We start from the raw sequence: 288,358 nt of genomic DNA on the forward strand, positions 1-288,358 counted from the left end.
CTAAATTATCTGAACTGAGATACAGTGAACAGTTTGTCTCAGTCGTGAGATCCTTACAAAACCATATTGAAACATGGCCTGTTCTGGAAGCTCCGTGTGTGAAGTGCTGTGACAAAGCTGGGCTCCTTCGCAAACACACACACACACACAGATCTATTCACCACACAAGTCACAGTCTACTCACTCACATGCTGTGTGGGCCGGCATTGTGTTTATTGCTCTGTGCTTTCATAGCACCGAGGCTATTAGCATTGTGACAAACTGTGCACACTGTGTGTGTTTGTGTGTGTGTGTCTCGGTGTGACGGTGCATTAATGTATGTGCCTATATGTGCTGATGGCCATGAGCTTATGGTTGTATATACAACCACAGCATATTATTCCCAAAACATCCACCTCTATGTGCTTTCCCTCAGGAGTATGTGTGTGTTTGTGTGTATGTGTCTATGCAATGAAAGGAATTAGTGATGTCACAGACTTTTGCTACAAAAGCTCACAGCCCAAGGTCTACTAGAGTACAACCAGCCTTTGTCAAGGCCATGTGTGGAGTGCTCTGTGCTGCATTACAATGGTTGTGTGACAGAGAGCCATAGAAAGCAAAGCAGAGAGAGAGAGAGAGAGAGAAAGAGAGAGGCTCCAACAACTTGTACTGATTAGGAAATGGATTAGGTAATGCGCCATCTGCTGTTGCTGCCAATAGGAAGAATAGTGCCTTAAAGAAAACCATCTCTGTGTTTTGGAAAATTGATTTATCTTTATTAACTCAATATAACGTGACAAGGTTGGTGTTGGCCTGTGTTGATGTTGGCCTGTGTTGTTGCTCTGACAGCACCAGCGCAACAATTCACAATTTGTCTGTGTCACAGAGGTGAATTTGTAGTTTGTTATTCACTTCTGCATTCGCTGAATGTGAGGGGGTGGATGATGGGGATGTAAATTTGCATTTGTGTATATGTTCTATGTTGTGTGTGTGTATGTACATCCTCAAAAATGTATGTGTGTATTTTTTCTTACATAACAAACGTCACATGAATGCAGTGTAATGATAAGGGTTAGCCACCCCTCCCTCCCTTCAATGTGACAGACAGACTGACTCACAAACCCAGTAATACACTCTACACCTGTCACCATGGCCTTACACACAATTGGCTGGAAAAAGTACTAAAATATTCCTACTATATTTAGGTGAAAGTAGAATTACTGAAGCACAACCATAAAAGTAGAATATGTCATGTAGTTTAATGTTACGTATAAAATATCCATATGCAAAAATACAGGAGGTGCTTTCAATGTTTCCACTGCCTATCTGCAAACAGCAAAGCTGCTGCAACATTTTCAGCTCATGTACCATCCCAAGGCAATATCCTGAGCAGATGAGCCTTCAAGGGGGATGATTTTAGACTCTGCATGTGTGTGCATATGTATGCGTTAGTGTGTGTGTGTGTGTGTGTGTTTGACACACTCAGAAGTGGAAGCTCTGGCAGACACAGGCAGGCACATGCCATCTGCTGCTGTGCACCTCATAAGTGCCATACCCAAACACAAATCACACAAACAAACACACCTAAGAAAAAGTATATAGTCAAGGCCAAGCGCCGTCATTTGTGCACGTCAGAGTCGACTATAGGTGGAGGTGGGAACTAATAGGTGCTCAGGAAGATGATTCAGACTCTGAACAGACATTAGAAAAGATATTAGAAACAACGAACGCCATATGGGAGAATGCCTCAGGCATCACCAAGGACAAAATCATATTACCTGGTAACACATCAGAGGATTCACACATACACACCATCCATTTTCAAACTAGGAAAGTATATTGTGTAATGTGATTTAGTAGAAGTAAAGACTCACAGTGTCTGACAATAGAAGGAATCCATGTCAGGTTTAACATTCACCTGATGGTACAATTACAATTGCAAGAGTTGTTTTCATGGTAATTTGTCTAGTAGGCTAAATTCACCAAGTAGGCGTGGCGTTCATACAGTATTGTTACTGTATCCAGAATGGACAGTTGGCAGGCTAAAAGAAAAAAATGTAAGAGCTTCATTTATCACTGTCACGGTGTATAACCGCTCCCAGATTTTTCATCTCTTTACAAATTAATCCACAACTTTCTCAGTCCACTTCAGCTAGAGGTCCAGTTGTCATAGCAACAGTTAAGGGGTACTGACATCCCCGGGCAAACTTTCATTGTGTTCCTCCTCTGGCTTTCCGCGGTCTGTCCCTATAGCCCATTAACGATCATTTGACAGTTGACGTTCATTATGTAAAAAACATTAAGGACTGTTAACCTCACGTCGTCCTTCACTTTGCTTTTTCCTTTTTATTCTTTCTTTACCTTTCTATCCATCTTTTGTTGCTGTCAACTTTTGCTCTGTGTCTAAGTTTCTTGCATCCAACAGGCATCCACCCCCTGCTGTCCCTGAGCTTGCGTATTTTCCTCACTGGTGCAGGGTGCAGCAGCGGTCAGAGGTCAAGCACCTTGTGATTTGGATGTTTAATACACACTGACATGCGGCCTATAAGCTGCTCAGGGCGTAAGCATGACGCCATGGGATCTGCCTCACATAAATGCACACACACAGAAGTGCACAAAAGCCTTGATTAGATGTGAGCTGCACGTGAGGATTTCTGTTGTAGGCAGCTTAGAGGCATTTACCTTGCAGCTACCCACAGGCACTCCTGCCTCACAAAGGCTCATCTGAGGAAGAGTTATTTGTCTTGCTTTTTTACCTGTTGATTACTAATCATGCTCTCTCTGAAAACACGTGAAAGGACAAATTACTCAGCCGCCGTGCAGCCCAGCCTCCCTTCCACACAGCGGCTTTCATGTTCAAACAAACGGTGCAGCCGAGGACGTCTTCTGCTCTCTTTCTGTGAGAAAAAACTGGTTTATAGCTTTACTGCCATTCAAACACACAGAGAAAGCCTTTCCATAACAAATGATAAAAGCATTGATTAACATTCATACTCTCTCACGGTGGAGAGGCACACAGACTGTGGAAAAAGGAACCTGACTGCCATCCTAAAATAGTTTGGCTGTATTTTCGGTCTTGTTGTTTGTCTCCGACAGGCCCAGGCATTTCCTTATATTTCAAGTGCTAAACACTTATGTAATGCTTATCTATTAAGTTTTTTTATGCTTTTTTCAAGCAAACTGTATTCTGAAAAGGAGCATCTGAGTTTGGGGGACATGGACTGCGGAGTTTAATGACAGAAATCAACCAGCGATATTTACCTGCATCGCTCTCTCTAGTAAAAGAGAGTGAAAGTTTGGCACATTCAGTGTCACTGCTTCTGACTGTAAATGGTTCTGTTTGGATTTTGTCTCTAACCAGACCTTACTTTAATAACTGAGTCATCAAGCAAACTGTGCAAACCATCTTTCCTTGTCTTCCCCTTGTTGTCGTAGTCAGTAGTCTGGCACTCCCTCCAGTGTCTGTAGAGCTTTACAGCATTTCAGCAGAGATTTGCGTCCATTGGGCCCTCGGGTACCACAGCAATGGGGGCTGTGAAGTCACTGAAGCTGTAAGCAGAAAGAGTGCTATTTACAGAGACTGGACAGTCATGTGGTCTGTGTCAATGAAGAAAGACCTGGTATATTTTGTGCAGTGAACAAAAACAGGCTGGTGTCTGGTTAGATTTCTCTGGTGCACACAGGCTCCAAGTATTAATAGACAGATAGATATTTATATCATTAGAGTATGTACAAGTATGAAGAGTGTGAAAGTGGGGAAGCCTTTGACAGTGGGTAGAAACAAATAGGATTAGAGAAAAGTGAGATCCACATGACTATTATTGCATTCATCACACTAAAGCTTAGAATTACAAGAAAGTGAAACAATAAACAAATGTTGAATGTGGGATGCACGTTGGGATGTTTGGAAGTGCAACCAAACACTGGAGGAGACAAGAAGCTTATTTATCATGTGAAGAAGGCTTAAAAAAAGAAATTCTTGGACATGTTTACTGCAAACAAGTGCGCTGCAGTGGGTGTGATTGGTACTGACACTGTTCATTGTGCAAAAAAAAATCTGCCTAAATCTGTATACCAAGTATTGACAACACAGCTCAGTTGTGTAACATCCGGTGACATAACGGGATCCCTGCACAGTGCTCTCCTGCTGGGTGAATACTACATGAGTGTCTTTTGTGTAATGGCACTTTTAAAACAAGTAAACACACACTCTGCTGTTCATATTTATGTGAATGTGGACGTGATGAGCACCGTACAGCATCAAACAGGACGTGTAATAGCCAGCGTTGTGCTGGCCGACGGCGTGTGTCTGTGTTTGTTTGGAGCATCAGCATACCCCACATGCCAGTTAATGAATGAGACGGTCATTATTAGCTCATTAGGAGGCATCTTTAACACAGAAATGTTTGACGTGAGAAGGTCATCTCTGTGTGATAACACCATCAGTCTCCTTTCAAAGCACTCCTAGCCACTAATAACTCCAATGTCCTTTCTTTCCTCTCTCAGTGGATTCCCTTCTTTCTCGTTTACATCACCTATAGTAACTGATATTCCATGTTTAATGCCTGTGTGGGTCACGCTACAACGATTGTCCTCGTCCCAGAACAGAGTAACTCTGTGTGATGGTAGTTTGGGATTAGAACATTTTGTCCCCAGCGCTGCCCATATCCCCACCCTCTCCTTCTTTATGGGCTACTCCATGTCCTCTCTCTCTCTATTTTCACTCTCTCTGATGTCGGTTGCGATCATTTTTCTTTTTTATGTTTTCCATCTTACTTTGAATAGCTGATATCTGCCTTTCAGTTCTAGTTTACAGAGCTGCACATGCATTTAGACGTTATTATTCTTATTCATAATATTCATTATTTGACTAGAAATGTTCATCACCTCTCTGCATACTTTGGTAGTCTCAATTATTAGGAAGGGATCTAAATACATTTGTTTTATTTTCTGATGCAAAAGTTGTTTTGGTGCTTATTTTATATTGATTTGTTTTTCAGCACTTTGCAAGTTTCTAGTTTGAGTTTCAGCTACTTTGAATTAAAATCTCACAGTCATTCCACCTTTATTCCTCATCTTGTTATCAGTGGTTTAAATCTGTGTAAACGTGCTTCATTTAAATCTATCCAGGTGTATTAAAGTGGATATAACAGAGAGATGTGCGAGGTAACGGTGTCCTACATTGAGCTGTTTCTATTTTTAGAAAGCTCAAAGATGAGGGGGGAAAAAATCCCCTCGAGTCGACACCAGCGGTTTTATGTTCTGGACAATTTACACCCTCCTTATGCTACGCTGACCTTTCTGCCTTTAACGTTCACTCATCCCAGCCCCCACTTATGCCCCTGCTCCTCCATGTCCTCTCTCTGTCATCTTCTTTCTGCGGGCTCTTCACCTTTCTCAAATTCACTCTCTCTTCCTTCTCCCCTTCTGCACTCATTTTATCTGTTTGCCTCTTGATTTATGTCTCTGCTTTGAACTCCATCTTACTTTTCTCTCTCTCACACACATTTCCATATTGAGCACACACACTCCTTCACCTGCTTTAAATAATAAACAAAATAAGAACTGCAATACTGCAGTGGTACATCAGTGGAAAGAGTCTGATCCTCACCAAGTACCAACCACACTAATGCACTGCTCCCTGTGTTTCTGTGTGTATTTCTATTTTATTTCAGTCATTTCTGACTCTCGGTCTTTCCGTCTCTCTCCCATCTGGCATTTTTTAGTCTAACTTCCACACACAGACCAGCTGTGCTTTAGAGACCTGCTATTGACCCTGTTTGAGTGCGTCTGTATGTGCGTGTGGTTTGACAAATCAAGTACCAGCTCACATCCAGTGCATTGGGCACAATCTACCAGACCATCTGGGCTGGATTCTTGTAGAAGCATTCATAGGGCAAGTGACAGTTTGTGTGTGTGTGTGTGTGTGTGTGTGTGTGTGTGTGTGTGTGTGTGTGTGTGTACATGTACAGTTTCCAAAGATATTTCTTTCAAATCTGCACACTGTAAAACTGAATATCCTTATTCTATCTATAACAATTTTATCTATCTATCTTTACATTGTAAAAATAATTGCACATTGTATAATTTACTTAATTTTAGTGGACATATTTATATGAGAGTTTATTTTTAGGTTATGTTTTCATTTCATATGCAGAATCTTGTCTTTATAATGATATCCATCATGGTTTGATGTGACTGAATTGCACTTGGTGAATATTTAATTCAGTGTTAAGATATGTTCTCACTTTGTTGTGCTGTGTTGCCCCCTAGTGGACAAATGTATTGAGTGCACAAAAACCATTAACATAGTAACATAGAGTTATGGGACAAACTTATTTAAAGCTGTTTGCAGTACACGATTGGCCATCTACTCTGTCTATTTCTTAATAAAGGAGCTAATGCCAACCTAGGATTGTATAGAAAAAGTATGTTTCACAATGGGGAATAACTTTGCCTGGTGTTCTATTGTTTTCATTTTGATCAGGTAGGGCACCCATTAAACACATACAACAAACTCATGACTGTTTCAAATTATTCTATAAGTGAGACTTGAAAGTGAAAACTAAAAGAGTTGATGTTGATGTTGATGATATGCGCTTTTACAGTGTACGATGGAAGTCTGCATGATTTCACTTTAACTACAAACTCTAAAATATTTTCATTCTTTATTCAGTTTATTCAACTTCAACCGGCCTTCAACAGGTCTTTCACCAATCCTGTGTCACTGAGGGCATTACCTCCCACCCCCCTTTGTACCTGCGGCTGTCTGGCTTATTATTATGGTCTGTCTGGCCGGTGGTCTCTAAATGAACTTGATACTGAAATGAGCAGCTGGCTGTGATGTGTAGGGCATCGAGGGGCCGTGTGGAACTAGTCTGGAGCTCGGCCAGTCACTTAACACATGTCAACAGCTCTAATGAAAGTGGTCTTTTCCTTGGTGGCCTCTTTTTCATTAGCAGGGTCAGAGGTCGCCGCCCACAGCTTGCTGGCTGGCTGTCAGGCAGACAGTTGAAGAGGAGGGCTGAGAAATGGGGTTAGAGAAAGGGATATAAGGGCAGAGGGGGAAGGGGGAAAACATTCGATAGTTTGTTGGCTTCTTATGTTTTGTTTCCTGTATGTCCTGGAGGTCCTCGTGGCTATTTTTCTTATAAAAAATATGCCACAGTTATCGTGTTTGTCAAGCCTGGGTTGACGCTCACCTGACATGATGTTTGCACCTTTATAGCCACGTCTATCTTCTAGTTCCTTCCCACCAACCACAATCTCTGCATGAAAAACCTACACTTCCCACAGAATAAGTGTGTGCGCTGAAACATTGTGTTGAAGTAGACAATACAGAACAGTATTAAGACCAGTCCCCAGTTTAGTTCAGCTCAGCTGCCTTCCCACAACTCCTTCTTGTCTTTTTCATCTCAAGTCATCCTGGTCTCTATTCTAAGACGTGCTCCTTTGACACAGATATGGTCGAAGCGAGAGAATCCGCCAACATCTCCTCCTCCTTCCCTTCACCCTGGCCTCTCGCACATGAAAGGGGCCACACAAGGCCGATGGATGTCCGGTGGGGTGTGTGCTATGCGAGGGCCCCAGACCCAGACACAACACAACACGCAGCTCTGCAGGCGGCCACAGCTGGGCTGGAATGTGACCCGCTTCAAATTTTAATACCAGACTTGGTCCTACAAGTGGAAGAAGTGGGATATGGACGAAGACATGTCAGCTACATGCACCTTTTGATAAGCTGGAAGCATTTGGGCTGTTTTGTCTGTAGCTGAAGGAAACCGCACAACACCACAAACAAAGACGTCTCTTATTGTCATAATCACATTTATTTTTTCATTTTGCCCTTACATTCCATCAAAAGTTTTAATAAACAGGAATATATATATTTGTATATACATTTCTCTCCACTGGCCGTAGCCCTATTAGAAATAGATTCAAAAAATAAATATGAAGTATAGACCACATACATATGTATTGTAAATTAGAACTTATCAAAATACGTAGACTCCATAAAAAATGGAACCAAAGAGCTTATTTGATTCTGGTAGTTAAACTGAGGCTTCACATTGTGTTATTGTGAGCTTAAAGGTTCAGGACAGATCCCACAAAAAACAAAAAATATACTGCTACTGAATGATATTAAGAGGAAACTATATAAAAGTTACAAAGATTAAATAGTTGCTGGATAAATGCTTTGCACTATTGCTATTGTCCCTGCCTCTTCCAGTTGACAGCAACACTGATTCTTATTTGTTAAAAAAGAAAAGGTAGTTTGGACATGTATGTACAAATCATGACAAGAGGGAGTTGACAAAAACGATCATATGATTTTTAAGACCTACGGAGCAATAACAAAGAATGGACATAAAAACATGTGAAACAAGCAACAAAACCTCCAATATTACTGATACGTTTGTGGATTTCTGTTTGAGGTCACTGGATCTTGTAATCTGAGAAAGACTCTACTGAGTGGCAGAGAAATCTTTGAGGAAATCACAGGTTTTCTTGTGGAGAAGCTCACGAAGCTTCCTGATTTTACGCGTGCTGGACGAGCTTACGAAGCTGTCTGGCTGCAGGATGGCCATCCCGTTCTGAACATCTCCCATGATGATGAGCTGTCCGTTGGCTACCGTGATGTTGGGGCAGGGGCAGTTCCAGTCCATGTTCAGAAGAGTCACCTCCAGTGGCTCTTTCCCAAAGAACCTTAAGCCCATCTTCTCGTCCTTCAAGATCTCCTCCACTGTCAGCAAAGCGTGGCCTGACTCTTGCTCCTCTGTGAGCTCAGTCACACGCCCCAGGATCACAAAGTCACTCTTGCAAAAGCTGGTGACCATCTTTCCTCGAGGTTTACACATCTTGCAGTTGTTGTTCTTTGGGAAGGGGCACATCTCCTCGCAGGCCTCTTTGGACTCAAAGTTGTTCTCGTTGCCACCACAGCCCCCGTACACAAACGACTGGCACTTTTTGATGCTGCTGCTATATGCCCAGCGTGGCTCATAAGCCTTGCAAGGACCTTGGAGGCTTGGTAAGCTACAGGGAGCTGCTAGCTCGCCGCCACATGACAGCATACAGGCTTCATAGGAATCGAAATGGTTTCGGTTTTTATTGCACTGACTGTAGGTGAAGGTGAAGCAATTGTTCCTCTTTGGTTCATAGTACCAGCTAATGCTCTCGTCTCCACAGTCATCGGTGTCTGGGCTCTTAAGGCACTCTTCAGCTGGAAAAGGCAGGTTGGTATTATTCCCCTCTGAATTCTTCCCTTTTGCTTCTCTCTGGATCACGGCCAGAGGAAAATGTGACGACACACTCCCTCCAACATTTTTGGCTGTGCATGTATAGATGCCAGCATCCTGTGTTTGTGCGTTGTATATGACCAGCTGACCAATGTTGGTGACCACGAGGTTCCCTCGGACATGGTTTGGTCTCATAATGGTGTTCTCTTTGCCCTTTACTTGTTTCTCCCAGGTGATTTCTGGATGTGGCTTTCCAGACACCTCACACAGGAAGCTAGCTGTCTCCCCGACAAAAACAGCCTGTTGTGTGGGACCACTGTTTATGATGGGGAGCTGGATGTCAGCTGGCAGAGTGGTCTGGAGTGCAGTGGTTGGATGCAGGGTAGTTTCTGCAGGGACTGGGCTGGTGTTAGGCCAAGTCAGGTGATACCTGTAGGTAGTTTGAGTAATATAGGAGTTAATCAGAGTTAAGATTTGTCAAAGGCCGTTCTTTAATCACTAAAGTAAACTGATGTTGTTTAGAGAACAACACAACGTTACCTCATCACACCAAAAACAAAAAGGAGATATCTAAAATACTTAACATGTTACCTGCAGGTGACCTCAGAGATAGAGATACCCTTGGAGCAGGCCTCTGCATCCATGTAGCACTTGTTATAATAAGTCATTCCATCAGATGCACATGTGAAGTGGGGCTCCCTCTCACAGCGGTCTCTGCACTTACAAACAGGCTGGCCATCCCAGATGTCACACTCGGACCCTTGTTGAGAGCACATGAACTTGTCGCAGGTGGCACCCTTTGGCATCCCAATGGGGCCTTTGTTGCCCTTGATGTCTATGTAGCGTGCAGCCACACAGCTTTTGTTACCACAGACGTTAGGGCAGCACTTCTCAAATGTCTCACAGTCCTAAAGTTGGATAGAAACAAAACAGTTGCATCACATACGAGCAGACTGTATTTGTTTTTTAGATATAGTGTGAAATAAAATTTTGCATAAAAAATGCAGAATACATCAAATTCTTCTTATCCTACCTGTGGATTTAACTGGGATCCATTTAAATCAAAGGGTTCTTTCCATGCATGCATAACCAATATTTTGTCAGCAAATAAATCAAACAATAAATGTACTTACAAATGTCACATGAGGCATTTTGTTAAAGTGCGTTTCTGATGTTGAATTACATGATCTTAGCTCAGTTTTTCCTCCACTTTAGATCATGTTCATTGATAAATGCATTAGTGCTTTAAAGACATTTAAAGATTTCACATGCAGCATAATTCATTACAGTCCATAGCAGGAGAACTCACCTGGTCAGATTCACACTCGCGCATGCAGGTGCTCATTGCATCCACCCACAGGTTGGGGTTCAGCTCATTCGGGCACAGACCTGCGTGCGAGTACACCACTTTTGCCACAGACATAGGCATTGCACTCACACGGCAACGGTCCATATAAAGGAGTAAAGTGTACCAATGTCCCAGAAGAAACCAAATCCATCTGGGAAACAACATCCACCACATGTCCGGCGCGTAACAAACGAAAAGTCTGGAAGAAAACGAATCCAACGAGAGCCAGCTGAGTTTAACTCGATGTTAAAGTTTCGAAAAAAGCCTCTAAACTTTCGCCTAGTTAAATTTCTACGGCTGAATTCAGAAGCAGCACCAAAGTGGAGCGTGTGGTATCGGTGTCGAAGTGGCGAAGTCTCCAGGTTAGTCGCTCCACGGTCAGTAGCCAGAGATTAGTGCGGCGGCGCGCAAACCCACTTAAGATCTAACAGCGTGAATTACAGTGACCTGTCCGCCCGAACAGCAAACACCAACTGAGTTACAGTTACGATCAACTTAATTAAAGAAAGAAAAGGCGCTGTTTCTTTTAGAGGACCGTCGAGACACCTGTGCGTAAAGCGCCGGATGCCTTAACCCTTAGTTTGCAAAGTCAGGACGAGGACGAGGTGAAGTTTAGCAATATCCCAGTGGTAAAAGAAGTTTAATCCATGTTGGCATGGATTAAACAGTTAGGAATGATGTAGATATGCATTTATATAAAAAGGGTTAGAGAGGAAAGAGGAAGGCTACTTAGAGAAGTAGAAGTATGTTTTTGTAGTAACAAGTTGCCACATATCGGTTTAACTAGTACTAATACTTATTGTGCAGTATTTCTTTAGAGTATTTAAGAATAACGTGTTTTCTTGTCATATAGTTGGATGATGACTTTAAACTCTCTCCTGTCCATTTGAAGAACAAGTCTCCAGAAGATGGCACCAAACTCAGCCAGTTCTCCCACTGAGCTGTGGAGCTTGTTCTCATTAAACACACTAAAAACGCAGGTTCACTTCAGTACATTCAATTATTACGTAATTTTACATCACACATGCTGTTTGTACCATTGCTGTACATCCTGGATTGTAATTTCATTATTATTAATTATTAATAACTGATCTAATGCAGCTGATAGATGCATATTATAGGTGGAATGTGGTTAATTACAACACAACTAAGAAGAAAAATAGGCAAGGCATGTTATATTCCACAATATCAGGCTCACGGCTCATCGGGTTTCTGTCACAATATTGACAAGTTCTACATACAGTTTCAAATCATGCTGTGAAAAACTGGTTTGTTCTCCAAAAGCCAGTTCCAGGAAATGCTGTAGATCAGGGGGTTTCAAAGCAAAACAAACAGCCTCGTGTTGTTTCAGTGATGAACATGAACGGAAAAAAAGTTTTTTTTAAACAGTTTTGACTGAACACTGACACAGCCTAAAGGCTGCAAGTTAAAAAGCTAAGTGTGTGTGTGTGTGTGTGTGTGTGCTGGTGTGTGGAGTATGCGTCTTCCAAGTTGAGCACATGCTGAGCCCAAAGAGGCCCAGTGCTGTCTAGGCTGAACCCTGCACTCCCAGTCTGGTCTGCTGTCTGTGAGCTCTTTGTTAAAGACTTACTCGTGAACGCAGGTAGAATTCGTTCACCTGTGTTCACATAAGCAGCACCTAAAGGCGTCTAGTGGACATGTTAAACAAACGCTGACACACCAATGACAGGATTACAAGGATTATTAAAGGAGAAATTCAAGTACAGCTTATCACGTGATCACCATACACATGTGCATGCTCAGTGTCTGCTCACCCACTCATCCCCTCCGGCCCTCCACCCCTAACCATCACCCCTCAGGACCCTGCATTCCCAGCATAGCCGACATGGGGCTTTGAGGCATAAGACATATTGAATAAAGCCAGAGGACCACACACAGGGCACTCCAAGAATCTGTCTGCCTGCAGCATATGTATTGTCTGCAAATAAGCTTTGACTTTGACCTTCTTTATGCACCCTCGCCATCCTTCGGAGTGAAAAACAACTTTGCAACTCATCCAACGTGTTTTCTCACAATCGTATGGTTAAAATATCAGTGAAAGGCTTCAAGTCCAGTCAAGATTTCCTCTCCACTGTCGCCTAATGCACAAGTGGGGTTTGAGTTTTCTATATGATTCTGTATACAGCTATATATTAAACACTGTAAAGTGCCTTGAGATGACTTCTCTTGTGATTTGGTGCTATACAAATAAAACTGAATTGAATTGTAAGTTTCATTTTGTACAAGCAAAACAATAATTTCATTTCCCCTGAAATTTAAAAGAGTCTTATACAAAGGTAACAACCTCATTTAATGTTCAGCATATATAGAATAGTTGCTATCCAAGAAAAGTTTTAACCTGGAAATCAAACTTTTATCTCATACATTACCCCATGAGTGGAGAGGTTATTGGTCTAATAATCAGTTGCAATGATGAAGTGTCTCAAAAACGGGATTTCATCTAAATATAGGGAATGAAAAAAGACTTCAGTGGGTTCAAGACCCGAGTGCGTAATGATCCCTTGGCCATTGTCTTTATACATATTTTATGGGCTCAGTGAGAACATCACAAGTCTAATTGTACAGATTATTGCTTCCTTCTCTATATGGTGAGATTTTACTTTTAAGTAAAAAAAAAAATATTGTAGTTACTGTTATTGTTGCAAAATACATGCGAGCGTTTGCCAAGCAACTCCTGAAGTTACTGTTCTCAAAGAAAAGTCCAAGCACATCAACGAAGGCAGGCACCTGAGTAACGCTGCCTTCTGCCTCCATTCCTAAAACTCTCTTAAGTCTTCTTGACCACGACCTGAGAAGCTGGTTCGAAACAGTAAAGGTGTTATGACTGTTCATACTAAGCTCATTATGAGTGTCTCACTCCAGATCAAAGGAGAGAGACACGTCCAGCCACAGCAGGACATTAAGCTGATTCCTCAGTCCCAGTCTAGACAAACCTTACAACACAACAAACATGCTAACTGACAGATGTGCAGGCATTAATGCACACATACATGGAGGTCTAATGAAATATATACAGTATACATTGTGAGCCAAATTATAACCGTTTGTCTCTATATTTAGACATTCGCACACATTTGAACTTCTATGCACTGCTCTGCACAGATTATGCAATATTTGTCCTCTGCTGATCGCCGTGTCTGAACATCTGCTCACCACATGAACACTATTGTATTCATTTCAACGAATGAATACAATAGTGAAGAGGTTAAGGATTTCACAGATACACAAACGTGTCTGTATGATTAGAACTGACATGCTGTTTATGTTCTTTAAATCAGAGCGGGAACATAACAAACTGTCTTGTTAGTGAAGTTAATAACACGAGCGTTGTAGGTCAAAAGTGAATGAACAGGCCAAAGAGAAAAACCCCAGCTGGACAGTACAACAACGCTGAGCATCGCTGTACTGTTGAGCGTTTATTAGTGTTAGTGTTGCACCTGATGTGTCCTAAGAGAGGAGCAGGTTTCATTAACACTGTAAAGGAAGTCTAAATCAATCAGTATGGCTGATTAATTTGACATTCTACATTAAGTAAATATTCAGTAAACAGACAAATCACAGCCAAAATCCTTTGTGAAAAGGCTCACATCCTGTAAGTATATAGTGAAAATATTTAATGTAAGTTGGTCTTCAAACAAAGAAAGAGAGAGAGAGAGAACGTGTATATGACTGATTTGGGGTTCACTGTATTTAATTTGCTTGCTTAGCAAAAAAACAGACATTTATACCTCGCTACATTTTTCCAGCGTATTTTTCCCATAAAATGAAACAGTATATCTCTAAGTTGACCTGTAAGGAATTTGTCTATGAATGGTACTACATCTTCCAGGATGATCTTTCATCCAGGGCAGGGGGCGCTGTCAGATATAATCACACAAACATGGGTACCATAGAAATACAAGTATAATTACAAAGAAAAACCTTTACTACTTGTAGACCTGCATGAAAAAATGTTTAAATTTTATTAGTAGTTTAATCTTTTAATCTTTCAAACTTCGATTCATTTACATCAAATGTTAAAATCACAACTTGACACTTCAGGCTTGATGTTCACTGAGAGATCCTGCTCTGAAAAGCTTGAGTAGTAAATCTCCATGCACAGGAGTGTTTTGGTATGAAGAATTTTTCATATGATCAAATCCGAGCAGAAAAAATGAGTTATAATTTTTGTGAGTAAGTTGCATTTCAGCATAAAGCTCTGTTAACTCCAATATTTACTGTTCTACTCCCTCTAGTGGCCACAACAGGAGCTACACAGCACAAATAACTGGTCCCTAAAATTTTACTTTGTCTAATTGACTTCACTGTGTCAGATGGACATAAGTTCAGTTTGACAGAAAATGAGGGAAGAGATCAAATAATTCACCATGCTTTATCAAAGAACAGTAACAGGTCTCCAGAACAAAACAAAAAACACACACACACACAACCTTAACAGTGCCTAAGATTATTTCTACAAGTACGCAGGATGTACTGTATATAAAAATATCCGACTCTGAATGCATAGGTTAGGTCAAACTGTATTCTGCTTTTTGTCTAGAACAATAAGCAACCCCACAAACAAAATGTTAATCATGTTCTTTCCACAGAATAAACGTAGATCTGAAACCCATTTCAAACATGCTGCTCTCACTCGCACAGGGAACAGGGTCTATTTTCTGCCGCATTGCACCACTTTCTCAATCAAGCTTCTGCCTTCAACATGTGGCACAACGTACTTACAACATAACTGAAAACATAAAATAAGCACTTTCTTCTTACACACAACTTTTTGGAAACAGGTATTTCCTGCTCACATTGCACTTGCCTTCAACAACAGCATCTCAGTACTTTTCCATCCCATCACTGAACTCCTGCTTGTCTGATAGACTCTTTGACACAAACACAACAGGCCTAGCTGGTTAAAAAAAATTATACAAACTAATTAAAAATATATAATAAAACATACAAATACAATAAGAGCTTCAGGTATACATTTGAACAGTAAACAGTTACCACTGGGTAAGAGGTTTTGATGACAGAACATAGTGGCTGTCTACTGTACTGTTTAAAAAAAAAACAGAGACCCAGCATTGATAATTAAAGGAATATGTCAATAAAAGCAGCATAAACAACGTTACCGTCCAACAGAACATGGCTGACCCAGCCCAAATAAGTTCTTAATATGTAGGAGAAAAATGCGTTTCCTCTTCCTCTTTTGTTCTTAGTGTCAATAATCATCATGGACGATCAATCAATCTATTAGAGAAACACTGACTAAAAAAACTAAATAGATATTGTATGTCAGCACTAAACTGGCCTTAACAACCAAAATGAAGTTGTGTTTGTTAATATTTTGTGTTGCTTTCAGTGATTTAAACTAAGGTGAGAGTGCAACAAAGATAAATGTATTTCAAATAATAATTTGAATTAATGTTAAGGTGGGGAGAAGCACTAAATCATAAACTCAAAACTATTATATTCTTTGCTATATCTCATTGGTTTCCTCTACACTTAGGGGGTTAAAAAAAAAAAGTGATCGTTTGTTCTGCAGTTAGTATCTTTGCTGGTTCGGTTTGTTTTTGGTTTCGATTCTAATTACAGTTAAACAGAAAGACAGTAACTGAACATATTAATCAAAAGGCTCAACGTAAAGATTCTTTTTGTGGTAGCCAGAGCATTATTACTGTAAAGAGCTATGTGTGGTCTCTCTTTATTAGTAACGCTTAGTGAAAACTTTTAAATAAATACTTCACAGTTAACAGTTAAAGTGTTATGGTGACTAAACTGAATAACACACAGTGTTAATGCGTTGTACAAAACAAAACAATTAGTCCTGCTCAATTTGCTGCACATTAATGTCTACGATTCAAATGAAGGTTTTGTCTTACGCAAAAGATGACTAATCAAACAAAACGAATGATTCCTTTTCCACAGTGTGAACTTAGTGATTTAAATTTGTAGGGAAATCAGTTCCCCTACTTCAGCGTATCCATCCTTGTGTGGATATCGATTAAAGCATACTATTTGTGTGGTCAGCAAATGAAAGTACTATTGATTCTACAGTAAATCTCACCTGCTGTGAGATTATCTTCACCTTTAGAATTAGGCCAGTAATGAATGCCCTCTGCAGGAAAGACACTAAGGTTTATGCTGACAGCATGTATGAAAGTGTGTATGCCAGCTAGAACATCTGATAACACTCTGTACGTCAATTTGTTAGAAACCCAAGTTGCTGTGTGCACCTCCACTGTGCTGTAGCTTGTCCTGTTCTGTGGACTGATGGTGATCTTATCACTAGGAGCTATGCAAATCCTTCCTGTCGTCCTCTGCTCTCTGTGTTATCACATCATTCTCCTCTGTGACCATAGGTCACAGTCCGTGTAGGGACGTGTCCTTATAAGGCTATTGCAGAATCCCATTCAGGTCCAGTCCATAAGGAAGACAAGCCTGTGTCCTCCCTCTGTTGTCCCAATAGAGCCTTGGCACAAAGTGCAATGGGAGGAGAGAAAGAGATAAGGAGAGGAGAGAGGAATCCAAATACGTTCGCACATAATCAAGTACACCATGCATCGGTAATCACTTAGAACTAAAGCGGCAGGAGGGCCAGAGGAGGACAGTAGTTACAGAACTTTAAAAAACAAATTCCCAGTACAGAAACTGGCGAAACACCAAAGCCAAACAAAGCTGGAACATGAGACCTGGGCAGGCAACTAGCTATGGTTGCTTGAGGGTAGCTACAGATGCCCATCATTAACAGAGGATCTCGGGCCCTGTCGTCGCTCTAGTATGTGAGGCGGGAGGCCTTCATGTTGTAACAGGGTCTGTCTGTTAGTCCCCCAGTGCCAGAGAAAAGGGAAAGGCCCTCTGCTTTCTCCAACACCACCTCCAGTTCCTGGAAGTCCTGCAGCCGAGCCACATCCTTGTCCTGGACAGGAAAGAGAAATCACATTCAAATCATTAACAAATTCTTGCTACACATTCACAGTGAATGAACAAAGATTTTTTATATACCAGGAAAACTATTTTCAACCTGACTGGACACTACACTGTCATTACTTGTTAGAACTGTGGGTAATGACAAGAACATAGAGTACACAAGGAGTAGGGGAGATTTTTCTATTACTTAAAGAATCACTGGAAATAATGATTGAGCAGTTTTCAGTGACTGAAGACTCAGCACTAAGACATTTAAAATATCTTAACTACCACTTTACTCAAATCTTTGCCTAATACAGAAAATATAAAAAATGCAAGAAAATGGAAAAATACATGGCAACGTTAACTTGTGCACAGCATGCAGTCTTCTTTCCTGTACCTTTCTCAACATGGTGTTTGGCAGCTTGCGAATCTTCTCCACATGCTCAGCGCTGATGTCTAACTCACGGCAACAGACTCTCAGAAGAGAGCGATAGGTGAGTTCCTGGCGGTCCAGCTCCACTTCAATAAAGTCATTCTCCCGTGCGTTGGGGTTCTGGATACGCACCTTGAGAACCAACTCTGGAGAGAAAGACAAGAATTATCTCTATTATTGAAGATAGACAAAGCTCACCATGAGAGCAGTAATGCCTATTTTGTGTTTATAATGTCTTATCTATAAATGACCTATTAACGATTATGTCAAAATAGAAGGTATTCTATGAAGGCATAAATTGTATAAAATCTAGGAAAATGCGATCAACCTTTCTTTTTACTGTTTTATCTTGTATTTAAAGGGTGTGAGATGGGATGAACTGTCTCTGCTAGTGATCCTGCACAGCACTACTTCCACGAACTAACTAACTCTTCTGGTGCATCATCATCAAGGCTGTGCTCCTATTGGTCGCTAAACAGAAAACAATTAACCCCTTAAACATGCCTGCTGACACAGTTTTACCCATGTTCACACATACAATATGGACTTCAGGTTGCAGGGTGCTCTCTTGCCTTTATTGAGCATTCTTATCATCATATCATATATATTTTTTTCTTTCTTTGAAAGAACCAGAGTCTCTATGTGTAAAGGGGAGTTAGACAAAACAAAACACATTTTTTCTCTTACCTTGCACATTGACAGGGAAGGTGCTTGTAAAGAAGAAAGGCTGGAAAGCTGGCATGGGCCCACCCGCCTGGCTGTAGCTCAGCTGCTGTGGGATAGGCTGCTGCCTGCTCATATTTGGGTTAGCATTGGCCGCTGGAGCCTGGACCTGGCTCCCACTGCTACTAGCCAAGCTAGGACTGGGTGAGGCCAACGGAGGAGAGCACATAGTGCCGTTGTGTGTCACCGCATGCGGGTAGTCTGCATGGTTGATAAGGTGAGGCTCAACTGACACGTCCATGGGCACTGTGCAGTTAACAACAGCGTGGTTGTGGGATGAGGTCAGGCTGGGTGACACACCATTTTGTTCAGTCACAGGGATGAGTTTCTGAGCCTGGGATTGGCTATTGGTGGTGTGGTTTGGGGGAGAAGTAGGGCCGTCAGAGACAAGGCTCTGTGATTTCTGTGGCTCATGGGTTGGGGTAAGAGAGGCCGAATCACTGTGTGTGTCCTCATCATGATCTCCTGAACCGTTCTGTGTAAGGTGCTGTTCCAGAATGATCTCCGACTTGTTATCCATCTTAGAATACATGAAGGGTGGGTTGGACAGGTAATTTGGGATGATTGGCAAATCAGGTTCCTTGACTTCAGGCACTTCCTCCACCTCAACTGTGGTATTAATGTGCAAAAAAAGAGGATTATTTTCTTTAGAAACAGTAAACACAATAGCTCAGATAGACTTTCACATGATAGAGTATCACATGGCCTGTGCCTCACATGAATGCAACAGTCATGTAGCTATGTGACAGAAACATGGAATAATGAAATAGGAATTGTATTAGTTTACCTCCTAACAGTCGTTTGATCTCTGGTTTGGATGTGAGTTGTGAGGCCAGCTCATCCTTAGCTGTGAGGATTTCTTTATCTGCTCCACAAGTGAGTAAATAGGAGACTATGTGCTTATGGTTCCTCTTGCATGCCCAGTGCAGACATGTCCTGGTAGGATTATTAAAAAGAGTTAAACACAATTTAATTAGGCGAAGCAGTGGAGAATAAGATGATTAAATTACTTTTGTGTTATATATAAAATAGTCTATATTAGAGATAATTCAACATTTATATAGACTCCCCTGTCATAACATAGGTGGTGCACTGAATTAGGAAGCAGGAGACCAACACCAGAACAATACAACGCTTGTGTTGCACCAGCACACAAAAACAAGGAGCTCTTATTACCTCAGACTCACAAGATCCTAAGTCTAAAAGTCTTAGCTACACTATTTATGGCACAGGAGTGTTACCAAATAAATGCTAGAATATGGCAAAATAAAATGTTGTTACTTAAATATGTAAAATTATTTCATGTTTACAATTCTATTATTAAATCAGAACATTTATTAACTAGGGCATTGGGAACATGCCTACCAAATCTTGAAACTTCACTTCAAGACCAGAATAATAGTTCACTATACCAGAGCAGAAACAGGCTAAAGGTTTTTTCTTCACTGTTTCAGTGAGTCAGATGAGAAGTGGCAGCTGTGGCTCGCCTGCTTTGCCTAATAGGATAACACTCCCTCGGTTTAATCCCAGTGTGGCATTTGACTGCAATGAACTTTCGTGAAAAGAGTTTTTTTTACAAATCTGCGAAGGAAACCAGCACCTCTCGGGCTTGTGTTTGACAAAGTAGACCCCATATCATTCATTCAAACACTTACCATCCATTGATTTCGTTCTGTGAATTAACATTTACTCCACTCTCCACCAACGTCCGCACTTCGTCGATATCCCCAATGGCAGACGCCTCTCTCAGTCGCTCCTGTAATTCTTTATCCAACGAAGTAGTGGACATTTTGGTACAGACAACTAGCGCTGCGAGGTCATAGGATGCAGAAAAGCCTCTCGGATTAAGCTGTCAATACTAACCGATAAACGGTTTTCCTACCGATGGCACTGAAGACCACTAAAAATATTCTCGCTAGCAAACATTAGCTACTCTGCTAACCTTACCTATTAGCTAGCTTGGCGGGTTGCTAGCAAAGTCTTTGGCGCTAACTTGTAGCAACAAAACGCTGCTGCTAAGTTAATTTCGTCTAAATAAATGGTGTCTTTGGCGCTTATGTAGCAAGTTCCGTCCCCGTCATTTATTTGAGTGGTTAGTTCACGTTATAATCCCACTGCCAACAGCACAACCATTCAATCAGTGGTGTAAGAGCTCCGTCAGTGTGTAGCCAGAGACACCACCGCCTCACCGGGGGACATCTTTAGATGTAACACCTGTGAGCGCAAACATTAGTTCCCCCAATAGTACTCAATTCTCTTTAACAACACTCAACTTAAAGGAAAACTGTAAAACTGCATTATTCAACTCGCAGTTATCTCAATTAAGCTGGGTGAAAACCTGGGATATATCATTCACTGTTATATATCATTGTTATTTGCCTTTAGGGTGACAAACCACTCACTCATGCTGATTTATTTATCATAATAATGCTAATTATGTCGGGTATGTATATATTTATGATAGTTGTACTGACTTTAACTGTGTGTTAGCAATAAACATCAATAATGACATTATTGGACATTAATAATTATATGTAATAATACCGTAATATAGTTCGTTAATGTAAACACTCATGTCTGGAAGTTCAGTCATGGCTATTGGATACTCGTGTCTATTTCTTTTTTCTTTTTTCTTTTTTTACTTGTGTTTGTAAATAAACACAGATTGCAACAATTCACAAATCATTAAGCAATAATACTATACACCATGCATATAAAGGTTATTATACATACAGTGAAGTGTATGTCTAACATAAAAGTGAAGTGACAGTGAAGACCTGATAAGTCTGATAACAAAAGGGATTAATAATGTAATAAATAAATAAATAAATATGTAATACAAATCCAAGGTGTGTTCAGTTTGCGTTTTATTATTATTTGCTCCCTCCTGTGAAACCCCTTCAAAATAAAACAATTGAGTGATTCATATTTTCTATTATCTAAAAAAATCCGTGTTGCTTTACGTTATTGTTGAACTTGTACTTCCGGGTCAGAGGTTGAGGGTCTGCTGCTGGACCATGAACGGGCGTTGGTAACAGCGTCTGCCATTTTGATTAGAAGTACTTTGCGCGCAATAGATGGTGTGAACTCACTTTTCGGGAGCTATTGAAGTATTTTAAAATCACGGCTACGTTTTTTAGCCAAAATGCTTTCCGCAGCCCAGTTACTTGATGAGTTAATGGGTCGAGATAGAAACTTGGCCCCTAACGAGAAGCGATCCAACGTACGATGGGACGACGAGAGCGTAAGTTAGCACCCTGGCTAATGCTACCTTAGCGACGCTAGGTTAAAAGGCTAGCAAGGCATTACCTAGTTAAATGCCTAAAATATTTGTGTGTGGCGTGTATGAGTTAGCTCATCTAAGTGTCTAAGTGCAGGTATTAATTCAGGTGTTAACAATAATGCTTAAACAGGAATATGGAGTGTTACCTATACACGTGATGGCTATATTAGCACTAACTAGAGTTTGCTAATGCTAATGGTATTGGCTCACAAAGGGGCTTCTAATGATAGAATTAGCACTACAAGCTAACGCAGATTTGAATTTTAGCGCTACACGGTGCTTTGGTTTGTGAAATAAATAGCAACTGATAACGTGGGTGATAAATGTGTACTTGTTATATTCACTTTGGGAATGCAAGACTCGTTTGTAGCACAAGTTATTCTTGGTCCCTTGGTTTGATGTTAACTTTAACGAAAGAAGATTTCAATTAGAACTGAGTTTGAAATATTAAAAAAAACAATTTCTCCCTTAAGGTCTGTCGATATTATCTGTGTGGGTTTTGTCCAGCTGAGCTATTCACAAACACCAGGTCTGACTTGGGTAAGTCAAGAACCTAAAGACACTAACTATTTCCTAATACAACAGTTACATTTGAAGATATGAAACATTCATCTCCATCTTATTTTCAGGCCCCTGTGAGAAAATCCACGATGAAAACCTCAGAAAAATGTAAGTTCTGACTGTGCTTTTAGAAATAACTTTGTTATGTCTCCCCACCTCCACCTAGCCTAACAACCTGTTTCTATTTTGTTTTATCCAGGTATGAGAAGAGCTCGCGGTTCATGAAAGAGGGTTATGAGCGAGACTTCCTGCGCTATCTGCAGTCACTCTTGGCTGAAGTGGAGCGGCGTATCCGCAGAGGGCATGCCCGGCTTGCGCTTTCCCAGGCTCAGCAGAATGCAGGGGTTTGTACTTGACTTTTGGGACAACTCTTTCTGTCATGTAAGAGTGTAATAGGAATTGTTTATAATTTCTGTTACAATTCCAAAACAGTTATATGGCTGGTGTTTCTTTATTCTGAAATACTATTTGTCTATTTCAGCAAGGACCTGGCCCATCAGGAAAGAACGAGGAAAAAGTTCAGGTTCTGACAGAGAAGATTGAAGATCTAGTAGTTCAGGTTTGTAATAATTCTCGAAAAAAATCTTGCATAAGTGTTTTATAGTTGTGTTACAGCTCATCTTTTTGTAGACATTGTTACAGATCCCCTATGTCGAGTCTTTTTATAACTGGAATCACCAACATGAAAATATAGTTTCTTATCTTTAGAGAATATTGAAATACATTCTCACTGACTGACTGACCTCATCCCACAACCATGCTGAAATTTAGTTGCCAGCGTTGTTACATTGCATTGTGTCATGACTTATCTGTTTTTTGTTTTGTTTTTTCTTTTCTCCGTTTTGCTTTTGCTCAGATTGAGGAGCTTGGCTCAGAGGGTAGAGTGGAGGAGGCCCAGGGAATGATGAAGCTGGTGGAGCAGCTGAAGGAGGAGAGGGAAATGCTCAGCTCCACCCCCTCGGTGAGTCAGTTAGAGGCAGGGTTATCAGCCTACACGCACTGCTTGGGATAGTATGTGCTGCTTTTTAAATTCATTTTTATAGTTGTCATCAGTTGACGGACATCTTTATTCTACCACAAATAATCTAAATAAAACCAAGCTTGGACAGAAAATTATTACAACATTCTCCCTGACGCTAATCGTCAACATTAAGGTTATTCCAGAACAACACAAATCAGTGCAACAGATATTTTATGTTGTGAGTCATACCTCTGTTTATTATTTATGTAATGTTTGTACTATTTATCCAGACCATTGAGAGCTTTGCAGCCCAGGAGAAACAGATGGAGGTGTGTGAGGTGTGTGGGGCCTTCCTCATTGTGGGTGATGCACAGTCTCGAGTGGATGACCACTTGATGGGAAAGCAGCACATGGGCTATGCCAAGATCAAATCAACTGTAGAGGAGCTCAAGGTAACAGGATCACAAAACATACACACGTCTAAAATAAGATTCAGCATGTGTGAGTTGTTCTGTTTCAGTTACTAGAGCTGTGGTACACAGCTCAGCAGAAGGTTATTCCACCTGGACTGTGTGTGATTCGTGACTCATGATTTAAATGCACCAATCAACTTCTCATAATTTACACAAGCTTTTGCCGATTTATTAATAGGAGAAACTACGGCGCCGCTCAGAAGACCCACAGACTGAAAACCCAGCAGTCAAGAAGGACAGAGAAGACCGTGAGCGAGAGAGGGAGGAAAGAGAGAAAAAGCGCAAAGAGGAAGAAGAGAAGGAGAAGGAGCGTGAGAAAGAGCGGGAGAAAGAGAGGGAACGGGAGAGAGAACGAGAGAGGGAGAGAGACAGAGAACGGGACAGAGATAGGGAGAGGGACAGAAGGGCACGCCGAAGTCACTCCAACAGCCGCCACTCCAGTCGAGCATCAGACAGGAAAAGGAGCAGATCCCGTGATCGCCGGAGGTCCAGGAGCAGAGACAAAGACAGGGAGAGAGAACGCAAACGCAGCAGGTATGGCTAACAATATTGAACCACTTTGAGAACTATATTCTTGGTGGTCTAATAATGGAGCTATGTTATAGATAGAAGCACCAGTCAGTTTGAATTATTGAAAATATATTTTCTTTTTTTTTGTGATTTGTTTTTTCTCTTAGCAGTTTTTATTTTTTTCTTCCTAATTTTTAAGTACACCTTTCATTCCTTGACTTAAATTGTCTCTTTAGGAGTCGGGACAGAGACCGAGAAAGAGAGAGGAGGCGCAGCCGTGACCGCTCTGACAGGAAAAGGCGCTCCCGCAGTCGCGACAGGAAGAGGTCACGCAGCTCAGAGCGCAAATCTCACCGCCATCGCAGCCGAAGCAAGGGCAGGGACAGAGAGAAGGAGAAAGAGAGGGACAGAGAGCGGTCATCAAAAGACAAAGGTGAGGACCTAGAGATGTTTTTTGTTTGCATAACATGCAAACAAAAAAGTTTGGTAGTAACTGTTGTGTTTTATTTTGGTATTTTGTTTTTACAGACCGTAAGGTAACAGAGGAAAGGAGCAGCTCGAAGAAAAACAAACACTCTGACGGCGATGCAGCTGACATAAAGGCTTCATCAGAAGCGGAACCGATGGAGACAGAGGCAGCTGCCTCTGCCTCTTCCCCTCTGCTTAATGGCCAGCAAGAGCTCCTCCATTCTGAAGGTGACACTCAGTCCAATTAAAACTGATCTGATAGGACCTCAGATCAGGCTCAGGTAAGTGCGTCCTCCTGCTCGCTTCCCCCTGGCTCTCAAACCCAACCCACCACCCTCCCACTCTCCCTTCCCCTCCGTTTCACATCTTTCCTGCCCACTGTCTTACCCTCCCTCTCCCACCCTGTTTATGTTCAGTTGAATGCCTTTGATTTTGTCTATGATGTACTATATGCATATATTTTTATCCTGTTTTTGAATAGTGCATCGTAAGTATGCACTGAAGATGAAGGACTAGGCCCGATGAATGAGAAGAAGGTAGAAAGCATTCACACAAAGCCAAGAGGGAAAGGCCAGTGTAACCCTGAGCAAACATGCCCAGAGGTACCCCTCGTTTTGTATCGGTTTTTGATCCTTATAGATGCATATTTGTCTTTGTGGACAAAATGGCAGAAAAAACATTAACCCATCCAGTCAAATTTCCTGCCTTTATTTATCTGTTTTTTGTCTATTTTGTTTTATTTTTTTACTTTGAAGAAGGAAAATGTAAAGATTACATTTGTTGAGATATTACACTCCATACAGGGAGAAAATTCAGCCACTGTGTGTCTACATGTTTATATATATATTAATGATATCTTGGGGAATTTCCTTTCTCCTGTGTAAACACACAGACATATTTTTAGCCTTCGTCAAAGGTGTATGTGAAAAACAAGCAACTTATTTATTGCTTTGGATTTGTTGTCCAGCTTACTGTGCTTGATAATGCCATGCAGTGTGTGTTTGGGGGGTGTTATAGCACCGGGGGCCTAACGTAACTAACTAACTGGAGGGTAGGGTTTATCGAATGAATTGCAGCTGACTTCCATACCTCACACAGCGTTGGTGTTGTGAGCGAGACCACATGAGAAAAGGGCAAATTAAAAATCATGGATACTCTCTGACTGTCAAACTGTGCAGGTACTCACCCCAGGTACTCCTTTCTCTACCCACATCCATTTCTGAATGCTGTTGCCTGTCAGAAAAAAAAACTATTTGTACTTCTCCAAAACATGAACTTGAAAGCTTGATTGTGTATTATGTTTTTGTTTCTTTCTTCTATTTGTTAGATTTTGGGGAAAGAAAATCATATGATGATGCCAGAGACACATTCGAAATGCAGTCAGACAGGCTGATTGATGTGCCTTTACCAACAGATGAAATTGCCACGTGTACTCTTTGCCATAGTGTTATTCACTGTTGTTAGTCTGTTTTATTTTCACATTTATTCAGCTGGAAAGATGACAATTGGAATTGAATACACTAAGAAAACAAGTGCATTTTCATATTGGCAAAGGGAACATCAATTAGCTTTGTCACTACTTTAGATCTAAAGGTGTGACCAGACCTTATACATGTTTATCAAGTTGCACACTTTAAGTCAAAGTTTAAAATGTAGTAAAATATTTAGAAAATATGAGACTCGTCTGGCCACAGGTAGTCAGGTAATTTCCATTTTTCTAGTAAATGGGTACTACTTGTGCATTAATAGCACTGTCTACACTCTCCTTTGATTTTAATAAAGGGATATATTAGAAATTATTTGGATAATATTGTTGCTCCTGTAGCAGCACTAGTTGCTACAAGCTCATGTTTGCGGACCTTTGCTAACATTGCATTTTGTGAACATTTTGCTTAACAGGGGAAGCTGGGAAATCTGGTGGAGGAAGAAGTGGAAGAGTGCACCCATCCTTACCCTGAACCTGACTCTTCGCTGCTTAAAAACAAGGTGAACCACAGTGTGTAGTGGCTTATTTAAAAAAAACAAAAACACGAGGAGAGAGGAACAAATACATTGATTTTCATATTCCATGACCTGTCAATTGTCTGACTGAATGAGGGTAGTTGTGGTTCATCTGGTATATTTCTTGGTCTAGATGTCAGGCAGACATATGAAATACCAAACTTAGAGGAGACGTTCAGTATGGGTTTTTGTTCTCTTATTTTGAAAATCTTTACACATCCTCCTTGTTTCTTGACATTTAGTACAACTGAAATAAAAACTGCTTGTGGTTTGTTTTGGTTTGTCAGGTTCCACCTCACCTCCTGACCTTTTTTTAAACAAAAAAAAAAATAATCATTTGAAAGCATATGTACAATGTTAGACCCATGACTGGGTGTGTCTCATTTCTCCTCCACTTAGAGCTCACATTGATTGCTCTTGTCCAATTACTGTAAAGTATACTGATTTAATTTTGATTAAAAGTTTTTGAAGAGTGAATATTTGTTTAATTTTGCTCTGCTTTTAATGCCCATGTTGTCTTGAAGAATAAAAAGTTAAAAACTTGTCAATGTTTTGTGTTTGTTTCTACTGAGATCGAGTGGCACTAGAAGTTTACTGTCTGCATTAAGGTTTTATGGGATATCTGGAAAAGGTTTGCACCATTAAAAGCTAAACATTTTACATGTTTTATTCAGGAAACTTATTTTGTTAATGCAGTAAACTGGATTTTTAAATCAAGGCCTTAGTGCTTGTGTGATGTTTGTTGGTCTGATTTTGGCAAGTAATTTACTGATCAGTTCCTTTCATAAGTTTATTTGCACTTAGTGTGAACCCACTGATTGTGCTGGGGCATAAACACCCAATTTCCTTTAAGTTGTAAGTTTACCGTACTATTTCTCAGGCCTTTTTCTAAATTTATGCCCCAATTTCAGAGAAAGAAAAAGATTTTTGTGGATTAAATGTTATGCGCAGTGCCTTTAGCCTCAGTAACGTAGGAAATAATTCAAAATAATTTAGACGAAAATGGCAAACTGCAGTATTCTATTATACTTTACAACTAAATTGAATGAGTTCCTTTTTAGATGGGAATTTAATCAAAAGTTATTTTTTGGGGAGAGGGAAAATATACATTTACAGCCAGATACTGTTATGCAAGCTGTAAACCTTCCAGCTAACGGGCTAGGAAGAAGTACTCCTGTATCGCTGCTTCATCTTGCTGAGCTGTCAACAGCTTCCATTGTTGTTAGACCTAAATCTAGTTACCAGGCTATAACAAAGGTATCCTTCTATCCTTTGCCCCTATAACAGTATCTTATCAGTGTCAAAGTCACATGCACGGTATGGAAGGGGATGAAATATATACAGCCATGTAGGAAAAGTAAATTAACATATTCATCGACTGGCTTCTGCTACTGCTGATTCTTCAACTGTTGAAAAAGTTAATTAAAGAATTACTTTAATGCATCGATCACAATATTAAACCCACTGACAAGTAAAGTGAAAAACTGATTAACTGATTTATCTGCTTAAATAGGGCTGTGTGACTGACCATTGAATAATAGATGACGGTGTCCTCTCATGAATGACAACATGTGAACAGCCATGTGCATGTGTGTAGTATACCCTTGGAAGAGATGGCACCACGATACACAGCGGGGAAAATATCCAGACGACGCCACAGCTCTGTGCAATGTTCTGCTAGGAAACTTAGGGTTCTGGCAAAATCCCAACCAAATCCCTAAAGACTGTTGCAGGGCCGAGAGCTGTTTGTGTTGGATTAGAGGGCAGATTGATGTATTCCACCATCACTCCGTATGTTTAATAGCAAAAAAAATCAACACTGAAATATTGGGTTTGTTGATAAAAATGACAAACGTCCTCTAGGGAACTTAACTTCCATCACCAGATAATCTTACATAAAGAAACTAGTTTGATGTCATCCGATTCCATAAATGCTAATGCTTGTAACAGTGCTCCTTTTCTCTCGATACCTGTCCAGGTACCTGTAGGAGTTTGGTAGAGTTCATCATTTGAGAGGGCACCCAGGTTACTCAGCATTAAAAGCAATGACACTGTTGAAATAATCACTGCTCATGAATTGATCATATTTTTGAAATGAAAACTGTCTGCTCCTTGTCGTTTGGCACATTCTTGATCTGCCCCATTATTCTCTTTATGAGAAGAGTAATACAAATTCTGCATAGACTCAGTGCAGTTTAATTAGCATTTGAAAAAGGAATACCTTTAGGTGTTTGTACCTCACAAACAAATTATCCATTGATTACACATAACCATGGATGATGGTGCAGGTGGACTGGCCCAGCTGTGGCCTCTGCTGCTCCTCGCCTCTCGCTCGTGACTGTTCGGTCTCGCCTCTCTGAGCCTCTTGGCCTCAAACGTACTTGCTGTGACAACAAGGCGTACTCTGCTCCCTGTCTGTGCCAGAACAAAGCAAAGCAGCAGGTGGGTTTCAGATGGTCTGTTAACTTTGGAGACTGAATCTCCAAAGAGACCCGTGGAAGGGGAGGATCTGGATTAAGATCCAAACTCAGAGCTCATACTTTATAATGTTAACTATGCTGCACACATGTTAGTGTGCATTACGTAACAGTAGGAGGCAGTATGTACCTAATTTTGGCCAAAAGAAATAGTGCAGCTATATTTAAGGTATTGTGCCTTTCACTGCATCCTCATTCAAACACAGGAACACAATCAGTACATCTCATTAGGAGAGCAGCATTTCCACAGGGTGACAGTTTCAGCTAGAGGAAAAACAAAGGGAAGCTACCACCGGAAGAGAGGGAGCTGAAAAGACGGGGGGAATAAAAAAGTGACAGACAGACAGTGAGCCTCATGTGATGCTAAACAACCAGGGTGAAAAGGGATAATGGAGACAGATTGCCTTCTACTTGCTTCAGTTTTACTCTTTCAGATAGACACACACAGTCGATCTCAAGCGAAGCAGCATGCAGATTATGCAGCAGAGAAGGCAATTCATCAGTGGTGTCGACGGGCTGTCTGATTAATGATCAAAACACCAACACACACTCACAGCTTATGTCAGCTGCCAGTCATGTCCTGATGGGGGAATATAATTTCCCCTAAAGGCATCTGCTATTTGTGCTGAGCTGGTGCTTATTAGATGCTCCGTGCACAGCTGTAGCACCAATATTCTATCTTAGTGTTTTCTGTTAACGTTATTACAAGTAATGTAGTGATACTAGATATCCTCCCAGGCTCTACTGCAGCAGACTGCTGGTGTTGCAGAATTACTCCAGCTATTCTGTTTAATACTGTGTATCTAGGCCGGTTTTGTACTGTTGACATGCTTTAATCCTCACTCAGTTGTAGTAAGGTTCACACCATGTGGTTGGAACAACCCCATGTATATACAGTATTTTAATCCTGGAAGTAGTGGTTCTGGTTCTGATCGTCCACATTAGCTCATGATGGTTAAACACTTATCTGAATCACTCAGCAGACGGGCAGAGTGGCAGGGCCCCTGCAGCTGCAGTGAATCTATACTGTTGGAGCTCTTCTCTTTGAAAGAGCGATTAGCAGTAAATGCATCATGTAACTAAGATCTACAGCGACCTGTCCAGGGTGCGCCCCGGTAGTCACCCACACACAGCTGGGATCGGCACCAGCTTCCCAGTTTGCATTCACTGTTTGTCTAAATGATGAAGAGAGCAGTTTATGACCCAAGACATATCACCAGCCACATGCAGTATGACTCACTGTAGTGGACTCATTTACTCATTCAGACAACGATCTTAAACATACTGCAGATGGAAAGCACTTGACTGGCAGAAAGACTCCACAGGAAGCAGGAGGTGAGGTTGTAATCTTCAGGAAGTCATAACTGTAAAGGATTTCCCACAAAACATTAAATAAAAATGCCGATTTGTAATTTAACTTTGTGTTAACAGGTCTACATCAGTTCTTTGTAAAGTGCTATAAACGTAATTTATTTCAAATTCAATGTGCTGAAGAAAACAAACAACAATTGTTGTAAATCCTAAATAAGACTTACTGCAGTGCTGTTAACGTTGGGTTGAGTTGCACTATAAGAGAAAACCTGTTTCTCTGGTCACGTGCATGTTTAAACTGTTTTGGTTCAGTTTGGCGTTCTGTGCTTAACCTGCATGTTCGGTTGTAGAAGAGGAAGCAGAGCAGCTCCCGCTTTAGTGTTTGCACTGCACTTTGTCTCTCTCCTTCCTTCAGCAGATGGCTCCACCACAGGACTGGGCTCTGAATCGATGAGTAACAGCCCAGCAGCTTTGTTTCTTTCCGACTAACTCCTCGTTCATGTACTCTGTTTTCTTTCCTCTCTTTTTTCCTGCAGTCTTAACGGTTCTGGCCCTCGATGAGCCTCAGAGAGCCAGGAAGCAGGGTGGCAGCCGGCGAGAGTCCTCAGTCCTCCCACCTGAGCATCAAAGCCCTCTTGTGGGTGTTGGAGCGAGGACAATTATGTCCCTTGCCTCCTTCTCTGAAAGCTCACAAAGGAATAGTTGGACAGAGTGAATGACGAGGATTTAAAAAAAAAAGGGGGGATTTTTTCTGCAGAATGATTTGCATTGGTTTTTTGGAGTTGAATTATTTCAAGTGCCTTGTATTATTTAAATCTACAACAATATTTTAATGCAGAAAATAATAATCTAATAAACATGGAACAAGTTGAAAGTAAGGAACAGTTCTGGATCCACTGAATCTGACATGCAGGTGAAGTCTGTTTCAACACACATCTAACAAACATACCCGGTGATGTCAACTCATCCCCTCATCTAACCCTGTCTCCATGGCAATGGCTCAAACTGACCTTACCTAATTTGGATCATAACAACCGACGGTTGTGCACCTCACGGAAATATGCAGCAGGTGAAATGAAAATAATTGTGCACACAGAGCTAACGTGTACAAACCTGCCTTTGTGTCTCTGCACACAGGCAGCAGGGACGTGAAACCTGGAGGAGAACAAAGTACAAATACCACCAAACGCCTGGCTCGCCAGTGTGAGACAATGAAAAGAGCATCATTATAGAATATCATCTGTTTTTATTGACCATTTGAATGTGTCTGCTTTACTATGCTAAAGATAACAAAGGTGACAAAAACAAAATTGATCAGTTTGATCAACACTGGTGACATTTTAACCTCATGATGAGCTCCGGGATCATTAGAAGAGTTTTAGACTGGGCTGTTACTCTGATTATTAGGGGAATATTATGGTCTGTGTAAACACAGCTGCTGTTCTCTGTTGTTCTCTAGGTTCTTTGGTATGAATCCACTCATCTGTTGATTGCTATTATGTCCATTCGTTTTCCATTAGTATCAAAGCAGCATTGATCTCACTTGCACGTGTTACAGACCCAGTGATGCTCTATAGATTATTTCATTATTAACAGGTGTACTTATAGATTTTAATTACACATCAGTCATCTTTGATTTAAAATGTGTCACAAAATTCTGTTTACTCAATGTTTTCAGTGTTGTGCCGGCATGTTTTTTTTTACTCAAGCGTGTTCTCCTCTAGCCTCTCCTTTTCAGAAAAATGCTGATAGTGCAGACTCGATTTCTCCTGCACCCACCCCCTGTCTTTCACAACACACTTTTCTTCCCCATGAATAATGCATGTGATTAATTAGGCTCGTCATTAGAGTATATGGTCAACTGGAAATTCCCCTCTGTTCTAGTTCAAACACGAAATGAACTCAGCTGCCGTCATTGTCCGCTGTGTGTTATGGATGAGAGGGAGGGCCCTGGGTATTTGTTGTACCCCTCGGGATGCTGCATGGCGCTGCACGGGGGGATACAATGCAATAACAAGATAACAAGATAAAAGGCCTCGTGTTGGACTTCAAAGAGCAGCATCTGCTTCAATAGAAGCGGAGTGAAACCCACTGTGTGCCTTGGTGAGTCTGCATTCGTGGAAGGCAGGGACTCAAACGGCATGTGCACGACTGGGATGTTGCATGTAAACACTCACATGTCAGTGATGTGAATTGTGTGTGCACTTTTCTGCATCTCAGAATGTACCTGATATAATTTTGATATTAATATGATGTGTCTCAGTGAAACAATCAAGTTAATCCATATTAATCCAGACCCAGTGTAGCTGCGCTGTGTTGCCTCCATTAGCCTCACCGACATGTTTTGAACTACACAGCCTAAAGGTGTAAATCTCTTATTAAATCTTCAGTTCCTGGGACATCAGTTCCCTGGCCCAAGGTGCTGTCTGTGCAATAAACTTGCATAGCAGTAATTGATCCATGCTGTGGTCACAAAGGTGGGCTCTCCTGGCACCTCGGAGACACATTAAAAATGCACACATGAGCAGCCGTACTCTGCTGTGACAAGAGGGAGACGATGTTCAGGAATGTGTGCATTTACCACCAGCAAGACTCTATTTTTGTCACACACACACACACACACACACACACACACACACACACACACACACACACACACACACACACACACACACACACACACACACACACATTTTACAAGCTTTTATGCACTGCTCTCACACCATGAAGCAATAGGACAATGTGGTGAGCTGGCCTCTGCATTGTAAATCCTTTGGCCTTTCATTGATCCACGGCTCCAATAGCTCTGTATCGATTGTTCCTCTATCCTTATACAGAAATCAGTCATGTACCTGTCCACTGAGCAGTGAGATTATACAGACTAGTCCGAGTCCAAGGGGCGGTTTAACATGCTACACTCTTATGCTAATAGACAACGTGTCTCAAATCTTTCTCTGAGCTTTATCTGAACATTTAGGTGTCCCTAAAAGCTTTGTGCATGAATTCCTGGGTGTGTCATCCTGCTTGCCACTGCTCAGCTGCAAACGGTGTCAGAAGACATTACTCTGACGTACAGTATTTGTGTGTCTTAGTGTACAACTCCAGTGTGTGTGTGTGTGTGTGTGTGTGTGTGTGGCTTCACTCGTCATCCCGTGTGTGTGTTGGTACTGAGTAATGAAGCACTGACTGCCTTGGCTGTGTAATCATGCAAATCAGCACCACACTCGTTCCGAGCAAGGATATTACAGGTGATGCCGGACACTGAGCAAGGCCGACCTCCTCCTGGCTGATTTACTCTGTCCTCTTCCCACTGTCCCTGTGAATGACACCGCAGCGCTAATGTGAAGGATGACAAGGAAGGAGAGAGACGCAAGGAGAGGCAGGGAGCCGTGGAGGAGAGGCTGTAAAAATGAGATGCAAAAAATCTCAGAGATAAGCTACGGGGGGAATTAACAGCAGGGGGACGGGGGTGGGGGAGAAACAGCAATAAAGCAGTAGATTGCTGTACAATTTTGCGTGTTCACTCACTGCACAGTATATTCTGCTGTGTTTTTAGATCTGATTAGATTAATTTGTAAATTACTTGTCTATTTCTCTTGTGGCTGTAGCTTAATGGCTTACAAGTCATCTGCATCAGCTAGCTGGAGCTACTATTAGTCTGCTCATCATGCAGCTCATTAGTATGTAGCATGAACACAATGAGAGACATGGAATCATAGTATAAGTGTCAAAGGACAGACAGTCATTACATTCATATACAGAAGGGTTATGTACATAATGGAGAAGATGTGTGCCCATATACACAATCTGTTGTGTACTAGTGTGTGTGGTTCCGTGTGTTTTCAAGGATGAAGTCAATGAGTACTGACATTTGCACTGATGTGTACTGAAATGGAAAATACTGTGCGGACTGACAAACACCTGACTCTCACCTCAAAACGAGATGCCGGTCCGCTCTGCAGCTCCACACACAGACATGTCCACGTCCGTGTGTCGGCTCATCTACGTAACATTTTGATTGCACTGGGCTCAAGCTAAATGTCCTGGTGGTGTTTGATAACCTACACATTTGGGAGTAAAGCTGTGAGGAATGTTTGGCATTTAACGGCACTTTAGGCACTAGAACAAAATCCATAATGCCAATATTGTTTAATAACACTCAGACATCAACATAAACTGGTTCTACCCCTGATGGGACAAACAGACTAATCACATGGATTTGAGGTGGTGTTGAGAGGTGGTGAGTCCTATTATGCTCTAAATCCTCCCTGCTGACTGATCTTTCTTTCAGGTTTAGTTGATTCTCACTGGTTGCATCCCAGAACACGCAGGGTAGTCTGACTTTACAAGGCTTAACTCCAACGACGTCACTAATTCAATCCATTTCTATTCGGAGCACAGCGCAGTCTGTAAAAACTGCAGGACAGATTAGGCTTTATACCGCACCTACAGTACACAGTATAATCCCCACCTCCCACTCACACCCCAAAATTAATACAACACAAAAACCTTGTGAAGATAATGAGATCACAAGCCCCAGATGAGTAGTGTGCTGCTGGACGGCCTATTGGAAAGGGAGGGGGGGGGAGATAATTATTAGGCTGTTTCTTCCTGTTTCTGAAATCACAGGGTCACACTCAATTCCAAACACAATTCAGGGTCAGACAACCACTACACACAAAGTATCCTCGTACATCTTTAAAACTGCTTGTTTTACATTTTTTAATTTACAGTTCAAACAACACGCACATTCAAAGTGTCACTAGACAATTGCTCCCTGCACTCCGAAGCCCCTCTGTCATTCCCAGCATCATCTCTTTGACTGCACAGAGCAGCAAACGGTGAGTGGACACGTCCTTTACTTTTTTTTTTTTTAGTTGACTGCATGCCATGTGTGCAGCAGAGAGAACATCTGCCACAAAACAGAGAGGATACAATACACAAGAACAATAGATCTGCAGCAAGATGCATCCCCCTGAGAGCGTAGAACAAGGCCGTAACAAACATTTTCACCTCTTGTAAAACTAATAAACCAAGAAAATTAGCCCAAGGTGTCACTTGAGACCATGCAACTAATAAAATACCTGTCCAAAAACAATCGTTCACCCAACGCACTTTGCCAAAATAAGAATAAACCAATTTAGGAGGCCAAATTGGTTTTTATTTGGAGTGTAATGAATTCAAATTGGAAGTAAAACTGGCTTCATTGTCTCTTTATAGCAGTAGCATATTTGTGCCGGTCTTGTTTGTTTTCCTTACTCAAAGTCATATTTACTTGATTAGGCTTAAATCCACCAACATCGAATTGTAGCAATAAATAAACAATCGAAAAGAAGCAATTACCTGCAGTCACAATGTTTTTTCAGATCAGCGAAGCTCTACATCGATTAATTTCTTATGTCATTGTTGTCTTTGAATTGCTCCTAGTCATTATGCCAAACAATGAAAGATAATAAAAAACTCACAGCTGAGGTCATTTCGTCACCATAGGTTGTTCAAGCTGGTCTGTTTTGAATATGTATATTAAAGTAAAGTTGCATTGCTGTTGTTGTTTATTATGTACAATAATAAAAGAATATCAAAGTTGACTTTAATAATAGTCCTTTGCTTCCTACATGGACCTGAACAGATGAGCACTGAAGAAAATCAGTGAAAAGTTGTCAAAAGGAAATCATTTAAGTTTAGGTCAGCAACTAAAGTCCTGTTCCGAGCGAAGCCCGGTCTGTTTATTTGTCTGTCATTCGCTGTATGCCAGCTCCTTATTGACATATTCCCATCTGTGTCCAGCAAACTAAATTTAGACTTCTGTCATTTAACGTCCCTGTGATCCATCGGAGTGCGCTTGGTGATCTGTGCACAGCCTAGACTCAGGTAAAATCCTTTTATTCCCCTTTTATCTATTATGCAGCATCATGAAGTGTCTGGCATTGCTCTTTTGGTTTCTTCAGCATCTCTAACACACTCCTAATGTAACCACTCCTCATACTTAATTGAACAAGAAAGCCAGAAAGCAATGTGACTATTAACAAAACAAAAAAAAAAAAACTAACTAAAAAAACAAGACACCCTCCAGGCTTATGTTCAAATCTCCATCACTGAGCCTCCTTCTTCTTGCCTCTGTACCAATCATGTAATAAATTAATTTTCTTAAAGTATCCCTGCATCAGCTTTTGTCTTTTTCTCTCTCTCTCTCTCTCTGCATATTACTATCTGCCCTCATCTTGTCTCCAGTCTCTCCGCATGAGCATCAAAGCCACAGACATCAAAAGTGTTACACAGCCGCTGATTTGAACGCACTTAACTCTGCGTTCATGTTACTAACACTAAATAAGACGCGACCGCAACCCACGTCTTGCACTGGCCGTTTGATTTGAGTACGTCATTACCTTTTAGACTGCAGAGAGACAACTCCTGAACACTGTCGTGGTTATTTGACCAGTGGACATCATCAGTCCAGGCACTGTTTATTATTTCCAAGGATGGAAAGAAATAGCTTCATAAAGCACAGGTGGTGCATGTGTGTAAGTGAATATGAGTCACTAAGTGTAAGTGAATGAGTCATTTGAGTGTTACTGTAATTATTACTTCTTTTTTTTCTGCACAGAGCAAAAACTGAAACTGAATGTTTACTGGGCATAAATCACAACTGAATTTGGAAGCATCTTTCTTCCGACTTCTCTCACATTTCTCCTCTTTGCTGTCCTACCTTATTCCTTTTTCTTTGCCCTCTATAGCCTCTCTCACCGCGTCTTTGTCAGAGCAGACAGAGCAGAGTGTGATTTCAATATGAATACATCCTGTGCATGAAGTGTTGGCTTCAGTTTCACTTCCTGGGCTCCTGTGGATATACAACATACTGTATGTTCAAAAGCTAAATATGGACACTTTCCCCCCCCCCATCTGCCACTGGAGTTTGGAGTGCAGCAATGCGGCACCCTCTGCTTTACTTTGTCACGTTGGTGCATTCTTAAATTATTTTGGCACTTTTTTATATTTCAACCTCATTCATCTTTCCACCTGTTCTTTGCGTTCTTTTGACTGTTGCACTGTATCTCCCTCGCTCTCCTTCCTTGTCTTTCTCTCACTGTCTCAGCTTGCTCTGTCTGTCAGTGATACCGCCACCGTATACGAGTACAGACACAGGCACAGCAAGGACAAAAGACAACATTTGCTACAAAGAGAGCCCTGGTGGCTTCTTGATCTGGGCAGCAACAAAAGGCAGGAGCACTCGACAATCAACGGGTGCTCAGAACTCCATTTGCAGAGAAGATGGCAGTCGCTTTCTTTTTGTCTCGCTCTTTCACATGTGCAAGCACACAGCAGGCTCTTTGGTAAACAGGGCAGACAGACTCTCCAGTGGAGGAGAAATGCTTGCCCAGTGTGGGCCTACATGCTCAGCAGAGCGCCTAATTGCAGTGATAAATATGAGATGGTGGAGATGAGGGAAGGGCAAGTAATATTCAGTACAACAGTTAGTACAGTATGTGTGCCACATGAATGTACTGTACATATACACTAAATAAGTAAGTGGTTGCCCACAGAGGAACTTATGCATGCATGCAGCACAAAAGCTAAAAGAACATACTAGCATGCAGTAAACCTCAGTCCTCATAGAGAGGAGACAACGTTGCAGTCAGGACTGAATCCTGAGCATCATTATCGCAGCAATAAAACTCACACATCTTTGATCAAGTTGGAAAACACGATTACCACCACGTCCTGTGCCGGTGACCAATTATTTCAAACCTGCTTTATTAGAAAACTAACAAGGTAACACTGACATGATTTTCTCTGAGTGTAACACATGAGGCTAAGATGCTTTTCTGCTTTTGCCTCTCTCTGCTTTCGCGTTTTCCAGTTTTAGTCTCACTGTCATTTGTTTTTCTGCCCCCTGGATTCAGTATTTGAAATCCAGACACAGAGAGCTTTACAGTAGAGCTCAGTAAAGCTGCCGTGTCTGACCAGTTGAGAAACAGCAGAATGACCTCCATAATACTGTGGTTAAATTTTAAGAACGAAGCAGAGCGAAAGCATAAAAGAGGATTGATATATTAATTCACAGTTCCTTCATCTTTAAGAGCGACAAGCTGAACACAGGAGGTTGAGTTGGGTACAGGTAATACAGTAGTTTTATAAAATGCCAGTATTTTGTTTCACGCTTAATAAAATACCTTCAAGGACACTCTGCTGCCGCACAAGGATCTGAGGGCAGGAGTAAGTTCATGTTTTTCAAGTGCAGATCTGATTATGATTAAATTTCAGACACATGGATGAGGACTTCATTCTCTTTGAGCAATATTCAGGCAGAATTGCCGTCTTTGAAATTCATGAGCATCTCCACAGTTTGCCCTTCGCTACAACCTTGTGTCCTGCATAATGCGAATTATAGTGTATGTCGGAGTTCGAGCTGATGTTGTGCCTCTTTTTCTCCTACTCTCTCTGGGCTCACAGCGCAGCATGCATGAGAGGGGTACAGCCAAAAGCTCTTAACACCGAGACCCAGCTCCCAGAACCCGAAGCTTTTTAAGATGCAACAGGCTTCAAACTCCAACACTTTACCATTAAATCCACTCAGCACCTCTGACATCTTCCAAATATCTTGACTCAGTTGCTTCACTTCAACCAATGACACAAAGTGGATAAGTGCATATTGATTGAAGCATCTTCAGTGAAAATACTCTGGAGTTTTACATATTTTCACCACCATAACAAGCTGAAATAAAAGAAAGTCAGGCCCCCTTTTTGTGCACTGCCCAGCTTTGAAATAACTTTCATGTACAATTGCTTTGAAGTGCATAGATTATACAACGCTAACATAATTAAAGGTTCAACTAAATATCAAATAAATAAACTGCATGAAGAAGAAACTGCTGCCTTTTCTGCACCCTGATTTGGAGGACAAAGGATAAACTTTGTTTTGTGCAGAGGAAACTTTATTACAGAATCAGCAAAGTTGCATAAGACAATATCTGATAATCTTACATAACTTTTCTTTGGAGGGCATGATTTATTTTTTGTCCTGCTACTTTTTGCTTTGTAGACAATACCTTGAATATTTGGAGGCATTGTGTTCCAGCCTTCACGCTGTGGCTGGATAATTCAATATGTCTGGGTACAATCATTAAGACAGAAAAGACCAACTCCATGGTCCTCCAGTGGAAACAAACTATCAACACAACACAAACCTATTATCACATAGGAGAGTTTTATTTTGAAAATGACCCTAGCAGAGCAGCAATAATAAACTAAGACAGGAGCAGCAGAAAATGCAATAAAAGGATTTCTTTTTCTCTTCTTAGAGAGTTTTGCCAACCTTCAAACTTGTTTCCACGTTAAAGAAAACTGCAGGGATCTGAATTCAAACAAGGCAGACATGCGACAGCTTGAACCGGGATTTAAAATCTCACTACGACTAAATCTTTGAAAGCATAAACCAGTCGCTCGACGCTGCTAGTGTATTATGCTTCACGATTATCTTACAAAACAGTGGGCCAGGTGTTGAGAAAACCAGTCAATCATCCATCATAATGAAAGCGCAGCGAGGCTGAAACCAGCAGTGTCAGCGCTGCTCCCAATCTCCTGGTTTCAGCTGTCACAGACTCCTTTCTCTAGTAATGGCTTAATGTTGCAGAGGTACAGAAGAAACAGAGTAGGAAGAGAGACAGTAGAGGTTGTGAGGCTGGGGGAGGTGGACAGTTAAGCTTCGGCCACGAGCGCGGATTCCCTTACAAACACGCATTGCTGCAGATTCACAGCTATAAGTTGCTGTGTGTGTGTGTGTGTGTGTTTGTGTGTGAAGTTAAGAAGAGAAGCCGTGTGCCTGTGTGGATATTTGTCCACAAGCGTGCCCACAAACACAGATGTCTATTGAAAACACTGTCACAGCTTAATTCATCCTCTGAAGTTAAATAAAGGGGAGTTTGAGCTGGTGACATAGACAGAAACCAGGCTCCGGTACTGTATGTGCGAGTGAGACGAAGAGGATAAGATGGAGGATAATAGATAGTTAAAGAGGAGACGAATAACAAAGAGACACTCAGGAAAAGAAAAGCGCTTAGAAACAGATTAAATTCCAGTGAGTTTAAAAATCATTTGGAGATTGACAGCCATTTTCCATGATCACTGGCACCTCATTCATCCTTTTGTTGCACCATCTTCACAACATGCCTTTGTCTGGCTCTCTCCCTGGAGCCTGCGATACAATCAGCGGGCTTGGACAACTCCCTGGGCAGTTACCCTTGATGGCTGACAGGAGCTGGTTTCCATACACGATCTTGATGTAAGTTTGTGAGTCAGAGTAGACTCAGGTGAGACTGAAAGTTTTGCAGACTTATTAAATAAAGAGAGAGAGAGGAAAGTCGAGTTAACGCCTTAATTTTTACCATAACAAACTCATAAAATTACATTGGGAAACAAAATACGACATGCACTCACACTTCCCAACCCTTTAAAGGGAAGCACAATCTCTCAGCACATTGTGAGAGAAATTCCCATAATGCTCAGTGACCCATTAGCTTGTCTTCTCTGAGCATGTTATGTTGAAATGACAGCAGCTTCCTGGTCCGTGTTCTCTGCTTAAAGCAGCACTCGAGAGGGTCACCTCTCAAACATCAAAGACACTTTGCTGGTTTAAGCGACTCATTAGGTGACAGAGCTCTAAACACAGCTCCTAATTTACACACTTTCTGAATAAAGAAGATTCTCACTTCTCCTAGGACAGAAAAGCATCAGATCTACCGTATGAAAACAAGCTGGATGTTGTCAGTTGACTCACTTCAGAGCTCAGAGACACAGTAATGAAACACCATCTATTCAGATGCTGTTTAACAGACAGTTTGAGAATACTGTGGGATGAAGAACCTTTTGACACTTGGTAGTTCTCTTGATTTTCCAGCTACCTTTGACCTAACATCCTTGACATTATTTGTTCTGCGAGGAGAAACCCACTTTAACCCACTTACATTCACACCTCCTGTGCCTTGACTGATTTGTATGGAGCATGTTTCTAATTTCATGTGTATAAAATGTATAAAACAACTGGTTTCCAGTTGAGATGAGGTGTAAAAAATGATCTTCTGCCCAAGTGACAATACCTCAGGGCACTTTGTGTGTTGCTGTGGGAGGTAAACAATCACATGAACACACACAGAGTCAGCAGATCACATACTGACTTGACTTTGTTGGTTCCACTGCAATAGGTCACCTTTACTCTTCAGCTGACAGAAGGAAAACTGACGTTGTTTGCATTATAAGACACTAACGACCTGGCAGACAAATAAAGAAACAACATATCCACTCAAACACACCAATTTGCGCCCGCATCAACACACAATCACAAGTGCACTCACAGACACGTGCACACTTACTGCTCACCATCCACACCTCCACCCTCCTGCGGTGACATTTGAAGGACAGCGGCCTGCAGGGAAAGCTGCTTTGGGGAGGTTAGATGAGGTGGAGGGCTAGCTGGCTGGGAGTGTGAGGTAAACAACACCTCAGAGTTCAGCGTGCATGTCTAATATGGTCTCTCGCACTGGCAGCTCCACTGGGCAGGGCTGCCTGATGACAAGCTGTCTGGAGAAGTCTCTCTGCTTCTGCAGCATCTCACACTGTCTGTTGGCTCTACTCTGTCCAGCTGTCCACATCGACTCTGTACGCTTCCTGCTATTGTGTCCATGTCCTGTCTCAGAGTTTCTCTACAGTGCATTTAACCATCCTGTTTCCCCTTCTGTTATGCTGGACCTGCGCTTAATAATTTAAGAGTAGATTATACGTACAGAATAAACAGCACATTTTACTTACCCAAAAATTGATCTTCAATACATTTACTAATGTGAAGGATGAATGTGTCTCGTAGTTTTGATTATTTTTAGAGGTTTTCAGAACAGTACAAAACTGGGGCATGTCCTTTACTTTGTACAACTTTATGAAATGCATACTAATGATATCATCATGGTCACTGGCAGCAACGCAGACATGCAGATCAAAATACAAAGATATGTACAAATGTTAATTGTACACACTTAAGGTGTCTTCAGACCGAACACAAAGCAAATTTCAGAGACAGCGTGAATGCATACAAATTCAATGTAAAGGTGGACAGAGTTTTGCTCAACGCGTCATGAACTTAAGCAAAAACATCTACACAAGTGTGCATCCACATTGTTGAAATAATAGCTCATAAAAAAGGTATGCTTTCCCCCATGCTACTGTAGTCAGACACAAACAAAAACAAAAACATGTTTAGAAGCAACTGAAACATCTTGAGATCCTGGTAAATTGTGAAAGTCAGTCCATACTGTACAAAGGCACACTCTGCTCACACACACATTTGGTGTATTGTTAGCTGGTTACTGCTAACATCTGGTGCAGCTGTTTGTAGCATAAAAACAAGGGGGACAAAAACACTCCAGCAATTACATTTGCGTGAATAAAGCAAAGTGAGAATTTGCTTCACATTCAGTCTGATCACACCTTTACAGCTATGTTTAAGTGGTTCATCTAGTGGTTTTTACCCCCCTGACCTGAGTTTATTAACCTCATTTGTTCAGATCGTCCAATTACAGCCCATCTCTCTACTGATTGGTCTAGGAGAGGGCAGAGGTGCTTTCTTACTGGTTGTTAGTTCAGATAATTAGAAGTAACAAACACACAGTAATAAATACTGTTGCATTCTGAGGAGATAAAAATCACATGGACATAATTTACTCAGGGCATACACATAGAACATTTATTGCTGTGTAGTCAGGCTTTAACCTTTGATGCCATATTCACTGACACAAGGATTTGTCTCAAAAAGATAGGAGGATATATCTTTGAAGTGAAAACAGCCCTTGGTTGCTTTGTGTTTTCCCTCTTCAACCTTCAATCTCAGATATCCCTACTGACAATCAAGCTACTTCAGGAAAAAGCAATCACTTCACCTGAAGTCATAAACATGCACACACACACACACACATACGCACACTTGTTTTTACTCATTCATTAAAACCCAACACCATGTGATAAAACATAGTCATCAAAGTGATTTTGCATGATAAAAAAGGTCAAACCCTCAGATTTTGTCACATCACCTTTTTTTTTTTTTTTAGAGAAATTTAAAAAAATAACGTAATGATCAAAACACTAAGGATGCAACAGTCTACCTCTATAAATTGAGCTAATTAGGATCAGCGTCTCCTTTTTGGATGGAGTAATTAATCAAGTGGCACAAGCCAAAATAAGTTCTCTTTGCAAGATGCTAAGTTTTGTTCAGCTCTTGATATCAAACTCTGTGCAGAAAGGTTGCTACAACATACTGTATGTGTGAAGGGATGGGGAAGAGAAGATGAGTGCATCAGGATGTCATTTCAAGAATAAGCATACTGTATTGCAAACCCAGAACCATGCTTAAAGAACACAAATGTGTCCATAATCGATATGTTGTGGTGTAACACTCAAATTAAAGCTTTCATAGATGGTTTACGCTATTCATATTTTTTTTGTTTTTAGCATAGGAGGCTAAAAAAGCAAACAAAGTCCCCTGTGTGCAGCAAGGAATGTGTATGAGCTAGAGCAATCCTCATGCGCTGAGTGAATATGGCGGTTCCCATCTCTGGTTGTCCTCCGAAAGTCCAACATCTGGAAAAAATAAAAATAATCCACGAGGAACCTGTGTTCCCAAAGAGAAATGTGCTGCAGGGAACAATCACTTCAGCGCACAAAGTTTTGTTTGAAATTTTTTGCTTTGTTGTTTTTATACACTGTCCACACCTTAAAAAATGTTATAAAACTGGAAGCCACTGGCAGACAAAAAGTTCTAGACAACAAGTCAAGGAGGGGTTAAATGAAATAGGGACAAAGTAACGGCAACACTTGCACGTGCCTATTCTCTTTTCTACAAAAATAGTGGAATAGAAATCACATGGTTATCACCCAACATTGACATCTTGATACACTTCTGTATACAGGTAAAAATCTTGGTTAAATGCAATTCCATCATGCAGTTAAGGTCCCTCTTAAACCTTGTGGTTTGGTCCATTCATCTCATATCCTTCAGCATGTTGAAGAGGAAGTGGTGTCAAAAGGAGTGTGCTTAAAGTCTCACTTTAGTAGATGGGAAACATTTTTGGTGCACACAAGGCTGTCCCACACACATACACACACACACAACCACACAAATTATTGTTTCTTCTGTTGGGGATTGTAAAGGTCCAGCCAAGCTAGCTCTTTTCAATATCATGTCTTCGTGTTTGACTGAGTGAAAGATGCTGGAGATAAAAAGAAAAATAACCAATTTCACGAATCACTCCATGCACGGTTATACCTCCACAATCTGTCAATTTCTTTTCATTTTCCACTGTCACTCAAGACCAAACTGACGGATGCACAAAGCTTTGATCAGTCAATGCCTATCCTCTATTTCAAAAATACAGAGGTATGGTGAAGTGATGAGAATAATTGAATTCATGTCTTGGATACCTGAGGTAGTGCTCTCACACATAAACAGACATTTTGAGCACACACTCTTGAACTCTACTCCACCTTGCATTTTACTCTGATCTCAGCAGAAGGTCCAGTGCCAGAGTGAGTAAGACCTGTTGTTTCCGTCTGCCAGAACAGATGGACATTAGATCCGCTTTCTGCTTTCCCAGCCAAACAAATGACCTGCCTTCTCCTTCCCCAGCCTTCCTTTCGCCTTTATATATTCTACCACCACTGAGCCTCCGCCCACTTACTAGCTGCACTGCCTCTGAGACAAAAAGGGATCAAAACAGTCTCATTGACATGGTTGGATATTTCGGTTTGGGTACTTCTATTTTTGCATCTTCAACCTCAGTGAACCTGAGCCAACAACAACCTTTCTTGTGTCTTTGAGTTTAAGCTCCTTTCCCCTTGATATCAAGGAGACTCCTGGTTTTCCAGAGTGAGCAGAACCACCTCTACATGTACAACCACATGTATCTTCAGCTCTTGGACCTTAACTCTGCAGGTCATGTCCTCACCAGTCATAACCAAGACCACTCCCCTAGGTAGCACGAAATAGGACATGGGCTTGTCACAAATCTATAGAAAATGACTGAGGGGGCATGATGAGGGTTTGGTTTTGGAATTCAGGACATCGTGTGTCATCAGCCCTCTCTCTCACTGATTGGAGCAGAGAGAGTAAGAGGGAATGCGATGGGTTTAGATCCAAGGAATGGAGAGACAAAGGAAGAGTAAACAGCAGGTTTCATCTGTTTTTCCGACAAGGCCCCACTGTCGTTTGGCTTGAGCTTTTCCCTTTAAATCTTTGCTCTCCATCTGCTATTTCATCTCGTCCTTCTCTTTTTGTATCAACTAATACCCCTGTCCAGGGGTTGGCCAGTAAGCCCTGAGGGTCCATAAGCTCCAGACCCAGAATCTCCCTGCGTCCCTCCCTGCCGCGTGATGACAGCAGAATCCCCCCTTGGTCCAGGCTGCCAGTGCTGTTGCACTTCTTCACTGCTCCTCCTGGGTATACCAGGGAGCTGGGTGACAGCAGTGATGTCAGCGACAAGCTGCTTAGTGTCTCTGACAAGTGTTCACTGTTGCCCGCTTGGCTGGAGCCACAGCCACCAATAGATGATCCAATGCCTATACCCAGGTCCTCGTCTGAGGGATCAATTGAATCATCACGGGTATAGCCCGGGCTGGTGCTACCTCGCCCGCTGCTCTGACTCCGCTGGTGGCCCCTGGTAGCCTGGAGAGTTAGAGCTGATGAGGGAGTTGGCCTTGGTTTCAGGGTCTGCACTGGGGAGGAAAGGCTAGTGCTGTCTTCAGGCAATGGGAGTGGGCATACGATTTGTAAAGGAGCTGTTGGCAACTGCAAGTTCTGTGGCGGAGAGATGCTGAAGCTCAGTCCTTCTTCGAGGGTGGTCTGGAGGCTGCCTTCAGAGCTGCCTGTAGCAATGGATGAGTCACTGTGGGACGGGTACTGAAGAGGGAGGAAGGGAAGTGGAGAATCAAATAGGAGCACACGAATCAACAATTACAAATCATAATCATTACATATATGGTTCGTTGTTGGTGTTGAGTTTCTTCCTCCTACCTGTGTACTAAGTATCCTTCTATGGGCTCCTGGAGAGTGTAGAGAAGCCCAGGAGGCCGGGGACGTCAGCCTAAGGCTCCTTGTCAACCTGAGGCTCCTACTACGAGAGGGTGCTGGGATGGTTTCTCCTGCAGGGTGAAAGAACCCTTCATGCAGATGGAAGAGAGGAGAAATGCCACTGGCTCCTCCTCCGTCTCCTTCTTTACTTTCCTTGTTGCTGCTGCTGGACACACCACCTTGGGAAGGGAATACATTCTTTCTACTTCTATCTTGGTGTCAATACTTGTATTTTTCAAGTACTGTTTTAATGTATATACTAAAGATCTGAACATATTCTGCTACATATTCTGCTACTTACTTGTAGGTGGGTGTTGTGAGTAAATCTCAGGATCTATCTCTTTTTTCTGAAAGATCATGTTCTACTTTTAATTTGACCGACTACTTTATTTGTCATATCGCGTCAGCTACTAAAACATAAAATCTTATTAGATCTGATCTTGTGTTTTAGTGATTACACAAATAAAATACATTACTTAAAACATTATCCTGGTAATGCAGTGAATTTAACTCATATGGATATACCCACCAGGGCTGCACGGAGATGAGCACATATGTGGTTGGTGTGTTTGCATCTCCAACTCCTGTAGTGCAGTCTCCATCTTGGCACCAGTGCAGAGGGCCCTGCAGTGCTGACTCAACCCCTGCACCTGGCTCTGCACAACAGTCTGAGCCTGGTGGCTCCTTCCACCTCCGGCCTCCTCTGAGCTGCGGGAGTCACTGCTGCATCTTCCCTGGAAGAGAAGAGATAATATGACATTGAAGAGAAGGTCTTTATTATAAGCTGAGCAGTATACATTAGACATATAGATTTAGGTTAAATATATTATATATTAAAATACTACTATCTACTGGGAATTGTTGGAACTTGTGTGCACAAATCACAAAAACATCTTAAATGAGGCTTAAACTTTTATTTATTACCCAAGGGTATTAGTAAAGTTTGTATTATATGCTGTAAAATGACAATTTGAGATTCAAATCCAGCTCAACAACTACTGACAGCAAGTACACACACACACAAAAAAATCAGACATGCTGCAGATATCGAACACAGCCTCTAACATCACCCCTTGGGCTTTTCATTTTAGTGCCACTGAAACAGTGAGAGCTGATCATGAACCAAAATAACCTGTTATTGTCATGTTAATGTTATATATTGAAACAATAAATGCTGGTTATAAATTTGAGAATATGTGTGATGGCCATCACAGCTGGAAGCAAAAAGCAGGCAGCAGATAAAGGCAGCCGTTCCGAATAATATCTCCGCTGGCTTTTAATTATGTAGAGTGCAAAATAATTTGTGCATGTTTTACATGTTCGTGCGCATGTGTGAGTACTTTTTTGTGCTTTCATTAGAGTATTGTACCTCTGAGTCATTCAGTCCTAGTCCCTGAACAGCCCCATTCCAGGCAGCCGGCCACCCAAATGCCTCCCTCACTCACATACACAAATTCTTTATTTTTTTAACCAAACACAATTCATCAAATAAAATCCTTAACCTTAGATCCTTCCTCTCTCACCTCCGTTCTCTTTGTTTTTCCTTCTTTTTTCACCCCCCATCCTCTAATGAGCAGTGGTTCACAGTCATGCTTTGTGACTGCAGGCTTATCTGGCTATCCAGAACCAAGGAGCATTTGCCCATTACGGAAGACTATCTAGTAAGGACAGATGATAAGAGATGGAGATAGACGGGTAGAGGGAGGTGCAGAGAAGGTGTGCAATTACCAGAGGGCTAAGCGTGAGAAAGGAGAAACCTGAAAGATAAAGCCAAAAGGGGGAGTGTGGGTGCAAGAGAGGGAGACGTGAGAGCCACCGAGGATAACAACTTGGGAGAGTCTGGTTGAAAGATTTATTCATGAGAAGATCTGTTGTGGATAGAGAGACTGTGGATCCTTCAGTGTCAAGACAGTTCCCACTGATACACAAACAGAGATAAAGGAGTCCTTGGAACCTAAAGTTTAAATCTGTAATTCACAAGAGAGCCTACAGCATGACCACCAAAAAGATTTTATAATGGTCATTTGTTCTGCGCTTCCAGGAATGAATAAAAAAACTCATCAGCCATTGTTTGTGCTTGGCCTCTAGGGTGAGCAGAATAAAGTGCTGGTGCACTGTTCCTGTCAAGTACAAAGTTATGGTCATCCTTGATGTTAACTGCTGTGAAGCTGTGGTTCAATTATGGAACGGTAATCGTTCCTTCTGTCTCTAAATCTGTTTTACACAAAAAAGAAGAAGGATCTGCTGGCATGAAATTTGGTGTAAAGATGACAAGTAGTTATTCAGCCCACCTAAATTATCCTGCTATTCTAAATTCTTAAAGCAACTCACTGTCCCACACACAAAGAAATACTGTGTGTTGCTAAGAGAGGTTTAAGAAGGGTTTGCTGGTTGAGGTCATGCAAAACCTTGGTACTGCTGAAAGAAATGACATATCTACAGTTGCTGTAATTGTCAAACAATATGACCAAGGGACACATGATGTCTTCCCTTCTCACCTCACTCTGCTCATACCCACCTTGCCCTCTCGTAGAAGCAGCTGATAGGCTGTATGTTCATCCAGGCTGAGATCATCTGGCAGGGCAGGGGATGAGGACTTGTCTGACAGCTGCTCTGACTTCAGTGATGCCTGCTCAATCTCTGCCATCCTGATCTGCTGCAAGGAATTTACGCCAGTTATTCATGTCACAAAAACATACAGAATGGCAACGGGAACCCATTCAAGTGTCCTGAAATGTAGCTGAATTCACAGAGCACAATGTTATCATTGTCTAACATAACGATTTATGATTGTAGGGTTCATAATAACAACTTCACTATCTCACACATTTGCATACGCAGCTATACATATACAGGTTTTAAAGATTTCCCAAATAATTTCTTTGTTTCTAAAGCATCTATTAAAGGCCCACATGTGCTACACAGACAAGATAGGTAGAACCTCCACCAGGCTTCAATATGCTTCACCAGATGTTGACAATTCAAGGTGGCCATAATAGCGTTGCACCTGTCTGTAGAGAGAGCAGGATGAGAGATTTTAAGGAGTAAAAACATTTCTTTGTCATCATTAACTCAACAAATGTTTTCCAGTGCCAAGAAATGCAAAGAGCATCGCTGAATAAGAGGCAAGAGGCAGATATCTTAAGTTGTGTGTATGTGTGAATTTTTTTGTGCATGGCTATGCACTTGCAGTATTCATATTTATGCAAAAGCGAGTGAAGAAATCCTTCTGTATCCATCAGATGTGCTTTTGTAGCAGCACCAGAACCTCATAATTCTTCCCCTATGGCTAACTGTGCATGTTTTCAAATGCAACTGTACATTTAAATATTGTTGCTGTGTATATGATAACGATGATAATGGTGTCATACTCTGACACTCATATAGTCTGAAGAGACAACATTAAAAAAGAATAATAGCAAAGTGGCAACAATTACTGCTTCGCTCTCTCATTTGTTCCCACAGTGAGTTGGTTTCATCAGGACTGCTGGCAGCACAGCCCATCTGGTTTTAAATTATCTTTGCATGACACTTTTGTGAGCTCAAGCTTCTCCGCTGACACTCTTGACTACCCTTCACCTTGCAGCACTTTTTTTCTGAACAATATCAAAACACACTTCAAACAGTGAGCTGGAGTGGAATTTCAAGGTTCTGGAGGTGCAATGATGCGCTGAAGCAGTGTTTCTTTAAAGAGACGGAGCAATAAATAGCCAGAGAGAGGCGAATTAAAAAGGCTACAAGTGAAATCCAATAGAGTGAAGCCTGGTAGCAATATATGAACACATGTCTGTAGTTTAGGAAGACAAAGAGGTTCATAGATAAAGATTCATGACTGATAAGCAGTAGTAAATTACCATTACCCAAGCCCCTAAGGAGAGACAGACTGTGAGAGACAGAGAGGTGGGATGAGGCAAGCCAGGGAAAGCAAGAGAGAAACACAGCAATGCAACTACTTAGTTTAAAGCAAAACTTTTTCTGTTTGATCCCCATGTATCGACCATCATTAATGTGCTAATACTATATATGACAACACACTTTCTGTTGGCTTGCTCTGTGTCTCTAAGGAAGGTTGCAAAAAACTGTAAAGAGGTCCCTGTGAGTCATCAGTTGGTATCAGCAGGTTATGAAAACTACAGCCTTTCTGTTCATTTATTCTTTACTCCACAGAAAATGGAAAAGACACAATGGGTACAGTAAGAGCTGCCATACAGTTGCTTCCAAGGTAAGTGCAGAGATACTAAAGGCTTCATTAACAAGACTGGGGACTGAGGCAAGAAGGATGAATTCAAAGCGTCCACTGCAGCCTCAGCACGGTGACGCAAGGCATCATTTTATTCAGTGCCTCTGGGAGGCAATGAGAGGAATAGATTGTGTGACTGAGCAAGAAAATAACCGTGACTAATATCTCACGGCCACATTGCATCACTCATGAATGGTAAGAGTATGCAGTATCATTCATACTAACCATACACTCAGTTGGCAGTTTATTAGGTACTATTGGCTACTATAAAACTAATGCAGCCTAAGGTAATAATAAATCCTCCTCTATGAGTGATAATCACTGTTCAAATTGTTTTAGAGAAATGGTGGTACAACTGTACGTAACTTTGAACGAGGCTGATAGCGCTGCTTAACTGTTCTGCTGTAAACGTAGAAGTGAATAAGTTATTAAGCAGAGTTAATAGAGCAAATAGAGCCACTGTCAGTATAACACAACAAAGTTCGACCATACCACAAATTACAGCTTTCAAATCGTCAACAACTCTTTAAAACAGCCTAAACAAAAGCTGGACATTATCACCTCCAGGTATGTTGCACAATTGCACATTCAAAGCAGCTGCCGAAAGGCTGATACAACATTTCAATATGGTGCACTTCTTAAAATAGTATCAGTAACAATGATGTTATGTCTGTTCCCTGCGAACCCAACAGTTTCTAGCTGTGGGTGATCCAGAGTCCTTATTAGACAGTTACATGATGTCACACACACTGTACCCAGGTGTCCAGCTGTGACTTCCTGTCCCCTTAAACAAAATAACATTGTACATAACTCTCAGCAGAGAAAGGCTCATCTGTCTGCAAATGGCACACGGTCACACAAACTACCTTACACACAACGAACTCACACTATGTGCAAGTCTGGTGGCGAAACAGCATTGGAAGGTGAACAACACTGGATCAGATACAGTAAATCAGAGATTGATAGCAATAGCCGGAGGAGCAGAGGGACTGATGGAGAGAGGAAGCATGTAAAAGAGGGAGAGAAGATTGATGGTTTGACAGCATCTGCAGACAGGCAGAAAGCAAGACTGACAGGTGAGGAGGTGTAGAGCTCAGTTATTGCTTCTTTTGAGCTGACCCGCTGCACTTTGTCATTGTGACGGACAACACTGGCACAGGACAATATGCTGTTTGTAAGCATGTGCTTTATGCAGAATCTCCTGTGCACAAAATACATCCAGCTGCACGCACAAGTACAGAAGAAAGTTGGTGTGTGTGTGCATGCATGCATATTGACAGTGGTTGCATGTGTGTATGCATGCAGAGGGCCTCATTAATCTACATTTCTGCACATATGGAAAGCTGATATTATCTTGTGTTGATACTGGGCTTAATTAAGGGCTGCAAGTCCCTGGTCTACTGTACTGTGACATAAAAGAACAGCAGTTGACACCTTTTATATAAAGCACTTTCCATTCAGACTGCTTTGTCTGATGAATGAAGCCCTTTATATGCTCATGGAAGTGCATGCAAATGCGTGCATGTGTGTCCCTTTAGTACAAACCTGCATGCATATATTGTGGTCCCAGATATCATGGCTGTGTGGTTGTGTTCATAAATGTATGTGTTGTGTGTTTGTATTAGATTTTATTTTGAGAAAAAGGACTACAATTATTTCATAAATGAGTTTTATTTTTGTATTATTTATTATAGTATGTAAAATATAGAGTTCACTTTTTCAAAACTCTTTACAGTCAGGAGCCAGTATGATCGTTTAAATACTCAAATTCTATCTATTTACTCTTAACAGAAGCATAACACTTTCTGATACACATTCACATTATAAATGCTGATTGGAACAATGAGCAACCATTATTATTTCTTGATGACCTCTGAAAGACCTGTGTCAGGTGAGGCTGAATACTGAACGCTCTATAATTGTATGAGACAGCTTGATGTGCACTTGTAGCTATCCTATGAGGATATGTATAGTGGATATGAGTTGTTTTGTATTGCATTACTAGGATTGCTTTAGTTTCATTTTGAACACCAGGGATTACGCTGTGCTCGAATGGTACAAAATAGTCATAAGTTTAGAGCGTTGTCAAGTATACTGCATGGAGTCGTACAGGAATCTTGAATTGTGTAAAAAGTTTTGAAAAATGTATTCCATTAGGAGCGGGAGACTGGCCCGAACCTGGATATCGAACCAGTATGTACAACATGTACTTATACTATGGCATGTAAAAAATCCACTATAGATATTCCAAAGTGAAATTATATTTAAATCTGTGGTGATCAGTGACCAGATGTGCTGCTCTCTCTCACTCACTGTCAACACAGAGAGCCATTCTAACAGTGAGCAGGGAGATTTTCCTCTTCAATGGAAGTTTACTGACTCACTAAATGAGTTGCTTGGTGTAGTAATGAAAAAACAATATAATATATTAATATGTTACACACATATATAACACTAGTAAAATGTGATTAAAGCTCAGGAGGTAGGACTTTTCATTAACAATGCTCTAGTTAAAAAAATGTATGGAAGCCGCTGTCCAAGGTACTGTGGATAGCTGTGTCAAGAATGTGGTTCTGTTTCTCTCGTAATTTAAATTTCATATCTGGAACTATTGACTTTATCAGGTATGTGTGTGTGTATATTGTACATGTGTGTGCTCACGTGTGTTCAGGGTGGTACCTCTTGTGGGTGGCCCTTGCAGTCTTTGCAGATGGGTGGAGGAGACGAGTAGTGGTGGAAGACAGAACCGGAGAGGTTGTCGATTATCAGCATCTCCCCCTCTAACGTATCCTTGATCAGGAGAGAGACGCTGTCCAGCCACTGGCTCTCCTGGAACACATACACACACACACACATACACACACGAACACATACACACGGGACGCAGGCCAGCAGACCAGTATTGCACGCAGGCGCAAACATGTGCACATGCGGACATGCGGAGAACAAAGAACACGCAGGGAAACGCATACACCATCATAAGGGTTATTAAAATGCCCGTGTGCACACGCAGGTATGCTCTTAAACTTTCTTATGAACTCACACATAAATGCACACAGTCACACACATGCATATTCACCTACACATAGGTAGACTTCACCTTAAGTAAACCCTAATTTATGAGATTCTGCCATCAAAATTAAAACAAACAGATTCTCAGTGTGAGGGATCATGTAGACATAAACTAGAACAAATCCCCCTCTCATACTTTGTTGGCCTTTAGGGCTAAACACTGTTCTCTTCTGGAAAAAAAGCTCCTCAGTAATATGACTCCAAACCCTCATTAGCCAAGTAACACATAATTTTACTATCAAAGCCTTGAGCACTAAGAGCGGTGCAATTATATTTGATATATCACCTCAATTAGTCTGTTCAATACCTTGTTGAAACAATTTAAGATTTAAGCATTTGCTTTGTACTGTTGGTATTATTAGGTTTAAAGCAATTTAGACTGAATCAGTCAGGGCTTTTTCTTTGACTTAAATGATCCCTCCTTGCTTGAATCTCATCTGCCAGATTGGTTTTCCCAGAAACCAATCTTGCAGAAAAAATAAAACTCCTGACAGAAATAGGAAGCTACTTTAAAAATGATTTCTGTGTTTCTTGGCAGGGCACTATATTTCACAATGAAATGGACGCACTGTGCCTGTAGCACATTTATAACAGCCAAAATAACTGTATTACATCAGCAGATATATCCCAAACGATACTGTGAAACAAGGTCACTCCTCTTCAATCCCCGCACATGGCTATTTTCATTGCACAGTTCTACGACACCGCTTATAAGACTATACTTAGATCTGTTATGCAAACACACATTTCTGACTCACACTGTTATATTGCAATCACTCACGGCTCAGGTATGGAGGTATGAGGGGGCTAGTATTTCAAAAAGCAGGCTACTGTACTCTCAGCAATATAAATATGCCAAAATCATGCTGATTTATGATTGTGTTTTTGGCTCAAAGACAAACTAACTCTGCCATATCCAGCTTTTAATCCACGCATTTATAAAAACACACATCTCATCTTTCTCTTCCACTCTCACAGACAGTCCCATGATAGTTCATTCTGTGTAGGTGGCGAGCTTGATATAAAAAATAATGTTTGATTGACTGTGGTGGCCTATGTGCAGGCCTTCGTTAATAACTGTATTAGTGGACAACAATAGGGCCCATCTACAGGGAATAGAAGTTGAGAGAGAGAGAGGAGAAAGCTGAAATTAATTACTGGCTCTATCTGACTGTCTCTGGCTCAGCTATTATCTCTCCTCTCTTATTCCTTTGCGCTCTCTCTCCTCATGTTTGTCGACTTCCTCCAGTATCTCCTCCAGTTCTTCTGCATATAGTGAGTTTTTTCTCTGCATATTATCCAATTACAATTTACTTTGACTTTTGTCTGTTTAAAAATAAAAGGAAAGTTTTAATGTTATTTTTTTTTTTACTGGAACATCTACTGGTAATAATATAAAAATGTGTGAAGATTTACAAAAGTTTTGAGGTGTAAAAATGTTTAGGTGTGCAAACTCTTTGCGAATGTGTGACAATGTGGAGGGCCACTGTCTGGTAGGTGCACAGGGCACACAATTATCCGTGACCAAAATAAATTGCAACAGTCCGACAAAACCCTTATTCTGTTACTTGAGAGGACAAGAATGAAAGAGACTTAGCTAGAGAAGAAAAGATAGGTAGTGATAGGAAAAAAGGCTGCATTAAGTTCCTTTGTCAGAGAACACTGAGCTAAAAATGGCTCGGTGAAGCCAAGTTTAGCTGTACAAAGGTGAAGCTCCTCATGGCAGCCAATGAGTCATCTTTATGTGTTCTCCTGCGTGGATCTCTCAGACTATCAATAACGACGTTATAATGGAAGTGTGTGTCTCTGCTGTGATACTGAGTAGAAATGAGAGACCTTCTACTCTCACACACAGACAGGAAAATTATCATTTCAAAACTGAAACCTCTGCGTATACATCTGCAAACTCACGCAGTTTTTATGTGAGTACTGAAAGAATAAAGCTTAAATGAGTAAGCAAGCAAAGTTTCTCAACTCTTTTTGCTGACATACATGTAATAAGTTGCCTTATTATTAGACTACAGTGAAGGAAAATGAAAATAGATGGCCTAGCTGTTGCCATTAAGGCACCGCTTAGTGTCTCTTCCTTTCCCCTTTCTTCCCTCTCTTTGTGTAAAAGTTTAACCTTCCCTGCCCTCCCTTCCTTCTAAAAAAAAAATCTGTAAAAGAAAAAGAACAAAAGTAGGAACACATTATACAAAGAAACTGGTAAAATGACTGTGTAATCGCACCATGTGGCTGTCAGTCGATTTCTCAAATAGGAAATAAAGCAAAGATTGCCTCTTCTATGTCACCACTATACAAAGACTACACAGAAATTATAGCTATATTGTTTACCTCTTTTGTATTCCTGCAGCTTCTGCGTCAAATATGTAATTTTCTCTGCATGAACTAATGCACGGTGTAAAGAGAAGCAAACTGACAGACAGCAGAGATACAGAAAGAAGACCTACAAGTACAGATGTCTCTGACTTTTCGCTCCTAATCCTGACTAGAATCCTCTAATATCCAGTGTCTGCTAACACTGTGGCCAAGCAATATTTATATTTACCTCGTACTCAGCCTAATGTGGGCCTACATGAAAATTATTAAAGCTATTATAACAGCAAACTATACATTAGATATGACTGACAGCTGAATAACTAATCACTAATCACAACAATGTACTGTACAGGGTTGTTGAATGTTTTATATAATGTTCCTGAAGTTACCGAAGTCTCAGACTTGACACAGCAGGAAGGTCACTTATATTAAACCTAGTAAATTGTAGATTTCAATCGACACTTCACATGTATCACACACCTGGAAAATTAAGCTATAAAACTAATGCAAGCCAAACGTATTTTTCTGCCTGCATGTTTCTCTCTGTGTTTTACATGACTAGAAGGAGCTGTGTTATGCAGTTGTTTAGGAATTAAGGAGGATTAAGAAAAAAAGTGCATTTTCTATTAACCATGATAAAATAAAAACTTTGATCATCCTGACAGCACACCTTGTCACTCACACACAGATTCAATCAAACACCAATTATATAAATAAAAGGCCTTTCCCCTATCCACACACCAAAGAATCCTCCAACACACTCTCCCTCTGTCTCTGGCAAACACAAATACACAAACTCACTTGTGCTGGTGAGTACAGAGTCCGGCTGGAGTCTTGAGAGTTGTATGGTCCTTGGTGCGCAGTGGCTGCTGTGTGTCGCATCTTCCTCAGTCCCATCTCTCCTCTGGCACCTCCCCTCTCCTTTCCTCCTGCTGTGCCTCCAGGCCCTGCTCCAGCAGCAGCTAGTCCTTTATCCACCCCCCCACCCCCACAGCCGGGGGCGCCCATGCAACAGAGGGTGCCCTGGGCCAGCTCCAGCTCAATTTCTGCATCCATCTCCGCCTCCTCTTGGGCCTCCTTGTTGGAGTCGTCCAGGTGCTTCATCAGCACGGCCACCACCACGTTGATGAGCACGAACTGGGCGGTGAGCACGAAGGAGACAAAGTACATGGGCGAGATAAACTGAAGGCTTGGATTGCAGGCATAGTCCACATCGGTGTTGTGGTCTGGTGGGCACTCCCGCAATGTGTCCTGGTGTCAGAAAAGGCAGAGGATGACAGGTGATGAAAAAACTGTTGCATAAAAGTGGACAGTCAAACGAAAACAAAGAGATCAGCAACACAACACAACAATTTATACAGCTGAACTGCTCAAACTAAACTCCAATTCAACTAACATTTAACATTAACAATGGAAAAACTGCAGAGAAGACAAATTAGTGTCTAAATGCCATGCTACACTGCTGCAAGCACAGCCACACCACCACTGCATAAAAAAATACAAAGTGCATTTTCTGTAATAATAGAATTAATCTCCACATATGTTAACAAGGCATTCTGTATTCACGGCTGCATAATCATTATACACTTAATTGCTTTGCATCTATGCAAGACAACAGGAGGCTTTTTTTCTTCCAGAGCATTATTCACTGGTTAACATGTGCACAGTGGAGTTCAGTCAAAGCAGAACAAAAGTGACAAGTGTTTTCTGGAGGAAGTACACATATCTCACCCAGGCTGTGACCACACATAATAATTTTAGCCCTCTGAGCTGATGCTGGTCTTTTCTATCTAATTTGGCATGACATTTACACACTGTGCTCCTTCACACAACATCTCCCTTTTCCGCCTTTACTCCCTTCCCATCTTATTTCTTTACATGTTTTGATTATTTCCCCAAATCTCCATTTCCCTCACTCTTTCTCACTTATGCTGCTCTTCATGTCCCTTCTTCATTTTTGCTGTAATTTTCCCTCTAGGGAGAGGAAAGCATAATTAATGGTCAGTAGTTTTAACCCCTTTCCCCTTCTAATCCTCCTCCCTCTTATTACAGTTCATGGATGCCTCCTTTTCACCCCAATGCACTTTTACCTATCTTGCTTTCTCTCATTATTTCCTCTGTTCCCTGCCATCAGTGCATGGCTAATTACCACTCTACCTCACCTGTTCTTACTACTCCGAACCACCTCTACCTCTCTCTCAGCCCAGGTAATAATTTGATGGCTACAATGACAGAGCTTTACTTAGGGATGTAGCATGTGTGACTGCTGGTTTGCTTTATGGCCCTACTACCATCTACACTGCCTGTATCCAGTTTGTGTTTAATGGTCCACGCCCGACACGCTCCACAATTCCCTTTGCAATATAGGTGTGGGTGGAGGAGTGGTGATAGCTGCTGGTGGTAGATGATGTGTGTTTGGGGGAAATTGGTGTTTTGGATGCGTGTGCAATGAGGCACAGTCACTCCCCTGCCTATCAACAGAGAAATCTGTGTTCCCAGTGCTGAGCAAGCTAATTTCTTTTTCATCAGTGAGCATCACTAGTGGAAGATTGGATTGACATGAGACGTAAAGTAAAGAGAGATAATATCTAAGACATCTCTTCAGTCTTTTCTCTTGTTATTTGTAACCTAAATTCCAAGTTTAGAAAGCAGTAGCTTAGCTCTAGCTAAGCGGTTAAAACCTTATACAAAAAATGCGGTACGCTAGATATCTTACTAAAGCAACAACTATCAGGATTAACAAACGTTTACCTTCATAATGCCATTCCAGTTGTCGCCCGTGGAGACTTGAAACAATGTAAGGAAGGCCATGCCGAAATTCTCAAATGTAGCATGACGACTCATACCTTCACATGGATAGTCTTCATTGCAAACTGAGGATGAGAATAAGAGGGTGGATGAAAATAAGACAGGTGAGATTACAAAAAGAGAAAGGGCAGAGAAAAAGACAACTGTCCAAACAACTGAGCTCATTGTAGACATAGTTTGTTAACAAATAAGTAGCAACGTGAACAAACATTGCATTTCTCTGAGAGCGTTATCTTGGGACAAGATACTATAATCTTTGGAATAGCCTCAAGAAAAGTGACACTTGTATTTGCCGCTTATCCTTCCTCCCGCCAAGCTCCAATAGGAAGCAATGCTGCTGCTGCAGCACACAAGGGAAATGTGACATTTTGGAAGATACACTGTACACTGTCTTCTAACTTCAATGTAGTTATTTTTGTATCAGACTACTGTAGAGTGGGTTGGTTCCCTAATGGCTGTCTGACTGCAGGAGAGAAATCTGATGAAAAGGAATACAGGATGTGCTGAAGATAAGGAGATTTTCATTAAGAAGTTAACACGTCCTCATGCATGTATGTACACATTATGAGTTTACTGGTGCATAAAAACTCTCAACTTTACCTATTAGGACACAATGGCATCTTGTTTTGAAACGTCCACAGTATGGTGGTGGTGGTGTATGGACAATAAGCTCATCATCTACTAATAATAATAACTATTGGATCACATGAGCACATGTATATGACAAAGGGATTATACCATAAAGTCAGGGAGATTATTGCATATTATGTTGTACACTGGAAATACACAGCCCTTAAACATCAAAGCTAAAGGCGGTGCAATTAAATATTGTCCAGTCTGTCAAAAGCTAAAATAATTTGAAATATTCTTCTGCAGATAAGATGCTGGAGTTAACAGGATCTCATTTTATTATTTATCAATTTACACTGGACTAAATGTTTATAAACTAAAAAACACAAAACACAAAATCTAAGCATTAATGAATGTGATTTGGTATGTAAAGGATCCAAAATCATTCTATATGATTACTATCTTACAAGCAGTATGTTCCTTAACATCATTCATTGTTTTATGAATGGATGTTATGTTATGTGAACTCACCAAGTTCTCCAAAAAGCTCTACTCCTAAGGCGGCGTAGATGAAAAACAGCAGCATGAAGAGCAGGCCCAGGTTACCCACCTGCAACATACCCAGACACACACAGACACAAAAACCTAACAATGCATGTCATAGACCATCTGACAGTCTTCTAGCAACAACAGGGTCACAGTGTTTTCTTTGCTGTCTAGGTTATATAGCCAATATCTAATGCAAATGGCTTTGACACATTATTTATTTGTTAAACACTGCTATTAAACATATATTATCAACAAAAAATGCAATACAATGAGTAAAAGATGTGTATGTCAGTGTTCACACAGGACTCAAACCTGCTGTTACTACGCCCACATCACTAGTTACAAACCATGACACAACATCTTCAAATACTGACACAACTGAACCTCTGCTGCTGTTTGGGGTTTTGGGACTTGGCTTGGTTCCACCAAACACAGTCTTCTTCTGTTACCACAACTTAACCACACGTAATGAGGATGGTGTATGGTTACACTTGAGATAAATTGAGACTCTCTGTCTAAATCTACTGGCTTAAAAAAAGTTATAGAATAAGGCTTGTGGTCAAAGAGAGAGTGTGGAGAGAAAACTTTCAGTAAAAAGGAGCCAAGTCAAACAAGACTGGCTATGATTGAACTATAATGAGTTTTCCCCTTTCCGTGCCAAAGAGAAATTTGCAGGCAGGATTGCTTTCATTAAAATCACCTGACACCTCACAAAAAACCACCAAGAACTCATAGGATTGAACATAAATATTCCAATTTTATCCACCATCATGCTAATCAGACCAACTCTACCCTTAACTGCAGTGGATAGTGAAATAAATACATCTTTACACACGTAACTCTATTGTACAGAAAAATATTAAAATATATTTTTGATGAAGGCAAATATGTCCCATCTCATAAAGCACAGCCTGATGAGTCCCCCTGGACTGAAAGTAATGGGGGTAATTGCCATGCAATCTGTCCCTTGCAGTACTGTCATAATCATAGAAGTGACTGTTGTGGGGTTTGCCCCAAGTCGGTCTCTCTCTAAGTCAGTGCTATACCGCCTGCAGTGCTTAACAATCTGCAGATCTTTATGGCCTGAGCCTATGTGGGATCCAGGATATGGATGAATGCACTTATGAGAAAGTTTTACTTGGAGCGACTGATGCTGAATTCTAAGGAAATGTAACTCAGCCTCTTTTTCTTTGTTCTGCATCAGCTGGGGAGAGGACGATAATGGAGGATCTTGTGGTAAAATGGCTTTGTCTTACTGTGTATTGGTAGCAACAAGCCACGAAAATGCATTCCTCTGAACATGTTGGCAAGCTATTAAGCTTACTCATGCATTTAGTGCAAGTGTGCAGGTGTATGAATACCTTATGATATCTGCATGTCCTGTCATGGTGTATTAAATATATAAACTGCTCGTAAAAATTCCCATCATATTCAATCTAATATATTATTATCCTAGCAGACATCTGTCGCTGTGTGTCATGTTGATATTATTCATATGGTTTGCCTTATTACACTAGTAGTAGTGTGTGTGCCTGTTCCTTTGTTCAGCTGTATTCCGAAGCCTTTGTTGAAATGTCAATACTATCCTCAATATCCAGTGTGATGTAATGAAGAATAGCTGGCAGCTTGCCATTTCATTTTCACATTGAAATTTAGCATATCACCTCAGGTTAGATCTCTCGCCAACACTTTCACTACCTCAATATGCACACACACCCATACGTAGAGGGGAACCTCCTGGAACTGTTTAATTAGCCCTAGTTTTAATTACCTCCCCTGGTGCCCTTGGGACAGAGCAAAGGGCTCAGTGTTAATGAGAGGGGGATCAATAGAAAAGGAAGGCAAGGAACCTGTTCTCCCTCACCTCTGTCTGCCCTCCTTTCACCACGCCACCTGTTTCTCTCTGTTTGCTTCATTTTACTCTTGAGTCATTGGGTCACACAGTGTGTCTATGTTTGTGCCTGCATAAATAAAGCTGTGCACCTGCTTTAGAGATTCAGAGAAAAAGATTGATACTACTCATATGTCTTTACAGTCAATCTGTAGCAGGAACCTGTAGCCAGTTAACAAAGATAACATAATATTAGCATAATTTAAATATAACCTTAATATTACGCTGCATATGAGAAATATAACTTCCAACTTGTTCTGTTGCCTCCAAGTTATTTTATATTTGTATGACAATGCTTCAACTCCATGTTGCCACCAGTTGGTAAGAATAGTGAGCATATAGTGATGCATTCTGGGAACTTTCTAAAGCAAACTTTCAGGGCACTGGAATAGTTTCGACACTGCGATGGCCTAGAAACTGTCTGACTCTGTGGATAGTTCACCACCAAATAAACTACAGGCTGGTTTACGAAGCCACCACTGTTTCTAGCACACTGTGGTCTCAGTGGGAGTCTGGGCTCTCTCCATGGTGCTGAAAGTGAAAAAAAGACAAAGCTTGTGTGTGTATGCATGTGTGCCAGTTTACCAGTCTGTGGCATAAATGAGTCATCTATTAGAGCTGCCTACAGGCCAACAGTGAAAGAGAAGGGGGGGGGGGGGGTTCGTACCACCCTAGCTATTTACTGAAAGTAGCTAACTCTCTCTATGGGAGTGTGAAGTGTGTGTGTGAGGGAGGGAGAGGAAGAGAGAGAGTAAATGTAAGTAGAGACAGTGTGTGAGTGTATATGTACCTGAGGCAGGGCTTGGACCACTGTATCCAGGAGGGCTCTCATTCCTGTTGCCATCTTTAGCAGCTTCAGCACTGTGCATGTGTGTGAGAGAGAGAGAGAGGGAGAGAGAGAGGAAGGGAGTGTTTAAGTGTAGGCACTTAAGGGGAAATCCCTCAGGTTCAATTACAGACTAAATGAAAAACATTAAACTGTGGAAAGGTCAGTTTTTAACTTAGATCACATGTACACACCCATGCACATGCACACACAAATGCATGCACAGTGATCCAGCTAACTAGTGTCCAAAAGTTATGTTTTTACACCCCAATAAAAGCCAACCAATATTCTATGTCACTGAAAGGCTGTAAAAAGGACTTGAGTGAGTATTTCACACATGTATATTCACCTCGTGCTATCCTCAGCACTCTCATTATCCTGATAATAGTAGGGTTGATGGGCAGAGCAGCACTGATCTCAATCTCTTCCAAGGTGATGCCCATCACTGACAGAAGCACAATGGCCAGGTCCAGCTGGTTCCACCTAGCATATCCACACGAACACACACACACACACACACACACACACACACACACACACACACACACACACACACACACACACACACACACACACACACTTATACTCACATTCATGTGATAGAGGAAGGTGCATAAAGGAATTGCACCATACCAAAGGTAAACACGTAGAAAGAATTACAATCACTATTACTAATTACCAGGTGTCTTCAACTTATTACTAGGACCAACCAATTCAAATTCATAATACAGTTACTTAGGACTTAAGGCTTGAGGAGAGATATGAAATAGACTGCCAAATCAGATGAACAGGGTAAAGAATCACATTTAAAGACGCCATAGTTGATGTGACATCTGACGTGAAGACAGGCCCCATCACTGTACCACTTTTTTGAGCTTCCTAGAATCCTGTCCTTATACTTTATCAGTTCTGGTTATCACTTCAGGAGGTGTTGTAGTCTTCATTTTTCATCTGAATTCTTTGCAGCATACTCCAACAATACACATATAATGTGAAATCAATATAGACAGAGGATTGTAGCTGTCTTTGTTCATTCTTACAACATCATGGTCCTAAATCACTAAAACACATACGAACGGATTTAGCTCACTTAGTACAAAAACACTAGTTAAAAAACAAACACACACATATACAGCACAGCACACATAGACACACATACCTGCAGACGTAGCAACTGAAGGTCTGTTGATGGCACACGTGGCAGCATGTTTATGTTTTACCTGCTACTCCATTGACCCAGTTCTTAAGCTGGCCTAATAGTCCACCCAGGCTATAAATCATGCTATGCACAATGACTGCACACGGCTGTTGCTGACACTACATAAAAAGAGACGAAGTGCCAGCAGATAACTGTGTGATAAATTCTCTCTATATCCACCCATCTCTTTCTCATTTCATCAGTCATATGTCCTTTTTCTCTTTGGTCTTTGATCAGTCCAGCTCCCCCTCTAAAATGTTACTGGTCTCCTACTTGTGTGCGTGTGTGTCTGTTCAATAACTAAAATAAGTCGATGACATTTAACTACAAACAGTGTAGCATGAGCCCCCAAATCTGTTTCTGCCTTTAATTAGTCACCACATAACACTGAAAAGAATAAAACATCAGTCTCATCACTGTGCGCATTTAGGTGAGTGACAAATCAATTAGGCTCAGATCTGAGTGAATGAACGTGGGAGTGAACAGAGCAGCGCTGAGATGTGTTTCCTGCAGAGGTCACACAGAGATCTTTACAGCAAGTTGGACAAATGAAACATGCAGTAGCATCACATGCAGAGAACTATTAGACATTTGGGTTTTGTTAGGCAGAATAGTTTAATCCACTAAATCAATACAATTAACTCCCTTTATCAAGGAATAAAGTTCAGTTGATAGTAAATCCTATTTTATTAAGAGGAAATTTATTACAGTTTACATTTGAATTATGGAATAAACGGGTCGACTAAAAGAACAAAAGAATGATTTGATGGTGATGTGATGCCATATGATTATTTTCAATGTAATCTGGATTTGTGCCGCAGTATGTCAAAGCAAGACCAGAGTGCTTCAGAGCTACCTCACGTATTTCATAGTTAACTACTGTATATTGTTAAAGCTATTACTCATTATTCTGTTTATAATGATCAAAGTAAGAGGTAGATTTGTACAGCCATTACACTTTGAACTGAAAAACTGTTTACTGTATATTCATTCTAGAGATTATAGGATCTGCCTAGAGCCGCGACAGTTCCTTTCATGTTTCATTTTTTTTTACCTCAAATGAGTGTGATAAATAACTTAATGGAATAGATGAAAATACAGAGTGATATTGTGAGATTTAGGTTTCAAATCTCACACTGCTTTAAAATATAAAGCTCATTTTGAAATATCTAATCCCAAGTGTGCATGTGTTTTCAGGCTAGACACTAAAATCTGGACAGCAGATTAACAAATCTACATGTGAACACAGTAACACAAATAAGCCCAGAGATACACTTTGTACATGTCCATACAAAGGGGACGCTCTCAGACACAATCACACTGGACACACACAAGGTAAAAAACACACACTGTACCTGTCTTTGAAGAAGCGGCGAACGCCAAAGGCAATAAGTTTGAGTACTGCTTCCAGCACAAAAGTGGAGGTGAAGAAATAGTTGCAGTACTTCAGGGCAAGATCCAGAGACTGGAAAGAGAGAGTGAAAAAGGGGCATGTGTGTATGTGTGATGGAATAAGATGAAAAACCAGCAGCATTAGCATGGGGAAAATGTAAAACTGGAGATGTTCCCATTGTTTGTAGAGTAAGATCAAGCATGCCAGAGGCAAAAAACAGAGCATCCTCCATTCACAGCCTGACAAGCATATTTTGAGCAAAATTTTATTTGCAGAGTATTCAAATATTCTGGAGGTGAGCATGTTTTCCATTCCAATTTCCTGGTACTACCGATGCTGGAGATTATTTTGCTAGCTGTTTTCTCCTTTCAGAAACAGAGCTGTAACTTCTAACAAGTAGGAGGCTGCCAAATGTCAGGACCAATAGCTGACAAATACAGCCAAGACCTGTGATATTTATCTGATGCTCAGTCAGTTTGAGAAAGCTTGCTCCATTTTAAAGGTCAAATGTGCATCTTATCTCAAGGATAATCACTTTTCTCTGTCTCACAAAATCGCTATCAGGCTTTTGAACCCCTATTCACCACACATAGATGGACAGATACATGTACTGTACAGCTAAAACCACTATGACAGCAGCCCACATAAAATCAACAGTGCAATCACAGCTTCATTGTAGGGACTGTAGCTGCTTACAACACATGCTAGAACGCCTAAATCGAGTTTAATGTTGGTTGATTGGAGTTTTTCAAGATGGTATTTGCAGTGAAATGGAAAGCTTTATGTAATACTCTGACAATGTAAATAGGCTAGTAACAAAACAATACAAATATCCCAATACACAACTGGAGCTGTGCCCACTACATCCTTCAAAAACACAGACACTGGAAACATTTCTTCTTACATGAGGTTGATTGTAGTGCTCTAGGGACATCGTGATGACATTGATGCAGATGATGAAAGTGATGATGAGGTCCAGGTAGTGGTTTGTGCACAGTGTGTGGATCATCAGGCGCATGTGGCCATAGCTGGCATAGTAGGGCAGCTTGTGTGCTTCTGTAGGTAGAAGAATAAGTTAAAGTATATTTAAACATATTAATTTTGCATTTATATATGATCATTATATCCTGTTTAGAAGAGGATTTTTCCAAGGACTTGCTCCACCCTGAGCAAGCTGAAGTCACTATGAACAGAAGAAATAACTGCAAATTGCAGTGCGCAATGCCAATTATGACACTTGCTGTTTATACTTTTATTATTATCTGTCAGTCTGTTGATTTCCATCTCTGTTTTCATATTTTCATCAGCACTGATCACAGCTATAAACTCTCAAAGAAAATTATTGTTGTCATGAGTCACGGTGGTGATAGTGCTAGAGTGAGCTACTAAAGTCACTGATCTCAGGCAATTTGTGTATGACTGTATCTTGTTTTTTGCAGTAAGTGTAATAATGTTTTATCTGATCTTAACCATTCTTGATAGAACTTCTCTCTTAGATCTCTCCTTCATATCCCCTGTGACACAAGTCATCCTCCTACTGTTCATGTGTGTGTTTTTCCTCCTCTCTTTAATACTATGTCCTTATCTCCCCTCAGTCCTCCCTCTTACTCCTTCTCTTCTTTTCCATGCGTCGTTGACGTTTCTCCTCACGTCTCTTGGCCTCCTCCACCTCTTGGTGTTGGCGGCACTTGTGGAAGTTCTCCACCACCACACCAACGAACATGTTGAGGACGAAGAAGCTGACAATCAGGAGGAAGGAGATGAAATATAGCAGCATCCATGGGTTGTTGTTGGTCACCGGCTAGAGTTAAAAGGAGTGATTATGTTCATGATGGGATGTAAAAGAAAGAGGCAAGAAAGAAAACACAGATGAGAGGACAGAAAAAAAGAATTAGCCATATAAAAATGGAAGTTTTATCCTTGTGAATAAAACTGTATAGATACAGCTATAGTGCAGGTACCTGTTGGTCCACACCCACAGCATCCAGGCCATGATACATGATGTTAACCCAACCATCCTTGGAGGCAAGTACAAAAAGGGACATCAGAGCCTGGACAACAATGGGTAGAGAACAGTAAAAAAACACAATTAGCCTCATTCTGTGGGAATAAATGAATATAAATACATTTTAATATTATAAATACTTATAATGTATAGTTAATGCAGTATATTTTAATTATGTGCTGTTATACATTCCTTTAACAAACAAAAGACATTCAGACACACACGTGAGACTAACCTGCCCCAGGTTGTCAAAGTTGTACTTGTGGTGGACCCACTTGTAGTTGGCTTGCAGACAGTCAGACTTGTTGGTGATGTTTTTGACATCAGGGCCAAAGCAGTAAAAGAACTTGCCTTTAAATAGCTGTCAGTAGAAGAACAATAACACCAAGGTTTTGAAGTCAACTGACTATTTTGATAAAACAAGGAACAAAAAATGTTTAGGACACATAAAATATTACTCTTGAGTGACATAAAGAACTGGTTAAATATCCCAATAGATGAATTAATATTAATAATGTAAGCAAGACATACTGTATGTATCGATGTCAAAGACACAGGAGATCAGGTGTCTCCCTGTTTCCTACCTGCACCCCAAGAATGCCAAATATGATGAAGAAAGCACAGCAGATTAGAACAATATTGCCAATGGGTTTGAGAGAAGTGATTAGGGTCTCCACAACCAGTTTCAGGCCCGGAGCTCTGCTAATCACCCTGAAGAAGGGAAAGAAGAAAGAGAAATAAATGGAAGGGAGACAGAAATGAGTAGCAAACGGGAGATTTCTTAGAAGTATTAGATACTTAAAAAAATACATTTCTTAAACCGGGTTTTGACTGTTTGTATATTATTTTGTGTGTGCAATGGCTCAGATGCAGCTTATTTGATGGCAATTATGGGAAGGGCGCGTGTTGCTGCACTATTTTAGTGCCGTAATATGGCACTGATTACTATAAAGACATCATCCTAAATGGAGGAAGCACACTGTATTTACATTTTACTGCCTATTATATATTTATTACAAACTGTGTGGGCAGAAGCAAGATGATATAATATGATAATTATGGCTGTAGTAGCTGTTGTTAAACAGTAACAGTATAAACTTATATAAATGCAGTGCTTTGTACATACCTAAGCGGACGCAAAGTTCTTAGCAGCCTGAGTACTCTAAGCACACCCAGGATTTTGGCCCCACCCGCCATGGACACAACAATGTCAATCAAAGACACAAACACCAGGAAGCCATCCAGAATATTCCAACTACTTCGCAGATAAGCCTGTTCACCCATATACAGGCCCATAGAAACCACCTGAAGAGGAAAGAAAAACAGTAGTAATATTAAAACATGGACAACTTTTGCCATATGGCTAGTTCAATACAATTATAGATATTTGTAGCTCTGCTCTTTAAAATAAAACATGAAAGAAACACAAACATGTATCACAAAGAAAAATAAGGAGAAATGTAAAGAGCCACAAATATGAAAAGAATGACAAACACTAAAACACCAGCATGTGTAGGCCAAAAAGGCAGAGTGTAACATGTCTCGTCAGTGTCAACATATGAGACATGTCCCAAATAGCCTAAAACACGCACATACAACACACGGGCCCCAAAACACTGCTGAGAGTTCAGCAGTGAAAGGTGGATGTTGTGCTGGCATTGTATACACATGCGCACAGCTGGATTCCATGTTTGGCTATGCAGCAGTGGGAGCATTGCACCTGCAACAAACAATCAGCAACTGACATTTGAAGCTGTTTGCCAAGATTCCAGTAAAGTTTCAGAGGAATTGCAGGGGTCTGAGTGCAAACATGGGGAGACTGTTCATAGATCAGTGCCTGGCAAACATCTTAGGTATAAATGCCAAAATAAGCTCAACACTTTTAAGAGCATTTTGATTACATCATTTGTATTACTATTATTATTTATCTATGTGCAATCTTGAGGCCTACAAATACACTAATGCTACACAAACTAACAAATAAAAAAAAAAAAGCATGGAAATACACAAATTCAGACAGAGAGAGACAAACAAGACATGTATGCTCCACCAGAAGCCTGACAAGTCTGTCATTGGTTAATAAATCATTGCGGAAGTACATAATTGATGGCCCACTTGTGCCAGAGCCTTTCACAAAGAACACAGAGACACAAGCAGAGGGACAGAAGAGAGAGAAATGCAAGCGAGGCATGATGGAGAAACACTGGTGGTGTGAAAAAGGACTGATGAGAACATAGGGAAAACAGCAAACACAGCTCTGTAAAGGAGCAACACCTGGTGATCCCTTCACCACACAATAAAAGATCCTAGCAAAGCTCTTCACTGCCATGGCCAACAAATGGGAGATCATGCTATCTAACTCTGTGAAACCTCAATATCAATATTTAAGAAACGACTGATGATGAATTCTTCCGTAACTTCCTATGAACCCAAGAAAAGCCTCTATTAATCCCTGTCTGGCACTCATCTCTCGTGGCACTTTGTATTCAATGTCTTCTCCTTTACTTTTACCTTCTATTTTACCTCACTTACAAGTGACTTTGAATAAAAACATCTGCCAAATGACTATATGTAAATGCAGGGACTCTAAGGAAGAGGAAATACAGACTTAAAAAGAAGCAGTCAACACTAGAGAGGATAAGACAGAGAGTGTGGGGGAGTGCTGGACAAGGACTGCATCCATAAGAGAGGACTATCCACTAATTAATGACATTGCTTAATTGCTCTATTCTCCAAAGTAACATGGGAATTGCCAAGAAAGAAGGGGGAGGGAAGGGGCTGGGCTGTGGGAGCACTGAGGCAAAGTCAACTCAGTAAGAGAGAAAAACAGGGAGAGACAGGAGGATACAGACATTAAAAAAGATGTTTCTGTGTAGAGCCAGCAAACATTACACCCAAGACTCACTGAAAGTAATAGAGAGGCAGGTTGTAAAATGTTACCTTGAGTGTCATCTCGCCCACAAAGATGGCAGTAAAAATGTAGTTGGAGATGGTGAGAAAGACTCTTTCCTGGATCCAACAAACAGGAGAGAGAGAGGGAAATTCACAGTCAGAAAGAGGAGATGGGGCAATTAGGGATACTAAAACTATACTTACTGCACCTTTTAGATAATAAAATTGAATTAATCCTTGGGGAATACAAAAAGCTGCCACACAAACTACAAACAGGAGCTGTAGCTCCTAACACACGCACAAGAACACACACATTTTTAGATAGATTTACCAAGCTGCCTTGTAGTATTTTTGGCCTCTCCAGAGCTACTGTAATGCAGTTGGAGAAGATGAAGGCCAGTACCACATAGTCAAATAGCTTATGTGCTATGATGGACTGGCAGATCTGTCTGAACCTGGAATAAAGAGAGAGGAGAAGAGGAATGGATTGAAGCAAACAGAGAAGGTGAAACAAGCACTGCCACTGTTACTAAACCAAAATGACTCTGACAAAACAGTGCTGTAGACATAAGGTCACACTCTGTCCAAACACAATTTAAACCCTTCTTCCATTTAATCAGAACAGGAGCCAAGGTCCTTGACAGTGCATGGGAACTCCAACACATCTTGGGAATCAAACTGCCTCATTCAGCACCTGTTTACATTGCGTCTAATTCAAAATAAATTACATTAATGACTCTCTCAGAAGCACCACTCCTGAGTATAGTATCTGTTGAGAGAGCAGAATCGAGGGATACAAGAGAAACAAAGAAAGGAGAGAGAGAGAGACAGAAAGAGATGGGCCATATAAATAATGAATATGCATTTCAAAACTTAGCATGTGACACTGTGTACTGCCAAAAAGCAATTAAATATCTCCACTACAGTGTTTATTGGAACGGATGAAAAGAAACTGAATGAATCTAGTAGGAGATGGATTGAATTTATTCTAAACTATTTTGGAACACATTGAGATGTTTGAATGGTTTTTATTCAAATACTCAATTGTGTCTATTCAAATCTTTCCTGTGTAGACGGTAACACAACATCACTGCACGATAATGCAAGATTTAATGAACTGCCTGTGGTAATAAATTTACCCCTAAGGCTTGTTTGTTGCTCCCTAACAGAAGGGGAGGGGATAGAAAATATCCCTTTGTTATTTGCAAGGTGGCGATCAATACTCTTAATGTAGTCCCTCTCTGTGGAAGCTTGAGGTAACCCGTCCTTCCCATCGATGAGCTGGGAAGCAGAACCTTCCCACCCATCCTTGATATTGTTTCAGTAAAATACATCCTGTGTCCAGCCGATATAGAAACAGAACACATTTTGAAACAACACCCTATTAAGCAGACAATCACACCAGCACTAAATGCCCTAGGTGAAACTAGATGTTAGATGATATTAGAAGCAGCAGCCTGTTGCAGGTACTCTCTTCCTTGTGATATCTTTTCCTTAATTTCTTTTCTTTTATTATTTTTTTTGTGTATAGATAAGTAACTAGTTTAGAATATTAAGTTATACCCTCTTAGATCATGTTGTTCAAGAGAGTTTTCATCTCTGTTTTCAGACTTTCATTCATCCGAAAGACTGGAGAGCTGCAGCAGCACCGTCAACATGAAGCCAGCTCCTTTGTTTACACCCAGGATCAGCTGATGGTACTGAGGACGGCGGGCATAAAGGATTTAACTTTGTCTGGTTCATTAATCATCCCCAATGAGATAAGAAAAGACAGCGAGGGGATGTAGGAGAGGCAGAAAACGGTGAGGAGGAAATAAAGAAAAGAGACGAGCGATGTGCAGACCGAAGGTGAGAAGATTTAGGCTGCATCTCCCCTCTATGATTATGGGCGATGAGATCCCTGGACAATAAGATAGAAGAACTGACAGCTCTGATGTCTATGTAGTGATGTGTTTCACAGAGACATTGCTACATGTTGGTATTCCTGAGTCCAGTGTTAATATTGTTTGCGGTTGCAGCACCGTGCTACCCATGAAAACTATTTGCTGCTTTCCCAACAACAAGCCCTGGGTCACCAAATACATCAAAGGCATCCTGAATGACAAAAAAGAAGATCAGGTGACAGGGAGGCAGCGAGGAGGGTCCAGAGACTGATGTCTGTCAGGATCAGGGAGGGAAAGAAGGCTTACAGGGGGAAACTGGAACAAAGCCTTCAGCATAACAACACCAGGGAGGTGTGGAGGGGCATGAGGACCAAGTCCAGCAGCCAGGTGACTGAAGGGACTGTGGACAGGACCAATAAATGCAATAGTTTTTCAATCGATTCCAGGCTGAGCCTCAGAGCCTCTGCACTTCACTTTACTACAAGGTGATGGCTGATGTCTTTCTACAGGTTAACACACGCAGCAAGGACCGGGAGGACCTGGACGATGATGCGACTCAGCCACCACCAACGTGACGTCCATTGCAGCAGATCAGGTGAGGAGAGAGCCTGCAAACGTCTGACTTTAGGTACAACGTAGAGCCATCTTCAGAAGTTCTCTGATGACTCTGCAGTTGTAGGATGTATTCAGAGCAGATACATTACAATGTACCAGAGAGTGGTAGACAGTTTTAAGGACTGGTGTGAGCTCAACCATCTCAAACCAAACATTAGTAAAACAAAGGAGCTGGTGATGGACTTCAGGAAATCTGGGAGTTCCATCACTCCTCTCTCCATACAGGGGAAGAAGGTACAAATATCTGAGAGTGTACTTGGACAACAAACTGGACAAGGAACTCTGCACTGTACAAAAAGGCTCAGAGCTGGATGTACTTTCTGAGGAGGATCAGGCCCTTTAATGTGTGCAGCACCATGCTGCGAATGTTCTATGAGTCTGTGATGGCCAGTGTTATCTTCAATGCTGTGGTCTGCTGGGGCAGCAACATGAAAGTGGCAGACACTAACTAATAACAATAACTGGCTCTGTTCTGGGGTTAGAGCTGGACCTCCTACATGTTGTAGCTGAAAGGAGGATGATGTCCAATCTCCTCTCAATCCTAGACAATCCCTCCCACCCACTACACAGTGTGCTGACTGGACAGAAGAGCTTGTTCGGCCAGAGACTGATCAACATCAAGTGCTCCACAGAACTTCACAGGTGATTCTATCTGCCTGTAGTCATCAAACTTTACAACATCAGAATCATTATCTGTCTCATGTATTTGTTGTAATTCCACCCTGGACTAATATTACTGACCTATTTTCATCCATCTTTACACATTCTGTGTATAGATGAGTTTTTTGTATGGAAGGTATTTTTTATTTGTGTTGGTGTAGATTCATTTTCTTTCTGTCTGAATTGACAGCAAAGCAACAAGGCAAAATGTAAAGTGAGGGAGAACAGACACTTACCTGTTCTGTGGCGAGAACAGGAAAACAGACCAATCCTCTCTGGTCTCACACCAATCTGGCCTGTACGCTTCTAACATCTTCTGGATGCGGAAGCACAAGCTCTGCAAGAAATACACATATAAACACACGTCACTGCATGTACACACACAAACAGAGCATGTGCATTATGCACCATACAAAAACAAAACTGTCTAGTAAGAGTCCTTATTTAAATTATTTACTAAAGTGAAACGCTTCTATAGAAACAGCTCAGAGCATCCTCCAACATTACCATCTGTATAGCTCTCTCCCCTGCTGTCTAAATACTCCTTTCTAATTAACCTTGTTTCTCTCGTACACAGACGTGTTTACAATGAAAACAATGGGACTCCCATGAGGCCCAGGTGATAAGGAGTGCAGGCTTTATACAAAGTACTTGAAAATCCTACACAAGAGAGGTGATTATTACATGTGTAAAATCTTGTACTTTAACACAAACGCTAATGGTTAGGTTACTGAGGACTCTTAAGGCTAGATTGTGTGTCTTTACTCTTTTTACAACCTGCAACATTCTTATTCCTATTTGTATCTGTGGAATTGGTATCATAGGGAACCCATTTAGTAGTGTCTCCCACACACACACCCACATAATAGTGACCTACATATTCAATATCATCGTCCAGGTCCTCCCGGTCCTTGCTGCGTGTGTTAACCTGGGGAAAGACATCAGCCATCAGCTGACTCTGAGGATTCCTCTCTCCAGCTTGCTCAGTCTGGTGTCTAGGAGGGGGCTGGAGAAGCTGCGATATGGGAGTCTTCCCATTACAGTCTTGATGTGCCCCTCCTAAGCCACCCAAACTGTCAAGTCCACCATCACCACGTCCACTAATTCCCATCCCCCCAGAGAAGCTCTTCTTTCTGTTGTGAGCATGGAGCATCACAGGAGGCAGGGGGTGGTGCGGCAGCAAAGGAGGGTGCTGGGTCCCAGGAACTTGCAGCACATGAGGCAACTCTAGTGATAGAGCTCTGCGGTCCCGCCTTGGTACAAAATGGCCTGGAAGAATAGCATGGGGAAGCTGAAGAGAGTGGTGAGCAATGGCAGGAGGAGAAAGAAGAGACTCCTCCTCATCTGGCTGGGCATGGTAGAGGTGACGGTGTGGGGATGAAGAGGCACGGGGGCCCCGAATACGAAGGCTCCCTCCAACCACTCCTCCCAAACCCCCGAGGCCATAGCCATAGAATGGCCTTGCAGAGGTGGGGGTAAAGGCTGGACTTCCAGAGGGAGACGAGGAGGAGCAGGGGTTCTCTCCTCCCAAGCTGTTCCAGCTGGAACGACGAGCCCACAAGGCCTGAGGCTGGGGAGGCAGTGGGCGGCCCCAGTTGTGGTAACCCCGACCTGGATACTGAGAAAGAGAGAGAGGTTTCTTCATCCACCTGTAAATCTGAGCCACAATTCATCATCTTTGGCATTTTCCATTACTGACAAAATGAAATAGAACAGATCAGACGAACATACACATGATCTAAAAAATTTCAGAGACATTTCCACCACATCAAATTTAAATAACCAGTCTGTCGACCATGATCACATGTTTTTTTCAGTTTCTCTCCACTCACTATAGCTCTTTGCTCCAGGTTGGCCTTGCCTAGAGAAATAACACTGTTCTTCCTGGAGCCGAGAGCCAAAGTCAACCTCTCTCCTGAAAAAAGACCAGCGGACAGCGGGGACAAGTCTAGGTGCCCGTTGGGGGTCAGTGTACAGATCTTTGGGTCTGTAGTAAAGAAAAGGTGAAGAGATGGTATTATGTAAGTTAGTATGTGAGTTAACGAAAAGAGAGGTGAAGAAAGAAATATCAAGCATGTCTTTCCTGCAGTTTCTTTGTCTCAGTTGTTGTCACATAAACCAAATTTCGTGTTCATGTGCATCATTAACATCCAAAAATATTGTCACAGTCAGCTCGGTGAGACAGAGCAAGGTTTAATTTACACTAAATAACCTTACAGGAGCCAGTCATGTGCTTGTAATTGTAAAACAAGAGGAATATCTGCCACTGTTTGTCCCCTGTCCAACATATTTTTGACGAAATAGGTCTTTAGGAACATTAACATCTCTAATGTGTTGTATTCACACAAACTGACATTTAAAAGGTACATGTGGGCTCAGGAGAACTGTGAACAGAAGTAATCAGAGGCCTCCCCAAAGTGCTGCTAAATGCTATTCTATACAGCATGAGGTATTGGCTGGTTCCTGGTAATTTCACATTTGCTATGCAGAAAGGTAGAAGAGGGGAGCAGTAAATTAATGTAACTTTAAAATTCTAACTACACTTTAATTCATTCAAGGAAATAGTCATGTAATTTCAGACATGAGAAGAAAATCAGGTGTTATTGCACAGAAAAAGCTGTACAGGCCTGTAATACCTGAGAGATGTAGAGAGTCTTTCTGCTTATCATTCTCCTCAAAATTACAAGATGACCTGTCATCATCCGAGTAAGAGCGGTTTGCATCACCCTGTGTTGGAGACAGAGCCCAGAGGGAAAAGAAGGACACATGAGAATGAAGATGGGGTCAGAGAGGTCAGCAGAGAGTGGGAGAAAGAGTAAAAAGTGTAGAAATAATGAACAGTCACAAGCCAATTTAAACAGAAACTGCCAATCTTTAGTTATCGCCCTGCAATCCCATCATTCCCTACTATTTCATTATTTTCAACCAAGCTCATCTGTTTCAGTTTGTCAATGTACAGTACATAGTAATTTACCTATGTACTTATTTATACTGGTGAAAGGATTATAACATGTTTCAATCAGTACGTACTGAATAACTATGACATTTTACTGTCTACTATCATATTCTGCATCATTTTGCTTAGAGCGAAAGCAAGAAAATATGAATTAATATATGGCTTTCTTTCGTTTGATCGATTTGTCTTTTGCAAATGGACACTGCACAACATGCTAAACAAATGTCTTACCTCAGCTTGGAAACCCTCAACCAAAATGGCAACCAGTAAATTGAAGAGCACATAGTTTCCAAATGTCATAAGCGCCACGAAATAGAGGGCAGCGCAGGGTGAGGTTGAGGCCATGCCATTGTACAGCACCATGTTCCAGTCCTCCTGAGTGAGAATCTACAACATATCCACAGAGAGTAAGGCTGGAATGCACATACATACAGTGAATATAGACACAGGTACAAAAGCACAATCATTTATAATGTGTTTAAAGTGTGTGGATCACCTGAAAGACAGTGACAATAGCCCAGAGCAGGGAGTCAAAGTTCTTCCTGTCAGGCACGGTGTCTCCTGCCTCTGTCTTCAGGCTAAACTTACAACCAAATATGTGCATTCCAAGGATACTGCAAAACAAGAACCAAATAATTTCCTAATAAGCATAAGTTCTTGAAACTTGCAGACGATATATAGGGTTGTAGAATATGTGCAAATAAAATAACAGAATTATCATTAAATTAGATAAAAGTTTAAAAGTGAGCCATTTATGGCTTTTTTTATATTCTCATTCATTCCTTTTTTCTCAACTACAGTAAGGTTTTAAATTTTAAAGTCTTAATTCGCACTGTACATAACTGTGCCCTAAATGCTACAGTGGCTAGATATATAATGGGCCAAATGGCACTTGCTCAGAATAGTATTATCTGGCTAAAAGCTCTGATGTCATCTGTCTTGGCACATTTATCCTTGACTGCTGTGCTGCAGAGGTAACAAAAGTCGGTTGCCAGTTACGCACACACACAAGGTCACAAACACACACACACATAAAAATAAAAGTAGCAAAAAATAATTATGAAAGAAAAAAACACTGCTAATATTCTACTTAGCCATTAACGATTTTCACAGTCAAAACTGAGGATATTCACATCAGATTTTAAATTAAATCAATTATCACTGTGCTGTTAGAAGCTGAGATCAGTTTACAGCTATCATTTTCCTCATCTTATTTTTCTTATTTATTTTAATCTGCTGAATTTTTTATTTTGTAATCAAAAGTTTGGAAAGAGCCACAAAGCAAACTGTCAGACTATTAGCACAGCACAGTTTACATTTGTACATTAATAAATTGCATAAACACAGAGAAATAATGTGCAAACAGATTAACACCTCTACTCCACGTTCTTTTTTTACACATTCCTACCTATGTCTTAGCTTTTGTTTCTTTATTTACTCTGAATGAACACCTGGCACTCTGCCCTCTGTTACCTAAAGATGAAGATGAAGAGCATGAGCAGCATACAGAAGGTGGCCACATTGTCCATCGTCTTCATCAGCACCACCAGCTGCCGTCTCAGCGCAGGCATGAACCTCACCAGCTTAATGACCCTCAGCAGCCTGAAAGTCCTCAGCACTGACAGACCGCCGTCAGACTGGCCAATGATCTCGCACACACTAATGTGAGATATAGAGAAAGTGAGATGTTGTAAGAAATAGAAAAATTATAAGGAAAACAAACGAGAGGCATGTAAAGAGGCATAAAGAGATCAAATATAAATCAGGAGAATAGACATTATAAGAGTTTAACTAACAGTATAAAGACTATATAAGTAAACATAGTTAAACTACCTCACTTCTAACACACTTCTGCAAATTTCTAAGAAGTTCCATTATTGTGTTGACCATACATAATCCATAACAGTGTGGTAAGCAGTACTGCTTTACATACATCATCACCACACCGCTAGACTGTTCCTATAGTTTAACAATTTGTCACATAAAAGAAATTTCCATGGGAAATATAACTTTAAGATGAGTATCTGGCAGGAACAGCTATTAGAGCTACTTCCTGGAAATGAGGGAACATCTTGAAACTAGTTTGGATTTAGAGAAGACATTTTTCAAAAGCTCTCTTTACAGATGGAGTGATTTAAAACTTCATACTGTCAAACTCTGCCTTTGGTTTTGGAACTGGCTTTGACATAAAGCTAAATTGACCCTGATCTGTCAGTCTAAAAATGATCTGCATTTATCAATTAGCAACTTAATAACTTAATAACCTAACTTTATCACTGTTTCCTACCATGTTATGGATAAAATGTAGACGGGTTAAATGTTTGCAGACTAACTGACAATCATTTTACAGAATGCAGACCTGATAATGACAATTATTCCGTCAAAGATGTTATATGGGTTCCTCAGGTACTCAAAGAAACCAAAAGCAGTCAGCTTTAGGATCATCTCCAGTGTGAACATGCTGGTGAAGACAATGTTGCAGATCTCCAGGACATTGGTCAGCTCCTCAGGCTGGGATGAAAACACAAACAGAAAAACTAAGAATAAGAACAAATAGGACATGGAAGTGGATCTAGACTGAGTGACATAAAGAGTGGTAGGTAAAAGATAAGAGAGGTTAGAGTTAAGTTTCAAGCATTCCAAGTTAAAAACAGAGCACTGACAGACAAAGAGATAAAAACACAGTTAATATTAAACCACTGTTTTGAAATCATAGCTGCCGCAACAAAAGATGCGGGAGCCACTGTGAAAAACAATTGTGTACACATTACATTTCTCCGCCTGTTCTGGAGATGCTGTCACTCAAACTGTCAGTCACTTGAAAAGAGAATTCTCTCCTACCTGGCAAACAGAATTAAAACACACCTTATCTTAGATAGGCAACAGAGAGGAGTGAATGAAACTGACAAACACGGGTGTTTTTAGTACAGCTATTTAAGTAAAAAATGGAGAATATAAACAGTAAAGGTGAATTGTAGTGGAGAGAAGGTATTGTCTATGCAGCACGTAGAAACGCTGGCAGAATAAGACAGCATGTTATCTGGAATTGGCAAAGAAATGCATACATCTACACCACACACAAACGCCCAGTCAATCCTGGGTTCATTTCCATTTGTATGTACTTGTGCACAATAAGACTGGCTTTATACAAGTACACTTTGTGTGTGCATGTGACTATGTGTGTGTTACAGTATGCACGATATGGATCAGATGCTTTTTCTGATACCCCCTGTGATTTACGGTTTCAAAGCCAGCAGAGTAATGGCCAGCTAGCCCTGCCAAAGTTAGCAAACCATGTCAGTGAAAAACACATTCAGCCCTCCCTTCCTCTAATCCGCTTTTTCTCCAAATCTATCTCCATCCTCCATCCTCCTAGTTCTCCATCCCTCTTTTCTTTCTATTTCGGAGTCTCATTATCAGGCAGGCTCATCTCTTCCAGATCAATATCCTCCTGTCGATCAGAGGAGGAAGAAGAAGAAGCTGGCTGAGGAAAAAGAGGATAAGTAAAGGAGGAGAACGCAGTAGGAGTGTTTGGGAGTAGATGATCACACAATAAAGGAAAGGATATGAGACAGAGATGAGGAAAAGCAAGAATGACAAAAGCGGTAGTTAGAGAAATCTGTCTACATCTCATGATGTAGGTCTGAATCACATGAGTTCAGCCTTTAGTCTGGAAAACCTCTACTGCGAATTATTTGAGCTTGGATGAAAGTGGACCAATCAATGGAGTGCTTTTAAAGGTGGGATAATTCATCACTACTAAAAAAGTCAAAATGTCAAAAAACAAGTGTTAAGTGATAGGAATCCAGCTATATTAGAGAACAGGGAACGTAGGAATGATTAGACATAGATTTCCAGACACAAACAAGCTTTATTCCTTCATAGTTGGCTCTAACCTTGACCTATATCCAGAACTCCCTCTAGAGTCCGAAGTGCAAACACAGAAGAAGATTTATTGCTATTGACAGAACCATCACATTCTTTGACATCACAGTTTACCTCGGACAAAAATACCATCATTGCTCCTTCTCCCTCCTTCCTGTTTACCTTCTTCTTGCTCCATTAGCTTTCATACCCTAACCACCTCTCTCCTCACATTCTTATGCCTGTGTTACTTTCCACCTGTACCTTTATTATCCATCTTCTGAATAATATTTCATATATTTTCCTACCATAAAAAAACGAAATGTTTTTCTGGTGTGAGCACAACAGTGTGCTGCAGGAGTGGCAGAACTGTGGTTTGTCAGTTTATGGGAGAGAAAAACATGAGTTTCAGGCTCCCTGTTTAAGAATAAAATTGCACAAGATATAACTTTTCTACAGCACAGCAAAAACACATGTATCACTGCTTCTGTTTTAGCCTGTGGAAACTGTGGAGAAACACTGCTTAAGTGTCTGCGAGTATGTGCATGAAAAAAAAATATATGCATCTCTGCATACACACACACACACATACTGTACACTTACACACACTCACACACTGAATAACACAGGGAATTGAGCTGAAAACTGCTGTGTAACCAGCGTCTGCCTCACTCTTCCCCTCACACTCATCTCCTCCTCTTCCTTCCCCCCACAACCCACGTTTATTTTTAGAGTCTTCAGAGATGAGAGAAAGCAACTACTCTGTACGCTGTCAAAGAGTGAGTGGGTGGGTATGAGGGAGAGAGAGAGAGAAGTGGGGAGAAGGAGGGTAAAACTGAGAGGTAAAAGAGAAACAGAGAATAGATGAGACACTTGGGGTACGGCGGCAAGGGCAGAAGGAGGGAGGGCAGTGAGGAATAAAGGTAAAAGTGGGAGAACATATGAAGGAAAGGTGTAGAGAAGAACTTACAGGGAAATTAAGGGGGATAGGGGAGGAAAACTGGCAAGAGAGAAGGTATAAGCGAAAAACAGAAAACAGTGTGTGGAGAAAACAGAATGGCATGAGCTTAGAGAGAGAACTGAAGGGAAAAGAAAAAAGCTGTTTTATGTAACAGCTTGTGAGTGTATGCGCCTGCATGTGTTCCTGTTGGGTATTGGTTTATGTGTATGCACACACTGGGCACAAATGGATGCGTATATTGTGTGTGTGTGTGTGTGTGTGTGTGTGCACTTGTGTGTGTCTGCATGCGCGCATGCTCTTGGCAGGCTTCTCTCACTTTCGCTCTCAGACACCTGCCTTGTCTGCCTCTGAGGAGCCTGGCCAATGTTAAAAGCCAGTGCGGTTTTGTCTACCGCTAGGCTAAATGTTTACACCTCTGTCAGGAAACTGCATGGCAGTGATGCTCCACTCCCACACTCATCCCTCTGAATGTCATCTGCTATTATGATATTTCTAGCAGCAATGCTTCATCATCGGTGGTAGTGGTTTATCTGCCGAGGCTGCGGTGATTTGTGGGAGTGAAGGGGAGCGACAAATGATTACATTAACACACGCTATTAACACTTGAGTATCTCAGTCAGGGATTAATGCGATGCCTATTCCTACAATGGTGTTAAGACCACTGTATTTGCAAATGTCAAAATTCTTCATGAATGTACACGAGTATACATTTCCAATAGTATTCATCAGCAAAACAACGCAGTCCTATTATGCTCATAAATCCTGATTTCCTCTATTCTTATTTTTTTATTTATTCATTGACTAATGCTACCATACTTACCATACCAGCCTGATGCCAACGTAACATAAAATCAAGAGGATCTGAATTAGTCTCAATGTAATCATAGCCGCTAAATCACTTTTGAGTGTAAAACATGCAGGAGATGTGTTGAAATTAGGTCAGCAAAAAAAAAAAAAAATTAAAATGGCATATTATCAATAAATAAAGAGCATTTGTAATGAAGTTTTATGCGACAGCCTTGGTTATAACATCTTACCTGGTTATGATGCTCGATGCCCATACTGATGGTGTTGATAAGAATAGCGATCATAATACCCCTGCTGAAGTACTTGCTCTCCACAATGCCCCAAAGTTTCCTCCTCATATCGTTCCAAATGTCCCTACAATGTCCAAAGCACGTCCTCCTCCTCTTCTTCTCCCCTTCTGCCCTCTCCTCTAAGTGGTTCTCCTCCTTGCCCGTCTCTTTCACAGAATTCTCCTCGTCTTCAACCCCGTCTCCCACAGCCCTTGCCCCTTCTTTTAGTGACAATGCACATATAGGACAGTCCTCTGGATTTTGAGGTACAGACAGACTGATGGAGTTGGATAGTGGCTCAGAGCTATGATCTTGCTTGCTTTGGTGTGGACAGTGTGTTGCTGGAGAGATGCAGAGATAGAAATACAAACAACCTGAGTCTATGATCAATCACATATTAGAAAGCAGCTGTGTTTGTCCTAGTGGGCTTGTTGCCAGGCTTTTGCAATCCAACTTTTAGGTGGTCCTAATGTTTTCATCACATATCACTACACTATATTCAGCTCTCACTGCAACAAATAGTCAATGTTGCACATATAAGACACGTATGAGGCCTTCATACTCACATCGTGGGTGCCTCGAATGATGCCGTTCTCCATTGACATTCCCTCCACCACTCCGCCTGTTACCCCTGCCTCCACCGGCCGGCGGGGGCTTGCCCCTCAGCGTGTAGTAGAGAGCTGCTGATCTTCTCTTAGCCTTGCGAAGGACATGGCAGACGAGCTGAAAGATTTCCTCGTAGCAATCTCCTGGCTCGGTCATGCTGGCCAGAGTAGAGGAGGACAGGCACTGTGCCCTTTGCTCCTGCATCAGTTGGTGTTCCCGCTGTTTGGTCTCTGAAAACTGTGTGGCTATAACCACGAGGCACAGGTTGATCATGAAGAAAGAACCAATCTGGATGGGTGTGGAACAACAAGTTAGAGTTAGACTATGTATGAATTTTAAACTTGCAGGGTGAGTTAAGATGGTCGAATTAGATGAGGCTCATTGAAGAAACACGAACTATGAATTGGGATGTTACATGGTAAATACAGATTTGGTTTTCATCAAGCTCACACACTGGCAGATTCTAATAATGTGTGCCAATCCCCCTGTGGAAATTGTTGGCACACATGCTAAAGGTCTCTAAGGGCTGACTTTCCACCAAACCCAGGGTAATTGAAGCAGACAGACAGAACAAACACACGCCCAAAGCACAGTTAAGCGTCTGCCTATATTTCACTCTGTCTTCTTGTTCACCCTCTCACTTCACTTTTCCTTTTGCTACTACTCCAGCTCAAAGAACATCCTTCTTTAACTTTCTTTGAAGGTTAGGGAGATATTTGCAAAGGGAAGATGGGGTGTATTGTGCATGGTATGTTGACTGTAGTGGCAGTAATGGGAACCGCTACAGCACTGTTAAAATGGCTTTTATTGGACTACTCAGAGCTTGTGACGGAACAATGATTACATCAATATTGGCTAATGCTTAACAGCTCAGAAACCAGATTGCACAATGGATATAGCAGCTTGTAGCAGAGTCTCAGTTTTGTTCATTAGGAAACTGAACATGTCTCCATCTTTATTTTTGGACAAAGCTCTTCAGCAGCACGTATTGAGAACACACACAGACACGCATATACACCTACAAGACCGAAACATTTGGAGTATGAACATTCACAGATATAAAAACCCAAACTTAATGACCTTCCATCTACTGTATAGGCTTTCATCTGCAGTGATCAAAGATACAGGGCATAGTTAAAGAGAGAGAGGAGATAGTGAGAGGAATGGAAAATATGAGACTCCTGACTCAGAGCAGGAGACGGAGAGAGGAAACATAGATGCAAGGTGTGTGTATGAAGATAGGGAGGAGAGATACCCATCTGTGGCCTGTGGGTCAAAGCAGGTCTACAGGTGTGTGGTCTTTGATTTCCCTCCAGGCTTGCATCTGTGTGTATCTATTCTGTGATTCTGATCAGTAGACAGCTTTACGCATAAACAGAGAGGGCAGCCCAATATCACGCATTCAGTTGATCACTGCATTATGCATGCAGGCAAACATTCACAAAACCATGTCTGATCACACACTCAGACACACAAATTGAGATGACAAACTAAGCTTGCAACTGATTGCACATGTCTATCTGCTTCTATGCAGTAAATGTCACATACATTTAAGTGACTTTTCTCTTTTTATGAAATTCAGAACACACACATAATGTCCTAATAACTTCCCTCTCTGTTGCACTTAGGTCTAAAATATTTTAATCCATTTACTCACTCTTCCATGTGACACCAATACAGATGCAGAGATTGCACACTTGACAATTTATCAAGTATCAGGCCAACAGAGATGTGACTCTGTCTTTGAAACTAGGGAGGTCAGAATTCTTTATTTCAGCTTTATATCTGAGGACACACACTTACAGGATGAAATAATAAGCTTTAAAGAACAGGACACTGCAACGTAATACACACTAACCCACACACACACAGGAAGAATGAGACAAGTTGCGCTAACTCTAAGAAAAAAGGTGAAAAAACGTGACTGTCAAGGTGACCCTATCTGTGAGAACAGCACCATAGGGGACCATCAAAGTGCCTGATCCAAAGGTTCTCATGGTGTCAGCAACACTTCCAGGGCATCCCTCAGGATCTCTGACTACAAGTTGCCAAACACATTTGAGCCTTGCAACATAGCTCAAAAGGGACATGTCAATCAATCACGTACCACAAAGGGAGCGATGTTACTGTCAACTTGTTAGGTGTTGTGCAAGCCACAGGGCACCATAAATGTAACTCGAAAGCACACTAACGTCCTTTTTGTCAGTCCTTAGAGCCCACAGTAATCAGGGTAGTTATATTGACTTCAGATCAGTTTGAGGATCACCATGCATTCTGTTCGATTTCGTGTGTCCTCTGCTGGACAATATCCTAACTGTCATACAGGGCATGACATCAGATTTGATCAGTGGAGCAGCATACACCAGGCAAAAGCGATTATGCTGTAATGTGACACCATGTCAGCTATCTTCGGGTGCCAGAAGGTGCTTACACTGGCGAGGCCAGCCTCGGATCAGATCTGCCAAAGATGAGATGAAATTTACATCTTGAGTAACAATGCCAAAAATCCCCTCTGCCAAATAAGGCTAATGTTGTTGAGTATGACCTGTTGTGAAAAGCAGGTCTTGTTCCCTCTTATGATAGTGCAGGGTGAAAATTATAGTGTGTGTTTTATGATTATGTCATTGTTCTTTTGTTTCACCTCTTTTTTTACCTCCCTTGGTATTCTCCTGATCTCTTTTTTCAGGTCTGCAAAATGCTGCATGTCTATTTCTTATAGTTTTCACCTGCTGGTAAGAAAGGGCAACATCTGGGACTTCAGTTGTACATTTGTTGCTACACAAAGTGACTGAATGCAATTTACAAGCAAAACAATGGCATGTGAATGCACAATTAAACAATCTTCATTGTGTCACCATCTGGCACTACATGCAAAAAGCTCTTTCAAACAGTGTGTATACAACACTACGACGTAAGCCTTCTGGTGACTGTCGTTCCTCTTCTTCTCTGCAGTGTTTTCTTTCTCACCACCAAATATACATTTACATATCATCCTCCTTCTTGCCTTCCTCCGTCAGATGCTGATTGAACACACTTTTGCTAAAGGATTCATGAATACAGGCTAAAAACAGTTCCGGTTGTGTCTTATGCTTGTGTTCTTTTTTTACCTCCCCGGAGTGATAAAATCTTTAAAATGGTAATTAATAATTTGTGATCATAAGTCTTCCGAGATCACTCATTTTTTTCTTGTTGTTTTATTATAGAGAATGTTACAAGAGATTTTTATCTGTGCTTATCTACAGTTCTTCTGTGGTTTTATTATTAACACATTGCACACTGGAAGTGTCAGCTGGCCGCTGTATGTTACTTACAATGATGAGTAAGATGAAGTAGATGAAGTTATAGAAGGAGTGGGCATCCATTACATAATACATGATCTCCACCCAGCCCTCCAAAGTGATCACCTAGGAGGAAAAAGTCAACAATGTTAGTATCAATGCATTTTTACCAAATATATTAATATTACCAAATATTTACCTACTACATTTAAAAGTGCATAAGCTGTTAGCAATTATGTTATATAACCCTATTACAACAATAACAAAGACTCAAATATTATTTTAAGAAGAATTATGGGATTTGAACAGTTTAATAAGCCAAAATTATCCTCAAAAAATATATTTGATCAAAATAGCCTCAGCCTTTAAAACAAGCAATGCTGTTGATGCTCATCAATAGAGTTATATAAAACATTTATTCTGATTTATCACACTGAATAATCAGCAAATGGAACATACCTGAAAAATTACAATCCAGGCATAGACAATGTTGTCGAAGTTGATGGCACCTTTGTGGGGGTTACTATTTCCTGTGTGGCAACGAGTGTAATATTGGTTCCAGTTAATACACAGGCCCATTGCTTCACCAGCACCACTGCCATTTGCCAGTGGCTCAGGACTCAGGCCCAGAGCCTGTCTGTGGAGTGCATCCTCCCTGTCCAGGCAGCATGTGCGGCCTCCTTCGCGTCTCGCTGGCACATCAGAACATGACATGATGCCATTATCGGATGGCAGGGAGCAGATGAAGGGGCGTTCATCGTCCTCCTCTGGCTGATAGTACGGAGGTGGTAGGGTCATACCTGAAGAGCTGGGGTAGAAAAAAAAGAAACTATGTTAGTTAATTGGTTGGTTATAGAACATAAATGTCATACATTGATTTCTCATATCTATATGCATGTGAATACTTTCCCATGCCACATGGTGTATACAAAACTATATCATTGCAGTATACAGTATAATATATACTGTAAAAACTCATGCATGTATACACTGTGACCAGATTTTCTTCTTCACAATTTGTTTTTATTTTTTTACATATTCTACTTCACTCCTTAATCCAGTCTAAAATAAATTAATAAATATAGCACTAGAAAAAAAGACATTATGAAGCTGTGGCCAGGATAATAATCAGTAAAAAGTTATGTATATAGTATTTGTGTGTAAGAAAGAAAAGCCTGACCTGAGCAGTGAACTAGTAAAAAAAACCTAAAGCTTGTGCCGACCAAAGGCATGCTGACAGGTGTGATAAATAGGGGTGAGGCTTGTCAGAACAGAATGAATAGCCTAAGGATGAGTCAAACTGCCTTCACAATTAATTACTTAAAGTACTTATTCATCATTACTCATGAAAAACGAATCAAAGGTGTTCAAATGCCTATAAAAACAGACCACCAAACCACCACCACCTTTAAATTTCATGTTTTGTTGCTCTTGTTTGGTCATGAGGGTTTTGCAGTCATTTTGGTAAATTTTATCAATGCTTTACTGAATGCCCCACCATGGCATCAGCACTGAACATGATCCTAGTATCAAACAGGGAATCAGGCTAGTGTTTGCTTCAGTAAGTAGCAGTGAGCCTACTCCTAGGAGGCCCTGTAACTGGTCTGGTCTGCTCAAAGCAGGAATAAGTGAAATCTATTATGTCGGGACTGTTTTGGGCTTGAAAAAAAATCACCATCATTGCTTTCTGAGATTAAATGTGTTCAAAACTCCAAAATTTGAACAGGTGTTAAGATGTCACTGGTGGGGAGCTCTGCAAGAAGAATATAGAATATCGCTGCCCTCTCTATATGTACATGTCAGAATACAGGATATATGTGAACATATAGCAACAGTATAGTCTCTAGAAATAGATACAGGCAAGACTAAATGTATTTACTAAGCTAACTTACTAACTGACAATCACATCATTGTTTATTAAGATGTTTAGCAGCAGACAACAGAATCTTTAATCCTGTGAACTAAGTCTTTGGAAAGTGTGTGTGAGATTGTGCCCTAGCGTGAAATCAGCAAAGAAGCTGATAACAGTCATGTACACCTGCTATTCACAAACACACACATTCAATGTATTAATTCCCTCCCTGTAAATGCCCCCCATGAGTGAACCTAATGACACAAATCTCTAATATCTGAACCTAACAGATTACTCACATGTGGTACCTCTCATAATTTCCTGAGAAGTCTCATTCGACTCTTAGTTGTAATGGTTTGTTTCCTCATGTCCACCTAGGGATTCACCTCTACCTTTCTCTGTGGATTTATTTAAAGGGAACATTGGCTATCATTGGTATAATTATGTGTTCATGGGGCAGTATTATGACTATATATTGTGTTTGCATATGCTCTATTAGAAATACCAATAAACAGAAAAGGTAAAACATTCAAAGGTCTCTTGCCTCCTTGTATAAAAATGATAAGGACAGTTCATTTAAAGCAATATGTTAGAAGTACAGCACAAAGGAAATAATGTAAATGGAAGGCAGTGGGGAAACTGTTTTTGAAAAAGAACATACACTTTGGAAAATAACGCAATATTTATGGGAAGTGTCTCAAAAAGTAGATAAACAATTCTGGGCCAGTCGGCAATGCCTATTAGAGGTGTGTGTGTGTGTGTGTGTGTGTAGGTGGGTGATCTGACATCACTGTGGAGTAAATGAGGGCAAGGTGTGGATGGTTGGAGAAGACAAAAATATACCCTTTCCATCAGCACACCCATTACTGAACACACAGATTCAGGGTCACTCGACCTACTGTATTGACTCATTGCACTGTCACTGCAGCCCTCCTTTGCCATACTGTCACTCTGTTGATCTTATTCTGACAGTTTATGCTTCTTTCACTGTGTATTCCCTCTCTTGTCTACATGGATAAAGGCTTACCAGGAAAACCATAGTAATTGGCATATCTGCACAACCACAGTTGCTTCACCCTGCTGCTTACCCTCATATACACATCTCCTCTTTTCTCTAATGCTCTTGATCCTACCCAGTCTTGTCTAGCCATCAGTGGGAAAGATACTACAGACATATACAGCAGTAGAATTTTCTCTACTTAAATGCAAGAAGACTAATTCCTTGATCAATAATAACAGGCTTTCCATTCAACCTCCCACTGAGAATAGCTTAGGAACCATAAATTGATTTTGTGGCAGAACAAAGTTTGCAGGTACAAATTAAGAGTTACAGAGCTTACAGTGACTTACAATCCAGTTGAGTTTATGTAATCCAATAGAAAATACAAATGAAAGGTCAATGACACTCAAATTGGGGCTTTAGGGTGCTAAAAGAGACAGTGAGAAATGCGGCCACTGTCAGAGTAGTGGAGCATGAATGAAGGCTGTTGCACCCCTGCCGGTGACTTGGCATTGCACAGCATGGCACAGCAAAACCTGGCATCATGCTGAGAACACACCTGCAAAAGATGGAGGGGAAGGATCGAGGCTACAGAGCAGAGAATGCCTAAAGCAAGGCGGAAGACACAGCATAAAAAATAGAGGTGTCTGTGGACCCCAATCATGGGGTTGGTGCTACAATTCCCAGCTAGACACTGAACCCAACTTGCCCCTGGTGGGTCAGGCCAGCCACATGGTAGCTCTGCCTGTCTCTGTGTTTGAATGGGTGAATGAGAGGCAAAGGAAAGCCAATAAGGTAGAAAAGCACTAAGTGTAGACCACTGTCTCTGTGCATGGTATAATCTTCCCTTTATAATAAAATTATCTTTGGCCATTTGTGCAAAATATGTTTTGTAATGAGGCAACATGAAGATGTGAAACTGACTCTGAATACAAATCTGAATACAATATTTACTTCTAAATAAGGATGAAAAGTAATAGAAGATGCAAGGCAGGCTAAACTTGCTACAGGCTAGACTTGCTAAAACAAATTAAAGAATAAGGCCTGAAAAGAGAAAGGCAGAGATCAAAAGAGGGAGGTGTAAAATGGCACTGCACTTGACTGCAACACTTGGCCCACTCCATTATAACCTCTCAGAGAGCTAATGTTAGCCCTTTACTTAGCATAATAGTCCTCAAGTGCTAACTCACTAGGACCTTTCCAATTAAGCACTTGAACACCCTGACTAACCTGCATAATGTTAACACAATGATTCATATATAATGTGAAAAAAAATAAATTAACAGGCACGACTCAGTTCAACGTGTGATCACTGCTAAAAATCAGCAGATGCATGGACACTATCAATTAAAGTAGTGGAGGAAATGTATTTCATAAGGAGAATAAAACATAATGATTGTGTACTGATTCCCCAGATATCTTCTTCCTTTAAGGGAACTCCTGCTAATCTGTATATCAAGCTTGAACCAAAAAGAGACAAATGTAGAAATCACTGTTTAAAGTAGTGCTTTCTATAGAGGTTGCTGCTGTAAATGCCATCTCACAGCTTTAAGAGAAAGCAGGCAGAGCTTAGTAGCAGACTCGTGTCTTTCATCTGGCTACTGTATGCTTTGTCAGCATAACCAGACACGGTGCACAGAGATAAAGAGATATACAGGTCTTATTTACACATTAGAAAACACACATCAGGACTATGTGTCTTTGTAGTGGGCTGATGTCAGAATAAAAAGGGAAACAGGGAGAACTTCAAACTGGGAAAAGGTGTAATTGTAGCATGAGAGAGAGCTGGACAGATGAAAAACAATGTTAGAAATATAGGCTCAGTAAGTGCAACTTTACTGAAACTAAAGTGAGCACATATGTGACCCCTGCAACAAAAATCTGTATTTATTTCAATAATGTTTTTCTCCTGCAACAGCTCTCCTCATTAGGTATTAAACTATTAGGGTACAAGCATCAGTGGGCTGCTGAACATAAATCACTACAGTCGAAGCAGTAGTTAGATATGCAAAGAGCTATAATACTAACAGGCTAAGTAGTAGTGTAGTGGTCATCCCCCAATAAGTTATGTCAAGGTAAAGCACTGCTCACGCAACATGCATGGACAAAAAAGACTTCTAAGTGCTTCTGACTGGCACAACAATTATCTGTGGACACTGGGGTTTCATTGACTGATCAGCCAGTGTGAAGGACATCGTATGAGGTAAACGTCTACAGATGGCGTCTGGAAAAAAAAATCATTACTCACAAAACAGCACTACTTACAAGATTAACATTTGCAAAGGGCATAAAAAGAAGCCTGATTTATATTAGCATCACATTCTTTAGTGAGACAAAGCCATAATAAATGCGTCTGAATCAGACGAAGGGAAGCATGTCTGACATGGACCTAGCAAGAACCACCACAGTGACAGCATAGTACTGACCATGAAACATGGACTTTAGATTGGATGTGAGTGTGCTGTTAAAAGCATAAAGGTGAGGTTTCATAATTGTAACTTTTAATTTGTGGCCAATGAAATTCACTTTAAGACACAAACAAATTGCCGAGCCACAAACAGTGTTTGACTCACAGGGTGAAGTTCTCCTCTAGGTAGCAGCGGTTCCTCAATAGCCCTGCCCACAGCTGCACGCCGATGATGCCGAAGATGAAGAAGACGAAGAAGCAGAGCAACAGCACGTTGCCCAGCATGGGTAGAGTATCCAGCAGCAAGTTCACCAGGATGCGCATACCTGTGTATATTAGCAGACAAATAAATCAATAATAGATTATCACAGGCTTACATTTTTTAATGGTCTTGGAATTTAAGATTTGAATGAATCCACATCTGGATTATGTTCTCTACAATTTGTCAGTGCACTGCTGACATCAGGATAACAGTTTGTAAGGTTTAACCTTCTAAAGGTTAAAAAAGGGGGGTTTGGTTCAATATTGACAAAAGTAGCTTTATTAGTTTTGCATTTTTTAATTGTCCTTACAATATCTCACCAAAACCTATGAGGGTTGTTAATGAGTACAGTAAGAAACACATCTGATGTAAAACCGGGAGACCAAAATAATTATGTTGTTTAAGAGCAGATCAAAAACTGAAAAAGGCAGAAAATCACAAAGACAACCAAAAACAGACACATCCACTAACTACACCTCCCAGTGAACAAAGAAGGATAATCAGGCTACATGAGATTTCATTCATGATTAGATGAAACCTAACAGCAGTAACACAAGTGTGTCCCCTGTCGAATAATGATGACCTCATCCCCTGGGGATGGGCCCACCCTGCAGTGATAAAATATTGAGACTGTGATTAGCGGATCATAATGACAGCTGATTGGACTAATGAGAGTGAGAGGTGAGACCCACTGATGAGATCACAGCAACCCTATACTGACACCTGAGAGGTATATGTGTTGATGATGTTACAATGAGCGTGACTGTATGTGAGTAAATCTCTTCTGGTGTGATGTGTGTGGTGTGTGTGCGCTGGTGTCTTTCGGTGTCACGCTGCGATTCGCGAATAACAACTCAATGGTAGGCTAATGTGTCATAAACACAACAGTGCATTTAAGCTGCTAAAGCACTGAATGACAGGAGAGAAGCTGAGAGAGTGACAGAAGGAGAGGAAGAGAGCAAGACAGAGTAATGATAATGATGGGCACACAAGTGTACAATATTTACAAGGATGCAAACACCTGTAGTTCACAGACTATACACACACACATACACACGCACAACCATGTGAATGCAAAAACTGGCAGTAAAATAAAAGAGGAATAAAAAGTCTTCCTTAAGTGGTAATCAATATTATCTCCTCCCTTTGAATTTGACTACATCTATAAGCTGGAGCTGGAGTACGTGCTGACATTCACCGGGTCATGTATCAATTAAACATGTAGTTTGTATCTGCATGAGAAGAATTCATTGCTAGTGTGTGGCTTAGAAGTCATGGTCGAAATGCAGTCTTCATCTTTTGCCAAGCGTTTGTTATACATTATTGATTTGAAGTACAATCCTGATTGGCTCCAAAGAGCCACAGGCTGTGAGGAACAGACTGCCATGACTTTAATCTACAAATCTTCTTGGAGAATAAATAAACAGTCAAATTTCAATTTAGGAATTTGTGGAAATTTATGTCAAGTTATAATAATAAATAAATAAATATAAATATTTTTCTTCAGGTGAGTGTGCTTCTACCCGCTCCTCTGACTAATTTGTCTCATCAACTTGTATTAAATGGAGAGCAGTGGTGTTGCTGGTGTGTATGTGTCTCATGTTGGAGACTGGAGGCAAGTCTAAATGTGTTTGTTCCCCAGGGTCCTTGTCATTAGGCCACTGTTCCATTAGGCCTAATTGGGTGAAGAGAGGGAGAGATGGATATATAGAGAGAGAGACTGGGAGAATGAGAATGAGACAGGGCCTGAGGGTGTGCCAAAAAAGGGGAATGCCAAATTAAGAAAGAAAGAAATTGGGAAAAAAGAAAAAGCCTATAAATATTGAAAGGAGGGGGAAGCAAACAAAAAGTAACCAGAACAGTGTAATATAACATAAATCAATTTATTTTGAGTTGCCTCTTATTTCCCCTCATTCTCTCTCCCCTCCTGGTGACTGTGCCAGTTTGCCAAATCTTGCTTCTCCCAGATAAAGATGGATGCTTCCCCATACACCACAGTGGAAACACATTTCAGCTACATGCTTGTGCTATTCACTAAAGATCAAACAGTCCTCTTTCGTTCTTTTCTCTTCTCTTTTTACTGTTTGTTGTCTTTCCCACTCCGGTTCTGTCTAGCACCCCCTTTATGTTACGCCAATTTCATCAGAAAGTTTAACAGCAGCCACACAGACACACATCACACAGGACTATTATCTACCATTTTGTTGGAGGGTTACAAATTGAGGTGTGCGAGGGGTCAGGATGTGCTTGTGCTCTCTGTGTAACTGTGGGCAAAGCAGTGATCCAAAAAAACAAGGCACAAATAGCTTTATCCCCATGCTTCCTCACCTATAATGGTGTCACAGATAGAGGACAGAAACAGGCTACCGCACAAGCATTACATGCAGCTTACTGGTAACATTAATAACAGTACACAAACACAGACAACTATAGAATGTCTAATATAATAGTACCAAGAGAACCTAAGAGTAGGCTCCCGCACATGCATCTCTGAAAAACATGCATTTATAATATGCATGCATGTCCTGCAATAACTCTGCACGTTAACATTTATCTCATGTATCCTAAAATTAATGCTATGATTCCTGGCAATGTTCACACTGATCACATTTTGTACACTTGTCCTCAAAACACAGTAGCCTGAGTACAATATCTTCTAATATCACCACTCAAAGTGTAGATGTTTCCACCTGGAAAGCTGAAATCAATTCAGGTAAATGAAGACAAGATACTTTTGCAGATAATTATGCTAAAAGACTTAGCCCCATGAGTGGACTTGTACACAACGAACAAAAATCTTCAAGAATGTGCAGATGATAAAGAGAATTTGGGATTTTTGTGTACAGATATCTCTCAGAACCATCCAAGTAAAACAGGGTTTTTAAAACACACTGACACAAAAGAAATAAAATGAGATGATATACAGTATATGCTTAATATTTAAACTTACACACACACACAGCAGATATCACCACTTGCAAATTCAGTTTGAAGCCAGCTAGCTATTCTTAATTAGGAATTTTCAAGTTTTGAGATATTTTAAGCTGCGTTGTACACACAGCATGTTTTAGATACCACACAGATTTTCAATTATGTTGAAATCAGGAGACTGTGAAGGGCGTTCCAAAAGTTTCCGTTTGTGTGTCTTGAAATAGATCAGGGTGAAATATGAGTTTTGCTTTGGATTTCTGTCATGTTGTAGCACTCATTGTTTTTTCAATGTCAGATTCTTGACTGACTGCATGGCATTTGGATCTAGCATTTGCTGACATTTAGTGGAATCTATTCTTCCCTCTATCTGCACAAACAAAAAACCCAAAGAATCACATTTCCACTTCTATGCTTACCTGGTGGTCAAGTGTTCAAATGCTACACTGTTTTTCGTACAAATACACCTTTGCTGATTTAGGCCAAAGAGCTTAATTTAACATCACTTGTGACACATACCACTTTACTGGTGCTTTTCGTACTTTAGATCCACTGAGCAAACATGCAATTTTATCCAAGATTTCTTAGACTTTCAAAATGTGTCTCGTCTTCTACAGCATGACAGTAAAGCAAATGGGAATTTCAAGCTGAAAGCGCTTTGGTACCTTTCTTGGTATCCTCTACTTTCTATGCACCCAATGCCTTCATTCTTGCATCCTCAATCTGCAGTCAGGAAATGCCTTCATCTGACATCTCTTAATGACATTTTTTAACCTAACTTATAAGCCTTTATAAGTCAATTAAAATTCTAAAAAGTTCTGAATATTTTAAAGTTACAAGTGTAGCAAAACTTTTAGATACAATTGGCCTTAGAATAAGTCAGTGTTTAACCTAGACTTTTGCAGGGAGGAGGAACTCTGCTTTTTGATAAGGGCAGAACACTTACGCTCATGAGAATGTGTCAAAACTTTAGTAACTTAAAGTTCATCTAAGAAAAGGCATAACATTGTTTCACTTTTCTTTATAACCAAAAGACAGAAAACAAAGACAGAATATTAATATAGAACCTAATTGCCAACAAAGGCAGGCTAATTGTTGCTTACAATGATTATGATGAGCTAGAGCAGCCAGTTATGGAACCAGGACCAAGAAATCAATAAGAGTTAAAACGTTTAGCGTAGAATAAGAGTTTCAGATGAAAACATCAGGGTTATGGTCACGGATTGATCAGTGAAGCAGCATTAATGGATGGTTTTTAAATCTGATAAAGCTGTGACTCATGGCCTGAAAATGAAAGTTTAATAATACCCGTGAGGAATAGGTGGCATTAGGATGCACAAAAAAGCTAAAGATGGAAAACATATGAACACAAATGTTAATGCAGATGTATTTCTATTTTAGTTGGACTGACAGATGCACATTGGCAAAAAAATTAACTACAACTGCACACAAAAAACTGGCTACTTAGTCATATGAAAGCATAATTACGCACTTGATTTGTATTCACAAACACACACACACACAAAAACTTAAAATGATCTCACTTGGCACTCTGTTGATGGCTTTAAGCGGCCGAAGGACCCGCACCGTCCGAATGGCCGACAGGTTGATATTCTGCAGGTCCAGTGAGTACTCTACCATCCTGGGTAGACAGACAGATACAGAAGTGAAAAATAGAGAAACCCAAAGAGAAAGAGAACATTATCTAACCTTTCTACTGTTACCTGTGTCATCTACAGGCTTAAAATATGACAGAAAATGATTACCCATTCTCAACCTGGATGGAAGCCTGCTGCTTATGATTTAACATCTGTCTTCATTCTTTGACCTAGTCTCAACTTTGCCCTCTTGGAGCTGTGTGAGCCTCAACAGCATGGAAAATGTATGGCACTGCAATGCTCAATCCAGAGATAGTGGTGTGTGTGTGTGTGTGTGTGGGGGGGGGGGGGATAAAAGTGAGAAAGCATCAAGAGGGGAGAATACCATGAAAGAGAGGTGAGGAATAGAAAGAGAGTGGGGAGAAAAAAGGAGGGATTCATTCTATTCTAAGTGCCTGCCTGCAGGATGTTGTGGCTCAGTCGGAGCCTGGCATCTGTTAGCAAGTCATTTCCAGAGCATGGCTAAGCTGTTTGTGCCCCCGAACCCAAACCACTTTCACAGGAGAATGGTCACCGTTTGCCATGTGTGTATGTGTGTGTGAAAGCTGTGTGCGTATGTTTGAATGTGCCATACTTATACTAATCATCAACACAGAGATAAGTGAGTGAATGAGTTTTACAGTATATATGTAATAAACCAGACCATAAAGGCCACTGTATGCATGTCTATGTGTGCAAGCAATGTACACTGTGTAATAGCTGTTAAGTGTGTTTGTGCAAGTCCATGCCTAAAATTGATGCCCGAGGCTTCAACAGTGTTGGGACAGCATGACACCAACAACAGCAGCACCACCACCACGAGCTAATAGCACCCAAAGCACATCTACGGGGTTTGTCAAAGCAAGCCAAGCTCACTGTCTCTCACATAGACAGACTTATGGGCCATGTCATTTACAATAATGTGCTACTTCTATTGATCCCACAGGGAAGCTCTTGTCATTTGCCCTTCACCATAGGACAGAGTCATCAACATAGTAGCACACCCACTCACCCTTGAGTGGGATTATTTGTAATGTAAGGGTTTGTTGTTCTAGTGTGTGTTTTATTCATATTGTACTGAAATGCTTAGTCCACACCAAACAAATGTCTAATTATGTCAGGGTGCTTGAGCACACCTTTTGGACTTGGAAAGAAGTTATTCTGCTCTAAGCCTAAAGCTCAGGAACTAGCACTTGAACAAATGCATGTGAAGATGTAGAGCAACATCGCAGACCAATTTTCTCTTCCCAGTGAAGTCGAAAGTGCAGAAATGCCACACAGCAGCTTGATTAAAATGTCACAGTATAGAGAAGCGGATAACAGTTGTTTGGGCGCCAGGCTTTTTCTAGCTGGGCATAGTGTTATTATAACCTGCCCAAAACCTAATAGTATCTGCTCTAGCTCTAATGACTTGATGTGGGCTGCTCAGAGACTGAACAGATGGCTAAAATGTCAAAAGGGAGTTGTGAAACAATTGAAAAATACATGTCCCCTCTCAGGGAGCTCAAAGGCACAAATGCTTGATGTTTTTAATGTTGGTTGATTAGGTTATAAGAAAGGGGGAAAATCTGATGGATGACACAGAGCCTCAGATAAGCACACATATTGTTATGTAAGGGAACCAACTGAATCCGCAGGATGGAGAGAGCTGCAAATAAAGTGAAAGAGAAAACGCAAGATAAATCATGCCTGTATGTGTGTGTGGGTCTTTGTGCATGCGTGTCTGTACACCGTGTGTATGTTTGCATATACTCAAAAAGGGGCCTCATCCTGTACACATCAATCAGGATGGTGTATTTCAGGGGGTAATTAGTGGAGTGCTGCAAGCATCCTTTTTATGATTGTTCTCACTCTGGTTTTTTACATCCCTTTTTTATGACACCTCTGTCTCATTCATGCATGTGTGTTAAATATCAATGCAAAATAGAGAGCTTCAGGAGAAACCTAGGGTAGAGCTAGTGTAAAGACATGAAAGACAGGAAAACTGAGTCATGAATCTAGACTTCACTGTCAACTGAACTATGTACTTTCATCAAAGTTAACATTAAAGTTGAAACTCATTCAATCATTCTCGTCTTTGACAGTGTAAAAAGTCTTTCTCAAAGGATCTCAAAAAATGTGAACCACAGCTGTTGTTATCTGTCTTGGGCTTTTTAATTATGTATTATAGCTAAGTTAGCAAAGGCTAGAACATCAGGTCCACAAACTGTAGTCAGGTTTCAGCTGGTACATTGTGTTCATCCTGTTTCAGACAAACTGTATATTAGAATAAATATAGAAGGCAAGACTGACTTTTCGTATTAAGACTCAGGTTTACTTCCTGAATCACAAATTTCTACTGATGCATATAAGAATACATACTTCAGTTTTCTGTTATTACTGCAGATAGCAGCCAATCTAGACTAGGGTTATAGAGCAAAAGCATTAAATCCCTTTCAGTACATGGGTGGATGAAGACCTGGTCTGTAAGAGTTCTGAAGGAAAGTGTTAGTCTGAGCTATGAAAAAGAAAGAGAAAGGAGAAGGGTGAGAGAGCAAGGTGTTGCCTGTGGGTAAGAGCCATGGAGCTCATAGCAGACTGTCGACTGTGATTTAGCCTGGCAAGGGCGGCACTGCCCTCAGCAATTAGCCTAGACACTAATCTAATGGATGCCACTAATAGGAAAACAAAAATAGAGGTGTTCACACAAATGCATAGACAAACATGGAGGCACACGTACCGTACACAGATGAAACTAACTCAAAAAGAATAAGCTGACAGACCACAATCTGTGTGGGTAATTCTGTGCCACAAACACACACACTCACACAAACTATGAGCATCCACTGGGGATAAACTGATTCAGCTCAAATGAAGATAAATGTTCCTCCACCTTCCCCGGTAAGTCTGTTGCTCTGCCTTTCTTTGTTTGCTATTATACGAGCCACTATCCCTATCCATCTCTCTCTCACTCACTCTGTTGCACACACACACACACACACACACACACACACACACACACACACACACACACACACACCACACACACACACACACACAGTCAGTCCGTGTGAGGACATGATGCATTCCCTAGCTCCCTACTGTTGCGTAGGCCAAGTTAATCTACTCTGTTTCAATTTTTAATTTATCACGTGTAGTGCCTTACCCTAACCCTAACCCTCACAACTAACTGCCCCACTTAAAACTTCAGCCTAACCCTAACCAAAACCTAATCTTAAACCCCAAATTGCTCTTTAAACACCCTTCTCATTGTGAGGACTGGCTGGTTAAAAATTCATGCTGGTCCTCACAATGACAGTCATACAGCACACACACACTTGCTTTATCACTGAGTCTGAGCCTCTCATTTCCCTTCTTCCACAGCAGGTGTTGGAGCAGGTGTGTTTGCTTTTGTTTTGTGCATCAATCCATCATGTGTGTATGTTTTTCTCCTGGTAACAGCATGTATAATGGACACTTTGCAACTTACAAACCAATAAAAAACCATGGATGTGTATGTTCTAGTGTCTTTTGATACTTCTTTCTCCCATTGCCTGCTAAACTATTTTACTCATATTCAAATTATTATACCACAGTAGGTCTCCCGTACAGTATATTAACAGCAGCGCCCTGACACCCACAAATTATAATCGACATATACCTGTGAGTGGATCTATCATATTTCTGTAGGCTTCCTGTTAAAAAAGTAATCATCATTATTAAGAATTGTTTAAACACAGATGTAAAGATGAAGTCACATAGACCGACAGGTTATCCATTCATTAAACACCTGCCACTGGTGACGTGGCTCATAGTGCACCGTAAGAGCTACACAGACCTGCAAAAAGAAAATGTGAACATGTCTTGGAGTGACTAAATTTCACGCTGCATTTAACAGCACTTGAAGACTTTATTAATCTTCTTAGGGCTTAAAAACCAATGAACTAATAGTTAGAGCAAGCAGTAGGCAAGAGTAGTTGGGAGTGACCGTGTCAGACTGCAACAATGAGAGCAAGGAAACGGCTCGTCATCACCTTCCTGATTTGTTAAGCCCCCATTTCAGACACTGTATTACAGCACTCAGATTCTAAGTACAAGTGAACTAATTCAGTCACGAATGCTTTGATTTGAGAACAAAATGCTGCTAAAGCATGTGCCTATGCCAATTTTCCCCAAACAACACTGCATGCAAACTTTACCAGAATTATAATTAATGCTATTGCTCACCCAGCCATGACGATGAAGAAGTCCAGCCTGTTCCACGTGTCTCCCAGGTAACAGCGACGGCCAAAGATCCCAAGCGCCACCATCTTTACCACCATTTCCAGTGCAAAGAAGATGTAAATGAATGCATCAAAAGCCTGAGAGAAAACACAGGGAGATGAAGTTAGAGGGAAATGAGCATCAGTTTTCTCCCATGTGCTTATAAAATTCATATCAAAAGAGCTCAATATGTAGTCAAAGCTCCCTTTTCACTGTCAGATCTCAGTTTCTTAGTATTCGAAGAACACTTGTCATCTCTGGTGATGATAAATTGTCTAGATTAAAAAGACTATCTTAGTTGTTAAATTAGATCTTAAGAAAAAGAATAGGGCCACAAAAAATGAAAAACTCCAGTGCCTGAAACTCACATGCATATTTCTCAAGCCTCAAGTGATTTTTTTTTTTGTTCTGAACCTGTATCTATTCAAACACCTCAAAACTATCTATGACCCTCTACTATTCACCTTTGAAAAGCTATTCTAACACTTTTTTAAGAGTGGCAAGTTCACACTCTGCAGCAGACACACCCCAAAGCCCACAAGACCTGTCAAATTAATTATTCTTCATCCAACTGCCCTTTTAAACACCACGGGTAATAATCTACTTGCACAGTAAAAGAGGGATATGTGATGTTGAATACTGAATGTTTGTGTGTGCTCTCTAGAAGTCCTGTTTGCTGTTAACATTTGTATGGCTTAAAAGAGCTAAATATCTGTGCGGGTGTTATAACATAGTCCCACACTGCAAAATAAGAATTACAGCACAAGTAAGAAGAAAAAAGGAAGTGAAGGAGACCCGGGTATGAGTAGAGAGAGAATATAATATAAAGAGAGAGAAGACAGAGAGAGATAAATGCAGAGGGAAAAATTAGCCCATATTTCTGCCATGTCTTTCTTGCATTATTCTGTTTAAATCACTATCTAAACCTCCTATTGTGTTTTCACAAGAAAACTCTTCCCTGCTGCTTTGCCCTGGGCTGTATGACTGTGTTTGCCGCCTTGTTATATATTCCTACAACTTATAACTCAAGCTATTACATCTTGACACAGAGATTTATGGCGAGCCATAGAAATTGAAATGCATGTCTGCTTGCTAATAAGTCACGGGTCACAATTTATTTTTTGTTTGTTTCGCAATTGGCATCCATCCCCATCCATTGTAACAACAAAGCACAACAACACATAAAGCTCTACTCCTCCAAAAAGAAACAGATGTTGCTGATGCTTTGAAATCTTAAAGTTATAAAGCATGAAAGGCTTGAGGTGCTGACCGAATATGAAATAAAGAGATAATGCAATTGCTTTTTTAAATATCTACACATAAAGTAGCAGCTTAAGCCAGTTAGACAACATTCAATTTTAAGACGAGTACACCAACATACTCAAATATAATTTTTTAGATGGCAGGCTAAAGCACCACTATTCATAGATAAATAGAAACAAGTTCTAGTTCTATAGCAGAGACAGAAGTGCAAATCTATGCACATGTAGGTGTGTGAACACACAACTGTACTCAACCAGTGCTGCTCTCTTACGTGAGCATGGGTTTTTGTGAATACATATGGGGATGACAGTATTGTAATGCATTTGAAGCCAGCATATGTGACCCATCACTGCTCATTCATTCACAAAGAAAAAACCTAACATGAACATCACCTCAAATACAGCCGGCATACAGATATTGCGGCATGCAAAGGGAAAGATGAGAAGATCAGGCTCGCATACTGTTTAAATGATGTTCTGATAAATAATGCAGCCTGCACGCCTCACATGTAATCCGACATTGGACGCACCAGTCGGATCCCTGTTGCGCTCTGCTCTGAGTGAAAGGGGAATGAATTCATCAGGGTTATTTGTCACTACCGCCAGCTTCCTATTCAGTCAGCCTATCAGATTTCATCGTCAACATGATTTGTAAAGAGATTGAGGCAGTCTTGTGATGGGCCCTTTCGCGATTTGAAATAGGAGCTGGTATGGAAGCTACTTCACATTCTGTCATTGTGCGGCTTATTTAGCAGTAGGGGAGGACGTGGTAAGTAGGTCATCAGGAGTGTAATGGTACCATTTAAAATAAAATAATTCACTATGTGTGCCTTATTCTACTTGTGGAACGAGTGACTGATTAATCAGTGTATAAAAGCAAAGGGGCCATGAGGACAAATTTCAGACGCGCAGAAAAACGCTGTAGGACAGGATAATGAATACCTGAAAGTCATTCTCCAAAGTGGTTTTCTAAAGATCTGGAGCTCTATTAAAATGGCTGACAAGATGCTGATTTGAAGGTATAGTGAGTCTTGTCCAAATCCATTTTAGGCAGAATAACAACTTTCCTTTAGTGAGAAATTATTATGAAAATACATACAGGATTTAAATCCAGGCTGGAGCACAATGAGAACAGTTTCCAGCCTCAACTGCAGATTCTGACCGTGGGGGATGTTCACTTCGGGTGTTTAAAAGAACATATCTATTTAAAAATTACAATCATTCTTGATTTTGTACTCTTCTTGACCTACATTCCCTGGTCATGCAGATAATATTGGTTATAAGTGGGAAGGATTTAGGATATCTGCCTCTAAAAATGTGTTTATATTCCCAAGAGCAATGAAAAAATATTTACTATGAGTCGTTCTCAGAATAATCAACAATCCCTGCTATTACCAGCTTTTGTGGAGACAATTTCTTTGGTAGCACCAGAAATCTCAGACAGAAGAACTTCCTCCTCCTCCAATCCTTTAGTTTTGACATCTTACTTTTCATTGCAGTTTTTATATACATCTACTGATTGAGTTCATTTTGTACCTTAATTATCTTTGTCAGATATTTTGGTGAATTTATTTTAATTCTGTTCCTAGATATGGACCTAGGTTTACCACATGGCTCCCCAATATCCCGCCCTCCATCCCCACCCCCATCTCTCACTAAGTCTTTCTGCTTTTCTTCCTCATTTGCAAATAAATACATGATGTGATCTGATCTTGTGGCCCTCTATACATTTGTGGTTGTTACTGTATTACCCAGGAGGCCAGACAAGCATGATATAGGATGGTAAAGCGGAAACACAGGGTGAGGCATATACGGCAATTAAAAGGAATATAGGAAGAGGAAGGCAGACAGTGAAGAAGAAAGATGTGTAGATTTAAAACAGCAGCAAATGTTAATTAGATTAAATGAACCAAAATTCCTGTGACATAAATAAACCTGTTACCTAATTTTACAGTCTGTGTGCATTTGAAATTTGAATCCTCCACTGATGTGATTCATGTGAATATACATATTGCTGCAGGCAAATGGAATATGTATATACAATTTGTTGAACATAGAATAATCATGGGACAAACTGGCAACACATTTCCAATGTTGTAGAGAGACTCACAGTGTCAACGGACATTACATTTGAGACCGAACCTGCCAAACTACGGGAACAAAGCTCGACAATGTTACTGACTCCTTTTGTCAGTGGTGACCTCAACAGGGTGAATGTCCACAGCTCCAAGACAACAGAGTTTATGTCATCCTGAGGATGAGATGCACTGTTTCCTGTTATGTGAAAACCACATTTAGACAAAGGGGCAGCTGGGCATAAAGTACAGCACGTGCCTAGGGACAGCTGTGGTATGTAATGTTAGGGTTTTGACAATTTCTGACAGATTAAAAGCCCTGAAAACAGAACTATAATTAATTTAAAGAATAAATTGCAGTAAAATTAGAATGAAATCCTGCAGGTGATGCGTTGTTGGCTGTGGCACTCGTGTCCATCTACAGGCACCACTTTACTTTCTGACACCTCTCTGCACAAGTGTATTCTTGTCAAAAAGGGGCTAAATCACATGCACTTCCACAACACTATATTAAAACAAACTACAGCCCAATTCCCTGTTCAGAGAGCAGGAGAACGTCCAAAGTTTCAGGAGGGAAATGTTCCTGCAGCAGTGAGTCTGAATCACAGCTTGAGGTTCAGTGACAAGAAGAGCTGGGAGCTGCTTATTTCACATAATTGATCGTTTTGTTCTATCGCTTCATCGGTGCACTGACATGTGGGTGCAACACACACACACACCGAGTGTGTGACAAAGACAAACACAGGTTTGCACATTACCTGCAGGATCTGGCAGCGGTCCGAGGTGCAGTCGATGTTCTCACAAGGTTGGTACATGCCCAGCGTCACACAGTTGAGCAGGATCACCATGATGCTAATCCTCTCGAACCACGTATTAACAGGACTGGGGTTAAGGAGCAATATCAGCTGAAGAGAAACACATGACCATGCACACACCGAACAGGTTTCAAATGGGGCTAGCTGTTTTAATTAATACAGTGGCACTACAGGAAGATGTAGAAACTCGGATTTGCTTTACAGTGGCAAGAAAAGGTAGTTATATGACCTTTTTTTTGTGAGGCATGGCCAACATCAGATGTTGATGCTACTTGTGATTAGCACACTGACACTGTGGGTTACTGTAGTTCTAAACAACCTAGTGATGCCAATAATCAAGATCGATTGTGTTTCAGACACATAGGACACATTTTGCAAGGATTATTTAAAATGATGCATAGACAAGCTTTCTCCCTTTTTATCATTTCCCTTTTCTCTTGATGCACAAAGCCACCTTGTCACCGTGCAGACCGTGCACCATATCTAAAGATGCAGAAGCTGCTGCACAAACCTTCTCTGAGTAATATTTGAGGCATTTCACACATAAATTACAACAAAGATATTCATGCATGTGCAAAATGTAAGCTACATTTGCTGGATAATATGTGTGTGTAAGGATTGCTGTGACGCAGTATAAAAGTCTTTTATAGCTTTTCACTTCTTTCATATCTTAAGCTCTTAGCTTATGTTCTTTTAACTCATTACTCTGTCGTGTTAAGTCTTCATATTCCTGTCTTGTTTTTGTCCTGGTTCGCTTTACAAAGTATCCTTCCTGATAGTTCTTGTGGTTGTATGCAGCATATCTTCGTGCAAGTTTGCCTGCAATTTTTTACAAATAAGAATGAATCTGAGCCCGTACAGAGACGCTGTTCTAATTGAAGTGATTTGAAGTAATTTTGTGCAACTCATTGTGCCTGGGGATTATGTGGTTGGAAACTTCTTTGTTATACTTTTTTAATGAATCTCTCTCTTTCACACGGACACACACATGAACACTCCTGTGCACTGATAGACACATGCATGGCCATGCTCTCCATTAATCTGTATGTCTCTCCAACCTGTCAGCACCTCTCTGCTGGCTCTGATATCGCTTTAGCACCGCTGTCTGGGATGATAGTGAAATAAAGAGAAATCATTTCAGAATGTTGTTTGTAAATAAATATTTTTTGTATATGTGAAGTTTTTCTCCTTTTACGTTTGTGTTTCCTTATCTAACCGACACCTCTTCTCTGAAATAAGGGTCTAAAGCCTTTTGGTTACAGTGTATTTATTTTCCCTTCTGTAGCTCTCCTTTCTCAATATCATTTCTATTTTCCCAGCTGTCACTCCTTTCCCCTTTTTCTACTATCTATGATTTTCTCAGCTTTTCATTCGTTCCCAGGTGTGACAGAGCACACAGTGTTTTGCCCTTCCGGCAAAAACAAATGCAAAGACTTTGGTACACATTATATCTCAACAGGCAATAAAAAAACAATCAGGCCTGCATGTGTATAAATCTATGTCCATGTGTGAGGGGTTACGCATGTACGTGTACGTCGCGCTTCGATAATGCAACTGTAGAACCTGCCCTGAGGTGTTGTGTTTGCAAAGCAGAAGCCACCACGTGAGGTATAGTGTGAACCAGCTGAGTGAAAGGAGTGAAACGAATTTAAAAAAGAATATAAACACAGATATACAAATGCAAAGAAGAAGACTTGTTTGGGACTTACTGTAGATGCAGGCAAACACAAGACAGGAGACAAAGAACAGAAGACATTCTGGCAAACACTGCATGTCTTCAACTTTCCCAGCTTAATGCCTTCACGGCTCAAAGTCTTTTCAGAGCAGCTCAGATGAAAACACACACATTCCTCCAAATGTCTTCATTACATGCAAAACACCACCCTCACATCCTATGGGTTCCTCACCTTCAACCTATCATGATAACAGCTGCTGCTGCGGCTGCTGCACTGCTATATGTTTTGAGTTCTGTTTCTATGTAACACTGACCCCAAAGCTTTCCCTCTTCAGAGATATAAAGCAACACACAGCTGACTCACACCCAGCTGATTCCAGCACTAGCCAATCACTGGTCATGTCACTGCCTTATCATGTTGGGACGCTGCTAACTGAGTCTGACACCAAGGATGCTTTGAGGAGAAAAGAAGTGAGGCATGTTGTTATTGAGCTTCAACATTTAATTAGATTGTTCTTTTAAAGGTATTACTTGTGTGATATTTACCCACAAAATGCCCCTGAATCCGCAGAGGGAACACTCCCATGTGACGGAGAGGTTGCATCTTTCTGTCTCTTCTTCTTTCCCTCATCCCTCGCTCCTGTATGTCTAATCTTCTTAGGATGCGGACAGGGTCTCCTCTCTGTCTTTACTCTCTTTTCATCTTTCCTCTTTTCCTCTTCTCCACGTCTCTACCTATTTTTATGCCTGTCCCTCTGCGTCAATACTGATTTCGTCAGACACTTGCCTTCCTCTTTCATCCCTTTTTTCTAGTTGGGGCTTTCCAACTTTATGACGCTCTATGGCTCCCTTTTTGACGAAACATTTAGGGATCTTCACTTTGTGTTGTTGATTCTCTTTTTGTCTCTCTGTCTGCCTTTGTGATGCATTCAAATAACAAAACTGCAGCGACGAGGAGGCCCAGGTTGACCTCATTTTCCATACCTTTACTAGGGAAACACATCTTTAGAAGAACGAATTATTCTAATCATCAAAATGGGAGTATGGAGGGCTCCGGTGCAAAAACCAATTTATTACCTGAGTGCATTTCTTATTTATTTTGTCTCTATGAAAATCCTGTACACCCTACCTGCTACAGCATCCAAACAATTTGCAGTAGCAGTCCTAATGCTGAGATTAACTATAATGTGCTAAATAAATAAACATTTGCAAACAGGCAAAAAGACATTTTATAACTTGATCAAGTGATCATCTGTGCTCAGATGGTAAGATAATAAATACAGAATAATATAAAGTAATACATAAAATTATTCTCTCACCTTCTATCTTTTTCTTTTTCAGTCATGAGTAATTGTGACTGCTTCACCTGACAACGAAAAGGCAATTCAACAAGTTGGCTGCGTTATATTAAACCAAACCAAATCAATTTCTGTATGACTCTTTTCACTCTAAAATAGTAAATAAAATGCACCAAATCAACAGGCTGTGCGTGTGTGTGTGTTTACTTGTAAGGAACAGGGTGACTCATAACTGAATGAAAGCTCTGCAATTTACAATGAGGCTTTTTGACAGAGCTTCCCTTCTCCGTGCTTGCACGTGCGTGCACGTTTGTGTGTGTTCCTGTGAAAACCCTCAGGATCAGTCTCATTCAGAGTGAATCAAAATGACATTCTGCTTCTCACTGTGACACTGAAGCCTGTGCCTGTCTCTTCTCCCAGTGCGATCACACCATGATAGGTCACACACTGTTACACGCACACACACACACAACCGCAGTTTCAGTAAAGTAGCAGCATTCATGCCCTTAAAACTGAACATACAAAAAACAAATAATAATAATAATAATAATACAACATGCCGTCACACATATATCCCCTTCCACATATTTTTTGTGACAACCAATGTCCCATCTAGTTGTTTGTGTTTTCCCTGTAAAACATCCATAGTTGTGATGCATCACAATGTCACAGTGAGGAATGTCCCAGTGGCTGGAGGAGGGATCCATCAGTATGACTGAGCCATGTCCAGGTCAACCAGTGTTCAAACTGAAACAGAGCGTGTCCGCCTACTGTCCTTGGTATCACACAGTCCTGCTTGTGTTTTGACTCTGTAACTAGTGTTGTGGCCCTGCTACTCTCCCTGTCACTCCCTCTGTCTGTGTGCCTCTCATTGATGAAGTAGTAAGGCAGACTGCCAGGGATCTCCCCCACCTACCTTACTCTGCTCTCATCCCTCTTTTTACCCCAGTTAATTTCCTAGTACCTTGTGGGAAATTTGATCAATGACCCTGTCTATGTGTCTGTCGCCGTGGATTGCATATGGCTTTTCTCTGTCTGACCTTCTGGTGGCTTGGCTGCAATTCTTCTTGCTGTTTGTCTACATGACTTCCATAGTGTCTGCCATCTGTGATTTTGTGCTTAAGTATTTACTGCTGATTTCTCAGTGTGTCAGATCTCTATCTTTGTAATCAAGATGTATTTGTGTATGTCACTCACTGACATAAAACTAAGAAACAAGGACATAAAATGTGCACACCCCTTAACATTCACCACAACAACATTTGTCAATGCTGTGGTGAACAGGGTTCAGCATGGGAAAAATATAATGCTGGCTATGATTGACAGGCGTCAGAACACACAGTATATCACAGTTTGCTGAGCAGCCACAGGGTGACTGCATCTGCTTTTAATATTGTAGCTGATTGGTTTATTTGCCAACAGCTGTGCAGGTACTCACAGGTAACCTTTTAATCATGACAGAAAGCTGTGCTGGAGAGTTTATTCTGAGCCAAAGAAGCACACATGGTGTGAACACTGTGAATAACAAGTAAACCACCACCTTAAAAGTGTCAAGCAGACTGTGATAGACACTGCCCGTCCAAAAAAAGTCACACACATTGAACTGCCTTTAGCTTTGATTACAGCATACATTAGCCATGGCATCGCTGTGACATGGCTAATCTAATGATGTAATAACCCGGTCATTCACTGTATTCAGGTAGTCAGCAGACCTCATTCTTTGAGCATATAATGTTACTAACCCGAACCTGACCAACTGCAGCAACCCCAGATCATAGCACTGCCCCCACAGGCTTATACGGTGGGGGCTGATGGGTGCATCACTTCATCTGCCTTTCTTTATTTCCTGATGCTCCATCACTCTGGAACAGAGTAAATCTGGACTCATCATCAGAGCACATGACCTTTCTCTACTGGACAGTTCTTAACCCAGTTTTAGTAGTTTCATCAATCTCCTTAGATGTTTCTTTGCTACATTCATGCCAATAATTTGACCCTTCTGAAACAGTTTAACATCTTTTCCACAACCACAGGATGTGTCTTCTGACATGGTTGTTTAAGAAATGAGAAGCTATTCACTGAAACAGTTAGGGTTAAATAACTCGTGGCCAGCTGAAAAATAACCATTTATGCAGTGATTTTTCCAGTGAGAGACTCCTACCCATTTGCTTAGTTTATTGTGCTTGTCTCAGCAAATGTAACTTTCACTTTGCAAGCCCCAGAAAAGTTTGCTTATGTCTACATGCTCACACTGTTGTACACACTTTATGCTCCTCCCATTCAAAACACTATTTGAAATTTGAGGGATTATATTTTTGCATATTCCACTTCTACTAAAATCCGTCTTTGCTCAATAACAAGGTTGGGAGTTTTTAAGATAAAACCTTCCTCAAAATATAAGGGCTTATGGATGAGCGTGTGTCAAGAGAATAGAATCAGTTCTTAAATGTCCAGGAACCACAGATTTCCCTTCTAGTGCCATGAAAAATATAGCAGGCTATTTAAAAAAAACTTGCTTTTTAACTTGAGTATCGTGTGGTGCAGTTGAAAGACTCAGTGCAGATGGAGTGCAAACAATAGCATGATGTCATTATCATCTCACTGCCCTTGTTCAAGGAAAAACACACTGTGAATAAGTCTGACGGTGCATTGACACTGTATTTTTATACAGTATATGCACATGTTTATACAATACTTTTCATTAGTAGTGTTGTTGTAAGCTATGATAAGGGATGAGGTGGGTGTTTAGATGGATACATAGCAAACTATCAATAAAACATAAGCCAGTGTTATTGTATTTAATTAAATACAATAACACAAAGATCTGTCACATCACACATCTAAAACAGCGTTTTAATGATTAGCAGATGAAGTCACGCATGTTTCAGTACATGAGAAAAGAACAGGTTTATTAAGACATAATTAAATTAGTAACTGTCTCTACATGTAATAGGAAAGCTCATTATGAGTGTGGATCGAAAAACAACTTATCCTTTGTAAAACTTTTGTTTTATGTGGGATAAAATCGGTTAGTTCTCTCTTGATCTCATATTTATGTCATGTAGCTGTTAAAAATAAATGAAATATTAGTTAATAGCCAATTTATAACAGGAGTACAACCTGAAGACAAAAATCAGAGATTAGATTGTGAGTGTGTGCTGCCCTTTTTGTTCAGTGCAAATGTAAAAACGATATGATGAATAACGATAATTGGTAGAGTTCTCTGTTTTTATTCAATTCTGCCCTTATCAACTTATTTTTTGTAATAAATTACGCAAGTCTTTAAAACAAGATAAAAGTTCACAAAGTTAATTCGATTTATTTTTATCATTTTTTTATACACTGTGAGTTTAACTTATCCCACAAGGACATTAGAAGATTAGCATTCAGTATATGTTCCTGGACAATTAATAAGCGTTGCTGTTTTTCCTGTAAACATGCAGTTCAGGGTAAATCTATAATGCCATGTCAGCCACATGCATAGATATACTGTCTGTGTTTTTGGTAAATTTTAATACACAAGGAAAGCACATGTTCAGGGTTAATCTAAGCATTATAGCTTGGCAGTCAGCAGAAAAGAGGTTTCTTATCTGTTACTGTGAAATCGGTGAAGGAGTGCTCCACTGATAAGCATTAGACTGTCTCACTGGGCATAGGAAAAAGCAGCAAATATACGTAGGTTATATTAAAAAGTTCTAACTGTGGCACATAGAAATTAAGCATATCTGTGGCCTCAGTTCAGATATGTAGTGGTGCTTCCCTACTCCTACATCCTGCCAAATGAACACGCTGTCTGCCTTTTCCCAATGGTCAGTTTCAGAATACTCCTTAAAGCGTTTGACAAGAAAATAAACAAATGCGAAAATAAGGAAGTGGACTCATTACAGAATGCAAGAAATGGCACTACTACTAATTAATTAATTTATAATGTAAGATAACGGTTGTGCTCAGGTTTCGTTTATCACTTTATCACAGCCATCTAACATGTGCTGTCTCCAGGACTGTGCCAAGTCCACGCACACAAGCATCCCCCCTTATAGTGTGCAGATGCACATATGGGCACACATGTGGTGAAGACAGAAAGACGCAGAGACAGACGGACGCATAGTGCCAGCCACACCGCCTGACATGGCAGGCTGAGACCTGTATCACCTCTCAAGACAAGCCTATGGCCTGTAACCAAGGCAACGGGAGCAGACGGGTTGCCTTCAGCCACCGAGACCGCACAAACTGTGTGTGTCAACATTAGTGTGTGTGTCCAAATGTATTTTTTGAGTGGTGTTTGTGTGTATTTACATGTGGGTAAAATGTAGTAGTTTGTATTGTGTTTCTAGTTATGCACCAAATCAGCATTTACAGACAGAGGATGATTACATTTTCCACCTATATTTGAGCATTTGAAAGCTCGTGGTGTGTCTATGTGTGTGTCTGCATGTGTGCAACTGTGTATCTGTCTTTCTTCTCATATCAGCTCAGCACAGCAGGTGCCTTGCTCCAGTACATTGCTGCCGCTAGTGAAGCTGAATGTATTGCAGACGCCATGGGAAATATAAGCCAATACTTTCTCTGCTTGTGTGTGTGTGTGTGTGTGTGTGTGTGTGTGTGTGTGTGTGTGTGTGTGTGTATGTGTGTGTATGCGCAAGAGAGAGAGTGAGATAGAGAAAGAATGACATGACTCAGTGAGATGGAGAGGAGGAATCTGAAAGACAGAGAGAGAGAGAGAGCGACCAATATAAACTGAAAATACAGAGGCAAGTCAGGGTGAAAAAGAGATGCTGGTAACAGAGGCGAGGAAAGAAATGTAAAAAAAAGGCATGCAGAGGGAGAATATAGAGAAAGGTGCGGTGAGAAGGAGAAAGAGATAAAGACGGGAGAGTTTGTTGGGTCAGTGGATAGCAGCATGTATGCAGTATCTTCACACGCCATTAGTTTGAATTCGACACAGGGTCAGAGTATTGGAAACAGGAGGAAGGAAAGAGAAGAATAAAAAGAGATGTGATGACAGGACTAAGCTGCTGACATCCTCAGGGACTAGTCAGACTCTGATGTGACAAGCGACCATCCTCACCAGCTCTCAACCTCCCTGCAGCCATCTGTCTCTCTCGCTCTGTCCGTAATGTATTCTATCTTGTCGCATGTAAAAGCCTTGCATTTACAAAAAAAAAAAAAAAAAATAGACATTACATACTGGTTGCTCATCGAGAAATACTATTTCCCATCATGTGTGCCTCCAGTTTCTCTATTTGAACCCCTTTAGTATTTCAGAGCAACTAGACTGGTCGCATGTGGTGATGCCATCTGCTCTGTGATCTCTCCACCAACTTCCCACCTCCTTACAGCCGCTATGACAGCAAGTGAATGTCAGAGGAGCAGCACTGGACATTATCTGCTCCTCTCTGATATCTAGAGATCAAAAGCACCTTTCCCCTTATCTTTATTAGCGCTTAGGGAACGGATAAAAGGAAGAGACTGTGTAGTGGGTAAATTAGCACCATGAACATTGCTGCTACACAGTGAACTAACAACTCCTTACAGCTTTTGTTATATGTATTTGTTGTGTATCTTCCCTCAGCACTCATCAGTTTCTAGGTAGGACCCACCTTCATATAGCAAACAGATGCAAATAGACAAACAGTTCAGTCCAGAAAAGTTTATCTGGAAGCTGCAGGTGCTCAATTTAAAAGCACATATTGTAAATATTAATCATAACTTTTTTAAACATGACAACGTGCCATGTTGAAGATACTTTGCCATCTGTGCAGCACGCAAAAGAGCAGCACGGACCTGATAATGACACTCGTTAAGTCTAACTTGTACAAAGTCTTTGTGGGAAGCTTGTAACTTACAGAGCTCCTCGGGGGCCACATAATGCAACACAAGTCAGCATGGGAATCTGCCAGTACGGTTTCATAATCTGTGCTCGCAGTTTTGAAAACTGTGATTAATTTAGTGGTCTGGGCTCAGTAACAGCCTGCAGTAATTATAACCCAGGACGGACCAGGCTGAGCAGGAAATCATGTAACTGAATGATCCCAACCATAATTTGGCTATTCTGTTTTTTTTTTATTAATTAATTTGATAATGTTTTGGGAGCATGCGTGTCACATGTGAGTTGCATACATTTTAGGTTTTCCTCTGAGTGGTGAAAACAACACCATCATTGCTTTCTCTGTACTGACAGAAGGGAATGAGGATAACAGAGATCAGAGGAAGGAGACGGGGATGAAGAGGATCTGTTTGAGAAGGGAAGTATAAGCCCTCATCTCTCTCATCTCTTCATCCATATTTCAACAGGGGTCTAATGGGCTGACATGATCCCTTGTTACAAACAGAAGGAGAAAAAGGACTGAGGGCTCAGTAAGAGAAGGAAACGACACAGGGGCCCAGCTGTAGCAGTGAATAAAGCACAATTCAACTGTGATCTGAGCAATGCTTTTTTCTGCAATGTCTTTCCCAACAACATTATTTGAAACTCCTTTAACACTGCCCATTAGACAGTATGTGCAGTGTTACTTATTTAAAAAGTAATCTGATTTAGCTTACTTGTCTTTGAATGGCATAAGCCCATATGTTCAGGCAGCCTAAGCATATATTAAATAAGTAGGATTGTAAATTGTATATACCAGCCAGTCTGTACGACATACTGTATATAAGATTCCTCTCGTTTGGCTTCTATTCAAACCACAGCCTGAGATTTTCTCTTCACTTTCTGCCTGTCTTTTATTTCTGGCAATCGATTTCCTCGTGATTGGTTAGGCTCCCTGAGTGTACGCATCTAATTGCAGGCATGGCGAGTGGATCCCTGAGCTTCACAGGTGTTTCATGAAAGGAGAACAAACAAGCCGAGAGTAGCACGGTAGATGAATGAGGCGACGCAGAGTGGGAGTGAGTGTGAAAGTGAGTGAGACACAGGGTGAGAGACACTAAGAACAAAAAGAATTATTAATAGCCTGTGATCCAGCCATTTGAGATGGTAATTTTCCAGCAGAAAGGTGCAGGTCTCGCTGCCGTTCTTTTCCTGTCTCTCACACACTCTCTCTGTTTACTGTACTCTACACTGGCAGTGCGGAGGCATTAATAGTTACCTTAATCTAAAGTGTGTGAATTGATGGATGTGTGTCTGTGCAACATATATGGATTGTGACTCAATATTACAAATATATAGCTATAATCATGAGGAGCTAAAACTATAACTATTATATAACTATCACTCAGCTGATCAGTGCTATCAATTAAAAATACTAGTTTTGACTTTATGAGGATTAAATGATAAATTAAACAACAAGCATGTTGTTACATTGTTCTAATGAGGGAAAACAGCATCTACCTGAATAAATGAATTATTTTATTTTTCACTTGAATCTTACATTCAGGCTAACATACAACATTACAACTTCTCTAATCTATTGTAGAGACTCACAGATAAATATATTTACTGTACCAGATAAACAGGTTGTTATAAACCAACACAGGCATCGACTGAAGAGGAAACAAGTTGTATGTGTTTAAACATGTTACTCCAGGCTCAGTAGAACTGCTGTGACATCATCCGTGCAGCTCTCTATATTAGTCCCAAAACACCAAAGTAATCAATTCTACCAGGTGTAAACAGCAAGGCATGTTGGGTCAGGGAAAACTGACAGCTGACACGACTGACAGATTGAACCCCTTGTTGTCGGGATGCATGTATAAATAAGTAAAGTGAGCTTTAATTATGTTTTTCAAAATGTTCTGAGACGAAATGACACAATTCACCCTGATGTTTTGTGCACATTAGTTTGCACGGTGAGGAGCCACAACCACCATGAAATTATTTATCCAAGTTAAACATTATATTCAAATTTATATCCCATGCACTTCCTAATACTTTGTCTTTATGCTCTCTATCCCTCCCTTGTGATTTGATGCACTGCATTCTGCACTGGCTTCATCTTCCAGGTTGATAATGTGAACTTTTTGTATAAGAAATAGTTTTTGGAAGGTTTCAGCAAGCAATCAGGTTTTTTCTAGACTGTGTAACATACATTGGTTTTGCAGTGAGTTAATTTGATCATAATAAAAGTTTCATTCAACAAAAGTATTTGCTTGCCTCTAACTCTGCAACCGTGAACTAACTAAACCTTAGGTGCAAAATGTTTTTTACTTTTTTACTTATTTTTTTTCTTTCTATATAAGAAGAACTTGGACTGTTTAAAGCAGACACACACACACACACACACACACACACAAACACACCTGCACAATTCCTCAACACCCGTATTACCATAAACCAGAATTTTCTATTATATTTTTCACTGTTGGTTCACTTCAGAAAATTCTGATTGCTTCTGCTGCAGTGAGTGCAAAACAAACACTGCAGGTCTAGCAGTTAGTTTGCAGGGCACGCTGAACCTGCAAGTTCATGTCCCACTAAATGGTTTTGCCCTGACTAACCTTTATTTCTTTAGAGGTTAACTTAGTTGAAGAGCAAAATACTTCACCAAGGATCTAAGTCTACATATTCTCTCACTCTGTCCGCCTCTCTCTACTCTCTCGATCCCTCATTTTTGTCCTATTCAGACTACTTCAATATTAATTCACATGTGCTGCAAAACTAAAATGAAGTAGAAGAACGGACTCAATAATGTATAGCACCCCATTTTGAATCTCTACCTTTAGGTGAAGCTTGTTTAAAATTAGGACACTGAAATTAAAAGAAACCCTAATTGGCCAAGTGAAATTGAAGTTTACTTTTTAACTGGCTCAGAAAGTTTTAGCCCGGTGCACTTGGTTGGAATAAGTCTGCCTTTATCTTCAGTGTGTGTGAATGTTTAGACTGGTGGCAAGTCCCTTGTAGGCATGTCAGCACAGCAGGAGAGCCAATGTTCCTGTCTTTATAAATTACTACCTGACACACACAGACACACAAGCACAAAGACACACACACACGTGGCTCACCCATAAGTATACACACCAGCCTGCACATACATTTCCACACCTCTGTTAAACTACTCAATAAAACGCACACAAACACACTTTGACTCAAAAACACACCTGTCCCTCATCTCCTCCTTTATTTTAGCAGTAGCACATATTTTGCCACATGCACACAGGCTCACATAGGAGGAACAGGAAACTAGTTATTTGTCCCCATATCCCTTCTGCACTTCTACTTACTCATGCATGGCTAGGCCAGAAAGGGCAGTGAGGAAGGAGATGAAGCAGAATGACGAGCCGGGTTTCTAGCCTCAACTGGAGGCTGTTAGCCAAAACCAGCCCAAACCATGGTGCACTAAACAGTATGACGTTACCTGACATATTAGATTGATAGAGTTTGGATCAGTTTGTCTTTTTTCTCTGTGGGGTCTCCTAATATTTCTGAACAAAACGAGCCCCTTGCCTAACAATTGTGGCTACTGTCCATTGTTCCCAACTTACTGTCATTTCTACTTATGCAAATTTTCATTATACTCACTGTTAGAGTCAAATGCCAATTCCCTCATTTCAATGTGTTGGATCAGCCGTCTTGTGAAGGGCACAATATGACCACAGCTGCCAAGGCTACGAGAACACTGGCTATTACGAAATGATGAAAAAGAGCCCAGGACACTCACCAGTGGGTTTACCACAGGGAGTCATTTTAAAACTGGCAATATCAGCAAGTATTTGGAACAGGTACTGAAGGAAACACTCGTAATAGAAGGTGGATACAAGATCCCGAGTCCGATACAGATACAGATCCTGTTTCTCAGCCACTGAGGTGCCCTTGGACATGGCAGTGCTCAGTACCATGCTTTTAAGTGTGAGTATGCAGATTTAATGTTACAAAGCACAGCCATATTGGAAAATAGCTTGCATGATCATGAAAATCTTTTCTGCATAAAGGCTAAACAGTTGTAAAATCAAGAAAAAAAAAACCCTGACGAAACATCTTTCATCATTTAAATAGCTGCAACTTCACTCATTGTGTTGCTTTTTTCTTTCTCGTTCTCTTGGGTAGTTTCATAATTTTATAGGTGGTTGTCGCAGATGTTATCTTAAAAATAATATGAACAAAATATTGGGCAATGCCTTCAGGCTGCAAAAAAGATAGTAGTGCACATTAGCTCACTGGTTAGCTAAGGTATGAGCAAGGTCAGTCATTGCAGCTCAGCTGGTTCCATTGATATTAATATGCACTGGCAGAGACTGCATGCTGTGGGATGACATCTCTGCGGGTTGGCAAGCTCAGGTATGGGCAAGCACAATATGCACAAGCACATGCAGTCACACACAAATAGATATGTGCGGACAACACGCTTGTTAACAAGCTCAACGGGGCAGACATGCACAGACTTAAATGCATAAAAACACACCTATTCACACATAGGAAGAGTGAGGAGGCGAAATAGTAAAACATGAACTGCTGAAAAAGGTGCAAAGGAAGGTGGAGAGGCTGGTCAGCACAGAATTAAAGTGCTCCCACATAGAAAAGGAAGAATACTGAGTTTTAATTGACCAGTCTGATGTGTGTAGAGCTGTGCGTGGTTATTGTGGACGGATGTTATCTTTCATGATTTATTCAAGGTGAGCAGGACATGGTTGCACATAGTGGCACAGCACATCTGGCTGTGGGTTTACCAACACATTTCCTGCTGCCTTTAAATGCTGCAGACCTGTAGGACCTTTTCATTCATTTTCAGAGGTTTGGAGGTTAGATATTATGACTCAGTTTGTGACACAACATATGCTCTCCGTATTATTTGCAACTGTAGCCATCCATATCTTACATTTGTCCATTACCAACTGTGTCAGTTTGCACCACTGCAGCCACCTCTTCCACGCTTTTGTGGTTTCTCCTTCTGAACAGAGGCAATAATCTGCACTTTCACGCTCACTTTAAAGCCCTAATATGTATTACCACATTTTGTTCATAAGCTAAAAGACAAATAATGTTGTTATTATTAACACCAATTCAGAAGAACAGTGTCACTAGTTCATCTACACAAAGCATTTTGTTGATACATATTCGTTAAAGTAATCTGATTTATTCAAAAGTTCATCTCCATCTTTAAATGTCAATTTTCATTCTCTACCTTTCGAATTTATCCTGGAAATGCAAATTAATCTTCCTCCTGGCCCTAATGTTGAATGTAATGAGTGTATTTCATAATTTTATACTCGCTTGAAATTCTCAAAATAAATAGCTGCAACAATCAAATAAAACTACAGAAATATTTTTTTTGTCTACTTCATGACCAGAAGTCAAATTCAACATGTGCATTACTGTGCACTCCATCATTTGGACCTTTACATTATCGAGCTGCTGTTTGTGATTGTTAATACTGAGTGGCATGTATTTCATATCCTCTCAGTTCATAATCTTAACAAGACTTATTAACAACCTTTCCAGTCCAGTCCGTAAATTGCCTAACATGACATGATGGCTATCAAAATGTGGGAAATTACACCCATTCAATACCACTGTCCCAATTTACCACGACATGTGCTCATTGACTCGCCGGCGGCTGTACGAGTAATATTTGTCATGGTGACGCTCGAACACTTTTTTTCAGTTACAGTCTACTGCATCTGCTTATTTTGCTTTATAGATAACTGAAGTAAGTCATAGAGTGGAAGAGAGGATGAAGTGACAAAACTGGTCAAGCGATGAAGAGAAGGACAGAGAGAAAGAGAGAGATGGGATTCTTAGTAATAACATGTGGAAAGGAAGCAAATTCAGCACATTTCTAGGAGATACTCCCACAGTCACTGCAACTCTGTCTTCTACAGAAATATCTCCATCTACTAAATCCTCTGAGTCGAATGTTTAGGCTAATTTGTTTTCATATACATTTCTGCTATGTTTGACTAAGAGACATACAGTACTGTGCAGTCTTAGGCCACCATTAGATGTGTTTTTAGCAAAGCTATGATGACCATAGGTCATGTTTATTTCACAATTTGTACATTACAACAACTAGAAACACTCAAAGTGGTTTCTTGGCTGCTGTCCTTCCACAAAGACCACTCCTGATCAAGCTTCTTTGGGCTATGGAAGGATTAACTTGGCATCCAGATGAAGCTGACAGATGCTGAGAGTTTTGACATTTCTGACTCTTCACTCTCACACGAACGAAAAATAAACCACCTTTCTCTTAATTTAGGACATTTTTGCTGAGAGTTTCACCACCCTGTCCCTTGTAGCTTATGCTTATCTTAATGTGGACTAGCACCAGATGGAAATGCAAACACTGGTGATCAGATGTCATGATCCAGGTAATGTATCCAAGCACCGTTAATACTGCATATTAACAACAACGACTTTCCCCCAGGGGGAAATTGTTGTTGAACAGCTGCCAGACAGTAGATGTTGGCACTACTATGGGGTTTATGTTTTTTGTCCATAGACACTTTTACATGAAGCCAGGAGGAACTGCGAATCAAACCACTGGGATTCCCAGGGGTTTGTAGATAACTGCTTTACCAGCTGAGTTACTGTTGCCACTAACTGGTTGATAGAAGATAGACTAGGGCAATTATAGGAAACTTATGGTATGCAATATTATTATACCATAATTTGTCAGGTGTCTGATTCTTGACCCTATACAACAGCTACTCAGCAGGGGAACTGGCCTTGGGTCTGTACAAGTTCCTTTAAGTACTGTAGGCTACAGGACCTCATGTGAACCATGTATCAACGACCAGTAAGTAATTGACATGCTATATAATCTTACTGCAACAACAGCAATATTACATAAGTACCCAATGAAATGAGCACAAAGATAAAATCATGGCGGCACGAAATGTAAACAATCAGTGAAATGTTAATTGTAACACACAGGAAAGAGAGATAATGAAATAGAACGAGGAGCATGAGTGAGAGAAGGCCTAAGTGAAACAGATGGAGTGGAAACAAATGTATTGTGATAACATCATTTAAACAGTGCTTGGCTCTCCCAGGACCCTGGCTGTCTTTGCACTCCCGCTCTCAGTTGTTTGACTGGGAAAATGGCCAAAAGGATGGGCCAAAAGGACACACTCTCTCTCTCTCTCTCTCTCTCTCACACACATTCTCCTTCTCCCTCTCTTTCTCCTCCTCCCCTGACAATAGACTAAATTGTACAGAATTGTGCTGTCAAGTCTCATTTGCGAGAGGAATAGCACACTGGGAATTAGTTGAAGACAGCAAGTTGTTTGGTAAGTTCTGATGAATCATCTTATTTCTATGTGTGCTACATGTACAGCTCACATAACTACTCACTTCACTACACACAAATGACCCTAACAGGAACCTTAATTGAGGCTATCAGTGGTCTTTAGTACAGTTTGTTGCAGTAAGAGTAGGAACACGAGCTTACATGTCAGTCAAATTGCCCCAGTATAAGTCAGGTTAGTAGAAACAAACTATGGGTGAGAAAAAAAACCATATGTTTGCCTTTTTCAGCATAATGAAGTCAACTAGACAAGCATATATTAGCAGGCCTTTCTAGTATGACTGAGTCTAAAATAGTATTAGAGGGGAGGTCAGGGTGCTGAATGCCAGTGATTGTTGAGTTTAAGCTGCATGAACGGCTGGGTGGATCCTTATCATGTACTGGACCATTCATTAAATTACCTACTTACTTCAAACAGTAACAGCTTTGAGTGTCTCACTCATCCACTCTGGTCTCATCCCTGAGTGGATTTTGTCACTCTTTAGACAACATCACCTACATGAGTTAATTCTTACTCCTGTCATAATTACTACAGCTTTAAGTTATCAGGACAGTTCTGATAAAGAGCAACTCCATAGGGCTTCTATGCAGTTTGTCCTTTTTGACTCATGGTGCCAGCTGATAGTGCAGATTTACACTATCTCCAGCAGTTTCCACACAAGCATATGCAAAATAACTATTCTATTAGGTGTTGCCACATCTCCTCATTGAGCTTTCTGTCATTTATTTGTTACACTCTTCCCTTCCCTTTCCTCTTCCCCCATTGAACAGGTTGTCTCTTTCTGAGCTGGTCCCACTCGAATGTGTTGTTGTAGTGACTCAGGCGCTGATTCAGTTACATGACAGTCCACAGAGTTTTAGAAACTTACCAACTCAGCTTCTTGGGGAGAACATCAAAAGCTGTACAGTCGTATGTGTGTGTGTGTCTGAGGACGTGTGTCAAAGTTTAAAGCTGGTCTTTAATGACCTAAGCTCCAAGGCTCATCTGAGCTGCAGACACCAGCAGCCAAGTAAGGTCCAAACATCTGGGTGGTCACACACACGCTCCCGCACAAGAAACAAGCTTTTATCAGTGGCCAAAGGAAGGGTTTTAGCATCCGCCCCGACAGATGCCGCCTACACACACACACACACACACACACACACACACCACAGCTAGTGGAAAGACACCGGAGAAGGATTTAGGCTGAGTATGATCCATATGTGTGCAACATATATCTGACAGCTGGGATTATGTGTATATATGAGGCAGAGAAGAGTGAAAGCAAGTTGTGTGTGTTTGTGTGCGTGCTAGACAGTGACAAAGCAGGGCCATTTCAGTAGGTCCCTAGTGGGCACTAACTCTTTCTTGACACTCCCTATATCCACAGCTCAACTCTCTTTTCTTTCATTTCTTCACTCACTCTCTGTCACCCTACTTCCCCTTCTTTCCATCATTTCTCAGTTTCTCTCCCCTTTCCAGAGCTGATAGACCACTAAGGGAATATGCTGAGAGGAAAAGTCACTACACAGAAGTCAGAGGTCATATTGAAGGCATGTGTTATGGATACATCATCTTCCCACCAGGTCAAGGTGGCCTTATAAAACCACCATAGCATCCTATTATATAAAACACATCTCATTTTAAAAGTTGGATGTTGTAACCAGGCCGATAGATTTTAAACATGCAGAACTGTGGTAAATGCTTGTTCCTGCTCATTTATGTTTGAGCATTTTTCAAGTTTAGTCAGAGACACTTTAATTAGTTTTGGTGAGAGAGCTCGGCTCTAAAAGCTTTTAGGATTCTGAGTAGTAATGAGGATTCTACTGGGAGAACAAATTCCTCCTTAATAAACATACATAAACATCGAATCAACAGTAAAAGAAACAAATAAATAAATAAATAAAAAACTTAGCATATGAAAATGAGGGAACTGTGGCAGCAAATTTGCATTAGCATGAGCCTAACAGGAGAGTAGGAGGGAGAAGTGTCAGGTTATAGTGTTTATAATGTACAGTACGTCAGCAGGGTGGATACAACTGGACATTAGCATAACTGTGAATGGGCTTCAGCCAGCAGCCTAAAATATTGCTTTGCTTCATTAAAAATCTGGTATTGTGGAAAAAATTTGCTTTTAGGTGATGGCAGAGGTTCGCACTGTGCTGTCAAATCACTGAACCTTATCTGCACTGCTTTTATTATGTGTTATTAACATTTAAAACTTGACTCTCCAGTCTCAGAGCAAGCTGTAATAAGCTGTGTCCAGTGCAACATCACACTAAAATGTGACACTGGACACCCAAGACTCCACTGTACAATATTCGCTCTATGTAGTTAGTGTATTGTAAAGTAAAATAGACATATTTACCAAGTACAACCTGCATACTGTAGGTTTTGCTGTATTTTATGAATAGTCAGATTTCAATCTTTACTAAAATAAATAAAATAGTAATTATTATTACTTCCTTGGAGCACAATCATCATTTTATAAGATGAAGCATCTGATCTGGCGTCACACCATCTGTGTCTTCCAAGAGCAGCAGCTCTGCTCTGGTTAAGTTCTGGTGAGTAAAGGTTGGTTAAACAGAGAACAGCGATGACTCATGATGGATGTTTTTTTGACTCATCCATCCACTGCAGCTTCTTCACTCACCTCAACCTCCCCACTCTGTGAAAACTTCCCCTGTCTCCCTTCTTTACTTTTGTCTGAATTACCACAACTGCAGCAGGGCTTCGTCACTGGAACGTGTTGTTATGATTATATATTATTATTATTATATATGACTGTGTGTGCTATGGGTTTTTATGAGGATTCCTGTGTGCAGCTCCTATTTAACTTCATTTAATCGTTCTCTCTGTGACTAGTACCTTGTGTCTTTTTCTGTCCTGATCTCAATGTAACTCGCCTCCCCCTCCCACTCTCCGTCTCTCTCCCCTTCACTGGGGAAGAGGTCTGAAGTTGCAGTCACCAGAGCAATTAGAGACTTCATGTACCTTCTCACTGTCAAGAGGAGGCAAGGGTACACACATACACACAACACATGCGAATGCACACACACCACCCGTCCTCTGTCGTCCTCTCTTCTGACAGGCACTGGGCAAAAGTTCACTCTGCCATTGTGCTAACTATCTCCCTTTCTCTTCCACTCTCTTTCCCCTCACACTGTCTCCCTCTCACGCTCTGCCTTTTCAAGAAAAGCGCTAACTAGCAATCTTTCACTTCTTCCCCTTCTCTCTTGCCAGCTTCTCCAAGGGCTATCATCCTTCCCTTGCGTCTCCATCTTTACTCTCCCTCTTTTATCTTTTATCTGTCTTTCAGAGGGAAGTTACAAGCTTGTCCTTCACTCAGTGTCTTGCTTTTTTGTGTCTCGCTAACTCTCCGTCCCTCCCTACATATCTGCACAGTAATTACCCCTTCTCATCTTTCTCTCTCCTCTTTTTTTCTCATTTTTTCCTGCTCGTCACATAGTCTTTTCCATAATTCTCCGTGTTTCACGTACAGCATGTTTGCAGTAAATGTGTTGACGGTAAAGCATCCGTGCTAATCATTTGGCTCGACTCTCATACAGTATATTTAAACTAAGACTGTGCACACAGAGCTTTCAGAAATCACCTTAAAATCCATGGAACATAACTTCATCTAACACTTCCAGTGTGTCAATTTCCATTATGAGTGAAATAAACTCAAAAGAGCAGGGACGCTTGCCAACAGAAAATCACAAAGGCTCCTTTATGCCTTCTTAACTTGACTTAATGGGCTTACTGAAACAACTCCTCGTTTCACATACTTATGTTAGACTTTAACCATTAAATAGTCTTGAAATGATACCACATATTAATTATACACTGCTTTATGTAAAACATATACTGAAGGTTTTTGTACTTAACTCACTGAGGTGATGCTGTGAGGTTACTTTAGCTCCAACATGTAAGCACATTTTTGTGGGGGTCTCATCTGAGCTTGGTATAATTTGGACCCATGAATTTGTAACATGACGCTCATGTCTCTTACAGCTAGCACACAATGACAGATACTGTCCTCAAAGGCACTAAAAGGGCATGTGATCTACTGGTCTCCTTGATATTGTAATGAGTCTTCTTGGTCTGCTAATGTGCTCATAAGTATTCATTACTGAAGGGCAGACCTCAAAGCTCGCTCAGCAATGGTTCATGCAGGAACATACTGACGATCAATCAAAAAGCAGAACATCCATAAACATCCCTCAGTGACTCACACTATCCTCGTACTTCCTCTAAACCTACAAAACTGGATTGGATGTGTTCCCAGGACTCATAATGGCTGTTTGTTCTCCTTTATAAAGCATTGTGTTGTTTGTTTGACACAATTTATTCAGAGTGAAGTTTTATAATCACCTAAAGTTCATCATTCTGTCATCTAAAGTACAGTCTGCAAAAGTTATGTTCTTTAAAAAGTACCATAACTTGTGGAAATGTTATGAATCATTTTGGTTGGAAGCATTTTTTTCTCAGTTCCTTATTAAAAATCCCCTATTTGTAATTAAAAATATATGTATATCTACAATGTCTGAAATAATTTCAGGATGCAACTAGAATTTGCATTAGTCAAAAGAAAAACAGAGCAAAATTTATTCTGAAAAAACTAAACAAAAAAATAAAACAACTAAATTTATTCTGCAAAATAAGGACAGACTGTGAGCTGTCACATCTGATTTATTAGTAATTCTGTCTGCTGGCAGTTTAGTTTCTTAGTGTAAGAAGACAAGAAAACTTGGAGTAGAATAATTATTGCTTTTCTTATCTGTAGCTGTCTTTACAGCTGCCTCCGGTAATAACCATAGAATTTACATTCAAACTAATGAAATGTAAGCTTTTGTTGCTTTTGTTCAAACCCCTCTGTTTCAAGGATGGCGCCACAGAGAGTTGGCCTTCTGTTCTGGAGAAGTAAATGAAGCGAAGTTCAAGTCAAAGTGCTTATTACATATTTTATTGTAAGACATGAACTATCTTTAACTCAAGGCTAAGTAGCAGCCTGTGACTAATTTATTTCCTTATTAGTGAAGCATCGTTTTAACCAGAAAAAAAACTGGATGTACTTTTCGGAATGTTTAATCTTAATCTGCATTTCTTTATGTCCTGTACAGTGTTTGCACACATGCACAAATTTCAGTGCACAGGTCTGCATCTAAATTTCCTCCTCATGTTACGTCACTCATTCGAAACCAGTATCCGGAGGGCCCAAATTGAAAACTGAGAGTGGTATAGGTTTTAGAAGAGAGTGATTTTAGATATCCCACAAAATATTTCCAGATCTCACATGATTCTCACATGATTCTTTGTACAGTGGTTTTTCATCACTATCACAAGACATAATACCAGAGCTATCTTGCTTTCATTGAAGAATCAAATTCTTGACTGAGGACTTGCAGTGCTCTGTTCCTCGCTTGACCAGCTATCCAGCCATCATTGCCTCATTATCCTGCTCACTGTAACTTTCCTCTATGATGAGCCCATGTTTTTGAGAACAGTGTATTTGAAAATTTCAAATCTGTTCTGGAGAGTTTTAGGGAGGTCGGAAGCAAAGAACAGACTCGCTGCAGTGCAGAATGACTCATACAATTTATATAGCACTTTGTGGATAATAGATGAGAAATAGCAAACTACAAAGCACTCACTTGGATAAAATGTACCCTGCAGTTAGTGGTGATGGAGCCATTAAATGACTTATTAAATTCTCTCAAGAGTCCCAGTTTGTGTAAAGCAATATATCTGATTTGAGTCGACATAAAAAGGAGGACACCATTCTTAATAAATAAAATAAATAAATAAATAAATAAATAAATAACAATAATAATATAAAAAACAACGGAGAATGAATGTGACGGTGACAGATGGAAAACAAAAAGAGAAAACTAAAAATATATTTATTCATTCATGTGTGTGCAAGCAAGAATGTGAATGTGCTTCTCAGTTTGTGCACCTCTGACATTTATCTGTGCGGTTTATCCAAAAGCAATCTGGCCTGCTGTTACCGGGTTCAGACAAATAGGCACTGCTGTCTAAAGTACTGCTGCAATATACAGCTTATAACACAGTGCCGAAGCAGTAGGTGGATAATGTCAGGCAGCCATCTGATTGTAATTCTCTTCAAAGAATATGACATTGAACTAACACATAACCCAATTATGGCTGCAATTCAAGAGTAGTGTCTACATAAGCCATAATCCAAAAGTGATGGATTGCAATGACTCACACACACACACACACACACACACACACACACACACACACACACACACACACACACACACACACACACACACACACACACTGGATTAATGCAAGTGAACATAAAGTACATATGCACGGAGACACTAAATGCATTAACTAAATTTAACACATGTAAATAGCAATTACACTCTCCATTCAATTAGAAGGAAGAAACTTACAAATGAGAAATATGGTATGTGGGGAACAGTTTAGGCTTATTGCAAGAGAACGCTAGGGAAAGAGTACGTACACACACCAACATATTACCTAAATAGCAGTCCTAGTGAATCCAAATAGTCAATAAACATGTCTCTAAGCCACAGACGGAGCGATTTCTAATTTACTATTTCCATGAGCCGCAGATGGTTGTGAGATTGTTCATAAACACACCGTGCGACAGTGAAGAAGTTAACTGAGCTGCCACAGTGTGCAGCAGAGTTTGTGATAAATTCACATTAAATCACATCAGTTATGCAAAAAATTTAATCTTTTGAAAGCTAGTTAAGCTTTTTATTTCTGGAGCTTATCAATTTAACCTTGAAAGAACTTACATTTCAGTTAGAGATCTCTAAAAAATATTGCATTTTTTAGAGTACAAGGAAATGGAATAAACAAAATGAGACGAGGGATTAACTCTTAATTTCCCTTAGGTGTGAACATGAGTGTGAATGGTTGCCTGTCTATATGTCGACCCTGTGATAGACCGGTGTCCTGTCTCAGGTGCGTCCTGCTTCTTCCCTTACGAGGGAAGAAAGGCAGTTAGGATGATGGATGGATGGAGATGAATGAGTAAAATAATGTGGTATTTAAAGTATTTCTCTTTATCTTTTAACATTTAAAAATGTTTCTAAAAAATGTCAAGCTGCTATTTTATAAAAAACAGCTGTTTAGTGAAACCCAAACACTATGAAACAGTAATGCATGTGAAAGAGGTCACACAGAGTGTGTGTGCATACTGTACCAAGTCATAAGAGTCACTTTAAGGCCCTCATCTCTTTCCCTCTTCCCCTCTCATCTCTTCTTTCTCCCTCAGACACTACAGGCATTAATGGAGTTTAGACTAGACCAGAGGGAAAAGACAGAGGGAGGAGGGGAAAGGAAGGAGGGAGGAAAGATAAGCGGGACAGACTGAAGAGAAAGTGGGCATCATTAGAATCAGTATTGGTACTTGCATTAACATTAGCTCTGGGATTTATTTAGGAAAAGTAAGACTTGCTTCTCTAATAAATTTTATTTATCCTTAACAGAGGTTTGTCTCATTAATGTTTGCACCTCTTCTAAAAAGGAGACTTTCCCTAGGGTAGAAAGACAACATTTCATACTAGCAGTGGAGGCTCATTAAAATAAGAGGAACACTCATTTTATTTCATAACATGAAGACATAAATGGAAATTTGGGATGAGATATCATAAGGAAGGAGGATACACATAAGTAGAAAAGTTGATTGAATCTATGAGTTCGAAGAAAATAGCAAAAAAGAAGTGACAGAAAACTGACGGGAGAACAAGTACACGATAAAAGAAAGACACCATGATGCAGAGTGTCAATGTGAATTAAAGACAGACTTATGATGTTCTTTTAATAAAATATCTGACAAAACAAGAGGAAAAAAGCATTCTGCATCGACGTACACACACAGACATGCATTAAGTGGCACACCTCACAGCAAGTGTCACTGCAAAAGAAAAGACATAAATCTACCATGTAGCCCCAAAGCAACTTTTCCAACTGGAAGCACAGAGAGCAGACAGGCAGAACACAAAAGTTGAGAGAAAGAAGAAGTCGGAGAAAGCTGCAGAAAGAGAGGGCCAAAAGGTAAGCAAGAGAACGTAATGCGTCCCAGGTGTGTGCTCTATCCCCAGCACTAGTTAGGCGCGAGGCACGGCAACGCCTCGGCCATCCGTCACCATGGAGATAACAAGCTGTCAGGGCCAGAGAGGATCATGGGCCACAGAGGCCGGTCACTCTGCTTGAACACCTCAGGAGCCAATCAGATGAGAAGAGGAGAGGTTGAGATAATGTGAAGAGAAGCACAGGGAAAAAAAAAGATAGAGAAGCCAACTGCAAAGTATTTACAGACAGAGGAGTGGTGCAAAACGTGAGAGAGGCCACAAAATGGTTGTTTTAGTAAAAGACCAAAAGACTGAGAGTGAAATAAAACAGGAAACACATTGAAATGCATGAAACTCTAATGATGTTTGGATGGAAACAGAAAAGGCATTATGCCTGGAGCCATACATCAGTAATTGCTTCTGAACAACTTGTGCACATGCTAAAATATTGTATACTGCAACTAATTATCCTACATTTCCACTTTGAAAATGCAGCTTCAAAAGCAGCCTCTATACAGTGTGTAAATATTAATATAATAACTACAGCTATATATGGAACAGGAAAAGGGGAAAAACAGTAAAAGATTTTTAAAAAGACAGTTTGTTGCACTCTCACATGTGGAATATTATGATATAGCAAAGACAGAGTACGACTGTTGCAGCTCTGTACCAAAGCATGAGTAACTGTTGACATATCGGGATACAATGAATGCAGCTAATTGCACTATCTGAAGTATAATGGAGTATGAATGACCTCACATGTTCACATCTTGATCTGTGGAATAAAGCATTAATGAGAGCTAATCTTCTCGACATAATTAAGATACAATGCCGCCGTCTGCCTGGACATAATCCACTGTGCACTTTGAATTACAGTTGTTTCATTTCATTCAGTGCAGTGACTAGAAGAAAGCAATGGCTACTTGATGACTGACTGCAATTCATCCTGTTCAGAAGGGCAGAGAAAAGAAAAATGAAATGAGGAATTGGAGAGAAATTACTTAAAAACTGTAATAATTAACAGGAAGGTTCTTCAAAAGGGTAAAATTTCATACTGAGAAGATGCAAGAACTACTGAAAGAAGCATAATGAGGCTATTGGGGAGTGGATATCCCTCTACATACTTTATGTGTCAGTTGTGCCTTTTAGTCAACTATAATGTGCTGCTCATCTAATGTACTCCTCAAAGGTGGTACGGCTGTATTGGGATTGTATTAAAATAACAGCTGCTCTTCTTCTTAAGGTAATTAAATAGTTCTGTAGAAAAAGGAAGAGATGAGGACATGTCATGGGATATAATACAAATATACTGTAATTATGCATGTAAGTGTATTCCTGCCAGTGCAGACTTTTTAATATTACACTAGGGGACCAACATAGAGATGGATAAGGGTGGCTGGGTGGAGGGATAATTGAGAAAAGAAGTGATATAGATCAAAGAAAAGCAAAGATGTATCAGTATGTGCCACAGGCTGGCAGGTATGTAAAGCTTACAGTATGAAAATGGTTGTGAAGTCAGTTGTACTCATCCCGACGGAAAACAATACTAATTAAATCCAATGTCTGTGTTAAGTTAGAAAACAATGGGAGAGAAGGATTAGCATCGACCTATACTGTATGTCTGTATTGTATAGTATGTGCAGAGTGTGCACTCTGAAGAGCAAGAACAATAGAGAGAGAGAGGAAGAAGAAGTGTGTGGGGTGCAATATAGAGAGGTGCTCCAGGTGCTCTGCTGCAGGCGAGCGTGGGAGAGCATCATTTTGTGTGTGTGTGTGTGTGTGTGTGTGTGTGCATGACTGTGCATGTCACAGAAGGCCTCTCACAGCTACTGAGTGGTGGACAGAATTATTGATCTGAAAAGATATGGTGAAACAACCCACCGACCACCTTGGTGCCACCTTAAAACACACACTGACTAAATTCACTTTAGATGAACTACAATTAGCCCAAAGCTATCAGATGATGGTGATATGAGACATCATTACAGTGAATGGGTAAGTTGTGGGTAAGAACAAGCTAACACACTGTATCTATATAGACAGCACTATCTACTTTAGTATAATCAATGCACACACACATACTCACACACACACAGATGGGTACATATCACTTTCAATGCACCACACATCAAACTCCAGCCACTCGCTCCAGTTTAAGTCCCACACACACAATAGATGCACACACACACACACACACACACACACACACACACACACACACACACACACACACACACATCTTCCTAGAGCTACACAAGTGAAGGCAAAAAGCCTGTGAATCTCTGGCCATCCCACACACACAGGTGCACACACACACACACACACACACACACTCCAGCCGGCTTCAAAACTGTCCATACAAACACAGTCGCAGTAGGCAGAAGTATCACCTCACTAAACACCATGGTGACTGAGGTGTGTGTGTGTGTTTGTGTGCTTTCTCGACTCTCTAGCTGATTCCACCGGAGGAAAATCACCTCAACTGTGGCAATTACAACCTTCCCTCAAACCACCGAGAACAATCTTTTTCACTTTTTCACTCGCACTTTGTATTTTCCCTCTCACGTTCTCTCTCTCGCACACACACAGGTGTATGCCGCTATGTGTTTTAACATGCTTACAGCTCCAGCCACCATGGGTGTCCAGCAACCAACGAGCTGCAATAGAAATTCGGGCGATGTGAAATAAGATTTGGAGTGTGTGTGAGTGTGTGTGTGTGTGTTTTCTAGCCTGTGGCATGGGGCCAAGTGAAAGTAACAGAGCTTAACCATTAGAAAACGGTGTAAAATCCTTCTAAAACCTTTTCTCCCCTCATGAAAACATCATGAAAACATCAAAGACAGAGTCTGAAAGGCAAACAGAAAGCTACTGTCAAGTTTTTTCTGTCTGTCTAAACTCTCCCTCTGTCTTCCTGACTTTCTGGCCACCCGTTTGTTTGTCTATAATACAGACATATTGCGATGGAATTAGCCTCTCCTCATCGGCTCACTGTAAATGCTCGTATTATTAAAAACGAACTCCCAAAGTTTACAAGACATTTTGTGGGTTTTTATCCAAATAAATAAAAAGATTTTCCATCTGACAAACATGGTTTTACTCAGTCTTTTGCTCAAAATCAGTTCAATAGAGCTTTTTATTTTTCACAGTAATCTGTCTTTGTCTGATTTTAACTTTTCTTTCTGCAGATCATAACCTTTTCAGCCAATGAAAGTAACCTAATCACAAACTTTTTTGTAGCATTATTTAAAAAGCGTGTTGCAGGCCTTGTGAAACATATGAATACAGATATATTGAAGGATAAAGAAACCATAGAACCATTGCACATTTAGTTTAACTACAGCCAAAGTGTGAGCATCCATTTAAAAGCCAAACTTGACTGTTGCTGGGTGACCTGACACTGACACTGAATCTATACTTGCATAATTTTAAAAGCAATAGTATGCAGAGGGGAACACATTTGCATCTTAATCAAGCAATAGTGCAGTAGTGTAATAAAGAACATTCAGTATCCACAATGTAATTTGAAAACATTTGGAGGAAAAAAACAAAGCAAAAGGTTTAAAAATGCACCATTAGCATAAAAGCTGTGAGTTAAAGTGATGAGTGTTGTGCAGAAACTTTAAAGGCCTGAGACTTTAAGTATCTGATATTACTCACATGACACTATAATAAATAGTTTGCTAGGAGAGGTTTGAACTGACTGACTATCCAAGGAAACATCTTACTAACACTGCAACCCTTAGATCTTTGCACTCTACTAGTTAGAGAAAGTAGGACCACTATAGTCATACAGAACACACACACACATCGCTGCAGCAGTCCGGCAGCCAGCCCAGTGTGGTCTTGTCTGTCCCTAATGTGAAAGGATCATCCTTAGTCCCACCGCCACTGTCAGCATAGTCAGCAAACAAACAACTGCTCGTTCTGTGCACAAACTAAAACCACACACACAAACCCGTACATACAAACGTGCACATTTCATTGTTCAACCAGTGCAGTGCTGATCACTGCAGTTGTAGTTGTATAAGGATGTCAAACAGACTTACTTTGAGAAGATTCTGGGATGGCTGATGTACTGTGCTGGCAAATCCATAAGATAAAGGAGTGAGGCTGGATGGGAGGAGGGGGTTGGAGTGGAGATGGATGAAAATGACTCAAAGGAAGACAAAACAGTGACAGACAATATCGCAAAATAAGAGAAACTGTGACGGCAAAAGTAGGTGATGGATAAGCAGAACAGCTGTTCTAGAAAAGGAAGGACCGCGTATAGAGGGGTGAGAGGGGGGGTCTGAATGCATTATTTAGAGATGACATGAATTAGGGGGTTAGAAAATGGTTAAAGGTCAAAGATAAGGTAAGTGTTTCCTTTAAAACTAGAGAGGTCGGTTCCACCAGTGCGTCAAAGGATATGGGCTGGAGACCATACGGATGCACCAGTTGCGAGGACAGGTGGTCTGCTTGAGACAGAAGAAGACCACGGGCGCCAGCTCAGGGAAGGGCACCACGAGAGTGCTCAGGTCACTGCCGATGCTGACATCATCACCTGGACCCACTTCCTCGATGATGTCATCAGCCTGCGCCGAGCTGTATTCCTCGCTCTGCCCCGGCACTGCTGAGGAAATGCTCCCCAGCGGCACAGGACACTCCTCACTTATCATGGCAACCGAGACGAGATCTGAAAGACAACACGAGTTGACACTTGGATTAGAGGAGTGAAATGATTTAATAACAGGTGCCAGAAAAATGTTTTGATTTCATTAGCACGCCCTGGTTGCACGGCCGCAAATAAACATCAATTGAGTTTATTTCATGAGAGTTTGATTGCACAAACAGCATTTGTCCATATAGTCGCTCGCATCAACCACTAAATCACCCCTACGTCATAACATCACGTCACAGCTCACAGATATTTAGTGCTTGTTGTTTTCTAGCACCAAAGCCCATTACTCTTTTGCTGTCTCTTTGCCCTTTGAACATATCGTAAACTCACTTGTCTGCAGAACAGAATGCATTGCATACAGTTAACATCACTTCTCACAATCAAACACACACAGAGGAGTACAGCATCGGAGAATAAATCATTGTCAACAGTCATTGCACATTCATTTACAAATAATTTAGCCCTATCACGGTGCTGAGGAGGAGGAAATGACTTTCCATCTTCTACCACTTTACTCATAAAATGATTCACCTTTATCTATGAATACAGCGCACATAACCATACACACATAGACACACACACGCACAACGTTTGTTTGTATTTTTGCATGATCAGGGCAGCAGTCTTACACATACTGTACTTGTGTTTTCAAACCGTTTTTTCAGCAATGTTTTCAACAGAGAACATCTTACTGCATATAATTTGGCCTTCAGTACTTCAGCGCCTGTTAAAACAGGACAAAACAAATAGCATGAAGTTTCTTTTTTAAGAATAGAGTGTTGCGGTGAGTCATTGCTGGTAAGGAGGGCCACGTGTTGTGTTTAAGGGTCTGCAAAAAGAAAAATAATAAAAGCAAGAAAGACTCTTTGGCTCAGCTACCCCCTCACATGCATCAAACCAGTGAGCCAAGTAGCCAATCATCCACTATCTACTGGAGCCTATAAGTGAGTATAAAAATGAACTCCTAAGGCTTGTGAGTAGTGACATCATGTCACATGACCAACCAACGAGTACTCCTGCAGACTAATGCGAATAATTTGTCTTGTTGTATTCTTGCTCTTTAGGTGAACTAGAGTTATATGATCTAAACCATGTACAGTATTTGTTATATTAGTAATATACACAGATATACACAGTTTTTGATTATGTTTGTGGGATGCAAAACTCTGATTACTGTGTAACTTAATAGTAATAACAGTCTGAAAGTCCTTTTGACAGTCAGTATTAGAATAAATCAATCCTTTAGTTGGGTTATCCTTCTAAGATTGTCATGGAACTAAATATACACACTTTCTCTCTCATACACATGAACTTCATGAACTAATTTATTGACATAGAAGAATTTTTAGATCCTACTTCAGTGTATGATCATGTGTGAATGTTTAGCATTAATCTTTAGCATCACCAAGATGATGTTTGCATTTAAAAACACGAGCATACGTTGGTGTGGTTTGGTTAATGTGCTCATGAGTGTGTGATTGCACTAAATCCTAGAGTAGGATTAAGTGCCAATGGAAGAGCAGATGTTTGTTTTTATAGGGTAAGAAAATTAAAGGCTATTCATTACACTCTATGGAAATAGGACAGTTGTGATTTAGTGGTCAGTATCTCTCTCAGCTCCAGAGTTAATCCTCCGCCGAGATGTTAAACCAGGTGAAGATGTCAGAAACATTAGAAAGGGCAAAGCCACGCGCCACACACAGCGACACACTGATTTGTTAAGTCCTGCTCTCTTTCTTGGGCTATAATCATCTGTTAGTGTACCTTTGTATCCCTCTACCGTCCCACTTCATACAAAAAGCTGCTGTCTCTCAAACCAGGCTACTGATTTGCCTTTCCATAACTGGCCTTTTAAATTAGTTTTACCATAGCAACAGCAGCTTCCTGTGGAGGCAGGAAGTTTATTCTTACTCTGCTGTGTTTTATTTCCCATGACAAAGCTTCTTAGAGAAATCCTGCAGCTATTACCAGCGACTACAATTAAGCAGGAGACAGCTTTGCAGAAATGGTTGGAAGGGGTGTGCTCTGTGTATTCTGTGTAAGACTATTTGTCTGTCTCTACGCTGTGTGTGTGTGTGTGTGTGTGTGTGTGTGTGTGTGTGTGTGTGTGTGTGTGTGTGTGTGCACTGAAGACAGTGTAAAACTATATTACTAATTTTTTTTGCATATTAAAATTATGTAACCTAACAGTTTTACATCATATTATTGCTGCTCCTTTACTCTCCCTTTTTACAATATCCCGGCATGCCAGTGTGTTTTTTTTGCATACAGTCACGATTGATGAATGGATGTGTATGATAGGGAAATACTGGGAGAAAGACAGTGTAGAAAGAGAGAGACAAACAGAGACCCTGACTGTTGTGTCAGCACAGACACAGACACACACAAACACATTCACACTTTTACACATTAACACCCTTAATTGGGGTAGCGGATATACAGTCATCTATTTAGCTGCACTATGAGCTAAAGGCTGTGATGAGCCATGGAAAAACTTGCTTTCCCCCTCCCACATACACTCACTGCGACAGTCTGAGACAGACACACAAAAGGGCTGGATGGAAAACAACAGCAAAAACATACTGTGGATCCATAAGGGGATTGAGAAGCACATTCTTCATTTCAGTCATTTCTTATTGCCAATTTGAATACAAAAAAAGCTGTGTTTTCAGTTCTTGCTGGGTGTTTACACTGAGATCAAAAATCTGATGTATAATACCCAAGGGATACAAGTAATGACTAAAATTGTCAGTGAGTCATTGAATGAGCTCAAAAGCGAAGGCTTAGGATAAAGAATTGGAGGCTTAAAATAAGAAATGATGTGAATTTCTGTGCTCTGTATTTTCAGAATTATAGATTATTAATGTACTTCTGAATGAGAAGGTTCTGTATGTGTTTTCTTAAAGCTAGAAATGTGAAACAGCAACATATGGATATATCTAGTATTTGGACGCAAAGCAACTTTAGTTATAAATGTACTATAATTGGGTACATTTATGTTTGGAAATCATTCTAGCATAATCTCTCGCACACTGCTGTAGCTCAACATGCTGCAAACTGCACAGTATTCATAAGAGAGAAATGGCAGTTCCCAACCTGGGCGACACAAACTTACAATACGGATAATCACTAAATCAGTTGTGTATGTCCCAAAGAATTGACGGCACAAAATAAGAGCAGAGTGAATCACTCATTCTGTGTAATTTGTGGTCTAAGCATATATGAAACTCATGATGTATATGAAAAAATACATTTTCCCCTTATTTCCCTTATTATAAAAAAATTGTGTCACATTATAGCATCCCATGATTAAAGTCTGAGCGTAGTTTGGGAAGACAGCCTAAATCTACTGTGAGAAAAATCTGGGTATCTTGGAAAGAGCTCACACGATGCGTGACACACTGTAGCACATCCTCCTCCTCAGTTTCTACAAGGAAAAGTTATTAAAATGCGCCTCCCTGTAAGATCCGCATTATGAGGTTCTGATGTTATAAAGAATACGTTTTTACACCTTTTATTTTTCCTCAGCAAAAATACAGCTGGGTCAGGACTGTACCCAGTACATCAGTTATGCATGTGTGTGTGTGTGTGTGTGTGTGAGCTTCTGTCAGGTGAGCTGGGACAATGCTGAGCCCACAGCACTCACAGACAGCCAGGGATCTGTCTGTCACACCAACTTAACGCAACAAGCGGTCCTAACGTCTCCAAAATTCTTTCTCTCCCTGTGTCATAACACAGCGAAGGAAACACAATATTATCACTTGAGAACACACACACACACACACACACACACACACACACACACTCACACATGCACAGGTGCACACCACGTCCTGTGTGAATGAGCTGAAAAATGAGCAAGAACACTGAGCATATGAGAAAAGTCAGGGGCAGATCCCTGGTGATTGGTACTGTCCCAGATGTTCGTGTGTGTGTGTTTGTGTGTTTGTGTGTGTGTGTGTGTGTGTGTGTGTGTGTGTGTTTGTGCGTGTCAGGAGAAGCATAATGCACCACTGGACCATTCAGACACAGACAGTGGTTAATGCTATTAGACTCACTTCAGGGCAGGGATCCCTTGAGAACACAACTTAGGCTACACACTACAGGCACAAACACTACACACACACATTTCCACAAAACACACACACACACACACTCTGCCTGTCTTGTCAGCTATGTCAGGCAATGCTTCATTCAGTGACGTGAGACAAACCAGCTTTGGCACCTATTGCTGAGTGATCAAAACAACACCTTACTTTGTTACTGAGACTATCAATATATTCAGTGAGTATAATGTATTTATAAACTAGCCACTGACAGGGGAGCCGACGCTGAATAAGACGCCTGGCGATTTGACAGAGCTATAAAATAGCCTTCTAAAATATAATAAATGTGACTCTCGCATAATGAAGAAGAACATAACTCCAACACCGCAACCCTACCTTGCCAAGTAAACCTTATCTAGTTTACAGCCATTGTAATATTAAAAATGTCAGCTTAAATAGACTTTGGAGCACGATAAAAACACATTTGTTGCACAATCTAAAAGGCTTTTGGTTTGAAGAATTCCAGGACAGTTCAAAATAATCACTGCCTCTGTGTTTATGAGTATAATTCATCTTAAATTCAGCATCACCTCATTCCACTTATCGACTTTAGCATGTTGGCATCACCATAAAATAAGAACTCATATTCTTAACAACCCTCAAACGGTCTAACTAGGAGGCAGCAATGGCTGCTGCGGTCAGGTTTAACCATTGTTGCCAGAACAGGGCACCTCCAATATTTCTCTTAAGAAAGTAAACACGGCACAGGACATGCTGCATCAGCACTATTTCTGACAGGTTGTCGCAGGGCAGCATGCAGTTTTTAGTTACATTCACAATGTGACAGATAGCATCAATAGCACAGATACTATGTGTCTCAGTGTCCCTTTGGTGGCAAATCTGTACCATGAATAAGATAATTAATTAAAAGATCAATTAAATAAAGTTAAAGTTAAATAAAAATCTCTAACTGAACAAAGCTGAATTCTTCTGGAAAGTGTTACTCTGTACATGCTGTGTGCCGCTTAGCCCATGATAACAAGGTGAAAACAAGTTCTCCACGTGCACAAAACTCTCTACCAAATGTAATGTGCTAGAAACATCCCTAAATTGGGCAAAACAACACACAGCTAACTTGTCAGTTCATTACAAAAGTAGGTAAATGCTGCATTGCCAGTAGCACACTAATGCACAATGTTTTATTTGTTAAATGTAGTGTTCCATGTCAAACTTGAAAGATTAAATTTCTTGTCCTCAGATGGGTTAAAATATCCACAAGCACTGCAGTGAAATGGGTTGTTAACCTGCAGCCTCAGCCGAACACTTACAGGGATTTCAATGGGTAGGTGACATATGGGTGTCAGACCCATCTCCTGCTTCCAGCAGTGTTACCCTGACTCGGCAGAATATACGGATCGGTCCAGACATTTGTTATGGATCACAAGCAGAGAGTGGGCAGACTTAACACTAACAGCCTAATGCCTGGGAGAATGACAGTTGCTCCGCCTCATAAGTTGCAAAAAACTATCTCAGAAGTATCCCAGAATGCATCTTGACAACTTGTTAAAGAATTCAATAAAAAGTTACAATAATTTCTGAATATTTAGGCTATTTAAGTGATAAATCAGTCACATAGTCACTGGGCTGATGAAATACTGTAGAAATAAGATTTAGTTTTCTGCTCTTAGTTGGGTGTTGATTGTCGATTGATCTGGTGAGAATCTGCCACATTTCTCTTTACTGACTGACGTACACAAAACATTTCCACTTACATAGCATAAAACTACAGGCAGAGAAATTAATCAAATCTAAACAGTGCAAATGACTGTGAACAGTGTAACTGTTTAGCTCAGAATCTTTTTGTTTGTCCATTGATATTTCATTCTTTCATGCATTAATGGTCATCGTCATAAAACACAGCGTTGTAATTGTGAAGCTTCGGGAGGGAAGTGACTCAAATATAGTTTATGGTGCTCTAAGCAATTAATGTTTTGATGGAGGAATGGGTAAAAGATTTCCTTTGATTCTTCTTTAATCTTTCATCGTCCCCTTGGAATTTTAGATTTCTAGTTTCTATCTCAGTTTCTTAATCTGTCTTGATTTCCACCCCCCTCCCCCTCCACTCTTTCCTCATCTTTTTATCCCATCTTCTGCTCCTTTCCTCTCAATTTCTCTCCGCCGTTCTTCAACCCCCATGCCTTTTCCTCATTTTCTTTAATACTCGCTCTCAATCACTCTGTCTCTCGCTTTATGATGAAGAGGACACTGAGCTCTGTGTCAGAAATCATATTTAGAGAGTAGCTGCCAGTGGATTACACTGAAGCAGTGGCCCCATCAGCCTAATCTGTTTTAACAGCATTAGCTCTGCTCATGCCTGCAGTTCGAGTAGATACTGAACACATCTTTGTGTCTTTCAAGTCAGCATGAGCACTTTGCTGTTCCATTAGCATTAGCAGCATGCTAACAACTTTACAGGACAAGGACTTCAGAGAGTCGGTAATGTCACAACGGTGCATATATAGCGGCTCCTCACATTTGTCTCTGTTCATTTAATTTGACATGATTCGGAATAACCGTAAATGATGGGAGAGGACAGGAAGTAGAACTGTCACCATGGGCGACCCACACTCAACTCCTATCAGAGGCTCGTTATCAGCACATTTATTATAATCTGTGATGTGCTGATGTGCACGTGTGCATGTGCCAATGCAAGATATGCTGGGAGGGGCTGTTGTGTTTCCTTGCTATGAAGAACTTTGTGTGCACACAAGTCTGTGTGTTATTGAATGATTTATAACAAGGTCCCTCTGCCTCCCAACATAAATCCATATTGGCAAGGGAGGGGAGGTCCAATAATGCTGCCAATGATTTACTATTAAGGCTCTTGCTGTCATTCTTTCACTCTGATAAATGACATATGTTTCCCAGAGGCTGCCTGTGTGTGTGGCAGTAAGAGCTCCGACTTATAGGCATGCCAAATAAAACAAAATGGCCAATCTTATAGGCTGCATGTGAGTGCATCTACTGCAGACTGTCACACACTCACTGCTTTGGTAAGTGTGTGAAAATGTTGGTTTGTGTGTTTTCAGCTCCAAACCAGATCAAGCAGTTGGCTCTTCGCTGGCTACACTGACAGTGGCACAGGAACTAAGGACAATCAATTCACATTAGGGACAGAGGGCAGCTGCAGGTGTATCATACAGCATGTGCGGAGTTTGTGTGTGTTTCATCTCTGTGTGTAACTGTATGTATGAGATCCTGCCTCCCATTAGATTTTGAGATTTGCCACCATGTCCTCTAACCTCCTCTAGTCTAAACACATACATCCACAAAAAAACACATGACACACACACACACACACACACACACACACACAGTGAGACGAGGTGGCTATAAGTAACGTAAATGAGGACAGTGGGTGCTATCATTGTCACAGGTGTTCCTTAATTGGAAAGAAGCACTACAATGTTCCTCATTTAAAACATAGGGGAGGCTGTATAATTGTATTTAAGATACTTTCTGGTTTACTTGCAATCTTCACAATTTTAAAGGGGAATTTCATGACTAAAAAGGAGGTTTCGTAAATTAGAACATCTTTATTGTAGAAAGGCAATTATTTGCAAAATCAATGATTTGTATCCGGACAAAAGACAGCATATTTCCTCGTTAAGGCCCTTCTTATTCATACTCTGTTGTTTTCTTATTCCAGCTCTGCGTCTGGCATCATTAGAGCACCACCAAATGTTGAGTCCATGATTATATCATAAAACTGCTTTTCTTTCAAATCTCCCCCGGATCCGAAGCAGTTCTGCAGCTAGAAGCAGTAGTGCTTTCCAAAGTAAAACCGAGGAAATTATATAAGTTAAAAATCTATAAAGTTGCCTTTTGGGTTACTTGTCTCTGACTTGCTTGTTAACTGTGTATGTGTTTGGAGTTTGCAGCATCACTGTCTGTGAGGGCCTGCAAATCCATTTCATTTAGTTTTGTTGTATTCTATTTAAAGTTACCTCAAAGTTTCATTGCTTTAAGATCAAAGGAATGAAGTCAATTCTGTTTAACACAGGCTTTTCAAGGGAAAACAAGAAGGGGAGGGGAGGAACAAAAAGTAGAGGGAAGAGGAAGTGATGGAAGAGGAGGAGAAGTAATGACAGATCTATTCCTCTTTTCTCCTCTGTGGGGCAAAAAGAGTTGAGTTGAACATCTGTCAGCACTCCTTATCTCTTCTCCCACTGTCTCTTCACAGTCTCTTCCTCTCCATTTAGAAATCTCTTTCCCCGTTGCTTTCATGCCCTGACAGGAAACTGCCATCCAAAGTTTGAAAACTCAGGAAGAAATGGCAAGAGGTGATGTGTGTGTGTGTGTGTGTGTGTGTGTGTGTGTGTGTGTGTGTGAAGATGTGTTTGTGTATAACTTTGTGTCTGTGTGGGAGAAAGCATGAGACAAAGGGAGCACTGTGAAGAGAGACAGAGAGCAGACAAAGCCTTAAAATCATGCTCGAAGAGCAACGTCTGATGAATGAGAACTGGCTTGACAGCACACATAGTGGATACATGTCCATGTGCATTCATGTGTGATTCCTGTGCTACCATTAAAATATACAGTACTGTACGCCTATGTTTGAGTACAGTATTGTGTTCTTGCCTGTGATTGTAAATGTTTGTGCACTTTAGCGATAAGATGTAGACAAGATATTTGAAAGCCTACTCTAAGCAGAAGGTGCAAAAGGGTGAAGACAAAGATGGAAATGAGTAAGTGAAGAAAAAGGACTGTGGCAGGGTAGAGATGGGGGTCATCAGGAAAAATGTGGATAAAAGGAGAAGAAAATAAAAAATAAGCCGTAAGCATGGGTGACCCAAAAAAAGCAGGAGATGTGAGGAGTTGAGAGAGCTGAGGAGGAGGATGGAAATGGCAGACATGGCAGGAAAAAGGAAAAGAGAAAGACAGAGAGAGCTGAAGTGCTTCCGGAGAGTTGTGGCTGCATCTCATGCAAAGAGAGTGTGAGTATCAGCCATAGGAACATGCAGAAGCATACTAAACTGAACTTGCACACACACACTTAAAAGGGAATATGTGGTAATATATGGATGTGTAATACTCCAGCACACATATAAACACATTCTTTTAAGCCCACACCGATGCTTGAGTCCTTATCCGTCCACTTCTGCCTTTTCTCTCTTCACACCTCTCTCTAAACGTCCGAGCTTGGAGGAAGCCATGCAGCTTCCTAATTACCTCATTTGCATAAACATGCACATCATATAAGAGGGAAGCAGGTTGGCTGTGGATAGTGGAAGAAAAGGCAGGGGACAGAGCTTTTCATGAACAAAAAAAAAAAAAGGGAGTACGGCAGAGAGATGTAATTTTGGAAATAGATTGCAACAAAAATTCCTGCTCTTGCTGACAGTGAGAAAGCCATCAAAACACATCTTCCTCCTCTATGCTGACGATATTCTGCTCTCTCACCCCTCCATTTTTGTCCCCTCTCCTCTCTCCATCCTCTTCTTCTAATAGAATTGGCTGTGTGCTCTTCATTCTTTGTCCCCTTACTCCCTCCACCTTTTTTTTGCTCCTTTTCCCATACTGTAGGTAGCTAAATGCCAACAGCCATTATTTTCTCATCCCCCATGTCATATCCCTCTCTCTCCTCCTCCACTTTAAGTACTGTCCTCACCATCATTTCCTTCCCATTTCTCACATTTTTCTCTTCACTACGTCTCTCATTCCCTCCCCTCTCTTTCTCTTCCTCTCCTCCTTTTCTCACATAGTGCTGTGTCAGGTCTTTTCACCCTCAGCAGGGTGAAATGAGAATTGAATATGGCTGTTGGAGCATTTCTGGCTTGACTGCATCCCCACCCTCACTTATAATCTCACACGTACATAAAGAGAAGGCCACTCGTAAAGATAAAGGATTGTGACTCTACTGGAGTGTGTACTCACACGTCGAGGGAGGGGACAAGGAGAGGCGAGGGATGACGAGCGGGAGCTGGGAAAGACGGGAAAGATGAGAAGGTGAGAAGTGAAGAGGAAGGAGAAAAGCACAATGGGCCACTGTCCAACATAAAGGAGGGATCAGCAAGAGTGAAAACAGTGAAATGGATGAAAATGAAACACCTATAAGGGATCAAGTGGAGGAAAAACTGGACAGAATGAGAAGAGAGAGACTTTCATTAAAATGCGGTAACCTTCTTGTTCGCCTGTTTCTTTGCATTTTGAGTGTAAAACCCTCCACTGAGAGAGCAAGAGAGGGAAAAATCAAGTACAGAGCCAGACTGAGCCGAGCATAAAATGGCCATGAAGTGTCAAGTACTGACCTCCTCTCCAGAGAAAAACAGCGGGGAGATAGGAAGGGCCCGGCATCTGTTTTATGTGTGTGTGTCACATCTGTACTTGTGTAACGGTACAAACAAAACCAAACAAACAACACAACGCCTTAAAGCTAAGCTGGCAGAATGAAAAACCAAACGGCGCTCTGACAGTTTACCAGACGACATGTCTCATCTTGAGTGTTTAATTTCTAATAATTGCCCTCCACCCAGGTACGACCTTATAATTACAAAACCATGACACTGTGAGAGACGCATAAGCAATTAAAGCACAATCGCACTAAAATACACACACCGCTCATTTCAGAAATGTTTAAACAGGTCTCACACTGAGACTACATCTGTTACCCATGCAGAGCGATTAACCAGGCATGGACAGTATATGCAGATGTAAGAAAAAATACGTGAACGCTTTGGAATAACCTGGTTTTCTGCATTAACTGGGGAAAATATCACATTACTTATTTAACACAGTAGTTGACCTAACCCTAACCCTGACCCTAACAAAACAACATTGATATAGTATAAAAGTAAGAAAAGCCTGAGATCTAATAAATTGGTAGCAACAGCCTCAAACAATTGCTTTTGGTAGCTGCAGATTAGACCTGCAGTAGGAGTTTTGGACCATCATTACTGCAGAACTGCAGTACTACAGGTCAGGATCTAGGATCTCCAAAGGGTGCATTTTTTGTGTCTGAGTAAACTAAGTCCCACAAGCAGCATAGCAAGCATACACGTTAACTGCAGGAATGATGTTCATGTTAGCATGGAGTGCCATTTTTACACCACGCATTTTGCTCTATGATTTTCCCATGATTTGTATTTGGCAGACTCAGGAACTGAGATTTTAACAGGATGTTCTGGTCTTCAGAATTTCTAGCAGTCACAGCACTAAATCATGAGGTGGTGGACGGAGTGACAGAGCAGGATTGAAAGACAAACGGAGATAAAGCAAAAGAGTCCATCGACATTTGTAACCCAGGATTTGAAATTTAAGTTCTTTGTTGACCTTATCATCAATTAGGCCTTTCAGTGGTCTAAAAATAACCTGTTTCCACCTTGATAGTTAAATATCACAGTTGTTTTAAATGATGAAAACACGTACACGACAGTTGTTTGACTTACAAACTCAATCATACTATAATTCACATGTGTGGCTAATGGGTTTAAATGGCTACTCCTGACTTTAAACTTTACATCATTAAATCTTCATTATGAAATTCTACTCAAGAAAATAATTTTAATGTGCTCTCACTTCATTTATGCATCCTTTCACTGAGAATGAAAAAAATGGAAGTGACTAGTGAAGCAAAGGAAGTAGCTCAGTCTCCAGCTGGTGTCTCAAGCAACACATTGAATGAATTTCGTCCATTAACACAGACAGAATATTTTCTTTTAACTCTTGTTGCTCCCACAGTTTGTTTACTCGCATGTCTTATCGGCATGTTCAGGCATCCCCCTGCTGGTATTGACTGCAAATGCTGTCTTAGTGGCTCAGAGCAACTTATTTGCAATGAGGTTAAGCTCATGTACATGTTTTTTGGAAAATTTTGCCATTTCTTCATATCTGTGTGTGTTGGGAGGTTGTTTGGTTATGAGTGGTGTTGGGTATATTGCAACCAAATTACAGCGGGAAAATCTACTTTTTTGTGTTACTGTTAAATATTTAATGGCCTTCCTTACTCCACTTTGCTTTCCTGACTCAAGGTTATCCTGAAGGACTCGGGCAGTATTTGTTATGAAATGAACAGCAATGTTCCAGGCTAATCCAACTGCAGACACACCGATGCCTGCACGGTGTGAGCAAATGCTACAGAATCCATTTAACTGCACATAAATTAAATGTACAAAATAAGTTTATTTTTGCATGTAAACAGCAATCACCAGTTGAATAATTAAAATATTTGACTAGAAAAGTCAAATGCAGAAGGACACAGAACTGTTCACTACCTGAGAAAGTGAGATAACAAACCAACAGTTCCTTGAATCATCCTCAAAAATACATATTAAAAAATAAAGGCATTAAAGGAGCTTCCTTAGATTAATTTGCATTTTGGAATTAAGCTTGGAAAAGAAATAGCTTTGGCAAAACGCTAAAATCCATCTTATACATAAATGCTGCATTGGCTTTGCTTGGCTGGTCTTTAATTTGAGTTGATGTGCTTGTCTACGTTTGGTGGTGGGGTCATATTGGTGTGAATGTGGCATGCAGGGGGGATGGAAGTGCAGCAGTCCCGTCAGCAACAAACTGACTTTAATGCTCACCATCTGCCCCCAAATCCTCACCTGGCATTTAAACATTATTATTCACATACGCTAAATTATTTACATTCGCATGTTCTCTCTCTCCACCTCTCAAATCATTGCTGTAGATCTCTCTCGGTTTTGTTTCCCCCCCCTCTCAGTTTTTAGCACACCCTACTTTTCACCTCATTTTACTTTATCGCTCTCTCTCATCAATGTGGCTTTCTCTTATTAAAGCTCTTCTTCATCTTTCTCTGACAAATTTTGCTTTTTAATTAAGAATCTAGTGAATAGGACGTTTCCAGGAATCAGCTCTCTGTAGGTGTCTACCGTCTTTCTTTAAAAGGTGCAGTCATTATTTAAATACTTCCCAATTAATCACCCTTAATATGTTTAATATTTCATTTATGAAGCAATAGCTTTGCTAATCCAAAAACCCAAAGTGCTTATTTCCAAGTGTTGCTTAATATTCACCTGACTCAATTAATGAGAAAGTCAAAAAATACAGAAGCAAATAAAATGGACTAAATTAATTTGACATTTCTAATTTAATTTTCTTTAATGGATAGTGGGAAAATAGGCTAAACAGCTATTCAGTCACTTCACTCATATTGGACTTTTACATGTAAGTGTATAAAATGCAGTATATGCTAATATTCTGTGTATTTGAGATATGAGTTACTGATGGCAAACTGGGCACCCCTCTTTAGTGCTTGCAGCTGTGGCATCATTCAGGTATTTTTCTATACATGAAGATAATTGGCTTTCTGTTCTGGATCATTCTATCTCACCTTACAGCTTTAATAATGCTGAGCGTATCGTCGTCATTCCTTTCCGCAGACAAAAGTTCCATTACCTCACTAATTAGCTAAAGCAGATAAAACAGCTAAAATGTTAATCCCAGTAAATCCACAGTGTTTTCTCTTTTAGTCTCTCGCAGAGGTAGGTAGCAGGAAGCTGTAGCCTTCCAGGAAGAGAATGAAGGTCAAATTGAGGTGGAGGAGAGGGAGGAAACGAGAAACAACCTGGAGGGTTGGAGATGAAGGATCTCTAGGACTCAAGAGAGAGCAGGATCAAAGGCAGTGTGCCATATTATGAAGTGAAAGAATAGTCGACATATAAGACACAGAGACAAGTCGTGAAAGTTGGTTCACAGCTCTAGGGACTAGAAAAAGATGTATGAGGCTTCAAAAAAGTTGTTATATTTGGTGAAGTTTATGCCGACGACGCCTGATCTGTCACCACAGAGTCCTTCACACTGCCCGTTCATAGCCAAGCGCAGGTCAAGAATATATTATACAAACTAAATGAAGTTCAACATTAGCGAAGCTGCTGAATTGTTTAGCTCTGATGAAGTCAAATGAAAATATTCACTTTTACATAAAATGAAAAGTGAAACAAATCTGGGAAAATAAATCGGTTGGTTATGCCCTCAGAAAAAAAGCAATGAATTACATTTTCACATATTGCAAATGACGAAGGAGGTACAACATTTGTGTATTAATGCGCTTGCCAATCTTTTAAGATGGATTCATGAATAAAAGAACATGGGAACAAAAATAATGGTACAATATGCTGCATTCCTTAGTTGTTAGTCATTCAATGCAGCTCCACTTTTTAATTCTCAATGCATTGCCTACAGTAGAGCACGTAATAGCGTAATAGAGCAATTTATGGTGTTATTATTATGTGTCATACCTGACGTTCATCTATTCCCTCTAACTACTTCTAATGCCATCTACCTTTTACTAAGCCACAAGCCTTGATGTAAGTGATGCTGTTTCATGCTCAGGTGCTCATTTAGATGAATCATCCCTGTTCCACTTGCTGTGTGTGTGTGTGTGTGTGTTACATAACTTCAGTAATGGAAAGTCTGCTGTGGATATTCAAATAGAAGGACTCAAAGTGAGATTCACGGGGTGTTTCAGCAGTGTTGATGAGCTGAACATTTTGGGCCCACACAATTATTCCAGTTCATCGCTGTCCAATTGACCAAACAATAGCGCCGTGCAAAAGACAGAGTAACAAACCATTATTAACCATAAAAGTCTAGTGGTAATGAACTATGTCGTATTAAAGTGAGAGGATACAGGAAGAGATGAGAAAGAAAACAGTGAAAATAAGTGTTGGTTGTATCTTAACAATATCATTTAAATATTTTATTTAAATATTTTTATTTGTTTATGTATTTGTCAGATTTAATTCAGTTGTTAAATTTTCACATAATGTAATATTTATTTAGTGTTACTTAGAAAGTTAAATAGAAGTGAGGGAAAGAAAAAGAGAAAACAAAGAGAAAGCTGCACAGACACTGTGACAGCGGGCAGCGAGGCCGTTCTACACTGTCAAACATCGGCTCCCTCCGGAGTGGCTAAATGCATTAGGGCTGTCCACCAGGAAGCAGTAAAGTGATTAGCTGTACTTGAGCTTCAGGACAGAGAGTAGGGCAAAATTCAGGGCACAAAAGATCCAAACAAACACCTGACAACACAGGTGTGGACGGTGTGGGGGCCAAACATGTTCTCAGCCTTTGCACAAACTCTCCTCTTCATCCAGCCCAGAAGTCAGTGGAGTTAGCACAAGTGAACAGCTGAAGCAACACAGATATGTGTCAAGAATACGATGGAATAAAAATATAAATATTGAATATGAAAATATTCTCCCTAAACTGATAAAACATAGACAGGAGTGAACGTATTCTTCATTACATTATCATACAGTAGACACATGTGTCATCTATTATTAATCTTCTGCATATTCTCCTTCCAAGTACTCAGGGCCTATTGTAGTCTGGGGAATGTGGGTCTGTGCTCTGCATGCCCTGTAAGTAATCCATGGTGGCTGTAGGCAAAACAGCATCCAAAATTCAATTACCCCAGACCTGGCAGAGAAAACTGTTGAGCAATGACCTTACATAAATGTCAGACTAAATGTATGCAGTTTAATTTTACATAATATTGAAATTTCCTAGAAGACCAAATTCATCATGCAGCCTATTTGTCAAAAGAGCAAACACTAGCTAAGTGGATCAAGTATGCATGCAATGCATGTGATGTCTGAGATGCCACTTCCATCCTCTGACATATTGTGTGTCCCCTGACCTCCTCGTCTTGCATGCCACTGATCACACTGACTATGAATTTACTATGAGATTTTGCCGAAACGTACAGCTGATGACAGCAGTTGTGGCTGTGGACACTGGATCTTAATCTAACAAAATTGTAGGAGGAGAAAAATCCTTTACGGGCTAAAAACCTTAACAAAAGTTTGCATAAAATATAAAAAATGGTTTGGCAATACGACTTTAAGCTAGAGAAGCGATTCCAGCATTTGCAAAAACCACTTTAGTTTTATAACGGTGTGTTGTGACTGATAATGAAGCTCAATTACTCTAGTTATTCGAATATTTCAAAATACATGTTAGTGTGAGAATGCAAGCGCTTCTACAGAGTTTTGGTGTATTGATGCTCTGGCCAGATTTGTAACCCCGAGCTATCAACTCCTGTCAACCATTAGCCAACACTGCCAGTGATGTCTGTTCAGCTGACTGATGACTGTGTGCCTCGATCAAAGAGCCCTCACTTCAAAGAAGATTTGATCAAATATGTGCACACGACCACACACAAGGACAGAATTATGTATATATGTCAAAAGAAATGCTAAAAATGCGTACGCTCACACACATAATCCAGTGTGACTGTGTCAAATCATCCACAAAACCAGGGCTGAAATACCCTTTGAAGTCTCCCAAAGGCCCACATTAGTACCCTATATGTCACGCTGCTCTTTGACATATAAACCATCGCGGTGGCAGCAGCACATGCAAAGAAAGACTGACATGTGACACATACTGTGTGCTACACAGCAAAGTCTTTTGCGTGATTGCATACACAATTACATACATTACTGTGTGTTATGTTAACAGGAGGTTGAAATGTCAAGTTACCATCATCAGATATTTTAAATGTACATTTACGTCATGTACTAGAAGAAGACCTAAAGACATGGTTATAATGTGTTCCATCTGAAAGAGTGAAGGCGACCCTGCGGATGCAAGCACAAAGTGTATACACAGACGCGCACACAAACACCACAGCTGAGTGCCACATTGAAAAGCCGACGCAATTATCAAAGCGATATTTCACCTGCTGATCTTCAAAGGTCTCCCCTCATTTCAATACTTCTCTCATTTCTGTCCCCCTCTGCATCTCAACCTCTCAATTCACCTGTCAGTTCTGATGTCTCTCGCTTTCGCTGCCTCGCAATCTATCCCATCTCTTTGGGTGTGCTTTGTCTTTTATTCGCCACTCTCAGTGTGAGAGCTTTCTGCGTCTTGCCAGGTTTGCTTTTCAATAAACAGCAGAATGATAACATTAATAAAGTTGCCATTGAATGCCTTTACAGAAGGGAAATACAATGACAGAAACGATATGGCTTTCCTGTGTTTCTCTGTGATGCTGCACTTCTACAGCTCCGTCCACCTGCAGCACCCTGAACCACTGTTTGTATGATTCACGCAGGTGCATGCATCATCATCCTCATTATCATCACGTATCACAACACGACTGACTCGCAACACAGCATTCCTCATAAAGAAAGAGTCCAGTGGGTTAAGCTGCCGTTCGACAAGGACGTGATGAGATGATTCAGAGATAAGTGGAAGGAAACTTTAATCAGGAGCTATTGCTGTGGGAATATCCTCAAACCTAAGGGTGTGAGTGCAACTCAGGGGAAGGATGTATATCAGTGGTGAGTGCTGTCAGCGGTGCTGAGCCACAGCAGCAACATGAATCCCTTTCTCCTAAAACATAGAACGAACATCATTTAATTAAAAAGTGATGTATTGACTTTTAAACATCTGGGTTGGATACTGAACTATGAGGTGCACTGCTAACTCCCATAATCTGCAACCTGTTGGTTGTTGCCAGCTAAACAACACAACGAGGTTGTTGTTGATAGGGTTATTAACCAGAAGAGGCTCGACTGTATGCCTGGCAGTCATTGGATAGGTGAGATGAAATGAGAGGCACTTCACGATGACAGAGGGAAAGACCGAGTGATGCAAATGCAGCCTTGGCACGGGCTCAACGCTTTGAGTGAATTATATAAGAGAAAGAATAGATACACTACATAACAGTGTGGATTCCCAACATCACCATCTGGTTTTTCAGCTGCGCTACCATGATCCACAGGTAACGCCTGTACAGACCTATAAATCACTCCCCACAGCAAAAGTTAAAAGCAACAGTCTAGTTCAGGTTTGACTAATTTTCTCCCCTCTCTCGCTCTCTTTTCGTCTCGTTCCTCTCGCGTGTGTATTTCGGGATCTTCATTCTTTTCGCCTTCTTTCCCTTTTCCTTTTTCTTCTTCGTCTTTTTTTCTGAAGTTTGTCCCCTCTGTTGCTGTCATTCTTCCCCCCCCCCCCCCCCCCCCGTCCTCATCTCCTCTGCAGTTCTCTCTAACAAGCAGTGCAGACTAAAAAGCAGAGCGGCAGAGAACTTGCCATTCACAAAACACCCTGTTTTCTGTGAAGCTATCAGGGCTAAAAATACTAATGCTTCTCTGCTCCATCTCATTACTCAGTGGGTCTCCAAATGAAACCACTCTCTCTCACACACACACACACATACAGGTTGAGAGTCGGCCTTAAGATGATGTCGACAGAATAAGTAACTGGACTTGTGTCTTTTTTTAAGCGCTCCGCCTGTGGGCATCCAGTTACATATCAGAGTTTTTGTGGATAAAACCAGAAGTTGATGTGACATCTCACTGCACTTAAGAATGACCTTTGCCTTTATAAGGCTAAGGCCTGTGCCAAATCATATTAAACTCTCTTCATCACCCACCACACATGCACACTCATACATGTTTTGTGTATGTTAAAGGCCACACTGCTGTGTCAGAGCCCTGAATGATGTACGGTGTATTCAGCACTGAATGAGTAAATGAGTCATGTCAGATGAGAATCCTCAACTCCAGGACCACTTGGGTGATTGTTTGTCTGCAGGTAAACCCAGAGTTGTTTTAGCTTGAAACACAAAAAACTAGGCGGTTAAGAACTGTCTGATGAGTTTCAGCCAGCGTTACCTGGTACTGTAGGGAATCCTTTATAAATAAATCTGTGTGTGCGTGTGTGTGTGTGTGTGTGTGTGTGTCCTTACCTCTGTTTATCAGATTTTGCATTTGCTAACATTCTTCATTTTGTGCTGTTGCCTCGTGCAGTAATCTGTCTTGCTTCTGCTCACCCTGGTGCAAAAATCTGACAGTTCTGTGAATTCTAAAAATATCAGGGCACCAAACTGTACCTATACCAGTGTATTTATACGTCCTGAAACAACTATGTATAGCCTCCCACCCCTGCGTGCACAACCACACGTGTGAGTGTGTGTGCGCACAGTGGCCCAGAATGCTAGCTGTCTCTTTCAGAGATGACGAGTGTCGTCAGAAATAGAGAGATGTGATGGGCTAGTTCACTGTTTGTGTCCACAACAGATGAAACTGTCTTTCTTAATTGCTTGCTCCAGTTCTTAATAATACTAATAACATGAATATGAATTTAAGAAATCTACCTACCTATCCATCTATCCATCTTTGTATTCATCTGGAGGGCCATGCATTCTTTTCTGTGTGTGTGTGTGTGTGTGTGTGTGTCTAAGCGAGTGACAGATGGTCTCTGGTCATACTCCCACTGGAATATACACTCTACAGATGCTGCAGCCAAGCAAGGTGTCAGCAGTAGTTTGCTTTCGCTCTCTCATTTCCTCAAGATATCACACGTTATGTAATAATCTTTATCCTCGATGACCTTAAAGAGTCACACGCCCGATGTTTTTGTCTCACTTAGTTCCCCTGCAGATCACCTTGATAACTCTAAACCTGCTGCCGCCCCAATAAAATGAGGCTTAAACATCACATTTACCAAACAGCAAACTGCTTTTCTTGAATTAATATTTCTGTTATTTAGGATAATCCACAGACGCTGCAGTGAAAAGTTTTCACTGATAGAAATTGGATAGAAAGTACATTCACACTTAGGGAAGCTTTTAAAATGCAATTCTCTCCATACACACTTTAGGAAGAAGGCAATATAAAGAAAATGAGAGTTCAATGTTTTTCTCCAAAGCTCTGGCTCAATTTTCAAATGACATTTTATAGTTCTAGTTTTCAAAACGATTTCCCACAACATTTAGTTTGTTCTATAAAAACTATTGCATTTCTCACTGTTTTCCAGCACATAACAGCTGTATAACACATTTCAGCACGAGGTGGAGGAAAATATGTGGCTAAACAGACAGGAACAACACAGTGCTCTGTGACTCAGTTCTTCAATGTAGCACTGTAATTTTCTGTGTGTTTGTTTTTGTGTTGTTATACTATAAACATTTGTTGAATATCTTTTGTTTATTGTACATTTACTGCAGTGTAAAGTGTGTACACATTAGTGGAAAAGTATTTTCTGCATTATCCTATTGACAATAAGAGTTGCTGGTAGGTTGTGTGCAAAGCATGTAACTGCATTTCAACAAGCTGAATGATTTTAGTTCATGATCCAAGGAAAAGTCTAAATTTAGTCCAACCTTAAGCACACACCTTGTTTGCATGACTGCTTATTCCATCCCTTTATCACGTCCTCGGTATTAAACACACACGACTGATCAACTTCGTAATTTCACCAAAAAGCCTCTCCGGATTCAGGTGCACCAGAGCTTTTAACCCTGAGGAAAGCTCAGGGCTGAGATATCAGTGTCAATCAGTGTCATGCTATTCAGAGAACAGCATGTGGAATTTGATGCGCTCAACTTTTTCTTTCCTATGCTCAGTCCTGATACCTCAAGGTGTGCACCCACAGGCAGACATTTCGACACGCTTAACTCCATGCAGCCCACCCATCTATGAACAATTAATATGCGGCTCACCTGCCATGCAACAAGAATGCTTCCCTAGGACTCTTGCCTTTCGTCTTTCCCCCCACCAGCTCCTCCTAGCAGAACAGAGGCCGACTTAATAGAATTCATAAAACAAAGAAGGGATTGATTGGTAAATGAGGCGTGTGAGGGAGGCCGGTGTAGAAATTAATTATTAGAGCAGCACAGTCCCAGCTTGTGATCAACAAGAGTGGACCTGTGGAGCCTCCTCCCTGTGCCTGCATGTGTATATGTATGTGTGTGTTTTTTCAATTAAATCCAGTGAAATTGAGAGACTTGGCCTGTAGGAATCTAATTATCAGAATCCTTGGGGGGAAAAAAGGACAGAGTGCCTTCTGTGTGTCAGCACATCTTTGCATGGATTGACTGGATGCATGTGTGGAGGACATGATGTATATGTATATTTCTATGCAAGCGTGATGTTATGCCTATATTTATTATTTCTTAACATATTTCTACATCAGTAATTGCATATTTATTATGGTGTCTTTGTGTTTTTGTATGAGGCATACAGCATAATGTGTATGTCTGGTGCGTCTGTTTATCTGTGCATTTCATTTGATGCCTGTGTGCGTGTTTGTGAATTCCCTATATGCTCGTGTGTGTTTGTGTTCACTAGCGAAAGGCCAGGGGTAATGAATCAGGACGGAGGGGAAGTGCTCAAAGGAGCCGCACCGTCATCACCATCAAGAACCGAAATAGCTCCATATATCTGTCAGCCCCTGCTTTGGTCTTTAGAATACACGTTTGACATTAGAGAGAGAGATCAGACAGGTGAAGAGGAGAAAAAAGACTGATAGATGTGCAGTAGCGAAGAGAACCGACAACAGATTCACATTTCAGCTCTGTGATGTCATATAACACTTTCAATAAAGGCTGGAGAAGTACCATCTATTTACTGAAGAAAACAGGCTGTTTCACAGATACTGGCTTGCTCAGCTGCCAATTAACTTCTAAACTGTTTGTACTTTAACATAAAGTCTCCAAATATTTGAAAGTATGCAGTGAAATGCAATTTTTAAATAGGCTGTTTAAATTGGATCTCAGAAACATTGTTAAACACATTCTAGGTCTGATCTATTATATTATGCAAATAGAACTTGCAAAAATGCATGATGGCAGAAATATATATGTGCAGGAGAAGGTTTGCTGTGTCTAGCAACACAGTTTCAGGAGTATGGAGGAGATAGCAGGAGGACCAGCTATTTTCCCAGGAGAGCTGGACCGCATGGTAGAAGGGAAACAACCCGGCAGCAGGACCCGTATCTGCACCTTTGTGCAAGACGAAACAGGAGGAGCGCTGCAAGAGCCCTACAAAATGACCTCCAGCAGGCTACTGGTGTGTATATTTCTGACCAAACTGTCAGAAGCAGACACCATGGGGGTGGCACGAGGACATGACATAACCTGTGCTTCACACACCAGCACTCTGCCGCTCGATTGGCATTCTCTAGAGAGCAACAGAAATGGCAGGTTCTGCTCTCTTCACAGATGAGAGGAGGTTCACAGCGAACACATGTAGCAGGAGAGAAAGAGTCTGGAGACACTGGGGTTGAACCGTATGCTGCAAGTAACGCCATGTGGCATTACCAGTTTGCTGGTGGGTTAGTGGTGGTCTGGAGGGCTGCACAGACCTCCATGTTGTAGCTCACGGTACCCTGATGGGGTGAAATCCTCCTGATACCGGGTTGAAATCCTCAAGAGTGACTGTTATGCTTTACACTGGGTGCAGTGGGCCCTGGATTTATTCTGGTCCAGGAAAATGCCCTGATCCCCTGATCTTGGTCTTGAATGAGATCCCTGGGACGACGCCCGCTTACTCATTAAGAGAATGTGCAGACGTTGTCAGGAGTGGGAGCTGGGAGAATTCTGTTTTTATAGTTTTTTTCTTGTTTTTTCTTTGATTTTCTTCTGATTAAATTTGGCACTTGCTCACATGGGGAGCAACAGGAAGGAAAACTCATGCAGATATCAGAAGTAAGGAATAATAGTCATTCTAGTCATGTCAACCTTAAAGACATAATCTAATCTGTCCTTCTAGACAGGATACAATCCTAATTATTACTAATCACCAAACCAATTCACAATCCTCTCCGTCTTTCTCTCTTTCTCTCTCTCTCACACACACACAGTAATCTCTCTCTATTTTATCATTTAACTTTGTACAATGATTCAGTGTGTCCTGAGCCTACACAACATCATATCATTTTTTTTCTATGACCTCAAAATGTCAGCACACACACATGCATACTCAACCTTTCAGGCTTTTCCTATTCAAACTCAACTGATGTCTTCTCCAGCTGACGTTATATGTCACATCGCATGACCCAGGCAATTATTCATATTCCTTAACTCCTGAGGATCTGAACCGATATGCCGTAAAGGGTCTGTGGCAGTTAGAAAGCTGGAGTGAGATTTAAAGATCACGAGACGGATGATCATTTCCTGATCTTAACTGGCTGCATGTGTGGACTGATAAGATGTTAATGACAAAGTACTTTCACCAGATGCTGTGACTGATCATCAGTCTTCATACAAAACAGTTTTGAGTGAAGATATAGAAAATAAATAGTGGATATTTCTGTTAAACTAAAACACGCGACTGAAAACACCCCAACTCAGTTCCTATGATTTAAGTTGCATGTCTGCGTGCTTGCATTACTTGGACAATCTGTGGCAGCTGTCAATCATGCACATGGGCACATACCCACAAGCACATACCTCCTAACACACACACACACACACACACACACACACACACACACACACACACACACACACACACACACACTCACATGCAGAGTTCACGATCAATCAAATCTATCAGCAAATAGACAGAGTGATGGCTGACATTTACAGCCCTGCAGCCCTCAGTTTTGTGTGCGCGTGTGTGTGTGTGTGTGCATTTGTTTGTACTGGAGTGTGTGTCCCCTGCCACCAGGAAGTGGCCACAATGTCCAGGCTTTCACAGAAGAAGAGGAAATGTTCATGTGAGATATAAAACATGAATAATGGCTCATTCCTAATGTTTTTTTTTCATGACAGGCTTCTCTTGTCAAAGGATGATGCATGTTTGGGTTCCTCTGACTCGTGCATGATGACAGTGAAGGCGAGAGAGAAATGAGAAAAAAAAATAATTTTCCATTGCCAAGTCTTTGCTTCTGGCTGGAACCCAAGAAGTGATGAACAAAGGAGATGAGATGGTTATGATTAGATTTATTTCATAATGACGGCAATGATAATTACAGTGATGATGATGGCAGTAATTCTGCTGACACCGCTAGTGAATGTGATGATGGCAGCATCTGAGATGATGATGGCAATGACAAAAGCATAGTGTTTGTTGTGATGATGATGGTGAGGATGACGCCGGCGATGGTAAATGTCCACGGATGCTACTGCTTTAAAACAAGTTGGCAAAAAATTATGCCCTTGAAGTTATGAAAGTGAGCGCATAAATTCAATAGGTGGTTGTCATCTTTTTTAATACACGACTGTCGATACAATATAGAGTTAAGAAGATAAAATGACTTAGGTGAGTTCAACAGCGCTATTAAAGAGTGAGAGAGGGAGATAAGGAGGGGAGCCTTGCAAAGTGAAAGAGTAGAACAGCTTTCTAGCCAAAAGCAAGTTTGCTTTGTACTCCCCTCCCTTCAGATGTCTTTCTCATCTGCAAACACACACACACACTCTCACACACACACACAAACAAACAAACACGCTCACACAAACCCTCTGGAAACAGCCAACGTTAATCCCCTTAATTTAAAAGCAGAAAACGCCAGAGAAACACTTGGAAAATGCTGGTATATGTGTGTTTGTGCATGTTTATTCTATATACAGCACGACTGATCGTAAAGAATGATCATTTCTTATTCTAAACCAGGCTCGTGCTCATTTCACTGCATCACTTTAGTCACTGCCATTGATGCTAGACCAGTGTCATGATCAGAAATCACTCATGCTCATTTCCATCAAATATTTGTGCCATGAAAGGAAAATAAAAGGGACTGCTGGCATTTAGACTCAGGCTGTTGTTTGAGTTTAGTTTTAGTTCCTGTAAAACTGTATGTAGTATCACAACAAGTAGTATGGCCTTGTTGTGATAGGAATGTATAATAACCTAAACCCCATTTTATATTTTAGCAATAAACCCTATTTCTGACACAGCCTTTAATACCAATTTCACTTTCACTGTAACCTCTAAAACCAAAATGCAGGTTCCTGCCTCTGATGTAGGGCGAAAGGAAACAAGTGATAAACAGATAGAAACAAACATGGAAGAATCATGGAGACTCCTAGGACTCAAGTAAAAAGTTTATGTGCATCTATTTTCAAAATTAATTCTGTATTTTATGCATGCAGATGATCCAGGTTTTAGATACCAACAACCCAAATCATTTACAGTCCTGGACTAAAGACCTTAATGTGTGACAATTATTGCTGTCAGTCATTTTCTATTAATAAATTCTATTCAAGTAACAGGCGAGTCATTTGAGGCATTTTTTCCAAGAGATATAGTTTGAGGGGAACAAATTGCCATCACTAGCTTCATAATAACACTTTCCCACAAATCTAAAAGCTAAACTACTCTACTACAGTATAATGCTTCACGGGTGCTATTAATCTGTTAATCATGCAATCAACCATGCAGAAAATCACGAGACAATAAGGCTAAGAAAATGTCACTCTGACTCTAAAAGGTCACAAATCTTCATGACAGGGGTGATGTTTGTTCACATCAGTGCGCAGTGAGCGGAGTGGGGTTGAACTGCGGGACGTGGTTTAAATCAAAATAGCTTAGTGACGGTCGGGCAGCCCTGCGATGGCCCTCTTTACTAGTGTCAGTGTGACAGGTGATAAAACAGCTGCACAAGAGGCACGCCACGGGACCACATGCTGGCGTGTGTGTGTGTGTGTGTGTGTGAGAAATATAATACAGAAATATCATAGGATGTGTGTGTTGTTGGGCTGACATGTCACTGTATCCCAACTCAATATGTGCTGTTTATATTAAGCCAAACCACATCTGTGACGATTTGTTGTTATTGAAATACTGAATGTGTAATTTCACATTTAAACGCTGGTCGTGGAACATAAATATACACAAATGTAAGTTTAGAAACAAATTGGTGGAGTTGTGTAAGTGTAAAGTTTTGTGTCAGGGCCGTGGATCTGATCATTAATGTGGTGAGCAGGTGGGAGACTGGATGTTTCTGGGACAACAGAGCACAGTGAGGTGCCTTCTGGGGGCATTGTGGTCCAATTTCAACCAAAGCACCTGTGAGGGGATAGCAGACACTCTCAATAATAAACACTCCTTGCCTCTAAAAGCCAGGCTTTTACACAAGCACTCATTCGAAGTACTCCACCAGCAAGCTAATCAAATTTCAGATTAAAAGTGCCGGTTAAACATTAACTATCACCTGTCATGAGAATTCAAAAGTATACAAAATAATCCCTGACATGACAAACATATCATCTTTAATACACGGCCACCCTGTCACCATAAACGCACGCCCTCCCGTGCTGCACAGCGTACAATCATCTATAATTGGGTTGTTGTGTGATGGGGCAACTGCAGCTTGTCAACAGAGATTAGCTGCAGATGTGTGTGCACCTGGATTACATGTGATACTGTAAGGACACATCACATGTGTGCATTCGCATGTCTATATGAAGCCAAGTGCAAAAATAAAGTGACCTCAGATGCCCACATAAACACACTTTTTCTGTTTCGACTCCAGGTGCAAACTCACAAAACACAACGAATCACGGTCACATACACACAAGTGTTTCCTGTTCAGTTCAAACTGCCTGATAATAATCTCTTATGTAAGGCTGAATGTAGAGTCTGGATGTAGACAATAATAGACCTCCAGTGCAGCTACTATTGAGTTTAACAGGGGAATCAAACTATTTTCACCTTCATTTAAAATCACAAGTTGAGTTCTTCAGAAGTGAACCACATGAATCACCTTTATTACCAAGCACAAGTGAAGTGAATCACTTTTTCTTCACCTGGTACAATAACCACAGTCTCTGTCATGACCTCAACCTATAATAAGCTAGAATGAAGCAGCCATTACATAGACTACACTTTAAATATTTTTAATATTCTCAGTTGTAGGCTTTTTTGATAAAGCTTTGCCAGACTGACTCTTGCCAAGTGTCAACCGCGACTGTTGTTCTTTGCAAATTGCCGTTCACGTTATTATGATGATTCACATGTGCAGCTGCATTTGTCGTTATGATTTTGTGCACACAGTCAAAAAGAAAACTCTCTTTCTGAGATGTCTCCACTAGTTTGTCATCCCGTGTATCTTCTTCTTTAATCTCTGATGTTTCCAGTTTTTTCGCATGCAATCTGCAGTCGTGCACAGATACAGAAACACCACTTGGCGTGCTCACACACACACACACACACACACACACACACACACACACAGACTGTTGGCTACAATTCAGTCTGAAACAATAGCAGAGCCTGTGGGTGAGTGTACATGAGTCAACAACCTTGCATGCTGGTGGCATTCACAGTGACTCACATTTCAAGAGAGAGACACAGAGAAAGAGGAGGGTTAGGAAAAGTCAAGACCACCTGATTTCAATACGCACTCCTCAAGTAGACGAATAAAAAGTCCTTCAACATTACTTCAGACTGCAACTTGTGCTATAGTTTGCAAACCAGAGAATATCTATGGCATGGAAGATAAACAACCATTTTGCAGTATAGATACTGTCCGACAATTAAGATGCAGAACTGTTCTCTAAGCACTGTTTGCTTCAAGCCATTCTTCTCCGGCAATTTATGCTTCTCTTGTTTGTTCCTTGTCTGTGTCTTACTCTCTCTGCTGGTGCTCGTCCCTCTGCCCGTCACATTTCCCCCTCTCTTTGTTCTCTGTCATAGAATATCGACAGTCACAGCCACAGAACCTCTTCTCTGCTCGCTCTCCCTCTCTCGCTCTGTTTGTCTCGCGCTGCCTCTCACTTCCTCTGGCCTTCACAGGAGGCTCTCAAGGCTCAGTATGTGGGTGCCCTCACCACACAGTTGTCAAGCATAAACCGATCGTTTCACCTAACTGAATAATACCAGCCTTCTCTGCAGTCCCACTCCCACCCTGCTCTCTGTCCCTCTCTCTGCACTCCCTTTAGCCTTTTGTCATTTTCCTCCCCTCCATCCTTGCCTCTTTTCCTCTGCCCCCTAACATCTACCTTGATCTTTACACCTCGTGTACCTTCTCATCCTCATTTCTCTTTTCCCCATCACGGTCTTCTTTACTTGTATTTCATCCTATCTATCTTTTCCTGTCATCCTGTGTCATATTCTCATACGTCTTCTCTTGGTGCCACCCCCTGTTATTTTCAGGTCATTGTGAGCTGCTGCTCACAAAGCATCGTAAATGCCCCCTCTCTTCCCCCCTGTGGTGAACCACAATACCCGATCTCACACTGGCCAGACCTGTGCGTGTGTGTATATGTGTGTATATGTGTGTGTGTGTGTTTGAATTTACTCCAAAAAAAGTTTGCATGTAAGCAGGTGTTCGTTCTAACTGGTTTGCGTTGCTTCCTGCAGTGTTTTTTTTTTTTTTTAACAGCAACAGAGATGTATAGGAAGCAATTAAAAATGCTGCACAAGCTGAAGAGATAGATTCAAGTCTCATCCTGCACAACTCAGTGTGTGTAAAAAGGCGCTGACACCTCCAAATTAAAACACGGTCACTGGGATCACTGATGCCAGAAATGTTGTGTTACCGAAATTCAATTCAACATAGAATATCAAAACTAATTGTGTGCCATAAAATGAACATGTTGACGCGGTGACTCATTTTCAGACTCGACAGAGGCCACTGTCACTGGATCATTTTGTACATTCAGCAGCACTCGAATTTTGGCTGAGCTCCTCTGCGTAATCCTGGCACTTTTAAATAAAGGCATCAATCAACATGCTTGTTTCAGGGGTCAGAGTTGACTCAGAACAATTGCCAGTTGCCTCTCACTGTGCAGCTCCAGGTCATTTCATTATTGTAAGGCCTCGAGAGCTGCCTCAGTCGTAGCTTCAGCACGGACAACAATATTCATTTGGGAATTTAAGATTTCTTCAGCTGTGAGCAATACAGGGACAATGTGTGTGTGTGTGTGTGTGTGTGTGTGTGTGTGTGTGTGTGTGTGTGTGTGTGTGTGTGCAATCCAATTATATTATGTTGCAGACTATAAGATGGCACTTTTATGCGGAGTCACAGTGGGTGCATTAGGAGAATAAGCTTACATTTCAAGAAGAATCACAAGCCACTGCTGATAGAAAATGCAAGAGACAGAGTCCTTTTACACATTAAAAGATCAAATACACGCAACAGCACAAAGTAAAGTCACTGCTGTGCACATGTGTTCATGTGGTTAGGAACGAAATATAGTAAAAGAAGTATCAAGTACTTGGACCTTGGGTACAACTACTTTTTTGTCCAGTCTAGACACACTAATGAGGTTTATTTGGCACACATTTTGTCATCAACAGAGGAGAGAGTAGAGGAGAGAGGGTGCACTCCAGTGAGCTCATCTGTCTGATCAGATGTTTGCACTGCTGTCTGAACAGGTCACATCTCTTTGAAGTTGTTAGAAAATATGAAAAATGTGAAACTTCTCTTATATTTATTTGTTATATTTAAGCTGTAAATCACTTCACGGGTGGTGGAATCGTTACAATAACGTTTTGTCAGCACTGATTCTTGGTTCCCTCGTATGATGTAATTCATCTTTATGTGTTCACTAGACGTAAGACAGGAGGCCCTCAGTAACTTTGGGTGCGTCAGCGCATGTGACAGCGTCAACATTTTGAGAGCAGTGGATGTTTTACTGCAATTTCTGTGACTCCATTCAAAATGAGCTCCTCAATCAACACGTTCAAGTTAAAACACGCTTTCCCTGCGGCGCAGAGACTAATTAAGTCACCAATGAATGAATCTATCTGTTCAAATCTGAATAATCTGAATGGATATCCGAATATTTCTTGATGTGGAAGCAATAAAAAGGTAACACGACAAAAAGATCACTTGTCGGATCAGTGGGGCTACAGGTCTACTGAACATGCAACACCTCTGCCTCATCTGTGCGCTTTCTTCCAGCGTTTCTTTAAAAATAAAATGCAACATTGGGGCCCAGGAGTGCCCCTCAACAGCAAGCGATAAACACTGCAAACAGAAACAGGCCAAACTTACCTTGACTGACATTAAAAAGGTGTGTCCAGGATTTACTGAACAGAACAGCCGAGGATTCGCCTTCTCTGAGACACCTGGCCGGCGAACACCATGGAGGATCAGTGTCCACTGGCCAATCTATGGAATCGGTGCACACGGAGGCATTTTGGTGAGAAAGAGCGAGAACGTCGCTGCGATGCCGCGGCGCGAAGCCCGTTCCCCGCTGGAAAACTGGGTTGCGCGTTGCAGCCTTGGTGAATGTGTACGGTGCGCACTGGTCTCCAGTGGGCTCACGTTTCCAGAAAACGCCAAGAAGAGAATCAAGCGGTAATTTTCACAGTGTTTCTTACCAGATAAGTTTTATTAGGGGCTCCTAGAAGACCACTTCAATATAGTGAGCGATGAAGATCATCAATTTTTGAGTTGCACTTTAAAATGTATGCGCCAAGGAATTTGGAAAGACTTTTCTTTTTTTTCAGCACGCTCACGTCGACTGTGCACGCTGCCAAAAAATCGCACGAAGCAGGAGGCACATATCTGTTGGAGCTTGTGAATTTTAAAAACGAACCAAGCTTCTCATTTCCCACAGTTCCCACAAGAACTGGCACGAAGAACATTTCACCTCCTCTCAGTCCATTACGACAGCTATTTCAAAGCTCAACTCGCTGTATTCCCACACGTTGTATCCAAAAGGTTTCACCTCTTCTCCAAAACCAGTGGCAACAGTTAATCACCTGCAGAATGAAACAGAAAAGAAAAAACTGCGAGATCATCGCCTTCACTTCACCGCTCGCCCTGTCCTCCTCCCGGCGGAATACGCGATGGAGGGGCGCATCTGTCAAGCCAGCCTCCTCCTACAGCCAAAATATCCCACGAAGGTTGGCCCGCGGATACCGTCAGACAAATGTGAGGTTCAAATAAAACAAAAAACAAAAAAAAAAAGCTGCTCAAAAAAGTGAAGATTTATTCGTTTGTCTCTTGGCGCGTCAGAACCCCGTCTTGTGGTTGGATTCTCAGCGCAGAGTTTTGAGTGTAAGACGGAGGGAGGGAGGGATGGAGAGATGGAGGGAGGGAGAGATTTAGAAAAACGGACAGTAGAAAGCGAGCAGCGTGGTGTTCACGCTCCAGATGATGAGCACCCAACGCGTTTAGTTAGTCCCCACCTGAAAGAGCCCCTGGCGTTCAATCACTTCCTGAACTGAACTGAACTGCATGTTCACCATATAGACTGAATCCCCCCCACACACACACACACACACACACACACCTTCTCTCTCTCTCTCTCTCTCTCTCTCTCTCTCCGTGCGTGCGCGTGATCTATGCGCGCGCGTATTTGTGGGATTCAGTGGGAAAGTTCTGAGTGGTGAGATGAAGCGGGTTCACACCACAACAACAACCAGTTCACACCAGCACTGTGATGCAAGGTGCAGCAGTAACGTAGCATACAGTGCGCGCGCACACACACACACACACACACACGCACACGCACGCACATTAGACTGGTCAGGTTGAGCGCTTCACGTCTCCATGAGCTCGGACAAGCGAACGCACCATCACAACGTGAACGCAGGAGACTTAAACACGGCGGAGCGGCGGGGGTGCACTCGACCGAGTGCGCTGCGGCTCTTGTCGGTAAGTGGGTGGCTGATACCTTTGCATATGATCGATGGCAAAGTGTCTGTTGCGTTAACTGTGTGCAGCAGAAGGACGGAGAGTCAACTGTGGGCCCCAAACAGATGTGAGAGAAAACGACAGACAGGGGAGCCAGGGGAGTCGCCTCAAGAGGGTTTAATGCAGATGAAAAATCAGCTGGGAGGGAAAGTCTTATGTCTTATTTGCAAGTGGTGGTGGATGGACACACACACACACCCACACACACACACACACACACACACACACCAGCAGTCATGTCTATTCTATTCTATCTTCTCCTTCAGCACCATGGACAGCTAACAAGCAGGGCGGCCCTTTCAGCGCTGAAAACTTCTCATTTGGAAAGACTCCCATTAATGTAAGCCATTACTCTCCTTCTTTTTTGCCTTAACCTCCTCCACAGAGGGGTCAAAACGCTTGGTCAACTGTCTGATGAATTGCTGAAATACTTCCTGCCATGAGTTTCACTGCTGATTTCAACCATTAGGCGCCACAACACGCACCAGTTTTAAGATTTCGGTTTGAAACAGTCGCTGTCTGTTCAGTCTGTGCTGTCGGTGGCAGCAATGTTAGTGTTTCATAAGCTAAAAAAACTGTTATTGTTCTTGGTGATTAGTAATAACCCTGATACACACTGCATCCCCTCACATGCCAGGTGAGTAACTCTGAAAGCAGAGAGCCTCCATGCTTAAAGCATACAGATTAGTTTTAGACACTCTCTACGTCTATTGACAGCAAAATACTTATTATGGTACTTTTATACTCCACAAAAGAAAGAGACTGGAGGCATGAAAATTGTATGTTTTGCCATTGTGAGGATATAAATAATTCAAGGCACCATGTGCAAAAATACCCCCACTTGCCAGCTTAAAGTAAAGTGCGTTATTCATAAGTTGTGAATAATTGAGGTTTAGGGAACACAGTTGGAAGTGAGGGGGGGTATCTTGCTGACTCGGTGCTTTGTCTGGGTTGGCCCTTATGTGGCAATACACGATGAGATATGAACCCTGCGAGTGTTAGTGAAAAAGAATAAGCAACAAATGAGCGTCTTTCTATCTAGCTTGGATATATTAAACAATAGACATGAGGCTGACTTGGTGTTGGCCCCGATGGGACAACCACACAGCACACATACCAAACAACGTGAGCGCGAGAACTGTTGCATCATGTTGCACTGCATCACATCATGGCACATCATGTCGCCTAGTGTCTCATCACATAGCATCACATCAAGGTCACATCACATTAAGTTACTTTGCTTTCAGACAGCGGGGCGTCACAACAAAGCAAAGCAATGACACAGTGACACAGAGCAGGAGAAACAACACAACAGCACAACATTTTTTACCCAGGATAATACCACCGGGGTGTCATTTTTACTACAACCTGCCAATGTGAGAATCATTTTTTTATTTTAAGAGCAGTGGCGAGGAACGTCGTTTTAAACAATGTGAGCAGTTGTTTCATTTTCATCACAAATACGATACCGAGTTGTGCAAAAGACTGATGGAAAATGAAAACATCTGCTCAACCGAGACAAAACACTCACTTGCTTAGAGATAGTTTCAGCCTCTTTGAATTAGTTAATGGCATCTATATGCCATATATGCTTCATCAGTTGCTACTATGGTATTTCATAGTAACAGTGGCCTGTGGCACGTGAGCTAAGAATACAAAAAATCTGACACCAGCCTCAGGTCTGGCACAGATAGAGTGGAGTTATAATAATATTTAAACGCTTTGCTTGACACTGTTTTTAGTCAGAGTCGAATGAACCAAACATACATTATCTGAAGCATCAAGTGAAGCTTTGGTCGGTGTGTGTAACCACTTGGATGAAGGTCGGTTTCCTCAGAGGTGCCAGTCGCACTCAGCCCCTGGGGCTGCAGAGAAGAGATAGGCTGCATCCCAAGGTGTGTCTGTGTGTGAAAGTACGTGTGCTCAGCTTCTCTCTGGGCAGAGATGGGGTGGGTGTGGAGGGCTGGAGGTACATAAAGCATGTAGGGATCTAGAGGAAAGTGATCAATGCCAGAGGTACTGCCAAGTGACAACACACATGCACACATATTCAAACAGCTTGTGCATCTCATTGTGAAAAAATGGAAAGGTCATGCACTCTTCTCTGTCCCATAGTATCTTTCTTGCCAGTTTTACCTCTCTCAGCACACACGCACAAACTTCCTCTCTCTTTTACACACACTCAGTCGTGTACATCGGCACAACTGAAAGTTGAACTGTGCCCCCTCCCTGTGTTCTTATGAAACATTCAGAGTCCCAGTTGACTGGACAGGTGTTCGCCTTTGAGTGGCTAAGCCCCTGAAAGTCGGTGTGTGTGGGTGTGCTTCACATCAGTCATGTGTAGGACACACCGAGGTGGCCTTACAACAGGGTCACGTTACTCTGTTTTTCAAAGCGAGCGGAGAAAGTGACTGTCAGAGAGGGAAGAAAGGTAAGAGTGGAGAGAAAGAAATGACGGCAGCTTGATGACGGGAAAACTACAGAGCTGTGGTAAAAAAGGGGCTTTGAAAGGTAGAGTGTAGGACGACAGTGAAGATTAGAAAACAAAGGAGGATTAGAGAATGGACAGAGGAGGATCAGAGGAGCCCAGAGGTGAGTAAGGAAGATTAAAAGGCCAGAAAATAAGAGGAAAGTAAAAAGAAAACTTCATTATTTCAAAAATATTCACAGCCCTGCACTGTCAAACACAGCAAAAGCAATTCTCACAACAACTCCACTTCCATTTAACTCCAACTGTGATGTTTTTCCCAGTGGACTGATGGATTGTTTGCCTAGCTGTGTGCTGTGAGATCTGTACACTGGCAGCAAGCAATTTTTGTTTCAAACAAAATTCACACAAAGTAAACAATATTTCTAATTGCATCGTTTTAATTGTTTCCCACCAGGTTCCAGTTGAATGCAATACTCACGTTGTACGAATGTGAAAAAGTTCGTTTTCTTTGTACATTGCATTATTTAATTTAAATACTATATATTTTTAAATATTTCTGTCACTGCTTGTCTTTATTAAGCAGCTGAATTAATTAATAAGCACCAGCATGTTTGTATTTTTCTTATTGATGCTTCTAGACTGACTTTTTATTAGAAATGCCCTGGTGACTTTATGTATGTGTCATATTCAGAAACCAAGAGAATTTCTAAACACATCTAAGATGCTTGCACTAACAAACCACAAATTTAAAGACATGGACAAACACTGAACTCTCTTACTCCTGCCGTGCCCAGCCAAGCTCATCATTAGTGAAAAAATCAATTTTACCTGACTCTGAGACAGCAGCTGAACAATTGAAACCAATTTGACATGATTTAAAGTCTATTTACAGTATCTCTCTTCTCCTCATGCACAGACATGTACACACACACACAACCATACACATGACAATTGTGCACATACATCTTACAGTCTCATTTCACAGTCCGCTCTTTACCTACCCAAAGCCCCCTGGAGGGATTTAGTAAATAGAAAGCTAGTTTGTACTTTCCATTAGGGTCTAATTCTATTACGCAGCTCTCTTTTATCGATCCAAGTCTTCAGAGAGACATGCAAGAAAAGTAGCAAGAGGAGAGGTTTGACGAGGGAGGTGGCAAAAGGTGGAAGAGTGATGGGGGTGCAGTTGGGCAATGAAAAATATAAAGGGATGATAATGGGGAGAAATCCGAAAGGAAACCACATGCTCGATCTGCACCCATACACACATACACATTATGATAGTATCTTGCATGTTTTAAGTAATAGTTTGCATATGAGAACAATGTGTGAATGTGTGTGTGTGTGCGTGTGTGTGTGTGTGTGCGTGTGTGTGCGTGTCCTGATGCACTGACATCATATTTTCACACTGACAGTGTGGGTGTATATGACACCAAAACATACTGATTCAAATTGACAGCATGGCTATTATTTGAACAATATAGAGAAAATGCCCCTCACAAACACACACACACACACACACACACACACACACACACACACACACACACACACACACACAACCCAGACAGCGATAGGGCGGTGACCACTGCAAGGTAGCTGTGGAATGAAGAGCTGCACAGCTATGAAAACCCATATCTGTCATGGAAACCTAGGGAATGTGTGCTCAATAGTGTAGAGATTGGAGTTTGTTTGTGGGCGTGCAATGCTTGGCCCAGGCAGTCCGTGGAACCAAAGATGTGGTCACACCTGATTCACCCTGCCTGAGGGGGTGAGTGTGAGCGAACCTGCAGAAAAAAAAAGAGAGAGATTATGAGGGACAATTCTTCTGATACGCTGGTAGATGGAGGGTGAGAGAGAGAAAGGTGGTGGGGAGAGGCCAGCCAATAGAGCGGATAAAGGAACAGATGAGTTCAGGAAAGGGTGTGAAGAAGTCAAGGTGATAGAGAGGTGATGAGATGAGGCACGGAGAAGAGACATGAAAAGAAAATATATTAAATAATAATAATAATAATAACAAGACGCCACCATTACTCTGACCCAGAACAAAGATCACCATTAACTGTGTATTTCTATTCTGTCAACACAAAACACATAAACTAGTCAGTGCATGAAAAGAATATAAAAACACACGGCTCTCCAGAAAGGGAATAGAAAATGAAAGCATAGAGAATACTCTGCAGGTACCTAAATACTCACATGCAACGAATGTAGCTCCGTGAAATACAAAAGGAATTGAATAAAAATAAAATAAAAGCAACTGGGAGTAAGAAGGGATGTGTGCACAAGCTGCTAGACAAAACAAGCCAACACTGGACTAAAGAGACAGATGGGGAAGAGGACGTCAAAGAACATTCAGTTTGAAATTCTTTCCCTGTGTTTACAGTCAACAGAAAGCACGAACACGAGTGCTATCTGGATTAACAGCGGAGTAGAGAGCGTATGTCTCCTTATGCTTATTTTATCACTGTCACACACCCACAAACACAGTGTGGTTCTTGTCAACTCCATCAGTGTAGTTTTGTCATTTAGAACAATGTTTCCTTTGACAGCTCAGCTTTCAGAAAATGTGAGGGGGAAAAAAAAGTTTATGAGGCATCTCCTTTTATTACTGAGTGCTTGGAATATGAAGAACCATTTCGCCTGGATGTTTTTATAAATATATTTCAAATATGAATCATAGAACTCCCACGTCTTAGCTCACAAGTTACTATATAGGTATACAGAAATTAGCAAATGATGATGATAACTAGCATGAAATAAGCACTCAGTGAAATGAGCCCTCTGAAAATGTAGTTCACAGGTACCTAATGAAAGTCAGATTCTAAATATTGTAGCACCAGGATGGTGCTGTGCAAGTTTACGGCCATTTTGGGGTGCACTTGGCATTTAAAATGTGAACGTGACTCATTTCATGCTTACTCGAGGCAGATTTATGCCCCTGGTTGGACTGCGCATGAATCTAGATCAATGCATTGTAATGAATACTTTGACTCACAAATTCAGTTGAGCTAAATTAAATTTAAAATGTAGACATTCAGTAAATAGGTTCATGCAAAGTGACTTTGGAAAATAAGTGACTGCTCCCTGGCTACGTTTGCAGATGTATCCAAGTGCTGCGAGGTTAATCACCACTGGTAAAAGAACAAATGTAAAATCTTCAGTAAAGTGAACAAGGTTAAACCTGTATTTACATGTTTAGCCTGCAGTAATTTGGCTGAGCAGCCAGGTCAGAGCTTCCTGCCATCCACCCAGATAGTTTAATGTATTGGGGGAATACATCATACCATGTGACAGATAGAAAGATTCCCTTTTGCACAATTCAACATCAGATGACATTTCAGATATGATGCCAATCTCAGCTCAGCTTGTAGCACAGAACCAGTGACCCTGATGTTTGTGTGCTTTAGACTGATATCTAAAAGTCACTGAAATCAAAACCTGCCCGGTTGACAGATCACATCTGTTAGCATTATGGTGATGAGCTTCATCCCTGCCCCTGAGACACCTTAAGTAAACAGGGTGAGTGACTTTGACACAGTGTGTGTGAGGTGCATTACAAATGTGGCTGGAGGTTACAGGTGATTAACTGTGAATCATAGAGGCACAGTCTGTCTCACTCTATGTCTCTGTCACACACAAATAAAATCTAAGGAACACCACAGTATGAAATACATATACTTTTATTGGATGCAGACATAGCTATTGCGCATTTATTGCTTTGCTCGACTCCCCTGTGAGGAGACACGTGTGCTAAAGGAGCCGTCAACTGACAAAAAAGTGCTGTGTCTGCTGGATCTATTTTACTCAGCTGTTTCTGCAAGCTGTAACACCAGGTGTGATGACATTACCTTTCAAATATAACCTAGACGTATGCAGGGATGCGAAGAAGTGATACGTGATGTTTAATGGGGCTTAGTCTGTGTTAAAGGTCAGCTGCGCTGCTATGCATACACATGTCTGCACACACACACTGTCACTGTACAGTAGGGCAGCTCAATGTCAGTGTAAAACCTAAAGCATGTGACTCCAGTATTGTACAGCAACAATTACCTGTTATACTCCTGTAATGTTGGCAAGCTAAGGGTACAACAGGTCCCTCTCACTGTGGTTAATATTAAGAGATTGTATGTGATTATGCTTTGAGAATCAATCACTGCTTCAGGGTTGCAGTTCAGCTCAGCTTTAGTTAACAGCCGCAGGGAGCGACCAAAGAATACCAGTGTCTGTCATACAAACTTTAATATCAGATAGATCAAATTAAGCAGCTCTGGTAAAGTCTTCACTGGGCACAAATGATGATAAACAGGATATATTTGAAAATGAAAGAGGAGACCTTTAAATCCACAGTGAGGCAGTGAAAGATGTGAAAACCAGTAAGGTTCGTTCCTTCCTCCTTCCTATTAGTGTCATGATCTGTGGCTTTGGTGTTTTTCTTTATTTTGACCCCTGCTCTCATTGTCTTAGTTATCTGACCCAGTTTCACCAGCACATAGACCTTCCTAGCTGCACTCATTCTCTTAATTGGGTTCTGCCTCTCTGCCACACACCTGGTGCTATTGATTGTTTACCTAAGCTCCTTGGCTGCAGTCACTCTCGGCTGGTTTGTCTGCTAGTTGGGTCACATCGTTTCTTCTTCTTTTTTTTTTTTTTTTATCGTCTCATTTCAGTCGAAAATGAAATCCTGACAGATAGAGCCAGGAGAATAATCAATATGTGAAATATTTGTACCCAACATGTTTCTACTTACTTAATCTACAACGTCTAATTTAAATATGTAGGGTCAGTTCTTAGACTTGTAATATTTGTCACACAGCATATCAATTTTTTATTCTCTTTTGACAACTAAAAAACTAAACTCACATTTACTTACTAGTAAAGTAAGTAAAGAAATCTAAACCTAATTTAAAAGCTACTGAATCACAACCCTGGACATTTACATTTTTTACAACATGTATGTGAAAGAATATAAAATCTAAGCATCAAAACATGACATTAAAGATTGATGAGTAGAAATGTTTTAACACAACTCAAACTCTTGTTTGCGCACACAATCAATTAGTTTGTTAAAAATTACAAAATAGCTTGTTCCTTGTGTGCTGGTGCTGCATTATATAATTTCTCATATGTTTTTTTGGCGTCCACATCTTTCACTTCTCCCTGCAGACTTTTCTGTTTGTGAAATGAATTCTCCAATGGATTACTTGTTCTAATATTATAAACCAGCCATATGAGGGTGTTTTTACTACACCACCACCCCCATCCATCCACACATTGACCACATACTCAGAATGAAACTCTCACGCCTTTGTTGTTTTTATTGGTTTGTTTTTCTGCTTGTTTGTTGGTTAGGACTTGATTTTCAGTGCTCTTTGGGGACTATTCCTACAAGCCTCTGGGTTCTATTGCAAAGCTGTTATGTTTTGTAGCTTTCTTTTTATTTCACGGCTTCTATACTGCACAAATAAAAACAATATTTAAACCCGCTATGATGACACCATCATGATGCCGTAACTTAACAGGTTCTTTCAAGTGTATGCATTATAATATTACCAATATAAAACCAAGCCTGAGGTGAGGCAGGGATGCAGAACGTACTGTAAATCCAGAACTGCAGTCAGCTCAGGACGGACCCACGCACATCTCAATGTGTGGCTGATAGCTTCAGTGCAGAAATCTGGAGTCATGCTGACGCTAAATATAGACAAAGGTTTTATGTAAGCTGAGGTGAATCACTCCATTGCACACATTTCAGCACATTTTCTCAAACGCTGAATAAGTGACATAGCACAGGTGAAGGAAACACAGGGATGTTAAACATCCACCACACACATGACATGACATGGATTTAGAAAACGGAGAACGTAGTATGTGCCTGCCTGTCTACTGTACCTGCTGAAACCATTACACTTACATTTGGCTGTGTATTTCTATGTGCATGACTGTGTTGCTCTCGAGCCCACAATGAGCCTCGACATGATTGAATGGTGTGTGTGGACTGGCTGGAGCGTCAGTGTTTTAAATAATGTATCAGTGTGTCTGAACAACATTCAGGCCATAACATTTCTGTGGGCATAGATTTTAGATCACACACTAGACCTTACCTTATTAGTTTAAACAAAGTAGTAAACAAAAAGAGTCAGGGGGGGTAGAGATCAGTCTCGAGCCATACTAACACTAACAAGGAGATGTCGAACAAGCACAAACACACAAGTGCACTAACAACACGGCCTAGGATATTGATCTTGTCTCGCACAAAATAATGAAGAGGGGAAGTGTTAAAATGAGTTATTCCCAATTAGGCTGTGGAAAGAAGGATGGGTTACAGCTGCCCAATGACAGAGAGGGAAGGGAAAAGAAGAGCGACAGCTCGGAGAACGGAGACTCTGAAACTGAAGGTCTAGAAAAGAAGACATGGAGATACAGAATATAAGACGTAAACACAAAGTAAATAAGCGGAAAGAGCTGAGAGATTGAACTGTGGTCATCAGGGCACAAAATCTGCTCATTCTCCTCCCAACTGGCTTCACAAACATACACACATAGACCAATTAGAAGAAAATTGGCCCCTGGGCACTGACAGATAAAATACACCTTCCTACAGAGAACGTCTGTCACGTCTTCTATCTCGTTTTAATTCTGTGTAGAGCTTTTTTTCTGTATATTAGATCATGTATCTTTTTAACCATGTTCCATCCTTTGTTGTTTACCTTTCCTTTCTAGCAAGGTCATCCAGCGGGAATCGACCACCCCGACTTTTGTGGGATCACAGCAAGAGAATCTGTTCACATGCAGAAAGTTTTCCACACTCACTCTCAGTCCATCACTTCTCAAATCTGTCTTATACACATTGCCTAGTGTTACATCAGATTAAGCTATTAAAATACTCAAAGGTCTCTCAAACACACACACACACACACACACACACACACACACACCTCCATCTCTGCGCCACTGGGTGCATGTAAAAAACACTGTAGTGATTACATAGCCATCAGCTGTTTTAAATATATTATTATTTTATCTAAGATATCACTTTACAACTGAACTTTTGCGTGTATGATCAAGTGCAGGTCATTTAGAAGTCAGAATAACTGTTTCCCCAGTGCTGCCTTTTAATTTCTTTCATGTAGCAATGGTGACATCTACTGGCTAACATGGCTAATTATGTGTTTCCTTTATTTATTTAAATTATATGTTCTTCTTATTATTAGATATATATTTTTTTTACTTTTTATTATAAACTACATTTTGAATTTAATAATTATACTTTAAATTACTTTACGTACTTCTGGAAACTAATCTAATAGGGAAAAGTATCTTGTAAATATCGTTAACAAGTAAATGAACTGCAGTGTATGTATACTGTAATGGCATCACATCTGTCACTGAAATACAGTAAGTTGAAGTAAAATGAAAGAGCAGAAAGGGGAAATAAAGTAGAAGAATCTTTAGTAAATGTGCTTTGTTACAATCTGGTATAAAATACTGGTATTCTTTCTTTTACTGGGCAGTTTCTTATAGTCTCTTATTTACTCTAAGTGTTTCAAAATAATTTAATACTGCAGAATATGTGTACTTGCCTGTTTAAGGAATAACCAATGTACATTATTTATGTTTTTTTTATCATCACATTTTAATACATGTTGTTTTAGGCATTATTCTCAGAAACAAATGTGGAATGTCTGAGAGAGAGAACAAAACAGAAACGCAGCATTTTAAGGCGCTTTAGAAAGAAACTGATCACATTTGATGTGGTAATTTAAACTAAACACTGCAAACTGTAAAACAAATAAAATAATTCCAATAACAAGGCCTCTGACTCATTGATCTTTCTTTCTATGATTGTTGCATCTACACGTCAACAAGATAAGTTCTTGCGTAATACTGTAAGTGGTAAATATGTCACGTTTGTGCCACATGTACATTTAGAACCAGGTGTTATATGACCTGTCAAAATCCACTCATTCCCATGAGGTCTACTTGATCTCAAAGCTTGTGATACGGGCTTCTCCTTCGATGTTGATAACCGAGTACTTCTCAGCACCTATGCGGTTGGGGAAGTGAATCTTAGAGCCGTCTGATAAAGTCACCAGGAACTCTGCAGGGGTGAATTCAATGATGATCTGTACAGTCGAAGAGACGGAGACAAAAGAAGCATGAATAAGTAATGAAGATGTTGAAGAAACAGTTAAAAAAGGAGGCTTATTTAGCTTTTCATAGATTTTCAAACTTAACACCTCACACTACATCACTATAAATACCTGAAAATAGGTAATGTGATGAAATATAAATAAATCTGTGTCTTAACTAGTGTTCAAATGACTAGGGTCAAGTACTCGGGTACAGTGACACACTTTGTCCAACAGAGGTCACTAAAAGGAAGGTGGAGGTGTGGGTTAGACCAGACATATACAAGGCTACAATAGCCAGTCACACATGAAGTCTCTCACCTTGAACTCCTCTCCTTGATGAAAGGGAAAACCTCCCTCGCGGTGCTCCTCACACCATTTGCCTCCCTGGTAAGAATTGCAGACCACAGCATTTTCGTCTCCATGGGCGTTAAAACGAGGGTTGATGTGCATTGCAATCTCAGTCTCATCAGGACCAATATTCACTGCAAAACTTGACACAAAGACATTTATGGCACTTGAGAGAACGCAAAGTGTGCAAAATATTGCAACTTTAGCAGTTTCATAGCAGCTGTTTTCATATGCTGACCAACATCTTCATCACCCTCATAGTACTGAGGGAAAGTTAATAGGTAGTCAGTGAGTGATTATGGGTTTCACCACCATCTTCCTGTTAGTGGTTATGTAAAGAATAGCCCTTGAGTTCAGTTCAGTATTACACTTCAGAGTAAAGAGTAAAATAACTAGATTCATCAACTGTACTCAGCTCATCTTGTGATGAAGCAATTAAAACATGTTTGACAAGCAGGACGTGTTTGTGGTATACTGTTGTAAGTTACTGTTAATGTAGCCTAAATATCACAGTTTTACTACTTACTTTGTAGCATCAGGTTTGGAAACTCCAACAATCGTCAAGGTCTGTCCAACCTTGAAGGACATGTTCTTTACGATCATACCCTGTGCAGAAAAAAAAGGGGTGGAACAGTGGTACAGTAGGTTATTGTGTGGTAATATTACTGGATTTTACTGGAGCCAATTATTATTGCAGCTGCAGACACAGAACGCCACAACCAGTAGCATAGGCCAACTCTCCAATCCTGATTTCATCCTAAGGAATTACAGACATGTGTTTTCAATTATACTCCCAATGAAGGCTTGTTCACAAATTCCAGCTCTTTCCCACCGCAGCAGTTGCAATGGTCCTTTTCCTCTACACTGATATTGGCACAGGTTAGAAATGTTGAAAAATCACGAGGGCCGACTGTTAAACTGAGCAATATTTTCCTAAGTGCAATACTGGGTTAAAAGTGGAAAAAAAGGCTGAGCACAGCAGAAAGCATCTGTTCAGTTACTGCTGTACATGTGGCAGGAGAAAACTGGGCTGTGTCATGATTAGGAAATTGTACTTCAGCAATCTATTATTTGGTTGTGAAACACAGCTCAACACAGTTTTTCACACTTGTTTAATTATGTATCTGGGCAGCTACACATTTCCACCAGGGCAACAAGGGCTAAATAGCAACCCTTTGAGGCATTACAGTTCTTCCCAAAAATGCAAACGTTTCGTGTTGAAGAATATGTTGATATAAGAGACCAGAAAACTCAGACACAGTGGAAAAATTCTGAAGAAGGAACTGCAGTAATTTATCTTCTGTTCATAAACACTCTGACAAGTGAACAGGAAGTTTCTTTGGAGCAAACTGCATTTTATTGGTGGTTTTCAGAAGTTGATGTAGCAGTTGTTGATGTTTGAGGGGGACAGGAGCAAGAATTATGAACTTGATGAGCTGCAACAGTTGGAAAACATGTTTGGCTAATGTCAATGATATTAGGTCTAGTAAACAAGAGGTCAAACGTCTACCACCAAATTAAATCAAGGATCATTTTATGTAGGTGATGAAATTAAAGGTCAGAATGATTAACATCACCAGGCAAAAAACGTTTCAGGTTAAATCGGAACAAATTTTATCTGGAAGATCAGCCAAACAAAAATCAAATGACATGATGAAGTATGCTATTCTTTTCTACTGTAAATCATTCATTTAACACATGACACCGGGGCTGAGTTGAGTAGGGATGGGCTGAGGTTGAAGCTGGCAGTCACTCACTATTTCTCCCAGACCCCGCTGTCAAAAGCAAACCGCATATTGTATTGTGCAAAACATAATTGATAACGACAACAAATCACTAGACCGCTGACTGACAGCCACTAAATGGCTACCAACTGACCAGACAACCTCAAAATCTGCACAAGGAAAACATGTTTGTTCAGTCATTTTAATTAATTGTTTGGCTCCCACAGAAATTACACCCATTCATAAATACAAAAATAATTCCATCTATTTCTTTAACCACTTGTCCACTTAAGGGTCACCGAAGTGCTGGAGCCTATCCCAGCTGTTAGTGAGAGGCGGGGTACACCCTGGTTTTAGGGTACACCCTATATGTCAGGGCTGACATATAGAGACAAAACAACCATTCACAACCACATTCACACCTATGGGCAACGTAGAGTGACCACTTAACCTAACATGCATGTCTTTGGACGGTGGGAGGAAGCTGTACCTGGAGACAACCACAAAAATACATGATACAAAACTAAATCTCTTATAGTGCATGAGACACTCCCTGAAATGCAACACAACTCTCCACAATCTCTCAATGCTGACTTGAGCATTGCAATATTGCAGCATCTATTTTAACCTCCTCTTGGTGATTTCATTTTATCCTTTAATATAATTTAAGCCTGCTGGCCCGACTCTTCTATGCTCTTTCCAAACACAAGTTTGGCCCTGCAGCCAAGCAAAAAGTCAGAGTGATACATGGTGTTTACTGTACAGTATGTAATCAACTCTGATTTTGAGTCCAAAGAACTGTAATGTATTCCTGCCTTGATCTCTAGAAACTGGAAGTATGATTGCAATGAAATCGGCAAATGTTAACAGACATTTCTGTTGCAGTGTAATTAAATAGTTAATAGCTGACTTGCCTATACATTTGCAACAGCTAAAAAAAGAAATCACATAATCAATCACATAGTTCATGTAAAAAGTGACCTATGTGCAATGTAATGTGCTATGTACTGAATAGTTTTACCATAAAAGGAAATAAAAGTAATCCAAAAGGACGGAGCGCTGAAAAACCCAGACAAAAGTTATATACAACAAAATGCTTTAGTTAAAGTACAGTCCAGCTGGTTAAATTACATCAGCATTTAGATAAGTGAGATGGCACATTTCAACCATATCTCAGTTACACGTGTAGAGCATGACCTAACACTTCTAATCCTTCTGAGTAAAAAAAACAAATACATAGTACGAAGAACAGTGCAACAGGACTGGTCTCCAAATAATACTTACTTTCATCATCTTTGCAGATGTAGACAATGACTAGAGCTGGAAAGAAATGAGAGTGCTGCAGACAGGCCCTCTGCAGCCTGCCAGGCAATATATACAGTGTGGGGAGGGACTTCAACTGAGTGCCAGTTCAAATAGCAAATACAAAAAGGCCACTAGTAAACCTTGACCAATAGACTAAAAGCGATATACTATAAATAACAAATGTAGTGTTTAACAAGTGATTGCAGACTTTAGTGAAGTGCAGATATTTAGCAATAGATTATAAGCTGACATCAGACTGTTAGATTGTCACAAGGCACTGTTGAGGGTGACTGTGAGAGAGAGAGCGCCAGAGTGGCAGACGAAAATAGAAATACATGTGTTCCCAAGGAGACGACCAAATATTTAGCACAGCCAATAGCCTGAATATCCACGGACTATGTATAGCTTGTAAAGGAGGATCAAATGGCAACATCTGTGTTCAGGCCGAATGCAGATGCGCATAAACTTTAGTTAAGAGAGTAATGGGCCAAAGTGAAATCTTAAAACCGAGTCAAATCATCAAAATGACTGGAATCTCTGACTCACTGCCAGCAATTTTAAACACGATTAGCACATTTGGCTCGTGGATTGTTGGGTTAGCACTGTGTAACTTGAGGTGAAGCATCTGACATCTGTCATGCAAATATGTTAATAACAGTAATATTAATATTTTTGTGTAAATATTCTCTTGTGTGGCTGTATTTCCCTCAAATTATCTGTAAATCAAGAGAAATTTCAGGATGAAACTTTGTGTTATATTATCTGAACTAACAATGATTTTACTGTTTTTCCTTTTCATTGTTTGTTGTTATTGATGCAGAGAGGATGACCTCAACTACTTGTGATTCACATGTTTGTGAAGACCCTGACTAAAAGTCCAGACACTACACCTTGAGTTGAAATGATTTTTCATACACAGGGATTCAAGAATTTCATGATGAAAAGTGAAGTGAACCATAACCATATGTTGTTATTTGTGTGTTTATGACTTGACCTTATCTTAAACAGTTGTGAAATGAGTCCTCACAGAGATAGGAATTCAAGCCCATACAATCACACAAAAAGATAAAGAAAATGTTTTTGGTTATAGTTGCCTCTGGGTTTTGGTGTTATTGTAAAACGTTATTTGTCCACTGGCTTGTATTTCAATGATGTTTGAGAAACTGAGCCATAAACTGCAAAACCCTGAAGATATGTGTATTTCCCATCACATCATTCTCATGTAAAGGTTTATCTTTCTACATAATATAACAGGGAAGGCAACTCAATAGGAAATAACTTGTTACAAGGTTATTGCATCAGAAATTCAAAGGGTCACAAAGATGTTAAATGCTTCTCTTGCCCGAAGACAGTCTTAAGACTGTCAGCAGATCTAACAACACAGAAAATAAGAGGAAGAACACAAACACACATACTTAACATTAACCACAACCATTACTTGCTTAACCCTAACTTCAACCCTCAGTGTAACTTATAAACGAGTCATAATTGCAACCTTTAATGATTTTATGACTAATGAGTAAAAGATTAGACCAGTAAGCTACAATGGTATTACACTGTATTGCAGAGTATTGCACCATTGCATCAGTAATACTGCCATGATCTGTGCAATGATTATCAGTTCAACTTTATTTTTTTTAAATATAAAGAAAATGTTTTTAGATGTTTCATTTGTCAGATAAATTGAAGCAGTTTTGCAGTTTTTCCAATATTTGACATATATAACATCTTATAGACTTTCAGAAAACTGGATTAGGACTTGTAATCATATGAACGACCCCCTCGCTGCTATTGGTCCATATTCATAATATATTCACAGTGTCTGCAACACTATTGGTGAAGATGACACAAGGAGGCGTGGCCACATGCCCATCCGCGCCTTTTCTCATTAATATTAATGAGGCGATGATTCCGTTTTAAATAGCTTAAATCTAAACAGACAGCGCACAAACATCCCATCATATCACTGTAATGTTATCGCAGGTAAATCCTATATTTTCACTGAGCTAGTCTCTGGTGCAGCTATGGCTGTCTAGGTATCGTAATCGTGTGGAGCCTGCGGTGCAGTGGCTAGCTACCGCAGCTAGTGTGTGTGTGTTTGTTTTCCAGCCGTCATCACAACAACTGCGTTCAATTGTATTTTTACGAGGCTGCCGAAGACATGGCGTCGGTAGCAGCGGCGCCCGAGCCGGGTATAAACCCCGGCTCCACACCGCTGGCTGATGCTTTAGTCCCTGCGAGCATTTTTGCTCCAGACCGAGGAGGATGCGCGGACGACGCCGGGGACGAGTGCTCCGAGGACGGGGACATGATCAACGGCGAGCCCGAGGACCGCGGGGTTGACTTCACAAGCAAGGTAAAGCTAACGGTTAGGCCCTAGCTAATAGCAGCTAGCTAGCACCGTTAGCTCCTGGGAATGAATGAATGAATGAATGAATGAATGAAACAAATGATGCGTTAAGTGGATTCACTAATGTAATAACCGAACACTGTGTGTTGTTTTATATTATATCAACTGAGTAACTTAATGTGAAACATTTAACACGACTGGCTCTGTGGTCTCAGGTGACTGGTTTTGCTGACGTTAACGAAAATAGCTAAGTAACTAGTTGTGGCTAACGACAGCTTTAACAGATGTCTCAGTGCGTAACTTTACCTAATATAAATCACCTATTTTAAACGAAACACAGCACAATAAGCAGTCACGACATGCCTCTATCTGACAGTGTTATTATGCTGTTATAGCATGTCAATAACAGCCCTGTTTCAGACAAATCGAAACTCACTGACTTGACATGGTGAGTTAACACCAATAATAAACACAGGCTGATGAAAGAGATGGCAACAAGAGGATGTTTGGGGATTCACCTGCTGAACAAGGTGTTAACACCAACGCCTGTCAGCTCTAAGTTAGTTATGATGTAAAAAATAAAAGACTTCTTTTAGTTTATTAAATGAGTTTTAGCTTTACCCGGATCTAATGTTGTTCTATATGTTGACAGCATTCAGTGTTGTGTCTTGAGGGGTCAAATTACACATAGCAAAGATTCCATAAACAGGTTACACAGAGTTACATCAGGGAGGAAGTCCTTTGTTCACCTCTGGCTCCTCTCAGTTTCATCAGGTTGTGTCTTTTGTCTTGTAACTTCATATATAAACCTACACTTTGACTTACTATTGTAGATATTATTCATAGTACGTTCCCATCTGAAAATGTGGGGGCAGTTCTTACAGTTTAATTTCATTTGCCTTTCATTTTAATAAACATCCTGAAGCAGTCTTCATGCAGAACTGGTTGGATTTAAGCAGAGACAATAGTTGCATTCATATGTCACTTTAAGGTGAGGTGTTTCATGGGAAGAGAGACAGCTGTGTTTGTATGTGGACGGCAGCTTTTCAACTTGCTGTTCGCTCTGTTTACTTTTTACATTTACTATATATGAGTTATCTCTACTTAAGCAAAATTCTAGTCATAAATGAAACCAACCACACTTACTGTGAATTTTTGAGCATTTAATTACCACTAATGATAGCAGCTAATTGGATAAAACTCTTTTCTTTGATTGCACACCAACTGTAATCGCTGTTCTCCTCTTTTTTTCGCCCTCTTATATGTTTCCTCCCTGGAACCAAACAGCTGGCACTTGTTAGCCCAAATGGAGAGCAGTACGACTCATTACTACGCCAGCTACGGGACAGAATGGAAGAGGGATGTGGAGAGACTATCTATGTGATTGGAATGGGCTCAGGTGAGAAACTCACAAACAGTTCCCGAGAAGTTAAATGTAAACACATCATCTTACAACAGTGGTATAGTTTTGTGTATGTGAATGTCTTTTCTACTCTCATCCCCCTGTTTTTCAGTCATTATGTGCCAGAGCTGATAAAAACAAGGCATCGGACCCTCTTGTTAAATTATGTGCTTATCTCTTGTTCTCCTCCCTCCTCCTCCATCTCTCTGTTGTAGATGGCGGGGACTGGGGTCTGGATGACAAAGATATGGAGGCTTCAGTGGCCACACTGCGATCTATGTGCGAGCAGCTGGACGCTGACCTTATTCCACTACGAGAGCGCAATGAGGCTGCTGGTTTGGTGCGTGACTATCTGATTCGCCGCTGTGTGGGTGAGCTGGACTTCCTGGAGGTCAGGTGAGTGGTCAGAGTTTAAAATATTACATTAGTGCTATTGGCTATAGTTCAGTGGAGATTCTGCTCCATTTAAAACAGCCCTCATTGATATTGAAATAACTATGCTGAACTGTTGTTAAGGTTAAAGTCAGTTTTAAGTTAACAATGTTAGGATAGATTATTTTGTGCCACGTTCTCCATCCTGTTTATGTTTGGTGATGAGGAGCAAGGCGTTACAGTTTTACTACAGTGATTAAATTTTTTATGACGCATCAGGAATTTGCACCTTTCTAGTACAGTTTACATTTTTATTTGGTTACTCCTGTGTCTCCTAGGGTTGCAGTGGTGGGTAATGTCGATGCTGGTAAGAGTACTCTCCTGGGAGTATTGACGCATGGAGAGCTGGACAATGGCAGAGGCTTTGCCCGTCAGAAGCTCTTCAGACACAAGCATGAGATGGAGAGTGGCAGGACCAGCAGTGTGGGCAATGATATCCTGGGGTTTGACCAGGAGGGACAGGTGAGTGGTATAGGGGTCTGCTTACTGTAATTTAATTCAGTTTGAAAGTATAAAAATGATGGTTGGTTGTGGGAGGTTCAGTGATGTGAAGTCAATGTACAATTATGCACAAATGCACTGACATTTTGAATGAAACATTGACATTAAGTAGAAAGGCCTGCAGGCCTGACACGAGTGGAATAGAAATGTAGATATGACATCTAGGAAATGTCAAGAGTTTGTATGGTGATCTAAGGTGTGAAAGACCGAGGATATAAGGTCAGCACATCACTCCAGCTCTGCACCTCTCCTCAGCTTCTCGTGGATTTCAGGTCTCCCTGTGAGGAGGGCTGTGTTTTAAAGGACTAATAGCACGTTAGCTGTTGCTATATGTTAACAATGATGTTTCTATGGTAATCTGTGCCTATGACAGCGTCACAAAAAGGCCTCAGGCAAACAACCAGCCAACAAAAACCTAATGAAACAACACAAAAAGAGCCACCGGACATACGTCATTCTATATGTAGCATGTATGGAACTAAGTGTCCCTTTGTAGTGTATATTGTGGATAATATGAATGTGGATGTAACTTTGCCCTCCTCTGTCTGTCCCCAGGTGGTGAACAAACCAGACAGTCATGGAGGAAGCCTGGACTGGACCAAAATCTGTGAGAAGTCCTCCAAGGTCATTACCTTCATTGACCTGGCCGGCCATGAGAAATACCTTAAGACCACAGTGTTTGGGATGACTGGACATCTTCCGGACTTCTGCATGCTAATGGTCAGATGGACATGTATCACTTCATGTTTATATCTGTGCAGAGTACATAAAGTGAAATATTTAAATTAGTTTTTTTCACTTACAATAATTATTACAATAATTTAAGCCTAGATATACTGTGCATGATATAGAAAACATTTTTAAATTATAAAAATAAAATTCTGTCATTCTCTGCTTCTCCAGGTGGGCAGTAATGCAGGTATTGTAGGGATGACCAAAGAGCACCTGGGCTTGGCCTTAGCTCTGAATGTGCCTGTGTTTGTAGTGGTGACCAAGATAGATATGTGTCCAGCCAACATCTTGCAGGGTTAGTTTTATGAAGTCCCCTTTTTTACTCCCTTTATTATCTTTCTGTCCTCTGCAGAGTGTGAATGCATTAGCTGTATTATTTTTAGCTGTATTTTTTAATGTATCATTTGTAACTGTAACAGTTTAAAAACCAAATGTGGTATGGTCATTGTTAGGGTGTGTGTATAATCTTGTGGTTTTACTTGGGTCATAACAGAGACGCTGAAGCTGCTCCAGAGGTTACTCAAGTCCCCAGGCTGTAGGAAAATTCCTGTCCTGGTACAGAACAAGGACGATGTCATAGTCACGGCTTCAAACTTCAGCTCAGAGAGGTATTGCATCTGTCCCAGCCTGATTCAGAGTAAGTGAAAATGCTTCCTTGTAACCTGCGTGTGTTGTTCTCCTAGGATGTGTCCCATCTTTCAAATCTCCAATGTGACTGGAGAGAACATGGACTTGCTGAAGATGTTTCTCAACCTGCTTTCCTCCAGGACCTCCTACCGCGATGACCAACCTGCTGAGTTTCAGATAGACGACACCTACTCTGTACCGGTACATCGACAAACTCTTCTCACTAAATACAGTTGATCTGTGGAATATCACACTAAGGCTTCTTCCAAGTGGTCTCTAACTCACCTTTTCTATTCTGTTTATATCTCAGGGAGTGGGAACAGTAGTATCAGGAACTACTCTACGTGGCCTCATACGTCTGAATGACACCATGCTATTGGGGCCGGACCCCCTTGGCGGTTTCATTCCCATTGCTGTCAAATCAATCCACCGCAAGAGAATGCCTGTGAAGGAGGTTAGAGGTGGCCAGACTGCCTCATTTGCTCTAAAAAAGGTAGGAGGGAATAAAATCTCCCACAGCAGCATCTATTGAGAAGTGCTTGGTATAATGTAGGTTTATTGTGTTAGAATCAGCTGCTTGCTAAATGAAAACCATGGACTGTAATTGTTTTAATCCAGGGGTAGGTTCTGTAAAAAGTAAAGTAAGACTTAAATTTTGTTTGTGTCATTTACTCATCATGTGACTGCAGATAAAGAGATCATCCATAAGGAAAGGCATGGTGATGGTTTCTCCGAGATTGAACCCACAGGCAACTTGGGAGTTTGAGGCCGAGATCCTGGTACTGCATCACCCCACTACAATATCCCCTAGATACCAGGCCATGGGTAGGTAACAAATCACACAGAAAGTCACATTGGAGAAAACGTGCATATTGGCTTCATAAAATACTCACATGTGGAAGCTTGCAAGTCATTTTCCACCCTTTTGACTTTTCCTCTCCAATCACAACCCAGTTCACTGTGGCAGCATAAGGCAGACAGCCACCATCTTGTCCATGAATAGAGACTGCTTACGGACAGGGGACAAGGCTTCAGTCCATTTCCGTTTCATCAAGACTCCTGAGTATCTGCACTGTGACCAGAGGCTGGTGTTCAGAGAGGGTCGTACCAAGGCTGTGGGGACCATCACTAAGGTAACTGAGTTTACACTGGCTAATATTATGCTGCACATAATGTTAAAGATGTAATGTTTCTTTTTTTCCTGTCATAATAATGACTTTACCCACTCACATTTGAGGGCATTACCCTTTACCCTAGATTTATATATATATTTTTTATACCCATGCCCATCTTTTTGTGGCTCAAATAAATATGCAAATTCTTTGCAGCTGTTGCAGTCGACCAATAATTTACCATCAAATTCCAAACCTCCACAAATCAAAATGCAGTCTACAAAAAAGGTGCCGCTCCGGAAGGAGGATGGCACCATAGCAACTGGCGAAGATGTAGCAACGATAACACCAACAACAGGCCCGAACACGACACAACAGGTGAGTGAATAAAGACGTTGTGAATACAGTACTGCACAAATACTGTATGAGGTGCTTTCGCTGTAGTATTTTGGTGTTTCACTTCAGATTTCCTGTCTCTTTACGTGGTAACTTATCCTAACATTGCTTTTTTTCCTAACTCGTTAACTGCTGTGCTCTCTTCTCTTTGCTTTTTTCTGTTTAACATCTTATCCACCTTTCCATCCTGCTCTGATTTAATCATTTCATCCTCAACTCTAACTCTGTCATGTCCCAATACTGCTTTACACTCTCTCCCTCTCTGCTGCTTGCTTGGCTGACTCCTCAAGGGAGAGGGAGATGAAGACCCTCAAATAAAGGAGGGCAACAAAGAGAATAAGGTAAAATGGGTTCATTAAAACTTAACAGTGGAGAACCTAAATAGTGGACAGTGTATTTTATAAAGCAGGTTAGTTATAGATAGTAATTTAAAATGTGGCAATCTGGTACATTTTTAATAAAAATATACATATTGTTTGAAGCATTAGTTGAACCTTTAAAATATGCATTAAATAAATTTACTTTATTAAATATTTCTGTTGCCTCTTCTCTGTAGCCAAAGTCTGGAGGGGGTGGAAGGAGAAGGGGTGGCCAGAGGCACAAAGGAAAAGGCCAGAACAGCAGCACCAACTCCACAGCGGCTCCCTCCTCAGCAGGAATTGGAGGCTGCTGAACCACTCTCTTGTTCCTTGTATTCCTCCCTCTCTGCTATCACTCCACCAAGTGTCTTCATTCCACAAACCACGAAGAATGCCGGTGTTTGGAGAAGGACACTCTCTTCAGTCTTACTTACTCCTTGCCTTTTTACACCAGGTCCTATAGCTTTTGTTTTTAAAGGGAACACAAAGGGGTATGTCTCCAGACAAGCATACACCCTTTATGCATTTTAATGTCAGCAGCCTTGACTTACTTTAATGGTTTGAGTGACAAAAACTTTTTTTTTTATGTTAGCCTCACTCAGGATGATTATTTATTTAATTTTAACCATATTTAAAGTGTGTCTGTGAAAATTCAGTCCTCTGGCTTTGCCAGTGGCAGGGAGGGAGGCTAAACTCAAAACAAGGGTACCAGTATGAGCAGCTATAAGTGAAACCCATGCATTCCCTGTGTATTTGCAATGACAAATGGATGATGTACTATTTATACAACATATGTAAATTAGTTGTTAGTTGTGCTCAGATTGGGAAAAATGCCATTGTACAAAATGTTTGCAAATCACAAGTGAATGTAGCAGAGGGCACATCGTGATTTTAAAATCTACATATAAGCTGGTAAATTTTATATTTGTCATTTATTTAGCATACATGCAGAATGTTTGCTTTCGGATGGTCTTTACACTACTCTCACCTGCGCATTATGATTCTGTAGTATCATGCTTTTCGCTGTCAGTGACCCATGTTCAATCCTCACACCGGTAGTGGTAGTAAACACAAATACAGCACATAATCCTCTCACTTCCTGCAGTTGTTCATGATTTAAAGACCTGCAGTTCTTGCAGTGCTAGTTGTATCAATAGTTCCCCATGCGTTATGGCCTGTTGCTGTTAACATGTTGTGGCATTTTAAACACATTTTGCAGCTAAACAACTGACCATTAATAAACAGGTTTTACTGAACATTTCATCTCTAATTTCCTCCTCTTTAAATAGAATGAAGATTTTGGGTAATCTGTTTTGTTGCTGTGAAAAAACAAAATATTTTAAATTGAACTAAAGGAAAAGGGAAAAGGGATGGGTTATCCTTGGACATGTTTTTTTTTTAAAACATACTAAAGCTAATGTTTTGTACAGCAAGGCTAGGAGTGTTGTAGTCTGTCTTATCTATTTGTTGTGCAACATGGCAGGATACTGCATGTATATATATAATATATTCCAATTGTAAATTTGAAACATCAGTATAATTATATATAATAATCTACACACTACAATATGACAAAGTTGTGATTGTATGCGGCAATTATCTAAAAACGAATCAGCTAAGAATTTAATGTGAACGTAGACATTAGGATCCTGTGCATCACAAAATATAAAAAATAACATTAACTCCACCATTATCAAGGATGGTCCATAAAGTTATCCATAAAATAAACAGGCTATCTGGTTTTCTACAGTATAAGCAGTTTTAAGTCATCGTCAAGACATCATTGGAAATAATGATAAAGTACAGTACTGAGCAGAAGCCTTTGCCGCCATTAGACTTTTTTTTTTTTTTTTTTTTAAGCAATGCTATGATCATATCTATTTACACAAAGTGGCTTCTTGGCTGCTCTCCTTCCACGAAAACCACTCCTGATAAAGCTTCTGCAGACTATGGGTCAGCTTGGCATCCAAATGAAGATGCCAGTTGCTGAGCCAGGTGCTTGCTCTGAGAAACAGTTCTTCCACTTATTATAGTCATTGACCTCTCTATATTCATCTTCACACTAAATATTTGTTGTTTTAGCTTACAGAAGCCGGTTTTAAATAATGAGGCTAATAAATAAATATATACGGTCATAATAGCATTGCCAAAACAACAAATCTAATGTGGGCCTAAGGCTTTTGCATAGTACTGTGTGTTAAACTGTTTTAATTTGCAACAGTACATTTAGTCACAAATGACATAATATGTATTTATGTAACATTTATTTAGTCCACAAAGTATTTATATGCTTCATTTACATTATGTCATAAGTAGCAAGGTAGCACACATAGCCATGGTCTTGTATCACAAATTGAAAAGGCTTTGCTTGGCATGTGCAATATTAGTATTTAAATAAATCAGTGGAATTCATGATGTTTAGGTATGGAGCAGTCCTCTCAAAAATAGTATTTTTTAGATGAAATAATTTGTAGATGTACAGCTCCACGTTTAGGAATGTTCTCTTTTGGTCTTAAGATTTGGGAATTTACAGCGTAGTGTGAAATTTAGGAAAATGTTAGCCCTGTGTTTATCTTGATCAGTTGGCGCTGCCTTTAATGTGGACACAATCAGTGCAAGAGAGGGGACTGTACATCTTCCTCCTGCACGAAACACACTCAGCTATAAAAAGCTGAACAGCCAGTGTAGTCAGTCAGTCAAGTACTATTTAAGTGTTTTAGGCCAGTGGGTACAGATAATTCTGTATTACAGGAATATTTTACCTGTTTAACTATACAGTTTTAACAAAAGAGTGAAATCTTCTGTAATGGGACGGAATAAAAATAAAGTATGCACCTTAATGCACACATGCTTCTGCTCAGATCAGTCAAGCTTTATGATGACGCATGGGTTTCAGAATCATCATTATAACGGTGTTACCACTGTTGAATGGTGAAATGTGATGTGACGTATATGGTTTTTGAAGTAGTCACTTACTAAAGCAGACAAAGGTGTCCAATTTGTGATTGTAAGAAAAGGTTGAAGCAACATCAAATATACACAGACACACAGGACAGTGTAGATTCAGCTGTTCTTGATAAGCATCTAGCCATCAATGTCCCAGCTGAAGAGGTGATGTTTCACCAACATGTCCTGCACCCCCTCTTTCAGTGGTCTCTGCTCTTTCTCCTAGAAAAGAAAGGACATGTGCAAAGATTTTATCTGAAGACTAAATCAACATATTGGCAACATGTTTGATTAAAAGCAAATAACTGATGCAGAAGAACTTGTGGACATTGCTACCTGGTGTCTGGCCAGAGGTAATTTAAAACTTAAACATACAGATAGGATGCAGCAACTTATAATGCATCTACTGCTCAATTCAGAAAGCTCTACAAATACACAGATCAGAATAATAAATACTACATTTAAAATTAAACAGAATGATGACGAGAAACTGGGGACACAACAGGTTTGATCTTAAATTAACAAATACAACAAGAGTAAATACTGATTACAATATTGCATCCACGGTCCTCATACCTATGTTACCTAGAGATCCCAGCTAAAGAGGTGGTGCTGAACCAGTACATCCATAACATCTGTTTTTAGAATAGCAGAATTCTGAAATAGTATAAAGTCATCAAGTTGTTCTTCCCTAAACAACATCAAGACTTGTTTATAAGGCTTTGTGATGGTCAGTTTTTCCTCACCTCTTTCTTGTCAGGTAGCTCACAATCTTGGGAGAGACTGAAGGCAAACTTTGATAGGACCCTGAGGACAGAACAACAGACTAATCATTACTGGTTTTGTTTAGATCAGGTACTGATATAAATACACAACTTTGCTATTCATTAAATGTTCTGTTTAGTGAATTGTCAATTAAAAATTTCATAGCTAGAATTATGAGACTGTAATTTCATAAATTAGTTTGTTACCTGAGCTCACACTTGATCTGTACCCAGCCAGGGCTGCGAAGGAATGACCAAGGATGATACCATTTCTCTACCGCAGCCATGCTGGAACACAACACCTCCAACCATAGGTGCAGCACCTGCTCACTAGAAGGACAGACATAGTGAGAACCAAACAGCCTGGGTGTGTGGGTTTACTCATAATATGTGTAGTATAGTACAGACTGACTGTGATGAAGTCTGGAAAACTCACTTGAGACCAACACAGACAAGAGACCTAAACTTGACGTCCATCTGGGCATGTGCTGTGTCGTGGCTCATGTTGACTGACTGCACCGCCTAGGAACAGCAGACAGGGGGCGCTCATGCACTTTTAATTGTCTTCTACAGGCTAAACTTATACACATGGATGCATTTCACTAGACAACACTTCATCTTAAACTGTTTTATTAATGCTCTGCTTTACATCAAGCTGGATAAAATATAACATTTGCATTTAAATTAAATTGCACATGAACTAAATTATTACTCACTCTGTATAGCAGCTCTTCTGGTGTTAATACTTTCCCATCTTCATCTAACCTGGTAAAAAAAACAAAAACAAAACAATGAGTCATTTCTTTATAATACTGACCACTTGCATTCTGACAAGGGTTAGTTTGCCGTTTATGTTCTTGGCTGAAAATAAACATGATAAACATTTTTTCCAATCCATATTAAATGTTCGGGGGAGAAAATTATTTGCCAGAACAAATGAATACACAATAACTGTGTGTGTGTCTATGTTGTACCTGTAGGTTTTACACAACACCAATCTGGAGTAGACAGAGTTGAAGTCCCTTTCTACCTCTCTACTGGCTGCCTGAGAGACAATCAGAGGACAGAATGAGTAAAGTCCTGTGCTAAATTTGATTCAAATTGTGGGCAACAACAAAGCTGCTCTACCTCTTCTATAAATAACCAAGGATGACAAGGTCCTCCTAGTATAGATGGTTTCTTCAGACCATGTTGAAAGATGGCCTTCAGGGCTGGACACAGTGTGCCCCTGGCCAGATCTGTCACTGCCTCTGTCACAGAGTCATCACCTGCTAATGAGTACTGAAGACAGACAGGAGAATACTAATCAATGTTTAGAGCAATTTATGGATAAATATGGAAAAATATGATAAAATCAACAAAAACAGAGACAAAAATGACAACTACTGATCAATTACAAAACATTTTCTCTTATGAAAAGAACAATACCTCTTTGCTTCTTTCATCTAAGATCTCGACAAACTTTGCTGGAAACCACCCTGTGACCAAGACAAAGACAAAGTACAGATTGTTGTGAGAGAGATCTCAGTGATTTAGCCAAAAAGCAACAGTGGGTATCGGTACATGAAAGTTCAAACCTCTAAGACCATTGAGCTCTCCGACCCAACAATGCTCATCTTTCTGTGACACAATCTTGAGAGAGACAGACAAAAATACAGTAAAATAGCAATCTGTGATGTTACGTACAGGGATTGGAAACAACAAGTAGTAGTATATCTGTTCAAGGCATGACTCACAGTGATGATGTCATTCTTCCTGAAACCTAGTTCATCGTCATCATGTCGCTCAAAGTCCAACAAAGCCTTTGCCCGCCTCCGCCGATTGCGGGAAACAACAAGGAAGTTTTCATGATCACGCTGGTGGCTCTCCATTGAATAGTCAGGTGTCAGGTCCTGTATTAAAAGGACGAGAGAAGCCAGGTCCAAATCTGTGAAACTGATCATGCTATTGCTACATTTTGATGGACTTTACAGTGACAAATTTTGCACTATATGGTCTGACATTCCAGCAAATTAAGTTCCTGTGTTACAGATAATGAACTCACAGTGCTGGAATGATGTGGGTCGAGACAGTGGAAGTGATCAGCAATGCGCGCTATGGCCTCTCGCAGGGCAGCCACGAGCTCTGTCTGCTTAATGTTCTTGGATTTTAAGGCCTCTGCCTCATCCTCCCCAAACAGCAGGGAGCTCAAGGTGGACTTCCTGCGCAGGGATTGTCTCCTCACCACCTGAACAGAATGAATTTGTTTTATTATACTTTCATTAGTCTCAGAATCAAATCATTGATATTTGCTAATACTACAATGACTCACCTTGTTCAGATTGGTGCTGAGCGTTGTGTTGTTTCCACTGCTGAACTGTGCCTGTTCATTTAGGATGTAGGCTAGATGCTTGTGTCGATGGGCTTCCAAAGTGTCCTGGGATAGTGTCCCTGCTAGCCTCATAGCCTCCCCAAGAACTGTAGGCCCATCTCTCAGCTGACTTGGTAAGTCTGACAGAGTATTGAAAATGGACGCCGAGTTCTCGGATGACACAAGTTCCTGCTCCTGGGTCCGGGGAATAAATTACACAAGATAAATATTTAACATATACATTTTTGTCGTGTACGATGGTGGCATAAATTGTTGTGATGTGACATTTGGACAAATACAAAGTATTATATTAGAGAGAAGTTATTGGTGACTGGCCACAACAATAAAATGAGTCCGAAGCATCTTGAAACAAGCCAGATTGTATAGGAGAGCTAAAACCCCAAAAATATGGGATGTGATCTAAATACCTTGATCTTAAGCATGCCCAGTGTGACCTGGAAAAGCACCAATGAGCCCTGGTAGAAGAGCAGGTCCCAGATCCTAAGGAGCAGACGGATGTCCACCACACTGGCGAATGATGTCAGGAACCAATGCAGTGTGATCAACGACAACTCTGGATGTATAAGAAAGAAGAAGTTAGATGCTGTTTATTAAAGTCACTTAATGCCCATATTACTCCTCCACATTCCCTCCAGCTGTCCCATTAGCAATTTCTTGTCCACTCTTACCGATGTCATGCTCCTGTAGAAGGCGGTCCAGGGCTGGCAAGTACTGAACAATAAGTTGGCGGAGAACCCTTTGATCCGTTTGGACTCCCAGCAGAGTGGAGGAGAAGTAGGATGGAGGAAGGAGGTCTTCAATCAGGGCACACATCATCCATAGCACATCCTCCTCTTCAAGAAAGAGCAGCAAACAAGATACCACCTACGGAAAATCAAGACACAGGTGTGGGTAATGAAAAGGGGAGCAAAGAGATAAAAACAACATAGAGAGAAAGCTGGATGGATGATGCATTTAAAAAATACAAAGTTCAATTAAATGGGTAGCACTGTTTATTTTACCATTTTGTATTTACGAGATCTTACCATGCCAGTACCCTGACAGTACCCAATGTCTGGATAGAGCCAGGCGAGGCCTCTCAGTACCCGTCTCAGCCTTGGGACTCCAACACTAGTAAGGCTACTAAAACACGCATTGGTTGGCATAGTCCGTAACAGGTCCTTCTCTATCTGAGGTGCAGAGGTTAACAAAGAATATCACAATCACCAAGAACATTAAGAAAGAAAGTGGATATGGAAGAAAAATACAGCAATAATGAAATGTACTGGAGCACCATCCTATCTAAGATCTAATCTTGACTGCATTTTCTTTTCAATAAATTGCGACTTTAAAGTTATCTCTGAATTTATAGCATAGACTGTAGCACATTGTGGCAGTGTTTCAACACCCCCATCTGTTTGCCTGTGTGCTTGTGAGGACATAAAATACTATAAAGATTCTCATAATATAGACTTTTTAATAATACCACTGCAGTCTCCACTACTGACTGACTTAATTCAATTTAAAATGGATTTCCTTCTAAAACTGGCTGCATAGCGCTAGTGTTTTTCCTTCCATGTGTGTATTTTATGTTTTATTATACCAATAAGGATTCTTTAAATCCCTTGAAGCAGCTTTTTACAGAGCACGTCTTTAAAAAGTACTGTGTTTGGTAGGATTACTGCAATGGGGTGGTGTTTGTTAACACATGTACATACAACTTTACCTGTTTAGCTGTGGTGGTGTCATCATTGGAGCTGTTCTTAATGATTTCTCTGTAGGAGATCTCAGATGTCCTCTTCTTCTGCAGTGCTCCAGACAGACGCATCCATAGCTAACATACAGAACATCTTTAAAACTCTGAAGCTTGGTTTGTATCTTTGGAAGTTACTAAAAATGTGATTAAAAAAGCAAATGCAGCACATAAGCTCAATTTTATTTTGATTCACTTTTAAAGCCACAAAGTCATTGGCCAATTTTGTGAGTATTTTAGCCCATCGTGCCCCACTTCTAGTCAAACACATAATAGTCTACCTACCTGTGGCCTCATGCTATGAGGTATGCCTCCTAGAACCAGAGCACGCAGACGGTCAGAACGTGGCAGGACAGGATCAATGAGCTCCCAGGTCAGGTCACCCACTGTATGGTTGTGAGTAAACTCAAGGTGGGCTTGCCAGCGCAATCTCTGCTGGGGATCTTCACGCTGGGGTGAGCCCTCTGTACCCAGCCAGGACCGAGGTTCTCCATCATCTGAGTGTAAAAGAATAATTTCTTCATTCATTGTAGTTTTTGTCTTTGTAATGATACGAAGAATGTATACTGTTGTTGAAGACAATATTAGATCATTTAAACATTGAAACAGTCCTAAGGACCCCTACACTATAACAGGCCTCTAACAAAAACAATGTTTCAATTGGTACAAGACATGGTATAATTTCATTTCAACTGCAAACAAAGAGCACCTATGCACTTAGTTTCTGTACATAATGTAGCCACTGTGTCCAGAGATGAAGACAGTGATGAGACCTGAATCAAGAATTTTATCAGTGTGGGAATTTTTTTTTTTAAAGACAGGCAGAAGAAAAGTGTTTGCCTGTGTCCAGGTGAATGAACTCATTACCTTCGGTGTCCACTCTGAAACCAAATTCATCATATTGTTCTGGCTGCTCTAAGGAGTCTTTCTGTAGGGACAAACAACAGGCATTTCAGGCGATTCACATCCCAGAGGAGATGCTGAAAATGGGCACAGCAGATTTTCTAAAGAAAGCCATTTATCACACAACAGGCCAGATGCCAGAGTCTATGCAGACTGTTAGACTATGATGCTTGTAATCTAAGTTATTTAGAATTTTATAAGAACATTTTTCTTTTTCCAAACGGTGACCGTTTTCATTCTCTATTTATTGTCATCAAAATAAAAATACATATGAAGGTTTGCACATGACCAGCACATGAAGTCACATCCTCACTTGATGGTACTTTGCCAAAATGTCCTGGGGCCACATGCTTGGGGTGAGAGCAGAGAATGGCCCGCCAGGTGCCGGTGTGTAGGTACCTACAAAAGGGACCAATGTCAATATTAGCACGCCTAAGAAACATAGGATACTTAATATGAGATTTGTAAGTAAAACACAGCAGGTTTAAATGACAAATATACAGAGCAAAGACCTATTTCCTGTCTTAAAATATATTGAAAGTGAATCAAATATTAATTTTGGTTATATGTGCAAACCAAGTGAGTGTATCTGTGGTCATCAATGCATATTACAACAGATTTGCTGGGATCCCTCTTCACACAGAGCTCTTAGCACCAACATTAAAATAAGCAAATACAGATTTATACCTGACATTTTGTTAGTAGTCGTGTGAATGAATGACTCCTTTATGCAGAGGATCCAGTCACCCTGGAGAAATGAGGTCAACAGACAGCATTAATTCTGCAGAAAGGAAAAGCAGAGAGATTTCAAATTGGTGGTTTGATTGTGGACAGTCTATATAATTAAGCAATGCTACTTCCTCTAGTTTTAGTAAATAGAGAAACTCTGAGTTTCTACAAAATTTTAATAAGTGGGAGAGAAATTGAAAAAGAGAAAGAGGAATTTGCTTTTCATGGCCATATGACTGCTGTATTTACCAAAGGCTGAATACACTACTTAATTTTGTATGTGTGTTTCTTGTGCTCCGTTTTCAGACAGCACACATCCTGGGGCAAAATTAGAAAACATTCTCTGAGAATACTTACTACTGACTCTTAAGTTGAAATTCGTGACAGCGTCTACTCACTGTTCCCCTACTTCATTTACTGAATTGCCTTTTTATGTGAATGTGTTTATGCGTCATGCCTTTTATTTTTGTTGGGAAGCTCTTATACTGTATAGCAATTCTAGTAACTTCCCTAAATTTCTCCAGAACGAAATCTGTCTGTCTAATATGGCCCCAAAACACACAGACAAGAAATTGAACACTAAATCTCTGATGGCTGTTAACACTTCCCAAACCAATATTGTTCAACTAGCTAATTGATTTTTACATATTCATAAATGGCTTTTTATTTGCAGGGTGAGTACTGCATGCATACCAACTTTTGTAAACATTTCCTGTAACTGATGGCTTGCTTCTATTGACTCTATATTTTATAGTGTCACGCCTACTTTAAACACTAGTTTTTATTGTAAGATAAGCCCATTATCAAACAAAAGCTTTCTCATTCATATTAAGAACACTTCTGCAGCAATGGATCCATGGCACTCTTGACTAGCATAAGCACCATTAAACCACACACAAACACACACAAGCAGACACAACAGCAGAACAACCATAACCTGCAAGAGGCTCACCAGCATGCAAACACCCTGCCAAAATGATTCATTCCAGCTGTAGGCTTGCGGCATCTGAAGAGGGATTTAGGACTTGAGAGAGATGAGAAATCAATTTGAGGCTTGGAGAATGGCCAAGTACTTTCAGGCTAACACTGTGTTTAGCTCAGGGGTGTAGTGGGATTTTGGAGCCATTCCTTCACAAGAACACTAAAAGTTTAATCACCTGCCAAGAAATCCCAACATGACAGGACCCCTCCCTCACTTGCAAATATTGACAATTCAACTGCAAAATTCTACAGCAAAAGCACTAAATTAGGCCTCAAGCATTTAGTCAATTAATCAATTATCAGTTTGTCTTTTTTTTCAAACATTTTGTATGATAGCATAATCAATTATTGTCTGTTTAGAAAAGAAAACTCAAAATTTCAAGAGTAGCACTGACCTAAAATGCTAAATTCACTCTTGAAAAATGCATGTTTGAGGTCCATAACTCAGGAATCATAATCCCTCTATTCATTACTGTTCCTGTTGTCAACGACAGCTTAAAACCCAAAAGGCACATTCTCTGATACCGTGACAGTCAACAGTTACATATATCCCAGGATAAAATCCCCCAAAGCACAATGAGAAAAACAAATAATGTGTGGTAACTTATTAGAGTATTTGGCTGGGCCTATAATTAGGATTTTTTCCAGCACACTGCGAACACAGGCAGATCTTTTCCAGCTCCACCTCTTTCAAGCTTTAATTGCAGCTTCTGGAACAAAGTCTCATTGCCTTTAAGACCATTTCACTGTTCAGGTACAGATGTGCTCACTTGTGTTTGCACACAATGGTAACACCCTTCTGCCAGAAAAGCAAAGAGAAAACACCCTGTGCGACATTGGAAAAGTATGTGTGCGTTTGCACACAATAAGACCCTTCTTTTTACAGCAATAGGAATAATTGTGTTATATTACGATTGATAAATAGGTTGTTGGTGCTCTGTGATTCTCTCAAACCCTGATCTTTCACCTCTTTCAGCTACTTCCTTCTCCTCAGTAACCACAACAGTGGTAGTTTCAATACCCTTCTCTTAAATACAAGTCAGAATTACTACCTTGTACCCAGCTAAATTAACATTTGGTGAATAATGATAGACAGGCCCATCTCTCTTTCTCACGCATACAATCATGCACACCCTCAGCATACATACACACACATCCATATGCCACTGTGGTGAACACTTCCCAAAAGCAGGGAAATTCAAAGATACTGGAAAACCCCTCCAGATTCAGAGGATTTAGAGGTAAAAAACACCAGTTAGCAGAGAAAATTAGCTTTTTAACAACTTGTAGTTCTTGATAACTCTGGATTAAAGCTAAACATTTTGGGCTGTAACACAATAGTAGTTTTAAAGTAACCTGCGCCATTCATCGCTTTGTAGGTGTCCCTGCTCAAACACTTCCAGTAGTTGGCACATATGGTTAACTAAAAATGTATGCATTTAGGTGATGAAGTGTGCACAACCATTATGTTAAGCTGCTACAGAAAGCATGAAGTTCAGCTCCCACTAAATTGACGTTACGTCAAACACCAGCTGACGTCAGGTGCAAGCAAAAAAAAAAACTATAATTTAGCTATCCCTAATGTTTCCTATGGCAACATGCTCGGACGAGTGCATTACATTAATTTATAAATCATACCGCATAAATCGCGTTATTATCAGCTTTATCTGAATGGATAAAACTCCTAAAAACCGTCTCAGACAGTTTAATATATTCACTCGGAGTTGTCAGCTGTTAGCCATACATGCTACCTTTAGCTTTTAGCTAACCGTTACATACAAAGCTGTACAATAAGCTGCCTCCTAACTTACCGTGACATAACTGTAGTGAAAGCACAAGGTGGTGGTTTGTGGAGATGTGTTTTCCGACGTTAGAAACAAGAAAAAGCCGTGTGTTATGGCATCGTTCGTCTTCTATTTGTGATTTCCCTGCGCTATGCACCTGCTAGCGACGTGTAGCTCTGTCGTGTCCCTACGCCCGCTTGTGTGTGTGCGTGTGTGTCCTCTTTCCGTTCCGAGAAGTAGTTCCACATCCCGGAACCGCACGTCTCAGTGAACATATCCTTCCGCGGGGACTGGATGACGTAGGCACACGCCGTGTTTTGTTCCATTCATTCATTTTCTCGTCCCACGTCTCGTTCATTCATCAGAGGCTGCACGCACATCAACCAGCCTGCAAACACATACATCCCCAACAATAAACTGGGAAAGAGGAATCAAGCTGTGTGTGCAAAACGTTGTCACATGTCATTATTTTTTACAAAAACATTTTTGCTTCAAAGGTACGTGGTCCCACAAAAATGCTGCTGCAACACCTGCAAATGCTAATAAGCAGATATTGGAATAGCTTTATTGTTTTTGCTCCTCAGTTTCAGCATTAGTAAAGTCCCCACCTAAATATTAAATTATTAAATCCACCAAAAAAACTGTTGTTTTGGTATCAAAATAAGCCAGAAGATTAAATATAATAAAAATAGTATATTGTTACAATAATACGTTCTTACTCAAGTGAAGAATATCAATTGTCACATAATTATTATGAGAAAAATCCAGCACTTTCTGCAAAACTGTTTCACTCATCATTGACGTTACAGTGCTTTTACATTGCTGCTCCACAAGATGTCTCTAGTACAGTGAAACTTAATGTTGCAATCAAGACCTTACAGCAAACTGTATGTTTCCTTTATGCGGCTCCCACAATCCTCCATTCTCCGTCTTTGCACATCTACCAACCCACACTCACACATACAGGCACACACCTAAGATATTATATTTGCATGCGTGTGCTCATGTACGATCAACTGGCCTTAGGGGACAGTACCCTGTGTTATCTCACGTTAGCTAGGATAAGTCAGGCTAAATAGGCATTAGAACTAAATGATCAGCTATTCTCCTATCTCTGAGAAGATTCATGCGTGACAGGAGCTGACACTTTGATGTTGGAACTGAAAATTTTGCACAGTGAGCAATTGCATTTTAATGTCTTGTTCTAAAGAAATGAGATTGAGTGTGTCCGTCCGTGTGTGTACATGAAAGCAAGCAAGCTGTGTAGCCTCCAGACAGTGGATCCAATAATCTTTTAAAATGCTAATCACTTACTGGCCTGCTCTATCTTTACCTATTAAACTTTAACTTACACAGCAATTCATCCCTCAGTTCCTGTATTCTTCATTCATTTTTCCTTTGCCACTGAAAAGTTAGTATACTGTAAAACATGTTTTCACTTTGCATACCCTTCCCCTCATCTCTCTATTCATCTAACACCCTTCCCTTTTGCTTCTGCCCTCTGACATTGCATTGCTCACATGCTCAGTTTGCAGCACCAAACCAGAGTGAGTCACAACATTAAAAATGCTGCAGCCTAAAGTCGACCTTGCCCACAGCTTGCTGGCTAAAAAACCTTAATAGTGCAACCACTCTGCATGTCACAGCGGAGTGAGTGTGGTACGATCCCCCGCTGTCACCTCTTTCCCTTCACCCCACCTCCTCTCATCTGCTCATCTGTCTGACTGTCTTCGTCATTGTTGACAGAATGATGTGCACTGTCAAGCAAGCTCTCGATCTTACACTGCAGTTGCTATGACGTCAGCCAGAGGCAGAGAGAAGCGGAGGGAGATGTTGGGAAGGACCGAGGATACAGACAGAGATTGAGAAATACATAGGGGTGGGAGGATATATGGAAGAGGCAGGGCAGAAGAAGCAAAGCTGTTATAGGGAAAATGTGAGTGAAAAAACATAGGAGGATGATCAAGAAGTAGATGTATGATTGACTGAAGCACAACAACGGGGAATGGAGAAAGCGAAATCAGAGAAAATAGAAGGAAGAGAAGTCGTGGGCTGAAAGAGGCATTTTTCTCAGATTTATTTTTTGTATGAAACCAGAGAAAACTCAGACTCACACCTTTATACGTAGGTGGGCTTTCAGTGAGCCCAAAACCTTGCACGCACACACAAAAGCACATGGACAAGTGTTATTGACATGCCCACCTGATCCAATGAGAGCTTTATAGATTCAAATGAAACAGCAGGTTATATCGTCAGATGGATGACAGAAGAAAAGAAATAGAGGAGCACTTGTTCAGTCTGGATCAATTTGCTGCAGTGTTGCAGTTTTTCTTCAGGACAGAAGATAGCACTCTTGCATTATATCAGGCTCTATACAATTAACCATGCATCTGGGCCCCATTGGAGTACATTGTATTGTAAATGTATATGTGTGTGTGCCCACATGTGCACATGGTTGCAAGCATGTGCTGATGCATATCAAAGTCAGATTGTGTTCCCACATGTATCCTTGCTGCTCATAATATATTGATTATGTGCATGCATACATATATACAGTATTTATTTATTTACTCTGTAAGTCTATGTTTTTTCTAGCATGCATAATAAAATCTAAATTAGTCTCAAATGTTCACATTCTAAAAGTGTCTTTTGAACGTAGAAGAGGAACTGGAACATGATAATGTACACATGCCTCAACTGTTATATCAGAAATGAATAGGGCACCCTGTAAGCAACATAGAGCACATGCAGGTTTATGTAACCTGCATGATGTAGCTTTTGCCTTTGGGATAATTTAAATCATTTATCCATATTAGGTCAGCATAGACTAAATCAAGCGGGTCTCTTGGATCATGGGGCTTCACGCAGCTGTTTTAACCCAGTCTCTGAGGACCTCTCCTGTGTTGAGGAGGACTGAAGGTAAATGGCAGGGGGCTCTGCGGGTATACATTATAACTGCAAGAGATTTCTCTTGTGTGTTGTTGTGGGAGTGGCTGCTCTTTGAATTTACAGAATGACTCCATGTTATTATATGTATACTTTATTTGAGCATGTGGGGCAAAGGAAAGTGTGGCAAACATGCAAAGAAATAAAGAAGAAAAATGACAAGAGTCCTTCATGTATCGTTGCATCTTTGATGCACTTCATTACACATTTTCCCTTTTCTACATCTAAGCTTGTCTTATTATTTATGGAGGTCAAGTCATTTGGGAAATAATGCACTGAACTGCCACATACAGTGGAGACCCAGTCACACATTCTGGGAGTTGATATGAAGTAAAAGAGGTCAATGTGATGATGGATTCAATGGTCAAGAGGGACTGCATGAAGAGAAGCATGGGAGTTGGATTTACAATGTGACATATAAACTACAGTGCCAAAGAGGGGAGAGATTGTAATCATAAAGCCACAACAAAAATTTGTAGATGTTATTTTGATTGCAGCACATAAAATAGCCTTCTTGCATTATGTCACCACTGCAATAAAACCTTTTTCTATTTCTACCTTGACAAAGTGCTACAAGAAACTTCAGCCACTGGTTTATCACCATGAAAGTAAATTTAATATTTGCTTCACAAGAACCTGATTGTAATTTGTAATACTTATACTAATATAACAATGTTTACATCAATAGAAGACACTGCATCCAGAAATATGAGTATAGTCTTTGTACATATTACAAAAGTCCCATATTAATGGAATTATGCTGTTATAAAACATTTCCCTACTGTATAGTTGACTTCTCGTCACGACTGAGCTTTTTTTTTTTTTGTCTGCTGTTGTTAGGCGGTTGCATTATGATGCTTTGAAGCTGTTGTTTAGTGGTGAAATAATACCATAATAATAGAAACTAATGTTTGAGTATTGCTGTATTATGGGTTAAACTGTTTTTGTGGCATCTAGCAGAACTTTGTAACAGATTGCATATTGGCCTTAGAGATTTATCACACAGTCACATAATTATTTCCCGGTAATATTGGCCTCATGAGGAACTTGCAGTGTCTCTTGTCATACAGGATAGGTCGTCAAATTTCCACTTCCTCTACACACTTTTATATTCAGCAAAGCATTAGAAAAATATTTCAACCCAAAATAGTGGGTTTATGAGACAGCAGACTTTATTGTTGCTCATTTCATAAACTGCTGAGCTCCTGCTCAGTGCTTTACCCTGCTGCTGTTCAGCCATCGTGGTTGCCAGCATTCAGCTTACATCCATGTACTTCTGATCTACTGCTGAGCCAATCATAACATTTCATTAGAAAAGAATGTCTACTCCAATTCTATGGATTTCTGTTAGTTGTACTTAAGTTTAATGATCAGCTTTATGCCATGGCCGTGCAGCAGGTGGTCTGAGCTGTATATCATGGGAAAGGTCACACAAAGTTTAATATTGCCAATCAATTCAATCTTTTTTTGCTGAGTTTGGTGTAAATGGGCTATGTGAAACACTACAACAAGCACTGTCAAACAGGTTTGGTCCTGGATTAGAGATCATTACTGATTTCTACACATCTGCATGTGTACATGTATGTGTGTGTATGTATCTGTACATGCACATTTATGTGATTTATTTCTGTCAATAAGTGATGGCTAAAAGGATAAAAGAGCAGTGTGACCTTGATCTGTATGCAGACTTATAGCACACTTATAATAATAATGGATACAGGCACACTGTTCTGCATTGACAATTGAAAATAATGGCTGTAATCATCTATTCAGTTTGCACAGACAACTTCATATGAAACTCTAATGGGCAAAAAGCAGAGTGATTATGAAAATGCAAGCGAAACACTATCATTCAATAAAGTTGTTACAAGCTAAATCACTTAATGCATATGTTTGTGTGTGTGGTAATGTAGCTACAAACAACAGATGGTCTTTTGTCATTGTGTTCTTGAATGCTGATGGTGTCTCAGCATGCAGGTTTCTTTGTGTCAGTTATGAAAATGTTTCTCTTGATGTTGGCTTTTGTTCCAACAAAGTCAAACAGTAATACAATTAATTTACTCGATGCATATAATGAGCTGATTTATGCAACACAATCAGGATCATGTTTCAGAACATGTGCCCTGTCTTGACTGATTTACATGCATGCAATTTTATGAGGTCATTGGAGGGATCATTCCACTAGCAAGCATGAATATCATTTCTTTCTCCAAAAGTTAACCATCTATGGTCATTGACTTCCAGTCAAAATAAGTTTCTTCCACAAGTATTAAATCTCATAGTTCCTGGACCTGTAAATACTGCAGGCAAAAAACACAGCTGCACACTTGATTTACAATCAGGATAGCATTAATACATTTTCCAATAGTGTTCTAGCAGAGAAACCCCCATAGCAATGCTAACAACAGACATAAAAGGCCTGTAAATGTCTTCACTGCAGCCAAAGCTAAATCTAATTTAGGCAAGTTCTTATTGGGACAAACAATTTCAATTGTAATAACATAGTCATCGATCTAGCTCATACTCATGTATAACTGCAATTCTGAATTAATACAATACACAATGAAAATGTTCATACTTTTAGCTGTAGTTATTATTGTGTCTGATAGAAATCTTCTGTGTTGTTACATAAAAATCAGTAGCAGGTAAGAGAACTCAGTGGGAGGTAATCACTGATAATAGGAAAGAACGGGGTCCCTGCAGCACTGATACACATCAGCTGATAAAGACAGCACTGTTTACTTTCTGTCAACACTCCGGCTGCTGATAAATGCTGTTGGGTCTTTGTGTGTGTGTGTGTGTGTGTGTATTTAAAAGAAGGAAAATGTAAGTGTAGTGGAGAAAATGTGCATGGAGGTGTAATGGAGTGTGTAGGGAGAGGAAGGGTATGCAAATACAGTATAACAGAAAGCTCACTAACATGTTCCAACATACAACTAACTGTATGAGATGTTATTGTCATATGTAGTATCGGAGGGAGCGTGTAGGACCAAAGCAAGGTTTACAACCTCCAGGTAAAAGGACACTGGGCCTTATTCTTTTCATGATTGGCTCATTATGAACTCTACCTGGGGAGGTGATTACCCATAAAATAGTTCTCAACAGTCTGTTGCAATTAACAGCTCATAGATCACAGCTTTGCACGGCGGAAATTGAACATTATCAACATAAAGAATAACAACACTAGCATCATCAAAAGGAACCATAAAGACTCTGAAATTGTAATAGCTAACATTAAGTTCAAATGCTGTGTGCAATTTGGAACCAAGTACCATTTGAAATGTTACCAGGGAGACCTCATTAAAACCAGTTTTGAGTAAACACAACCCAGTAGGTATCTTAACCAAAGGAGCAACATTAATGGCTCCAACTTTAAATGACTTGCAAAGTGTGCACAACTTAACCATTCCACAGAGGTTAAATACTGGTGACACTGCATATTCAGTTAGAACTGAAGAAGCCTTTTAGATAATAGTCTGCCAATAGACTAAATGTAAATGTAAGTAAAACACCTTCAAATATTTCAAACAGGTCCAGTCGCCTGGATGATTCAGAATCTCCTTAGACACAGTCAGTTTAACCCTTTCATGCATCAATTATGAGAACCTGTCAATGTCAATGGCTGTACCGACCCTAAACCATGCATGTACAAGAGAACAGCTTTTGAATAGCTGAAAGAGTTAAAGAAAATTGTCAGTTTAACAAACACACTGTGTGTGTGTTGAGGCTATTACGAATACTTCAAGTGCATAATTCAACATGTTGGTTTTCGAATAACCTTTTCAGCACATGCAAACACTTTCTACATTACAGAATGTCCAAACATGCAAATTTCACTTCTACACTTTTAAATTTTAACAAACAATTAATAATTTATCAAAATAATGTATTTCTCCAATGTTCATATAATGTACTATACCATTTTGTAGTAGAATTGCTGATTAAATATTAAACAGCTCTATCACGGGACTTAACTTATTCTTAGAGATTCTTTTAACTTAATGACATGATGAAATTAAAGATGTGGACAAAATTGTTGGTAAAGGAAAGAAAAACCCACAATAGTCAATAACTTGAAACTGAAGTATTATATAAAGATGTACTAACAATTAACTCTTGAAAATCAGCTTTTGAGCTGTGGCTCAACCAACAATTTTGTCCACGTCTGTATGTTTTACAGATTTAATTTAACTTGTTTTGGGACATTTGTAAGTGATGTAACTTGAGCAGCCGCCTTCAAAGCATATTAAAATCACAGATAAAAGCGAAAGAACAGGAAAGTAAAAAAAGAAGGAAAACCCCTCAACATTCAGTCATCATGTATTCACGATGTTATGCAGTTACTGAGACCATAAAGTGTAGCATAGGGAACAACTGAAAAACTTTTTCTAGTCCCATTATTAGTGGCATCAACTCAAATTAGGTAGAGCCCAACATATTCTTCTTCAGCTTCCTATGAAACCATTGGTCTTTATCGGGGTTTAGAACATGTCTGAGAGAAACCTGGCAAAGAGCTTTGAGTGAAATGTTTATTTATTACCATGGAATGGCCCTGTAAGCTTTGCAACTCGTGAATGCCTGACTGAGTGGGCGTAAATTCAAATACTTGCACAAGGTCCACACACCAAAAACAAGGCATTGCTTGAAAGCTAAATCTGTTTTTACAGTATTCGTCTTCATGTTAACATATACCACATGTGTCAGTGTGTGCGAATGTTTAGGTGATGCCGTTACATGATGGATGCACCATCATTATGGATTTGTACAGTCTCAGTAATTTGCTATCAAGGGAGAAGTGGCAACTTAAATGAACATGAGCTCATTTGAAGCCACAAACAAACCTTTATGCCTAAAATCAACACTTTCCCTGTATTGTTTAGTCATTTTACTATCACAGGTTCAAGAGTAACTTAACAACTGGCTGAAAAGCAGTATTTTATTGTTGCTGCTCGTTGATAAGTGCACCTCTACTATCACTATCACTGCAGAAATATGAGATACTTCTACTCTTAATAAAATTAAGAACGTGAATGCCAGAAAAGCAAAAGGACTCTTTTCAAGCAGCACTTTTCTCTTCATTTGAAAAGCAGTCTATCATTTGATTTATGTATGTTAGATTCTAACTAATAGATACTGATGGGTTTTTATTTTTTTCATTCCCTGGATGTGTCCTGCCTCATATGTTTCTGATTTTAAGTGCATGTCATGGTGCACATGTCTGTTAGGCATTACAGTGAAAAATGTTAGAAACCATCTGCATCAAGTGGCATCACAGTATGTATAAAAAGGAAATGCAGATGCAGTGGTTTTCACAAAGATTACAATAATCTTGTCAGCATAACATCATGGACTATGCTGTCCATGATGGGCTTAATAGATTAACTGAGACTGAGACTGGCCCACTTGCACAAGATAAAAAAAGTAAAAGTCCTGAAATAATTAAAAGGATAAGAAACTCACGTAATATATGTACAGTAGATGTACAGTAGGTGAAATAAATGTAATTTAAAAGGTGAAATTACAGACAAATTTTCTCTAGAGGGTATTCCAAAGGAAGGAAGTACAACAGGAAAAAAACCCTGAAGCCAGTTGACTTCTTTGTAGCTGGAGATACACAGGAGATTGCGTCTAGAGGGTGAAGAGCACTGGATGGAATAAGAGGTTTAAGGAGATCAGACAGATATAAAGGAGCACGCCCATTTTAGTTGCTGTGGCCACGAAGCTAAAATCGGTGGAATGTCATCAAGATGATAATTCCTGTTGTTTGTGTTTTCAATTTAAAGCCTAATGAAAAATATTGCTGAAATTTTAATTCACAATAGCCAAACCCAATAATAATATTACCTTTATTTTGCCATTATCTATATTTTGATTCCAACACAGTCAAAAATCCAGCCTAAAAAAGGCAGTTGGCAGTGATATATTAGAGCAGCGCTTGACAGCCAGAGAATGCTTTTTCATGGCAGGATGTGCTACCTGAGTTTGATCAAATATTTAGCATACTCCTTTCGCATCACTCATCCTTGAAGCTTATGCACAGGAAATCAAATATTGAAAGCCTGAGATTTAATAAATAAATGTAGCATGCTGCACGTACGTAAAAACATTTACGTATACATGTGCAGGCGTACATGCAAAACTACATATTTCATTATCATTTAAATACACACACACACACACACACACACACACACTTTTTTTTATATTGACACAATATCCCTTGATCAAGATTTGACCAAGAGATCTTTTTCGAGAAGAAGTCAAGGTACAGTATGACACAGACCTGCGGATACATTTGTGGCTCTGCATGTTGCCCAGTTATCCGTTTCCTCCCACGCACTTTAAAGCAGGGAGTCAGCAGGGGTTAGAACATCAGTGGGACTCAGATACTCTATGTCTAAGGGAAACATACATGCAGTGACAGCGCTGCGATGACACATGCACTCTGGGCACTAATGTACATTAGAAGATGACTGTAACTCTATATTTTTCAATGCTGGACAATGAGAATTGGACATATATTCAGTTTTGCAGACATATACACTGATATGATTTGAACTCTAAACTAAACAACTTTAGATTTTGCTATTTGCCAGTTCAGGTCTGTTGGACAATAATAACTTGTCCTGTGCATGAAATTCCCAGAAACTCTTATGCCATTGGTGACAGTTACTGTTCAGGGCATTTTTTGTTGGACGTCATGAGTATTTGTATTTACATGGACATGTGAATGTGAGGTTGTGTCAGTAATGAGTACATCATGCAGCCATGCTGTGTGTTTCTGTGTGCACTGATACTAATATTATAGAAACTAACAACACAGCTGTCTCAGTTCAGATCCTTACTCCTCTTCCTCAAATTTCTCTCCATCTTCATCTGCGTCAACCCTGTCATAGAGTGTCTTGTCTTCTCTCAGCAGACAAGTGTCACTCTGTCGCCTCCCCTCTCTCTCCCAGTCATATGTCCATGCCTGATGCACTCCATCCTTTCTCTTTCTGTCTCTCCAGCCAGCCATGCCCTTCTCAATCTCTGCTCATCCCTCCAATCACCTCCTTTCACCCGTACACTGGCCCCATCTGCCCACTTTCTGTCCTCGTCTTCTCCACCTGATAACAAGCAGAGTAGTGCAATGCTATGCTTCGCTGGCTCCCCTCCCTGCTGCACACAAAGAATGTGAATGGTGCACAGAGAGAAACAGGAGGCACAGACACAGACACACAGTCCCTGTGCAGGCACACAGGTGCTGCAAACATGTTCGTGTTCATGCATGCATTGCAAACAACCACATGCACATAGATATTGAATTTCTCACACACACACACACACACACATACACTACTGGAAGATATTCGATTTATCCACTTTTACCATGAGTCATCAACCCTGGTGAGAGGTTAGAACTCGATGTGAAGTAATGAAATTTAAAGCTGTCTTTCACTAGCTAGCTTCACTTTCAATACAAGTGCTGAAGCAGCAAGACATGGATATGAATAATGCCATAATTCATGCGCAGAACATTAATTTATCTGGCTTGCCAGCTCTAGATCCCTGTGAAATGTTTTGCAGAGATCAAATCAGCTTTGTTGCCCTTATGGTACTATAATAAAGTTGAGAGAACACGGCAACATTTTTCTGCATAAATTGGTCATGAAATGTGATCTGGTCTTCACCAAAGTCACATATATCAACTTAATATTTCTAAGCTGATAAACAGTTAAAGCGGTCAAGCGCATGTATGGATGAATCAATCAGCCATTAAACTGTCACATTAAAATGGAGAGAATGATAACAAACTATGGTCTAATAAGCAACAGGGGTCTCGTTACTTCAGTTCATCAACATTTAGTTATTTGACACTTTTGTTATCCAAAGTATGAAAATGGTCCCAGCACACCATTCATGCTGTTCTATAAACAAGAGAAGAGAGCAATAGGCACTTCAGATGACTAATTAAAAAGATATTAATCATAAGTTTGACTTAAAGTGTGACTAATGTTTCTGTCGCCTTCAAAAGGAATCACAGTGATGAAAAACAGAGGGGGGAGCATGGTCATGTTTAACTACATGGAAACGGTTTCTCACTTGGGCGACATGCAGCTCAGTTGGTAAAGCAGTTGTATGTAAACCCCACAGTTAGTGGTTAGACTCCCAGTTCGTCTGGGCTCTATATGTCGAGATGTACTTAGACTGTCCAAACACCAAGGGGATCAATAAAGTATATCATCATTATAATTATTAATTGTTTGTATTTTACACTAGGTTTCCAAGTTTGGTTTTGCACCTTTTTAAATAAAAACCCAAACTGGGTACTGCTGTATTTCTGTAATGAAGCAGTTGTGTATGTGTCAGAGTGGACCAATCACATTGTGAACTGCTGAGCTTGCTTGGGGCTGTTTCACCAGCCATGCAGTTTAGTTTAAACCATACTGTAAGTCCAGTGGAGTGAATCATCATCCGTGCCTTTGGCAGGTTGGTGTGATGGTGTGTAAGAGGAATGTCCAGTCAATGCAGGCCCACACGACAGCAAACATCCGCTTTGCTTAAGTATTATTGAACTGACTACGAACTTTGACCTCGCCATGGAAGGGGATCAATAAAATAAAAATCCCTTCAGAGATAAAAAAAACGTGTTACTGGGCTCAAATCCACAAACAACACAAAATGAAAAAAGGCTAAAGCACAGCTGAGTGTGAACAACTACTTGTCTTACGCTGTACTTTCATCCATGCTAGTGGCAAAAATCCCTTTCATATGGGTCATGCCAGATGGTGGATTGTGTAGGTTGAGGGACACAGTGAATGAGCAGGATAAGATGATCATGACTATAAGCAGAAAAGGAAAGCATGAGAAATGGAGGTTCAAATGCAACAGTGCAAGGTTTGGTGCCAAGAGATGGAGGCTAAAAGCAGGGCAAGGAAATGTATGTAAGTTTGAAAAAGGAGCAGTCAGAGGAGGGAGAGAGATGTAAGAAGAACAAAGCAAAGAGAATGGGGGAGCAGCAGTGATAAAAGGATGAGAAGAGAAGAGGAGGAGACTCCTCTGGGGTGTAATTAAGGCTCTGAATCCTGTTCGCCACTGACCGATAGAACTTGAGAGAGATGAGGGGAGAGATGTGCAAAAGAAGATGGAAGGAGAAGGGATAGAACACAAGGGAAGGAAGTCCCTAAGTGAGAAACAAAATTTAAAAAATATAAACAAAGTAGAAGAGATCACACAGAAAAAGAAGAAATCACAAGTGAGGACAGCAGAATAAAATAAGATGCTAACTGTAGTGGTCATATGTAAATAAAAAAGCAGTGAAAAGTCAGAGTGAACACAAACGGGTGAGGTGTGAGAGCTGCATTATTAAAACTTTATTTTATTTTATTTTATTTTGCTGCATTCCTGGATTAGTTCTGCTTTTACTTAGAGTTGATAATGAGAAAATACTTTTGCATTAAGAGCTTTACCTTGAGAAATACATCACATTTTAGAGACTATACATCAGTGTAAACCTCATATTGAATGAAGAGTACTGTACAATCCATGTAGTCTTTTTCCTAACAAACTAGCTCATTAGACAGAAACTTGACTTTTAGTTGACCTGTATATTAAAGGTTAATGATAGTCACAGCTGAAAGACAGCGAAGGAGAGAGTGACAGCCCTCTGCTGCTTTAATAACATCACAATTTTAGTCTTTTCATCTCTAATTTATAAACTGGCTCTGCAGAGTACCAACATCAAGATAAGAAAAAGAGATGTTGGTATAGGGACAAGAAAGGTTTAAATCATTTGTGTCAGTGAAAAAGACGTTAAGACCTTAAAGAAGACCCATTGGTAATGCCTCCGTTGGTTGAGATGGGTTTTGATATTGCCTCTTTTAAATTTTACTGATTAGAAAGTCTTTCATCTGTTGGCCACAAAGCATAAAGCATATGCTTTGTACTTTCTTCAGCTGAGGAATTGCTTGCTGGAATAGCTAGTACACAAACATAAAATACATGCATATTTTATTTTAAAGGCTTCTGACGTGACTTTTTATTTTAGTTCATGTGGACAACAAAAATGTCCTCCATGTATATTTAGCTTGCGAGACACAAATCCTAGAACTGCTAAGAAATTCTGAGGCCAGCCGGTTAAAAATTAGGTAAATTTAAAGTGGGAAATGATCTGCATAGCACAATGCAACACAGAGCTTTGCAAAATGACACATGCCTTTGAAAGCTCCCACAGGACAGAGAAGTAAAGCCTGCAGAAAATCAGTCCTCTAACATGCAACACTGATTCTATCCCTTTTGACATGGGTGACACACGCAACTGATAAGATAGACAAAGCAAGCGTTGCTAATTGTTTCATCTAATAGTTTGCCACAGGAGGGTGTACATTGCAGACAGACTATAATATAAAACCTCTGTTAACTGAATATTGTATCCTTTATTCAGTGTCAGCAAAGAAAAACTGAACATAGTATTATGTCTAATTGTGGAGCACTTTCACTCAAACCCCTGAGACCATAACTGATGACAACAATTCAACTCCACTTCAGTAAGATGAATTCAAGCATGAAGATTATTTGAAAAAGTCAATGTAATTGACGCTGACAGTTGTAGGATGACTGTGCGTTGGGTGCTTTTCCTCTTTCCAAAGGAGGTTTGGTGCTGCTAGCGGTTGGCTGCATAGGCTCCCGCTGATTCTGAGCTCCCTCGGGTGCTGTGGTGAGTCAGGTTCCCTGTCGCAATGCATTCGCTACAACACAGACATGCTCTGGGGAGTCCATGACTGATCCTTCTGCCCTGCATTGCACAGTTTGTGCGTGTGTACAGTGTACACATGGCCTGTGTCCTGTAAAGCTACAAACTACAAATAAAGACTTCAGAGCTCCTTGTTGATGCCAAATAGTTTGACCCAGGAGGCACACGGCAAACACTCACCATAAGAGCGAGATGTGCGTAAATGTGTGCCTTTGCACAAGCAGTATTACTGTGACAGTTTGTGTTTGCTCGTAGTTTGCAGAGCTGCAATACTTAAAATGTCCATCTGTGTGTGTACACGCTGGTCATTTGTCCTATTTGTGCACATATGCACATGGCACATCAAAGACTTATGAAAAATTGAGACCAACAGTAACCTCTGTTGTTTGGGAAACTTCAGCCAACAGTGACCCAAAAGCTTAAATACCATATATACAGTATAGTATTTATTTGTAAAGTGGTGAAAGACCGAAGTTTGGCATCTAATGTACAGAAATATATAAAAAGTATGCAACTCTCCACACGTAGCAGATCTCCTTGTGTCCCTCTTCCTCGTTTCTCACTCATGGTTTCTTTAATTCAGTCACTTGTGCTACTCCTCTTCCAATGTTTAATGATCAGTTCCCAAGTACTAGGATTAAGTACTCTGCATTATTCCACCTAATGAAGTACTTGGTACTCCAAAAAATGGCATCAATGAACCTCTAAAGGAACCCATCACTCACTGACAGGACTTAATTGACTTCACGTGACAGAAATACACTGTTGAATGCTGTAGCTTTAAAGAAAGTCAGTGTTCTACTTCCTGAAATGTTTAAGTATTTAATTCAGCCCCTTCTTTAAACAGTTGATGATAGGTGCCTTCTTGCCTAGTGGGTATCGCTTGCCTCCTCTGGACTATAATTGCAAGAGTGATGGGAACTGATAACAGCCATTGACTTGTGCGATAACATTTGAAGCAGGTGATTTAGCTGAGAGTCCTTTATACATTTGACTCATTCCTGACATTTTGGTGGACAGGGGGATGTGTACTGTCTCATCCTTGAAAGCTGTTTACTATTTTCTTATACAAAATTAATTGTAGTTTAAAACAAAAATGGATCTCACATGCCACCCATCCATCCCTACATTCATTCTATCCTGGCTTGTACCTATCATACTGGTAACAGGACGGGTCCCAGGAGCCAGTTGTCATCTCCTGCTGTCAAATGTCATATAATGGTAGTAACAACCATCTGGTCTGGTAGAGCAGTTGGGAATACTACAAATGTATTAGTTCGAAAATCAATCCTGACTTTTCTGGCATCTCATAGCTTCAAGATGGTGACAGTGAAAATGTGAGCTATTCCCATGCCACTGGCTGATTTTTCTCCAGTTAAGTCCAGCCAACACTCAGGCCCTTTTAAACTTTAAAACCCGTTGACTTCTGTGTGTGAATTTGCATCAGTTACCACTGAAGTGACTAACTTACTGCTTTAGGCAGAGCTTGGCATTTGCTCTGAATGTATAAACCATTATGTGAAATCATTGCCTAATAGCATAGAAAAATCAGGATGTATGTGCTGAGAATTGTGGGTACCGTAAAACATGGTAATTAAACATTTTCTCATTCCTCATAATAACCTAGTTTTAATATTTTTTGATGGAAAACCTGTTTCACATCTCTTAAGTATATCACTGTACATTTATGACCATGTACAGGAGGAGAATAAGAGACCACTGTTTCCATAAGATATCATCCTTGTTATGCAAATGCTCAACTGATAAATTGTTAAGTGAAGATATAATAAGTGAAGGAGTAAAGGGTTGAGGGAGATAAGGAAGAAAGTACACAGTGGAGCTTGCATTCATTTAACAGTTATGTAACTTCCATGCCCCCAATGTTTTGTCAATACCCTCAAATCATTGTGTATTCACATTTGTCCTATTAATTTCCTATACTCCACCTTAATGTGCTATACCTCCTCCTTCAGCCAGCTTATTGATCCAAGCAGATACATACACAGAGGCACTGTATAGTGGATAAAAAGGACAAGCACTAAGCATCCTTTCAATTTTAAATGAGGAAGGTGGGTAATGTACTATTATTACCAGAACATCTCGATGATTTTAAACCCACACAAGATGTCCATGTCAGCAGTTTTTGCGAGCTAAAGGCTTCATTGCCAGTGTGAATTACAGCATCCTTTACCTCCCTGTGAATGCACAGTAGGGAAATCAGGTTATAACAGACCTGCGTGAGTTGTAACCCAAAGTGAATGAGTGTGTGAATGAAGAATTTCTCTCTATGTGCAACATCAGAACACTTGTACAGTTTTACAGTGGTTGTATTTGTTTCACTTGGTCGTTAAACGACTAAAAAGTAATCACATTACACTAAAGGATTATTAAGTAATACATTTGCTGCTTCTGGGAGCCCTATGACATTGTGGATTATGATCTTTGGGTGACCATCCCTCTACTCGAACAAGTTTCTTTTTCATGCTGGTTATGATTTGTCATTTGCTTTATAATCTTAAAGTTCCACAAATCAGTCGCCATTTCGCACTTGTTTGAAATATGGAGACAGCAAGAGAATATTAGAGGCTTATATTTTTGTGTGGGTGCGAGTGTGTGTATGTACACCAATGGGTGCACGAGCTTCTGCCTAATTGCAGTGCAAGGGAGTTGAAACCTTTACAATGCCCCTTCAACAGTGTAAATTATCATAATCATGTTTTTCTGAGTAGTCTGACTTTTTCTCCCCTCCACTCTGCCCTGTCTTTCATCCTCGTGCTCACTCCCATTCCCCTCTCTTCCTCTATTGGTGTTCTTGCAGCAGCTAGGTAATTACAGTCTGTACATACACACACAGACATGCACACACACACACACACACACACACACACTAGAGGCCTTGCATGGAGAAATAGAGCACATTAAATATTTATGTTGGCACTCTGAGAGGTTATTCCTCCTTGAAAATTTAATGTCTCTTCCCTCGTACAACCTCAAGAACACATATATATATATATATATATACATATACACATTCAACCTAAGGCCAGAACTGAATGCAACAAACCTGAGATGTTTTGTCATTAATCTCTCACTGAGCATCCAGAATTTGAGAGTAGTGTACATCAGCTATGTTTGGTAGTGATTAGTAATGAATATTTAGAAAATGTAATACTGTAAAAAGTAAAATAAAGACAAATTAAAGTGATTAATTGTCAAATTGCATCTAATTTGATACATTTTGTGTGAGTGTAAGTCTACCTTTGTCCATTCATTTCTGATGAATCTTTATTTTTTAAAGTAAAACTGTGTCAAAAAAAGAATTTGCAAATAAATAAATAAATAAATAACTCAGTTAGAAAGAGCTGACTCAAACACCAAATGTGCTGTTTGTGAGATTTTTTTTTTTTGTGTGAATCTGAAAGAGCGTGGCATAAAAAATGTCAATTTAGTGAACACCTTCATGTCCCACTAAGAGGACAACAAGGTCTGCAGCCATGGCAGCTTGTCAGCTGAGGTCCATAGCGTGATGAGCTCCAAGTGGAGCATGACAGGCCTGGCGGTGGGCTGATGGTGCACAGCCTTCTGGGAAGGTCAGTTCTCTAGGCAGGGGGAGAGAGGTAAAGGTTAGTCATAATGCAACAGGGAGCAGAGAGATTTAATCAGCTCATGTGATAAAAACACAGAGGACTGAATGAACTAATGCTACCAACTGTAGCACTTTGAAACTGTCTGTTAATTGTATTAACATTGTTTTTCAACTAAAGACAAAGTGATTTTTTCCAGTATTTAGCAATAGATACTGTACAGTACTGTACTGTAGTACAGGTCAAGACTGACACTTCTAGAGCTACTTGGTCAGCTATTGATATTGTTTAAACAGTGAGAATATTTTTTATAAACTAACCTGAGACCACATTAACACTCGTATTCAAACCCAAGTGCATTGTTACACAGATCACAGTAATCGTGTAAGTTAATTCATTGCCACTAGCCGTGGGTTCACCGTTCACGAAAGGTCATATCCACTGCCCACTAACTCCTGTACTAATTCCAATTTTTGAACAACGCTGCCATTACTGCTTCGCTTTGTTTGTGTCTTTGTGTGTCATTGAACATAATCAGGGGTTTTTGAAAAATATGCTACAACCTATGTTCTGTGTAGAGTGGGATGGGAAACGTTCCAGCAGAGTGTGGGTGGAGCCGAAGACAGACGGAGAGGAGAGTTATTGTTTTCAGATTTATCTGTTTTAATGTGGACATAGCCTGTTATAGCAGCAGAACTCAGCCAACCAAGTACAATATGTAATTTTGACACATACTGAGAAATTGGCTGAACAAAATAAAATCATCCACCCATAGAACAATAGCAGCACTGACTGCAACAAAATTACACCTTCACTTCTTTTCATGTGAGAAAAAGATTTTTTTTTTCAGCTCAGCCACCTTATACTACAGATAAAGATCCTCGTTCTGCGACATGCTTTTATTTCATGTGAAAGAACAGAAATTAACATTAACATTACATATAGGACTCATTAGTCATGTAATGGTTTGGATTAAAACAACAAAGGTAAGCCCACACACACGCACACACACATATAATGAAACTAATGAACTGAAGTCTTTAGCTGAAGGATGGACCCCAGAACAATAACCCAACACTGCACCAAATGAGCTCAGGGGATGCAGCTAGTGGTCTGCTCTGAGTGTATAAGTTTACGTTACTGTACATAGAAAAATACATGAAAGAAATTATGCAAACAAAATAAAAAGAAAACCTAATAGAAGCAAAATCAAAAAAGTTAAGCACAGTGTATTTAAGGGAGGAAAAACTTTAAGACCAGATTTGAATGCAAATCATCATTTCAAATTTATATGCAAAAATGTTTCAGCAAAGAAGGAACAAATCAACCTTTCCTCAGTTTCAAGGGATTACCATTTTTGTTAAAGTCTGTCGTACACACAAGTGAATGCACCCTAAAATAGTCTAGTAAGAGAAATGTGAAAGCACAGTTACTGTGCAGTATAGTACTTAGTTTTCCTGAAATGCCAGCGTCTTCCTCATTTGCACTGAAGAATTCATGGTATGAAAGTAAACGTCCTTTGAAGTAAAAAATGCATTAGTGTTTGGTTTATTTATGCCTAATTAGAAATGTTACTAGTGTCAGGACGACTGTGGGTTAAAAGGTGCAGTGTGTTTCATCAAATGTGTAACGGTAACTGGTGGGCAAAGAAACTTTACTATGTTTAGAGGAGAAAGTCACTGACTGATGAGTACACCACCGATTATGTTCTATACTTTGAGAACATGACAACACATCCCTTCTTGCCATTGTTTTTGAGTGTCTTCAATTGTATGAACAAGAATGTACTCAAAGGATCCAAAATGTAGTTGAACTCAGACACATTTAGTATGAGATACACACAAAAAGAGACGTGAGAAGCAAGCTGCAATAACCTCTTAACTAAAACGTCGAGTTGTAATTTAAGATTACTTTTCACACGCAATGTAGGTAACTGCTTGTAGCTCCCTGGTGGCAAAGCAACTCATGCCGGAATCATTACTTCCTGGTCACGACTGAAATTACTTTTAATGTGTATCATATTATTGTGGCATAACAATTTGCCCAAGGGTGGGACATGAAAATCACTCAAGTGCACACGTATCTGCGTAGCACAGGCTGTGATCGGTATTGGAGGGTCTTCTCTGTCTATTGAGGAGTCCAGGTTTCCTCTAGTGTTTTCTTAAGCCTGAGAGTCAATACTCAGGTTCCACTATTAGTTTAGAATCTCACAGGTGCAATTATTGCACATGCTTGTCTCTGCTAATGGCTTTTATGTGCATAGCTGTGACAAGAACAGCTGCTACTGGCTAAACATACACACGGTTTCAAGCAAAGCTCCTGGGTACGTGAATGCCTGTTGGTGATTACTTAGGGCTTGGTGTTTATAAGTCTGGGTTGTGTAGAGGCTGAGCTAAGGTCTGATGTCGCTTTGGTTGAGTTAACAGCTCAGAATCCCTGATGTATGTTTGTGTATGTGTGTTTTTTATGTGCTTGCTGATTTTCTGTGGCTATAATAAAGTGAGTGTGTTGACATTGACAGAGTGTGAGTGCAGTTATTTGGCCTCAGAATCGAAGGATCACCGAAGGACACCCATGCCACTGAAGCCAGGGGTAAACAGTGACTCTAGTGACACAGACACTCACTCAAGGAATGCTGGAACGTACATACATGTCCTTTCTTCTGTTTGTTTTTTTGTTATCCTCATCTTCTTATACTTTATGAATAGTCCAGATGTAACTTACTCAGTTCAGGAATTCAGCTGCTGTTGGTGTTGTTAGGCCTGTTTTCTTATGTAAATGCAAATAGTAGTAGTCAGAATAACAATTAGTACAGAAAGAAGAGTAAATATGCACTGGGAACTATACTCAGCTGTCCTATGAACCATACTGTGGTGCACATCTACCATTCTCTGGAAGGTTTTTCCCTGAAGCTCATGATAATAGGAACAGTAAAACAGAAAATGTATTTCATTCTCAGCCTTATATGAATAATTTTAGAATACCAAGCCCAATTAACAATGACTGCTAAAAGACAAAGGCTGGGAGTAATGTCACAAAATACTGTAGGTAAGTCTTATGCCTGTACTATAGTGTTAAAACCACAGTAGTAGTTCACAATTTGAAAAGCAGCCAACCCTAGTGGAAATCTGACACACAGGCGGGCACATGCATGCATAGTATATCAACTTTTCCTCGCCTTACTACGTTCTATCTGTGCCATCTTACTGTATCTCTGATCTTTTCTTACACAAACACAGGCTTGAACTCAAGTGCATACACACTGAATTGAATCAAATGGAGCAAAGAACACCCACACATTACTCTTGCATAATCAAGGGGGCTATGAACAAATATGTCTAAAAACACATTCAACATTAATCACATGCCATTTATATTTAAGCTCAATGAATAAAACATCTGACAGAATCCCAAATGCTAACTCTACATCAAAAATGCAGAGGACCCTTCCAACAGGTTTTTAATGGGTCTGATTGGTGGGAGCCGTACGAGTGAGTGCCAGTTATTTGTGTTGTGTTGGTAAGACACCACAGCTCTATGTCCTTATATATTTGTGTTCAATCACTGTCTGTGATTTAGAGTTTACTAAAGCGGTCAGTAGCAGCAGGACTCTATTGTTACTATCAGAGGTAATTACAATAAAAATACATGACAATTATCTTCGACATGATGAAGTGCTCTATAATTAAAGCTGCTATTCTGGCTTATTTCAATATGAATTAAGTGCTGCGGCTATATGGAGCAACGGTTGTTACCTGGGCTTTAGCAAATTTAGTTTTGCTGTTCACATTACACTCCACAATACATTAAGTCAGTCATAATACATTTATTTTTAAATATTTTTTAAGATCTTGAAGCATTTGTCATGTATGTATTTGCAAAAAAAAAATTGACTGCATTATCAGTGGACACAGCTTGAGTGGTGGGGTTGATTGAAAATGTTTTATACTGGTAAAAACAGGTTGCAAATAGAAAAAATTGCTCGATGGAATGACTTCCCCATTAGCCCAACAGAGCGTAGTAAAGGAGTTCATGCAAAGAGTCATGAACTAAAGAATGATGAACTTAAGAAAGATAAGAAAGGATTAAGGAATGGGGGAGGTTTAAAAAAGGAAAAGAGGGTGGAAAGTAAGGATGAAGAGACGTTCAAATGGGTGTTAATAGTTTTATAACTGCACAGGGTGATTCCTGACATGCTTTTAATGCGAGAGCTAGGATGACACATACTGTTCAGAGTAATTACATGGTGCCATGGGAAGCCTTTAAGTCCTTACTAGCAATAGCTGACTTTGCTGTACTGGTTTGTTAGACAGGATGAACTTCACAGATAATGTTCATCCTAACTCACTGCAGCAAAGCAGAAGTGGCAAGGTTTTGTTTGTGTGACGTTGAATTATATGCCTATGTTTTATTACATATTCTGTTCTTCAGAGGTCCAGCTGAATGCTACTAGTCCTGTGCAGAGGAAGTGGATATACAGTGTCCGTAAAGGTATCTTACCTTTGATGTTCACCTTGCTGTTGCCCCTCATACACACTGTATGAGTGTACACACTCAAACACTGTGTATGTTTGCTCAGGAGAAACTTGCTGCTTTAAGCACAACGTTACTTGTTGATGGCAACTTACTGTGGAGAAGAAACACGGTTCAGTCTCTTCTGCTAGGGCAACGAGTGCAGCTATTTAATTTGGATCAGGAAATGGTTGATATGATGATCATATTCAAGGCTGCCTTTCTATTCTTTGAAACCTGTGAAAAGTACATTTCATTTTCTTTGGATGAAATGCCATATTCAGTTATTACAAGTCACCTTCTGCATGAAAGAAGGGTTATGGAGACGTTCTAATGGGTGTTGGTTCACAAGTGCACAGAGGAGAAGGTAAAATGCATATTGACACATGTCACAGTTTTCGGGAGAATGTCCTTTGGGTAGATAAAACATAATTGTGGGCTTAGTTGTGTTTCATGATTTGAATCTTTTCTGGCCACAGATACTGGAACTGACTCTGTCTCACACCGGTCATTTGTTTTTAACTAAAAAGAAAATATGAGAAAAAATGAACCCTGCTGTGAGTCCTGATCTCATTTATCTGAACATAAATGGATAGATGAAAGATGGTGATGCTAGATGCTGTCATTATTTTAGATTGTTGTTATATATTAAAAATATCGCAAGAATATTACAACATCAACCACTCATGCATTATAAACATGCATAAAAATGTGTTGCATCATTTCTAATAGCACTCAAGAATTATTTTTCCATGCGTAACCATTACTGTTTTGCAGTTTGAGGCGCTGGAAAGCATCAGCATTTTGCAAACATAAAAGCACCAGAACACAAAATTAGAAAAGCAGAAAAAGAAAAAGCAGTATGCTTTTTTTTTCCTTGGAGAGAACTCTCTGTTGCAAATTACCCAACCAATTTAACTTTTGCCATCCTGTGAAAAAATAAACAAAAGGGAATAGCTTACCTCTCTATATTTCAAGAGTAACCTTTTACTTTGAAGCACTTTAGCAACATTTGAATGTTGCGAAGTTGCTGTATTTTTTTATTGTTTAGTTTAAAACCCCCAAACCTTCAGAGGTATAAGACTCAAAATGCAGGTTTCCAAGCAACGATCAATGGAAAAATATATTGTTAATAAGTCTCTTTATGAAAGGTGCTTGTTTCTCCTTTTTTCTTCTGCATACTGCATTTAATGCCTTGTTTATGTGTACAGTGCATAAAATGTAAGGAGGTCTTTGCAGAGGGAATTAAGTGGGTAGAGACATCATGTCATCAACCCACACTAGACCCACATTGACCCAAACAAGAACATTAGCCGTAACTTTCTTCTTTATATGTGTGTGTATTGTATGTGTGTGTGTGAGAGAGAAAGAGACAGAGAGACAGAGAGATGTGAGGTCAAATGGAGATTATAATAAGTCTCACATTCTCTGGTCAATAAAAGCTGTGGAATTCCCACAGAATTTTGGAGGTCATCTTTGTTCCCCTTTTTTCTCTATGGTACTTTGATTGTCTGCTCCGTCATCTTTTCATTTTTCATTTCCTTTCATATCAGTTTCATTTTTACATGCACATAAACACACAGTGCAGTAACACAATGACAGATATGCACACATCCAGACAGCAGGGAGGATTAACTGTATGCAGAATGTATAGTCAGGGGTTAATCCAAACCCCCCAGGTGATAAAGAGCTTAACAAGGATGGTTTGGAGTTATGGATATTTAGAATATGGAATACTTCTGTAGCTGCTGAGTGTGGCTTATAAGACACAGCAGGGAGGTTGAGGCGACAATGAAAAGAGAAAAGAGACGAGCTTGTTGGAGGAGAGGAGAACAAGGTCTAAGGGAGGGGGGGGTAACGTGAGAGAATGATGAGGATGAAATACAATAGAGCTAGAAGGCAAAAACAATGGAAGCGAGAGTGTGGGAGAAGCAAGACAGGGGTTAGCTTCAGAAAATGAAGTTGATGAATGATCCCATGCAACAAATGAAAACGGAAGTTTGCCAAGAAGTGATTTATAAGGTGGAGAAAAACATTTTGTGCAATGAAAATTGAGACTTTATTGAAGATAATCATGCCAAATGTATCATAATCATACATGTTCACTTGTATTTCCTGTATCACTAAACACAACTCTGGCACAATGTTTAATGGTTCTCTGTGAGTTTTAAAAAAATATTTTAATATGAACTGTTCAAAAAGGTGCATACTTATTATAGAGTGGATGAAACCCCACCTGTCATTTTTAATGATTTCAGCTATGTTAGGTTACAAAGGTAGGGCACACAGCCTCATGTTCTGATTTGATTTCTGAGTTCTTGTGTAGATAGACATGCAGACTCAAAGATGCAGAAAAATGTTTTACTTTCTCACTGACCTCATCCTCTTATAGAGGTGCCTTTTTGCTGAACATGCTGACATAAGCAGACGTGGGCAGAGATAGACATCAGTTGAACTGTAATCGCATTGCAGATATATTAACTTTTCATCTACAGTCTTGATGCCTTGCCTTGATCGGGTGAAATACAAAATTCCTCCACACATTTATACATTTCTGTAGTTTGTGCTTGGAATAATGCAGTCTGTCTGATTCACATAGCATGTCATAAAAAAACGAGACAAATCAAAATGGCCCTATGTACAATTCAAAGTCATAATAAAAGAACACACCACTTGTAACTGAGAGTTCAACTCAGATACTGAAAGGGGCATATCTCAGTAGTTCAAGTCCTCTGAATCAAAGTGGGGTTGTCCCTATCACTGCCCTGGTTACTGACTATAATAGAATAGCAGTGCAATTGAGAAGTTTTACCTCTAATCATAGAACTGGAGTTACAGCAGCATATTACTGTTATTTATCACACTGGAATCTCCTCTGCCTGCCACCTTTTCATTATTGTCTCCTCTGTGCTGTGCAGCTGATGCCAAAATAGGCAGCAGGCCTGATAGACTATTGTTCATATTACAATAAGTCATAGCAGAATTATCCATTAAGATCCACCCAAACATAAGATGGGCATGACCAACAGATAATAGTAGTGCAAAGACTTTAGTTTAAAAATTAAATGCAGGTCTAATTCTGTAGTTTAGAACATTTGCCAAAAAAGACACAAACTTTGTGATGATAATTTTATTTTCAGGTGGTTTGAGTGAGGTTGTAGAATGGTCTAATTTAGTGTGTCTGTGCACCAGAAAACCCCCTTGAAGAGTACAGCAGTGTTATTATCCTCATGACCTTGTAACTTTATACTCATCTGGATTTAGTTCAATATGGTATTGTAAAGTTGACTGCTAATATTAGTATAATGCATAATTGAACATTAGGGATGTCCCATCCTTTCTAAATTTTAATCTTAAACATTTCTTTATGGTCTTATTGCATGTGTCTAGTCTTTGCACATGATATTCTGCACATTGGATAAAACTGTATTACCTGCACTTCGATTGCTACCAGATCCCCAGAAAACACTTATCCTCCGTCATCCTACTCATTAAATTTGTGTATTCAGCAAAGTATTAGCTCACACTAGACATAAAGATCTGACTCCATGGAAATGTGACTGAAATGGACTTGTTTGCTTTTTTTTATGTGAGTTGTTACGTTTTTATATTTTTTACCCCTCTTTGAGCACCCATCTGTCCCAGGGAGGTTTTCATGCAATGATGTGTTCGTGTTTGTGTAAGTGTTGGTAAGGGAAATCCCACAATCTCTTCACATGGCCCAGGTGTTCTGCAAAACCTGGTGCATAAATAATAAAATTGAAGGAAAGCATGCAGTATATTTAGACCACATATTAACACACAATGGATTTATGCAGCATCACATGTTACTATGAATCATAACATTAATCAAAGACACCTTGTTTTCAATTTTTAATTACAAATTTATTGCAAATATAGAAATAGATCTTTTGTACAGAAATTGCAAAGGGAAACAAAATGTCAATATCAGCAACAAATAATCCAAGAAATCAAAAAGCCAAGATTTGTTTCCATCATACAAATCTTTGTTTTGTCTTTCCCTTTTGGTTTCTAAAGATTAACGTCATGTAGAGGTGAAACCAGAGGGGAGAGCCACAGTAGATTTGAGCAGACTGCAAACATGGGACTTGATACAATGATGGACTTATCAGCTCACGTCCAGAAACTGGTAACCTAGCACAAGCCATAGTTTGACAGAAGTGTTGAGCGTAGAGCGTGTATGCTCCTTACAGGTTATTGATGTGAGAAATTGGCACGTGTCTCTTGGCATCACACAGACGGTTCACACAGATGGTGGTTATACTAATCGCGTTGTACTTTCATTCTGTACTGTTTGGGGGGTGGGGGGGGGGGGGGCGTCATAAATGATTTTGCAAAGGGAGCTGAAAATAAAAACAATTTAAATATGTAGTAATAGTTAGTTACAAATCTGAACTGCACTTTTTTACTCTCAATTATATCCTGCAGCTTTTCAGTATGTCGCACTGGGCAGCAACATACAGGGGTGTTGCCAGAGAAGTGGCCGGGGGTGGCACATACTCCAAAATCTGCTGCTTGGTCAACATAATGTTGCATATTTAGCATTTCTTACACTAAGCACAAACATTATATAAAAATGTTTTTGCTTAAAATGCTTATTGGCTAATTTGTTTGATTCCAAATGTGCCCCCCGTTGTGCATGTGTCCCAGTCTGGCCACCCCATTTAAACATTTCTAAATGTGCCCCTGGTAGCATGTGGAAAGTTGTAACTCTTGGCTCAAAGGATTTTGAGCTCAGCAAAAGTCAAATTGGTAATTAGTGCCTAAGTGGGTTTTAACATCCCTAATCCTCACAGAATACTGAATTTAAATAGCATACTCTAATTTAAGAATTCTGCAATATGTCTATTTCAAGGTGCATGCTTCTGCATCATATGTATTTGCCAGCAAACATAATCGTTGAGGGGTTCTGTTGCTGGAAGAAACTATTTAACTTTTTAACAGATCAGTCCACAGAAATTTAATTTCCTCAGTGTGTTGAAGATGGCTCCACTCTCCTGCCTTCTCCCTGCGTCCTGAGAGCCATTTCTGGAAGCTGCTGAGTTTTCAATCTCTGGCACTGACAAGGCCAATCATTCTGGCTTTTGGAGTAACATACTTTCAAGTGTGTGTTTGGAATAGCAATGGTTTCCCGGCCTCTGGTCTCTGTGAACACAGAAACATCAACTTTCATCTGTATTATGGGCTTCTGACACTGAACAGCATCTCCTTTTACAGCAGTGGGACATTTGAGAAAGTTTTACCAGTTTGCTCTGAGTTACAGATTAAGATCCAGGTCTGATAAACACTTTTTATCACTGCAGAATGTAAACACAGATATGACTTATGGCTTGCTGTTACTGAAAGGATTTTAATGGAATAACTAACACATCAGTAGAGCTGCAACACATTACTGAATAGATATCAGATGAATCATCTTATTATAAAGTCTGTATTCTGCCCATTTGAACCAACTGTTCTTAATTACAGTAATTTAAATGTACCTTCTATGATCTCAATCATTTTAATTCCATGTCTGTAAAATAAATGAATATTAGATGATGAAGCAGAGTGGAATATAAATCTTCACCTTCTGATAGTTTATGGTATCCAGGATCATACAAGTCAAGTTAAGATACACCTGTGACTTATTTAAACTGTATAATAATATATTGATGCGTAATAAATGATCAAAAACAAAAGGTAAATTTAGTGAACTAGCTTGGGTAGAAAGACAGCATCCTGGTAGAGCAGAGGATGAGGAATACTGACTTAGTTAACAGCCCACGGGCTGAGACTAAAGCTGCTGATGCTGTGCTTATTTGCCAGGGACATGTAACTGATGAATTAAATTAGGTTAAGACCATTAAACAATTCACAGCACTCACCTTTGAACATATATTGTGAAATTTAATATGATTAACTAGAAAAACCTGGATTGGTATGAATTGTTTTCCAGAAAGCAAAGTGAGTTAGGAGAGAAAATATAACCACAAACTGTGACACGGCCCTGACTCATGCCAAGGAGAATAACCTTTGTAATGGAGTCCAATAGAATGCAGTTCAGTTTCTCATAACAGATGGAGGTAAAGAACCACCTGCTTCAGACATTTTACCTGCTCATTGTACTACTTTTTAGCCAGAGATGGCTAAAAGAGTAGTAATGATAACTGCTAAAGATAAGTGTCAGCATGTAGTAAAAATGAAAACCAGTCAGTAAGAATGTAAGTAGAAAACATCTTCAAAACGGCTAAAACCTAAATGTTCAAATCAACACTGTATTTCAGCCCCTACAGTTTTTGTTTTCAATGCACATCCACTCATTGTACACAACAATATAGTTTTGTCTCTCAAAAAATACAGGGAATCATGCAAATATAACAACTTTTCTTTATGTAGTACACTATGTTAAGCTGTCTCTGTTCTTAAACCTTTATAACATATATCATTGTAGTTACTAAAAACCAGCCCCTTGACTTCCACTAACCCCCCCCCCCTCCCCCTTCTTTCCCCTCCCAAAAAGAAAATATCCAAAACCAAAATAAAGAAAGACAAATAGCCAACTGAAAATAGAGTAACACACAGACATATCAAGAGATCAGGCTGAGTATAAAACATCCATAGAAGCATTTTTTTTTTAACCTTAGCATATTTTTCTTTTATCTAATGTACAAAACTCACAGATATTTCACAGATTCTTTAAGTCCTTTGTCCATCTTTGGAAACTAAACCTTGTAAAATGAATGCATATTGTGTAAAATTTAAATGAACATATAGTGTTTCTATTTATATATATATATTCATATATGTATAGTATTAGTTGTTGTTTTCATCTTTTTTTTTTCTTTTGTGAAAAAGGTGTTGTCATGAAAAACCTATTCCAGTTGAGTGGCCAACCCCAGCCCACTTTGTCTTTCTTTGGGTTTTCAAATGCTTTTCTGCTCAGTAAGTTTATTATTGAGAATTTCCAAAAGTTTGTCAACTGTAAATGATTTTCCTCCACAAAAGAGATGACAAAGGAAATCAAATCAAGCGCTCTGCATACTGTGTGCATGTTTCTTTACCAGAGCTTACACAGTATTTGTGTATTTATATATTTTATATATATTTCCAGCATTATTGTTGAAATAGCGAATGACGTGATAAGTGAACATGTTTACTCTTCTGGGCTCTGATGAAGTTTAAGAATCAATGAATACTTTCAACATACCACCCATATTAAGGCATTAATCCTTGATGCCTAGAAGAGGAAATGAAATGCTGGCAGTGCTCAGCCTGTCAGAGCTGCCTCAGAAAGTGTGAAGAGTGACCAAGAAATCAGTCACACTGAGACATATTTCATTTGTCACAATGAATACATGATAAATATAAATTCACATTAGAGCAACATAAAAACGTCCTGTATTTAATTTTCATCACATTAGTCCTCCTGTGGCTATCATGAACAGTATACTTTCCCATTTAACAGTTTTGGCACATAGGCTAACCTCCCACGCACTAAGCTAATGGACTTAATAGACAATTAGACAAAAGGTCTAAAGATACCAAATTAATGGATTTACAGCTCACTGTCAGTGCTAATACCTGTCTGTCACCTGCCTTAAAATTGAATGGAAATGAAGCTGTCCCCCTACGGGCTTTAAAGAAGGGCTGCTGTCCAATATTTCTGAATATTTTGTACTAACTATTCCCACAGTGTCCTGCTGTTACGCATACTGGTTAATTCAAGGCAGTGCACTGATTCAGCTAAGTGTGTAGCATATGTGCTTCCACATCTTTTATGCCAGATGTCTGCCAGCATTTAGGAAAAAGTCTCCTGCTATTGCTCTTATCTCTTTCCCATTACCTGTCTTTCAGGAAAAGCATTGTTTTAGTTTAGTCAGACGGTGACTCATTCTGACTCACCGTTTTATGTTCAGCTTTTGCAGTCTACTGTTGTTGTACGTGTGTTGGGGAAAGGAGTAGAAGTAGAAAAATGTTTAAAGATAGAGCTAAATAGACAAAAACTGTTTTTTTGCCATTATTAACATCATTATACCTTTCACAGGACTACTTCACATTGATCCTGTCCTATAAGTTCTACATACTGTATGGTACTGTCGACTAGTCCTATGTCATTAGTCAATGACTAATACATTTCAAAACAGTAAATGCCTATTTATATGTAAATATATTAGCTGCTTTGAACCTTAGAAATGAATGTTTTGCATCACATTTTAGTTTTACTAAAAGGTGATTTAAAGGATGAAAATTAAAGGATGAAAGATAATTATGTTTATTCAGCTTTAATTATTAGTATTGCATCCTCAGACCCTCAAATTTTGATGATCTCTTGAAGCAAAGTTTCACTTGTTTCAAGGACAGAGTGTAATGTGGAGACAGAAACTTTTTTACACAGTTCTATTCTAGTAGAAGCATTTATCTTCTTTAGTAATTTAAAAACTGATTAGACATAAATCCACAACCCATTTAGCTTCTGATTCATTATTTAAGAAACTAAAGTTTAGTTTAATTGGGCCAAGCTTTAAATATGAAAGAACATCAAAGGATTAGCATGTGAGTAACTGAAATGTGAAACTGAATCTGTGATTTTTTGGTGGTATACAGAGACAGAGGAATCAACCTGAGCCAGCCTCCTCCTACAAAATGGATTAAACATTAATAGCACATAAGATGGATTTCTCACATGGCTTGCCTGTGGCTTAAAGACAAACAACAAGGACGGTGCAACAAAAGGGTCTATCGGTCTCCTAGTGAGCCCTCGAAGGGTTCAACAGGATGTGAGCTGAGAAGGAAGACAATTGCTTTAGTTTAGTGTTAGCTTTGTATAGGTATAATGGCATTGTTGATGTTTAAAGAAACATCTGTGGTTCTGCTTGAGGTTTTAATAATTCAGTTGTTAAATTATTTGTGCTGGCTATGACCCAAGAGTGTATTTTAGTGTCTTGATAGCTTTAGTCTTGTGGCAACTGTATAAACTGCAACCTGCAAACTCCAATAACCACAACAGAAAAGTAGCATGTTGTTAATTACTCCCCAGGTTGCAAGGCCAATTAACGTAAGTGTTTGATCAATCATTAGTCTGCCTGAAATGAACAGGCAATGATAAACAGAGGAGGATGATTTGTGAGCGATCACTTAACCTCCTGAAGGGCTTAAAAAAAGTACATCATTAAATGAATATATCTCTGCAACCACAAGGTCTATTTGAATACTTCAGGTATCATAATAAGTCTAACAAGATTTGTTAGGATGTCTAAATATCAAGCTATGAGTTGCTGCTGAAGAGTAAATTGAAATGACACACAGCATAAATTAAAAGTTTAAAGAATCTGCCTTGTGATTAGTGCATTGTTTCCCACTGTTTTTGTATCATGCTTCTCAGGGTCCCTCAATAGAGGGACTTTAGGGCTCAAAGGGTTAAAAACTGTCAGCATTTTATTGTCATTTATTATCTTATGCATGGACCGATTACAATATTGCTTTTCACACTGACAGTCTCAAATGTTTCTTTTCATTCTGCATGACTTTCATGTAGTTCGGACAGCATTCAAGAAATTATTAATGATACGAAACACATCATCCTTTCCAACTACAAAAATAGCACTCATTTGATCTATGATGAAAACACTGTTACAAAAGACTGGAAAGAAAGATTGGAACTTCTCATACCTCCAGTGTCATTATGGTCATTTATTTAAGCAAATGTTTGAAACTGAGCAGAAGAGCACTTGAATATATACATCTGTCCTCTGAAAAACAGTTTCCTGAAAAATACATTAGGGTTGAATATGAGAATTAAAATATAAAATGCATGAGATCAAAAGTCATTCATGTAAACAGTAGTAATGGTGATTTTTTTAATCACATTATATCAGGTTGATGAACATGGTTCATGGTAGCTGAAATGAGGAGCAATCCTGATATTGCTGGACATTTCTAAATTTGCTGTTTTTATCCTCAGTGTCCATCTCTGTAAACTTGTAATGGCAGTTGAGGAGAAGTTAAACACTGAGTTCTTTCTGCAGGATTAAGTACCCTTAGGACATACCAGAAAGAAAATCCTATCCTCTGACTTGTTGAGAGTCTGAGTCGATCACAGTAACAAGTTCCTTTGGAAACACTGTTATCTCAGATAATAGAAAGTCAATGGGAGACAAACATTTTCCAAGACTGTATGTTCATCACATGGTGCTGAAGGCGGATGAGGTGTTGCATCCCAGACATGCTATTACTAAAAGATGACAGTGAGGCCCTTGTGTGGTCCGTACAATTGTAAACATATACAGCAGAAGACTGACTCCAAGGGATATGACCACTTATACAATCACACACAACCCTTTAATTTGCATACTCACGTCTGTCTAACCTGCAGAAACATGTCAACCACATACTAAAAGTCAGCAAAGAAAAAAAAAACAACAACAAAAACAATAACAAGAAAAAATGTGTTAACATGAGATGTACACATCCAAGTCCTGCCTGTGAAAAAGGCAATCTCTGACTTTTCTCATTTAACAAAACAGAGCACGTCATGTTCAGTACCCTGCTCATGCCACAACTATATCCCATTGGATCTGTGCAAGCACTGAAGATGGACCAAACAAATTAGGATAAAGAGGAAGATAAAGATGTTACAGAAATTAAACTTGTCACTATAATGTCTATTCTCTTGAATATAGCCCTCAGCAAAATTTTGGCCTTAGACTAACTTTTCACATTTTTAGGGTAGGATGTCTCAGATTGTGTATGTCAAAAATTGAACTGCTATGCAGCATGTTGGGTGAGCAGGATGCCTTTTGTCAGACTGCCAGGTGGTGGCAGGATCAATTAGGAAAATTAAAATTTCATCATTTCCAATAAAGAAATAGTAAGTGAATGGACAATACTATAGCTGAATGGAAATTAGATCATGGCTGTTAGCAAGAAGCACAATGCTACTGTGGGATATCTGAGCATTACAGTTATATATGTCTGGGAAAATACAATGAAAATTGTTAATATTTATACATTTGTCCATGCCGTTGATAATCTTGTCACTGAAAACTACTAATTGAAGTCATTGTGGGGATATACAATATAATCTGACAAGGCATGCCAACACTGACCACTGTGGACCACACAGCAACAAACACAATCAGGAGGCGTAAAGTGCATGCCTGTCACAACTTGGCTAATTAAGTTATCAATAGACAACAATCGTATTAATTTCCTGAACAGAACAGACACACTGGCAGTAATTGAAAGTGTCCATTCCATCTGTGCCTCATCTCCTTTCTACTTAATGTTAGAGAAAGGATTTGGAATGTACCAGGGTCCTTGTGTTGAATGATGTAAATAGATTTAATATTAATCTACTTACAGTGCATTCACACTGGGTGTAGAAATATATATTTATATTTATATCTTTGCTTGTCTTCCTTTCCTTTTATACTCTTTTCAGTTCTCTTGGTTTCTGTCACAAAGAGGTCACATTTCTCATGCTCTTTCTAATTAGGGATTGCGTTAGATTCTCTGTCCATGTTTTTCACTATCACGTAAGTAGCATCTAATTATCTTCATAATGAGAACATGGTTTGCCTCTTTACTCCTTCAAAATGCTCTCACAATTCTGTCCATTACTCGGGCAAATGTTCAAGTAATGAGCAGTAAGACAGTTTGGGGCATATGTCGCACAATATTCTTTACATTACTCACTGAGTGTTAGCTGGAAATATGTGTAAGTCTAGCACTATTTTAGGCCAAGGTTCCACTTTATTCTTTCTCGTAGCATTTTCTAAGCAGCAGGACCTTCAAGCCCACTTAGTTAATTTCTTTACAATTTCTCCTTTCATTTTGTGTGACAAATGCTATTGAAATGCAAACATCTTAGCTGCATGACAGATTTTATGGACGTGAGAAAGGCCCTGCATCTGACAACTCGCTTCACTAATTGGCAGGTTGTCTCTTGTAATATCATACCTATCCCACCATGTCATCCCTTCGCTTGCGAGCCTAAACATAGCCAAGTGCACACTGCAAATTGATACAGCACCCAATACAAAATAAGAAACAACATCTTGAATCACACAAACTTAAAATGGAGAGTATCAACATTTACCTTTGGTAATTACCCAAAGACAAAAACATGGCACTAATAAAGACAGTCCATAAGACCACACGATCACTAAAAGAGTACTAAATTACATAGTTGGCATTTTCTCCCTTTCTGTGCCATAAATAATTAAATGCCACAAATAGTAGATGAGAAGGAATCAGGAATGGTGCTACAATGATGTGTAAAATAAAACATCATGACTTTCATATCGCAGGCACTGTTTCACAGTCCTTGCTCTTAGCACAATATTCTACACACCTTGCATGCCAAAAAAAACAAAGTCAAAATTTTGTCCTACATTTTTCTCCTCATGAACCTTAAATTGTTCCTCTGGCCACAGGCCTATAAGCAAAGGAAGTGTTCAATATCGTTTTTCCACAGTTACAACTTCTGCTGTGCTGACACACCCTTCCAATAATCAAGAATGTCATGCAGGTCCTCACCTTTAGCAAACTGCACCTTTTTTCGAAGGGCATTTCCAGCCGTCACATAACAGGCTTCATCACGTTGGCCTTTTCGATAGGGACGAAAGCGCTCCCAGATCCGCAATGAGCTCTCTGAGGAGTACTCTGGGCTGGATGAGTAGCCAGAATAGCTGGAATGGTGACGGGCAGGTGATAGCTGGGAGTAGGATGCTGCATCCCTGCGAGAGCGTGTCAGGGGCTTTAGGAAGGAAACTCTCTGGGCTGGGGAGCCCTGGTGGGAGCCCTCGTAGTACAGAGCTGGGACGGAGTGGCGGTGCTCCGAGCAGTGGTAGTCCTGCTGCACCTCCAGCTGCTGCTGTTGTTGTATTTGTTGCTGTTGATGGTAATGGTGTGGCTTCTGGCTGTCCTGATGTTGGGCACCAACACCACCACTGTCGCATCCACCACCACCCCCGCCACTGCAGCTCCCACTCCCTACTAAAGGCAGCCTATCTAAGGGCTCCCCACAGCTCACGGGACTGGCCCTGTCTGTGTACTGCTGCTGCTGTTGATTACAGGCATCTGGGCTCCTTGGCTCAGGAACATCCAGACTGTACACTCTAGCTCCCCCACGTTCCCTGTCTCGACCCATAGAGCCACAGGAGGTGGTGCTGCACTGTTTTTTGACTGCATTTACAATCACCACCGCTGCATCTGCACTCATTTGTCTCTGAATAGGGCGTACAGCAGTTGCTGGTGGAGGAGGCCTATATGGGGGAGTAACAACAAAGCCACCACCAGTGATTCCTGGGCGCTCAGAGAGAGGGGTATTCAAGGCAGGGAGAGGAGGTGGAGGGGGTATTTTGTTAGGAACAAGGACCTGGCATGACTCTGTCACCCCTTGGGAGAGTGGGATCATGCCACGAGTGAGGGAAGATGCGCTGGTAGGGGGAGGCGATGTGGGATTGGAGGAGGCTGTGGGGTTGGTACAGGTCCCTGAAGTGGACACTGCTGCGGCATCCAGTTTCAGTGCATCTATACAGTTGTTGATGATCTGGTTAACCTTGTCCACCTCCATGGCAATGGTGGAGATCTCTGATGCAGAACCATGTCCATCATCATCTGAGTCTTCACCGATATCAGTTCCATCATCGTCCCTCAAGTCTTCCCCCCTCATCCCTCCATGTCCACCATCTCCCATTCTCTCCATCCCTGCCCCTACACTCCTGATATCCATATAGTTTCCTTTACTTGTAGCCATGGCCTCTGAAAAAGCAGTAGCCATTTTTTCCACTTGCGGGATAGAGGAAAGTCTGGATGAGCTGGTGTTGGCTGAGTGTAGCATCCCCGAGCTAGAGGATGCTGACATGGGGAGTTTGCCTCCATGGTGGTGCTGATACTGGTGATGTTCTCTAGACTGCTCTTGAAGCTTGTGGACAGCTGATGGATCATTTGCCACTGCTGCTGCCACCTCTGGTCCATAGCGCATTTCCAGTATAGTTTTCTTGACACAGATTGACTTCTTCTTCTCATCATGCATTCTTTTCTTACGTAGACAATAGTAGACAAGCCCTAAAATAATGAGCATGCCGAAAAGGCAGCCTACAATGGTCATTATGTAGTGAGTGGTGGTGGAAGGAGTGGGAAGCATGTCATCATGATTTGGAACCCGAGTGGAAAACGTTAGGCAAGTGTGGTTGTAACGCTGAGAGTTGCGGATGGATCCTACACAGAAAGTGTAATTGTTGTGTGGTTTAAGCTTGTTGAGGGTGATCATCTCCTTCTTGTTCTTCAAATTCATGATGTCAGACACTAATGTGTAGTTGTACTGTGTTAGAATATACATTTTGCTATAGGGCCTTGGAATCTGCACAAGAAGAGAGGCTGATGACAAAGAGACATGATGGAGCTTGATGCTGGGACTGAAGCTACCATGTTCAGTAGATGACGAAGAAGTGGTAGGCTGGACATATGGCCCCACAACACCAATAATATCTGGTCCAATCCCAGAAGGACCTTCTAAGTCAGGTGGGAGAGAAGTCATTCCTGGAATCATCACTCCATCTCTACAATGATGGAACAGAATGTTTTTGGCATTCCTACCCGCATGGCCAGCAACAATAGGACTCAGTAAGGGGTAACCAAACATCTCCCTGGGTGTCTCACACTGAAGGCGGTCATAGGTGTGTGTGACATTATTAAAAGACTCCAACCAGATTAGGAAACTATAAAGATCACAGCCGCAGTGAAATGGATTAGCTGCCAGTTCACACACCATCAAGCGACTGAGAACCGTGAACGTGGATGGATCAATCCGGGCAAGCTTGTTTGATGACAGGTCAATGCTGCTGAGGCTGGGGCACTCCCAGAATGCATTGCTGGCAATAACCTCAATGAGGTTGTGCTGGAGGAAGAGGCATTGCATGCGACCGAGCCCTCTCATCATACCCTCAGTTAAGTTTGTCAGCTTGTTGTATCCCAGCTGAAGAACCTAAAGAAAACACAAAGTAGTATTAAGTTCTGTTCTGGGGAATCTCTTTAAATCATAATTATTACAGGTAATGCTAACATTTGAATTCAAGTAATAGAAGTGGTCTAAAACTTTTTCTATGACTTGAGTTATTGAGTAAAATATTATCATACACAATGAAAGCATATTTAAAAATAACAGAGGAATGTCTTAAGGTGAGTAGATGTATTTTACACATAATCCTCATGTCTGACCTTTTAGTGATATTATTAATAAACAAATTCCACTAAAATACAGCTTAATGACATGTTAAAGGATTAGCTTAATCAGTTCAATTATGAAGTATCTTCCTATGTTAAGATCTTTTATCATTCATTTCTCAATCACCTGTAGATTTGCTTGTCCTGCAAAGGCTCCATCCTCAATATAGCTGATTTCATTTTTAGTGAGGTTGAGGTCAGTCAGGTTGGTGAACCGGTACATGGAACTGAACAGCACAGCTTTCAACTTGTTCTCATTCAGTCTCAAGTCATGGACTGTGTTGTTGATGTGCTGAGGGATGGTCTCGTAGGGTGGCTGGTTTTGGCTGCAGATAGCCAGCCATACATAACCTTTATCACCCTCAATAAGCCAGCAGTCTCCATTCACCATGTTGGGAATGAGGGAAAAGAATATGAGGGTGGGACAAACAAAAAGAAGGAGAGTGGATGTGGTAGGAACACCTTGCATGATGGCAGTGAGGAAACAAGCTATAATTATTAAAAGGAGAAACGTAAGGCAGGCAGAAGAGCTTAGTAGGACAATGGGAAGAAGCAAAGGTTGCTGGTAAGGATTTCCAAACAGGAGAAGGGTTTGGGTCAGGTGGTGAAAAAGGGGAGAAGGCTTCACAATGCCGGTCACAGCTTTATGGTCATTATGATGATCACTGTCGAATCCATGTTATGTCATTTCTTCTTGGATTGCAATGCTGAGCGACACAGCCTGTCTTCATACTCTCTTTGCAGACCTCTGCTATGACTGTCTCAAATGATGGACCCTTGGAACAATTGCAAATCTGTAGAGGAGAATAAAACAAAAGCACCATGAAGCAAAATAAATAAATAAATAAAGTAAATAAATAAAGCAGTAGAACAAGTGTGTTAAATGATATATGATGGTATCAATTAATTTTTATTATGGTCCCACATTTTTCTTTGTGGGTTTTTTCTATCAAATTAAATCACAAATATAACTTAACTGAAATCAGAAACCAAATAACAAAACTTAATGGCTAAAAATACCTGTGTGCGTGTTTATTGCTGTTGGAATTTCAAAACCACTGAATTTACTTTGAAAACCTTCTTTCAGAATTTATGACCTGAATTTAACTTTGCTAAAGTTGTGCAATTTTAATAACTTTATTTCTAGAGTTGAACTAGTAGCTTACCTCTTGTCAAGCCAGTTGAGGAATGAAAGCTGTTTTTCCAAAACCACAAAGTTTCCCAAAGTTAACTGTTTTTTTTACATCATGTACATTTTTAAAGACTCTTATATGAAATATTTTTATGCTGAATAATACCATCAAGTGCCTTTGCAGCCTATTGCATCTGCACAAGTCATCCCCATTGGCCCCCCACCACATGAGGTTATGAGGTCATCAAGCTAAAAACACGGTGCGACCGCCAGTCTCTTCCCAGTGCTCAAATGGCGGTATTCCTTTTTTAACATATGAAGTGCAGATTTATTCACCAAAAATCTAACATTGTCTCCACAGACATTCCTTGTTATGACACTATCCTGCCAAAACCTAAGCTCTCGATCCCATCTGCATGTCATTTGAATTGATGTCAAGCGTTTACATAAGAAAAAGGATTAGCTGCCTGTTGCATCATGACAGACATTGTCCGCTTGCCGGCTCAGCAGCTGGGGAAAACATACTTGCAATTACACACACATTACACAAACATTGGCGCTAAAATGGACATGTGGCCTCAGACAAAGTGAATGTGGGACACTAACTTCAAATACCTATATGTAAAGTACAGGCATTGAGGTCAAAGCTATCAATTTGTCATATACTCTGATAATGCACTATACAGTCTATCTGTAGTACTATATTACACATTATCTGTGTGTAGTGGTATCTTTTATCACACATCTTCATTTAACAATCTCTAGGTTTCCACAGCTCTGTCAAAACAAGAAGAATATCTTTCTCTCTCTTCCTGCGAGGAACCAGCCAAATTCCTTCTCTGTGCTCCAAATTCTGATTGTCTCTAATTCTGACAGAGAATTGAACTCATTTCAGTCTATTCCGGTCCAGGCTTCCCTCAGGTGCCAGCAGCGATTCATGTCCTCTTTTTGAATGCATCTTAAACATGTGCAAAATAGTACATCGTCATGTAGATTCAATGACCTGTGACACACACACACAAATAAATTATTATAATTAATTATTCTAGCCTGAACATTTGCACAAAGTCATCTTTTCAGCATGAATAGTGGTGTAAGCAAATATATGTAATAATCACCTTATGAATCATTACAAATGTTGGTCAAATGAATCGATCTGTACAATTGTAGAGAAATCCATCCATCTCTCTTGAAATAGTCACAAACTTTGCTGGTACAGGTGTGATAGATGTGATAGACCCTACTATGTGCGCAGTATCTGCACACATTACTGTGTTTTTTTTCCTTTCAGTGCTCCTGTAATCTCTATTCAGACCTTTACTATGCATGAACAGGGACATTCACTTGCTCGTCCTGCACTCTCCCTTGTCTGTGGTTTATCTCCCCCACATGAGACATGATCTCATTTGGTGCTCCACATAGTGAAACCCAGAGGGTTGACATGAAGAAGGCAGGAAGCACAGCAAGTCTGCAAGTGTGCGTGTATAGGGGTATTATTACGTAATTATAAATATGGGACATGCAGGGCACCTGTCTCAAAGGGAAAGAGTATGACTCATAACACAGATCCACTTGTAGGAATGAAAATGTAAGACATAAGATGTAACTTCTACAGCCACTGCACCTCCACACAAACGATGATGCTGGCCTGACCCACCGGGATCAACTTCAGGTTCAAGTGCAGTGAGATCAAGAGATCAAACCAACAATTTAAACCTGCAATTAGGGAATGACCCACTCTCCCTCCTGATCTAGAGCCACATGTTTTATGTAAATCTTATTTTAATGCACTTTAGCAGTTGTTCTTTTGTCCTAATGAGAACAGGTGGCATTGGAGTAGCTGCACACTGAACTGACTTTCCTTTCATCTTTTCCAGAAATATGTCTACAGTAAGAAGACAAATCTTCTTTCTTGTAATTGAATTACTGCCATGCATCACAAAAACAATACAATTAGAGTTAATTAGCATTATGCATCAGCATCATCCACTGACCAAAAGTAGGATTCATAAAGTAAAGCAGTCTTCAAATCAAGTCCATTTCACAAAAAAAGTTTTTTTTTTTTTCTTGCTGTCATTTGAAGAATTAAATAAGAGTGAATAATGAGTATTTTTGTTATTTTAAATGTGGAAGTCTAGAGCCTGACAAACCATTTCACCATTGTTATCCCAATCCACATTTACAAAATAACAATGACTGTTAAAAAGTCACAGTCGTGGTTCAGTTATTGTTTTAAATTTGTCAAGGACAAGACTTTTCGGGCATTCTGTGTATTTCATTGCACACATACACCAACACACACAGATTTTCATCAGGTCCATCTCCCCATCTATGGGTACATTCTCATATTGATCATCACTGTTGCCATGAGAGCACACTTATGATCGACAGCGCCAATTAAGCCTAATGCTAACAGAATAGGATGTTGTTGGCATTTGCATCAAATCAGCGTGTCTCTTCCGCTTCATTAGCCACAGTGATGAAACTCTCTTCCCTGAATTCTAATAGCATTCGATGAACAGCGACTGTGACAGGTGTTGGATCTGGAGAGGGTCCATATCTCTCTTCTAATACCATTATGAGTCTTGGAGCTGGGCCACTGTGAGTCCAAATGTAAATTTATTTACTGGGACCCCTTGTGCTGCTGGCTGCATATGATGTTGTCATTTTGAATTGTGTCACCTGTGAATTATATGCACCCATTCAACTGAAATGTCAAAACAAAGAGAGGGTAATTTATGCACATTAAAGTGCAAGGCAAATTTGCACTGTGCCATTGAATTTGCTCAGAATCTGTGTGCAATTAGTGTTTGATCTACTCGGGCAGCAGCCCATTATGCAGTCGGACAGGGACCTGGCACTTTTTAGGGGCAATCTGAGAGCAAAGAAAAGCATTTAAGATTCATCCAGTGAGTCAGTAAGGACATCTAATGGTGGTCAACCTTAAATACTAAGGAATAAGGTAATGAAATTTAAAAACATTTACTGTATTACTGCTTTTTAGTTACCGTACATAAAATAATCAGAAGGGCATATTTCTATGGAGATTGTGAGTTCATGTTTTTTTTGTGATTTTTCACAGTATACACAAACACAATGACATTTCCCCAGGCAGTGGCAAGGCATCCAGTGATTTGTTCTTGCTGGTGTTTGATTAAAAACAATAAGAATAATCATGAAAATATGGGAAAGGTCAGAAATACTGCAAACAACAAATAGAAAATTAAAGTCCAACACCTGTTGCTTTCTGATAAAACCAAATCAGAAAAAGCATTCAGTAAATCTCAAATCCAGCAACTACCATTGATGTCTGAAGATTGGCAGATACTAAAAAAGTTAATTTCCTCTTATTAATGTCTTTGGATGCCCCTGTGAACATAGTGGCATGTTTAGAGATGTACCAAACATAATCTAACTACTAAAGCAGCCATTCCCAGTTTAGCTTTGAAGAGAACGCAAAACGTTCAATAAAATAAATCAGAGAAATAAAAAAGTGCCAGAAACACAATAAACCTCGATTTTTTATTCCATGTTGTGTTACCAAAACTGTTTTTTCTAAGGGGTGTCTGACTGAGCCTTTAGAATTTCACTCTATTCATCACGATGCAGGAAAATGAATTGATTTGATTCATTCCATCATGAGTCAGAAGACCTTAGAGAGACTCACTTAAAGTGGGCGCACCTTCAAGTGTTGATTTCAAGCAAAGATAACAAAAACTGAGATAAAAATTAACAAGGTGGTATAGCTACGGGAACGTCTCTATGGACAGACAGTCTATTCTTAGTGTGCTGCATGGATCCACATTTAAGACAACGCCTTTCACTGACAACAGCTGAGAATATGGAACCTGACGCTTACATAATCCACACCACAGATTAGAGTAGTGGTAGGAGACAAAATGAGAGCAGAGATGGGTTCATTTCACATACAATAGCACAGTCGTAAATCAGCCAGGAAATGATACGTGATATATTCTGGTCAGGCAACTCTGCCAGCTTATCTGGAAAACAATGTGACCAACACATTTTGTCCCAGCAGATCTGCGGTCAACGGGCTCTACACTCAACATAAAACAATGCAGCACTGTCGCACTGTTTTTAGACATTTATGGGACACTTCATGCACTGGAATCGTTCGGAATCAAAATAACACAAAGCACAAGTTCCAGATTTCTTGTAGATATCTTTCACAACTGTATGATGTTTATGAATAATTGTTAATTAATCTGAATCATATGGTTCTTCCAAACTTTATCTATGAGTTTACACAGATTTCTTCTAAGGATTTCACTCTGTCCTATTGTGATGTGTTCTGGCTTCCCACTGGTAGGATGTGTGTGTTAACTCCAGCCGGGCCTGTGTATTCCTCTGAGGACGTTGCTCTGTATCTGTCTATTTTTATCTTCTGTGCCTGCTTTCTGCTCAATTGCTAATTGTTGCTAAAGTAAGGTTAGTTAGTTCCCTATAGTTCTCATCAATCTCCTTATTAGTACCTCCTCCTTCTTCTTGCCCTATTATTTCCCTCACTGTTTCCTTGTTTCCGCCGGTCTATGAGTTTCATATGTGATCTCACCATGGTTTTTCTTTAGGTTAGTGACAAACACAGAACAAATAAAGACACACACGGCAGAAAAATAGATGAAAGACTCCACTCCCACAACATGTGTTCTGCCTATTGTTAAAGATCCCAACACCACCTTCTATTGCAATCAGGATAGAACCAAAAAAATAAAAAAGTTAGTATTAAAAAGTGGTTCTGAAGTTTGTCTGTAGAGAGAGATGCTGACTGTGATAAGAACAAGGAGGCACAAAGGATGAGAGAGAGGATGATGTTATTCACAATACTTTTCTTTTGTTCTCTACTTTTTTTGGAATCGGTTCAAGTTTGACATGTTCAAATGTATTGGACATTTTTAGATTGGATAATTCATGTAGGCTCTGAAGGATTCTGTGTCATTTGTACTGGATTAGATTCAAACTGACAGCTGTTGAATGAAAACATAATTGGTAAGATGCTTCATTGCTTGTGGCTCATCACAGATGCTGGTTAACTGGCATTTTTTTAAAAACACACTTGTTTGCTGTGTATGCTTGGCTATCGAGTAGTAATGGCAGGTCACACATTGCTTGCACACTTGTTGTTGTGTGTGGGTTGATGTGGCTCAATTAAGTAGGCTATGGCTGTGTAGCTGTATTGGGCGTCCAACATGAATGTGAAACTGTTCATTTGCCTTCCTCTGTCCTGCCAGTTTAGCCTGACTCACTTCTGTCACTTCTTTATCTGACCGGGCTGAAATTATTGAAATCCTTGGCTTCAACCATAGTTCTAAAATAACCTTTTGCTGTTTAATCATAAACCCAAATGTCATGATTAGCACACTTCACTGTCAGGCATTTGTACCGGTTCTGCCCTCTGTAGGTTTCCCTTAGATCCATCTTGCATCTCCACACAGCCTGTACAGTCCCACTACATATCCTCCATTAGTCCTGTGTCTGCTCTGAATGCATTTTGTCCTTTTTTAACTGACTCTAGTGAATTTGGGTCAGTGATGGGTCATTATGGTAACTGCTATGTTAACGTAGCTTGAAGTCAATCTACCATCTGCACACATGAATTTTCATACTTTGCTTTTGTCCATCTCCAACTAAACACCATCTGTAGCCAAAGACACCACCAAGCACATTAATATTGTTTTTGCTTCAATTTCCTTTCAGTTCTTAATATTTATATGTACAGCACAATATATTATATAAGTAGATGATAATATGGAGAAATGGTGGACACAAACATACCTATTCACAGTGGGTGTGTTCCTCAATAGTTGGCAAACGGGTAGCAGTGGGAATAAAGGTACAGCTGCCTCTGTTGTATTTGACTGATCATTGTTCATCACAAACAACCCCCACAGTTTTTTTTATTACATTCCTTCTCCAAGGTCTCTGTAGATCTGTCCACACTCCTGCTGCCTTTCTCCTTCTACCTCTTTTGTCTCTAACTCCTCTAATCCCTGCACAAGACTTGATATTTGTTCATGTGCCTTAATTTCCTTCAGTTTGTCTTTTTTACCTCTCCCTGTTTCGTTCTCTTTCCATCACCCTGCCTTGTCTGTTTTATTTCCCTCTCGTCCAGACCAGTTCCCTGGAGTACATTGTAGTGTGGAGAGGTTGAGGCTCTGAGCAAAACACTCCTTCCTCTCCACTTCACACAGGGTTTAGACATGAGACAAACACAACTACAGACAGATGAGGCTCCTCTGAGAGTTTCACCATGTCTATGTGTGAGTGGAACAGATGACTTCTTAGTGGCCATGAGAGGAACCTTTTAAAAGCAGTGGTACTAATTTGTTAAGCACTGCTGAACAAAGTGTTGTTTGTTCCCACTTGACAGGGTTTAAACAACTGTATTTGTAAGTGTAAGTGTGGATCTTCATATAAACTCTGTACTGTATGTACATTTTTACAATGCTTATCTATAAATATATACAATCACACTCTATTCCCGTGTCTAGAGAAGCAGTTTGTTGCCCAAGTGGGGAAATGTAGGAAGATATAAATAAATGAGGAAGATGAGAGGGGAAAGGCAGAAAGAAAAGAGAAAAAAGAACAGATGAGGTGCCGCGTTTGATCTTCGATTCCTCCACAATATTTTTCACAGCAGCGAAGTACAGAGAAAAAGCCACAGATGCTGAAACATAATTTACCTTGAATGCAAGACATTATTATGATCCGGGCTGCAGAAAGCCCAACTTTGGAGAGTGAGATAGCAGCACAAGCTGCAGAGAGACAGAAAAAAAATGTTTAAAGGAATGAAAGGGATCACGGGGGAAAGAGTGTTCTAACTACCTCTCTGTGGTTTGATCTATAATTCATATTTTATCCTCATGTACGCCTTGAGAGCATCTTTAACTTTTCTCTTCTTCTTTTATGCCTGTCTCACTTTTTCTACTACTTCTCGACCTTCTTGTTTGTTTGTGCCTTTATCTGTAGCCTGCGTCTGACGTTAAGACCGTCGTCATCTGTGGCTTCTCATGCATGACATCATATCCATTTCCTGTATGGCTCACATAAAAAGAAGAAGTGATCCAATGGAGCATGACCAAAAAGTGCCCAAAGGTCTGAGGTTAAATGGAGCGAAACACCTAAGCCCCTCAACTGACCACTATCGCAACTACTACTATTTTTTTTTTCCTTTTCCTCAAATGACTGGGTGCCAAGGCAGGGAATGGACTAGTTCTGGAGCAGAAAACATGATAGATACTATGCAGACCTGGGGTTATAGCCAGAGAGTGGGGGGTGAAACTCAAGACCAGGTATAGAAAGTGAAAGTAAGTGTGTGGTTTTTTTCTAGAAACTAGGAGAGGGTTCAGGAAATAGTAGCAGAAAGAAGCAGGACATGTGGCTTGGATCCAGGCACACAGAGGCCAAGGGAAAAGTGGATGATGTGATCTACAAAGGGCAGTGTGAATGACTCAGTGATTGAGGTCAGTGAAATGTCAGAGATTGCACCCTGGGCAATGATGCTACGGAGGGCAGGGTGGAATCATGGCTCTGAGGTAGAAGATAATAAAAAATGCTCTTTACACTGCAAACGTATACATTTACTTTCTTAAGCACATTTGGGCCCAATTAAAGGTCTTTCTTGCTGGTTCTCAGGAATAGTAGCCTCTTAGGTTTTAGGGAAGGAAAATTTTAATTATTTCTGGTTGAGTCAAATCTTCAAACAAACACAAACAACACAACAAAAATACACAGAAAAGAAAAGTTGACTAACTAAAGTATACATGTTGTACCTTCAGCATCAACAGACCAAATCCATCATGAAGTCCACAGCTGAAAACATTACCAACAGAGGTTTTCCTGCTAAATAATATGACAATAGCTTTCAGGGCTTTGAAATTATGTCTACAATAACATGTGTTATGTGCTGTAATATTAATAATAATCATCTAGTTGCTCAGCTGACTCTGTCACTCATGGCACACTATCCAAAGTTTAAAAGGAACCACGCATCTGTACAAAACAACAAAATGCAGCGGCTACAAACTGTTCTTCTCAATACATGTTTATGTAATATGATGCCTTAGATTTTGTTGCATGCATTTTATGCCAGTGGATTGTGGAGTATATTGAGTTTCCTCTGGCTAGAAAGTCCCAAAGGTTAGATTCATGTTGGCTCAAATATGTAAACTTTAACAAACAAAGAAAGAGTGCTGTTTCACTCTTCCTCCACACAGTGTATACTGTGGGGGCAACTTAAGTTTAATATTTATAGTTTTTGACATACAAGACCACAAGTTAATCTCCTGGTCAAAGAACAATGCAATTGTCAATATCAACGCATGTGCTATCCTTCGACCTACCCACTTGCACCACTGCTGTCATAGCAACAATATATCAGTGCTGGAGGCGCAAAAGCGCAATTACATTTTGATCACAGAGGAGCATGTGATCCAATGATGCATAAAACATGGATGAGGCAGGAGGGGGAGAAATTGATATATAAAGGCCAAATAAAGAGATAAAGTAAATTTCAAGATGGAAAGGCTTTGTTAAGAGAAAATTGAGACATGGGGAAGAATGAGAATTGTGTGTAGCGCAAAAGCACCACAGGATAGATGGATTTGTGCTAAGATTAAATAGAGAGTGATAATAAGCTGAGGACCTGAGGTGAGGGAGGGAGAGTCAGAGGATTCAGAGGGGATGACAAGAAAGGATAAAGAATGATGGTGCTTGCAATGATGAATCAGCAACCTGAGTACTGTGCTAAAGCAAAACTGCTGCGCTCACAAAATAGCTGCTTTACAACCCTATTCAAAACTATTTCGTGGTGATTCTCACAACCCCAAAGTGAATTCAGTAATCATTTAGATTTGCCTTCCTGCCGTCCAGGTTACACTCCTTTTCTCACCCAATGTTTCCTTCACAGGATTAGGAAATGGATGTATGGATGCACGAATGGATAGTTGATAGATTCAGTTCAAAAATGTTGAGAACTATTGTGAAAAGGGGAAAAACAAAACTTGCTATCTTTTGGAAAAATAAGCTAAATAAGGCTTTTGCTTGTATTTCTTTAGGTGTATGTGAGCGTTTCCGTGAAGACAGACCTACAAACCCACTTGGGCGAATGTTGTGCAGTACTGACTATTTATGTGAGTCATGAATATTCTGCCTAATTGTATTTCATAATGTTGAGGAATTCCATTGGCAAGCCTGAAGCTACATCCTAAAACAAAGTCAGAGAGGCAGGGTTGGAGTTGTTTAGCTCAGTGGGCTGAAAAAGTGGCACTTACATTGCCAGGGTGAAATTTTGGAAAATTCAATGCTCTTATTTAGCTCAAAAATTGCATAAATATTCACGAAATAGCAAAATATGACATTAATTCATTTTACATTTGAATTAAGCAAACAAATCAACAAGCTTAATTATTTCTTATTTCCACCCATCCTCCACACGCCTCATCATGATTACCAAATTACGTTGGAGACACATGTTCTCGATGATGAATGGATTTTTTCTTTTGTTGAAAATGGTTATGCAGTTATGTTTAATGTAAAAAAGATTTTAAAGCTCCCAAACAGCAATGATGATTCTGCTGGGAGAACTTATCTTAATGTATGCAGGTGGAAATATATCTGCTTAGCCAGGAGGAAAAAGTCAAGTGGTGGGTTTGACTCAGTCGAATAAACAGGCATCTATGAAATACAGAGCAGATGTCCTGAACTCTGAGTGTCTGTCCACAACAACATTTCCCTATGAGAATTGATCAAAATCAATATTTAAAGAAGTGTGCTGCCAGACGTCTAAATGCCATAATAAACTTTAGTCACATGTTGGCAGCGTTGAGTAAGTCGTGGTTATTCTTCCAAAAACCTGCCAATTGTTGTCCTGTTTTTGGTGTGACGATACCAGAGAGCTGCGTGTGGTAAAACTGAAGATGTAAGTCCACATGTACATGTATCTTGTTAAAGTATGCTTGCTTAAATACTTGTATGAAGTTATCAGCTAAAAATTTGATGACATGTCTTTGATTTGATGAAAGCCAGGCTGTGTTTTCTGTTGACTAGTAGTGTGCATACAACTCCAAACATGCAAATTACGCTCTGTGTACTACTTCTGTTACTAAGGGATTGGTAAAGAACCCAAGTTGATTTGTTAATCTATTTTAAGATAGTTAACATTGTGTGGATATGTGCAGTCTCTGGGAGTCTCTGGGTTAAATGCGTATTATTCATTTTATTGAGGTGTTTAAGTCCATAGCCCCACATCCATTTTCAGTCCATCCATATTTTTTGTTACTGGATTTTTTGTCTTTAATCATGGTTATGTAGCTGTAAACAGACATTAGATGTTACTAAAGTCAGCAATTTTTAAAAACTTCTAATGCAAAAGTAGTAGGAGGAGGTTAGGTTAAGTTTGGTTAGGTACTACAGATGAGTATGAAATAGATTTTATCAACTGTGTTGGAATATTTCCCACTTTATGCATTGTAAAAATGTGTTTATGTCCATGCACATGTACGGAACATTCTGCAACAGCTTATTAATAAAAACAGTTGACACAGAAGACCAGAGAGGCTGACAGGTCGAATGCTAATACTGCTTTTTAGTCAGATTGAGGCTTGATTCCCAAAAGGCATTAAAATGATTGAAATACAGACAGAAAGCCAAAGAATATTGAGCCATGTGTAACAGTTTGACTCAACCCGGGTCTGTATTTTTCAGTTTTTTGCACCGGTGTTTTACTGCATTACTTTTGGGAGCAATGGCAATCTGGTGCTATGTTATGAAGTATCTTCAGTGGAACATTGCTTGTATTACTTAGCTGCTATTTTAAATAATTAATTTTTCAATACCATAGTGACTGAGTTCCTGCTGAATGCAAAGTGTGGGGCGAAATTGCTGTACTGCAAGTCTCTGCATGGGAAACAAGTACTACCAGACCTCAAGGTTGCTCCGGGGCACTAAGAACACAAGGTAGTTTTTTGCATCAAATATTCAATTCAACACTGTGGGGACAGCACTTTTCTTTACTCGTGACAGACTCAGTAACCACATAAAAAAAAATCTTTTTTGGGTTTTGATTTTATAGAAAAAAACTAAGGCTCCGTTTTCTCACTTGTCTTCTTAGACACAAACTTCAAATTGCATGCCTCAAGCTCTAGAACAAATTATACGGTTGAATGTCTCTATACTTTATTAATTTCCTTTTAATGAGTTGAGTTGCTTGCTGACAGTAGCTCCTCACTAAGTTGTCAAAATCAACACAGTATATTTAGGCATGTGCTTGCATTTTTACTTTAGATCTGAATTCGCAAACTTTGTCTGGCTCTGGTAAGAATTACAAGATTGTGATAAAATATCTGTGAGTCATATAGCTATGTGGTCTTGTAGACAAACAAGGCGGATATTTCCACATGATGTCTAGACTGATGTCTAAACTAGGAATTGTGAAAGTTTGGCAATTTAAGTAGTGTTGCTAGTGCGATTAGTACTTTGTGACAACTGTGGAATATTTTGGATTTGGAAGCTAGTAGTTTAATCTCATTGATGTGGGCAACATCAGCAGGCACAATAATCAAGTCCAAAGAGATTACTAAATTCATTGCTGGTGACTTCAACTAAAGTGACTCGGCTTCACTGCAAAACAAAACATTTCTACTCGTTATATTACAGTTTTAACTTACCAAGTGACACTCGTGAATAGTACAGGCATACAGTGTACTGACCCCAGTGTACCTGTATTGATTTATTTTATTAACTTATGAGTCAACTGTGAATCCAGGCCATGAATCACGGCTAATAAAAATGGAGATGGCAATGACTGTCTGGGGCCCAAGATGGAAGGTTTCAGCAGTCTGCAAACCAGCATCCTATACTGACTGCAACACATTATAAAGTGCCTCAACTGAAATTCAGCCCTGGCTCAGACAATCGAGTGACGCATGATTTAAGATTGATTTAAAAGTATAAACGGAAATAGAAATGCATGCACACACAAACATTTCCTGCATGGATGGGTCCGTTCATCCGTGCTTCTTCCTCGTTACATTTTTTCAGTTTCTCTTTTGTTTCCTTTTCGGCTACAGTTAGTAACTGCTGTGATTATTTTTGTTTAAAGGTCATTTATTAGTGGAGATTTTTTGAGGTGGACAGACGTGGCCTGTGTGAGACACAGACACTTTTTTTTATACTATCAGTTTCAAGCTGACTTTTACACATGCTGCAGCAACAGCTTCATAGCAAAAACACTTTTTCGTCAAACACTATCTGCTTCTCACTCTATGCTTCTCTGTTCTGTTCGCTTTCCTCTGATTTAGTTCAGTTTAGTTCAGTACATCTCAGCCAAAAGACACTTTAGTATAACTATTGTTAAAATTAGTATTTGTTTTTTGACACTCATTAAGAAAGATGAATGGATTATTCTCACAAATATTCTAATGCAAATATACAATAAGTGTGAGCAATACAGTAGCAAGCAGCAGGGAGCAGATGTGCTTTCGGCAAAGCAAAATGTTATATGTATTGTAAAGAGATTAAATTGGCAGTCATGCAAAAATGCAAGGAAATCAGTGTGTATTTGTGTGTGGGTGAGCGTATGCATGTCCTCAGCATCTGCTGCTGCACTACTGAAATGGAGGCATGTCCATGTACAGTTGTTCATGCATAGATTTTGAAGCTTCTCGTTTGATTCGACATCATTCTTGTTTAGTTTGGGGGCAATGCTAACAAACCTTCTGCAGTGCTAAACTAGGGCACTGCCTGGCTGCCGGCAAAAGAAAAAAAAAAAAGATGGAGAGATGGAAAGGGGGAGAGAAGTGAGGAAAGTGAAAAGAAAAGGAGGTAATGAAGAAATTACATAACCATGTAAATAACATGGAGCGGGTCACTCACTGTCCTTGTCTAATTGTGTTACTTTTATGTCACAGTGACCCACAGATTACTAGGATCATCATGTCACACCAGACTGACAAAGCAGGGAGCCCACCAAAAGCTAGATAAATACATTACTAGCTGGGTACAGTAGATAGATGGGGGTTCAGTTCTTCTATCTCCTATAGGGCGAAATGTACAAATCGAAGTATCACATCCACTATGTGATACTCAGCATGACATAATTATTGCATGTTGCCAGTTTCTTCTTTGCTTTTTTAAAATTTTGATCACTAAATTGCAGAGCAGTAAATGAGCATGTATTTCAATCATATCTGAATTATTGTTTGCAGTCAAATCGTAAGTAGTTACTGAATGTTCTCTTTGGCACATATTCAAAAAAGATAATTTTCTTACTGGAATGATCTTATGTAGCATTTGTATCAGAAATTACTTAATAATAAAGTGATTTCTCTTCTTTAAACTGTTGTCCACTGATATCCTTGACTCAGTGCACTATCCTTGAATATAGACGTGTCTTTGTGCAGATTCTTCTACTTTGCGTTAACTGTGAAGGAGAGCATATGTAAAAACGTTGACCCTCGACAGACATTTAAGCTTATTTATATAAAAAAGGCTTATACTTGAAATAGGAACATGGAGTAACATAAACAGGAAGAAAATGGATGCAGGAAAAAGGGAGAAACAGGGATAAGAGGTCTGTGGAATGAGGGAGAATAAAGGACCTGACACTGGAGATAAGACAAGTTGTGACAGATCATGCTATGACACTCTCTTGACTGATAAATCTCAGTGACAGGGAATGTGTGTGAGACAGTGTGTGTGAGAGTTAGAGACAGAGAACGACAGTGTGAAAGAACTTTGTGATCTTGGGTCTTGGACATCTGCCCTCACCAACAACCCTGAGACTAAGCCAATGAAACGAAAGGAAACAGAAAGACAGGAAAGTTGGAACGAGTAGAAAGGCAGAGAGATGGACTAGTTCGATTTTTTCCAGCTTCTCACTAATAGAAATGATCAAAATCTTTTTTCCTTCTTTGATTTTCTTAAAAGACTTAAACCCCAGACGAAACTGGGGAGCAGGCACCAAAGAGAAAAATAGCAGTAGAGAGTGAAAGTGAAGAATAAAGAGGTAATGGAGGAAAGGTGGGGAAGATAAAGACTGGGGGAGGAAGGATAGATGCAGAGGAAGGCAGAGAGTTTAGACAAAGAGATTTAATTAGAGAGGAAAGTGGAGAGAAACAAGGACATGATAAACAACACAGAAAGAAAAAGTGGACAGAGAGGAAAGAAGTAAGGGAGAACTTCCACTGAACTGGACTGAAAAGAAATGCAAGAATTTCCTAATTAACAATTCAAACAAGGCAGGAAGTGCACTCTGGTGACAGCTGATGTTAAAAGCACCCTCCAAAGACATGGCTTGACTTTACACACACAGTCAAAGCAGACGAGATGCTGGTAATTATCACCATCTTTACTTAAATGGGGACTTTTGATGTTTTGCTGACCCTGCGACTCCTGCAGAAACTAAATGCTGTCTTTCAGAATACAGGACACAACGGAGTGTGGTGTAGGAATTAAACATAAAAAAAGAAAATACATACGCAAAAACTATTTTGTGTTACAGCTACCTCCTGTCTTCTATGTCTCTTAAAGCCAGATTTGCTACTTGCTCTTCTTCCTGCTGTCTCCCCTGATGCCCCTGAAGCACAACCCCCCTACTGTGAAGTGTGTTATTTCACACTGGGAGTTTTAACTAACTCCCACTTTCTCCAATTAGGATTCCTGAAATGACAAGGTTTGTAGACCGCAGCTGCAAAACTTGGAAGATTGCAGGCATGGACTGGAACAAGACCAACATTAGATGCATCTGAGCATATACATGCATCAGTGATCTTTCAACACCTGTCTTCCCCGAAGGAACAACAAGCAGCGCTTCATTTGCTGAACACAGCCAAGTTCAGCCTCAGTCATTTTAATGCACTGTCTGTAACTTCCTAGTTTTTACAGTATTCTTTTTTTTTTAATTTACATTTGGAAAATGATGGATTCTGTAACAGATCAGCAACAAATAAATGGTAGTGTGCAAACAACTGCTGCTGACACATGGACTGATGTGTCATTAAATTGCTGTCAGAACTATCTGCTTGTTCATTAAAGGGTTAAGTTCTGACTCCACGTTCCGTCAGAACAGAAATTGGGATTTATCAGACCAACAGTTTTTTAACCTCACAGCTGTCTAGTTATACCAATTATAAGCTGAACTTCTCCCTCTTCCTGCTCGCTGACAGCAATTAAACTTGGCATGTGCTGCTGCCGTTGTTTCCCATTTGCTAAAAGGTCTAACAGGTTTTGTACTCTAAGACGTCCTTTTGCATGTCACTCACCTCTGACATTTGATCTTTCTCAGTGAAAGTATTCAAGTCCTTAACTCATTGTCTTTTTTTTTCTTTCACTGCCTTTTATTGTGTCGCGTTGCACCTTGCCACTTTCACATTCTGCTTCCTCGATGGGACTCATTAAAGTTTCATATAACCATAAATTACTTGTCTGACTAACACAATTTTTAAATCTGTAAGTTGATATTTTATTTTATCTCTCCGTTGCTGCATGCATCTTGTTGTGGTGAGACAGAAGAACTGAGCATAATTAAGAAGGTGGCACATTCCTGATACTGATACTGATATTTATATTAATATGTATAAAGGTATTAGGGTGTCTTATGTTGTAAAGATTGTAACGTCCCTTGATAGAAATTTGTGTCTTTTTGGTTTTAAATCATATGAATAAAACTTAAATTGAACAGTTGGGACCTGCAACACATCTTAGATATTGTAAATTATATCCTACACATAAGGTATGTATGAAGTTTCCATTACCGTCTTCTGAAGGATGAGGACGGTCAGAGGGCCAGCATCTGCTGTGAAAATTAGATCATTAGTGGTTTTCGCAAGGGCTGCATAGGTGCTATGTTTCAATTGCTACTAGCTATTAAAAATGTAAAATATAAATGTAAGGTTGGAATTAATTAACTCTTTTAATCAAAGCAATGTGTAAGCCATTTTAGCAAGTATTGGGATAGTTGCTGCTTTAGTGTACAAGTTAAATATACAGCATGTAATATGAACATGAAGCATTAGTTTGGGTCTAATGAGATGCTTATATGATCAATAAAGTGGACAAAAGGCAATAAATTGTGGTCCCGCTAAGCTAAACTGAGGATCTGCCTTTCAAAAATATAAGCACCTCAGTTTTCTATCAATGCTGCCTTTAAAAAATGTTGAACTATTCCTTTAAGCCTGACAGTTTGGATTTGTGCTTCCCATCATCTCATCTTGCTGGACTCAGTAAATCCACTATTATATATATACACAAATCGTGTGGAGACAAGCGTCACCAGCTGAGCGATGACAACTCCAAGATGTGTAAATCAACATATGTTTTATAATCCTTAACGTCCTCCATATTGACTCTCAATCCATCACTTAGACACACGTAATGGTAAAATTAGTTAATTAGACACTGACGTTATGTGAAAATATCTTTGTTCTCTTTCTCTCAACAGAAACCACCATGTAGCAGCCATTAGATGACCTGCGCTGGCCTCAGCACTTAGCTGCAGTGCCAGCTCCTGCGTGGATCCTTGAGTGTGAGGCCACGGTTGCAATCAGCAAAGTGAGACACGCTTAAAAAAATGGACCTTGCTCAGCTCTGTGCTACAGTGTAAGCACTGCTTTGTTTCGACCATTTCTGCAAATGCTTTCATTTATTTTATTTTCCATAAACTCGGTTATTTGCTGCCTTTGTATTAAGACAATGCTGACAAGCGTGTTGCCCAGTTAGTGCTTCATTTTTTATCTTCCCCTCACTGTTGGACAGACTGACCCAGTGGGCCTCAGTGTAGATAGGCATTGCAATATGAGCAGTACAAATAGAAAATTGATTGATTGATTGATTTATCCTTAATAGTCTTGTCAAGTGTTTTTATGACACTGTTTGCATGTGTTTAAGAATATAACAGTACATTTCAAATATCCATAAACTGTGTTTTAACATACAGTGTAGTAGGTGGTATGTATGTAGGTCTTATAGCTCTGATATAATGTCATCAGCATTACCCATGCCATATCTTAATCTATCCTTTATACCAGTTTTATTCTTTTTAATGCTATATTTATTCCTTCAGCAGATCCAATTAGAAAACATTAAATTCCAACAGTACATTTCAGAACAAATCACCATAAAAGAACAATGGATTAGGAGGCATATGGGGAGGATCAGGATAAACAGTAAAAGCATTAGTGAAAACAAAAGCAAGCAGATAAGCCTATCAGCATGGCACAAAGGAAAGTTTTAAACTGGGCTGTAATAAGATTTAAGTTAGAAGGGCTCTGATCATATTTCAGATCTCATATGCTGAGGCTTAAATGGGGTTTAAAGCTCAGAGTTAGTCAACAGCAGACTTCTAAAGTTTTAGGGCAAAGCAAAGGAAAGCGTAACAAGCGTTTGATTTGAATGTCATATTTCACTTTCTTGTTTTTTGCGCTAGAGAAACGAAGGAAGGAAGCATCATAAAGAGAGCAAGTAGCTATATAGTATCCATGTATGTACGCCTACAGCGGGCGCACTGAAATGTATAATAGATTAAAAGTACAACCTGCACTGTTTTTTTGCATCGCTAAGTCGAGGCTGAGATGCAAGTTATAGAAAGAGTGAAATAAAACTGACAGATGAAAAGAGAGAGAGAGAGGGGGATTGAGCTTAGGATGTGATGTAGAGACAGAGAGAGGGAGAAGCAGGGAGGGAGAAAGAGAGCTAGAGGAAGCATGAGATGACATAGAACAATGTTAGGGAAAGTAAACAGCTGTTTCTGAGTTGACACTGGGAGACAGATAACAAAAACAAGCCTCATTATAAGTCATATTCTCCCCTGGGCTGCTTTAGAAATTGCAGAAGCCGTCATTATCAGTTTACCTGCTATTCTCTGTCTCTCGCGACCTTTGTCTTTCACCTCTCTGACAGCTGTGTGAGGCTAAGACTAAGCTCCCATAATTATGTATGTTCTTTTTCAGTTCCGTCTTTTCTACAAGGAACACTCTCATTTTAAAAATAAAAATCAATGTCTTTACATTTTTATCTATCTATCTATCTATCTATCTATCTATCTATCTATCTATCTATCTATCTATCTATCTATCTATCTATCGCTGTTCTCACTCTTTCTCTACTCGATAGAGTGTGTGGGCGACAGCATTTCTTCATACGTGTGTGTAGGCATATCAGCATATGGCCTGTGATCATACAGAAACAGAAGATAGTTGGAAGAACAATAGCTTTGCTTGTGATAACAATGGTTTCATACACTGCCGGCTGCAATGTTAATGATCACTGCTGCCACGTTCTCACAGTCGTGTAAGCCAAGTCACACACAGAAATAGCACCGCAATTCACAATTTCAGCAAAAGCATAGCTGTTTTGCAGTACTTTTATATGAAAAGTGTGCTCACCAACACAGGTTTCTCTGTCTTCTGTTTGTTAAAAGGTGCACAGGTATTGTAGTTTGGATTTTATTTCATTTAATAAAGTCACTGTGTATAGAGAATTCATTTTTCAGCAAATCCAAAAAAAACACTTCACACTGAGAAATTAAACTGAAAGTCAGATTTTTCATGAGACACGAGACATAAAATTGAAAGTTTACCTTACAATGCTGCCCTGACTACGCCATTCTGTTATGATAATCCCTTTTTGACCAGATGGCTTGTGTAAAAGACGGTGAAACTGTCATAGTCTAGAAATATTTTCGCCTCTGCCAGAAAAAGCTGATGCAGCACTGGACCGTAGAGTATCTGATACATCCATCCTGCTACCAAATTAACATGAGACAATGACGTCTCATACTATATTCCTGTGATATACTAGGCTATCAAAAATTAATCAATCACCATAAAATTCTTGACTGCTTTGGGTAACTGCCTTTTATTACTGTGCCAAAGTTTTGGAGTTGAATTGTCTTTGAAGCAACCTTTAGGGCTTTAAAGCTATTTACAAGCCCATAGAGTGTGTGCAATGGGCTAACAGGTCACACTCATTCTAGGCTACCTAGATAGTGTAACCCTGACATGCTTCTCAGGTTTAAAATAACGCTGGGCTAGGTCTCAGACGACAAGCTGTTCCTCATTTTAGTGCTCCAGTTTCATCTTCTTGGCAATGCGCGTGTGTGTGTGTGTGTAGTTGTGATAGGCGTGTGTGCACACATCTTAATTGAGACTCCGTCACAAACACACACACACACACACACACACACACACACACACTATGGCCCAGTAATAACTTTCCGTAACTATTCCAAAAATACTTTATATCCAAACTTTTTAATAGTACATTTGCTTATTTGAGTCGAAGGTTGCAGCAGCGAGTGACATGAAAAATAGCACAGAGCCAAAGGTTGGGTGAAAAATATCACTGTGGGAATGTGACACCTCCGTTCACTTCTTCACAGGGCTCACAACTTTCCTGTAAGCATCTGTCACTCTAGTTTGTTTTCACTGAAATGATTTACTTGTTTGTTTACTGAGCACACCAGTACAGCAGATCTGTATATGGCATTATGTAAGATTCTGCAAATATCAGCAAAAGTGATGTGAACAGACGTTCATCAGCTCAGATGAGTTCAAAACAGGTTAGAGTTTGTTTTTAAAAGTGTCAAATTATTGAAAATTGTAGACTAATCTTATTTACATAGATGGAATCAAAATGGAAGTGAGTAAAAAAAAACTAAATATATCTGAAAGTGAAGTTTGGCTCACTGTCACTCATTTCATAAACAGCACGCATCTCTTCAGAGCTTTCAGAGTACAAGCAGTGGTTTCTGTTCAAACAGATGCATAATCAAATCCCAGAGTGCAACTGGTGCAAACACAACCGAATACATCAAACCATTGTTACTGCACTACTTCAGTGCAGCTTCACACACAGACACCTGGCACAACCACTGACTAGAAAGTAAGACGGTACGTTGATATGGAGTTTGGAGTGATGTCGAATTTGCTTATTTACTGTTGGAACCAAGTGTTAATACAGCAATTTTGCTAAACAAATCATTCATCTTTACACCGAGGCCAGTTAGAGCTCTGTCAGATCACTCCACATGGTCTAAATAGTGAGAAAGAACAAAAACCTCCTCTTCAGATTTGGTTCAAGACCAAACTCCTTTTGAACCTTAGTGATAGTTTAAAGTCTTTCTTTGATTCCTTTTGGTCAGGTGTCACATAACTCCAAAGCATAGTTGATAATTGTGTTTAAGTGTCCTCCTACCCGAGATCCACTGTTCTCTCTAGATTACTTTTCCTTATAACAGGAGCACAGTTTTAAAAAATATACAAGATAGGCAAAGTAGGCTGCATTGGCTCTCACACAAAAGCAACTCATGACATGTTCCAGCCTACATCTTCATTGGAAAGTTTTGTTTAACTCACCAAACACTTTAGATTCACTCCTTCTAATTATTCTCTTTGGTCCACAGCTAATGATTTCTTCTAAGTAAACATAAAAAAGCATAAAATCGACACCAGGCTAAAAATATCTGGATTTTCAAAGAACAAAAAAAAGGTCTTAGCACTGGCAATATAATTTATTTTAGTCTTACAACACTTCACTGGCAGAAATGGCCAACAGCTAATTATGTGCTTTACGTTAATAATACCTGAGTTGCTTGGATAAAGTAAGTCAACTAAGTGGAGCAGAGTAGTGCTCCTGTACAGATGGTGCTTTGGATTGGTTAATGTTGTGACGTCTAAGAGCAGTGATTCCCAAACCCAGCTGCTCCTCCAGTGGCTCATTGTCTGCACGGTCATAGTAATAATAGTCATGCAAAGTAATTCAGATTAAGGGGGGGGCATTAGTGGACGTACTTTATCTGGTCGTGAATGCACCATCCCCCACCTATTTCCATCTTTGAGAATAGATAAAAGATCACATGGACCTAGAAATTTCATAGCATTCATAAAATATGCATGGAAGAGACCCACTAAAAGACACACATACACTTTTCCCTGCTGTGAGTGGAATATGCCCAAAAAGAAAGCCATTCATAGAAAACCCCAACTACAGTAGGTGTGGATGCACAAAATCACCAAGGGAAGACGGGTGTAAATAATACTTCCCTCTTTCTCTGATCATTTTCCTCTTTTTTACCTCAACCGGTGACAGTCAGTCGTTATGTTTTAGCTGAACTGCTGTTGTTTCGCTGTTTCTGCTTCTGGATTAGGTTCTTGCAAGCATACTGATCTGATTACAACACTAGATAGGTCAGCTTATGCAACATGTATGGCTTGCTGCATATGGGGGATGTTTCTTTCTCTCTTGTACTCTCCTACAATTTATTTTCCTGTGTTCTCCCACTCTTGGTTTGTTGGTCATACAGTTTGTGAATTATGTGACTAAACTGTAGTTTGTTATGTCAAAGGTGTAGTGCAGCACGAAGCACGTTGTTCCATTGCAAAATGTTGTTTAACAAAGGTGTGTATCACATTTTGAAATTTCATGCATGGTCTAGTCATCTAGTCATGATCATGCAGATCATTAATGCTCATGAATAGGTTGTGAGGCACACTTACAAAAAATAAAATCAGCAGTATCATCCTTAAGATATTTCAAATAATATAAAATAATACACCAACAATAGACATTTCCCCTTTTCAGAGGTTGGGGAAATCTTTTCATCTGGTGGAAAGCAGAGCCATACTGTGGGAGTCAGTGTAGATTATCATGGATGAATTGAGGCTCATGCAGCCTCCTACTCTTCTCCCAGACAAATATACATTGTCATTGTCTTGTTCTTGTTCTTGTTCTTGTTCTTGTTCTGTCTTTCATACTTTCTTTCTTTCTCAAGTGTGTTCCAGTTGTACGTCAAGGACGAGGACCATGCTATCACAATGTGATGATGTCTCTTCATATTTTGTCTTCACCGCTATTCTGTTTTTCTTCTCACAGTTCCTCAGTTCCTTTACCCTTCTCTCCACATTTTTATGTCTCTTCTGTTATGTGCATATGTCAACAATATCAGAATCTCCATTTCCATTTCTCTCACTGTCTTTCTCCCTATCATATATACACACGCACATACAGCAATATTCAGAAATGTAATTGCAAACACAGTGATAATTGCAATTTCTCTGTGGCTCTTTTTCTATCACTGGCTCTTTTACACACACAAGCCACTGATAATTACTTCAAGGTCACAGCTTCATTAGTCAACAGACCTGGCAAGCAGATTAACACTTCAAAGAGTTGGAAAGATGGAATGAAGGAGGATGTTGGGAGCCAGAAAAGGTAATGTTAAAAAGCTGTGTTTATTGCAGGGAGAATTAGGTCAAAACAAACCATGACACAACACATCATACAATGGGTGAACTGCACATCTATTCTTACCTTTGTTTTAATAAAAATGCGCCTGTTAAGTTTTCACTAAAACATTTAAATGCATTTACATGTGTATGTTCTCTGCCTCTGTGTCACTGGCCATATATGTGTGTGCATGCATCTGTGTGTGCCGTCTGCTCTGTGATTCTGAATGCACCCATGCAAGTATGAATGAGTTGAGGAGTGAAATAACACAGAAACATCTATAAATACAAAGACAGAGCAGCACAACATACTAATAGATTTCATCATTTTCTTTCTTTCTGCATGACAGCAATGTTTGCACCACAACCATAAGTGCAAATACTGTACCAAAGGAGAAAAGGCCAGTGATGTAACCTAATGTGAGCAGGATTAGTAATTGCTAAACACAGTATTCTGGCACACTGACTGCTACCGTTATACTGAAAAGGGAGTGGGAGAGGCAGGAACAAACAGGAGAGTTGAGAGAGAGAGCGTGAAAGAAGGAGGAATAGAAAGAACCTGCAAAGAATTATTGCATAGTTTATTTTTTGCAAAGAAATAGAGGAGCAGTCTCTGTGTTTCACAGCAGATGTAAAATGCATGCAGCCTAGTAATAAGAAAGCAGGAGAAAATGGAAAGTAAGCACCTTTAATAAAAGAGACAGAGGTGTTTATATGCATACAGTATACACAGCATGTTTCCTTCCTTCTCTTTATGTTGTTCTCTATCTTCCTTACTGTGGACTTTCTGTAAGTCCTGCACGTGTAAACTGGGCAACAGTGAATGAAAGAAGGTCCAGAGGAGAAAAAGAACCTCACAAAGCATGTTTCGCTTTGCATACCTCAACAAAACATATCAGGCTTAAAGCGCATGTCGCAGAAATATGATGATTCAAGTGTGTTGTATCATACCGGCCAAGATAGCACCAGTATATTTTTTAATTGTCACTTATATCAATGATATAATGATATGAATTCATATAACACATTTACATTCACTGGCGTGTCACATTTATGACAATGTAGTACCTATAATGGGAGCTACTTCAATAGTATGGAAGTTTTCCCTATGTACATTTCTTCAAGAGAGCACATGTGTATAACAAATGCCTGCATACATCTGAAATCAATGTTTTCTGTCACTGTAGAGTTAAAACCAGTGAGCCATGCATTGAAAATAGGTCAAAGATGGAGAAGAAATCTAATTGCATGTATACATAGACCTCCAGTCACCAAGTTTCTTTAGTGCATGTAAGCTTCCCGACTATTCGAGAAAGCTGCTTTCTCTGATTAACCTGTTTACTGAAATGCATGTTAACACAGTTAAGAACGGCAGCTCATTGGAAAAGAAGGATGGAAAATGCCCTTTACTTTGTTTGTACTAATATATGCTGCTGCCTGCAAACTGCAACCGCTTGTAAATCTTTTTTATTATTATAATTATTTATATTTTTCACAAATTTCTGTAAAATATCATGTTGTAATATGGAAGCTACATCACCCACCATCTAACTTAAATGCCAACCTCCACCTTCATCAGGCTGGTTGCTGTTCTTTCTTTTTCATTTTCTTTGTCCTGGCCACGACACCGTAACATAAGTAATCTTGTCTTTGGCTACTCCTATGAGTCATCACTCAAAATGACTAATGACTCAAAAAATGATTTAAAATCCAAACATTTAGACTGATAGTGGTACTAGAGACAACATCATCTTATTAATCAAGTTCTTCAAGATTATGTCTGAGAGCATAGGCATCCACACCAATACACACAACCATTGCTCACATACAGACAGATAAACACAAGTGAGTCATAAAGTCTCCAAGGAAGAGGTAAGTATGGGTCATTAAAGCACATTCACACATTTTGTTTTTTCAAGGCGATGCAGCAACATTACATATGGAGTGGTGTAATATGTGTAAATAATACAGTCAGTAAAAAGTAAAACATTGTGGAGTCTTGTTTTCACAGTCACAGTCTTCACAGTGTCAGAACACTTGTATGATAGCTGTTGCTCATCCAGTTTGTTTCTCTAATCAAATTTGTAGTATACCAACTATAGCACCATAAGTGACAGACCAGGTACCCATGGAGAACGCAGGCGATGGAGGCAGATTTAATTACAGCCATTAAACCTCACAGAGCTCACAAACATGCCATGTAAGGAGGAAATAATAATTTATTAAGTATAGTCTGGTGCACACAGACTTTATCATGATTTTGAAGAGATGTCTAGCAATATGACAGACAGCTATGAAACTGTCTTCTTATTCAGAATGCAAATTGCACGATAAACAGTAAACTGAATAAACAGCAGACAGCACCAAATTAAACAGGGTATTGAAAATGTAATTCAGAGGTGCCATTTTGGTTCTCAGCTACCTGCAATGTGTTTTACGAATTTACCGGTGGCAATCAAATAAGCCGAGCGGCAGTAACATTTACCAGTCGGCTTTTCGAAGTCAACAAGTGTCCACAAAGGACAATTTACAGCCACTTTGAAGTCGGAGATAATTGGAAAGGCAAAGTAATGAAAGTCTGGGTGCATATGAGTCAAAATAAGCTCAGAACTCATCAGTAAAACATGTCACACACTTGATGAGACCCAAACTGTGAGGTAATTTAATGCTTCTTTCCTTCAGCCCTTCACTGGGAGCACCAACATACACAGACAAAATTCCAGACAATGCTGAAATGCTCTCTCTCTCTCTCAGACACACACACAATGCCTTTCTATTTATCACTTCTAGACTGCTCGCCACTCACACATATACAAAAAAAAAAACTTGAAGACAGAGCTCTGTTGCCACACACACACACACATGCCCAGACACAAACATACACAAAGTCTCAGTTCAAGGCTGCCACCCAATCGATAATCCCATTATAGCTGAAAAGGCTCTTTTATTTGTTCTGATTGAGTTTGGGGGAGGAAGAGGCATGGCTCATAATTAAAGCAGGATTTGCAAGATTGATGGTTAAATGGGGTGGATCGGAATGTAAGCAGACACTTGGGCTGTGTCACATAAAAAGCATTATGATAAAGTATCTATCCTACAAAGACACAGGCTTACATTTTGCCTTTCTTTTCCCGTACCCCTCACATGGGCCATCACACTTTGCATCAACACTCTCACCATGTCACTCACCCCCTCTGAATGCAGTGAGGAGGTGTGTGCAGCAGTATGGGTGAGTACAAGGCCAAATTCTATGAATACAGTATGAGTGCTTGAGTCAAACCCTTGGAATCATCTGAAATGTACTTATCTCTGAGCCCAGTCTACACGGTTGGCCTTGCACACACAGTAGATGCAAATGTGCACATATATTTTTGTTGTTGCTGTTAAAAACACAATATACATTATACGCTGTCATTCACAAAAGCATGCAGGTCTGCAGTGCATGTACAACAAACACCTGTTCATCAGCACGCACACATATTAAATCCAGAAACCTGCAGAACAAAGTGCTGGTTTCAAATAGCACCTAATCTAAAATGCAGCTTAGCTCGTTTACTGATTTGTAAATGCACAGCATGAGCGGCGTATGCTATACATTGTGTCCCAATGCAACAGTTCCCTCAGGCTGATGCTGTAACCTTGTCTTCATTGGGATTCAAACTGCCAGCAACCACAATGCAGTATAACTATCTCTCTGCAGTTTCAGGTACTTGTTTGTGCAGTTTTTTTGGTACCATGGGTTCAACAACAACAACCGAGGAGCCCACAACATTCAAAAGTCTTCCCCTGTCTCCTCTATTCCCTGCCTTGCTGGTAGAAAATTGGCACATCTCTCCATGGAACAGTAGTACATAAAACATCTGACACATGCTTTTGAAAGGCTGCAGTATTCCAGGAAAACACTCAACATGGTACTAGAAGGAAGTATATGCAAACAGAATTTTAACAAAGCTGCTAATAACTTGGATCTTTGAGTGGTAGGTTCAGTGTCTTCCTGGTATATATTTATCTTTATCGCACATCAACTAAATTAGCCTTTGCCTTCATTTTGGAAATGCTCACCCTGTAAATAGGTTGTTCATGTGCAAAACGGGTCCGTTCTGCCCTAGAATGTAAACTAATTAGTTCATTTAGCATGCAGTACAGACAGTCATGCATGTATAGCCTCTTTTAGAGATGCACTTCTGTCCGTTCAGATGGCCACGTGAACACGTCGGCTTCGTGTCTGAATGACAACAGATAGACACTGATACATATAGTGGTGGTAATCAGTCTGGTAAATATTTTGCTAAACATTTTGTGAATCACCAGCTTATTAACAGCCCGAACAACTGATTTCAACAGCGAGTGTTACCTCACTGTTTCCTGAACTTTATGTTGATTAATAAGTTACAGCTTCTGATTAAAGACGCGCCTTGCAAGAGCGCGGTCCACATACAGCCATCCATCCTGTTTACCTTGATTAAACAGTGCACATTACACCAGCCTGCTACAAAATATGAACACACACACACATCTACACACATCATCTTTGGTGTTTAACATTCACCATTTCTACTCGTTACAGTCCATGGAAGACATCAGATTACTGGGGCTTTTATTCAGCAGTGTAACGTTTATTCTTAAAATTATTTTTGCAGTTTTACGGCAGCATGTTAAGAAAATGTTGACTTCATACATAGCACTTCACTCAATGTACTGTCAGATCTTGCATGTATGGCAAAATTATGCACGTCAAAGCCACTGGAAGGCCCTCACTTTAGCACAGTGATGAAGCCAGAAATGTTACATATCCCATGTATATCCAGGGAAGCACTATTAAGTGAATTTTCACACACTGTTGTTAATGTGTGAGTCAGGTTCTATAGTACAAATGCTTCATAAAGTTTTATTAGTTCTCCCGTCAGACTCAGAAAGCCCTTTAAGGGGCCCCTAAAGGACTTTCTGCTTCTATACCTGATTGGACCAAAGTGATCTGAAATGACTAATCCTCAGAGCCCACAGAGAGTGTTGCCAAATTGGTTTCAAAGTGCCTTTAAGCAAAAGCCTTCAAACATAAAAGGAAACAGGATTTACTCATATACAGCTGACAATTACATCACTGTGACAAATGTAACTGTGCGACTGGTTACAACAATATTTCACAGGGTTACAGTTATAATTATATGATGTATGTGTCTTTTATTATTTTTAATTATATAGAAAACAGCATATTTAGTCGGAAACTAACATTTAATTTCTTAGTTTTGGCTATATGTGTGTGCACATATATACAAATACATAAACTTTAAACAAAGTGATGAACTAAATAAAAGTGCTTCAGCACAAGCTTGTTTTAGTTTTGTCCTTTTACCTGCTCCGTTTCACTACAATTTGGTTAAGGGATTGTCATTAGGTTTTCCTTTTCCCTTTTAGTGATTGGACTGTTACAGTGCACCGCTGTGATATTAGTCCATTTGTTGGTGCACTATGAAAACGTAGGTAAGACAGGGCTGTCAGTGCATTACACCAAATGTATGCTTTTCCAAAATATTTTAGAAGACAGAAGAATAAGATGCATCTGTGATTCAAGGATTCCCCTTGTGATGGGACAATACTGTGTCCAACAAAGAGAGTCAGACTCACAGTGACTGGTGGTGCATATGAGGACACTGCAGTTATGCCCACAGAGACCGTGAGTGTACGCTGAAATGAATGTGCACCACGCACAGTCTTTGCTTGAAACCATGTCTGGCATTGAAGAACACGGATCACTGCGTGCACACATCATTATATTTTAGAAAATTCCTCCGCACTATAAAACACAAAAAAACTGGTGGAAGAGACGTCAGAACGTGCACCTACGTCACCGAGTGCCTAACATGCACTTGCCATCATGCGTCATCACCTTGTTAGACTACACATATTTGTAGTCTGTCTCACCCCTCTGTAGCATGTTCCCCTAGATTCTGTTCCTGATATAATGACCCGGTGTCATGATTTACCAGGATTTATCAGGAGTGGGGGGCTGCACTGCTGTGCCTTTTGGTCGCTTATGTTTTCCCATTGCTGTTCGATGGGTACTTGGTTCACAACTCTCTTCCATGCAGTGGTCATGTTAAGGACGCCAACACATTGAGTGCTGTGGTTAATATTCAGTTGTCCAGCTTCAAGTTGCTGTTTCTCTTTGTGCTTTAACTGACTGACTCATTGCCAGGAAGCCCTGCAGGGGAGAGCTGCCATTTTTGTTACATTCTTTGTCTGAGCCAGATTTAGGATTGTATTTTTCTTTGTCGGTTATTTAGTGGTGTTTTTTTTTTTTCTATTTCAGGGGTGTTTGATAATGTTGTAGTCATAAGCTACATCATCTGACAATAAAATACTAAATGCTGAGCAAGCAAAGATTTACTGTAAATAACGTCTTCTGTAGCCACCTTACACAAAACCAAAGAGGTGCTCACTTTGTTTGGTTTATTTACTGATTGTGAATAATCTGCACTCACAGGTAAATAAGAACAACATAAGAAACATCAAACTGATTAGATCTAAAGTAAAAATTGCATTGTTTGGGTTTTTGAATGACAAATATCATAAACAGTGTCATGACCTATTTTAGACCTAAACATATTATTGTTGTTATAATTTTTTGCTGTGTGCACCGACTGTTGTCTGTTTGCACACTGAATGAGAACAGCTGCCCGCAACATCAGAGCAATGTATAAATAAACAATTCAAGTGGAGCGCTGTCCTATTTTTATATACAAATTGTGTTTGAGGGCAGATTTGAACCAATGGTGGTAAAGCGTACATGCTACTGTACATTTTGTGTGCATTTTCTGGCTTAATAAGTTTCTTTTAATGGTGATTACGTGCATAATCTTCAATTTTGTGATGCTATCATCAGGAGTGCAGAGTCTTCTCCTGACAATGGCAATTAACATAATGACATATGATCACCATAAATGGTGATGGAGGACAAGGCTGGGTTGCTTTTACTCTGCATTACATTCTTCTCACACTTGCGAGATTTTCCTCAATGCTAGCACAGTAGGCGGGAAGAGAAAGGAGAAGAAATAATTACAACAATTACTTCTTTTACTTTATCTCTGCTTGACACACACAGCACACTCACATGTGCACACACAGGCAGAATATAATAACTATGGTAAGTGAAGTACTGCCAACGCTGATGACAGTGTTGCCAGTAAAATAAGTACAATAAAAGCTGGGAAGATGGCATAATATATGCCTGTGAAGACACTAACTAATGCTTTCACCAAAGTGCTAAACTGTACGCCAAAAGCCTAACTCAGACTGCAGCAAAGCATATATACCCTTGTAAAGTAAAATACGTACAGTACACTGGCGAAATGATTAAAATTATTGTAAAGCAGGTCTAACCATGACCCTGTGTCATTTTGTGTTGTCGACTGGACCCAGTCAGACTTGTTGTGTATGTCTCGGGAAATGCACACCCAGCAAGGTAAAGGGCCTATAGAAATGTAAGTTGAAGGTATCAGACATACAAAGAAATCAAAGCAACTGTCTCAAGGTTGTGAAAAAACTGAAATCCTCAGGTGAGAACACAACAGGAAAGAATTTGTTTTACAATAAAAGAAACTCGTACCTCTCCTATTAGCTTCCTTTCACTCCTCAAGACACGAAAGTGCTCCTTTTTCTTATCTTGCTGTGTATCCTTTATGAAGATTTTCCCAAGGGTGAGAGATGGCTGATGGTGTGGACCAAAATCACTTGATTCTTGTTGCTGTTCTTGAGTTGAGTATGGGAGCTCCACTGGAAAAAAATTAAATAAAAACAGAGATCATAATAAAAAACCTACAATAATTTAACATCACTGGTTAAAATGTCTCCATTGATTAATTTACATTTTAAATCTCATGCAGCGACAGATGAATTTAAACCATTATGCACAATCGCTTACATTATTTAACTGCCAAGCAATTTGTTCATTATGTCCATTAATACAGCACACCCGTAAAGCTGAGTGTTCACAAAAGGAGTTCAGGAGTTGTTTTGTATAAATGGCATCACAGTAGTAATAAAATCCAACACATTACAGATTTGTTACTAGAGACTGACTACGCTCAGTCCAGGGCTGCAGGTATGCAGGTCATGATTATGAAATAAGACGTGAACGCAAACGCGAGCAGAAGTAATTGAAATTCTCTCATTTGTTAGAAGGGCGAGCCTTGCTCAAAAACTTTAAGAAGTGAATATCTGTGCACTGTTAGCAGCAAAGTTCATTGACTCTGTATCCCAGAAGGCTTTGATAGCACCTCCACACACTGGAGCATGTGTCTAGTAAAAAAATAAATAAAGCTGCAAAGTGGACGAGCAGGAGAGAAAAAGCTGAGAAAGGAGGAGCAAAGACAGCACACCTGTTTCTCAGCACCGTAAATAAGAGTGCACTGGAACCATGATCATACTGGGGAGGGCAACAGAGCAACATTCTATCTATCCATATATCTACACGTATCTGTCTAGGTATAATATGTCTGTCACTAGTCTATTTATTACCACATCTCCATTTTTCATTATTTCTCTACTGTCCTGTGTTTTATCTCTTACTCGCTTTATCTCACTTCATTTCAGTTGCCGTGGTTCACGTGAATTAACATTGCCATTGCTGGAGCAGAGAAGCAGGGCAATAATAATGATGAAAATAATGGCCGATGATACATTAGAGGGGTGCAAGGTGACAGATGGCCAGATCTGTAAGTGGTAATATGTATAATGAGATGCCACCTATATTTCTGTTTCAGTCACAAAGCAGGACACCTGTCATAACACACCTCTAGTCAATACACAACACACTGTCTCTCTATGAATAATTGGTGCAAATAACTGTCAAATATACTGAGAAACAGACGCACATCCCCCCTATCTCTCTCTCTCTGCCTCTCTTTATCTGTCGCTTTCCCTCTGTCTGTCTCCGTCCCTGCGGCACTTTCACCCTGTCCCTGGCACACACATACAAGCACAGACATACCCACACAGACAGTCTAAATCAGTTAGCGAGAGCCCGGTTGGCTGCCCCAAAGTGAGCCGAGTGTGACATCTCATTTTCAGCAATAATACTGGGCTGATCCTGCTCCTCCCTTACAAGTTAAGTGGAGAACGAGTGCTGCATTACACATGATCTAGACTAGGCACAGTAAGTAGGCACACCGAGTAAAATGTACATTCTGCGAGCTCTCACTCACAGTAAAATATACTTGCAAGTGTGGTGAGGGCACACACAGAGTATGTTTTGCATGCACCCCGCAGTTGCAAAAACAAACACATATACTTATACAGCAAGCAAATGTGAATAGCAGACAGACAAACACACAGGTGTTTCAAGCTGACTGCTGAAACAGATTTGAAGTGTCTCCACTGTGTGCTCTGGCAATCAGAGAAAACTAAGATGAAAAACTAAGACAGACTAAAACAAGCAAGCAAAATCACCTCTTAGGTGCCATCGCTTGGCAAAGTAAACTTGAGAAGAACAGTATTCTTGGAGCACCCTCAAGATGATAATTGGTTTATTCTATAAAATGAATTTTATCTTCTTTAAAATCTCACTGTACAATGTTAAAAAGGGTTAAAATGTTTCTCCTGGGGAAGTTTTATTCTCAAGGACCACACCAGGGCTGTTGGTTGTACTCATAAGAAAGATGGCATAGTAAAATGTACTGTACATTCATGCTTGAATCATTCCCATTTTGTTAAGTCCAACAGTTTTCCTTTTGGGATACCCTCAGGTCAAACTGCCAACTTTCTACCCAAGATGTCAAAAACTAATAGGACCATATCCATTTAATTTGCTGAGAATATTTTTGGTCCCTGGAGGAAGAATTCTAATATTTTACTTGAACTATCTGACCTTTCATTTGAGGCTGCAATTTCCAGCTGTGCACAAAAAATACGTTCTGAATCTGCCAAAGTGTACTGAATAAATTTATGCACTTCAGAGCACAAAACTGAAAGCCTGTTATTTTTAACTCCAGTGATACAGCTTTGAGAACAACAACTGTATGCCCAATAGTAACACTTAGACTGCAGCGGGGACTTTATTTTCTTACTGCTCAGTGTATTTATTTGACAGCCCTGGACCATAAAAGTGATTTTATTACAATTGGTCATGTTAAAAAGTTTGAAAATGGCCTGCTGTAGTGCCTCATCAAACAACTTTATTTAAGGTATAGGTTAGAGTTAAGACAAGGGCCAAAAACCCAAAACTCCAAACTGATCCAGCATTTTTCATCTGCTTTTTATCATCAGCAAAACACAGGATATAAAGAGTTTATTCTTCACCCGGCCACAAAATAGTGTGTTTTCTTCATAGCCTCAATGGCATTCTCAATAATGGATGGACATGCGGCACGACTACTCCAGTTTTCCCTCTGTGTATTTATAACAGCCAAATGATGCAGACGCAAGACATCTATATAGGAACTCACTCAAGCATATCACTTTTCCAACTTTAGTCAGACGCTGGTATGAGCAACATGGCCCCAAAGGGACTTGGAGCCAGTTGGCTATTATTGCTTAAATTTTCAGAGGTGACACCACTTTATCAATTTACACTGAGTGTTAATATTCTTCTTTTTTCTATCACTCTCTCTAACAGAATTTCACTGTCTCTTTCCCTATCAATCTTTCTCTACCTCTCCCACTCATAATCACATCAAAGGGAAGCAGCTGCTCACACAATGAGAGGGTTGGAAATGAATTATGAGTAATTTTTTCTCTGTTCAGCTGTACACACACACACACACACACACACACACACACACACACACACAAACCATAGTCTTACTCATAGCTGGTTGCAGTCAGCATTTGTATAGCCTGCACACCCTCACAAGGGTCCATGGGTGGGTTACACAAATGGGTTACAGAATCTCATGTGTGTGGGCGGCTGTGTCTCTGTGTTTGAACATGTGTTATTTCATACTTTGTATTTACAGAATTTCATCAAGGTGAACAGTAGACCATGGGGAAAAGTGTTTGAGCGACAAAGAAAGCAAAAACAGACAAGAGTAGGCAGAGCAGGTAGAGGTGTCAGGATGCAAGAAGACACAGGTGGTGAAGGTGCAAAGGGAGAGAAAGACAGGAATAAAGAAAACAGGTGCACAAAAAAGTAGAGCGATTGGAGAGAGGTAATGCTAAACTGCAGATAGTATTATTGTGTAATATACAGTGGAATAGAGTTTGTAGACATGTATATTTACACCTCAGCAGAATATAGAAGTCTATAGAGTGAGATGGAGTAAGTTGCCATAAAGTTCAGTTCCTAAAATTACTACTTATAAAGGAAAATCTAAATAGTGAAAGACCACTGCCCCAAAAACGTTTCATCAGTATGTACTACTCCTTGTCTGCAATGTGAGATACACAGTATGAAGGCATGTGATCTCGCTGTATGTGATTTCTTGGTGTGTTGAAAGAGCAATGAAAGATACTTAATTATGCCTAAAATAGTGTGCTAGTGCTTTGATGCATGCAAATTTACAGTACCGCCTATGTTCAACAAGCAAATAATGCAAGAGGAAACCTCCTTTACACAGAAATAATAAAATCAGTCAGTTGCGTAGTGTTCAACTGGACAAGTCCCATTTATAATTTGATTATGCAAACATCGAATTATCATGCCTTACACTCCACGATCTTTTTGAGACCATCAGGACAAGAAGCTAGTTCTAAATAAATCACATAACATACTATCTATTCATCTCATGTTATTGTATGCCATGAACATCTGAGTCACGTCTATAAACCCAAATTAAATCTCCTGTGTGCTCATAATATTTGTAATAACAAATTAATATTAAAATGCAATGTATAATTAGTTCCATTTACAGTAATCCTTGATAACAAGCTGATGTTTGCTGTTAGAGGTGAAGTCATATGCATCCTACAAACTCGTTTGATTGTCCTACGAACACATTTTACAAAATGTCAGTTGTTGCAGTGTGAGAACCAGTGTTTCTGAAGTAACAACATCAAACGCGTTGCCCTGTAAGGCAAGAAACTGGACCTGCCAAGAAAGACAAAGCTTTAACAATCTGAGGAGAGCAGGTGTGCGCGTCAAGAACTAAGGTGATGTCACAAATCCAGGGGAGGCAGGTGAGAGAACTGAGCTACAGGGTGAGAAAAAGCTTAGGAATTTGGCAAATGTGTCAGCGTTGGTTGGATAACTGTGCAAAAGGCTAAATCAAACATGAACCCGACACTTTGGAGAACTTTCTGTCCTGTTCCTGCACATTTAACAAATTCTCTGTGTCTATGAGAGTTAAATGCCAGCTGGGAGTAGGTGGCTGGTAAACTGACAGTATACTTTTTACTTGACTACACCACTGCTAAAGTCAAAGGACTCTAAAGGAGAAAGGACTGAAATTGAGCTTCTAACAAATACTGTCTATCTCTATTGCCCACCCATCTGTCTTTGTGTCTCTCTTTCCTTCAAGGCGCATGTGTCCTTAGTACTGCCAGGCAAAATCTGCCACCAAAGCTCCTAACTGCAGAGCTTCAGGCGGGTGAGACACAGAGAGTGAGGGAAAGTAAGAGAACAGGGAGTTGAGTACAGCATTAGAACATTTTTTGTTGTGTGTGTGTATTAGTGGATGAATCTGTTCTTTGTCAAGGTGCTGAATCATGAATCATGAATCTGATTCATGATTGCGTGTGTCAGCGTGTGTGATGTGTGTCTATGTGGATGTTCCAAAAGCACAGGAAAAGTGAGGCCAGGCCCTTTATGTTCACTGCAGACCGAAAACATTTGGGTTGGACGCCGAGATGAATATGAGACAAAAGATCAAAATTTCAGCTTTTATTTCCAGGTGTTTACGTCTGGTTCTGATAAACAACTTAGAAGATAGCACCTTTAGTTTGAACCCGCACATCTTTCATGTGAGGAGAAGTATTGGGAAATGTGGACTTGAAATAGATTAAAGGGAATAAGACTTATTTAGTTGCAAATTCTTTGCAATAACTGCATCAAGTCTGTGACCCTCTGACATCACCAAACCTTTGCATTCATTCTTTCTGATGCTTTTCCAGACTTACACTTCTTTCAGTTGTTGTTTATTTTGTGAGGTTACTCCCTTTAGTCTCCTCTTTAGCAGTTTAAGTCTGGAGACTGACTTGTCCAGTCTAAAACCTTCCACTTCCTACCCCTGATGAACTCCTTTGTTGTTTTGGCAGTGTGTTTTGGGTCATTATCTTGCTGATTGATGAAGGATCTCCGAATCACTTTGGTTGCATCTTTCTTTGAATTGCAGACAAAAAGCTTCCATACACTTCTGAGTTCATTTTCCGCTGCAATCATGCGTTACATCATCAATGAAGATTAATGAGCCTGTCCCAGAAGAGGCCGTGCAGCCCAAGTCATGACATTACCTCCCCTGATCTTGTCTTTCTCCAAACTTTAGCTTTTCCGTCACTTTGGTAAAGGTTAATCTCTGTCTCGTGAGTTTATAAAACTTTGTCCCAGAATTTGAGGCTCATTTCTGTACTTTTTTGGCAAATATCCAGCTTGGCCTTCCTGTTCTTCTTGCAAATGAGCGGTTTACATCTTCTGGTTTCGTCTGTACTTTTGTCCATGAAGTCCTCTGCGAACAGTATATTGTGATAATTTCACTCCTGTTCCCTGGAGCTTGTTGCTGATCTCACTAACAGATGTTTTGTGTTGTTCTTCAGAGCTCTCACATTGTTTCTGTCGTCAGCTGCTGTTTTTCTCCTTAGTCTACCTGTTTGACGTATGTTCTGTAGTGCACCAGTGGTTTCTTTCTTCTTCATGACTTTCAAAACGGTTGTACTTGCTGTGATATTGGAGGGGAGTGTATGTCTTGGATATACTGAGGTGCAAAACAGTGACCAGCAGTACGTCTGACTAACATGCAGCAAACTGTGCACAAACACACACACACTCACAGCAAAAAAAGAGCCATTTCACCCCCCGATGTGTCCATGACAGCTCTTTGGTCGTGCCTCATTTCAACACTTGAGCGAGTGTGCTGATGTTGGTATGTTTACATGCAGCCAATTGATCTTTCCAGTCATCATCCACTTTCATCGCACGCTCTCCTCGGATGCCTTCATAAATGTGCAGTAAGCATCCGTGTTGTCGGCGCTGTCTGTGAACGTAGAAAAAGGTTTTTATGTCAAAAGCCAAACCAAACCTTTGGCAGAGGGGTTTAGGTTTTGGAGCGACTGCTGGAGTTGCCTCACTCTCTGGTTGCACATTGTGGATTAGAGGGAGAATGGGGACTTTGATAATCCCCACCCACCCTTCTTTCTTGTGCACTTTCTCTCTCTCTTTCTCTCTTTCAAGAGGTGAATGACAAGTCTCCGTGGGGTAGGGATGCCATCAGAATAATGTTAAGAAAATGTTAGGGTACTGTCAGTTTGTCTTGTTGTTTTCATCTTGAAAACAGATAAAAATCATCACTGTCCCATGTGATATATTATGTAGGCATGTGCATTCTATTACATAGCAGTAAATATACTGCAATTAGCTGCATTACTATTGTACAATAATATTTAGTTTTGAAATCGTCATCTCTCTAAAAACATACCCCAGTGTCAGCATCATTATAGAAGACCAAGTAAGCCTGAATTTGTCATGCAGTTGGGACTTTTTAAAATCATCATGATCTCCATCTTTTAAGAGGTTAGGGTAGATAAGATCTACGGTATATGTCAGTCACAGTTGAATCAGTTATGTAACAAAGAAAACTGTGTCTCAGCTCCCAATTCATATTCCTAAAATAACTTAAATGTCAGTCATTTGTGCAAGACGAGCAATTTGTTTGTGCCTGAAAAGACGGTTTATTTTTAGACATGATGCGTTTATGTTTTCAGTTTTTTTCTCTAGTATTTTCTCCAGTTATTCCTCAAGAGCAGCAACAATAATTTGTGACTGATCTGATTTCAGCTAATTCAGCATGGACGGTTTGCTGATGCACCAGACGTTGGGTCATCCATTGAATGAAGTTTCCTTCCCTCAGAACTGAGTATGCAAACTTTCACAGAGCAGATATGTGCTCATTGTCCGCATTAAGTTGTGTATGCAGCATCTTAGGGGAACAAAAACACTCACATGCCATAAGAATCACTTGTATTGAAGGATGTCAAACTTAAAACCTTTTACTTAGTGTACAAAATTGTGCTAATCTTTGCATAAACCGTTGACTAAAATTAATAGCACAGTAAGTACAGCACAGCACAGTGCCACGCACTCATTCTCACACATTCTCATCTAAGCTTTTGTTGCCTGGCTGGTGGATTAGGTGTGAGCATTTGTGGAATCATTTGAACTCCTAGAAGTGCAGACTGTGTGTGTGTGTGTGCGTGCGTGGCATGCGTTTGGTGTGTGTTTGACTTAGGTTTGTGTACATTTCACAGCGTATGCTGTTTGTGTTCGGGGTCTACACTGTGTCTCTGTGATTCAGCTCAGCTGTGGCCACACACCAATAAAAGTACAGTAAAAGAAGGAAGAAACAAAGTAATAGAAGAAAATAAACTTCCTTTGGTTTGCTTTTTTTTACAGAGGATGTACAGCAATCAATATTGTTATTGACAGAGGGGAGACATAGCATTTGTTTGACTATTGATTACTTCAAGCCAACAGTTTATTTCTACATTTTAACTTCTGTGAGTCCAGACTCTGAGCCCGAGAAGCTGACTAAGCATCAAAGAGCATCTGTAGTAATCTGAAAAGGGAAAAGAGAAACTTTTTTTTTCTTTTTTCTTATTTAGTTAAGAACGAAGGCACACAGTCATATACACACCGAGCCAAGGTTTAGTCAGTTTGTATTAAGGAATCACTGGGCAGACTCAGAGGAGTGCAGATTTGTGTCTGTAGGCTGCAGGTTATAGTGAGAGATGTGTTTCTAATCTCTAATCCTCTGGAATAAACTAGAATTACTCTGCCCTCCAAACACCTGTCTGCCCACCATCACAGCTCCGCTTCTTGGCTTCATTTTAAATCAGCCTGCTAAAGTGTCTGTGCATGCATTGGTTTTCCTTCTATCATCCCCGTCCTACTCACTTTCCCTTCTTTTATCTATCAACTGATTAGTCTTAAGCAACATATGTGACCTGCAACTAAACTAAAAACCGAGAAAAGAGAACAGGAAGAGAGACTAAATGTGTGCACAAGTCTGTTTTGCTTTTTTATTCCCACCTCTCATCCTTTTTTTTCTTTATTTGCAATATTGCATAAGTGCAGATGAATTAAGGAGTAAGATTTATTAATTTGCAAAATCAAATTCAAATAAAAAAAATATGTAGAGTCAATTTCAAATACACAGTAAGAAACTTACAGTGTGTGTAAAACTGTGTGTTTGTTCTATACATATCTGCAGGCGTACGTTTGGATTGTAGGCGTACAGTACACTGAGTGGAATGATAGCTATAAAATAAATAAATATTGTACACTTTCTCTCATACATATATATATATATATATGTATATATATATATATATATGTTCACTTTTTTATCCTGTTTTATGAAATGTTATATTTTTGCTTCTAAAAACATGAATTAAGGGATATTCACATACCATCTGCTGAAGTCCCCTGTTCAGTGTGGCAAAGCAGCTAGGACTTTGTAGTTTTATTGTGTGTGTTTATTAGTATTTAGTATTATACTTTTATACTGAAAAAAAACAGCAGATTAGGTTAAACACAGCTCAGCTTTTGCCACAATAATGTAACATCACTCAACAAGGCCAATACTGTACATGTGTCTACCATGATAGAGTGATTTGATGTACTTTACTTGATTATTTCCATTTGACAAGATACATTTTTATTATTTTGGTTAAAACTAAGAAAATACAGTAAAGCTAGAATGTACACTATTAAAACATCCTGCTTCTTTCTGTAGACAAAAACTATTCATTTGAATGTGCCTGCAAGCCAAGACATGGCAACATGCAGCTTCTGTGGACCAGGGCACAAATTAGAATGCACGCAGATGCTTGAGAACATACCGCTACGTAGTCATCCAACTAAACTGTGCCTAGACGTACACACACACACACACACGCACATAAACAGTAGCGCGCACACAACGGCAATAGTGATACTGTCTCTGTGCAAAGCTGCAGATGCAGAGTGGGTGACAGAGCTAAAATATTTATACCCAGATCTTAGCAGTCTGTACTAAGAGAGGGAGAGAGACAGAGGGTAAGATGGATAAAGAAAGGGAAAGAGGGAGAGATTCCAAAAGAGAGGCGGGATGGAAGAAAGAGGGCGATGTGAAGTGTCAGTGTGAATGTATGTGTGTGTGTGTGTGTGTGTGTGTGTGTGTGTGTGTGTGTGTGTGTGTGTGTGTGTGTGTGTGTGTGTGTGAGAGAGAGAGAGAGAGAGAGAGAGGGAGGAAAAGCAAAGTGATAACAACAGAGAGTGAAATAGAGAGAGAGAGAGAGTGAGATGAGTGTGCAGCACAGATGCCAAATGAATCTAGGGCAGTTCCGAAAAAAACAAGGCATCATTCTAAAATCCACTTTGGACGTGTGTTCACGTATGTGTGTGCAATTGCATTGCTTTATTTCTGTGTGTGTGTGTGTGTGTGTGTGTGAGTGAGAGAGAGAGTGAGAAAGAGACATATCTTTACATACAGACAAATATGTAAGCATCTGTCAGCGTGCTAGAGGCCAAAATGTAAGTAACTTTTTTCCTTCTGCTTAGTCTTAGTGATTTTTATTCATCACCCCTTAACAATTACAGAGCTCTCTGCATCACACCCACTCTTCTTCCATCCATCACATTCTGCCTCTTCCTCTCCCTCCCTCTCTCACACACACAAACACACTCACACATCCTCGCAAGATTGTGTGTGTGTGTGTGTGAGCACGGGTGTACATTAATAGGGGTGGGGGGGATTGGCACAAACCAAAGATTATGGCAGATGGTGTCCTTACTTAACACGCATACAGTACACACAGTAAAAACCAAGTTGACAGATAGACAGAGGGAAAAAATAAGCATACACAGAAGTTCATACAGAGCTCTGCAAAAACGTCAGCAATCTCTGAGTTAATAGGCGTAGAAATCTTTACATGCTTGACTCTAAATTAAATAAACTACTGCCACTGTTCAAATAGAGAAACATCTATGTCTGCTTTATTAGTTTTTTTTTAGTTTTCATTTTGATTAACATTAGTGAATCAGGTTCATATTAAATAGCAGTAAAAATAAATCCATTCTGTATAAGTGCTTTGTTCACTGTAGTAAGAGCTTGAAAATAGCACCTGTTACAGTAACAGCTGCTAACTCTGTGACTCATGTCAAGCTTCATCCATCTTAGATTGTTAAACTTGAAATGTGTCCAAATGCAAGTCTTCATTGAAGATCAGAGTAATTGATTAACCCTTCACCCCCTGGCTTGTTTAACCTATTTAGAGAAAAAGGTACCTTACATGTGTGGGTTGGTTTGTATACACATATGTACACATGCTGTATACTGCAGAGATCAACAACATGCAAATCTTTCTGTACAGATGAGAGACACGAAAGCACGCTCGTATGTTACTTCAATATGTCACCACAAAAGAACGGGCGCAACATACGTCATGCCTCTTTCTGTTCAGCAGCTTTTTCCCCTTCACAAACATCTTGTCAATGTCAGGTCACGCTGCACGTAAGTCACAAAGATTCTACTGCAAAGTTAAAAAAAGTAAAGGATCGTTGAATCAGTCGCTGCACAAACACAAAGCCTTTAAATATTTGGAGTCATTTCCTAAATGTGGTTTTCAGAGAAAAACACTTATGCCAATAAAATGAATGAAGAATTGTTCACAGTGTTCGACTGACTGGTTCATGCCACTCTGCAGCATGGCACTTTACACTCATAATTGGGCTGAAAACACTGGATTGCACTGGTTTCTACAGATTCCCATCACCCTTCTCCCGATTTATATTACAGCTGACAGCTGTGAGACATGTATACCTGCCAATTACAGTACCTGCCAGTTAAGGGGTTAGCTGGTTTTGAAGATGTTCGGTTCCCTAACTTCTCATTACTCCCTCTTCCCTTCATACTTTAATAGTCTTGTTTCCCTTCTTAATTTGTTTCATGCTTCCTCCACTCACTTCTTTCTCTTATTTCCCGTTTCTCAAATCTGTGCAATCTCTTCCCTAAACGTCCACCTAATGAAACTGCACCCGATTTTTTCAGACCTGTTGATGCTGTTCTTTTCAGAAACCTTGTCAGCAAATCACTGTCTGCCATGTCTCTCTGTCTCTTGCCCAAGGGGACCTCCCACTGGTTCTTGGCAGTGAAGGAGTGAAGGTTGTTGTGAAACATGACTGTTATATTGATTGCACAGTGCAATGCAACAGCTGGTACACTGAAAGAGAGCACGGTGTGCTATAGCCAAGGATGTGCTGTGGAGGAGTGAGAATATGTGAGAAAGTGTGAACGTCTCCCAAGGGTTGTCCCTCTTGGGATCAATTCATAATCCTTCCTGATTGATGCAGTAATCGATTTGGAGGGTGTGGCTGGGAAAGGGAGGCCAGAGGAGGTGGAGCTGGTGGCAAGAGCTGAGATTGCCAGACCTGGCAGTTCTTAGTTCCAGAAATATAAATGTAGGATTAAAATGTAAGAGCAAATACTGTTACAGCAGCTGTGAACTGGGACGTTACAGTCCTCACATTTTAACTTCTATTTTGTAGCATATGCAGTGATTCTGTTTCTGACCAACAAAGGCTCGTAATACATAACAATTATGAATCCTACAAATAGTACATACATGTACCCATACCTGGTTACAGTAGGTACACTAATGTACAATGTGATTGCGTTTTTAGAGTTAACTCTAAATATTTGAATACTTTGCAGCAATCAAAACATTTACTTTTGCAGTAAATTCTTTGAAAGCTTTCGTGTCACATAATCTGGTTGACATGCAAGTCTTGATAAACAGATTGATGAGTGCATTTTCCCTGTTTGTTTTTTTTAGCCACCATTTAGCTAGCCATCCATTCCTCTAATCTTTTCAAATAGTCTGTTAGGGTCTGCTGCTTGCTGGACGTATCGCTGACATTAGCTTCGTTGCTCTTTCTCTCTGCGTCCTTTATCATTGAACAAGTGTCTCCTTTCAATAGTGACTTTGAAGATTAATGTTAAGATTTGTTTTATACTTCCCTTTGGTACTGGTGAGACTACGTCGTAGTAAAGCTTGTAGGCAGCAGTTGAAGAATTTTATTTTTACAGTAGAATGCAACTTAGGCTAGTGCTCACATGAAACTCAAATCAATGCAATCTGATCAACGCAGCCTCCCTCCCTCTCCCTGCTCCACTATGCTCTTCTACCATCTGGTATGCTTCTCCACGCTCCGAACGGTCCTTTGAGGATTCATCAGTTTCGATTCACAATAAATAGGAATACTACAAAATGCACTAAATGAGAAGAAACTGTTGCGATTCCCTGATTGAAAACAGCCTGATTAATAATTCTTCCACAACGGGAGAGTCACTATCTTGCTGCAAAATTAGGTTATTCCCAGTCAGTTGTCGCCCAGATGGAAAGACAAGCCTGTTCAACATGGTATTGACGCTGACTGATGATGTCTTGCACATAATGCATCAAGTTTCCACCGGCGTGCTTCCCTGGTGGCGTTAGGCAGGCATCTATCATCTTTTTATAAGCTCAGTCTAAAATCTGTACTGTATGTTCCTTGCTTGGATCCTTGCTTGGTTTTTGTTTGGCTACTTTTAGTTATGGTTGGACACAATTAAAATGACAGATCACTACCCCTATGGACGAAGGGCCAAAAACACTTATTGCAAGGGAAGGGCATCCATAATAAAGCAAGTTTTTAACATTGATTGAGGTAATCAGTAAAGTTTTAGATGGCTTACCCACTGATTAAACTGTTACAAATGAATGAGGAACATGTTTTATGTTTTTTGGTATTAATTTTTTGTACATTTCAGTCAAGAAATTCAATGATGTCTTGGTGTTTCTAAACTTGCTCTTGAATTATGCCTTGTCAATCAAAATGTCAGCCTGTCAAACCGAGTTAAAATCCTGTGCTTTGAATTTTGGGATATACAGAGCTACAGTGGGATAGAGTAGCATGTGATTTATTGACTGTGGGAGATAATGAATGACAGACAAGTCAGCTATGCAACCAGACATCATCTATGCCATCTGCTTTACAGTATTAGTCCATAATCAGCAAAGTAAACACAGTCTGCACATGAATATTGCATTTGGCATATATTTCATTTACACGATCTCAAAAGGTATGTGCTGTGAAAAAGGAATAATGAGTGAACGTGAGTATGTAAGTGGATTTAACGCTGCCATTTAATCAGTTACAAAACATTCCTGCACAGCATCCCCCACGTCAGGACCATCCTCCGTTTGACCTGCATTTGAGTGTTAGGTGAATTAATTAGGTCAGTGGAGTCCTATGTGTTTTGGCCTCTCCATGCACTGAGGTACAGCAAATAAAATGACTATAATGGCACTTATTAACTATTTAATAGCTACTCAAGCTCCTGCCCATGTGGTTCTCCATTGTCCCAGGCAATTAATAGAAAGTCCAGTTAACTGTCTAAGGAGGCTGCAGGGACGGGAACAGTTTCACTCATCCTAGTTTCAACTGCCATGCCATCTTATTTCAATTTTTGACAAGTATTCAGTTGACAACATTATTATAAATCATGCCTCATGTTATACAACTATATTTGTATCATTTATTTTCTTTCCTTACATGCAATTCCTTTCTGTATTCTGTTTTCCTTCAGAAATGGGTGCAAATGTTGTTCTCTTCGTCGGATTTTAACCACTAACTACATGTCTTGATTTGCACGCAAGAGGAGTTCACAGCAGGAAAATTGCACTTCACGTTTCTTCCAGTGTAACATTCATCACTTCTTGAGAGCAACCCCAGCAGACAGCACTATGGATTCTCTGAATTATGGTTAACACAGCTCAATAGTAGTCTGATGAAGTAAAGATTACATAGCAACAAGGCAGTGAGTTGGGTAGGTAGGTGGTCATTATTGAGGTTTCCGAGGCCTGCCTCCCCTACTGATTTCCTCTCTGTGTTGTTTCCTTGTACACCACTGATCTGTGATTGCATTGCAGATGGAGACTGCATGCACTTCTCCGAGGGCAACATCAGGCATCATTGGCATCAGGAGGTAATGGATTTAAGAAGATAGGCAGAATAGGACAGATAAATGCAGCTGGCGGAGAGAATGTGAGGAAATCACAGGGGTAGAACCACAGAAGGGAATAACGTGGGTTAAAGCAGCTCGACATGTTTTCCTTACAGTATGGGTTTACACTTAATTAAATGGGGTGTGTCCAGTGATTGATGGAGCTGGGCTTAGGCAGGGATGGAGCTACAAGAGGTTTACCTTATTGATGTAGTGGAAACAAATTTACCACACTGTATAAAACGTAATCCATCTACTTAGCGAAACAATCTAACTTTCTGTCATTTTAAGCAGAATCTGATAGGGCACATATTAAATATTGATCAGCCAGTCACTGAAGAAACACTGCTGTCTTACTCGCACCCACACCTTTACTTTAAAAGCTCAGCTGAAGGTTTCTGCAACTGGATTAAATTCAGTCTATTGAGATGATATGGAAATAAACAAGTGGCTCATTTACATAGTGGATATATTAGTTATAATGTAGACTGATTTGTATCAGTATTCAAATTTATGTTGAAGCTTTTACAAGTAACATGTCATCTAGCAACTTTCATATTGAAAATTGCTCTTTTATCTGTGAGCAAATGAGTCCTGTTATTAATCCACTTAGTGAAGACGCAATGGCTTTTAGATTGTGCACGTAGGTCACGTTGAAGTATACACTTATCACATCTGAGAACCATTCAATCCCCCCAACATGTGGCGCTTCTAACCCACCAAAGCCCGTTTTGAGCTTGGTCAGCACACTGCGCTGTCCGTGGTGCTGAAGCGCCGCACTCCTTCCCTCCACCGCGCACACGGAAGAAGACTTGATGTGTAACAAGAAGCTGCCGATTTATCACGAACAACACGTAGTGGTAGTTTTTAAATGTTGTTCACAGTTGCTGCGCGTTATCTCGTGCCTGGCAGCCCAAAAATGTGTGGGCGAAGGAATCTGTGTGGTCCATCGGTCACTAGTCGGACACTGTTGCTGCTGCTGGCAAGAAATCTCTCCCTCTCTCTCTCTCTGTGTCTCTCTCTGTCTGTCTGTCTGTGTGTGTGTTTGTGTGTTTCTGTCTCTTCCACACACACAATCACACACACACACACACACACACACAGGAAGAGAACTACACCAATTCCAGCCCGGTGCAACTGAAGAGTTGACACCAAAAACCTTCATTGCAGGTAAAGTGTGGCGCCTGTCGTGCGACAGAGAAGTCAACACTGTTGGAAGCTGGGACAATCAGCCACATAAACACAAGCTAGAGCACACACACACACACACACACACACACACACACACACACACACACACACACACACACACACACACACAGCGCCAGCATTATCCCCTGCGTGATTCCTCCCTCGATACTAAATCTCCTCTCGCACATCTGTCCATGGCGCGTACTCTGCCCGTCCATCATATCCCTGCAGAACCCAGCACAAATACCAGCCTGGCTTCCTGTGACACTTTGAAGCTGTGCCCACAGGTTTGAATCATTTCTGTTCAGCATTTAAACACAGACCTGCTGAAATGTCACGTTGTGCTATACAACAACAAGTGTGGCAATAACCAGCAATAAAGCAACACACATACACGTAGGTCGCCAGTCAGCATCACACACATGCTCCAAATCCCAGGTAATGTAAAATCCAGAGAGGAAAACATGGTTTCGTGTCCTCGTAAAATCAACCATATGGGCTTGTGTTGCACCAACAGGACTGAATCCAGCAGAGCGAGTCAGTAGTGCAGGTGCATGCTCACTGTGTCGTTGGTTGCATCCATCGCATATTATTTCTCATTAGACTTTAGAAAATTAATTAGAAAATGCTTCTTAAAGCTAAAGGAGGAAACGTGCGTTTTAGTACAGTACCTTTACTTATTTCCCCTCCAAATTCTTCATCCGTTCGCTGAAGCAAAGAGGGAGATTTTTTTTTTTTTTCATCCACAGCTAGCGTCGCAGGCTCAGCAGCACGGCGGGAGAGGATGACTGGGAGAGAGAGAGAGAGAGAGAGAGAGAGAGAGACAGAGAGACAGAGAGAGAGAGAGAGAGAGAGAGAGAGGTGGAAGATGCACAGACCTCTCCTCAGAGTAATCTAGTTGAACTGCAGTGGGCATCTGCTTCTACATCTGGCTTCTTTTTCAGTGAATACCTGTGGATCCACTTTCTGGTAGCACTTGCCTTAGTTAATGTCGTGGTGTTAATGGTGTTGACATAAAACCAAATAAAAAAAATGCATAATTACAAATGGGCGTACTTAAGCAGGAGAATTTATTGTGTTACGGTTTAAAAAACAAAACATGTTGCGTTCAAATCATCAGTGTCCACTCCATCCCTACTTTCTGTCTCCGTCTTCTCGTCTCTGTAATATAATTTTCTCCATTTGAAGCTTTAAGAAAAATGAAAGATGGACTGCAGGATAGGTAGTGAATAAGTCTCCTGCGGGGAGAACAGGGCAAATCCAGAGCTGGAGAATGAGAAGGGCCCCGTGATGTTTGTGTGGGTGGAAGGGAGCTTGGTTCTGCCTGTTTCCCATAAAGGAAAATGTTTGAGGTGTGATCATACTCAATTATCACTCTTCCCCTCCTAATTTCGCTCTTGCTCTTTTTTGTTTTTTGTTTTTTTGTTTGTCTTCCCTTTTCACTAACAAAAGCCAGCACAGTCAGACACATGCAAACACACGTGTATACTTCATCTCATTAACTCGCTCTCTCTCCATCTCTGTCTTTTTTCTCTGTCACTGGAGGTCTATTAGCTCCAAGAGACTGCTGCAGTACTGAGACTCTCATTAATATTTTCTCATTATCTGTGCAGTAGTGTTAAGCAATAGCACAATGGCTTGTCTTGGCATGATGCTTAACAAACCTGTTATCTATTGCTGCTACTGGGAGGATGTGTAGTCATGTGTGATGAGCTGGTTTATGCTCATGCTCCCCCACAAAACAGGCTGCATTTTATACCATGAACAAGAACACAACAGTGGCGTCTTTCCAATAATGCCTTTGCATCAAAATCATTTCTCACTGTAGAACCACATCATTATTCCGCATCATCGGGACAATACCAACGCAGCCAAGTACTAGCCTTGCCTTCAAAAGGGCAAGCTGAGAAAATACTGCTCTAATAATCCCATCCAGACAGCATTTATTCAGTTCTCCTTCGCTAATTTCCCGAGACTGCATTTATTGGCTGAAAGCAATCTAAGGAAATTAGCACATTGGAAGAGAACAACGAGAACAGAAGGCAAAAAAAATCGAAGCAGGTGAGAGAAAAGCGAGGGAGACAGCGTGGTTCCTGAGTCACTCTCCATTAGCCCTGGCTCACAATTTTTTGCTCCATCTTTACATGTACCTTTGCACATGTAATTCAATTAATCTGGGTTGAGCAGGGTGAGAATATAGATGTGGTGCACCGGATTGGAGAAGATGCAGTGCAGCAGCATTACTAGAATGTGAATCCTGAACATGGACAGCACATTGGATAACATCAAGTGATTCATTTTCAGACTCATTATTATCACTGTTGTGATGCAATCGTTTTGGTTCCAGATGAAAGATCAGCAAGGTCTAAAAAAAATGTAACAGCACATCATATGTCTTTTGCCAGTATTTGCTGTGGTACTGTCTAATTGGTCCACCAGAAAGACTGAATGTCATTAGTATCCAATGTGAAAAAGAAGAGATGCTGTGGCTCAAAGGCATCATTGTAGTTGACCAAAATAAGCTGGGTTTCAGGTTAGTGCTGCTTGTCAAGCAGGACCCAACAATGCTGCTCTGTCTGCTGTTCTTTGTTGGTCCCATCCAGCTGTCGACTCATAAATAATTCCTTCCTAACTTCACTCTGGCACACAAAGACACTTTGATGCATGGGACCTGACAGCCAGACAATTAATAAACTGTTGTAACAGCATTTTGGATCCTTCTCAGGAGGCGGACTATTAGTGTGAAGACAAGTAAGGTAATCATCTTGCCATGACTTAAGGTGTTCAACCTTTGACACTGTTTGCTCCATTAATGGGTCTGATTTCAGATGCTTCCCCATTTCAGTGAAGTTTCCACCGGTGTGCCGTCCTCTCTACATTTTTTATTCAGTTCATTTTTTGAACTATTCCTGAAAAGCTGTCTTGGTGCACCTTGTCAACTCTGTGTGCTCCTTTCTCTTTTTCAAGCTTCCTCTTTTTCAGTGGTTCTGTCTTAATTCATGCCAGTTTTTTTTCTAGGTAGGTTAAGGTCTGCATGACTTTGTTCTACTTAGCAAACAATCTTGCCTATGTGCAAGTGCCAAAATTGCTGATGTGGTTTCATAAAGGCCAGCTACAGGGCACTGTGCTTTTTAAGTCTTATCTTTAGAATTTGCAAGCAGTAGCTTCCTTTTCACTGTTAAGCAACTTTTATTTTTAAAGCCTGGGCTAAATAGGGAAATCACATTTCTCAAGTAGTGCATCAAAACACTCTAAGGAATGGCTTAATTTTAGATTTTTATTATCAGCACCACCAATAAAATTATAATAAATTAAAGCATAAGTTACATGTTATACAACGACCAGAATGACAGGTGAGAACAGTAAATAGTAGTTTAATAGTTAAATAGAGCATTTTCATTGACAATGAAGACCACTGCATGCTCTATATGCCGTCTTAGATATGTTTCTTATGTTTACAGGAATCAAATGACAACTCTAAAAAGCTGTGAGTCACTATAAAGTTTTATTTTGTATGTTGTATAGTGAATGAGAAAAACATGCATGCATCTGGTTTCCCCAGTCTAGTCAGTTAAAGACACTCAAATTATAAATGTTGTTTAAATGCTGCTGAAATGAAACATCCAAACTCAAACAGTAGAAACATGTTTAGTGTCTCAACCGCTGTCTGATTTCCCGCCACCTTTCTGGCACCTGTGACCTTTGGCTGATGTCTGCATAATTTGACCAACGCTGACGCATACCTAACACATTCAGTTCAGATTGCAGGACTGTTTACCAGACGTGGTATCTCAGCTGACTGGCCTCACGACTCAAGCGCTGCAAGTGTGTTTCCATGGTAACCAAGTATAGTATTGAGAAGAGGAGCAAAAAGAGGGAGAGACACCGAAGCTAACCCTGAGCACTGTATTCTCTCATATTCTTTCCTACTCTTTCTATCCGTTATTTCTTTCGTAGGAAGCTGTAGCTTAAATATCACATCAGTAGCATTAGCACCTGAAAGTCTTATATTTGCAAATAATATGTAATATTTGTGTGGTCTGATGTTAATCTATTTTTACTATTGCCTTTTACAACTTTAGCTAAGTGAAGATTCACACCTTATTAATTTATATAACAAATTGGCTGGTTAGCTGTTCATGCTTTGCCACTATTTGGCACCCAGCAGAAACAAAAAGCATTTACCCAAACGACTAGGAATGTGCAGTGCTGTAAACTAATTCAGAAGGTTTTAGAATGATGGCCTAACACACCTACAGGACGTATGAAATGTCTTATCTGTTGTATGCTGAAGCAGTAAAGTGGATTCAGGAAATATTGTGGCCTACTTCTAATTTTAAATTTATTTTGCAGTAATGGAGCGAACTGTTCACCAACTGAATGAGAATGTTACTGTAAACTGATTCAGTGTTTGGGACACTGAATAAACGATTGTGAAAAAGGGTGTGAAAGTTGGCTGTCATCAGTGGTCTCATGCCTGGACAGCATTGAAGGCTGCATCACTCATGCAGACAAAATGCAGAGTTCCAGCTGATCCTTTCAGATGCTATGCACCATTAAACCCAAATATGAATGTGCAAAGTTTATCTTACACGTTCACGTACACTCTGTTGGCACTTTATTAGGTAAACATTACTAAAAGCTAATGCAGTATAATAAAAAAAGTGTCTTGCAATAAATCCAACCTTCATAAATGGTGATCATTTTCAGTTTTGTTCACGTTTGGTGTTGATTTAACTTTATGGCCATTTTGGAGGATGCAGCATGTGGTGCCATCTCAAGCTGCTCACAAACACTGAACATTATAACCTTCATGAAGGGAGGATTTATTGCAGGACTAGGAGCAGTATGAGGGACATTAGAATCCAAAGCTGTCGTAAAACCCACTCACTCAGTGAAGTATGGCCCTTTGGTAACGTCTAGTGGCAGTCATAGAATATTGCACCAAAAACCAGCGACTTTATTTCATGGTTTGTTCTACAGTGAGATTTAATTTCCAAAATGTAAGTTTAGGCCTGTTAAGTAACTCATGCATTTGTTAAGAGACAAGTTATGATGCTACAGAAACACCAGGAACAAAGAACAATCCGAAGTAGCTTTTTATACCCGTAAATGTCTATATTTAATTATTAGACGACCTCTAGAGGCCCTGAGTCATTATAACAGGTGACAATGTAGAACCACACAGTCTGGTCTGTGTAGCAAGGAGGCTGGGCATGTGTGTGTGGACGAATGGATGAATGGCTGGAAGAGTGGGCCAATGACACAGAAGATGAGACACTCCTAACATATACAATGTCAAGCAAAAATGAGGTTTGCAGAAGTAAATCTAAATCTATGTGCAGGTCTAATTTT

The 288,358-nt window shown here is 40.2% G+C and overlaps 8 protein-coding genes across 18 annotated transcripts; 2 read left to right on the plus strand and 6 right to left on the minus strand.

Annotated features, from left to right (window-relative positions):
- Positions 1-7,804: 7,804 nt before the first annotated feature.
- On the minus strand, positions 7,805-11,236 carry LOC113170031 (WAP, Kazal, immunoglobulin, Kunitz and NTR domain-containing protein 2-like). Its single transcript, XM_026371933.1, has 3 exons — positions 10,525-11,236; positions 9,807-10,123; positions 7,805-9,645 (listed from the first exon to the last, which is right to left on the minus strand). Exons 1-3 carry the CDS (start codon positions 10,735-10,737, stop codon positions 8,445-8,447), a joined length of 1,731 nt encoding a protein of 576 aa, XP_026227718.1. The 5' UTR covers positions 10,738-11,236; the 3' UTR covers positions 7,805-8,444.
- Positions 11,237-14,939: 3,703 nt separating this feature from the next.
- On the minus strand, positions 14,940-20,827 carry ankrd40 (ankyrin repeat domain 40). Its single transcript, XM_026359935.1, has 5 exons — positions 20,296-20,827; positions 19,428-19,576; positions 18,605-19,249; positions 17,882-18,063; positions 14,940-17,491 (listed from the first exon to the last, which is right to left on the minus strand). Exons 1-5 carry the CDS (start codon positions 20,427-20,429, stop codon positions 17,348-17,350), a joined length of 1,254 nt encoding a protein of 417 aa, XP_026215720.1. The 5' UTR covers positions 20,430-20,827; the 3' UTR covers positions 14,940-17,347.
- Positions 20,828-21,785: 958 nt separating this feature from the next.
- luc7l3 (LUC7-like 3 pre-mRNA splicing factor) lies at positions 21,786-27,440 on the plus strand. Of its 3 annotated transcripts, XM_026356456.1 has the most exons (11): positions 21,786-21,884; positions 22,397-22,463; positions 22,553-22,592; positions 22,684-22,828; positions 22,966-23,043; positions 23,341-23,445; positions 23,736-23,897; positions 24,097-24,452; positions 24,665-24,861; positions 24,957-25,177; positions 26,796-27,440. In XM_026356456.1, the coding sequence occupies exons 1-10, from the start codon at positions 21,786-21,788 to the stop codon at positions 25,142-25,144; spliced, it is 1,437 nt and encodes a 478-aa protein (XP_026212241.1). In that variant the 3' UTR covers positions 25,145-25,177; positions 26,796-27,440. The 3 variants fall into 3 exon arrangements, with proteins under 3 accessions (XP_026212241.1, XP_026212231.1, XP_026212249.1); XM_026356446.1 differs by having other exon boundaries at positions 24,957-27,440; XM_026356464.1 differs by lacking the exon at positions 21,786-21,884 and having other exon boundaries at positions 22,684-22,865; positions 24,957-27,440.
- A 15,136-nt stretch (positions 27,441-42,576) lies between these two features.
- Positions 42,577-164,684, minus strand: LOC113156486 (voltage-dependent T-type calcium channel subunit alpha-1I). 7 transcript variants are annotated; one of them, XM_026351694.1, is made up of 38 exons: positions 163,887-164,684; positions 163,558-163,674; positions 133,555-133,819; positions 104,879-104,990; positions 100,748-100,881; positions 96,449-96,546; positions 91,881-92,040; positions 86,915-87,263; positions 86,489-86,581; positions 83,138-83,465; positions 82,533-82,912; positions 79,030-79,181; positions 78,144-78,329; positions 77,167-77,284; positions 76,902-77,057; positions 76,351-76,441; positions 75,547-75,701; positions 74,592-75,332; positions 73,951-74,051; positions 70,888-71,011; positions 70,605-70,673; positions 68,791-68,969; positions 68,249-68,375; positions 67,900-68,025; positions 67,621-67,710; positions 67,268-67,460; positions 66,564-66,715; positions 65,622-65,731; positions 63,418-63,551; positions 63,033-63,103; positions 60,334-60,412; positions 59,176-59,297; positions 57,226-57,675; positions 53,710-53,859; positions 49,309-49,446; positions 47,320-47,524; positions 46,734-46,969; positions 42,577-46,619 (listed from the first exon to the last, which is right to left on the minus strand). In XM_026351694.1, the coding sequence occupies exons 3-38, from the start codon at positions 133,800-133,802 to the stop codon at positions 45,897-45,899; spliced, it is 7,080 nt and encodes a 2,359-aa protein (XP_026207479.1). In that variant the 5' UTR covers positions 133,803-133,819; positions 163,558-163,674; positions 163,887-164,684; the 3' UTR covers positions 42,577-45,896. The 7 variants fall into 7 exon arrangements, with proteins under 7 accessions (XP_026207479.1, XP_026207471.1, XP_026207448.1 ...); XM_026351686.1 differs by having other exon boundaries at positions 163,558-164,684; XM_026351663.1 differs by lacking the exons at positions 163,558-163,674; positions 163,887-164,684 and adding an exon at positions 154,334-154,370.
- Positions 164,685-175,070: 10,386 nt separating this feature from the next.
- lgals2a (lectin, galactoside-binding, soluble, 2a) lies at positions 175,071-179,194 on the minus strand. The gene is made up of 4 exons (XM_026362963.1): positions 179,127-179,194; positions 176,645-176,724; positions 176,089-176,260; positions 175,071-175,761 (listed from the first exon to the last, which is right to left on the minus strand). Exons 1-4 carry the CDS (start codon positions 179,133-179,135, stop codon positions 175,615-175,617), a joined length of 408 nt encoding a protein of 135 aa, XP_026218748.1. The 5' UTR covers positions 179,136-179,194; the 3' UTR covers positions 175,071-175,614.
- Positions 179,195-181,066: 1,872 nt separating this feature from the next.
- Positions 181,067-188,314, plus strand: gtpbp1 (GTP binding protein 1). 2 transcript variants are annotated; one of them, XM_026351310.1, is made up of 14 exons: positions 181,067-181,503; positions 182,785-182,896; positions 183,115-183,295; positions 183,610-183,793; positions 184,388-184,552; positions 184,736-184,859; positions 185,058-185,172; positions 185,248-185,392; positions 185,502-185,684; positions 185,881-186,016; positions 186,146-186,324; positions 186,520-186,681; positions 186,990-187,040; positions 187,256-188,314. In XM_026351310.1, the coding sequence occupies exons 1-14, from the start codon at positions 181,309-181,311 to the stop codon at positions 187,370-187,372; spliced, it is 2,049 nt and encodes a 682-aa protein (XP_026207095.1). In that variant the 5' UTR covers positions 181,067-181,308; the 3' UTR covers positions 187,373-188,314. The 2 variants fall into 2 exon arrangements, with proteins under 2 accessions (XP_026207095.1, XP_026207103.1); XM_026351318.1 differs by lacking the exon at positions 186,990-187,040.
- A 581-nt stretch (positions 188,315-188,895) lies between these two features.
- On the minus strand, positions 188,896-199,482 carry sgsm3 (small G protein signaling modulator 3). 2 transcript variants are annotated; one of them, XM_026351296.1, is made up of 21 exons: positions 199,296-199,482; positions 196,462-196,522; positions 196,088-196,173; positions 195,739-195,799; positions 195,157-195,368; positions 194,845-194,952; positions 194,165-194,308; positions 193,808-194,003; positions 193,547-193,692; positions 193,080-193,313; positions 192,813-192,995; positions 192,505-192,660; positions 192,346-192,400; positions 192,197-192,246; positions 191,897-192,049; positions 191,743-191,813; positions 191,485-191,533; positions 191,205-191,290; positions 190,976-191,098; positions 190,751-190,811; positions 188,896-190,226 (listed from the first exon to the last, which is right to left on the minus strand). In XM_026351296.1, the coding sequence occupies exons 2-21, from the start codon at positions 196,466-196,468 to the stop codon at positions 190,143-190,145; spliced, it is 2,265 nt and encodes a 754-aa protein (XP_026207081.1). In that variant the 5' UTR covers positions 196,469-196,522; positions 199,296-199,482; the 3' UTR covers positions 188,896-190,142. The 2 variants fall into 2 exon arrangements, with proteins under 2 accessions (XP_026207081.1, XP_026207072.1); XM_026351287.1 differs by having other exon boundaries at positions 196,462-196,555.
- Positions 199,483-233,520: 34,038 nt separating this feature from the next.
- Positions 233,521-236,742, minus strand: LOC113161370 (protein phosphatase 1 regulatory subunit 29). The gene is made up of 2 exons (XM_026358913.1): positions 236,401-236,742; positions 233,521-236,034 (listed from the first exon to the last, which is right to left on the minus strand). The coding sequence occupies exons 1-2, from the start codon at positions 236,740-236,742 to the stop codon at positions 233,521-233,523; spliced, it is 2,856 nt and encodes a 951-aa protein (XP_026214698.1).
- Between the last annotated feature and the right edge of the window lie 51,616 nt (positions 236,743-288,358).

The sequence above is a fragment of the Anabas testudineus genome, chromosome 8 (genome assembly GCF_900324465.2).
Source record: "Anabas testudineus chromosome 8, fAnaTes1.2, whole genome shotgun sequence".
Lineage (NCBI taxonomy): Eukaryota > Metazoa > Chordata > Actinopteri > Anabantiformes > Anabantidae > Anabas > Anabas testudineus.

Bases quoted from the DNA above. Each gene is read 5' to 3' on its own strand.
- LOC113170031 (XM_026371933.1), bottom strand. From the start codon at position 10,737: ATGTGGTGGATGTTGTTTCCCAGATGGATTTGGTTTCTTCTGGGACAT. The intron at 10,124-10,524 runs GTGAGTTCTCCT...ATCCAACTTTAG, and splicing joins GCGAGTGTGAATCTGACCAG to GACTGTGAGACATTTGAGAA. The intron at 9,646-9,806 runs GTAACATGTTAA...AACTACCTACAG, and splicing joins ATCTCTGAGGTCACCTGCAG to GTATCACCTGACTTGGCCTA.
- ankrd40 (XM_026359935.1), bottom strand. From the start codon at position 20,429: ATGTCCACTACTTCGTTGGATAAAGAATTACAGGAGCGACTGAGAGAG. The intron at 19,250-19,427 runs GTAAACTAATAC...TTAATACCACAG, and splicing joins GATCAAACGACTGTTAGGAG to TTGAGGTGGAGGAAGTGCCT. The intron at 18,064-18,604 runs GTAAGAGAAAAA...CTTTCTCTCCAG, and splicing joins CTTCCCTGTCAATGTGCAAG to AGTTGGTTCTCAAGGTGCGT.
- luc7l3 (XM_026356446.1), top strand. From the start codon at position 21,786: ATGCTTTCCGCAGCCCAGTTACTTGATGAGTTAATGGGTCGAGATAGA. The intron at 22,593-22,683 runs GTAAGTTCTGAC...TGTTTTATCCAG, and splicing joins GATGAAAACCTCAGAAAAAT to GTATGAGAAGAGCTCGCGGT. The intron at 22,829-22,965 runs GTTTGTACTTGA...TGTCTATTTCAG, and splicing joins AGGCTCAGCAGAATGCAGGG to CAAGGACCTGGCCCATCAGG.
- LOC113156486 (XM_033326101.1), bottom strand. From the start codon at position 152,600: ATGCAAAATCTGATAAACAGAG. The intron at 79,182-82,532 runs GTAAGATGTTAT...TTTTCATCCCAG, and splicing joins GCATCGAGCATCATAACCAG to CCTGAGGAGCTGACCAATGT. The intron at 63,104-63,417 runs GTGAATATACAT...ACACATGCACAG, and splicing joins AGTGCTGAGGATAGCACGAG to TGCTGAAGCTGCTAAAGATG.
- lgals2a (XM_026362963.1), bottom strand. The intron at 176,261-176,644 runs GTAAGTAGTAAA...CTTTGTGTCAAG, and splicing joins TCCAAACCTGATGCTACAAA to TTTTGCAGTGAATATTGGTC. The intron at 175,762-176,088 runs GTGAGAGACTTC...TCGACTGTACAG, and splicing joins ATCAAGGAGAGGAGTTCAAG to ATCATCATTGAATTCACCCC.
- gtpbp1 (XM_026351310.1), top strand. From the start codon at position 181,309: ATGGCGTCGGTAGCAGCGGCGCCCGAGCCGGGTATAAACCCCGGCTCC. The intron at 183,296-183,609 runs GTGAGTGGTCAG...TGTGTCTCCTAG, and splicing joins CTGGACTTCCTGGAGGTCAG to GGTTGCAGTGGTGGGTAATG. The intron at 186,325-186,519 runs GTAACTGAGTTT...AATTCTTTGCAG, and splicing joins CTGTGGGGACCATCACTAAG to CTGTTGCAGTCGACCAATAA.
- sgsm3 (XM_026351296.1), bottom strand. The intron at 192,247-192,345 runs GTTTGAACTTTC...TCTTGGTCACAG, and splicing joins AGAGCTCAATGGTCTTAGAG to GGTGGTTTCCAGCAAAGTTT. The intron at 192,050-192,196 runs GTATTGTTCTTT...GTCTGTCTTCAG, and splicing joins TAGATGAAAGAAGCAAAGAG to TACTCATTAGCAGGTGATGA.
- LOC113161370 (XM_026358913.1), bottom strand. From the start codon at position 236,742: ATGCAAGGTGTTCCTACCACATCCACTCTCCTTCTTTTTGTTTGTCCC. The intron at 236,035-236,400 runs GTGATTGAGAAA...TGTTTTCTTTAG, and splicing joins CAGGACAAGCAAATCTACAG to GTTCTTCAGCTGGGATACAA.